This window comes from Saccopteryx bilineata, chromosome 12 (genome assembly GCF_036850765.1).
Source record: "Saccopteryx bilineata isolate mSacBil1 chromosome 12, mSacBil1_pri_phased_curated, whole genome shotgun sequence".
Lineage (NCBI taxonomy): Eukaryota > Metazoa > Chordata > Mammalia > Chiroptera > Emballonuridae > Saccopteryx > Saccopteryx bilineata.
The window spans coordinates 34262976-34551333 of NC_089501.1; the positions used below are offsets into that span (position 1 = coordinate 34262976).

Sequence of the window (288358 nt, forward strand, 5' to 3'; positions counted from 1 at the left end):
TCCCCCATCAGGACATGTATAGGAATAAGTTGATGTTTCTGTCTCTCCCTCTCTCTTCTTTCCTTTCTCTAAAATAAATAAAATAAACACTAAAGAATAGTATGAGCCTGACCTATGGTGGTGCAGTGGATCAAGTGTCCACCTGGAATGCTGAGGTTGCCGGTTCGAAACCCCAGGCTGCCCAGTCAAGGCACATACGGGAAGCAACTACTATGAGTTGATGCTTCCTGCTTCTTGACCCCCTGTCTGTCTGTATCTCTCTCTCCTACTCTCTCTAAAAATCAATAAATAGGCCCTGGCCAGTTGGCTCAGTGGTAGAGCGTCGGCCAGGCATGCGGGAGTCCCGGGTTCGATTCCCGGTCAGGGCACACAGGAGAAGCGCCCATCTGCTTCTCCACCCCTCCCCCTCTCCTTCCTCTCTGTCTCTCTCTTCCCCTCCGGCAGCCAAGGCTCCATTGGAGCAGTCTGCCCGGGCGCTGAGGAAGGCTCTGTGGCCTCTGCTTCAGGTGCTAGGATGGCTCTGATTATGGCAGAGCAACGCCCCAAGATGGGCAGAGCATTGCCCCCTGGTGGGCGTGCCGGGTGGATCCTGGTTGGGCGCATGCAGGAGTCTGTCTGACTACCTCCCCGTTTCCAACTTCAGAAAAGGAAAAAATAAAATAAAAAAATAAAAAATAAATAAATCAATAAAAAATCTAAACAAAATTTAAAAAGACAGTATCTCATTCTTTGTGCCTGACCTGTGGTGACTCAGTAGATAAAGCATCTACCTGGAATGCAGAGGTCACCGGTTCAAAATCCAGGGCTTTCCTGATCAAGGTACACATGGGAGTTGGTGTTTACTGCTCCTACCGTCTTCTCTCTCTCTCTCTCTCTCTCTCTCTCTCCTCTCTCTCTCTCTCACCCTCCTTCCCTCCTGCCTTCTGAAAAATGAATAAACATCTTTAAAAAAAAGAAAAAATACTATGACTACAATAACCTTTTTTTAAAAAAAAACAGTTTATAACTATAAATACAGTGATTTAGTCATCTGATCAGTTAAACACACTCTCACTGGGTAACCTGAAGATCTCACTACCACTCATAATACTGTCTCTACGAAGAGCTTATTTTGAATTCAGAAATATTTATAAATGAAATTTTGAAATGCATTTTATTTGGAAGATAGGGAACGCTTATGTTAAAAGCAAATGTACCTAAAACTGTGACATATGATTTACCATAAAATTCTTTACTTTTTTGAAGTAGGACTTATAAGCAATTCATCCTTTTCTGTTGACATAGCTGGTACGGAGCAGGCACCTCAGAAGTATAAACCGGGGGTGAAGGGGGCCAGGGCCTCCTCACTTACTCACAGGGCTGGGCTCTTGCAATCAGATTCACAAGTGCCGTAAATACTATGTTTGTACAAAATAACTACGGAGGCTGTACCATCGGCACACGTCAGAGTGGTCAGTTTCCTGAAGATAAATTGCCTAGTTAAGGAACACTGACCTGCAGAGGAAAAGTACCAAAAGCGTTAAATTTAGACGCCGGAGAAAGAAGCCAACCCTACCAGCTACTTCCTTTTCATCTCTCCAAATAAGGAAACACCTCTGTGCTCTGCAACCTGCTGAAGTCCTGTTTAGTTTGGGATTAAAAACACCAAAATATTTGTTGGTAAGATTGCCATATTTAGTTAAAACACACACACACACACACACACAGCCCTGACCTGTGGTGGCACAGTGGGTAAAACCATTAGACTGAAATGCTGAGGTCACCAGTTTGAAACCCTGGGCTTGTCCAGTTAAAGCACATATGGGAAGCAACTACTGAGTTGATGCTTCCTGCTCCTCCCCACTCTCTTTCCTCTCTAAAAATCAATAAAATATTTTTTAAAAAACTACACAGGATATCAGTTAAATTTGGCATTCAGATACACACAAAATATTTTTTTTTAAGCATAAGTATATCCCAAATATTACGAGACATATAAATAATGTAGTTGTATGGCCAGGGGCTGCCATCGTGGCCATTCACGTGCAGGTTCTCATTGAATTCAGGCAGACGGTAAAGAAATGGCAGAGTCGGAGGATGGTGGGCCATTCTGTTTATTGGTGTCTCACAAGAAAAGCCAAAGGAGAAGCAGAAAACCTGCTTTTCCCATAGAGGGCAAGGCCTCTGCAATGGTGATGCAGGAACCCAGAGAGAGCGAGAGCCCCTGGTCTGCTTCATTTTACAGTGTAGAAAATTAAAGCCTTTAAGCCAGGGGTCCCCAAACTACGACCCACGGGCCACATGCCCTGGTTCGTTTATCCGGCCCCCCGTCGCACTTCCGGAAGGGGCACCTCTTTCATTGGTGGTCAGTGAGAGGAGCATAGTTCCCATTGAAATACTGGTCAGTTTGTTTATTTAAATTTACTTGTTCTTGGCCCTGGCCAGTTGGCTCAGTGGTAGAGCGTCGGCCTGGCATACAGGAGTCCCGGGTTCGATTCCCAGCCAGGGCACACAGGAGAGGCACCCATCTGCTTCTTCACCCCTCCCCCTCTCCTTCCTCTCTGTCTCTCTCTTCTCCTCCCACAGCCAAGGCTCCATTGGAGCAAAGTTGGCCTGGGCGCTGAGGATGGCTCAATGGCCTCTGCCTCAGGTGCTAGAATGGCCCTGGTTGAAACAGAGCAACACCCCAGATGGGCAGAGCATCACCCCCTGGTGGGCATGCTGGGTGGATCCCGGTCAGGCGCATGTGGGAGTCTGTCTGACTGCCTCCCCGTTTCCAACTTCAGAAAAATACAAAAAAAAAAAAATTTACTTGTTCTTTATTTTAAATATTGTATTTGTTCCTGTTTTGTTTTTTTACTTTAAAATAAGATATGTGCAGTGTGCAGAGGGATTTGTTCATAGTTTTGTTTGTTTTTGTGGCAGAGACAGAGAGAGAGTCAGAGAGAGGGATAGACAGGGACAGAGAGACAGGAAGGGAGGGAGATGAGAAACATCAATTCTTCATTGTGGTTCCTTAGTTGTTCATTGATTGATTTCTCATATGTGCCTTGACTGGGGGCTCGAGCCAGCGACCTTGGGCTCAAGCTGGTGAGCCTTGCTCAAACCAGATGAACCCATACTCAAGCTGGCAACCTCAGGGTCTCGAACCTGGGTCCTCCACATCCCAGTCCAACACCCTATCCACTGTGCCACCGCCTAGGTCAGGCCATAGTTTTTTTTTATAGTCTGGCCCTCCAACGGTCTGAGGGACAGTGAACTAGCCCCCTGTGTAAAAAGTTTGGGGACCCCTGCTTTAAGCCAATATACAGATAAGGAAGTCTCTGATACAAAGCCACTTATCTGAGGCATAATTGAGATTCCTCATAAGAGTGCACCAACCCCTTATCATGCAACAGTCAAGGGTGTGGGGAAAAGCTTAGTTTTGAGAAGATCTTAGTATTAGAAGAATGTTGAAAAGATCTTAGTATTAGAAGGGAGAAAAGGCTTAGTCTTAAAACTAAGCCTTACCAGAGGTCCCCAAACTTTTTACACAGGGGGCCAGTTCACTGTCCCTCAGACCGTTGGAGGGCCGCCACATACAGTGCTCCTCTTCTTGCATGCACACTCTCTCTTTCTCTCTCTCACACACACACAGGTTTTCATACTCTGAAGAAATACATGCGTTTTGTAAATAAAGCACACTCATTTGTAATTACCTTCATGGTTTGGAAATTGCTTGAAATAAATAGAGAACTACCAGTAGTTCTCATTTGTGTTTAAATTGGGGAGGAAATCCCTCTCATGTAATTACACTTTAGTTCATAGTTGGCTCTGTACAATTACAAAAATAAGCAATAGAATTGAGTTTTTATTTTAATTCATATTTGTTCACTAAAGTTAAATGGAATCTGGTCTCAAAACAATTTAACATGAGATAATACTGCCACCTAAAGATCAGAGGCAGGTATGACTAAGAATCAACCTGATTTCTTATTCCTGAATAAAACATCTGAGTTATGGTGACAGCTGCTCTAATTAATAGCCATTCTGCCACTTGCCATCATTTGAATCTAATTTTTTTTCTCATTTAGTCATTCACTTAATGAACATTTGCTACATTTCTACTGTATGCCACAGACTATACTAGGCTTTGGAGAATAAAGATGTATAAAACCTTGTTCCTTTGTGTAGCTACAAACCAGTGGGAGATACCAGCAGATTATCAGACGTCATCCCAGGCACCTTAGCCCTTTAAGCGTAAAGTGAATTAAATATAAGCCAAAAATCCAAATGGTAGAAAACTCGTATCTTTCTTTTTAAAGACTGCAGGCTAGATGACGATTTGTAATTTTCCCATTTACCCTGGACTCTAAACTCCTGCTTCATCGGACATAGTGCCTTTTATGGATTACTTTATTGTTATACACAGATTGCCCTTGTTTGTCACTAAAGCTCCTACACACATAGAGTATGACACTTTTTCCTTGCTTTCCATGATTAATTCACACAAAACTTTGAGCTTTCAGGGAACTCATCTTGGTGTTTGGAAACATAGAAGGTAGGGGTGTGTGTGTGTGTGTATGTGTGTGTGTGTGTGTGTGTGTGTTTACAGCAACACTAACCATTACAAATGGAGTAATAGACTTCATTACTCTTTTCAAAGTCCTTCCCACCTTTTTGCTCTCCTCTCCTACTCTGCCTCCTTTTTTGTTCTTTTTCCCCACTCCACCCTCTACCAGTGAATAATTCTTCCCTTTTTATATATTATACAAGACAATTCAACTTCTCAATCTCATATCCCCAAACTCAGCCTCCTACCTACATGTGCATACGCTGTACTATGGCACACAATGGACCATCTACTGAGGGCTGAGTCTCATTACTTTTCTTGCCCCTATATAAAGATTCCTTTCTACACTGACAGGAATTATGACAACCCCTTAAAAGACAGTGGTAACAGTCTAAGTTTTTAATAACATTTAAAAATTTCCTGCTTAGATAGATATAAACAGACTATTATAGGAGCCCTTCCTACTCCTCCCTCCCTCCTCCCCTTCCTCTACTTTCTCTGCTATACTATAAAGCAGTGGTCCCCAACCTTTTTTGGGCCATGGACCGGTTTAATGTCAGAAAATATTTTCACAGACCAGCCTTTAGGGTGGGACGGATAAATGTATCACGTGACCGAGACAAGCGTCAAGAGTGAGTCTTAGACGGATGTAACAGAGGGAATCCGGTCATTTTTTTAAAATAAAACATCGTTCAGATTTAAATATAAATAAAACGGAAATAATGTAAGTTATTTATTCTTTCTCTGCAGACCGGTACCAAATGGCCCACAAACCTGTACCGGTCAGCGGCCCGGGGGTTAGGGATTACTGCTATAAGTCATCCTAACAGGTACTTCTTGGCAGTCTTCTAGTACTCCATGGTAATACTACTGAACTTGAACTAAAATTCAAAACAATGGAGAGAAATTGATGGAAGGGTTGTAATACAGTATAACTAACTGGATGGTCCATGACATATGGTACTTTGTTGTCTGGTTAAACCTATAATACAAGCCTTCTTCAAAAGCTGGAGTATTTCTCAACAAAACCACCCTCAGATGCCATTAAGGAAGAGAAAATCAAATATCATGGATACAAAAGAAAGAGAGGTAACACAGCTAGATGAGGAAAAATCTATGGAGAAAAAATTTAATATATTGGAAACCTTGGAGCTAAATAACAGAGAATTCAAGATAGAAATCCTAAAAATCCTCTGAGATATACAAGAAAACACAGAAAGGCAATTTAGGGAGCTCAGAAAACAACTCAATGAACACAAAGAATATATGTCCAAGGAAATTGAAACTATAAAAACAAATCAAACAGAGATGAAAAACTCAATTCACGAGCTGAAAAACGAAGTAACAAGCTTAGCTAATAGAACAGGTCAGATAGAAGAGAGGATTAGTGAAATAGAAGACAAGCAACTTGAGGCACAACAGAGAGAAGAAGAAAGAGACTCAAAAATTTAAAAAAATGAGATAGCCCTACAAGAATTATCTGACTCCATCAAAAAGAATAACATAAGAATAATAGGTATATCAGAGGGAGAAGAGAGAGAAAATGGAATGGAGAACATACTCAAACAAATAATAGATGAGAACTTCCCAAGCCTGTGGAAAGAACTAAAGCCTCAAATTCAAGAAGCAAACAGAACTCCGAGTTTTCTTAACCCCAACAAACCTACTCCAAGGCACATCATAATGAAATTGGCACAAACCAACGGCAAAGAAAAAATTCTCAAGGCAGCCAGGGAAAAGAAGAATACAACATATAAAGGAAGGCCCATTAGATTATCATCAGATTTCTCAGCAGAAACTCTACAAGCTAGAAGAGAGTGGACCCCAATATTTAAAGTCCTGAAAGAGAGGAACCTTCAGCCACGAATACTATACCCATCAAAGCTATCCTTCAAATACGAAGGAGAAATAAAAATATTCACAGATACAGAAAAGATGAGGGAATTTATCATCAGAAAACCCCCACTCCAGGAATTACTAAAGGGGGTTCTCCAATCAGATACAAAGAAAAAAAAAAAACAGAGCCACAAGTAAAAGCTCCAAGAAGAACACAATAAACCAAATTTAAACTGTGACAACAACAAAAAGAAAGAGGGGGAGAAGATGGAGATTAACAGTAGCAAAGGACGATGGAGTGCAAAAGTACTCACAAAATAGTTCGCTACAATGAACAGGGTAGGGACCCTTTTCATTACTCAAAGGTAACCACCATTGAAAAAACCACCACAGAAGCACATGAGATAAAAAAGATAGCAACAGAGGAAAGATGTATGGAATACAACCAAATAAAAACAAAAGATAGAAAAACGAAAGAGAAGGATCAAACAAGACACAAAACTAACAGAAAGCAAGATATAAAATGGCAATAGGGAACTCACAAGTATCAATAATTACACTAAAATGTAAACGGATTAAACTCACCAATAAAAAGGCACAGAGTAGCAGAATGGATTAAAAAAAAATCCAACTGCATGCTGCCTACAGGAAACTCATCTAAGTAACAAGGATAAAAACAAATTCAAAGTGAAAGGCTGGAAAACAATACTCCAAGCAAATAACATCCAAAAAAAAAGCAGGTGTAGCAATACTCATATCGGATAATGCTGACTACAAGACAGGAAAAGTACTCAGAGACAAAAATGGCCATTTCATAATGGCTAAGGGGACACTGAATCAAGAAGACATAACAATTCTTAATATATATGCACCAAACCAAGGAGCACCAAAATATATAAGACAGCTACTTATTGATCTTAAAAACAAAAACTGACAAAAACACAATCATACTTGGAGACCTCAATACACCACTGACGGCTCTAGATCGGTCATCCAAACAGAGAATCAACAAAGACATAGTGGCCTTAAACAAAACACTAGAGCACCTGGATATGATAGACATCTATAGGACATTTCATCCCAAAGTGACTGAGTATACATTTTTCTCCAGTGCACATGGATCATTCTCAAGAATTGACCATATGTTGGGCCACAAAAATAACATCCGCAAATTCAGAAAAAGTGAAGTTGTACCAAGCATATTTTCTGATCATAAAGCCTTGAAACTAGAATTCAACTGCAAAAAAGAGATAAACAAAACCACAAAAATGTGGAAACTAAACAACATACTTTTAAAAAATGAATGGGTCAAAGAAGAAATAAGTGCAGAGATCAAGATATATACAGACTAATGAAAATGACAATACGACATATCAGAATCTATGGGATGCAGCAAAAGCAGTGATAAGAGGGAAGTTCATATCACTTCAGGCATATATGAACAAACAAGAGAGAGCCCAAGTGAACCACTTAACTTCCCACCTTAAGGAACTAGAAAAAGAAGAACAAAGACAACCCAAAACCAGCCGAAGAAAGGAGATAATAAAAATCAGAGCAGAAATAAATGAATTAGAGAACAGAAAAACTATAGAAAAAATTAATAGAACAAGGAGCTGGTTCTTTGAAAAGATCAACAAAATTGACAAACCCTTGGCAAGACTTACCAAGGAAAAAAGAGAAAGAACTCATATAAACAAAATCCAAAATGAAAGAGGAGAAATCACCACGGACACCGTAGATATACAAAGAATTATTGTAGAATACTATGAAAAACTTTATGCCACTAAATTCAACAACCTAGAAGAAATGGATAAATTCCTAGAACAATACAACCTTCCTAGACTGAGTCAAGAAGAAGCAGAAAGCCTAAACAGACTTATCAGTAGAGAAGAAATAGAAAAAACCATTAAAAACCTCCCCAAAAATAAAAGTCCAGGCCCTGACGGCTATACCAGCGAATTTTATCAAACATTCAAAGAAGACTTGGTTCCTATTCTACTCAAAGTCTTCCAAAAAATTGAAGAAGAAGCAATACTTCCAAACACATTTTATGAGGCCAACATAACCCTCATACCAAAACCAGGCAAGGATGGCACAAAAAAAGAAAACTACACACCAATATCTCTAATGAATACAGATGCTAAAATACTAAACAAAATACTAGCAAATCGAATACAACAACATATTAAAAAAATAATACATCATGATCAAGTGGGATTCATCCCAGAATCTCAAGGATGGTTCAACATACGTAAAACGGTTAACGTAATACACCATATCAACAAAACAAAGAACAAAAACCACATGATCTTATCAATAGACGCAGAAAAGGCTTTCGATAAAATACAACACAATTTTATGTTTAAGACTCTCAACAAAATGGGTATAGAAGGAAAATATCTCAATATGATAAAGGCCATATATGATAAACCATCAGCTAACATCATATTAAATGGCACTAAACTGAAGGCTTTCTCCCTTAAATCAGGAACAAGACAGGGTTGTCCACTCTCTCCACTCTTATTTAATGTGGTACTAGAGGTTCTAGCCAGAGCAATCAGACAAGACAAAGAAATAAAAGGCATCCATATCAGAAAAGAAGAAGTAAAGGTATCACTTTTTGCAGATGATATGATCCTATACATCGAAAACCCCAAAGAATCCACAAAAAGACTACTAGAAACAATAAGCCAATATAGTAAGGTCGCAGGATACAAAATTAACATACAGAAGTCAATAGCCTTTCTATATGCCAACAATGAAGCAATTGAGAACGAACTCAAAAGAATAATCCCCTTCACGATTGCAACAAAAAAAATAAAATACTTAGGAATAAACATAACAAAGAATGTAAAGGACTTATATAATGAAAACTATAAACCATTGTTAAGGGAAATCGAAAAAGATATAATGAGATGGAAGAATATACCTTGTTCTTGGCTAGGAAGAATAAATATAATCAAGATGGCTATATTACCCAAAGCAATATACAAATTTAATGCAATTCCCATCAAACTTCCAATGACGTTTTTTAAAGAAATAGAGCAAAAAATCATCAGATTTATATGGAACTATAAAAAACCCCGAATAGCCAAAGCAATCCTAAAGAAAAAGAATGAAGCTGGGGGCATTACAATACCTGACTTCAAACTATATTATAGGGCCACGACAATCAAAACAGCATGGTATTGGCAGAAAAATAGACACTCAGACCAATGGAACAGAATAGAAAGTCCAGAAATAAAACCACATATATATAATCAAATAATTTTTGATAAAGGGGCCAACAACACACAATGGAGAAAAGAAAGCCTCTTCAATAAATGGTGCTGGGAAAACTGGAAAGCCACATGCAAAAGAATGAAACTGGACTACAGTCTCTCCCCCTGTACAAAAATTAACTCAAAATGGATCAAAGATCTAAACATAAGACCTGAAACAATTAAGTACATAGAAGAAGACATAGGTACTCAACTCATGGACCTGGGTTTTAAAGAGCATTTTATGAATTTGACTCCACAGGCAAGAGAAGTGAAGGCAAAAATTAATGAATGGGACTACATCAGACTAAGAAGTTTTTGCTCAGCAAGAGAAACTGATAACAAAATAAACAGAAAGCCAACTAAATGGGAAATGATATTTTCAAACAACAGCTCAGATAAGGGCCTAATATCCAAAATATACAAAGAACTCATAAAACTCAACAACAAACAAACAAACAATCCAATAAAAAAATGGGAAGAGGATATGAACAGACACTTCTCCCAGGAAGAAATACAAATGGCCAACAGATATATGAAAAGATGCTCATCTTCTTTAGCTATTAGAGAAATGCAAATCAAAACGGCAATGAGATACCACCTCACACCTGTTCGATTAGCTATTATTAGCAAGACAGGTAATAGCAAATGTTGGAGAGGCTGTGGAGAAAAAGGAACCCTCATACACTGTTGGTGGGAATGTAAAGTAGTACAACCATTATGGAAGAAAGTATGGTGGTTCCTCAAAAAACTGAAAATAGAACTACCTTATGACCCAGCAATCCCTCTACTGGGTATATACCCCAAAAACTCAGAAACATTGATACGTAAAGACACATGCAGCCCCATGTTTATTGCAGCATTGTTCACAGTGGCCAGGACATGGAAACAACCAAAAAGCCCGTCAATAGATGACTGGATAAAGAAGATGTGGCACATATACACTATGGAATACTACTCAGCCATAAGAAATGATGACATCGGAACATTTACAGCAAAATGGTGGGATCTTGATAACATGATACGAAGCGAAATAAGTAAATCAGAAAAAACCAGGAACTGCATTATTCCATACGTAGGTGGGACATAAAAGTGAAACTAAGAGACATTGATAAGAGTGTGGTGGTTACGGGAAGGAGGGGGGAATGGGAGAGGGAAAGGGGGAGGGGGAGGGGCACAAAGAAAACAAGATAGAAGGTGACAGAGGACAATCTGACTTTGGGTGATGGGTATGCAACATAATTGAATGACAAGATAACCCGGACTTGTTATCTTTGAATATATGTATCCTGATTTATTGATGTCACCCCATTAAAAAAATAAAATTATAAAAATAAATAAATAAATAAATAAAAGCTGGAGTATTCCTATGACAAGAGCTTCAAGAAAGAATATTGGTAAAATGAACCATTCTATCTTGCTGATAATTGTTCCCTAATCCTGTTAACGACCCTTGGCCTTAAAAAGGAAGTGTGAATGTGAAATCGGATTAAACCATCAATTTTGTAGAATCATAAACTGAAACTATCTCAGACATTAAATTTAAAAACAATCACGCAATTACAGTTTACATTCAATATTATTGTGTTTTAGTTTCAGATGTACAGCATAGTGGTCAATTGTATCCTTATCAAATTGATCCCCTAATACTTCCAGTACCCACCTGGCACCATACATAGTTATCAAAATATTATTGACTATGTTCTCTATGCTGCCATTTACATCCCTGTGACTATTCTGCAACTACCAATTTGTCCTTCTTAATCTCTTCACCTTTTTCACCCAGCCCCCAACCCCTCCCCACTCTGTCAACCATTATTATGTTCTCTGTATATCTGTTTCTAATATTTTTTAAGTATGCAGTTAAAAATTTTTTTAATTGATTGATTTTAGAGAGAGAGAGGGAGGGAAGCATTCATTTGTTGTTCCACTTAGTTGTGCATTCATTGGTCACCTCCTGTATGTGCCCTGACCTGGGATCAAACTTTGCAACCTTAGTGTTTTGGTACGATGCTCTAACCGACTGAACTAACCAGCCAGGGCTTCTAGTAACATTTAAAAAAATCAGTCAACAATTTTTCTACACTTTTGGATTAATTCCACCATTAGATCTCCTTGACATGAAGGCTGATGTTAACATAAAACCTTGTCTGGGCATGAGTGATGCCATCTGATTGGCACTGCAACTGGGCCTGTATCTTTGGACACTGGGGTTTAAGGAGAGAATGCATGAACTACTTCACTTCCAGAAATAAAATCAGAGGCCTAAGGCCAGGGGCCGCCGCCGCCATCGTGGCCATGCACATGCAGGTTCTCAATGAATCCGGGCAGACGGTAACAAAACAGCAGAGTCGGAGGATGGTGGGCCATTCTGTTTATTGGTGTCTCACTAAGACCGGCGAGCCACAAGAAAATCCAAGGGAAAAGCTTTTCCCATGGAGGGCAAGGGATCAGGGAGGAGAGAAAGCAGAAATCCTCCTGCACCTCTCCCTGGTGGGCGGAATCTCTCTCCCAGTAAACATTAGCAAGACAATGGCCCCTCCCAAGCAGGAAGGCAACCTGCAAGCTCACAGACCACTGTATCTGGTGTTGCCCAGCACCCAATGCAAACCACAAGTGAGCAAACATATACATCACATTGACAAACTTATTTGACCAACGAGAACTTCATTCATTCAAAATATTATACATATATTTATTGAACACCTGCCTTGTGTCTTGTCCTATGCAATGTGCTTAGATTCAAAATAAAAAAAATATAAGTGCTCTCAAGGAACTTAGAGTTTAATGAAGAACATAAATATATCAATAAATGTCTAAATCTTTGTAATTTTTCAAGTCTGTTGTTACCTCATTTGCTTTTTCCAAAGCAGTTAGCAGTAAAGCACAATTATAATGGTCTCTATATTTATTGTTGGTCCCTTTGCTAATCCTTAAGATACACATCTTATACTGTAAAGCCAATAGCCACGGCCACTATCACAACCTCCTGTCCCATGCAGGTTCGCATTTGATTCAGACAGACGGTAATGAAACAATGGAGCCAAGAACTGGTGGGCCATTACCTTTAATCCTAGCGTGCAACCGGTGGGCAAGAAATACACACAGTGGGAAAACACTTCCCTTTCCATTCAGGGCTCTCAAAGCCACTGACTTATCCAAGTTTCCTAGAATCAAAGGTTTCTAGCTCACCAGCCTTATTCACCTCTGTTTCCCATCTCCTTCTCTCTGCACAAACTCTGCAAAAATTCTGCACAAACTGGCTTATCCTTCAGCATTCTGCCATCTTGGCTGCTTCTCCTCTCCTCCACATGGCCTTTCTCAGCTCTCCTCAGCATGGGCTCCTCTGCCTCATTTTATAGTGTAGAAATCAAAACCTTTAATCCAATATACAAACAGGGAAGTCTCTGATACAAAGTCACTTAGGGTGGGAAAGGCTTAGTCTTAAAACAGCCTTAGCTATAATATAATGACCCTGCCTGCTTACAGCCTGTCCCCCACACCCAATGCAAACTATAAGCAAGCAAACATATTTATCATATTTACAAACTTATTTAACCAACATAGACCAAAAAGCTAGACCAGTACACTGGCATTCTGTTAGTTCTGTGAACATGCCAAACTCATTTATGCTCTCAGGTGGTGTTGTTTTTACTAGATGTTTCCTGAGCTAGACATGCAAAAAAAACATTGCACCTGATTTACCTTAGATTAGGCATTCTGGTATGGGGTGGGGGGGTGAGGAACACTTAGTAAATAAGTTATAGGCTTCTAAGTTAAAGAAACAAAAACTGAAAGCCTCTTCCCTGTAAGAACCACAAAGGAGCTTGACCAGGCGGTGGCACAGTGGATAGAGTATCGATCTGGGACACGGAGGACCCAGGTTCGAAACCCCGAGGTCGCCAGCTTGAGCGCAGGCTCATTTGGTTTGAGCAAGGCTCGACAGCTTGAGCCCAAGGTCACTGGCTTGAGCAAGGGGTTACTTGGTCTGCTGCAGCCCCCTGGTCAAGGCACATATGAGAAAGCAATCAGTGAACAACTAAGGAGCTGCAACAAAGAATTGATGATTCTCATCTCTCTCCCTTCCTGTCTGTCGCTATCTGTCCCTCTCTCTGTCTCTGTCAAAAAAATAAAAGAACCACAAAGGACAACTAGGAGACAGCTGTTTTACAAGCACCGAGGTAGAATAGCTACTTGCTTTGGGTGGAGATACCTGCCTTCTTTAGAGTGTCAGCTTCTCAAGGGAAAGAACCATGCATGTTTGTAGCTTAACAAACGAGGACGTACAGTGGCTTCCAAACCCATTGACCACTTGAGAATCTTAATGAGAAAAGCTTTTATGATTCAAATGAAATGTGAAAAAAATTGTGATACTTATGATGATATTGGAAATTTCAACACTGACTGGATATTTAATAAGATAGGGTAGGGCAAACGTAGGTTTACAGTTGTTCATATGGAAAGCATTACTTTTGTCCCATTCTGTATTAAGTTATTATTACTGTTCTAGGAATTACAGTGACGCGGTTAACTTTTTTTTTTTTAATTTTTTTGTATTTTTCTGAAGTTGGAAATGGGGAGGCAGTCAGACAGACTCCCGCATGCACCCGACTGGGATCCACCCAGCATGCCCACCAGGGGGCAATGCTCTGCCCATCTGGGGCGTTGCCCTGTTTCAACCAGGGCCATTCCAGCGCCTGAGGCAGAGGCCATGGAGCCATCCTCAGCACCCAGGCCAACATTGCTCCAATGGAGCCTTGGCTGCAGGAGGGGAAGAGAGAGACAGAGAGGAAGGAGAGGGGGAGGGGTGGAGAAGCAGATGGGTGCTTCTCCTGTGTGCTCTGGCCAGGAATCGAACCCAGGACTCCTGCACACCAGGCCAACATTCTACCACTGAGCCAACCGGCTAGGGCCGTGGTTAACTTTTTTCTCTCTCTAATTTTTTCTATCTTTCACACTCTATACTGAAATATTATAGATGAAATGATTTCTGGGATTTGCTTCAATGTAGATGGGGGAATGCTGGGAGAAGGGTTTAAGTGAAACATGACTGGCCATGAGTCAATAGATGGATGGATGGGTACTGGGGGGTTTAATATACTATTCTGTCTTCTTTGGAATATGTTTAAAATTATCTATAAGAAAAAACATATTTTAAAAGATAGAGATTCCTGGGTCTCCAAGAGATTCTGGCTTTGTTGGTCTAAAGTCTGTGAATCTACACATTTGTTTCACCATCACTGCCAGCAGATTCACACCAGTGTTCCTCCTTGCCTACCTATGCAACAGTGTGTTAGCACGGAGGGCAAAAGTCTTGTCGATCAAAGCTCTTATTCTCTAAACATCATCCTTGGAAAGAAAGCATCTGATTAATTAACACAAGCTGTGCATTTAACAGTTAATCCAAAGGAGGAATGGTGTTGAGAAAAAAAAATCTAGTAAATCTCAAAGAACAAAAATTCTTTCGGGAAGCACTCTGGATTTCAAGTAAAGAAATCACACTTGAAATTGTGCCTCTGTGACAATCTCATACCACACTGTCCCTAAGTCAACACAATCCAGCCATACCAACCTCTTGCTTCCGCAAACCTGCCAAATTCATTTGTGCCTGAAGGCCTATGGTTGAGCCCTGTTTTGCCAAAGAATGCTCTGCCCCTAGATCATTCCATGGCTGGCTCCTATCTTTCACTCATAGCTCAACCCCCAGAGTTCCCCTTTCAGGAAGGCCTTCCCTGACACACCCTCTTCAGTACCCCACCCCTTACAACAAATCCCTAGGACCTTAAACTGTTATTTCACTCAGGCACTTATCACTAAATGAAACTGTTTTATTTGTTTACTAATTTATTGTTCATCTACCTCATCAAGAATATAAGATAGCTAGCTGTAAGATTCTTTTTTTTTTTTCTTTTTTTTTTTTTTTTTGTATTTTTCTGAAGCTAGAAACGGGGAGAGACAGTCAGACAGAGTCCCGCATGCGCCCGACTGGGATCCACCCCGGCACGCGCACCAGGGGGCGACGCTCTGCCCACCAGGGGGCGATGCTCTGCCCCTCCGGGGCATCGCTCTGCCGCGACCAGAGCCACTCTAGCGCCTGGGGCAGAGGCCAAGGAGCCATCCCCAGCGCCTGGGCCATCTTTGCTCCAATGGAGCCTCGGCTGCGGGAGGGGAAGAGAGACATAGAGAAAGGAGGGGTGGAGAAGCAGATGGGCGCCTCTCCTGTGTGGCCCGGCTGGGAATCGAACCTGGGACCCCTGCACACCAGGCCGACGCTCTACCACTGAGCCAACCGGCCAGGGCCTAGCTGTAAGGTTCTTATCCATCTTGTTTGTGGATGCCTCCTGACCTCCTATGAGAGTGTCTGGTCTCTCATTGGGGCTCAATACGGAACTGTGAATACCTGAAATACGTACATTTTGAAGGTTACTTTCTTGTGTCCCTACTTTATATTGAGGGTTGCAAACTCAAATACCACAGGGTTCGATGGGGCCTAAAGGTAGAGCAATTTAGGGAAAAACTAGGGATAACTGGAACTGATCTAAAGGAGGCAGCTGCTCTCCAGCTTGAACTGTTGTTGACAGGCTACGGTGCAGATACAGTGTGGGCAGAGTTTCCCATCATTACTGGGATGCCAAATGGATGGGATGACATTCATTTTTTTATTCCTCTAATTTTAACTGTTAGCAACCAATGTGAAAAATATTAAAATAGCATGTAAATCGCCAGTTTGCAAGCTATACTTATACAAATAAGACAATTCACAGATTAGTTAGGAGACAAGATTAGTTTCAAGAAAAGATAATGGAAAATTATATCCTACCACATTGTTTGTAATAGTGAAAAATAAGAAATAGCCTAAATATCCACCACTATAAAAATTCCTATTAAAATAATTTGTAGCGCCTGGCCTGTGGTGGCGCAGTGGATCAAGCATTGACCTGGAACGCTGAGGTCGCTGGTTCAAAACCCTGGGCTTGCCTGGTCAAGGCACAAGAAGGGGGGAGTTGACGCTTTCTGCTCCTCCCCCCTTCTCTCTCTCTCTCTTTCTCTCTCTCTTCTCTAACGTGAAAAAATAAATAAATAATATATTAAAAAAATAGTAATTTGCAGCAAAATTACTTAATACTAGTTAAATGAAGTCCAGGGGTGTGTGTGTGTGTGTGTGTGTGTGTGTATAGATCAGGGGTCCCCAAACTTTTTACACAGGGGGCCAGTTCACTGTCCCTCAGACCATTGGAGGGCTGGACTATAAAAAAAAAAAACTATGAACAAATCCCTATGCACACTGCACATATCTTATTTTAAAGTAAAATAACAAAACAGGAACAAATACAATATTTAAAATAAAGAACAAGTAAATTTAAATCAACAAAGTGACCAGTATTTCAATGGGAACTATGCTTCTCTCACTGACCACCAATGAAAGAGGTGCCCCTTCCGGAAGTGCGACGGGCCGGATAAATGGCCTCAGCGGGTCTCAGTTTGGGGACCCCTGGTGTAGATTTCCAAAACACAGAATTGTATGAAAAAGTTAAGTTTTAGATCAATACACAAAATATAACAGCACTCATGTAAAACTTCAAGAGCCCAAAGTCATTCTCTATATTGTTTAGAAATACATAGTAATAGCGAGAGCATACGAAACTTCGATCAGAAAATACATATCCAATTTAAGATCGTGGTTGCCTCTCAGAAGGTAAGTAGGTGGCTACTGCTTTATCTGTAAGGTTCCATTTATTTTATTTAAAAATATAAAACAACAAAATGTAACACTCACTCATTCTGGATAGTGGGTTCATGACTGTTTTTTCTGTTATTCTTTTTAAAACATTTCAGAATCTTAAAATACGGATAACTGGGCTCTTCGTTGCTCTGCCTCCCTGACATTGCTATAATCTCTAGATTCAGTTTCCCATTTTCTCATTAGCAAATGTGAAAAAGTGTGGTGCTCTCCTAAGTCTCCTCAACCTAACGGAGTTTGAACCCCCCACCCTCACCCAACCCTGTACGGGAAGGCTGTCCAAACTAGGAAATGAAACTTGTCTGCCCTCATTCAGGGCAGTTCCATCTCTCTCAAATCGCAATTCCTTCCACAGAGCCAGGCTGTGGACTGGAAAACCTGGCGACAGAGGCGTGGATTTTTCAGCCTTTCTGAGTGTTAAGAGTCCTCTTTTCTAAAACGGGAATTATAACACCTACCCCACAAAACTGTTAGTGACGTTTAGCGAAAACCTAAGTCCAGTGCCTGAAAAGAGTAGCTATTAATAATAGTAACAGAATCGCATTTAGGGCCTTATTAAGCTCAGCATCACAGTTTGTCACGCTGCCTTTCAAGTACAACTTGGTTTATTTTACCTTGCCAGGTCCCGACGATGTATTGGAAACAATCCAGAAACGGTTGCTATGGCGACACTCTGGCTCCACCTCGGAACTTGCTCGACGAGCACGCTGGGAACTGTAGTGCGTAGAAGCCGACACTCACCGAAGGGGCGGGGCAGCTTCCGGAAAGGTTACTATCTTTCTCGTTCCTGCCTCCACTGCCACCCCTAATCCTTCCCTGCTTTTGGGTCACGGAACCCAAAATGAAAACCCAGCAGTGTGTCCTCCTTTCCCCGCCCGCCGATGGTACGGCTGAAGGGTGTCCAGGCGAGGCAACGCGGTGTCGAGGGCGGGCACCCGCGCGGGACTGGTACAGCCGGAAGAGGCGAGGTTCCCGCCTGGTGCACGGAGACCCCGCCTCCTTACGTCACTTCCGTAAACAAAGGGCGCTGTGACGGCTCGGGGTCTGCGATGGGACCCCGGCTCAAGCTGCAGCAGTAGTTTCAGCGGCTGCAGCTGCGGCAGTGGCTTTTGGGCTCCTGCGTCTTCACAGGTGGAGGAAGAGGACCGGATCCCTCCTTTCTCAGGTATGAAGTGTAGCAAAGGCTTACACGACGTCCCTCTTTAGACCCCTCCCAGCACCCTCTCTGGCTCAGCTGGTTCCCCGGCGGTGAAGGGTGGGCAGATTGGGGACGCGGACTGAAGTGAAGTCAAGAGGGACTCCTAGTGGTCCTGCTTGGAGGCGGTGGGTTCCTGTCTCTGAAAACCACTGTGAGTAAATTACCAGCTCTTTACGAAGGCCTTTTCTAAAGGGTTTCTTGCTTCTTGGTATTCAATAAGGATTTCAGTGCTCTCGTGACAGAGGAGATGTTACCTTCGAAAAACGGATAAATTTTTAGCTTCTCTTAGTTTAGACCACTGTTGGTTTATTTGCATTGCTGTACTTCCTGAGGTTTCCGTCTTTTTCTAGCTTCACCAAATGTGTATCAGCATTAAATTCAGAAGCCAGTGTGTTTATATGTATCATAATTTTATACAGCTCCTTGCCACTTTGGAGAACTTAAATCCCATCGTGTCTGTTCAGTTTTTTAAAGTTCCATTTAATTTGTTTTGCATGCTGAAACTACGCCAACATGTCTGTTCTGTTACTCAAAATGCTTCTTTAAAGGAACAATCTTTAGCCAAGATGTCGGGATTTTCACTTAGTAGCTGGGATTAGAGACTTGGCCCTAGAGTCTTTCCTTTAAAACCTTGCCTTTGGAGGCGTGGTAGCTCCAATTATGAGCGTCTAAGGAGTCAGCCTGAGCCACCTGAGCTCCGTGATTTAAATTCCAGTGCTAGGGACACTGGATTCCAGACAATGGCAAAATACCTGTTTTTATTATAATTCTCAATTAATTATTATAGGAGTGATGTCAGTGGATTTGAATCTTTTTGAACAGTCATAGCATGATTAAATGCAACTAAACAAACGAAAAATGGCCTGATGCTCCTAAGGCATTTTACTATCTGATGAGGTAAATGGCCTCTAAATTTGTCATCCTAAGATATATGAAGCAATATAATTAAGAACTTAATATTATGGGTAAATACAAAGTAAACATAAGGGAATATTTTTAAATGGATGACTTAGGAAAATAAAGCTGGTTAATATACAGTATAAAGTAAAAGGAAAGTATTGGATAATCAGAAGACCTTACATGTACTCTCTCTAGTAGGGCCAGCTGTAACTTCATAGTGGAACACCTTTGATGTTAGCAAAATTAAACATATAGTAGTTTCATGTTTCCATGGAAGTAGGTAAAGTATATTTTAAAAGTTACAGAATAAGTTTAATTTTACATAACTTCACTTGGTGAAAGAATTAGAATCGGTATTATCCCTAGGCAAACACAGTTTCTGTTTGGTAATTGAAATAAGGATTCTAGTCACTAGTTATAATGCAGATACCCTGTCAATTATACGTCTATTTGAATCTTGTTGGTTCTTCTAAGAATACATTTTAAAAGGGAGACCTAGGTCCTGGCCGGTTTGCTCAGTGGTAGAGCGTCGGCCTGGCGTGCAGAAGCCCCGGGTTTGATTCCCGGCCAGGGCACACAGGAGAAGCACCCATCTGCTTCTCCACCCCTACCCCTCTCCTTCCTCTCTGTCTCTCTCTTCCCCTCCTGCAGCCGAGGCTCCACTGGAGCAAAGATGGCCCGGGCGCTGGGGATGGCTCCTCAGCCTCTGCCCCAGGCTCTAGAGTGGCTCTGGTCGCAACAGAGCGACGCCCTGGAGGGGCAGAGCATCGCCCCCTGGTGGGCAGAGCATCGCCCCCTGGTGGGCGTGCTGGGTGGATCTGGTGGGGCGCATGCGGGAGTCTGTCTGACTGTCTCTCCCCGTTTCCGGCTTCAGAAAAGTACAGAAAAAAAAAGCGGGGGGGGGAGACCTAAAGGCCACCTGACACTTGAGTCAGACTGGGAATACCATGTGTTTTGTTTTTTAATGTGTTGTTCCCCTTTGATAATGTAGGCTTTTTGAGGGCAGGGACTTTGTCTTGTTCAGTGCCATCTCCTCAATGCCCAGAATAATGCCAAGCAATTGGAAGAGAGTTAATATTTGTGGGATGAGTGAATAAAGAAAATGGTGGAAAAAAATTGACAATTTGGTTTAGGGCTTCTGTGTACAAGTCAGTAGATTAAATTTAAGACATTCTTATTCTAACTTTCTCTAACAACCTCTGAAATTTTTTTTTTTTTAATTTTTCTTTACAGAGACAGAGAGAGAGAGAGTCAGAGAAAGGGATAGACAGGGACAGACAGGAACGGAGAGATGAGAAGCATCAATCATTAGCTTTCGTTGCGCATTGCGACACCTTAGTTGTTCATTGATTGCTTTATTTATTTATTTATTTATTTATTTATTTTTACAGAGACAGAGAGAGTCAGAGAGAGGGATAGACAGGGACAGACAGACAGGAACAGAGAGAGATGAGAAGCATCAATCATTAGTTTTTTCATTGCGTGTTGCAACACCTTAGTTGTTCATTGATTGCTTTTTCATATGTGCCTTGACCGTGGGCCTTCAGCAGACTGAGTAACCCCTTGCTCGAGCCAGCGACCTTGGGTCCAAGCTGGTGAGCTCAGGGTCTTGAACCTGGGTCCTCTGCATCCCAGTCCAACGCTTTATCCACTGCGCCACCGCCTATTGCTTTCTTATATGTGCCTTGACCACGGGCCTTCAGCAGGTGGAATAACCCCTTGCTCAAGCCAGCGACCTTGGGTCTAAGCTGGTGAACTTTTGCTAAAACCAGATGAACCCACGCTCAAGCTGGCAACCTTGGAGTCTCGAACCTGGGTCCTCGGCATCCCAGTCAGACGCTCTATCCACTGCGCCACTGCCTGGTCAGGCAACCTCTGAAATTTTTTATCTTTCTGCCTATGAGGTGGGTGTTTGAGCCTTTTTCATTTTGGCATATAATATAACATACATGTATAATTTTGCTTTATTTCTTTAGGTCATAAGAAGCTGGCTTTGGTACAATAAGGAACTAAAAGAAATGGAGGAGCGGAAGGTGAAGAGGAGGAGTCCTAAGTCTTTTAGTGCTCACTCTACTCAGGTTGCTAATGCCAAAAAAAATGCCATTCCAGTTAGTAAAAGCACAGGGTTTTCAAATCCTGCATCGCAGTCAACATCACAGCGACCAAAGTTAAAAAGGTAAATATTTTTCTTTCATATTATCACAGCAAAATGCTATTAAAGTAAATATTGAATCCTGTCTTTTTTTTTTTTTTCTTTTTACAGGGACAGAGAGAGAGTCAGAAAGAGGGATAGATAGGGACAGACAGGCAGGAACGGAGAGATGAGAAGTATCAATCATCAGTGTTTCGTTGCAACACCTTAGTTCATTGATTGCTTTCTCATATGTGCTTGACCAAGGGCCTTCAGCAGACCGAGTAACCCCTTGCTCGAGCCAGTGACCTTTTATGTATTATAAAAATTCAAACACGGGAAGAATTGAAAACAGTGGTTTAAAACACTGAAATTTCATCCCCTGGAAGTAATCATTAATATTTGGTGAGCATCATTTGTCTTCATGCACTAAAGGAAACAGGAATGCCAAGTTTAAATGTGTTACAGATTACTGTTGCAGAAGTGTGAATATTTTGTAGAATTAAATATTTGGAAAGCAGGATAACATTTTCTAGAGAAAAAGCAGTTCATAACCATAATTCTCTTTCTAATTATGATGAAATAAACTTCCTTCCGATTGCGAGCGCACCGTGGAGAGTCAGGTAAGGAAGTGATGGCTGGGGCACTCTGGAGCTCTTGGGTCCCCACAAAAGAAGAAATGAGGTTCTCTCCTTGGGGATGGTCTCACACTCTGAGGACACAAAAGGGACACAGTCAGTAAGGATAAAGGGTACATTCCAATAAGGATTAAAGGACAAACAGCAAGAGTTACTAGGGTTTGCTTTGAATAAATTATCAGATTGGAAAGGGGTTTTCCTTCTGGAGTTTAATTTACAGTCAAATTTTGGTTAGGGTTGTTGACAAAAGAAAGCCAAGAGATTTTAAAGGTAATCACTCCTTTTTCTAAATTCTTACAGCAGTTTGTTTATATCTCATTGTCATTTCTACCTTGTGCTTACATTTCTCTACCCTCTTGTAGAATGTAAGCTTCCTCGTGACGGGGACTAGATTGATAATCCTTTTTGTCAGACAGTATTTACAGTGGGGCTTTGCCCCTACTGGACTTTCAATGAGTGCTTTTTTGTTGTTGAATTATTTTAATATAAAATGAGACAGTATGGCCCGATCAAAAACGTTGAAGTTGCCCTGTCCAGTTAGCTCCATCGGTTAGAGCATTGTCCCAAAACGACAAGGTTGTGGGTTTAATTCCTGTCAGGGCGCATACGGGAGCAGCTTGATGTTCCTGGCTCTCTCCCTGCCTCTCTCAAAAAAAACAAACAAGAAACACTGAAGTAGAAATAAACAGCTTTTCATTTACTTTTTAGATAAACTTCTAATGTGAAAGAAAAGGTATACATGTGATATACTAAAACCTTCAGATTTTAATGTGAATGTGGATGTCTCAGGAATCTTTTTAAAATGCAGATTTCAAATAAATTAATCTGGGATAGGGCTTCAGATACTAATAAGCTCACAGATGATGTTGATGCTATGGGTCTTAGAACTTTGAGTGGCAAGGTACTAAATACCATTAAACCTAATATGTACATAAGATACAGAGCTTGCTTTGTGCAGAGCTGTTACCTACTGTCAGCAGCCTGTGTGTTCTAAGTTGCTTTCTTGTTAAAAGTAGTAGTTTCTTTATTTTTTATTTTTCTGAATGAGAAGCAGGGAAGCAGAGAGATAGACTTCCACATGCACCTGACCAGGATCCACTGGGTATGCCCACTAGGGGCCAATGCTCTGCCCCTCTGGGGCGTTGCTCCATTGCAACCAGAGCCATTCTAGCACCTGAGGCGGAGGCCATGGAGCCATCTTCAGCATCCAAGCCAATTTTGCTCCAATGAAGCCTTGGCTGTGGGAGGGGAGGAGAGACATAAAGGAGAGGAGGAAGGATGGAGAAGCAGATGGGCGTTTCTCCTGTGTGCCCTGGCCGGGAATTGAACCATGGACATCCACTCACCAGGCTGACACTCTACCACTGAGCCAACCGGAAAAGGCCAAGAGTATTAGTTTCTTGCTATGTAATCTGTTCCTCTTATCTTTATTGTGGTGGGTATACTTGTAGAAAAGATATCTTCATGCAACATTACAAAGAAATTGAGTACTGGCCTGACCTGTGGTGGCGCAGTGGATAAAGCGTCGACCTGGGAACAGAGAAATTGAGTACTGAATATATGTGTATGTCAAGATCCATAATACCTGTTGGGGTTATACAGATAATATATATCCCCTTCTTTCTTTATTTTTTTGCATGGGGAACTCCTACTTATTCTTTAAGGCTTCACTCACATATCATCTTTAAACTTTTCTCTGGCTGCCCCTAGACTGAGTGAAGAACTCTTTCTCTGTTACCATAACTACGGTGTGTATAGCACCATCGCAAGTGTTTGAGAGCCCAGTATATCCTAGGTATGTGTAATAGGAACAAATCTAGTCTAGGACTTCTAAAAAGACCTTCCTGAGGAAATAGCATTCTACTGGAGCCTTGAAGGATGTGTGGGAGGTAGCTTGACAAAGATGGCAGTAAGGAGATGAATGCTATTGTAGGCAGAGGATTAGCAGGTAGTTAAGCAAGAGAATGGAATTCTAGGAAGCAAAAGAGATTCAGAATGTGTAGAGCAGTGGTCCCCAACACCCGGGCCACGGACCGGTACCGGTCCACAGAGACAGAATAAGTAACTTACATTATTTCCGTTTTATTTATATTTAAGTCTGAACGATATTTTAGTTTTAAAAAATGGCCCTGGCCGGTTGGCTCAGCGGTAGAGCGTCCGCCTAGCGTGCGGAGGACCCAGGTTCGATTCCCGGCCAGGGCACACAGGAGAAGCGCCCATTTGCTTCTCCACCCCTCCGCCGCGCTTTCCTCTCTGTCTCTCTCTTCCCCTCCCGCAGCCAAGGCTCCATTGGAGCAAAGATGGCCCGGGCGCTGGGGATGGCTCTGTGGCCTCTGCCTCAGGCGCTAGAGTGGCTCTGGTCGCAACATGGCGACGCCCAGGATGGGCAGAGCATCGCCCCCTGGTGGGCAGAGCGTCGCCCCTGGTGGGCGTGCCGGGTGGATCCCGGTCGGGCGCATGCGGGAGTCTGTCTGACTGTCTCTCCCTGTTTCCAGCTTCAGAAAAATGAAAAAATAAATAAATAAATAAAATAAAAAATGACCAGATTCCCTCTGTTACATCCATCTAAGACTCACTCTTGACCCTTATCTCGTAAGTTTGACAATTATATTTTAAAATACCAGTTTTTACGCCAGTCGCGTAATTATATTTTGTGCATTTATCCGTCCCACCCTAAAGGCTGGTCCGTGAAAATATTTTCTGACATTAAACCGGACCATGGCCCAAAAAAGGTTGGAGACCCCTGGTATAGACAAGAGAGGATAGGGTTTCTTAAAGCTATAGGGCTTTATCCAGCAGGCAGTGCAAAGCTACTGAAGGGTTTGAATTAAGGAAATTATATGATCTGATTTTACTTTTTTTAAAAAATTGACTTGGCTGCACTGTGGGGAGGAAAGGGGAACAGAGACAACACACAGAGACAGGCAAACCAGTCGGGAAGATGTTAGAGTGGCTCAGTCATGAGACAGCTCAGTGGCAGAGGAGAAGAGAACTAGACAGATTAGAGATAGCGTATATCTATGGTTATAATCATAGAACTTCATGACTGCATGTGGGGGTCTTAGGAAGTTGGAGGAGGCAGTGGTTAATAGCAGGCTTTTAGCCTGACCTGTGGTGGCACAGTCGGTAAAGCATTGACCTGGAATACTGACATCGCCTGTTCAAAGCCCCGGCTTGCCAAGTCAAGGCACATATGAAAAGCAACTACGAGTTGATGCTTCCTGCTCCTCCCCCACCCATTTCTCTCTCTCTCTCTCTCTCTCTCTCTCTCTCTCTCTCAAGTCAATAAATAAGATCTTTAAAATATAACCGTTTTTTAGTATTCCATCATATGATGATTGTGAATTTATGTCTTCCTTTCTCCTAGTCTGGGCACTCTGTGCAATGCCTGACGTTCTGTGCATCTTTATAAGCCGTGTCTGGCATAGTGTCAGCTACAGAGTACGGGCTCCATAACCACTTGTTCAAGAAACGAACAGGGTCAGGTTTAGAAGGGAAAGGTGTACATGTTTACTGAGGAATAAAATATGAAACGTGGGCCCTGGCCGGTTGGCTCAGCGGTAGAGCGTCGGCCTAGCGTGCGGAGGACCCGGGTTCGATTCCCGGCCAGGGCACACAGGAGAAGCGCCCATTTGCTTCTCCACCCCTCCGCCGCACTTTCCTCTCTGTCTCTCTCTTCACCTCCCGCAGCGAGGCTCCATTGGAGCAAAGATGGCCCGGGCGCTGGGGATGGCTCTGTGGCCTCACCTCAGGCGCTAGAGTGGCTCTGGTCGCAACATGGCGACGCCCCGGAGGGGCAGAGCATCGCCCCCTGGTGGCCAGAGCGTCGCCCCTGGTGGGCGTGCCGGGTGGATCCCGGTCGGGCGCATGTGGGAGTCTGTCTGACTGTCTCTCCCTGTTTCCAGCTTCAGAAAAATGAAAAAAATATATATATATGAAACGTGGGATCGTAAATATATAATTCTCTTTTCAATATTTTGTAGTTGAAAGAATTAGATATTGTGATATATAACTGACCAAACTTTTTATATACCTTTGTAGTTCTATTTTATACATTTGTTTGAGACTTTTCACAGCCTGTTCTTTGTTTTCTGGCTTGAAATTACTGGTTTTATCTAGTATTGCATTTGTTTTGATTTATTTATTTATTTTTATTTATTTATTTTTTTAAAATGAGAGGAGGGCAGATAGACTCCCACATACACCCTGACTGGGATCAACCCGGCAACCCCCATCTGGGGCCAATTCTCAAATGAACTGAGTCATTCTCAGTACCTTGTGCCGATGGTCAAACCATTGGAGCCAGTAGCTGTGGAAGGGGAAGAAACAGAGAAGGAGGAGAGGGAGGGGGGAGGAAGCAGATTGTTGCTTATTGTGTGCCCTGGCCAGGTATCAAACCTGGTACATCCACATGTGGGCCAACACTCTATCCACTAAGCAAACCAGCCAGGGCCTGACTTCTTCTTTTTAAGGGGAAATCCCATTCATTTTACTAATTTTGCTTAACCTAGAACAGTCTGCAAATAATCATCTTTTTTTTTTCAGAGACAGAGAGTCAGAGAGAGGGATAGATAGGGACAGAGAGGAAGAGAGAGATGAGAAGCATCAATCATTAGTTTAGTTTTTCGTTGCAACACCTTAGTTGTTCATTGATTGCTTTCTCATGTGTGCCTTGACCTCTGTGCAGCAGACCGAGTAACTCCTTGCTCAAGCCAGCAACCTTGAGTCCAAGCTGGTGACCTTTGCTCAAACCAGATGAGCCCGCACTTAAGCTGGCGACCTCAGGGTCTCGAACCTGGGTCCTCCGCATCCCAGTCCGATGCTCTATCCACTGCGCCACCACCTGTTCAGGCAATCTCTTTTTGAAGACAGTTACATGCAATTACGTTTTCATTGCATCTTATTTGCAGAGTGATGAAAGAAAAGGCGAAGCCTCAGGGTGGAGAAGGGAAAGGCGCCCAGTCGACTCCGATCCAGCACTCCTTTCTCACCGACGTCTCAGACGTCCAGGAGATGGAGAAGGGCCTTCTCAGCCTTTTGAATGATTTCCACTCTGGAAGACTTCAGGCGTTTGGTAAGCAGATGTTTGTATTTACCATTTTTCTTTTCAAGATGTTTACATCCTATTTTCTGCATGGATTTTGCTATTCCTCTTAAAAGTGTCATTTTATTTTGTTTAAAGGACAAAGAGTCCAGAGATATAAAATGCAATCATCTTAGATTTTATTTATCAATTAAGTTGTACTACTGGCTGTACAATTGAAAGTATTACATTGTGCTTTTCATGCTTCATAATATTCTACATGCCTCACAAATATTTTTATATATATTTCTTAAAAGAATACATAATTGATTGCAAATGATTTGTGCTTGAAGTCCCTAATATGACTCTTAATTTCATTGAGATTATTATAAAATATTGGATCACTTCATTCAAATGACAGTTGCTAAATTGGGGATGATTGATTAGATCAGTGGTAGTCAACCTGGTCCCTACCGCCCACTAGTGGGCATTGCAGCTTTCATGGTGGGTGGTAGCAGAGCAACCAAAGTATAAATAAAAAGATAGACTTAACTATAGTAAGTTGTTTTATAAAGATTTATTCTGCCAAACTTAATGAAAATCCAACATAAAGTACTTGGTAAGTAATTATTATTATATGCTTTAACTTGCTGTAACTCTGCTTTATAAAATTTATAAAGTTACTTCCCTACTTTATAAATCACCATGACTGTGGAACCGGTGGGCGGTTAGAAAATTTTACTACTAACAGAGATACAAAAGTGGGCGGTAGGTATAAAAAGGTTGACTACCCTTGGATTAGATGATGCTCTTGCTTCTTATATATATTACTATTGAAAAAAAATCTTTTTTATCTAAGGGATAATTTTTTTTTAAAGCTTTCCTATCTGATTTGTTTAGTGCCCACAATCATTTCTTAGATTGTTTTCCTGATCAGATATGTGATTTATTATATCCAGAAAATAGGCAATCATTAACAGAGTTATTTACAAAAGAAGATAATCAATTTCTTTTGCAGCACCTATAGTTTAAAAGTATTTCCCTTAGGCAGTTAGTTTGAACTATCTAAATCTTTACTAATGTTCTGGAATGTTCCCCCAGGAAACGAATGTTCCATTGAACAGATGGAACACGTTCGGGGAATGCAGGAGAAACTAGCTCGCCTGAATTTGGAGCTTTATGGGGAGTTAGAGGAACTTCCTGAGGAGAAGAGAAAAACAGCTAGTGACTCTAATCTGGATAGGCTTCTGTCTGATGTGAGTATAGTTCCTTTTCTCTATTCTTTTCTTAATAAATACCTTTATTGAGATCAAATGTCTTGTTTTAACTGTTTTAAAGTACACAATTCAGTGGTTTTTAGTATATTGACAGTGTGCAGACATCACCTCTCTGTAAGTTCTGAACATTTTCATCACTCCAAAAAGAAACTCCATCTTCCCCTCCCCCCGGCCCCCGGCAACCACTGATCTACTTTCTGTCTCTGTGAATTTGCCTATACTGGACATTTCATATAGTGAGATCACACACATGTGACTTTTTGTTGGGCTTCTTTCACTTAATGTCATGTTTTCAGGTTTTATTCATGTTGTATTTTACTTTTTTTTTAAAAAAAGAAATATAGTCCGAAGATATTATGCATGTATTCTGAGAATGCTAGCAAATCCTAAAACAAAATATTAGTGTCTGTACATATATGATAAATAAGATCTTAAGATCTAGAAGTTGGGATATCAAAAATTCCTGACATGATTAATACATATTGCATTATTTATTCGGGTGGTTACTTATTTTTAAATACAGAACTATGTCTGGTATTTATGGTAATTTAATACAGTTCCATGTATACTGACTGGTTTGCTAGATTTGTCATAACAAAGAACTGCAGACTGGGTGGCTTAAGCCAGTGGTCCCCAACCGCTGGGCCGCGGACCAGTACAGGTCCATGGGCCATTTGGTACCGGTCTGCAGAGAAAGAATAAATAACTTACATTATTTCCATTTTATTTATATTTAAGTCTGAACAATGTTTTATTTTTTAAAAATGACCAGATTCCCTCTGTTACATCCGTCTAGACTCACTCTTGACGCTTGTCTCGGTCACGTGATACATTTATCCGTCCCACCCTAAAGGCCAGTCCGTGAAAATATTTTCTGACATTAAATTGGTCCGTGGCCCAAAAAAGGTTGGGGACCACTGGCTTAAACAACAGAAATTTATTTTGTCACAGTACTGAAGGCTGAGTTGAAGGTGAGGTGTTGCCAGGGTCGGTTTCTTCTGCGGCCTCTCCCTTTGGCTTGTAGGCAGCCATCTTCACGTTCACATGGCATTCTCCCTCTGTGCATGGCTACCTATGTCCAGATTTCTTCCTCTTGTCATACTGGATCAGGGCCCACCCTAGTTACTGCATTTTAACTGAATTACCTCTTTAAAGACCCTATCTCCAGATACTCTCATATTCTAAGGTACTAGGGAGGGGATAGGACTCAACCACAAATTTTGGAAGGACATAATTTAGCCCCATAACACCACCTGTGATTCTTATACTGAGAAGTGTTAACTAAATTTGCTTCTTTAAATCTTTTTTGGAATAAAAATCCAATTCCACGTACTTTAGTTTCGGACCAGTTTCCATAGTCACCAGTGACATGCTATTGCTTTTCTCTGTTGGAGAAGTGTATGTGAGGGAAGTTACATGCCATGCTTGAAAAAGGTCAAGCCTCTACTTCCTATCTCAAGCCTGCTGTGTTCAGCATTGCAACTATTTCCTTTTACTCGTTCTCTTAACAAATATAAGCTTATTTTGTAGTACATTTAGGAGAGTGACTGTGGTATGCTGAAAATAACACCAATTTTGAAACCAGAAATCCTTTGTTAGTCTGCATTTGTAACTTTGAGCAATTTAACATTTCTGTAACTCAGATTTTTCCCTCTAGTGGTGATTAATTCTACCTCATACTAAAAACTGAATGTCACGTGAAATCTTTTTGTAATCCATAAAGGTTTTAAAGATTTTGATCATTAAAATGGCCACTTTATTTCTTTTAAAAACTGTTATTAGAGATGATTACAGTTATGCATGATTTTAAGCATACTTATAAAATTCCAGTTTTTATCATCTGGTTTAATTCTCTTCTGATATTCTTAATACTTGCTACAGTTACTTTATAATAATTTTCCATTAGTGAATTTCCCAGTCTGGAATTTTTTTTAAGGATTTTCTTTAATATTTTGCTCTTTCATTTAAAAAAAGCTTACATAAAAAATAATTTATGTAAAGATGTATTGTTATAATATTTATTGATAGTTATAAAAATTAAAATTAAACATATTTCTTTGTGTTACAGTTAGAAGAATTGAATTCTTCAATGTATCCTTTGCCTAATATCAACAGTGGAAAGTCTATAAATTATTTCTGTACAGTCCCAGTCATGTTTTTGTTTTTCTGGGGGTTTCTTTTGGGGGGGCTATTTTGTTCTTAAGTGAGAGGAGGGGAGATAGTGAGAGAGACTGCTCCCACATGTGCCCCAACCAGGATGCACCTGCAACCCCTGTCTGGGTTGATGCTCCAATCAACTGAGCTATTTTTAGCACCTGAGGCTGCCACTCTCAGACCACCCAAGCTTTACTTAGCGCCCAGGCTGATATTCGTACCAATTGAGCCACTGGTTGCTGGAGGGGAAGAAAGGGTGAAGGAGGGTGGGAAGAGAAGCAGATGGTCACTTCTCACATGTGCCTTGACCAGGAATCGAATCCGGAACGTCCATATGCCAGGCCAACACACTATCCACTGAGCCAACTGGCCAGGGCCAAGTCATGTTTTAGAAAGATGTAATCTTCAGATGTAGTAAACAAAGACATCTACTATTATTTACTGGGGTCATCTCTTCACCTTTGGTTTTCAAATGGAATTTTTCTCGTTTCTGTTTTTTTCTACTTTATATTTTTATTGTTTTTAAAACAAAAATATTTTTTAATTATGAGAATTAAGGTTTAGGCTAGTTGCCATATAAATTATTCTGTATCATAAATCCTGAGGCTTAATGGCAGTTGGCTATCCAAATATACTATGCTTAATTTAATATTATTATATAAAGTACTTTAAATGCATAAACTTTAAAATGAGAGACATTCAAGGGATACATACCTACATAGCTTGTGAAATGACATTTTCATAATTAAGTGTACAAAGTGTAGTATAAGATTAGCTTAAATGAAATCACCAAGGTAGATGTAGACTATTCAGGTTTTGACATTTCAATTTAGAACAGTTGTTTCAGGAAGTTTTTAAAATGTATTTTTGGAGTTTTTTTACATAGTGATAGGCATGATGTGAGGTACATAAGAACAATGAGGAAATCCTTTCTATAAAATAATTTCATTTGAGATATAAGACATCCCTTGTGAACCAAATAGTGAGGTACTAGAGAGGATATTGTAGAGTCAAGGGATTTAATGTTTGAAATTTGGTCCCATGTTTTGGTAATGTAACCTTGGGCAAATTGTGTACCATCTCAGTGTCCTCTGTAATATGTGATAATTGCTACAAGTAATGTTGTGTATGTGAAATTTTTCAAACCACATACTTATATATAAGGTATGTATTTATATATATTTATATTTACATATATATGTAATTACTATTATAATATATTCTATTGATTGCTAAATTGTACAGTAACAACAGTGGGTAGGGAGGTATATTCAGATTCAGTAATCACAGTTAATAGCTGATCTTTATTGAATACTTACAGGTTGCCAAGTATCCCATGAAGGATTTACCACACACTGTCTCACTCGGGCCTACTCTTGGAAGTAGGCAGTGTTATACTCCCCAGTAGGCGGTGTTATACTCCCCATTTTATAGAAAATTTTGAGAAGCCACATAAACTGGGGGGGGGGGGGATGTTAACGTAAGGTATCATTGTCATCATCACTTAAGAAAGGCTCAAATACAGGGGAAGATAGGAATTAATTAGGGGGCTCTTCTTAGAAGTAGTTCCTGGTTCTTTGTTCTTTATATTTGTTCCAAGCTTTATTCTTTCCAGGCACGTGACACGAAGGGTCTCCTATCCTAACCTGAGTTTTTACTAAACGTTCAGGCTGATTTGTCTCACCACTTCCCTCAGTTCAGCCGCCACGGTTACACAGGCAATGTGGTAGCACGTGACAGCGTGGGCTCTGGATTGCTTGCTTCCAAGTCTTCGTAAGCAGCTGCGCAACCTGGAGCAAGGCCTGGCCACTTCAGTTTCCTTACTGTCGTAACTGTCCTCTCTGTGCTCAGACTTTCCTCCTCATCCCCTCTCTGTCACCCGTGCCTCAGTTATTTCAGTCTCCAAATTGTTTTTTATTTTATTTTTTTTAGATTTTATTTATTCATTTTTATTAGAGAGAGAGGGGAGAGAGAGAGAGGGAAAGAGAGAGAGAGAACGGGGAGGAGCAGGAAGCATCAACTCCCATATGTGCCTTGACCAGGCAAGCCCAGGGCTTCGAACCGGCAACCTCAGCATTTCCAGGTCGACGCTTTATCCACTGCGCCACCACAGGCCAGGCCAGTCTCCAAAATTTTTAAAGACTCCATTGGTGACCATAGCAGATATTGCTAATCAGTCATGAGGCTTTCTGCCGTTGAGCCTGGACACGGACATGACACTGCTTGCCATCTCTGAATTATACTTTAGCTCTCAGGCATCATTGGTTCTGCCTTTTCGTCTTCCTTCATTCTCCATCCTCCTCACCTGATTCATAACCTTTCAGAATTCTATTTGAACTCAAGCCGCACTGCCCAGCATGGGCGCCACCAGCCACGTAGCTGGTGAGCATGTGGAATGTGGCTAATCTGGCTTAGAAGGGATTGTAAGGGTAATATGGTTACAAGATTTAGTATAAAAAAAGGATATAAAGTATCTCAATATTTTTATAATGACATGCTGAAATGATTATTTTTTATATATTAGTATAAATAAAAGATATTTTTAAGAGCTGCATCTGTGGTTCACATTCTGCTTCTGCTGGGCAGTGCTGCTGTAGACTTTAGATGCTGCCACTGAATTATCCTTCCTAAAACAGCACTTTCCTCGTGCCATTCCTGTTCCTTACCAGCCTCTTTACCATGTCAGACTAAAGGCTCTCAATAATTTGATCACAGCCTGTGCATCCCGTTACAGTTTTTATTCCCGCTAGTTGGTTCTCTGCTGCCCGAGAGAGAGCACATCCTGTTCGTGTTCACCTTTATGTATGCCTTTGTTCGGGTTGTACTTCCTCCCTAGACCCTGGCCTCCCCTTCTCCTTATCAAATACCACTGAAGCTGACCTCTTCCATAAAGCATTTTGTTTGTACCTCAAACTAGCATTCTGCTTTTTTTTCATTATCTATTCATCTTTAATTGTGTTGAATCTCAGCCTTCCAACTGGCCAGGAATGTCTGATGGCAGTGCTCATGTCTGTACGTTTTGGCAGCCTCTCCCATACATGGATTTCTAGCATTTAGTTCTCGGTGTCTCCCTGTCATTGTTTGAATTGGGTATTGAGAAATGGGTACCCTGGGCAGCTGGGGTAGCTCATTTGGTTGGAGCATCGTCCCGATGTGCCAAGGTTGTGGGTTTGGCCCCTGGTCAGGACACATAAGGATCAACCAATGAGTGGAATGACATCACAACAAATCAATGTTTCTGTCTTTCTTCCTTTCTCTCTCTTTAAAATCAATTAATAAAAGTTTTTAAAAATAGGTTATAGATAGATCATTTAGATCAGGGGTAGTCAACCTTTTTATACCTACCGCCCACTTTTGTATCTCTGTTAGTAGTAACATTTTCTAACCGCCCACCGGTTCCACAGTAATGATGATTTATAAAGTAGGGAAGTAACTTTACTTTATAAAATTTATAAAGCAGAGGCCTGACCTGTGATGGCGCAGTGGATAAAGCGTCAACCTGGGAATGCTGAGGTCGGTGGTTCGAAACCCTGGGCTTGCCTGGTTAAGGCACATATGGGAGTTGATGCTTCCAGCTCCTCCCCCCTTCTCTCTCTGTCTCTCCTCTCTCTCTCTCTGTCTCTCCCTCTCCTCTCTAAAATGAATAAATAAATAATTTAAAAATTTGGAAAAAAAAATTTATAAAGCAGAGTTACAGCAAGTTAAAGCACATAATAATTACTTACCAAGTACTTTATGTCGGATTTTCACTAAGTTTGGCAGAATAAATCTTTATAAAATAATTTACTATAGTTAAAATCTATCTATTTATATTTTGGTTGCTCCGTTACCGCCCGCCATGAAAGCTGGAACGCCCCCTAGTGGGCAGTAGGGACCAGGTTGACTACCACTGATCTAGATGAAGAGGAAAATGAAAGGCAATGATAATGAGAAGGGACTAATAGGTGCAGGAAGTCCATCTATTTTCGATTAAAGAATAATTCAGAGAATTACAGAAAAGGTTTTAGAGCCAAGAAGATTCCCAAGGATTATAAAGTGGTGTTGTCTTCTCAAGTGAAATTTTTTTTTTTTTTTTTGTATTTTTCTGCAGTTGGAAACAGGGAGGCAGTCAGACAGACTCCTGCATGCGCCCGACCGGGATCCACCCGGCATGCCCACCAGGGGGCAATGCTCTGCCCATCTGGGGCGTTGCTCTGTTGCAACCAGGGCCATTCTAGCACCTGAGGCAGAGGCCATGGAGCCATCCCCAGCGCCCGGGCCAACTTTGCTCCAATGGAGACTTGGTTGCGGGGGGGGCGGGGGGACAGAGAGGAAGGAGAGGGGGAGGGGTGGAGAAGCAGATGGGCGCTTCTCCTGTGTGCCCTGGCCAGGAATCAAACCCGGGACTCCTGCATGCCAGGCCGACACTCTACCACTGAGCCAACCAGCCAGGGCCTCAAGTGAATATTTTTAATCCAGTAATTTTGATTATGTTGCCTTAAATCATGAAAATGATTCTAGTTGCATTAAAAAAACATAATCTTGAGTCAGTGATTTTTTTTGAAAGTCTTCAAATTCCAGGCGTAGTATAATTACTTCACCACAGTTACAATTATCTTAACCACTTCTGAGTTTCTCAATAGCAGCAAAAGCAGTTTCCCTTTAAACATATTTATTTTTTATTAATGCCTCTGTTTAGCTTCTGAGTGTCATTTCCAGAAATTTTAAAGAAATATTATTATAGAATGAAAATCTTCTTAACTGACGAATTCAGACAGAAGCTCCATTTGGCAGATGCACAAGATGTTCCGAATACTTCTACCAGCTAAAATGAAATGCCGTTGCTTTCTTGTGAAGAAAAGCAGCGTTCTTTACTTTTCCAGCTGAATCTAGTAGCAGAATCATCTTCCACAATAAGGAACTTAAGTAATTAAAGTGCAAGTGCAATGACTGTTTCCACTTACTGCGTTTAGTAAATTGCTGTAATTCAGTACCGGAGGCCTAGGCCTTGGTGAAGGCTTCTTCGGGAAATGTGATCCAGAGGTTGTGCGGCTGTGCTTACTATTGTTGCCTTACAGGGTTATACTTGAATCGCATTGTGCTAAATGTCGTTGATAGGGCTGAAGAATTCATCCTTGCTGAGCTCAACAGACCTCCTCCCCTGCTGATCCCAAGTTGATGACACACAGGCTTTTTGTGGCAGCCCAGCTTCAGTTTACGTTAGACGATCAGTACACACGCCAGTGTGTTTTCCAGTGGCCAGTGATAACCAGATGTTAAATGAGTATCTGTGAAATTTGCTATTTTTAATAAAGTGATCATTTTAAATTTGTCTCTGTTGTCTATTTTGAATACACCTGTAGTCTGTCAAAGTTCTCAAAAGTAGACTGTGCTCATAAACTGGGGGGTTCTGTGTGTTTCTGGCAAGTGTGCACCTTCAGTGGGGATGTAATGAAAGGAGCATGGGTTTTCCAGTTAGACCTTGGTTGGAGTCCCCGTTCTGCTCCTTAGCTCTGTGTTCGTGTACAGTTGCGGGTTTGTCTAATTTTTCATCTAGAAGAGGTAGGTGACCAACTCCTAGTGGTGGTTATGAGGAAGTCAAGTGTGCACTAAGGTGCTTAGCACAATAGCTGACACCAGTAATGTTCAGCAAACATTAGCTTCATTTACTGTTTTCAAACAGATTAATTGAAATCACCCATATATCATAAAGTTACCATTTTCAAGTGCACAATTCAGTGGTTTTCAGTGCATTCAGAGAGTTGTGCACCCTCCGGCATAATCTAATTCATCTCTCCAAAAAGAAAGCCTTTAGCTGTCACTCCCATCATCCTAACCCCCCAGCACTTGGTACCCAGTAATCGACCTTCTGTCTCTATGAATTTGCCTATTTTGGACATTGTCTACAAATGGAATCAGACAATACACAGTCTTTTGTGACTGGTTTCTCTTACTCAGTAGAATGTTTTCAGAGTTCACTTGTGTTGGAGAATGTATCAGTACCTCATCTCTTCACAGCCGAAAGGTACTCTATTGTATGGGCAGAGCACATTCTGTTTATCAATTTGGAGCTCAGTGGCCTTTGCCCTAGAGAAGAGGCCTCCATGCCTCGGTCTTCTGGTTTCCAAGCCATAGAAACCAGCACCTAATTGGGGGAGGGGAGAGTGGGGACCCATTGAATGACGATAAAAATAAAATCTTGGTTCTAGTAATTTTGGGGATTATGAATTAAAAGAATTTTGATCAATTTATCTAATTGGTCTTTTTAATGTCCCTTTTGAAAATGAGAAAATCAGGCCCTGGCCAGTTGGCTCAGTGGTAGAGCGTCAGCCTGGCGTGTAGAAGTCCCGGGTTCGATTCCCGGCCAGGGCACACAGGAGAAACGCCCATCTGCTTCTCCACCCCTCCCCCTCTCCTTCCTCTCTGTCTCTCTCTTCCCCTCCCGCAGCCGAGGCTCCATTGGAGCAAAGATGGCCCGGCGCTGGGGATGGCTCCTTGGCCTCTGCCCCAGGCACTAGAGTGGCTCTGGTCTCGGCAGAGCATCGCCCCCTGGTGGGCGTGCCGGATGGATCCCGGTCGGGCGCATGCGGAAGTCTGTCTGACTCTCTCCCAGTTTCTAGCTTCAGAAAAATACAAAAAAAAAAAAAAAAAAAAGAAAAGAAAATGAGAAAATCACTAGAGCATTCAGCACAACCTGGGAACCATGTCAGTGGGTTGAGAGGATAGGGATTGGAGGGGGAAGGAGCTCTCTAGGGTCTGACAGTAAAGAAACTGCCATGCGACATGTTTTTCTTGGATGGATTCTGAGACAGTAAAGCAAAGCTGTTTCCTGTGGGTTAGTGACCCAGCAGCCATTGGCCTTGTTTGTTCATTTGTCCGTGTCAAGGGACCCCATGTGTGTCCAGATAACAGAATTTTAGTTTATCCTATTTGTATCCTTTTACACAAACAAGTTAAAGGCTTAGAATAAAATTTATCATTCAGATGTTGCATATTCCTTGTAGGTAAATTTTCATTTACAGGTGACTTTTAAGAAATCCCAGAGCAAACCAACTTCCAGACTTCTTAAACTTGTGTCTTTACAAAAATTAGATCATGCTATTCATATGGTTTTCTAACCTGCTTTTCATATTAGGAATTATCTTTCCATGGTGATAACTATTACACAGGAAGGAGAAGAAGAAAAAAAAAAAGACTTCACAATAACCATTTAAAGATATTTTGCCCTGGCCGGTTGGCTCAGCGGTAGAGCGTCGGCCTAGCGTGCGGAGGACCCGGGTTCGATTCCCGGCCAGGGCACACAGGAGAAGCGCCCATTTGCTTCTCCACCCCTCCGCCGCGCTTTCCTCTCTGTCTCTCTCTTCCCCTCCCGCAGCCAAGGCTCCATTGGAGCAGAGATGGCCCAGGCGCTGGGGATGGCTCTGTGGCCTCTGCCTCAGGCGCTAGAGTGGCTCTGGTCGCAATATGGCGACGCCCAGGATGGGCAGAGCATCGCCCCTGGTGGGCAGAGCGTCGCCCCTGGTGGGCGTGCCGGGTGGATCCCGGTCGGGCGCATGCGGGAGTCTGTCTGACTGTCTCTCCCCGTTTCCAGCTTCAGAAAAATGAAAAAATGAAAAAAAAAATAATAATAAAGATATTTTGACCAGAAGCATTAGAAACCAACCAGGAAGGGTGCTTTTGGGTATTGGTTTTGGTACCTCCTGTATAATTCTTAAATTGACAATAAGTATTAAAATATTCTGAGGATTTATTGAACATAAACCCCACCTTTCCCATCACTTGGCCTTAAAATCGCTAGCTTTCTTTGAGACCAAGCAGACTTTGGCTTTGGTATCCATGTCTTCGCTCAGAGCCCGGCAGTGTGGCGTCTTACCCGGGCTTATGGGCTCTCGGGCTGGGACAGCCCAGTGGTCATGCGGATCCCGCCCGCAGCCTGGTCCTGGCGAGCCCGGGACCCTAGGCGCCCGGCCCAGCAGGGCGGGGCGCTGGGCCCTGTTGTCAGGTCGCTATGGAGACGGCCCGGGGCCACCTTCTCCACCCTCCACCCCAGGCTGCTGCAGAGGTCTTGCTTCTGATTGTCACTACACGGTCCCAAGAGGAGACAGCCGCCCTGTGCCGGGTCTCTCGGCCACCTCCCGGAGGTAAAGCCCTTGGCTTCTTTCTGGGCTTCGTCTTTTTCTCGGGACGCCACGGGCACAGCGCTCGGGCCGTTTGAGTTTCCTCGCGTAGCCGCAGGACGATCCTGAGCCGGACTGAGACAGGGCAGCGTCTCTGCGGACCGTGGTGAACCCGAGCAACTGCTACTATCCAAGACTGAAGTGGCGCTGGGGAGAAATAAAGCAATGATCAGAGTAGGGAGGGACAGGCTGGGCTGAGGCAAGTAAATGCTGACCTCTCCCGAGCACTCATTTGGGATGGAAATCAAGTCAAGTTATGGGACACCGTGGAAAACACTGATTTTCACAGGACTCCAGAGTGGCTTACACCATCCAACTCCCGGCATCTGCCAGTTCTCACCCTCTTTCCTGAGTCCAAAACGTGGGCAGTAGGGTGGGGAGGGGAGGGGATCCCCTCACCCCATCCCGGATGAGTACCCGGGACTAGGGAAGAGTTCGCTTGTCACAGCCCAGCCCAAACCTGACCCAAAGCAGGGATAGTTCTGTGTCTCCCCAGCGGCGCTCAGTCTTTTGGGAGAATGTGAAACTCCTCAGATTCTCCACGGCCCTGGGTGGGGAGCCCTGTGCCCTGCTGGGAGGGTGGTGAAGGAGAAATAGAATCTACCGCGGATACAGTTGGTGGTTATAATTCTATAGCTCTGAGTTTCTACACTAAGAGTTGACGGATAGGACAAATCATAAACCGTGGTACTTAGAAATATATTCCTATTTATATTTCTAAAAGTACATATGCTGTGCTTGTTAATAAAGTTTGCCTAAGCATCAGAGCAGAATATCCTGACATCATCTGTATTCAAGTTCAGCACAACCCAGGCAGTTGTTTTCCGGCCCATCTTGACATTTGTGCACCTCGGGAACCTCAAATATTAGGCTCTAAATATTTCAGTGAGAGAAAGTAGGGGTTAGGAATTTGGAAGTTTTAGAGCAACATAACTGGTTATTTTTCCTGAATGAATTTAAATTGTGCTGACTGTTACAGCTTTAACTTTATAGCTTTACACTAACAAATCCAGCATTTGATTATGTTCAGTTTCGGCTTACAAGTATGGCGTTTCCTGGCACCTCCTGTGCTAGCTGATAACACAGATTTCCTCAAAATGTTCTATTGCTTCCGCCCCCCCCCCCGAAGTTAGAAGTGGGGAGGCAGTCAGACAGACTCCCTCATGCACCGACTGGGATCCACCTGGCATGTCCACCAGGGGGCGATGCTCTGCCCATCTGGGATGTTGCTCTGTAGTGGTCCGAGCCATTCTAGCACCTGAGGCGGAAGCCATGGAGCCAGCCTCAGAGCCTGGGCCAACTTTGCTCCAATTAAGCCTTGGCTGCAGGAGGGGAAGAAAGAGAGAGAAAGGAGACAGGGAAGGGTGGAGAAGCAGACAGGCCCTTCTCCTGTGTGCCCTGGCCTTGAATCAAACCCGGGACTTCTACACGCCAGGCCAATGCTCTACCACTGAGCCAATCGGACAAGGCCCATGCTATCGCTTTTTTTATATGTGTGCATTTAATAAAAATTATCTACTGGTTTATGTTAAAAACAAGCCATGTTTTTACGTGGCCTGAATAGGACATTTTATTTAACTGAAATAGTCTTTAATTTCTGCTTTTTCATTAATCACATGTACTTTTCTTTTACCCGGGTTCTTTCCTATGATCTTTAGAACCAGATTACCTCTTGGGAGGCAAATTTAAGGGCTTCAATTTTTTTTTTCTACACCCCTAGTATTTTATTCCTTCTTCATGCTTTAGCAGGAAGACTCGCTAATAGATTTTTTTCCAATGCATAGAATCTAAAAGTTTCTTAAGGAAGAAATGCCAGGTCCCTATTTCTAAAGGAATTAGAAGATATTGGTGACTGCCAATATTTAAAGCATAATTCACAATCTGTCTTCTTGCCCCAGGTTGAGTTCTCATCTCTAATAAGTGCCCTAAAATACTTCCCTATCTTCCAATTCACTAATGTCATGAGAGAATAATCTGTCAGATCTACCTCATACTTCAATTCTAAGCTTATTTTATCATAGAACTCATTTAACATAATGATGGAAATTACTAATAAGATCATATAAGTTGACAAATTGTCACAGTGGTGACACAGTTGTCAAATCCTAATAATCAGTGAAAGAATTTGGCTTTTTTCTTAGCTAGTAATTTGTTTGAAGCCCTTGAATCTGGAAAGTTGGTAGAATGTTAACAATTATTTATTTACTCGGCAAATATGCATCAAATGCCTATTCGTTGGCAGGCGCTATGTGGTCGGCACTTTTAAAATAGTTCCCAATGGCCCCCACTTCCTGGTGTCCATGACCCTGTGAACCCCTCCCCTCAAGTGTGGGCTGGACTTGCTTCTAATGCAGGAGTGCCAAACTTTTCTGTAAAGGTCCAGGTAAGTAAATATGTTTGGCTTTGTGGGCCATGTGGTCTCTCCTCATCACTCAACCTGTGCCGTTGTAGTTATTGTGATTGGCTGTGTTCCAAAAAAACTATTTACAAATATGACTGGCAGGCAGTTAAGGCCTGCTGACCAAGTTTGTCGACCCCTGTTCTGACTAATCAAAAGTGATAGTATATCATTTCTGAGACCATGCGACACAAAGACTCTGGCTTCCAACTTGCCTATCCTCTCTTGCTCTTTCACTCACTCACTTGGCCAGATGCCCTTTTGTGAGCTAAGCTATGGGAGAAGCCCCCATAGGAAGGGGGCCAGCCAACAGCTAGCAAGGAACTGAGGTGCTTGTTCCAACAGTTTGTCAGGAACTGAATCTTGTCAACAACCACTCTCATGAGCTTGGAAGTGGGTCATTCCCCATTCTGGCTTTGGGATGACTTCAACCTCTGCTGACACTTGGATCTTGAGAAAGCCTGAACCAAGGAACCCAGTTAAGCCATGCCTTCTCTCCTGACAGAAACTGTGAAATAATATTTTGTTTTGAAGCCACTAAATTCTGGGACTACTTATTATACAGCACTCTGTTACAACCACAGAGATAACCAATACACACTATGATAGACTCCTATAACAATGAACAAAAGAAATGATGCATACTATTTCCTCCTCTTGGAACTATTAAATATTAAAGTTTTCAAAATATCCTAGAAAAAGAAACATGTTTAATTTTGTTCAGTCAAAACTTTCCCAAGCATATTGAACCATGGATCCTGTTTTCCTGGGAAACAACTGTTAATACCTTATGGAACTACTATTTGGAGGAATAGAAAATGCTTGAATATGAAAAGAAGTCATTCCATTTAAAGAACTAGTTAATTGTCAGCGTGCCTTGTCTACCAGGACTGAATAACTAGTCAGTAAAGTTGATATCTTAAAGAATAAAGATAATCCCCAGTGGAAATTTATATCTCATCTATCCATATCTATAGTTATAATATTTGTATCTATATGTGACATACTGTACATCAGCAATGTTCAGCTCATTATGTAACTCAGTAATCCCTTAACATGAAGGATAATAATTCTGAGAACTTGCTAAATAAAAATCCTTTATGTTGGCTGGTGGAGAATTTCACATAACAATAACTGGGCATCTGAGGAAACTGATGATTTGTTTTGATTTAATGTTGATTCAGAAGTAGGTATTTAATTTCCCACATTGCCATGAGGTTTTTATCTGAACTATACATTATTACACTATACTTTGCCAAGATACATCACTGCCTTGCTTTACAGATGAGGAAACCGAGGCTCAGAGTAAATTATTTGTAAAACTTCAGTTTGGGGGCAGTCAGAGGAGGGTTTCAAATTTGGTGCTGTTGCCCTGGCCGGTTGGCTCAGTGGTAGAGCATCGCCTGGCATGAAGGAGTCCTGGGTTCGATTCCCGACCAGGGCACACAGGAGAAGCGCCCATCTGCTTCCCCACCCCCCCTCCTTCCTCTCTGTCTCTCTCTTCCCCTCCCGCAGCCCAGGCTCCATTGGAGCAAAAAGATGGCCCGGGCACTGGGGATGGCCCCTTGGCCTCTGCCCCAGGTGTTAGAGTGGCTCTGGTCACGACAGAGCGATGCCCCAGATAGGCAGAGCATCGCCCCCTGGTGGGCGTGCCGGGTGGATCCCAGTCGGGCGCATGCGGGAGTCTGACTGCCTCCCCGTTTCCAGCTTCGGAAAAGTAAAAAAATAAATAAATAAAAATTAAAAAAAAATTGGTGCTGTCATAGTGCCCTTGTAATATCTCTAAAATTGTTCCTAATATGGTATATGTCTTTTCAAAATATTAATTTTCAAAATGTGCTTCTAGCTTATTGCTGTATAATAAGAGTAGAGGCATTGCGAATGTGTCTTACTCTTTTTTTTTTTTTTTTTTTTTTTTTTTTTTGCATTTTTTTGAAGCTGGAAACAGGGAGAGACAGTCAGACAGACTCCCGCATGCGCCGGACCGGACCGGGATCCACCCGGCACACCCACCAGGGGCACGCTCTGCCCACCAGGGGGCAATGCTCTGCCCATCCTGGGCATCGCCATGTTGCGACCAGAACCACTCTAGCGCCTGAGGCAGAGGCCACAGAGCCATCCCCAGCGCCCGGGCCATCTTTGCTCCGATGGAGCCTTGGCTGCGGGAGGGGAAGAGAGAGACAGAAAGGAAGGCGTGGCGGAGGGGTGGAGAAGCAAATGGGCGCTTCTCCTGTGTGCCCTGGCCGGAATCAAACCCGGGTCCTCCGCACGCTAGGCCATGTGTCTTATTCTTGAAATCTTCTTGCCCTCCAATCAAGTTTTCTCACCGAGTCCAGACCCCATTGTTCTCTCCTTGGAATTTATAGCAACAGATGGTTGTTTGGAAACAGACATTTCTGATGCTTGAATCCCAGCTAGAATTTCACTGACAAGTGGTCAGTGAATTTGTGTTTTAAAATCTCCAGTTATGCCCCTCCCATCCCCCAACCCCTCTCTCTCCTTCCTCGCCGACAGAAGACAATTTGACTTTGGGTGAGGAGTATGCAAACATAATCAAATGTTAAAATAATCTGGAGATGTTTTCTCTGAACATATGTACCCTGATTTATCAATGTCACTGCATTAAAATTAATAAATAAATAAAAGAATAAAGACTTGCTTAGACACACACACACACACACACACACACACACACACACACACACATCTTCAGTTATGGACATAACCCCTGAGACAGCTAAGAAGCTGCAGTGGTTGTTTTCCCACTTAGATTGAACCAAAATCTGTCTGACATCACCCATTGTTCCTGTTTTGTCTTCTGGGGATTCGCAAACCATATGTGATTGGTTTTATATATAAAAACCTTCAGATGGTGTGTGTGTGTATGTGTGTGTGTGCGCGCGCGCTCAAGGGGTCCTATTTCTTTTCTCTTTTTTTAAACAGATACTTTGTTTTCTATAAATGGAAAAATCTATCTCTTCCGCTTTGAATTATCATCTAGTGTTGATATAGACATGAGTCTGCCTGCGATGTTTCCTTTTGTTCCCCTAGTTTAGAGATCTGTCTCCGTTCTGTCACCACGCCACCCTATGGCTCCAGCTGCATAGCGAGTCTCCATATCTAGAAACATGTCTCCCTCCCTTGTTCTTCCAGACTGTCTTACCTATTTTTGGCCCTTTAAACTTTCATAATTTTTTTTTTTTTTTGTATTTTGTATTTTTCTGAAGCTGGAAACGGGGAGAGATAGACAGACTCCCGCATGCGCCGCACCGGGATCCACCCGGCATGCCCACCAGGGGCGACGCTCTGCCCACCAGGGGCGATGCTCTGCCCCTCCGGAGCATCGCTCTGCCACGACCAGAGCCATCTAGCGCCTGGGGCAGAGGCCAAGGAGCCATCCCCAGCGCCCGGGGGCCATCTTTGCTCCAATGGAGCCTTGGCAGCGGGAGGAAAAGAGAGAGACAGAGAGGAAGGAGGGGGATGGAGAAGCAAATGGGCGCTTCTCCTGTGTGCCCTGGCCGGGATTGAACCCGGTTCCCCCGCACGCCAGGCCGACGCTCTACCACTGAGCCAACCAGCCACGGCAATATTTTATTTTTTAATTGTTTCTTGTTGAATTTATTGGGGTGACACTGGTTAACAAAATTATAGAGGTTTCAAGTGCACAATTCTACAATATATTTTCATAAATATTTTAGAATCAGCTTTTCAGGTACACACACACTCACACACACACACACACACCACAATATCTCTTGGGATATTTTTAATTGAGTCTGCATTGACTCTGTATATCAATTTGAAGAGAATTTATCTATTCTTCTAAGTCTCTAATTCATAAATAAAACACATCTCTCCATTTATTTTGGTCTTTAAATTGTTTTTCAATAAAATTTTATAATTTTCTTCATAAAGTCTGTTCTTTTTTTCTAGGTAGTTCATAATTTTTGATATTATAAATTGCATCTTTTCTAAAACATCTTGATTGAAAGAGAAGATATAAAATACAAGCAAATCGTAAGTGTAGAACTCAGTGAATGAAAGAGTGACTCAGCTGGGATCCCAACACTAGATCAGCATCTCAGAGTCACCTCTTATGTCCCTCCCTGTCATTACCCTCCTTTTCCTCCCCAAAGGTAATCACTATCATAACTTACAACACTAGAATGTAGCACTCTGTTTAAACTAGAGCATAATCTATAATTTTGTTTCCAGTTTGTTTCATTTAACGTCTTATGTGTGTGAGCCCTCCATATATTTTGTGTGTAGCAGCAGTCTGTTCATTGATGTATAGCATTCAATTACATGAATATATGACAACATAGTTATCCAACTGTAGGTGAATGCTTGGGCTTTTTCCAGATTGGAGCTATCTGCTGCAGCTGTAAATACTGTTTAGGATATATCTGGTTCACATGTTTATGTTTTCCTGTTGGGTCAAGTATATGCACATGTTCAACTTTAGGAAATAGCACCAACCAGTTTTTTTGTTTTGTTTTTACAGAGACAGAGTCAGAGACAGGGATAGATAGGGACAGACAGGAATGGAGAGAGATGAGAAGCATCAATCATTAGTTTTTCGTTGTGACACCTTAGTTGTTCATTGATTGCTTTCTCATGTGTGCCTTGACCTCGGGGCTGCAGCAGACCGAGTAACCCCTTGCTCGAGCCAGTGACCTTGGGTCCAAGCTGGTGAGCTTTGCTCAAGCCAGATGAGCCCGTGCTCAAGCTGGCGACCTCAGCCTCTCGAACCTAGGTTCTCCGCATCCCAGTCCGACGCTCTATCCACTGCGCCACCACCTGGTCAGGCAAAAATGTGAATTCTTGATGTAAGATGTTTGGCTCTGTTGACTAATGAGTTTGCCGACCACTGACTAGCCCAACCTGATTTATTTGCTATCAGCTAGATCTCAGGAGTGCAAAAATAGAAACTGCAAATCTTCTTAAGGCCCAGACCCAACAGGTGCACATCTTCACTTTCACAACATCCGGCTGATTAAAACAAGGCAGCACTAGTGCTGATGGCTGAAGTCAACGTCACGTGCCAGGAATTACGCTGTGGCAATCCTCTTCTTCCTGGTACCACTTTGGTATCAGTTTTTATTGCTGAGTAACAAACCACCCAAAACTGAGAGGCCTAAAACAATACTTATTGATTATTTCCCATGAGTCTGAGGGTCACTTGGGCCCAAATGGACAGTTGCTCTACTCCTTAAGTTGCTCTCTAGACTATTCCTTCCCCACTGCTCTGAAGGCCACCTTTGTCCTAACTCAGCTGGCCATCTATGTGATTCTGTTTCATTGAGCCTTTCTGTTTGTCTATTCCTGTGCCAATATCTCATGCTCTTATATCCACTAGCTGTATAATAAAGAAGTCCTGATATCATGTAGAGTAAGTCCTACCACTTTGTTCTTTTTAAAGCTGTCTTTGATATTCTTGACTCTTTGCATTTCTATATACTTTTTGTATTATTCATTTTTAGAGAGGAAAGAGAGAGAGAGAGAGAAAGGGGGGAGGAGCAGGAAGTATCAACTCCCATATGTGCCTTGACTAGACAAGTGCAGGGTTTTGAACTAGCGACCTCAGCATTCCAGGTCGACGCTTTATCCACTACGCCACCACAGGTCAGGCCCTCTATATACTTTTTTATAGTGAGTTTTTCAAACACACACTGATCTGCTCAAGTTTTCTTTTTTATTATTTATTGATTTGAGAGAGAAAGAGAGAAACATCAGTTTGTTGGGTTTTGATTGAGATTGTATTGAGTTGGCCCTGGCTGGTTAGCTCAATGTTAGAGCATTGGCCTGGTGTGTGAATGTCCCAGGTTCAATTCCCAGTCAGGGCACACAGCAGAGATGACCATCTGCTTCTCCACCCCTCCCCCCTTCTCTCTCTCTTCTACTCCTACAGCCATAACTCCATTGGTTTGAGCAAGTTGACCCTGAGCACTGAGGATGGCTCTATGGCCTCTGCTTCAGGTGCTAAAAATAGCTCAGTTGCCAAGCAATGGAGCAACACCCCGGATAGGCAGAGTATTGTCCCATAGGGAGCTTTCTAGTTGGGGTACATATAGGAGTCAGTCTCTCTGCCTCCCCTACTAAAAGAAAAAACAAATAAACAAACAAAAGAGATTGTGTTGAGTTATACAGTGTGTCTGTAAAGTCATGGTGCACTTTTGACCGGTCACAGGAAAGCATCAAAAGACGATAGAAATGTGAAATCTGCACCAAATAAAAGGAAAACTCTCCCAGTTTAATATCTATTCAGTGCAGTTCGATGTGGGCTCACACACAGATTTTTTAGGGCTCCTTAGGTAGCTATCCTGTATAGCCTCTACAGACTCGTCACTGACTGATGGCCTACCAGAACGGGGTTTCTCCACCAAACTACCGGTTTCCTTCAACTGCTTATCCCACTGAGTAATGTTATTCCTATGTGGTGGCGCTTCGTTATAAACATGCTGATATTCATGTTGCATCCATTTGGTCATGGATTCGAATTTAGCGAGCCACAGAACACACTGGACTTTCCTCTGTGCCGTCCACATCTCGACTGGCATGGCTGTGGGCTGCTCCGCTGTATACATGGTGTTATGTCATTATCTGCGCATGCGCACATACTGCCACATCATCCTACAGAAACTGGGAGGGTTTTCCTTTTATTTGGGGCAGATTTCACATTTCTATTGTCTTTTGTTGCTTTCCTGTGACTGGTCAAAAGTACACCACAACTTTACAGACACACTGTAGATTGGTTTGGTAGAACCAATATCTATAGAGATGTAGACTCTTATTTAGAAAACTTATCTTTTTAGTTAAGAGATCTCTAGGTCAAGAGGGGCTATGTCTGGATCTGTAGAGACTATTATGAATCATTCATTTTTCCTCGACCTAAACTAAAAATACTGATGACCTGAAACTTCTGGGTTGTCTCCAAGAAAAAGTAGGCGAAAGTGTTTTGCATGTGGGAAAAGAAGGGAACTGACCCAAAGGGTGAATTGCGCTAGATCGTGTAACTCTGTGCTCTCGTGAAATCCTTTCCCCGTGAGTGTAGGCTGGACCTGGGGACTTGTTTTTCTAATAGAATAGAGCAAAGGTGATGGGATACACTTCTGAGATTAGATTACAAAGAGACCACAGCTTTTCTCTTGTGTGCCCTCTTGTGTTTTCATTTACTCACTCTGATGGGAGCCAGCTGCCATTGAACTGGCCTGTGGAGAAGCTCACGTGGTGAGGAAGGCGAAGGGGGCCACCAGCCAACAGCCAGAGAGAGAGCTGAGGCCTTTCGTTCAACAGCCCATGAGCAACTGAGTCCTGCCCACAACCACAGGAAGGAGCTTCAAATCTGCAGGTGACAGATGAGACTGGAGCCCCGGCCAACACCTGGACAGCAGCCTTATGAGAGACCTTGAAACAGAGGTACCTGTTATGGACTTAACTGTGTCCCCTCAAAACTCATATGATGAAGCCCTAACCCCCAATGTGACTATATTTGGAAACAGGGCCTATAAAGAGGTAATGAAAGTTAAAGAAGTTTGTAAGGGTGGGGCTTCACAGGGCTGGTGTCCCTATAAGAAGAAGAAACACGATATCTCTCTCTCTCTCTCTCTCTCTCTCTCTCTCTCTCCTTTCTCTCCTTTCCTCTCTCTCTGTCTCTCCCTCCCAATATGTGCACAAAAGAAAGGCCTTGTGAGAACACAATGAGAAGGTGGCCATTAACAAACCGGAAAGAGAGGTCTCACCAGGAACCAGCCCTGACAGCCCTTCTTCGATCTTGAACTTCTAGCTTTCAGAAGTGAGCAGATAAATTGTTGTTGTTCAAGCCAGCTGGTCTGTGGCATTTTGTTACAGCAGCCCTAGCAGAGACTAATACAGAGCTCCACTAAGCTGGAATCCTGACCCATCAAAACTCTGAGACAAGTTTGTTGTTTTTAGCTGTTAAGTTTTAGGGTAACTTGTTATGCAGCAATGGAAAACTAATACATGATATTTTCCTCTGCATTCTCTTTGACCTGTGTCCTCAAAAGACAGGCAGGTGGAGTGGCCACCTTTGTGCCCTTCAGATTCTTACTTTCCAGGGGAAAAAAGTCAAGTCAATATTCCTGGCTGATACAGAATCATTTCCATTTCCAAGGCACCTTCCCAACAAAGTGAAAACAACTCTGGTTTGGATTCACATTTGGGTGCAATTAGATGAGGACAGAGTAAATGACGATGACTCGGAGTACACGACCTCCTTCTGCATATTTGCATGGCTTATCTTCCCTGGATATATATGTAAACGAATCACTATAATTATATAATTCCTATAAGGATGATATTAATATATTGGGTGTTTCTAGGTCATCTTAACTAAACATCTATTGAAATGAACCTATAGCTTCTAGGACTAGAAAAAAAATCATTTGCTGAGATGTCAGCTGGGGATTCTTCCAGGAAAACCCTGGAAATGGAGAGCTTCCACACAAGATTCAGTGCTTGGACACCATTTAGCAACAAGTCATTAAACAGACAGGTGAGTAACATACTCTAAAATAACAAAGTTTAATGTGAAAGGCTAATTTTACTATGATATGATATATTGGGTCTCATGTTGCCATATATTAAAAAAATAATACCCCGAAAAGAATTTAGATTTTGAATCACTGTAAACAAAAACAAACCTACATCTGTCTGTACCAAAGACGATTTCTTCTAACGTCCGTCCCCAACACCTACCTTATGGGAAGATCCAGATATGTTTCCCCTTTCCTCTGCACCTCCAGGGACAAAAAAGAAACCCCCAGAACACCACTGTTTACTGCAATAAAGAGGAGAAGAGACGAGGTGCCTTTAGTGGTGTGGAGAGTGTTAATGCACCGGGGTGAGCAAAAGTAGGTTTACAGGTGTGAGCATGCAAAACCGTTCATCCTTGTATTATTTATTTATTATTGCATTATTTATTTGTCTTATTTGTCTTACTGTTATTACTATTGTTGTTATTTTGTACCCTTACTTATGTCTTAGCGTTTAGGTAATGATGGCTGGTCATTGAACTCATCCCTGTATATTTCTCTGTATATTTCTTTCTTTTTTTTTTTTTTTTTTTTTTTTTTGTATTTTTCCGAAGCTGGAAACGAGGAGAGACAGTCAGACAGACTCCCGCATGCGCCCAACTGGGATCCACCCAGCAAACCCACCAGGGGGCAACGCTCTGCCCACCAGGGGGTGATGCTCTGCCCCTCTGGGGCATCGCTCTGCCACAACCAGAGCCACTCTAGTGCCTGGGGCAGAGGCCAAGGAGCCATCCCCAGCGCCCAGGCTATCTTTGCTCCAATGGAGCCTTGGCTGCGGGAGGGGAAGAGAGAGACAGACAGGAAGGGGGGTGGGGTGGAGAAGCAAATGGGGGTTTCTCCTATGTGCCCTGGCCAGGAATTGAACCCGGGTCCCCCGCACACCAGGCCGACGCTCTACCGCTGAGCCAACCGGCCAGGGCCTGTATATTTCTCTGTATATTTCTTTCATCCACTCTTCCCTCCTGTGGCAACTGGGTGGTTCAATGGCCTGGGGATGTCCCCTTTGAAAGGTAGTGCAGGAAGCAGTCCTTCCCTGGCTCCGTCAGACCTTAATGGGGAAGGCTGGCTGGGCCCTCAGAGCCCAGGAGTGGTTCAGGCCCGTTCACAATGGAAGGAGTCGGGCAGGGATGGAGGCCCGGCTGAGTAAAAAAGCCAGTGAGTTCGTACATGTCATTTGAGCAAAGCTGGACTGAAACCCAGGTTTGGGGGATGCTGATTCTTGGTGTATGTCTCTCCTAGAGACGCATCTAACAATAGCATCTTAGCAATATTTGCTAACTTTCATATTGGTTGGTGCCGTGAGGATCTAGGACTGTGCGTTAGTAAAATCATAGCTGCTACAAACGGCCTTGTTTTTGCAATTCAACAAGGGTAGCCTTCCTGTGTTTTCAAGATGAAATATTTGGAATCCATTTCCCCAGGCCACTTAGCTAAGGTAGAAACGAGAGCCAGGATTCTTTACCTCTTTGTTTTGAAAGTGGCCTCCTCGGGCCCCTTGTGTAATTATATCTCCCACCTGCCTTTCCCACCAGCCCACCCAACAAGCCTGGGCCTGTCTGTAGCCCTGGATAACAGCAGGTTGAACTGAAGGGAAAGACCTCGTCTTACTACGAGTAATGTGAAAGTGCTTTGTGAGCTGTAAACTGTTGGGCAAACATGAGCTGTGAGGTTGTTATATTGCCTAAGGCTTGCTTAGCAACTAAGAATATATGAAACCATACAGAAAAATGTTATTTTCCCTCTCTATAAGCTCTTTCAGGAAAGAGTTGCTCTTATAAGTCATTGGTTTGACCTCTGGACTAACAAGCAACGTCAAGAATTCTTATTCATGATATTTTTACGATGCACTAAATCACAATTAAGGTAAATGTAAACTGTTGCTGTAATTATCATTGGTTCTTAAAGAAAATAAAATATAGTATAATGTTTATATAACCTTAAGAGCTTTATTTCTCTAGGAAAAAACAAAACAAAGCTATTGATATTTTAAGGTTTATAAACAGATTTTTCTGCTTCTTTTTCCTTGAGGGTAGAAAAGAGATTCTGGGACTTTACATCTTCATAACACAGTGGGATGTTTAGTTTTTGCAAAATCTTGTAAATAGCTTCAGCTGGTGAATTTTTAACATTCTTTTAGTATATTAAATCCTTGGAATTTTCAGACAGACAAGATATATCAAGTAGATTTCTGGCACAGAGGTAGGCACTCCATAAATCTTTGTTACATGAATGGATGGATCTAAAAATATCTGAAAAGTAACCACAGTAGCAGCATTTAGGAATAAGGGCAAGACTTCTACTGCAGTGGTCACTGATTGTCAGTGGGTCCTTGTTCTTGTTCTTACTCTCCCTTCCTTTTATGTCTACAATTTATGTTGAAATACTCCAGCAGAGATGGTATGATATTTGAAGGTGTTAATTGAAATACTGGGGGTAGCTAGTATTCTGATTGGGAATTAGTACTTCAGGGGCAGTTAGCTAGCACTGTATTGGAAAGATCATAGTCTCGGTTATTAGCAGATATTTGCTAATTAATGTAGTAAAGATCAGACATTAGTTATTATCAGATCAACTAGTGGCTTATTAATTTTTCAGGTGAATGTTAAAAATGGAGGCTCTTTAATGAAATTAAAGATATGGGACATCCTGACCAGTGATGGCACAGTGGATAGAGGTTCAATCTGGGATGCTAAAGTCCCAGGTTTGAAACCCTGGGGTCGCTGGCTTCAGCTGGAGCTCATCCAGCTTGAGCACAGGCTCGCCGGCTTGAACACGGGATCATTGACATAATCCCATGGTCACTGGCTTGAGCCCAAAGGTTGCTGGTTTGAAGTCCAAGGCCACTGAGTTGAGCAAGGGGTCACAGGCCCGGTTGGAGCCCCCAACCCCTGCCCCAGGTTAAGGCACGTATGAGAAGCAATCAGTGAACAAATAAAGTGGCACAACTACGAGTTGATGCTTCTCATCTTTCTCTCTTCCTCGCTCTCTCTTTCCTTCACACACACCTGGAAGGAAGGAAGGAAGGAAGGAAGGAAGGAAGGAAGGAAGGAAGGAAGGAAGGAAGGAAGGGAGGAAGGGAGGGAGGGAGGGAGGGAGGGAGGGAGGGAGGGAGGGAGGGAGGGAGGGAGGGAGGGAGGTGCCGGAGAGGACGGTTCCCCAGGCTTCATCCCCCAATAAATGGCCTTGCCTGTCTGGGATTTCTGGTGGCCTGAGGTCAACAATGAAGGTAATGATAAAACCCTATTTCTGGAACCTGTACTGTTTCTTGTCCTTTCTCAATTGAGTGAACCTTTCACCCAAAGGACAGAGAGAAGTTAATCAGCCTGCCGAAGAGTCTGTGTGAACTGATTTGGGCATCTTTGCTAAGTTTTGCTCAGTAAAACTGTAAGTGTGGCATCATTTGGTATTAGTAGTTTTCCCTACTCCCTGGTGGTGACGTTGGGGGACTCTGGTCTTCTTAGGTAGCTACCAAAAAGTAATTGAGAGTTGTGCAAGACCAGATGGACTCAGTTTGGTTTACATGAGTGTCTCTCACTTTTCCTTGCATCTTTTCCTGCCCATCTCTTTGGACCAGCCATTTCACCTTTCCTACCTACTCGCTCACCGTCTCTGTTGTCAGCTTGCTCCTGCATCCATGTGCGCATAGTGGATTGTCAGCCAACTGTCCCTTATGAAAGTCATGGACTCACTGGAGGGAGACAGATACCTTCCTCATTGTGTTGAAAGAAGCTGCAAAAACCAGCCACAGAAAAATAGCTCTTCAGTAAATGCTTAAAAACCATGGAAGGGAATTTTTTATGGTAGCCACTGGCTAGGCTTTTATTTACTCCAACCTGACAGCCTTCAAAATAGGAAAAGAACAGACCAAAGCCATCCATAATTGCTTTGTGGTGTAGTCTCGCATATCATAAACCAAGCAATTTTACTTGTAACCACTAGAGGTCACTAGAGAACTTGTGTATATTTTGTGCTTTATTAACATTAGGCCTGACCTATTGTCACTGGAAATTGCATCCTTTGTCTGGTACCTGAATTCTTCATTCTATGGGACAAGGATATGGAACTAATCTGTTCAGTGAAATTACTTTGCTTTGTTTCCTAGCAGCTGTGTTTCTGAGGAGAGCTGTTTGTATTTCATAATTCCACAAAGCTGTTATTACATATTCTGGGTTGCTGATTTTAGGCGTAGTTGTATATCATTTTCTGCTCTCTAGATTAGGAATCCTGAACCCATATTTAATGTGTAGTGGTGGTTTTTGTTGTTCAATCCCGATCAGTTCTCTCCTCAAAGTCTGGATTAAGTCTTGTACTAATTCCTCCCCATTTCTTTCAGTCTGCCATATTTCTCCTCATGCACAAACCTCTACAGATCCCATACGCCCCTAGTGGAATCCAGTTTGAACTCTGCTCAATTTTAATTAAGTCTTAAGGTCCAACACATTTAAGTTTTTAGATTAAAGTTAGTGCAGTCAACTTTCTTTTAAACATATTTATTGAGAGGTAATTCACATACAATAAAATTCACCCAATTAAAGGTTCAACGGTTTTGGTAAATTCAAAGTTGGGCCACTACCACCACAGTCTAAGTTGAGGACATTTTCATCATCCCAAAAAGAATCCCCCTACTCATTAGCAGTCATTCCTCATCGCCACCTCCCAGCGCTAGGAAACTACTAATCCACCTTCTGTTTCTACAAATTTGTCTTTTCCGGACTTTTCACATATGTAATCATATACTATGTGTTGTTGTTCTTTGTGTGACTGGCTACTTTCATGTATTACAATATTCTTAAGGTTCATCGATTTCGTAGCATGTATCAGCCCATCTCTCCTTTTTATTGCCAAATAACATACTGTTGTATGGAGATGCCATCTTTTATTTATTCATTCATCAGCTGATGGGCATTTGGGTTCTTTATACATTTTGGTTACTGTGAATAATACTGCTTTGAACACTTGTATACAAATTTTTCTATATGGATGTATTTATTTAAGTATATACCTAGGAATGGAATTGCTGGGTCGAGTGGTGACAAGGCAATCAACTTTTAATTATTAAGCATGTCTTTTGAATCATATTTATTCCTAGAGTCCCTGTTTCCTGATAACTGTGAATAAGCTTGTGAATAAATGAGAGAATTTAGCAGTGTTTGAATGCCTGAAATCTTTACACATAAGCCAAACTATATTTGTGCAAAATACCTTGTTTTCAAGGCAGAGAAGCTATTGTTTTAGATGTTTTGTTTTTTAATTTCTGAATAATATTGTTTTCATTCAGGCAGTTACAGCTATAAAGCTTAAACAAGATATTGTAGTTTTGGTCAGAAATATGCTATCACAATTTCCCTTAAAGGTCTCTTCTTAATCTCTATGAGATATATTAAAATATCTAAGATTTTTCTTTCCAAATAGATATTCTATATTTTTACAACTTAAGATTTCTTAAATGGTGTTTTATGATGTTTAAGACATTTTTCATAAGTTCAGCTTCTGAAACCATCCCTTTGGCAACTTCTCCCTCTCACCTCAACTTAAATGTCGCCTCCTGTGGAAAGCCTTCCCTGCAGCTGTTTTTACCAACCTCTGTCATGGCTTTTCCCCCAGTATATCACACTTACATGGCCACATGTCTAATGGCTTCCCAGTGGCCTTGTACCCCTGCCGCTTGACTAGGCTGAACTTTCCTGTGACTCCATAAAGGAAACGGAGCTGTTTGTATCTGTCACACTTGAAGAAACCTCTGAGAAGTTTGCCTCTGTCCCCCCAGCCACACTGGTGAGACCGGTTTCAGGTTGCCTCTGCTCAGTACCGGGAACGCCCCCACACAAAGGCCCTTCAGTCCCCAAGCAGGAGCTGTTCAAACTCGTAGCTTTCCCAGCTGGGCCGGGCAACACTCACGCAAATTCATTCCCGAGAGTTGGATGGATTTTGTGTGTGTGTGTGTGTGTGTGTGTGTGTGTGTGTGTGTGTAGAGAATGATCAGTGAAGGATTCATTCTCATTATTTATCTCCCTCAGCGCCCCCTGGAAATGGGAGGAAATGTACTAGACCAACATGCAGTTAAGAAAGCACCCCGCCCTCAGCTCCCACTTCAGCTCCCCCCCTCCACCACCACTTTTCCCAAGTAGCCCTGGGGCAGGGCAGGTGCTCAGTTGAGGATGTGTCTCTCAGTTGGGAGCTGTGAGGAAATCTTGTACATAAATTTTTCAGAGACAACATACTTCTGGGTTAATTTTGAATATAGAACAGCTACATCACTGTGAGTGACTGGACGTCCACTCGAAAGAGTATTCTGCGTGGAGGCAGTGGAGAGGAGAGAGGAGTATTCAGATGCACACTGGGGTTCTAAATATCTAACAGTCTTGAAATTCGGGTCATCCTGACTCTTCCTTCCCCTCAGCTCCTCGTCTGGACATGTTCCTGTCCTTCCACATAGATCAGATAGTCAGAGGCTCGTGTGAAATGTCAGCATTTGTTGTTGAGGTGGTTTTTAGGGGAGGATGAAGCTAAGGGGGAAAAACCCCTTAAGTTTAAAAGAAAAGGGGAAACCCACTTAAAAACTCAAAGCTGTCTAATTGGATGGGGGCAGGGACTGAAGGAGAGTGGAGGGTGAGAAATTCATCGGCTTATCTTAAGCAAACCCTTGCATTTGGAGTTCTTACTTCCGTTTTGTAAATGGTGTCTCTCTACTGAATAATGCTCAACTTACCTTTACAGCACTTAGCAGCACCTGACATTATGTTATATCTTGTACTTGTTGGTATACTTACTCTTCACCTGTCCACTAGAATGTAAGGACTTCTTCTGGTGATTCTCTGTCTCTGGCACTTAAAGCAATACCAGCTACACAATGGCCACTCAGTAAATGTTTGTTGAATGAATATAAAAGTCTAAAACACTCCTGTTACAACAATAACAAAAAAAAAATCAGAAAAAAAAATGTTTTCTTTTGATAGTTCTCAGGAAGAATAACTTTTTCAAGATATTACAAGTTTTTCAATAGAGGCAATTACTTTGTTCCATACAAGACTTTTAATTAATTAATTCAAGACCTCTATAAGGAAATCTAAAGGGAATCTTGCACTGTAATAACACCTAAGGGTCCATGTGACACAAGTCCAGGGGCTGCCATTTCACACTGTCATCTGTGTGAATGGCACCTTCCAAAGTTCATTGCACTACTCCCAAATGCAGCAGCCTAGATCAGGAGTCCCCAAACTTTTTACACAGGGGGCCAGTTCACTCTCCCTCAGACCATTGGAGGGCCGGACTATCAAAAAAACTATGAACAAATCCCTATGCACACTGCACATATCTTATTTTAAAGTAAAAAAACAAAATGGGAACAAATACAATATTTAAAATAAAGAACAAGTAAATTTAAATCAACAAACTGACCAGTATTTCAATGGGAACTATGGGCCTGCTTTTGGCTAACGAGATGGACAATGTCCGGTTCCATATTTGTCACTGCTAGCTGTAACAAGTGATATGACGCGCTTCTGGAGCCCTGACGCATGTGTCCCGCATCACCGGAAGTAGTACTGTACGTGAGGGACGCGGCGCTTTGTGGCACCGCCACATACAGTACTCTCACTGACCACCAATGAAAGAGGTGTCCCTTCCAGAAGTGCGGCGGGGGCCCGATAAATGGCCTCAGGGGGCCGCATGTGGCCCGCGAGCTGTAGTTTGGGGACCCCTGGCCTAGATAATATACCAGCCATTTATAAAATATGTAATACTGCCTTTCAGATCTACCAAGTGTCTTTTTAATCTCTGCATAGGAGGAGTCAAACTCACAGATAGTTCGGGGGAGAATGGAGACAAGGTTCTAAGAGACTGTCTATAGTCAGTATTTAAGAAACCCTTTAGGAACTGTGCAGAGGGTTAGAGCAGAATTAGTGTAGAATGGCTGCCGGGGGACCTAATGGCCTAGCAAGTCTGAGAAGCAGATGTAGCATGCCTGTTGTACACAGTAAGCATTCCTTGATGTTTGTCATCTTTCTTCCTGTTCTATGATTCTTTTGATTTCACGGTCAGAATGCTTTCTAGTGCAAATAGCAGAAATGGAGTTCAAACCTGCTTAAGAAGAAATGTGAATTCTTTTTTTTTTTTTTTTACACAGAGACAGAGTCAGAGAGAGGGATAGATAGGGACAGACAGGAACGGAGAGAGATGAGAAGCATCAATCATCAGTTTTTCGTTGCGACACCTTAGTTGTTCATTGATTGCTTTCTCATATGTGCCTTGACCATGGGCCTTCAGCAGACTGAGTGATCCCTTGCTCAAGCCAGCGACCTTGGGCTCAAGCTGGTGACCTCAGGGTCTCGAACCTGGGTCCTCTGCATCCCAGTCTGACACTCTATCCACTGTTCCACCACCTGGTCAGGCAAAAATGTGAATTCTTGATGTAAGATTTGTCTAACTTCAGGCTGCACTAGATCCTTATAATCTAACAATGTTTGTAGGTCTCTTTCTCTCTCTCTCTCTCTCTCTTCTCTCCCCTCCCTTCTTCTCTCCCTCCCTTCCTCTCCTCCCATCCTTCCCTATTCTCCCCTTCTCTTTCTCTCCCTTCTCTCAGCTCTGCTTCCCTGTTTGTATAAAATTAAAAAAATAAGTGTAAGACTGTTAATAAGGAAATTATAAATTTGTATTAAAGAATAATAACGGCCTAGCGTGCGGAGGACCCGGGTTCGATTCCCGGCCAGGGCACACAGGAGAAGCGCCCATTTGCTTCTCCACCCCTCCGCCGCGCCTTCCTCTCTGTCTCTCTCTTCCCCTCCCGCAGCCAAGGCTCCATTGGAGCAAAGATGGCCCGGGCGCTGGGGATGGCTCTGTGGCCTCCGCCCCAGGCTCTAGAGTGGCTCTGGTCGCAACATGGCGACGCCCAGGATGGGCAGAGCATCGCCCCATGGTGGGCGTGCCGGGTGGATCCTGGTTGGGCGCATGCGGGAGTCTGTCTGACTGTCTCTCCCTGTTTCCAGCTTCAGAAATAAAAAAAAAAAAAAAAAAAAAAAAGAATAATAAAAAATAGCCCTGGCCAGTTGGCTCAGTGGTAGAGTGTTGACCCAGCATGTGGATGTCCTGGGTGTGATTCCTGGTCAGGGCACTGAGGAGAAGCAACCATTGCTTCTCCACACCTTCCCTTTCCATTCTCTCTCTCTCTTTCCCTCCTGCAGCCATGGCTTGATTGGTTCAAGTGCATCGGTCCCAGGCACTGAGGATGGCTCTGGAGCTTCCACCTCAGGTGCTAAATAGTTCAGTTGCAAGCATGGCCCCTTATGGGCAGAGCTTCTGCCCCAGAGCGAGGTCACCATGTGGATCGTGGTCAGGGTGCATGCAGAAGTCTGTCTCTCTACCTCCCCTCCTCTCACTTGGAAAAAGAAGAAAAAATAAATTAAAAAATTTAAAGAATAGAATAAAAAATAACCCTGGATAAGTAGATAGATATGCCATGTTTAAAAATGCCAATTTTCTCCAAATAAGTCTTCAAGTTCAATTTAATCTCAGTACAAATCCCCAAATGGGATTTCCTTATGGACCTTGAGAAACTAATTCTAAAGCTAATCTAGAAAAGAAAATGGACAATGCCTAAGAAATATATAAATTAAAAATTTTAAAATGAGTAAGAGTTGCTTTGCCAGATTATAAAACAACTCTGTCCACTTAATAAACAGTCCTTATAACCCATAAATTTCAGTTTTGGGTAATGTGAAGAAAACAAAAACACCAATTTCAATAGATATTACACCCCTATATTCATTGCAGAATTATTTAAAATAGCCAAGATATGGAAGCAACTTAGGTATCTATCAATAGATGAATAGATAAAGATGCAGTATATATATTCAATAAAACATTACTCAGTGATATAGTCTTGCCATTTGCAACAACATGGATGGAGATAGAGAATGTTAAGCTAATTGGAATAAGCCAGACAGAGAAAGACAAATACCATATGATTTCACTTATATGTGGACTCTAATGAACAAAATAAATGGACAAAAAAACACACAAGACAGAAACAGAGTCAGATGCAGAGAACAAACTTTTGGCTGCCAGAGTAGGGGAGTGGGGAAATAAGTGGAAAAGGTGAAGGAGGAAGAAGAGGTACAATTTCCTGTTATGAAATAAATAAACCAGGGTGATGTCATATAAAATACAGGGAACATAGTCAACAAAATTGTAGTAATTTCACATGGCAACAGATGATTAATAGACTTACTGTGCTGATCACACCATAACATATACAAATGCCAAATCACCATGTTGTATACCTCAAACTAATACAATATTATATGCCAACTATGCTTTAATAAAAAACTTTAAAAAAACTTTTAGGTCTTACTGAAAAAAATAAAATGACCTTAGAAAAAGAAAAAGAAATCCCCCCAAGTGACATCTTAAACGTAAAGAGGAACAGGACTGAGATAAAGAAGAGCTTTAGGCCCTGGCTGGTTGGCTCAGCGGTAGAGCATCGGCCTGGCGTGTGGGGGACCCAGGTTTGATTCCCAGCCAGGGCACATAGGAGAAGCGCCCATTTGCTTCTCCACCTCCCCCTTCCTCTCTGTCTCTCTCTTCCCCTCCTGCAGCCAAGGCTCCATTGGAGCAAAGATGGCCCGGGCGCTGGGGCTGGATCCTTGGCCTCTGCCCCAGGCACTAGAGTGGCTCTGGTCACAGCAGAGCGACGCCCTGGAGGGGCAGAGCATCGCCTCCTGGTGGGCAGAGCATCGCCCCTGGTGGGCGTGCCGGGTGGATCCCGGTCGGGCGTATGCGGGAGTCTGTCTGACTGTCTCTCCCCGTTTCTAGCTTAAGAAAAATACAAAAAAAAACAAACAAACAAAAAAAAAAACTTTAAAGGAAAGGGATTGGCATCCACAAAGGTTGGGTTGGTCAGACACTTAGGCAGTGGGATCAATTTTTCCTCTTCTTTCTTCAATGCCTACTTAGTAGACTGCTCACTGTTGATTACCCACCTGCCCATGCCATTCACCATTTTCCCTTCTTCTTCTTCCTGACAGAAGCCCTATTTTTCTCCAAGTACCATGTGCTTCAGGAGTATCTGGTTCCCCCACCCCACCAAGGGTGACTCAGGGTTAGACAGAATCATGATAAGTCCACCCCCCTTGGCCATGTGTGGTTTAGAAAAGGGTATGTATATATTAATTCTGTGCAAAGAGACCTAAGAGAGTGGCTGGTATTAAGCTTCTGGGAGTGTTTTCTTCACTCTCAAAGGGACTTAAAAAGGGATGTGAGGAAGGGACATACCCTCTTCCAATCTCCTAGTCTATGATCTCTGTTGTGTGAGAGTTATGCTCATAATAGTCACTTGGGCACCACCTCAAGGGATAAGCCTGAGGACCAAAGCAAACTATTGAGTAAGCCAAGTGAAAATATGAAAATCTTTGGCCTTGATGACATCACTGAGTCCTTGACTTCACTAGCCCCAGAGCTCCCCTGATTTTCCTTATTGTTTAAGAAAAGTGAAAGAAAAGGCCATCTATGGCAAAACCACAGCTAACATCATACTCAGTAGACAAGAACTGCAATTGTTTCTCTTAGATCAGGAACAAAACAGGGATGTCTGCTTTCAACACTCTTATTCAATGTAGTACTGGAAGTTCTAGCCATAGCAATCAGACAAGAAAAAGAAATAAAAGGCATCCAAATTGGAATGGAAAAAGTAAAACTGTCACTATTTGTGTCAGCCCAGCATGTAGATGTCCCAGGTTTGATTCCTGGTCAGGGCACACAGAGGAAGTGACCATCTGCTTCTCCACCCCTCCCCCTCCCCTTTCTTTCTCTCTTCCCCTCCTGCAGCCATGGCTCAAAATTGTTCGAACAAATTGGCCCTGGGTGCTGAGGATGGCTCCACGGCATCACTTCAGGTGCTAAAATGGCTCAGTTACCAAGCAATGGCCCCAGATAGGCAGAGCATCACCCAGTAGGGAATTTGCCAGGTGGATCCCGGTCGGTTGGGGCACATACAGAACTCTGTCTCTCTGCCTCCCCTCATCTCACTTAAAAAACAACAACAAACTGTTACTATTTGCAGATGACATGATACTCTATATAGAGAACCCTAAAGTTCTATCAAAAACTACTAGAACTGATAAATGAACTTGGTAAAGTAGCAGGATACAAAATAAGTATCCAGAAATTGGTTGCATTTTTATATACCAATAATGAACTATCAGAAAAGGAAACTGAGAAAACAATTCCATTTGCAATTGCGTTAAAAGAAAAACACCCTAGGAATAAATTTAACCAATGATGTAAAACACCTGTACTTGGGAAAATTATAAGACACACTTAAAGAAATTGAAGAAGAAACAAGTAAACGGGAGCATTTACCCTGTTCATGGATAAGAAGAGTTAACATCATTCAAATGTCCACACTGCCCAAAGCAATCTATAGATTCAAAGCAATTTCTATCAAGATACCTATAGTGTATTTCATAAAACTAGAGCAATTATTCCAAAAATTTATAGAACCACAAAAGACCCTGAATAATCACAGCAATCTTGAAAAAGAAGAACAAAGTGGGAGGACTCATGCTACCTGATAACAAACTATACTACAAGGTCATAGTAATCCAAATAGCATGGTGTTGGCATAAAAACAGACATATAGAACAATGGGACAGAATAGAGAGCCCAGAAATAAACCCATACCTTTATGGTCAATTACTATTTGATGAAGTAGGCAAGAAGATACAATAGGGTAAAGACAGTCTATTCAATAAATGGTGTTGGGAAAATTGGACAGGTGTGTACAAAACAATGAAACTAGACCACTTTCTTATAATGTAAAAGAATAAACCAAAAATGGATTAAAGACTTAAATGTAAGACTTGAAACCATAAAATTCCTAGAAGAAAACATAGGCAGTAAAATCTCATCTCATGGCAATAATTTTTTCTGATATATCTCTTCAGGCAAGGGGAACAAAAGAAATAATAAACAAATGGGACTATGTCAAACTAAAAGTTTTTGCACAGCAAAGGAAACCATCAGCAGAATGAAAAGACACTGAATGGAAGAACATATTCACCAAAGATGAAATTGATAAGCGGTTAATATCCCAATTTATGAAGAAATGATACAACTCAACACTAAAAAATGGGCAAAGGACCTGAATAGACACTTTTCTAAAGAGGACATATGGATGGCCAATAGACATATGAGTAAATGCTTGATGCCCTGAATCATCAGAAAAATGCATATTAAAACCACAATAAGATGTCACTTCACATCTGAAACAATGTCTATTATCAAATCAACAAGCAGTGTTGGTGAGCGTGTGGAGAATAGGGAACCCTCCTGTGCTGCTGGTAGGAATGCAGACTGGTACAGCCACCGTGGAAAACAGTATGGAGTTTCCTCAAAAAGTTAAAAATGGAACTGCCTTATGACCCGGCAATCCCACTTCTGGGAATATACCCAAAACAACCTGAAACACTGATTCGAGAGAAGCTATGTACCCCCTGTGTTCATTCAGTGTTATTTATTATAGCTAAGATTTGGAAGCAGCCTGAGTGCCCATCAGCAAATGAGAGGATAAAAAAGCTGTGGCTTGTTTACACAATGGAATACTACTCGGATGTAAAAAAGCAGGAAATTTTACTTTCTGGGATAGCATGTATGGGCCTGAACAGTATTCTACTAAGTGAAACAAACCAGTCACAGAAAGACAAATACCATATAATTTCACTTATATGTGGAATCTAATGAACAAAATAAACAAACAAAATATACTCATAGATAAAGAAAACAGACGGACAGGCTTGTCAGGGGGCTGAGTAAAAAGTGAAGGGATTAAGCAACAAAAAGTCATAGACACAGACAACAGTATGGTGATGACCAGCGTGAAAGGTGGGGGGGGGGTGTAGAAGAGAGTAGAGGGGTAAATGGGATGGAAGGAGACTTGACTTTGGATGAACACATAAGACAATATACAGATGACATATAGAATTATACACTCGAAACCTGTATAACTTTGTTAATCAAAAAATTCAATAATTTTTTTTAAAAATAAAAGTGAACAGAAGATAAATGTGCTTTAAAATGGTCCCTTTATCTAGTTGTTACTTCTCCGGTCCTATCAGCTCTCCAGAATCTAGCTAGATTTGGGAAAACAGAAAAGCATGTAATAGTCAAACAGATGTCTTTTACACTCAGAAGAGCCTTTCAGATCCTCTGTCAGAGTCTAGGTAGTTAATTAAATCAGGGCTTCAAAAGGAGTTACACATACTCTCAAAACCACCACACATGCATTCAACCCTTTGTACCTGACTTTGGGGTCAGCATCTGGGTCTGCTAGGCTGCCTCTTCTACCAGTGGGAACTCGAGTTCACCGACATTGAGAAGGGGTAGGCCCATCAGAATTCTGGAAGTCTGTAAAAACACAGACTTTGAGTTTTAGCCCACAGAGACTTGGGCTTAATACACCTGGGAGGGGGGTGAGGAACTCATCATTGTCATGTTCCCAGGGTGATAGGGAACAGCCAAGCGTAAGACACAAGGCCTATGTGAACTGACAGCCTGTAAAGCCAGAAGCCAAGGCCAGGGACACCATCACAGCAGCCTCCTGGCCCATGCAGGTTCGCATTGGATTCGGACAGTCGGTAAAGAAACAATGGAGCCAAAAACTGATAGGCCATTTTCTTTAATTCTAGCTTGCACCCGGCGGGCAAGTAAAAATACACACTGGGCTCCAAAACCCACTCACATTCAGTGCTCACAAAGCCACTGACTTATCCGAGTTTCCTAGAATCAAAGGTTTCTAGCTCACCAGCCTTATTCTCCTCAGTTCCCCATCCTTCTCCAGTGTCAAACTGCACAAACTGGCATCTCACTCAGCACTCCGCCATCTTGGCTGCTTCTCCTGGCCACATGGCCTCTTTCTGCTCTCTGCTCTGCTCCCTCTGCTCTCTCATGCTAATCATCCCAGGAACCAAGAGCGCAAGCTCCCGCTCCGTCCCCATTTTACAGTGTAGAAATCCAAACTCTTAATCCAATATACAAAATAGGGAAGTCTCTAATACAAAGTCACTTCTCTGAGGCATGATGGGATTGTACCACCCCACATCAAAAAAGAGTGGGAAAGGCTTAATCCCAAAACCAAGCCCCAGGCTACAAGGATTCTGCCTGCCCAGAGACACACATTAATATCACCTGGGCAACGGCCTCCACGTGGGCAGTGCCACTTTAACAAAGTGAGCATAATACATTTTATCTGCCCAACACAGCCCCAAAGTCTTCTTCCACCTCCTGATTCTACTCCTCCTCGGAGGCAGAAAAACAGACCCATGAGTGTCCCACCTCTTGTTCTCAACGCAATGGAACAAAATGATTGGTTCACATTCTACAGCTGCCTTTTTTCGTTTTTCACTTGTGATTCCACTTAATGCTTTTACAGTGTGTTTCATTGTAACTAACACTAAACTTGACACACATAATAGAGGACATCGTTTATCCTCATATAAATGAAAAATCCAGAGGTGGGTTTGGCTGCAGTTGAAGCCCGATTCAGAGGTTTAGTAATAACACCAGTAATTCGTTTCTTGTTGTCCCTCTATTCCGCCTTCAGCAGGTGTGGCTTCATTCTCACCTTTCCTCTATTGTGTCCTGATGAAAATAGAGTTCCTTTTTTTGGGCTGTACTCTGATTGGACTAGTTTAGGTCCATGCCCACTTCCGACTAATTGCTGTGGCCAGGGGACTGACCCACAGGGATTGATGTAGCCTCTGTCCTGTGCTTTGCAGAGGCAGGGATGGAGTCAGCTTCCATGGAACCACGTGGACCACCGAACTGAGATTATTTTACCTAAAGAAGGGGGAGTTGGATGTGAGGGCGATCTGGCTGCGACATCTGTCACCCCATTGATCGCCAGGGTTGATTCAGCTGATCTGGCTGGCTAGGCGGGTGTCCCCTTCCTCACTCACTGCTCCATGTGTGTCCCTCCCGAAGCTGCGCTCTCGGTCGAGGAGGACGACCTTCCCCTCTAGAGGAGAGGACCGTTCTTCGGTCAAGGGTATACGAGTAGCTGCGCTCCCCTGCTAGAACTTCCAAACAAGTCTCAAGAAGGGGGAGTAAATGATCAGTGGCAAAAGCTAAAGTCTATTCATTCATCATTCAACAAATATTTACTGAGAGCCTACTGTGTATGAGGCACAGTTCTGGGTGCACGGGATTCGACATTAAACAGAGTAGAAAGGGTTCCTGCCCTCTGAAGTTCCTATCTTATAGACTAAGGCTTGTTGTAAATGGAAAAAGGGGAATGCCCATGCCTATCTTTGATATTTGACAGTGCAAGTTAACACCACTTTTGTAAATATTTGGGGGTGTTTTCCATGTCTCAGAAGTCAGAGCGGTGTGGTAGACTACACAAGACACGAATGGAAACACAAAAATAGTCCTTAGATTACACGACAGTGCACATCAAGTATAAAGAATGTAAGTTTCAGCAAAAAGATAGGAGGTGGCATTAACTAGGGAGTGCTCAGTGAGAGACAGTAAGTAGCCTTGCACAAGAAAGTGTTTGGGCAGCAGGAACGGTCAGCCTGACAGGAGGAGGGTTCTGGCAGTACCCCAGAAATAGCACCCTAAAAAAGCCACTATCACTTTAAATAGTTACCAATATTGTTGCCAAAAAAATAGCTTTTTACTCGTTACCTGACTTGGATCTACCATGCTGGTTCCAGATAAAACGTCCTGCTCCTTCCCCAGTACCCTGTTTTCTCATTGGCCACGGTTATATATATAATAACCGAGAGAGTCATACTGCAACTAAACAAAACTGCCAAGTCTTCGTGCATGCATTACTCTGCATTTTCCACAACCTGAGTCTGGCCTGGCTAGCTTGAGAGACATCAAATAAATAGCTACAACAAAGGAAAAGTGGCAAAGAAAAAGTCACGATCCCCCTAGTCCAGGGGATCAGGAAAGCCTTGTCTGAGGATTTGAGGTTTGGAGTAGGAGTTAGACAAGCAAAGACGCCAAGGATGCGTGTTCCAGCTGGAGGGAACATGTAGGAAAGCCTTGGGCCTTTTTGGCCTATCCAAGAGTAGTGCCAGGCTTGCAGAAGCATTGGAAAATGGGGATGAACTAAAAGAGGACAATACCAATCACCCCTAATCCTACCACACAGATATAACCTTCTAATTTCTGTGTGTACATGCATCCATATAACTATGAATTGGAATATACAAATTACTTTTACATTTTTTAAGAAACTCTTTAATCAGCCCTGGTCGGTTGGCTCAATGATAAAAGCATCAACCTGGCATATGAAAGTTCCGGGTTTGATTCCTGGTCAGGGCACACAGGAGAAGTGACCATATGCTTCTCCACTCCTCCTGATTCTCCTTCTCTTTCTCTCTCTTCTCCTCTTGCAGTCATGGTTTGACTGATTCAAGTATGTTGGCCCTGGGCACTGAGGATGGCTCCATATAACCTTGCCTCAGGTGCTAAAAATAGCACAGTTACGAACATCAGCCCCAGATGGGAGTTGCCAGGTGGATCCGGGCACATGTAGGAGTCTATCTCACTATCTCTGCTCCTCTCACTTAAAATACATACATATATATATATAATACAAAACTCTTCAATCTTCCCTTCTTATGGCTTTAACCATATCCAGCTTTGTTCTCTTATTCACTGAAGATTCAGCACCCAGTTTTCTATTCCTTTATACCCAAGTCCCAGTCATTATTCTGTGTGACATCGGTATCCACCTGGAACCCCATCTAATACAGACCCTTACCATGCCACAGAGTGTTTGCAAAGCCACCGGACAAGACTAAAGAGGTGCTACCTCGGAACCTAGAAATCAGGTACCTCCGCCGAACCCACTTGCCCCTCTCCAAGCTGCTCTCCCAGTCACTTTCATCACAATTTTGGCAGCTTCTTTCCCCTTCTTATCAGAAATTTAAGAGCAGAGAATGAGATTCAAGTCCCATATTACTAAGCCTTGTTATTTTTGCAAAGTACACATTGTACGTTCAGTAGCACACTGCAAAGCATTATCATGAATTATTTAAAGCTATCCTTGTCACAATAAATGAGCAAGCACATTTTGTTCATTGTCTCCTTACATGTTGTTATTTCTCTTCACAGATTTCTTACTTTGCAAAATTAACTGAAATGCAATGAGCCAGTGTTATTACCGCAAACCACCCGAGTTCTGCTGCTCGTGTACTGATTTTTTTTTAATGTGACTGAAACATTTTCTTTCCTTCTTGCTTAAGATTCATTATACTTGAATGAGTCCTTGTAGCAGCACAGACTAGGAACAAATATAAAATATATATAATTGAGGTTTTCTTTAAAAAGTCACTCTCACTCAGTTCTTCTATTTTGCTCTGCTGAGATAGAACAGGAGAGGCGGTCAGGTGGAGAGGGGGAGGAGGACGACCACTCCAAAGAGTTTCACCCATCTTTGAAAAAGAGGCTGAAAACATTCCTGTTCTGCATCTTGTTTTATTGATCTGTTTTGTAAGTCCAGTGAGAGCAAATTGTCTGTCCAGGGCCGGTGAAATGATTGTGAAGCCTACCTCTGACAGTAATGAGTTAAGTCAAGATTCCATTGGGATGAACTGTTCTGGGTGTTGGCCCAGTTTCATTCAGTTAATCTCTACCAATACTAAGACGATTGATTCCTCAAGTGACGAGTTTGTTTGTGGACACTATAAGCTGCCAGGACATGTACAATTCCAGTCTTTGCCCTCCTGCTTCTATTACACACACACACCCACACACAAACATACACACACACACACGCACACTTTCCCCAGACTCACATGCCAACAGGTTCATTTTAAAACCACTCTGTTCTGTCTCAGGTTGTGACAAGGCAGCATGAACAGGGATCAAAAGAGAGCAGTGACTTAAATAAAGGCAGGGGAGGATAACACACAAAATAATAGGTAATCATTAGACCTTGGAACTAAAGCAGTAACCTCTTTTTAAAACAACAACAACCCTGTTTTTGAAGTTAGGTTTCTTTTATTTTGTCATTGAATTTATTGGGGTGACATTGGTTGATAAAATTATATAGGATTCAGGGGTACAATTCTATAATATATCATCTGTATATTGTATTGTGTGTTCCCACCCAAGTAAAACATTTTTGCTCTGCAATAATTTTTAACTTACAGAAAAGTTGCAAAAATGGTATAAATAACTTTATATTGTTTGCCTGAAGTCCTCAATTGTTAACATTTTACCATCTTTTGCTATGTTATTCCAAAGCATTTGAGCATAGGTTGTAAACATGATGCCCCACTAACCTTAAGAATATCACTGTGTCCTAAAAATCAAGGACAGTCTGCTGAAAAATCAACGTACCTCCACCAATAGTAGCAGGAAATCAGCACTGATAGAGCACTGCCATCCAACCCACAGACTCCATTCAATATTCCTGATTGTGCCAACAATGTCCCTTATAATTGTCTTTTCCTTTTCAGTCCAGAATCCAATCCACAGTCACCTACTGCATTTAATTTTCATGTCTCTATTGCCACCTTCAATTGCTCAGTGTTTCCTTATCTTTTCTTACTTGACCCTTGAAGAGCACAGATGTGTTCCTTTATTGAATGACCTTCATTTTGCGGTTGGCTGATCGTTCTTCAAGATTACATTTGGGTTATTACAATCTTGGCAGGGATAACTCAGAAATGATGCTGTGTTCTTCTCAGTGGCTCGTATTAAGGGCCAACTGTGTCAATTTGTCCCATTGCTCGTGGTGTTGGCTTTACCACTTGGTTAAAATGATGGATTATGAAGTATTTAATAACTAAATCTATGTACATATTCTAGTTGACCAATGTTACCCTGTTAAATTTATCTAAACAAAAATAGATAACTAAAAATTATTTGAATGATTACTTTTAAATTAATTTGAAATGTTTAAATCTATGCAAATATCCTCTTTGATAACAAGTTTGATGCATCCATTGAAGATTCTTATCTGAAGCAATTATTACTTTAATAGCTACCAACTGGTGATTTTCTAATTTAATTCCTTTTATATATATTAGTTGGTGTTCTGTTGCAAGGTAGAACTTATCCTCCTCCCAAGACTTGTAGATGAGGCTCTAGGTAAGCCAGCATTTTTAGTATATTCAAGGTCAAGACTCTCTCTGGGTCTAATAGGTCTTTAGCAACCTGTTCATGAATGTAACTAAGGTCCTTTTGGTCCCTAACTGGAGGTGCCATTTTAATTTCAAATTGAAACTTTCTGAGGCTCAACCCACTCTATGGGAATTTAGGTCAGAGACTTAAATTTGCAGAATGAAATCTATCCGGAGTCATGACTTTGATTTCTTTCAGTGAGTTCATCTGTGTCCATTAGGATCCAGTAACAGGGCAGAAGTAGCCACTTAGCAGTAATAAAAAGTTCTATAGTCTTAGTGACTTGAGGTAAATGAGTCTGATAGGTTCTTATTGCCAAAGTTTCCGATCAGCTATGAAATTGGTCACAGCTTTCTTGTCCTAGTGATTCTTTATTTAGCAATAACCACCTATCTGGTGGCTTGGGACTGTAGCAGATGTTTATTGCTAATATCTCAAGAAGGTAATCTTTTTGTTTGTTTGCTTGCTTGTTTGTTTTTATAGTTGGTGGCTACAGGGCCAGCAGTGTATCTTTCATGGGCTGTCAAATGTCTCTTAGTGCCAAGACAATCTCTTTGATAGGGCTTGAATTTTGTATTTATTCAAGATCCATCTGTGCTTAGTTTGAAATGCAATGTAAGAAGTTTTCTCTTTTTTTAGGTGAGAGGAGGGGTGATAGTGAGGCAGATTGTGAGGCATGTATCCTGACTAGGATCCACCTGGCAACCCCTATCTGGGGCCATTGCTTGAGTACCGAGCTATTTTTAGTGCCTGAGGCTGACATGCTTGAAGAGCTATCCTCAGAGCCCAAAACCGATGCTAAGACCAATTGAGCCACTGGCTGTGGGAAGGAAAGAGAGAGATAAGGGGGAGAGGGAGAATAAATTAGAGGGTCACTTCTCCTGTGTGACCCGACCGGGAATTGAACCTGGGACATCCATATGCCAGGCTGATGTTCTATCCACTGAGCCACTGGCCAGGGCCTAGAACTTTTCTTGATGATGCCTGACTGGTGATGGTGCACTGCATAGAATAACAACCAGGGACATTGATGTACCAGGTCCAAAAACCCAAAGTCATCAGTTTGAGCACGGGTTCATCTCCCTTGAGCACAGGCTGACCAGCTTGAGCACTGGATTATTGGCTTGAGTGTGGGGTCACTGAAATGACCCCATGGTTGCTGGTTTGAGCAAGGGATCTCTGGCTCGGCCTGAGCCCCTCTCCCATCAAGGCACGTGTAAGAAGCAATCAGAGTTAATACATTTCAAAATTGTTGAAATCTTAAATATATTTTTAATAGAATACAATTGAGATCAGTTAAAATATCAAAAAAATCCCCAAATATTTGGAAACTAACTCACTTATAACCTAAGGTTAAAGAAAAAGATCACAAAGGAAATTAGAAAATATTTTAAACTGAATGATAATGAAATACAAGATGTGTCTAAGTGTGTGAGATGCAGCTAAAGCACATCTTAGAAGGAAACATATCATTTAAAAGCTTATATTAGAGAATAAAAGGGGCTTTAAATTAAACCTTAATCTCTACCTAAAGAAACTAGAAAGAATATCAAATAATACCCAAAGTAAAAGGAAAGAAATAATGAATAGTAAAAATCAAGAAAATAGAAAATGGACAAACGATAGAAAGAAATCTATGGAGGAAAAAAAAAGCTGTTTTTTGAAAGCAGTAATAAAATTAATTCCTAGCAAAAGTAACCAAAAAAAGAGAGAGAGAGAGAGAGAGAAAAAAAACAACACAAATTATCCAGTATCAGGAGTGAAAAAGGGGCTCTTGCTCTAGATCCTACAAACATTAAAAAGGTAATAAAAGATAATTTTCAATTTTATACCCATATGTTCAACAGTGTCAATAGTTGTTTTGTAAATTCCATAGGTACTCGAGTTCTGAACTAAATTTCTGCCTCTTTCTTCTCAGGGTTGTCCAAGACTGGTTTGCAGAAAGGATGCACGTGGCCAAAGTGGATTTCTGTACAGTGTTACCACGCTTCCTTTCTCTCCACATCTTTTCCTTTTTGAATCCGAAGGATCTGTGTGCAGCTGCACAAGTCAGCTGGCCCTGGAAGTTTCTAACTGAACAGGTTTACCGCTTGTCGCTTCCTAGTACCAAGGTCTAAATCCAACAGTTCACCTGTAATGAAGCTGTGGGGATAGCTTTCTTCCCTAAAGAGAACTAGGGGTATCTGAACCATAATGAACTATCCTTAAGTTTAAAAAAAATGGGGATAGGTTAAAACAGTCATTTATTTTATATGTAAGGGGATATACACCATTCTAATAGATGTACTTTTAATAATTTTTAAATAGTCAATTATTTAAAAAATATTTAATTTTGCTTAAAAAAATTCAACTTTTTCATTAAAAAAATTAAGCTTTGGTTTTTATATATTACTATTTTATCCATGATAATTCAGCTTGAACATTGCTGTACAACCACAATTCTTACTGATCTTTTTTCGGCTAGTATCTGTTGAAGCAGATATGTCTAGATCATCCATATCCTCTACCATTAATTCTGCCTCCGGCCTATTTGTCCCCTCATTTCCTTTTGAAAAATTTAATAATATATAATGGGAGACATTGTTTCCAAACTAGTGAATAATTTGCTTCTTTGTCCTGTACACTTTCCAGGGTGCGCTTGTGCTGAGATTCTGATCTCAGAGAATACCTTGCTCTCTGTGATGGGGCCACAGGCAAAAGCTATCTGTGAGCCCTGGGTTTATTGCTATAAAAAAAATCCAGGTTGGCCTGACCTGTGGTGGCGCAGTGGATAAAGCGTCGACCTGGAAATGCTGAGGTCGTCGGTTCTAAACCCTGGGCTTGCCTGGTCAAGGCACATATGGGAGTTGATACTTCCAGCTCCTCCCCCTTTCTCTCTCTCTCTGTCTCTCTCTCCTCTCTCTCCTTCTCTGTCTCTCTCTCTCCCTCTCTTTCTCCTCTCTAAAAATGAATGAATAAATAAATAAATAAATCCAGGCTTAGTGTTTGCATGTTACACTGTTTTCAGTCTTTCTACTTTCAACCTTTTTACATCCTTATATTTGAAAAATATGTCTTGTAAACAGAATAGGGTGGTGGTGGTGTTTTTTTTTTTTATATTTAGCAGTCTTTGACTTTTAGCTGGCATAATCTCTTTTGTTTAATTTAATAAAAACTCATATATTTGGGCCTAAGTCTACTATTTTACTATTTATTTTCTGTCTGTTCCATGTTTTATTGTACTTTGGTTTTCTCCATCTTCTTTTGGAGTACTTAAACATTTATTGTTTGATTGTTAATTATAAATTTAAATATATATTAACTTCACCAGACTTTATTACTATTTTTTTCCTTTTTTAAATTATTATCTCTCAATTACAGGTTACATTCAGTATTATTCTATCAGTTTGAGGTGCAGAGCATAGTGATTAGACAATCACATATTTTACAGAATGGCCCCGCCGATAATTCTAGTACCCACCTGCCACCATACTTAGTTATGATACAATTAACTATGTTCCTTAGGCTACAATTTATATCTCCCTGACTAGCCTGTAACTACCGATTTGTTCTTCTTAATCCTTTCACCTTTTCACCCAGCCTCTTAACTGCCCTTATTACCATTATTGTATGTAATCATTATTTACTTATAAGTAACAACATATTTGCTATTTGTGTTGCTCTTCAAACCTCCCTCGGAGTTTCCGCTGGGATCATTTTCCTTCTGAATTCTCTCCAATATTTATTTTCATGCAATTTGCTACTCACAAATTCTCTTAGTTTTTATCTTAAAATTTTCTTTATTTTCACCTTTATATTTAAAGGCTATTGTCATTGGCAATTTGAACTCTAGGTTGGCAGTTCATATATATATTTTTTTATAGTACTTTGAAAATTGTCCATGGTTCTCTGGCTTCCAAACTATTTTTTGAGAAGTAGGAAGTTTTGTTGTTTTTCTTTAAAGGTAACATTTCTATTTTCTCTAGCCGTAGTTTGGATGTTTTTCTCTCTTTTTTGTGTAACTTAATCATGATGTACATAGAAGGGGTGTGTCTGTGTGCATTGATCCTCTTTTGTGTTTTGCAGTGATTTTTGAATCTGAAATTTAATGTCCTTTATCCATCTGGAAAAGTTCTCAGATGCTGCCTCCTTATACATTGCTTCTGCCCCATTTTCTCTCTTTCTGTATTTATTTATTTATTTTTGGTCTGGGATTCCAATACTTACCTTAGACTGATTTCACTCTATCCCATAAGTGTCACGTTCCCTCATGTGTCTTTTCTGTCCTTTTGGGCTGTTAGTGTGTCAGTCTAGACTTTTCTTCTGGCCTTTCAGTTTACTAATTACCTCTTTAGCTGGATTCTAATTTGCCCTTACACTGGCCCATCAAGTCCTAAATTCAGTTATATTTTTTCATCCTGGAATGCTGATTTGATTATTTTGCCAACACTTTCCACCTAGCCATTTAATTTCTTATTAATCATAGGTTTTGTTTGTTTTTTAATAAGTTTATGTCTGATAATTACAACATCTGGATCTCCAAAGACAAAAGAAGAAACGAATAATGGTCTTTTTGTGTGCCTGGTATTTTTGATTGAGTACCAGACACCAAATGTAGGAACGTAATGTGATGATTTAAGCTTCTGGATGATACTATCTTCCTCCAGAAAGAATTTGCTTTTGCTCCTGGCATTTGGTTCTGCTAAGAACAGATCCCTTAAATCTAATCAGAGAATGAGAGATTTCAAAGCTAGCTTCAGTCCTGGTGATAGTTTATCTAATTCCTTCCTGAAAAAGAGCTCAATTGTCAGCCTGGTGTAGTTTCCAGGGTTTTTCCCCTTAGTGGTCCATGAGTTTAAATTCATTTTCTCTCTTTCCCATGAGAATGCCTAAAAGTCAGTATAGCTTCTAAGTCTTTCGATCATCACTTTCTGCTCTGCTTGTCAGCCTCAACTTTGCTTTAGGTCTGTCAGATTCCCTGATGTGAAAGTGACGCCCACTCCCAGGCTCACCTCTGCCTTTCGCTTCTCTCGCAGTCTTGGCTGCGCAGAGCCTTACTGCATTCGCAGCTCTATAATGACTTCAAATAATGGTTGCATCATATTCTGTCTGGCTATCTAATTAGATTAAACCGCATGAAATTTGCTATTTTCCTATATCAAACCGGTTGCATATTGGCAATATTATATGCTTCAATCAAAGTTGTTCTCAGTGGGAGGATTGAACAAACAATTACACCATCGCTAGAAGCACAAGTCTGAGAATTTAGGGTGAAAGTAACCAAGTGCTATGGGAGCACTAGAAACATACAAAGCTGAGTCAGTTTTGCTGCAAAGTAAGGAATGCTTCTTATTCCTTGGAATCAAGGTTAGATGGCAAGTCAGCGGCACTAGACATCTTAAAGTATTAACAAAATTATCTGTGTACCTGAAAGCATTATGTCTAAGAAACCGACCTTTAACAAAACCTCACAGCTCACTTCTGCCATTCCTTCTCTGAAGGATTGCTTATGGATGCCCAAGTGCGTCAAGTTTGGATGGTTCCTGCCTTATACCCCAACAGATCATGAGTATGGTGCTTGGAAGCACCACTACATAGCTTGTGTGTCCAACTTAGACTGGCCGACACCGAGGGAAGCCGCCGCTGTTTATGGGACCCTGAATGAACCCAAAACTGAAGATGAGGAGCTATGGGAGCGACAAAGAGAAAAGTGTCTAAGGAAAATAATTTGGGAGAAAATTGCACTGCGTCAGAGTGAGTAGCATTTTAAAACTTCCCATCTTAGCCAAGTGTGGTAGAAACCCGTGGACGTACATACGGAGTCCGACAGAGGAGGGTCCTGCTGTCTCTCTGGGACAGCGTGTGGGTGGCCTTCTCTGAAGTATGTTCAGGACAAGCTCTTTTTTGCCTTCACTGTGCATTTCAAGTTAATTAATAAACAAAGTAAGATTTCAGATGAAATATATGTAGTCACATTATCAGTGACTCCATTTCTGTCCTAGTTTTTCTCAAATCTATAAGACCAAAGAGAAGGAGGGGAGAGAAAGATGAACACAAGCAAAAGCAAAATAAATAGGTTCAGGACAACTCAGAAGAACTGGGATCGGCGACAGAGGAGGAAAGAGAAAGTGAGAATGAAAGCAGGGGGAGTGGCATGTGTTCTTTTTAAGTGGAAAGGGACTTAGGACAAGACACACTTTCAGCCAAACCTTCTAATTTGTGTGTAAAGGTAATTGGCAAAGGCGATTTGAGTTCTCCTATCTTTCGTTTCCTTTTCTTTCCCTTCTTTTCCCTTCCTTTCCCTTCCCTTCCACTGATTCACCCTCTGTGAGTCTGTAACAAATGGGAAATCACTTGAAGCCAAGAAAAAAGACAGAAATGGATTGGAAGCCTATAAATTAACTAGTTCCCACAAGAAAAGAGTCGCTTGTTCTCTGAGCTTTGTTGCTTGACCTGAAATGACTGGGAACTTGCAGCCACAGTGCTGACAGGATAAGAAATCCAAACAGAGTCCATAAAAATGGCCATAATGATTGCCGCTTGGAACGCTGCCCTGGTCCAGCTTTATTTCCCACGCCTTTATCTATGGAGACTTGGCCCGAGGGGCGCGCAGTGAGCAGCCCGGCGGCCGCTGTTTGTTTTTCAGAGGCGTTATTCAGAGCCCGACCTCCCTGGGGCAGCAGGGCCTGCTGCTCCGGGTGGCCCACAGCCCAGTGCCGACCACGTGGCTCCAGGACTCGCAGGGACCGAGTGGGGTTACACGAAGCTTTGGAGAAGCAGCTTGTCTTGGCATCCTTAGAAGCTCTGCCCAAGCGGTAAGCAAACTTCCGCCTTCTGAAGGCTCAGGACCATCACCTGATACCAAGACTTCATTCTAGAATAATCTAGCTAACATTCAGGATCTCTCATGATTATATGGCTCTTATATCCTTTGATATAGAAAAAACAGTGACCTTCAATATGCCTTCTGAAAAGACAAATATGTAACATTCAAAATTTACATTTCAAATATTCTTTGGAAACGGGGAGAGACAGACAGACTCCCGCATGCGCCCGACCAGGATCCACCCGGCCCGCCCACCAGGGGCGACGCTCTGCCCCTCCGGGGCTTCGCTCTGTCGCAAACAGAGCCACTCCAGCGCCTGGGGCAGAGGGCAAGGAGCCATCCCCAGCGCCCGGGCCATCTTTGCTCCAATGGAGCCTTGGCTGCGGGAGGGGAAGAGAGAGACAGAGAGGAAGGAGAGGGGGAGGGGTGGAGAAGCAGATGGGCGCCTCTCCTGTGTACCCTGGCCGGGAATCGAACCTGGGACTTCCGCACGCCAGGCTGACGCTCTACCACTGAGCCAACCGGCCAGGGCTTCAAATATTCTTACCCTGCAAAGAGGTTATACTGTGGATGTAGTATATTTTCTGTTTAAAGTTATTGAGCAAAAACGTCATTTTTTTTCAGAACTGTTATAGGACGTGAGCATAATCACATGGTAATGTGGGGTGGGTGCCTGTGGGGACAGTGGAGAATTTCTTGGAAAACCGTGTGACCTGGATGACTAAGGAATTTTAAATTTCTCTGCTGTCCCTTTTCAAAATGTTGTTCTGAACTCCTAGGCAGTGGTGGGATTCAGCCAGTTTTCCCTGGTTCTGCAGAACCGGTGCCTATTTTTTGTTGAGTTTGGCGAACCGGTTGTTAGAATGGCACTTGTCATTCTCTCTAAGGTGGGTGCCTGGGCAGCCACCCAATGTGGAAATCACAAATTTACATTCCTTATTCTTGTTTAAAATTCATCTGCGCAACAGCGTATTCTAAGTGCCCTAGGTAATGTTCATTCCATCCACAGGTGAAAAAAAATTGCAAGAGAGGACACCAATCAAGAAGAAATATGGAAATATCTTAACAGTTTTATTATCAGTTATTATTTAATTTTTCATTAATATTTTAAAACTCTTTCTTATAACAATCTAGTTTTGTGTACCTCTTTTATTGTTCTTATTTAAGTATTAAAGAAATAATAAACTACCTTCCGGTATATTGTTTTTTATACTTAAAACGGTCATTAGGGCAGAGAACCGGCTATTAAATTGTCTGAATTCCACCATAGCGCCTAGGTATGTCATCACATTCGTTTTAAATGTCCCACAAAAGCTAAGTAAGTTCCAAGAGAACTTTCTGGCATCCCACAGATTGTGGAGCAGGAGGGGCCCAGCAAGCACTTTGGCCTCAACCCCCTCACGAGACCCACTTGCTCTCGTCCCCAAACTGTAGGGCGAGTCTGAGTTCCTGAGGTCACCTGCCTTGTCCACACGATAACTGATAGACACGGATAATCTATCACCAAAGTCAAATTATGAGAAAATGAGAACTTCACTTATTCCCCCTTTTTCCCTATAGAAGTAATATTTCTGGAAGACATTCCTACCCTTCATTATCAAAGAAAAATGGGCGTGGAGTTGTTAAAAATGATGACGGCCCATCACATGCCTTCCGGTCATCACACTTCCTGTTGATATCGTCTCGGATTCCTGCATATGAGGTACAGAGTTTAAGAGCCCAGGCCTCTTCTGAACCAAGTTTTTTGTTGATACTACAAGTTTACTGCAGTCTTTTGGCCACCATATGTGTGAAAATGATTCATCTCCTAAAAGAAAACTGATCCGATCTAAGTGGAAGTTTCCAGACCCAAACCAGTTTTTAAAATGAGAAGCAATAAAGATAACCATAAGTCAAATTATTAAAAAAAAAAACAAAAAAAAAACCACTCAAGACCTAAACTGTCTTCCATTTAGTAGGTATCCAATAAATTCTAATTGAATTGAATTTGTTGCATTTCGTTCGCAAAAGAGCGAGGTGATTACAGCTTATTTTACAACTTCTTTGGAATGCCCAAGGAATCTAATAATATCACGTACCCACCATCTCTCAAAAGAATCACGTCAGAAATCCTATTCTGTGATCTGTTTAGTGAGGGTGTCATTAAATTATAATATGCCCTTTCTATAATGAAGTTATATATTTTAATTTTAATATGAATGAGAAAAAGCAAGCATACATATATATATATATACATTAATACACACATAGGGTCATATGTGAGCAATAACATTTGGTAAGTTATATTCAATGGCCTACTTAAAGTCCCCCCCCCCCCCAATTCTTATTTGCAATAAAATGTTTGTTTTCAAGATATGCAATCACTTCTGTTTCTGGGCATTTAGGAATTGACCTTGATCATTTCCAACGGCTAGTTAGCGGGTCCACATGGAGCAAGATCAGTTTTGAGCTCCACAAGGGACCACAGGTCATTTCCTTAGTGTTTAGAAATGCATCATGATGGACACAGGGGGTAATTGGAGAACACACTGGTATAAAATAAGTCCATTCCCATTTGTCTTCTTTACATCAGACTATGTCATAGTTTTTTTTTTTTTTTACTTTTCTGAAGCTGGAAACAGGGAGAGACAGTCAGACAGACTCCCGCATGCGCCCGACCGGGATCCACCCGGCACGCCCACCAGGGGCGACGCTCTGCCCACCAGGGGGCGATGCTCTGCCCATCCTAGCGTCGCCATGTTGCGACCAGAGCCACTCTAGCGCCTGAGGAAGAGGCCACAGAGCCATCCCCAGCACCCGGGCCATCTTTGCTCCAATGGAGCCTTGGCTGCAGGAGGGGAAGAGAGAGACAGAGAGGAAAGCGTGGCGGAGGGGTGGAGAAGCAAATGGGCGCTTCTCCTGTGTGCCCTGGCCGGGAATCGAACCCAGGTCCTCCGCACGCTAGGTTGGCTCTACCGCTGAGCCAACCGGCCAGGGCATAGTTACTTATTTGATTAAGAATGTGATGAGGGATACGGTAAAAAAGTAGGGTGTAACCATGTGGTAGTTCTCTATTCTGTTCAACTGTAACCTTCAGTAAGTGACATAACTTTTTCTTTGCAAAACATCAATGACTTTAGTGATTTTCTGGCCTGTTTCGTGCTAGTCAATTAACTTTATCACAATGAAAAGTTTATTTGGTTGTTGAATTCAAAGAACAGTGTTTTAAATTTTTATTTAGATGGAAAACACCTATCAATATTTATAATAAAATAATTCATAACTAAGAAGAAAACAATCTATTTCAGAAATCTATTGCAAATTAGAATTATCTTAATTTTACAATTATTTTTAAAGTTTTATATATGTCTCTGTGTATGGGTAGAAGAAAATAAGCTAACTTTTTAATAGAATTTATTCAATACCTATGAGTGATAGAGCTACAAATGTATATAATGTACTCCTTTTATCATTAGAAAAGAAATAATTTTTTTTAAAGTCCAGTGAAGGAGAATGCTTATCTTTCTCTTTCCATAATTCTGAAAAAAATAGTCTTTACAACTCACAGATTACATATTTATTAAATTTCTTTTATTAATAAATAGTCTAAAGTAATGGACTTTGGCTCCTACAGCTTTGGTTTTATTTCCCAGATGGTGGTGAACAGCGTTCGGGCAGGTGTCACTTCTGTGGTGTACGAACACAGCGGCGTAACCCTGGAGAGCCTGCTGTATCTCATAGACAGAGCTCTGGATGGACAGAAGGCACAGAGTATAGGAATATTTAGTGATGGAGACAGCAGAGAAATCAATTTACTCCAAGGTAAGACGGGATTGGAAAGAACAGCCAACTGTGTGCTGACGTAGTGTTTGTCCACAGGTACGACCTTCAGAGTACCATTTAAGTTACAATTTGTTGAGAAGGTTGATAACCTAGCCCAGATCAATCAGGCAGGAGTGGATCTATTCAGGCCTCCCACTGATTTAGTGAGGCCCAGTCACATTAGGGAATCTGCTTTACTCTGTCTACCTATTCAAAGCTTAATATCACCCCAAAACACCCTCACAGACACACCCAGAATGATGCTTGACCAAATTTCTGGGCACCCCAGTAATGTGACAGGCAAAATTAACCATCACACCATTAAACAATAACTCCCTTTACCCCTTCCCTGAGCCCCCACTTTTTGTGACTGGCTTATTTCATTTAACATAATGTCCTCAAGTTTCATCCATATTGTAGCATGTAATAAGATTTTCTTCCTTTTTTTTTTTTTTTTTTGACAGATAAACAGGAAAGGAGAGAGATGAGAAGTATCAGTTCTTTGTTGCGGCACCTTAGTTGTTCATTAATTGCTTTCTCATATGTGCCTTGACAGGGGGGCTACAGCAGACTAAGTGACCCCTTGTTCAAGCCATGACCTTGGGCTCAAGCTGGTGAGCCTTGCTCAAACCAGATGAACCCGCACTCAAGCTGGCATCCTCGGGGTTTCGAACCTTGGTCTTCCACATCCCAGTCTGATGCTCTATCCACTGTGCCACTGCCTGGTCAGGCTCTTCCTTTCTGTTTCTTTTTCTTTTTTTCTTTTTTCTTTTTGTATTTTTCTGAAGCTGGAAACAGGGAGGCAGTCAGGCAGACTCCCACATGCGCCGGACCGGGATCCACCCGGCACGCCCACCAGGGGTGATGCTCTGCCCACCAGGGGACGATGCTCTGCCCATCCGGGGCGTCGCTCTGTCGTGACCAGAGCCACTCTAGTGCCTGGGGCAGAGGCCAAGGAGCCATCCCCAGTGCCCAGGCCATCTTTGCTCCAATGGAGCCTCGGCTGCGGGAGGGGAAGAGAGAGACAGAGAGGAAGGAGTGGGGGAGGGGTGGAGAAGCAGATGGGCGTCTCTCCTGTGTGCCCTAGATGGGAATCAAACCCGGGTCCCCCACACACCAGGCCGACGCTCTACCACTGAGCCAACTGGCCAGGGCCAGGCTCTTCCTTTCTTAAGGCTGAATAACATTCTACTGTATGTGTATACTACATTGTGTTTATTTATTCATTGATTGATATTTGAGTTGTTTCTATCTCTTGGCTACTGTAAACAGTGCTGTTATGAATATAAGTATGCAAATATGTTTTTGAGATCCTTTTTTTAACTCCTTTGGATATGTACACCAAAGAAGAATTGCTGGATTATATGGTAGTTCGATTTTTAATTTTTTGAGAAAATACCATACTCTTTTCCATAGTGGCTACACCATTACACAATACCACAAACAGTGCCCAAGAGTCCCAATTTCTTTACATCCTGGCTAACGCTTATTCTGTTCTGTTTTTGTTTTGTTTTGTTTTTTAAATAGTAACCATCCTAATGGGTATAAAGTAATATCTATTATGGCTTTGATTTACATTTCTCTGGTGAGTAGTGATATTGAACATTTTTTTATATGCTTGTTGGCCATTTGTATATCTTCTTTAGAGAAATGTCTATTCAAGTTGTTTGCCCAGTTTTTAAAAGTGAGTTATTTGATTTTTTGTTATTGAGTTGTAGGCAGTCTTTATGTAGTCTGAATATTAATCCTTTATTAGATATATAATTTGCAAATAGTTTCTCCTGTTCTGTAGGTTGCCTTTTACTCTCTTGATTATGTCCTTTGATGCAAAAAAATTTTAAGTTTGATGAAAGTGAAACAATTTTAATAGTAGCAAATACCAAGATCTATACCTTGGTGTGCACTAACAACTTTCATTATACTTCTAAATGGCTATACCACAAAGGAAAGGGTGTAATATCATTAACTTGTTATGGGCTATATTTTAAAAATTCCAATTGTTACCCTTTTGTGGGGTGGGGAAGAGATGATGAATATTTTAGACATAAGCTTTTAGTTTCTATTCTTCCTCATACTGTAACTTGCATTCTTCCTTGCTTATACCTAAGATAGAATTGTTTTAAGTTTTACTAACTTGAAATCGTACATCTTTGTGAGATGAGGGAGAGAGGGAGTAGAAAGTCAAGAATGCCGCTGGCCAGCCCTGGCCGGTTGGCTCAGCGGTAGAGCGTCGGCCTAGCGTGTGGAGGACCCGGGTTCGATTCCCGGCCAGGGCACACAGGAGAAGCGCCCATTTGCTTCTCCACCCCTCCGCCGCGCTTTCCTCTCTGTCTCTCTCTTCCCTCCCGCAGCAAGGCTCCATTGGAGCAAAGATGGCCCGGGCGCTGGGGATGGCTCTGTGGCCTCTGCCTCAGGCGCTAGAGTGGCTCTGGTCGCAACATGGCGACGCCCAGGATGGGCAGAGCATCGCCCACTGGTGAGCAGAGCGTCGCCCCTGGTGGGCGTGCCGGGTGGATCCCGGTCGGGCGCATGCGGGAGTCTGTCTGACTGTCTCTCCCCGTTTCCAGCTTCAGAAAAAAAAAAAAAAAAAAAAAAAAAAAAGAATGCCCATACTTGTAATAGCTTCGGTGGATTTTATTATGAGCAAACACTAACTGCTCTTGGTTCAGCTTTTTCTTGCTTATTTTGCCTGTGCCCGAAGCAAGCTGTATTCCACATTCAATTTTTATATCCACCAATGGTAAAGCACAGCTGCTCTCTGGGTATTTAAATTTATGACTAATGACATGGTGGCTCTAAACTGTCTAAGTAGTAGAGAAGTACCAAGGTCAAGTTGATACTGCTGTAGCAAGTTCAACTATGGAGCAAAAGAGCCCATAGGGTTTCCTGATCTCAGCCTCTTTGTTCTCAAGATGAGAAAGGTTTCCAAATACTGACTTTTGTTTTCTTTTATTAAAATAATAGTAACAATTACAAAAATACCTCGGAAGACTAAAGTTTCCTTCTATATAACTGTGGTGTTTTCCCCAAAAGTTTTTTCCTTAAAAAACAAGAAATTAAAATCTCTTGGTCCAGTAACCTGAAGAGGGCCTTCCGGAATTCTGTGTCCAGACCTCTCAGCATGAAGGAGCAGGACTGTTAGGATTCTTGTACCAATTTTGCTCGCGTTGCATTTCCGGGTTTAGGAACTGAGTCTCCAGGACTGGTTCAGATACGGGTCCAGCCAGACACCTGCAGGTGAGCTGAGTCATCTCACACATTCCCAGGCAGTGAGAGCTCCACAGCCTGGAGCATTACTTCTGCTCTGAACAACGTACTTTCTGATGGACAATTGTGGGGCACATTTCTGCTTCGGAACTTGGTTCCCAGGACTTGACTGGCCCTCTCCCCTCCACCCTGTTGTGAACCTGGTAACTCACACTTCTTGCTGCACAGTGGAGACAGAAACACAACGCCCTGCTAAGCTCACAGTGTCCAGTACTTCCAGAACACCAAGGAGACTGAGGCCACGTTGACATCCAGAGGGACCTTTTGGGGCCTGAACACGGTGTGGCATTGAAGCAGCGGTCCCTGCAGGTCTTGGTCTTGGGAGTGATGTTGCCTTTTTGAGTTGTGGTTCCATTTTCACAAACAGCTAAGAGTTCCTGTTCATGATAATGGTACAAATTAATATGACTTTTCCATTTTTTCCTCAGGCTATAAAATTGGTATTAAAAATGTATTGAGGCCCGAAGTGAGAGACTTCTGGGAAAAACTAGGAAGCTGTGTGGCCCCTGAAGAAGAAGGGGGTCGTGTGGACCTCTTCGTCCCCCTCGGAGCTTCAGGTCTGTTTTGAGAAGTGGTGGTCATGTCTACTTTATGAGGGTATTTTGTGAATTTGTGACATGCCCTCTATTCAAAGGATTCTATCACATTTACTCTCTATTTATTTTTTGCTTTATACTTCATCTAGTCAGGCAGTTAGAGGACACGGGCATTGGGTCAGTACTTAAAAGTAATGTGTCCCTGCAGAAATAAAGTCACTAGTGACAAGACCCAGCTAGCAACATTATTTCTATTTCTTCTGGAAAACACTCTAAAGCCAGCTTGCACAGGACAGGGGACAGTGCCTGACCAGCACAGAAGCCACACCTGGTCAGTCTAAGGAAGCCTTCCCTGCTGTGTTCTGAACCTGAAACGTGTGAGCATGAACTTGGTGACCAAGGACGTGGACATAGTCACAATCCCACTCATGCCATTTTAGCTGTCTTTGGCAAGTCTGTGAACCTCACTTCCTCCTATGAACATTAGGACGTTAGGATAATAGTACCCTAACTTACAGGACTTGAGAATATCAAAATAACGTAAGAACTTAAATTATACAAATAAATAATAATATAAATACTTAACATTAGAACACAGAAACCATGAAGTGCTTCATGAGGATGAGTGTGGCTGTTGACCACTGAGGTTGCTGATAAACTTTTAAGTACCTACCTGTTTAGTATCAGCTTCTATAATTCAAAGTCAATCCAGTACTTGAAGGGAAATTTCAGGAACATTAAATCAAATTCACTCTTTAGTTATCTGTTAAACAAAAGCTCCGCGTTCATGGACTCTAGGTTGGTTTGTTTTTTTACCAGGCAGTACAGGGGAGAGGGAATGTGAAGTTAAACCTTTCTCAAATTGTTTCTTATTACCCATTTTTTAAAAAAACTGTGAGTTTTAGGCCTGACCTGTGGTGGCGCAGTGGATAAAGCGTCGACCTGGAAATGCTGAGGTTGCCGTTTCGAAACCCTGGGCTTGCCTGGTCAAGGCACATATAGGAGTTGATGCTTCCAGCTCCTCCCCCCTTCTCTCTCTCTGTCTCTCCTCTCTCTCTGTCTCTCCCTCTCCTGTCTAAAATGAATTAAAAAAAAAAACTGTGAGTTTTAAAGTTCTTAATTTTCAAATTTTATTGGCAAACTTCAACCAAGGGAAAGGATAAAAACAAAAAGATGGGAAGGGGGTTTAAAAGAAAATGAAATACAAATAATTATTTTTAAAAAGCCCTTTTTACACAGTTAATACAATTATATAATCTCAACTATATAGAAAATATGCATAGAAAAATCTACGAGGAGATATAACAAAATATTAACAAACTCCTTCTTTGGATGTTTTTCAACTGTTCTGCTTTTCAAATCAGTATTAAAAGAGTATGTTACAGAGTGTATAGGGGGAGGGTGCCGGCGGTGAGCTCTAGAGAAAAGGATGTATACCATGGTGTTAACAACAGTTGGGTAAGATAAATGAAATTTCTTTCCTTTTATTTTTTAAATTTTATCTTACTTGCCTCTACTTTCTGTAATAAACTAGCATTACTTTATCTTGAGTGCAAAGCAAATTTTCTAATTGGAGTAGAAGGAAAAGGAAGGATATAGGAAAGTAAAATATTGAAAGGCAGACAGTAAAGGCAAAGGGGGAAAAGAACAATAGATTTGGTGACAAAAAATTGTCTCAAGTGAAACTAACTGGAACTCAAACTAGAAATTTCCAACTGTCATTCTGGGCCCTAAAATCATCCCTGAACATTTCGTCAGATGTAACTTTCACCTGGATGAACCATCAAGACCTTGTTTCAGTCAGAAGACCCTGGCTTCTCAGTCCAAAGATCTCTTTGCCACCACCCACGCATCACCCTTGAGCTTGTCATGCTGGTAGCTGATTCACGTCCAGTATCTTGGATTTCCAGCATTTGTCTCTCCGAGTACCATATCATGTACTCAGTATTCCCATTCTGCCAGTACTTTGCCTGAAGGCCTCCGACCCACACTCCTACATCCCCGCTCTTGATCACCATAACCTTGTCCTTAGTTCCCTGTTAAACTTGGACTTAACGGTTCATCATTATCATTACTCTCTTGCAAAGACTCTGAACTGCTTTGTATTTTTCCTGGCTAAATCCTGGTGCTGGTTAAAACACAGCCATCTGCAAAAATCTATGCCTGCCTTCACTAAGGCAGCTGAGGACTGTTGGAAAAGTAATGCAACTGTTCTTATTGATCTAATTTTACTTTAATGGCATAAATATTAAATGGGATTGCAGCACTGACAAGCAGTCCTACCACATGTCCTTGGTGAAGTCATTTTCACACTCTTTGAGATGACTATTTCATCACTTCTCTTTAGTCAATCTTTTCAGTACGCTCTCTCTCCGCGGTTGACCTCACCATTTACTTCCCAAACAAAGCTCGCTAATTTCCCTCCCAGCACCAAACTCACCACCTAGCCCACCTCTTACCTTCATTCTCCTTGTCTTCCCTTCTGTTAATGATGGGTGAAGCACTCCTGTTCAAATCAAAGGCCAGCTGCTCCACTTGGACTCTGTATCCCTTCACCTTCTGCCTTCTGACTTCACTTCTAAGCTCAAATCCTCTCGTGTAGCCTCAGTTCTGTCTTTATTGGGTCATTCTCATCGAATCAGGAACACCTGCCGAAGCCCCTGTACTAAAAGAAGAGAGAAAGAGAGATCATAAACTTTCCCTCACCACATTTTGATTTGACTGTGCCCGTGATTATCAAACTTGAGTGTGTATTTGAACCACCTAGAGGTCTTGTTAAAATACGCATTGCTACGCCCGCCCCGGACTGTCTGATTCAGTAGGCCTGGGACGGGCCAGAGTTTTTATTTCTAACACGTGCCCAGGTGATGTTGCTGCTGCTGAGCCAGGGGCCGGACTTTGAGAACCACCGCTCTGTGCTGACTACTTCCACCTTCCTCACCTGCCATCCGCTCCTCAGGCTCCCCCAGATGGCCTCATTATCTTTACTGAACCTGCTTTTGGAATAAGTGACTTCCGTGGGCCCGAATCCAGCGGTCCCTTCTCCATCCTCACTTTGCTCTGACTTCTGAGCCAGCACCTGATGCAGAAGAACGCTCCCTGAAACCTCCTCTTCCCTGGGCTTCCCTGGTGCCACGCTCTCCTTGCGCTCCTCCGGCCTCCCTGGCCGCTTGTCTTACCCTCCGTGCTGCTCCCTCCCCCTCGGTGAGATCCTTCAATGTGCCCTTCAAGGGTTTGAGCCTGGGCTCGCTCCTCTGCCACAGCGGCACCTTTTCACTAGGCAGTCTCATCTATGCCTAAGACGCAAAATCCAGTCTCTCTGCTGGACACTCCCACATTTGTGCTTCCGGCTCCCGTATCTCCGAGCTGCAGACTCACATCTAGCTCCTTCTTGACACCTTCCTATGAATGTTTACTCTGCATGTCTCACAGCATCTCAAAGTTAGCACACCTAAGACTAACTCAAAGGCCTCCCCAGCACCGAACCTGCCCACCCCAGGCTTCCTCAGTTAAGACGTCATCATTCACCCAGTTACTTCATAAGCCAGACACCTAACATTCATCTTTTGGGTGTATTATGTTAAATATTTTAAACAGCTTTATTAAGGTGTAATTGACATACAATAAACTGTACATATTTAAAGTGTGCAACTGGATAAATTTTGACAGGTGCAATACCCCATGAAACCATAAAACAATCAAGACAATGAATGTACTTCAATCGACACAGTGTCACTGGAGGAGGGGTGAAATTACTGCCGTGCTGAGTCTTGACTATGGCATTCCCTTCTGCGTTTAACAGTTTCAAACCTATCCTTTTACAGGGAGACTTCTCCCCGGAGTCACGCCATTTTAGAACTTAGATGTTGGCTTTTCTGTGTCGTTAGCCTGAGTTTGCCAGATTTAAAAATAAGCACCAGGTCACACTTCTTTTCCACCCTGTGGTGATGCAGTCCTCATGAACTGAGTGTTTGGACTTCAGCACTCAGGGCTGAACTGTAAGTGCGGGTAAACTAGTCCACGAGGGGCTGGAACTGAGAACCAGCACTGCCCTAGCCTTTCCTGGCCAGCTCATTAGAGCTCCTGAGTAATACCTAACTGTTCCACGCAAAACCTGTGTGTAAACTAATAAAAGTATTTTTGTGCAGAGGCAGGAATACAAGTTCTCTCTCAGCTGTCTCAACTTACCGGCACGTTATTTACTGCTCCCTCTGGGATTGCAACTGGCTCTTACCAACACAGTAAGTGTACGTGGGACAACCACCACCCAACAACACCCACCAGCTCCGGATCACCAAACACGCAGCTAGATAATACTGGTCCTGGCTGACGTCAACCACGGTCTTTCATTCCCTCTCTGACACTGTGTCACTTCCCACCACTCAGTCATTTGCTTAGAAGGGATATTTCTTTATTGCGACTATTGCCTTCGAACCATCATTTGTAAAACTCAGTCGAAAACATCATCTTTAACAGTTAAACAGAGATGAATAGTATGCATAGTTGCTGATGTAGAGAAATAATACAAAGAATAATTTTTTAGTAAATGTAATGAATATGGTTTCACTTGGAAAAATGAATAAAGAGGTGATTAAGAAGAGGCTTGCTCAGGTTCCATTTCAGTAATATTATTTGAGAGGAAAAGCAGTCGATGATATAATACAGCTGAAAGCAGTTTCATCTAGATACGAAAGCTGAAAATAATGGATCAAAACGCATCATTGGCTGACCAACAAGAGAACCGAATTGCTTTGCCACAGTAATGCTAATTATTTTCCCCCTTAAAACTCCCCACCTCTGGAGGGAGACTTGGGGTGCTGAATACACCGTGCCATATACATGCATGATATTATAGAACCGTGCACCTGAAACGGGTAATTTCATTAACCCCTGTCACCCCAAGAAGTTCAATTAGAATTTTTTTTAATTAAAAAATAAACTTCCATCAAGAATTAAAAAAACACTCCTCGCCCCTTATCAGACAAGGTTTGGGGTGATGTGGAAGCTACGTGAAGCATTACTTCTCTGATCCCAAACGCCAAGGGCCTTTCGAGATGGGAAGGCAGCACGACTGGGGAACCAGTATGGGAAATGATATAACAAAAAGCACATTGCCTTAATGCAGTTTTGTAACAGAAGTTACTTGTGAAGTTTAGCTTATACAGCAACATCTCCAAATGATAACCTAGCTGGCCCTGTGGGGAGAGGCATCGCCCAGCAGAGCAGAGCAGAGCAGGGCACGGACTCTGCTGTTTGGGGAACAAGGTCTCTTCTGCCTCTTGTTTGTACTCCTTCTCCCCCACAAGGAGAACAGGTATAAAGATATAAAGTTATAAAGAACAGTTATATTTTCGCATGGTTAGCAATAAGCGGGGGTAGAGGAGAGTCTATCTATCCACTCAGGACAGAAAATCAAATTTCACATGGCACTGCATTCTTCAGGAGTTGACTTTCGAGGAGAGAAACTGCGTAAGCACCCACTGGAGTTATGGTGAGACATTAGTGGAGAGAGAGCAGCGTGATGTCATATCAGAAATGACAGGGATGACTTTGGATGACGTGATGGGGAAGGCAGGCAGAGTGGGGTTTCCCTGTATTTTCATTTTGAGGATAGAAACATAAAACAATATATTCTCACTTAGATGCCTACTCTGCTTTCCGATGCGCAAATCTAGCAGCTATACTTTTATTTCAGATATAACATATCAACCTTATCTATCAAAGAGCAGATGGACATTTGATATTATTCACTATATTCTTTTTGAGTTTCTTATTTTATCTTTGAAAGCAAGACTCTGGGTATTTAGCTTAGGCTTCTAATGAGAAAGGATAATAAATACAAACTAAGTTTTTTATTTTTTGTACTATAAAAGTAGTAGAATTATTTCACCGGAGCTTATGTCTGCAATAATTAAAAGGGGAAATAATGTCAGTTCTTAGCGACTGGCTGGGACAGCAGCAGGAAAGGGCGCCCCCGTCCGTCTACTTCAACGAGTCCAAGCTGCAGGCGTGGTCCCGCCTCACCGACTCCCTGGAAGACACCTTGAAATCTGTAAGGAAACAGTTCAGCCCTCTCTTCAAGGAGCTGCAGAAGGTCATCAGTGGCAGGATGGTAGGTAAGGACGCTCGCCACCTCTGTTGCAGACTACTTACGGAGTTTGTTTCATATCCAGAGAGAGCACAAGGTCAGGGATGGCGCAGGGAACAGTGGACTCCTGACATCTTCAGTGCCGCTCCGTTCCCTTCGCTTTGTTCATCTCCTTTCAAATATGATGAGTAGCCACTAAGACTAAGGATTAAGTATAGGGATGAATTAATATATTCATCTCCAAAATGCTGATGCTAGTTCCTGCTTTCAGACTCGACCATCTTATAACCCTGTGTCTGTCACTTATTTACCTGGACAAAAGTTGCTCAGTGTCTGCTCGGCCAGAGACTCTGTCTTTTTCCCAATTTGCTCTCAAAGCTAAGCACCTCTTAAACCACAGCCTCCATTACTTACATTGTTCTGCAAATGTGTTCTAGTTATTTGTCACCTAAAGTGTGTAATTGGGTGATGGATTCCCAGGTCCTCTGCTGAACCTGTTGGACATGATCGAATTTATTTTCTCATTTCTGCTCCATATCCATGATCAAATTATCACAATAGAAGCTTTTGGAAACAATGTTCTGTGTCAACGGGATCTTAACCCAAGCCAATCCATCTTTTATTTTTTTATTTTATTATTATTATTTTCTTTTTGTATTTTTCTGAAGCTGGAAACGGGGAGAGACAGTCAGACAGACTCCCGCATGCGCCCGACCGGGATTCACCCAGCATGCCCACCAGGGGTGAAGCTCTGCCCACCAGGGGGCGATGCTCTGCCCCTCTGGGGTGTCGCTCTGCCGCGACCAGAGCCACTCTAGCGCCTGGGGCAGCGGCCAAGGAGCCATCCCCAGCGCCCAGGCCATCTTTCCTCCAATAGAGCCTTGGCTGCGGGAGGGGAAGAGAGAGACAGAGAGGAAGGAGGGGGGGGGGTGTGGAGAAGCAGATGGGCGCTTCTCCTGTGTGCCCTGGCCGGGAATCGAACCCGGGTCCCCCGCATGCCAGGCCGACGCTCTACCACTGAGCCAACCGGCCAGGGCCCATCCTTTAAAATACTTACGTCTATACATCTTTACATCTATGCCTTATTTCCTTTCCTCCCTTCCCAAGACCTTCTCCTTATTTAACATCTTTTATATCCGCGATTTTCAACCAGTGTGCTGCAGCAGTCAGGTGAGCTGCAAGACTTTTTAAAACACGCAGTACTGACTCTTCAGTCAGGGGCACTGACCTCTTTCCCCTTAGATTGTTAAATAAAAAAATGGCAAGAACTAACACAACAACAGTTATCTGGTGTGGATGAATCAAAATTATACTTATTTTTCTGTCAGATCAGCAAAAAAATGTCGTTTTTGGTGTGTTGCAGAATTTTTGTAATTAGTTTATATGTGCTATAAGATGCAAAAGGCTGAAATCATTTATTTATACAGTCACTGTCCACACAAGAGCTTTAACTAAACAAAAGTACGCGTGCAGGTATTTTTATGTCAGAATATGGCTTACTGGCTTCTTGGCTTTTAACTACCACATTTAGTAGCTGTTCAACCAATATTTTAAAATAGTTATAAAGGGGAAGAAACTATTTTTCCTGTGTTTCCTAGATATTGATATAAACTAGACAGAAAAGTGGAAAGATTGGTTCTTTAAAGAGAAGTTTTTTGATGATATATGTAAGCAGTAAGTACAGTGTGTCCGTAAAGTCATGGTACACTTTTGACTAGTCACAGGAAAGCAACAAAAGACGATAGAAATCTGAAATCTGCACCAAATAAAAGAAAAACCCTCCCAGATTCTGTAGGATGATGTGGCAGCATGTGCGCATGTGCAGATGATGACGTAACACCGTGTATACAGCAGAGCAGCCCACGGCCATGCCAGTCGAGATGTGGACGGTACAGAGGAAAGTTCAGTGTGTTCTGTGGCTCGCTAAATTCGAATCCATGACCAAAGCGCAACATGAATATCGGCGTGTTTATAACAAAGCGCCACCACATAGGAATAACATTACTCAGTGGGATAAGCAGTTGAAGGAAACCGGCAGTTTGGTGGAGAAACCCCGTTCTGGTAGGCCATCAGTCAGTGACGAGTCTGTAGAGGCTATACGGGATAGCTACCTAAGGAGCCCTAAGAAATCTGTGCATGAGCCCACATCAAACTGCACTGAATAGGTATGAAACTGGGAGAGTTTTCCTTTTATTTGGTGCAGATTTCACATTTCTGTCGTCTTTTGTTGCTTTCCTGTGACTGGTCAAAAGTGCACTATGACTTTATGGACACACTTAGAAGACAGTTCTTTCATATAAATGCATGTTGTCCAAAATGATTTCTAAACGTAAAAGATGTCTGGGTATGTATGTTAGTATGCTATTTTCTGTGGGTGTAACATATTTATGTATTTGCGCACAAAGATAAAGTGTAGAGAAATCTTTGGTGGGATCGTGAATCTACAATTCTTAAACATATAAGGTTCATTTTCTCATCTCCTTATTGTCCAAAATAGATTTTAGTCAGCATCAGCTTTGCTGAGCTGTTTCTTCTTGATCATATCTCTTACATAAACTAATTACGGGGCATATGACCTTATACTTACAGGACAGTTTATGTTTGACACCATGAGTATGTCTAACATTCTGAATAACCAAGAGCTTGCACAAGCTCTGGCAGATGGATTGACTGAGCTTTCAAAAGGAAATTCTGTAAGTATTAAAGCACACAACAAAAAGCTGCAGCTCTTAAAATTTTAATTTGTATTTATTATTTTTCTTAACCATTTTATTCCCTCCAGGGGCACAGTTCCTCAGAAAAAAAAAATTATATTAGTTTGTACAAACACCCACTAGGGGGTTCTGGGCCCAAGATCTATTAGGTACACAGAATAGATAAATGGGGACATCCACGTTATTAAAAAGTCGACTTCATTGTGCACTGTGTTCTGTCTTGTGGTTAATTTCAGTTAGAAGTGACTTCTTTAAAAAACAGTTAAGTGTCTTTCTGTTTTACATAAACATTATTCAACAGTTAAAACAATAGTATGACAGAAAAATTGAGAAAGTATGAAGCCGTTATAAAAAGAGGAAGGGCAGAAAGCCTAGATGCGGGGAGTGGAGGAGAACACAACAGAACAGAAAGAAGCAAACCCACCATTTGGTTGGGGACAAGCTTGGGGACAGTCTGATGAAGCGTTTTTATCAGAAACAAATCCTGACGACTGTCCCAGAAGTCAGCCCGCGTGTCAGGACACAGTGAGGCGGGGCAGTGGACAGGCCACCCCTGCCCCAGGACCATGGACCACAAGGCTACAGGAAAGTGAAGTAAGGCGCTGTTGGTCTGGGGAAGGGGAGAATCGGATGGGAACAGAAGTGATGTTAACATACCAGATGCTATTTAAGCTTTTCAGTTTTCCAAGGAGCGATTCTCAAATCCTTCTCTTCCACTGCAGTAATTTGATTTTGTGGGTAGATTTAACTTTGTCTTTGCACACGTTCTCCTCATCTATCGTGTGTTGGCTTTGGTTTGCCCCGGCTTCCTGGGTAACCCCCAGCTATCTCCAGGGAGTAGTGTCTGGTGCAGAAGTTGCAATTGGCCATGATTTGCCTTCTCTGAAGTCTCAGCTCCTGGTGCTCAGGCCAACCCTGGGGCAGCCCTGTGCTGAAGGCGCTGGTGAGCTTTGCCGATAAAATAATCAGAGATCATCACAAAGATGACCCTGAAGCTTTGAAAATTCTGCACTGTCTCCCAAAATACCAGAGATTTACTGACTATGCTTGGTGTAGGTTCCGTGTACAGACTGCCACCTCATTATTTAAAAATAACCTTGTACGATATAATTTCGGTGGTGCTCCAAATCACAGCCAGAGAGGGAACCAAATTAGAGTGTTTTTCCCAGTAATTCAGATGCTGTAGCTCCTCTCTCAAGCCTTCTTTCTCCTTAAAGACAAGAACCCATCTGTCCCTCCCTCATCTGGCCAGGAGGCCAGTGTGGGCCACTTTGGTTCCAAAGATCTGAGGCCCTCCCATAAAACCCTGGCAACCTAACTGATTTGCGACCACAAGTTGAGAACCAAGAATGTACCTGGTAACCAGAATATGTGATTAGCTACAAAGTCCCATTTACTGACTCTAATTGAATAATCATTACTTTGTTTTCTGGACTTATAAATTAATTAGGTAGAAAGCTGAAAACTCTATTTAAAAATATGTTCTCTTTTCTATTGCACTTTCGTTGACCTATATTTCTGATGAATGCTTTAAATATAAATGTTTTGGGGTTGGGTGTTTGGATTTTTCAGGAGAAACCTCTGGAATTTTTGTCATATTTCCTGTTGAAGAAATGTAGTGAAAAGAGCAAAGACGTCGAAGGAAATTCTCTGACAAAACCTGACCCAAAGGCAATATCCAATTTCATCACGGAGGTAAAGTTACTGCTGTGTGTTTCTGCCATTGCTTCACCGTAGAGTTAGACACATGTGCTTAGAAAATTCATAGACAATAATGATATTTTTACCTGGGGAGCTTCCAACTGGTCATTTCTTCTAAGAACTTAATAATCTTGGATTATTATTTTTAAAAAGGTGTTTGTAGTATCATGAGTAACATTTAGGCTGCCTGCCTGACCTGTGGTGGCGCAGTGGATAAAGCATCGACCTGGAAATGCTGAGGTCGCTGGTTCGAAACCCTGGGCTTGCCTGGTCAAGGCACATATGGGAGTTGATGCTTCCAGCTCCTCCCCCCTTCTCTCTCTCTGTGTCTCTCTCTCCCCTCTCTCTCTATCTCTCTCTCCTCTCTAAAAATGAATAAATAAAATAAAAAAATAAAAAAATTAAAAAAAAGAAAAAACAAACAAACAAAAAACATTTAGGCTGCTTACAAGCCTAAGCTGAACCACATTGACTGGAATAACACTCTTCGGGTGATAGAGGAAAAGTTGGATTGCATTGTGTCTCCTTATCAGTTAAATCCCAATATAACCTAAAGAGAGTTTCTTTTTTCATTTGCAGCCCAGGATACCTTTTTTAATTTTTTATTTTTATTTTATTTTTTGTGAAACTAAGAATGTTTCTTCTTTTCTTAATTGAGATTCAGATCCATAAAGGAAAAAAGACTGGGTTTGAAGCTAGTTCTTTGGGCAACAAAAGAATTAATTCAGCCAGTACTGACTGTATTCAAAATTCATACATTCTTGGTTAAGTGAAATAATCAGGATTCAGGAAATACTGAAAATTGCATTGTCATTCAGAGAGCTGACTTCTATAAAAATGTCGTCTTAGAGCCATTTTATGCCCATAGAAAAATTACTCCCTGTGTTGCCCGCTCACGGGCTTGAGATACCAGCCGCAGCACAAACTCCCCGTGGAGACCGTCAGTAGGAATAGGTCTGTGAGTTCCTTGGGCAGGTAAAACACTTGTTGCACTATTGATTTCCCTGATACTCTGGAACCCACGGCAATGGGTCACAGCCAGAATCATAACCGTTCCTGAGCAACACCTGTCATTTTCACAACAATTTCTGGCCCTTAATCTGGGAAGCCACGTGTTTTCCAGGACAGGCGCGAGCAAACTGGGATGTCTCTGGAAAAGGCAGCGCCTGCCTGTGCTGTGTCCCGGAGGAAAACTCCTATCACGTGATCTGATTGTCTCCCTTATGTGTCACGGAGAGAGCCCACCAACCCCAAGTCATTGTTTTCTTACAAATGTGCGAAGTGTGTTGCTTCTGTTACTTCCCCTGAATTCATCCCTAAAAACAAAATAAGGGATGGCATCTTAATCTGAAAATAATCTCTAAAAATCCTAATGATTAGATGCATAATATAAAAAGAGAACTTGTTTTTTTGTTTTGTTTTGTTTTGTTTTTTGGCTCAAACAAAATTACCATGCCGGATGTGAGGGCGATCTGGCTGCGACATCTGTCACCCCATTGATCGCCAGGGTTGATTCGGCTGATCTGGCTGGCTAGGCAGGTGTCCCCTTCCTCCCTCATCGCTCCATGTGCGTCCCTCCCGAAGCTGCGCGCTCGGTCGAGGAGGACGACCTTCCCCGCTAGAGGAGAGGACCATTCTTCGGTCAAGGGTATACGAGTAGCTGCGCTCCCCTGCTAGAACCTCCAAACAAGTCTCAAAATTACCATGCCATATCAATTTCCTGTCCACAAAGAAATTTTTTTTTTTTTTTTTTTTTTGCATTTTTTTTGCATTTTTCTGAAGCTGGAAACAGGGAGAGACAGTCTGACAGACTCCCGCATGCGCCCGACCGGGATCCACCCGGCACGCCCACCAGGGGGCGACGCTCTGCCCACCGGGGGGCGATGTTCTGCCCATCCTGGGCGTCGCCATGTTGCGACCAGAGCCACTCTAGCGCCTGAGGCAGAGGCCACAGAGCCATCCCCAGCGCCCGGGCCATTTTTGCTCCAATGGAGCCTTGGCTGCGGGAGGGGAAGAGAGAGACAGAGAGGAAAGCGCGGCGGAGGGGTGGAGAAGCAAATGGGCGCTTCTCCTGTGTGCCCTGGCCGGGAATCGAACCCGGGTCCTCCGCACGCTAGGCCGACGCTCTACCGCTGAGCCAACCGGCCAGGGCACAAAGAAAATTTTATATATAATAACAACAGCTTCTGCTAAAGCCAGAGGTGATACAAAGCCCCATGTGAGCAAGCATCTTCTAAAACAACCAGGATAGTCTGGGGGTCCATGCCCACGCCTGAATTTTAATGCATGAGCACTCACACTCGCCCTTACAATGGGGTGCTATCCCGGATAAGGGTGCCTCCCTTATCGATGAGATCCACAGTGTGATTCTGTTCTGCTTGGGTTCTCTTAATCCTGGCCCTGACAATTTGAACTTAATCTTCACTTTGCGCCTGTGATCAGTTCGATCTGCACAACTATCTGTATCACCGTTCACTGGCTGACGTTGTCATTTCCCTCTATCAATAATCAGCACTATTATTTATTTTGGAAGAAGAGAGTGTTCCACTCAGAGAAATTTTATATTACTTTGTCAAAATTGAAAGATCCCCCCCCCCCCCAGCATACATATAGACACATGCCAGGTTGACGTGGGACAGCCACAGATGGGGAAGACACAAGGAAGGACGGGAAGCACTCGAGCTGAGGTGAGGACTCCGCAGGCCAGGGAGAAGCGGTCTGGCTGCAGTTAGGACCAGGGCCCTCACACAAAGCCTCCCCCCTGGATTTCAAGATCTTACCATGGGTAGTTTTATCTTTGACAACGCAGAGCAGCAGTAATGACCATTAGTCCTCCTTAGCTCTCCGCACAAGCATGGGACCATCGTTCCATTGCTACAGTGGACCCAGGGATGCTGCTAGTTTATGTGGAAGCCACAAGAACGATTCACAGGTAAAGTGAAGAAAGAATAAGTCGTACTTAAATGTGGAAAGACAGGTCTAGAAAGGTTAATAGAAAGGTTAAGTGAATTGGTAAAAAAAAAGAAAGAAAGAAAGAAAGAAAGAAAGAAAGAAAGAAAGAAAGAAAGAAAAAAAAAAGAGGTGTTATTGCCATCATAAAAGTAAGATAAGCTGCTTGCCCTGGACTGACCAGAGACAGAGCAGAGGGGGACAGAGGCCTGTGACCAGGACCGCGTGGGGTTCCCTAAGCCCATGACAAGGCCAGGGAGAGCAGTGTCTCTCCCCTGGCTCCCAGGGGAAAGGGGAGCCATCCTGAATTTAGTTTCCCAAATAATTCAAGTTCAAAGGAATCTCAAGGGTTTGTTTATTTTTATTTTTTATTTTTTCTTATTTTTTTGTATTTTTCTGAAGCTGGAAACGGGGAGAGACAGTCAGACAGACTCCCGCATGCGCCCGACCGGGATCCACCCGGCACGCCGGCGATGCTCTGTCCCTCCCGGGCGTCGCTCTGCCGAGACCAGAGCCACTCTAGCGCCTGGGGCAGAGGCCAAGGAGCCATCCCCAGCGCCCGGGCCATCTTTGCTCCAATGGAGCCTTGGCTGCGGGAGGGAAAGAGAGAGACAGAAAGGAAGGAGGGGGGGTGGAGAAGCAAATTGGCGCTTCTCCTATGTGCCCAGCTGGGAATCGAACCCGGGTCCCCCCACACACCAGGTCGACGCTCTACCGCTGAGCCAACCGGCCAGGGGCCGGTTTGTGTTTGTGTTTGTTTTTGTTTTTATTTTTAACATAAGATGTGAGAGAGCCATCAGTTCTGCCCAGGGCCCAGTCGCTGTCTCAGAGCTCCGGAGCCAGGGCTGCAGGCAGCACCGCGCAGGGCCTCCCGGGCACAGCGCCCACTGCGCGCGCAGACACCCGGCGCCCGCGAATCATCAACTCTGCCTTGAATCCTCAGGAAAGAAAGCTTCCAGAAGACAATCCTCAAGACACGAAATCAAGTCTCAGCAAAAATGATCCAGAGTTTGAGGTGCTGGTTCAGCTGGTAAGCCAGTGATTCCATAGTAAGGCTTTTCCATTGTTTTTCTCCTGATTCTTCCTCACGCCCCTCCCAGAAATAACCCAACCACTCCAGCCTTTATCCTGGTTAGTTCTGTATTTCTTGACAGTTTCGAGAAAAAAGTTGAGGTGGGGGAGACCCCCAGATGTAACTGGGGGAATCCAGCCGTGGCTTTCTGTTTCGGGTGTATCCCCGTCTAGAGAGAAGCTGAGGCCGAGGATGGAGGTGTCACATCTTGGGAACAAGAGCCATCTCGGCTACTCCATGCTTTTCTGACATGAGCCGGGACGGCATTTATAGAAATGGCACATACCCATAAAGGTTCACGGTTTCTAACCGAGCCGCTCACTCATGATCTGATTTCAAACGCCGAGTGGAATCAACAAAACACTCAGGGCTCCGTCTCTGATGGGTAGCACTCGGAAGAGGCCGCAGCGTGAGCCGAGGCTTGGGCCCCACCCGCCCAACAACAGCGGGCTCCTTTGCGTTTCTTCAACACATGCCCGTGTTCATTACCATATTTCGTTATGGGGATCCTGTTAATGTAGATATTAGTACCCACATTGTTGTAGACGAGGAACTAAAGTTAGAAGATGTATGGATGCTGTGGTCCTGACCTCAGCCCCCAGGCTGTCCGGGCCGACAACACCCGGCTAGTACACTGACCGCAGGCCGTGCCGGCGGCTGACCTCTCAGGAGTGGGTGTCGGCGAGCATGGCAGGATCGCTCCTGACCCTCGGTAATAATGCCGGCAGCAGATTTAAGACAACGAAAACTTTGACAACTGAAACCTTTAGTCAAAATCATTATAATGTGGGATAGCTTCAATTAATAAAAAAAAGATGTAAATACACATAAAAATATATATAATATGGGCTGAAAGCCAACCTTCAAGTGGGAGGCAGATGGGTTTTTACCTCATTAGATATATCTTAAGTAGGCATTATACACAGACCATGTCTTTGAAAAATAAAATTAACTAAGAACAGTATTTTTTATAATATTCCAGAGTTTTCTAATTTTCGTTTTAAGTTACTTTTCCATTTTAACTTTAGTGTGTAAACTTCCAGTTGACTTGTTTTGGGTACAGTCCCAAGGCGCTAAGCTTCCTGCTGTCCTTTACTACGGGGCACACTGAGGGCTGCAGGGAAGAGAGAACATTGTGTTCGAAGAGTATTCATAGTCTTAGGCTCAAATACAAGCAGAATCGGTTTTAGAAATTTAAATATTATAATTGTTTTCTATTATAAAGGTGCTCATTTGACCACTTTTGCATAGCACAGATAAAAAGAAAAAAATTACCTATTCCCAGGAAGGAAAACTAATTTCCATGCTGTATAAATAACACACATAGCAACGGGGTATGGGGTCTCTTCACACCAGTGTATGATTTCTCCCTCTGCTTTACAAAATAAAACCGGACTTTGAAATATAGAAAACAGGCCGTTTGGCAACTTAGCTACTCAGGAGGGATGGGTTCCCAGTTCCCCAGTTAGGCACTTTTTCCTCAATAGTGAAAGATGAGCATGAGTTTCTGTTATTTCATAACATGCCCGTGGGAAGCAAATTACTTGATAATGAGGGCTAGCTCATTTCTGTTCTTCTGCCTGCGGGATAATCAATAAGACACTACTGAGAAGAAGACAGGAGGACAAACAGGAGCGGGCAGCCCGCCGGCTCTCGGCTCGCGGTGAAGGCAGGGCTCTGCCTTCTCATCCTTGCACAAGCCAGCAGCCGGCACACGACACTGCGCACATATTCCACGGGCAGATGGATAAAAGTAAATTCTCAATCTGCCCTCTCAGGGCCCCAGATTCAAGTCCCGTCTCTACCAGGGTGTCACACTGGCCTGATGTGAGGGGCTCTTTGGCCATCCTGGGGACAAGCAATGGTCGGTGGGGTCCACCATAGTCCCCTATCAAGATTCCCTCCAACCCTGCATGTCACAGACGAGCAAGGGGCATCTCAGAGATCTCAGAGTGGCTGCCCCACTGCTCAGTACTTCCATTTTTCTGTCTCCTTCCACTTCTGGGCTTTATGAGGCTGGGAGCCTGGAAGAATCATCTGCCCTGAGTTCTGCATGCTTTTCTGCAGGAGAGGAAGCTCCGGACGGACATGGCCGCGAGGCGAACTAGAGTAGTCGGGGAGCTCTTACGGAGCGAGAGAAAATATGTGCAGACGCTGGAAATTGTGCGAGACGTTTACATGGCACCGCTGAGAGCAGCCTTGTCATCCAACAGAGCAATTCTGAGTGCTGCGAATATCCAGGTCATTTTCTCTGATATTCTGCAGATTTTAAATCTCAACAGGTAATTCCTGAGTACCTATCTTCTGAAATACTCATTACACGGTGGGAGGAGCCCACTGGTACCTGCACAGAGCTCAGGCGGTCTCTGCCTCTCTCGGGGACCCTGAGCACCGCACAGAAGAGGGAGAATTCTTGCCACAGGGCTGCCAGTAGTGCTGACTCTCAGGGGCTTGTCCCTCCCTCACTTCAAAGCTCTGTACTAGGAGTGGAGTTCAGGGCCAGGGGATTCTGTATTCAATATATTGTCGTGCAAAAGACAAGACAGTATGTTTAGTTGAGCAATGGCAAAGGAACCTAAGGATTTAATGGGACTAAGTCACTAGGATACTTTGCTTAGAGAATCCAAGGTCAGCTTAATAACAGTAGATATTTTGAGTATGTAACAGGACCCAGAGGAAAGTGGTCATTTGCTCTGGGGGTAAAGTAAGACAAACTAAGCTTGTGCTTCTCTTCCAATAGCATTCTAGATCAGTGTTTTACAACCTCCAGTGCACCAGAAATTTCATGCTGGTCTGAGAAAGAGCTGACCACCCTGATGTTGTACGAAGATTACAGACCCAATGATCTTAGTCAAATTTGCTTATGCTCAGGGTGATTTCTTAGCGGTCCCTGAAATAATTCTCCTATTTTCACCAGTCCCTAAGTGTAAACAGGTTGATACCCATTGCTGTAGATGACCGGGAACAAGTGTCTTATCCTCAGTAGGCCCCAACTCCTACAAAATATAGGGGTTGAACTGGGCCTCTTCTAGTTTCCAGGGCCTGTGATTGCTGTACAGGAGATAACAGATCCACAGAGAAAGTGGCCAGGGGAAGGTTATGGCCACGTAATGTGAGTTGAGCACTCTGCTCTGAAAACTGTAAGAAACCTTCCCAGCCTGCCCGGCTGGCCCTGTGGGAATGGGCCAGAGGCAGCCTATGGAGGCCAGCCTGGGGGAGGCAGCCTGTGGCAGCCAGCCTGGGGTTCTGACTTAAGAAATTGAGGTGGAGAGGTGGGATTCCACCACTGCCCACCTACTTCCTCATTCCCCAGCTCCTCCTATCCTGTCAAGTCTGTACTGCTCTCTATCAGGACAGCAGTATTTGACAAAAGGCCAGCCATAGGGGACCAGGCTGAGAGAGGCCGCACTAGTGACAAGCACTGTCGGTGAGTGTACACTGTACAGGTTACCGCCGGCCCGTATTTCACGGTCACGCCTTTCTCATATTGCAGGCAGCTTCTCGATACCCTGAGAGACCGACTACGGGAGTGGGGCCCAGCTCACTGTGTGGGAGAAATATTCATGAAATTTGGAAGCCAGCTGAACACTTATACCAATTTCTTCAACAATTACCCTGTTGTTCTGAAAACTATTGAGAAGGTAAATGATTGAGTTACTATCCAGGCATTTATGAAACCTGAGCTTCAAAGGAAGTTCTGTGTGTGATCCAGGGCCTAGGATTAAGAGGAAAGACTTCTTTCCTATTCTTAGCTTCTAGATCTACTCCTCCGGTTTACTGTGAGCTCTGAGGACGGGGGCTCTGACATTTAATTTTTTTTTTTTTTTTTTTTTGTATTTTTCTGAAGCTGGAAACGGGGAGAGACAGTCAGACAGATTCCAGCATGCGCCCGACCAGGATCCACCCGGCACACCCACCAGGGGCGATGCTCTGCCCCTCTGGGGCCTCATTCTACCGAGACCAGAGCCACTCTAGCGCCTGGGGCAGAGGCCAAGGAGCCATCCCCAGCGCCCGGGCCGTCTTTGCTCCAATGGAGCCTTGGCTGCGGGAGGGGAAGAAAGAGACAGAGAGGAAGGAGAGGGGGAGGGGTGGAGAAGCAGATGGGTGCCTCTCCTATGTGCCCTGGCCGGGAATCGAACCCGGGTCCCCCGCATGCCAGGCCAACGCTCTACCGCTGAGCCAACCGGCCAGGGCTCTGACATTTAATTTTTTTATCATTAGGGGCTAGCACAGTGCGTGACACAGGAGGACCCAGAAACTGTTTGTCAGACTGAATTAATCCTCATACGAATTGTCAGATTTCCATCCTCTGCAGACACCCTGTGGCTCCGTTTCAGGGAAACATGTAACAGTTAGATAGACTGTGAGCTCTGACTCCCCCTGCCACTACAGACGCGTGTGACCTTGACAAAGTCACCTCTTACAAAGTAAAGGAATTCGTAATCCATGTTTCTTGGAATAAGGGTACTCAATTTGTGCTATCATGTATGAATGCAGCATTTCTGTCTTACATTCCTTAGAGCAGTGGTCCCCAACCTTTTTTGGGCCACGGACCAGTTTAATGTCAGAAAATATTTTCACGGACCGGCCTTTAGGGTGGGACGGATAAATGTATTACGTGACCGAGACAAGCGTCAGGAGTTAGTCTTAGACAGATGTAACAGAGGGAATCTGGTCATTTTTAAAAAATAAAACATCGTTCAGACTTAAATATAAATAAAACGGAAATAGTGTAAGTTATTTATTCTTTCTCTGTGGACCAGTACCAAATGGCCCATGGACCGGTACTGGTCCGCGGCCCGGGGGTTGGGGGCCACTGCCTTAGAGGGTGCATTGTGACGTGTGTTCCGTCATCGGAGCAGGAACATCCGCTTTCCTCTGCATCACTTCCTGTTCTTGCTGGGATCTCTTCTGGTGGCCAGCAGATTCCTCTTTCTTCCCAACCTCAATTTGTATCAAAAGTGCAGCAGGAGAGGCTACCTTGCCACTCGGGGTTCCACATCTGCCACATCCACTTCTGCTGTGTCTGCACTGAGGTCTCTGCCGATTCCCGACCTCGGACATCTCCCTTCAGAGCACGCTTCTCACCCCACCCACAGGGCTTAACACTGCTGGACCATGAGATTATGTCTTGACCATGAAGACAAGAATTCAAGTGTCACTCATTATCAGAAACAAATTGGTACCCAAAGTTTCATAGTTATGGATGATAACGATATCTATTTCACTAGCAAAGGGTGTACATATAAGGACTCAATAATTGCTAGCTATTAATATTATTGAAATCAATGTATTTGATTTCTGAAAATTAATATTATTGTCTTCTTTTAGGCCTGTACTCACTGAGAAAAATAGGTACTTCTGGGTACTTTAATGGTGATGAATGCTTTTAAAATCAATGTTAAACACTATGGAACACCTTTACAATGCTACCCATGATTAACAGGGTAATTGTGGTCGACAGGTGAACACCATTAATAGTCTTTTTACATACGGAAATAACTTTTACTCTGTGACAGGCATTTCATGAATGGATTTATTTTTCCTTCACCTCAAGAGTTGGGTATGATATCCATGAGAAAACTGAGGCTCCAGGGAGTTAAGTCACTAAACAGGGTCACAAAGAATTGGGTAGAATGAGATTAACATTCTGAGTCTAATCCAGGCCTCCCTGGGCGCAAAGCTGTTTTCCTTCATCTGTCCTGAAAGATCAAGTTCAGTGAACAGGGTTAGGTCTGGGGTACAAAAGTATCACTATGCTTAGTTGACTAATAAGCACTAATAATGCTTTGACAAGATGTCGATGCTGCCCTCTTGCTTGAGTGCTTCGTGGACCTGGGCTGCCTGGTGGGATGGAATGCTTTGCGACCGCTGTGTAGAGCAGAATGTTGACCATATCACGCTTCCCTTTAGTGCAGAGACATGATGCCAGCGTTCCGAGCGTTCCTGAAGAGGCACGATAAGACCACTGTGACCAACATGCTGAGGTCAGTTCTGGGGGGGAGCGCAGCCCAGGCACCCCGAGGGCAGGGCATCCTGTGACCTTCGAAAAGAGACCGTGCCCTTCTCCATGCCTCTCACAGCCTGCCGGAGCTGCTCCTGTACCCATCCCGAAGATTCGAGGAATATGTTCATCTCCTCTATGCTCTGAGGCTTCATGTTCCTGCAGAACACGTTGACCGTAGGGACCTGACCACTGCAATTGATCAAATAAAAAAATACAAAGGTTATATAGATCAGGTTGGTTGCTAGCAAGACTCTGTGTCCTTTAAAAATGTTACAGTGCTCCTCTGGTACTCCAAGATCGTGAAATACTTGATCCTCCTGGGCTGTTCTTCAAATTCTTTCATCCTTTTAATGTGAAATCATTGTGTTCAGAGCCTTGGAGCACTGAAGGCATCTGTTTTAAGTCAAACAACATGAGACACAATGTTTTCAGATGACTCTACAAGTACAATAAAACCTTTATTAATATAAAAGTTTGAAGAATGGGGTATTTTGATTGATTTTTCTAGAGGACTAAAAGAAAAAAAAATCCTTTGTTTCTAAAAGAATTTCTTAGATTTCCTGCCTGAGTGAATCAGTTCACGGAGTGCCTTTAAGCATCTGAAATCACCTTGGTGATGTACATTCTTCTGCATGGGTGTCCAGGCGGAAGGTAAACTGATGAAACACTATGCCCAGAAGATGCTTTTTAAAAAACCACAGCCCTGTCATTTGCCACTTTCTTTTAAAACATTGGGAACATGAATTAGATTCTTATTATGATTTATCAAAATACCAAGCCCTGTTTCAAGTGCCATGAAATCTTATAAATCTATTTTTATGCATACAAGTTTTATAGTTTTATTTTGCCTAAAATCACTTTGTTTTCTAGATGAAGCAGAACATCAATATGAAAGATCAGCTGTCAGACATCCAGAGAATCATCTGGGGATGCCCTGTACGTACTCTGCTGTGCTTGCTACAGCTCGTGCCCATGAATGACCCTCATGTCATTGGCCAAAGGAGACATACAGGCATCAAATCAGCTGACATCTGCTGCATGCCTGCTCTGTGCTTGGTGCTGCTGAGCTCTCACATTTCACATCCTTCGTATCTGCAAAGAATCTGTAGGAGAAGAGGCACAGGTGGCCTTGACCCTAGCCCTTAACTTTTCTGCTGTCTTAACTCCTTGCTTGGTACTACGGTGATCACGACCCCCTTTGAGGAAAAGGGCCGTGTCTTCTACTGTTCTATATTTCCCTGTGCACAGTGCCTGGTGTAGGATTTTACACACTGAGGATACCTGAAAAAAATCTCGGAAATCTTTACTGGCTGTTACCTACAGAATTTCGTCTGGTCCATTCTACCTTCTCTCTTTCTGCTTTTCTAGCACTTTATAAGCAAACCACACGGATCTACTCACAATTCTCCAGTGATGTTAGCCTCTCCTCACACATATTTGCTTTGCCCATACTCTTCCTTGAAAATTACCTTCTTTTCTGACTCTGCTGGATACAAACTCCTATTCATCCTTTACAAATCCAGCTCAATCATCATCTTCCTTATAGTTTTTCCCAACATCTCCAGCTCTGCGTTGCCTCTTCCCAGGTCTCCTGCAGCAACCTGAACATCTGTCACATTTTATTGCAGTATTTTATTCACAAGGCTGGGAATTCTATCAGGTGTGAGCTATGATTTACTTGTCTTCTAGTGTTTGGCATATAACAGGAGCCCAATGTATAAATTATATTGAGTTAAAGCAGGGGTCGGGAACCTATGGTTCATGAGCCAGATGTGGCTCTTTTGATGGCTGCATCTGGCTCGCAGACAAATCTTTAATAAAAAAAAAATAACGTTAAAAATATAAAACATTCTCATGTATTACAATCCATTCATTTCCTACCGCTCATGTTCATGGTTGCGGGTGGCTGGAGCCAATCACAGCTGTCCCCTTTGGGACAACACCAAATTTTTATTGGATAATGCGTAACGTACACGGGTCGTTGTATGGCTCTCACGGAATTACATTTTAAAATATGTGGCGTTCATAGCTCTCTCAGCCAAAAAGATTCCCAACCCCTGAGTTAAAGTATCAAGTGATTGGAAAGTTATTTTTATTTGGTCAAATTGGGGAAGCCAGATGGAGTTGTTTCATTACAGTTTAGATCTGCATATTTTGGTAGGGAAAGTGGAGTTGATTTGATTACAGAAAGTCCACAATCTTGGAACTCATGGAGTCCATAGAACTTAATCTCTGGATCACTGTTCATACCAAGTGATCACCTCCATGGCTACATCAGTGCAAGGGTCTGACTGCTTAATTTGTAACAATTTGTTTCCTTCCTTTCCTTGATAGATTGCTTCTTGTTCACCCCATTCTCACTTTATTTTTGATGCTAAGAAAACATTTGTAAATAAAACAATTTCAGTAGTTTAAGACATTAGACAACACCCTAAAATATAGTTTTTATTATCAATTTTGTCTTTCTAAAGAAAACCTATTTTGTGAACTATAAGAACATTCACTTCTTCATATTTGAACTGAGTTCTACTCAACACTTACATATGGTGGGATAAAAAAATGGTTCTGCAGTAGGGGGGCTTCTTATTTGCTAAATATTTATGTATGTTTCTAATTTTGTTTTTGATTTCATAGACTCTATTAGAAGTAAACAGATACCTGATTAGAGTCCAAGATGTAGCCCAACTTCACTGCTGTGATGAGGAAATAAGTTTTCCTTTAAGGTAAACATCTAAATACTTACAACTGTGACTATCATCTTAACCCTGCATCCAGTACAATGTCTGACATAGTATAAATTTATGATAACCTGTGTTTTGAACTGAAAAGTTACACACATACCCTCTGAGATAAGGTAAGATGCTTTATAGCCTTATTTGAATTCCAGGCAAAATCAGAGACAATGAATGGTCTCTGCCAGGACTACAAACTACACAGAAACAGAAATTCTGAAAGTCACTTTCCTACTGAGAGGTGATTCAAGTGTTGTGGAATATCACATGAATGATCTGCTCAACTATAAGAAAGAGAACACCAGTTCATTATCCTTAGATAGTTATTGTGGTCAGTATTCAAAAGGTTTCACCATAAGGCCACCATTGTATTGAAGTCTCACCATATCTACTTTGCATATTGCTCACAGTAATGCAAGAACAAAAGCTAGGAAGGTGTCAACTTCTATAAACTAGAGCAGGGGTCCCCAAACTTTTTACACAGGGGGCCAGTTCACTGTCCCTCAGACCATTGGAGGGCCGGACTATTAAAAAAACTATGAACAAATCCCTATGCACACTGCACATATCTTATTTTAAAGTAAAAAAACAAAACGGGAACAAATACAATATTTAAAATAAAGAACAAGTAAATTTAAATCAACAAACTGACCAGTATTTCAATGGGAACTATGCTCCTCTCACTGACCACCAATGAAAGAGGTGCCCCTTCCAGAGGTGCGGTGGGGGCTGGATAAATGGCCTCAGGGGGCCGCATGCAGCCCGCGGGCCGTAGTTTGGGGACCCCTGAACTAGAGCCTACTTTTTCCCTGTAGAACAAAGATGGGCACTGTTTTTGGAAAGGGTCAGATAGTAAACATTCTGGGTCTTGCTAGCCAAATAATCTCTGTAGCAACTACTTAACTTTGTCACTGAAGCATAAAAGCAGCTATATAATCAATACAATACATAACAAGTACAATCTTTATAAACAAAGTAATACATAAATGAGTGTGGTTGTGTTCCTGATTATCAGAATTTATTTTACCTTCATAGAATATATTTTACTTTAAACACTCTTCCTCCTTTCATATAAATCCAAGTTTCTGACCTATATAATTTTCCATATCTCTGAAGAACTTCCTTTAACATTTCTTTCTAAGCAGGTCAACTGGCAATGAATTCCCTCGATTTCTGTTTGTATGAGAAAGTCTTGTATGATCATTTCACTGGCTACAGAATTCTAGGTTGGTAGACTTTTTCTTTCAACACTTTACTCCACTGTCTTCTTACTTGCGTGGTTTCTAAAGAAGAGTCCAGTGTAATTCTTATTCTTGTTCCTCTATAAGTAGGGCATTTTTCATTTTTGTTTTTTGTATTCTCTGGGTTCTTTCAAGATTTTGTCTTTGATGCTTTGGAGTTTGAATGTGATATGGCAACATGTAGATTTTAAGGTATTTATCCTGTCTGGTATTCTCTTGTCTTCCTGGACCTGTCATTTGGTGTCTGTCAAGATTTTGAAAAATTCTCAGGCATTATAACTTCAAATATTCCTTCTGTTTCTCTTTCTTCTCTATTTGATGCTTCTATTAGACATACATTACATCTTTTGTAATTGTCCCACATTTCCTAGATGTTCTGTTTCCTTTTTAGTTTAGTAAGTTTCTATTGTGTATCTGCAGGCTCACTGATTCTTCCTTGGCTCTGCTGATAAGCATATCAGAAGTATTATTCATCTGGTAAGAGTTTCTGATTTCTAGAATTTCCTTTTAATTTCACAGCATTATTATTTCTATTTTTATTACCCATATATTTTTGCACATTATCTACTTTCCCCAGTAGATGCTTAACTTACTTATTATAATCTTAAATTCCAAACTGTACCAGGTGAGAGCCTGGCTTTGAGGTTGCCTTGTCATCACTTTTTTTTTTGGCTCCTAACATGCCGTATGGCCAGTGGTCGCGGCCGTCACAGCCGCCATTCAGGTGCAGGTTCCCATTAGATTTGGATAGATGGCAGTGAAACTGCAGAGCCGAAAACAGGTGGGCCATGCCTTTATTCCAGCCTCACACAGGCGGGTGAGTAAATGCACACAGCAGGGAAACACTTCCCTTTCCATTCAGAGCTCTCAAAGCCACACTGACTTTCTCCCGGTTTTCCTGGAATCAAAGGCCCTACCAGCTCAGTTTCTCTGGTTCCCATCTCCTTCTCTGCACAAACTGGCTTCTCCTTCAGCACCTCGCCATCTTGGCTCCTTCTCCTCCCTGCAACAACATGGTCTCCTTCTTCTTAAAACTTTTTGGCACAAAACCCCTCCTCCGGCAAACATTAGCATAACCAAGCCCCTTCCTAAGCAGAAAGGTAATTAGTCATATCACCTGGCAGCATCATCATGTGGGCAGCGGCCATTTTTAACAATAAAAATGAGCAAAGCAGCCTGACCAGGCAGTGACGCAGTGGATAGAGTGTCGGATTGGGATGCAGAGGACCCAGGTTCAAAACCCTGAGGTCGCCAGCTTGAGTGCGGATTCATCTGGTTTGAGCAAAGCTCACCAGCATGGGCCCAAGGTCGCTGGCTCGAGCAGGGGTGTGTGTGTGTGTGTGTTGCTCAGTCTGCTGTAGCCCCAAGGTCAAGGCATATATGAGAGTAAAATCAAATAACACAAACTTTACAAACTTATTTGCCCAACACATGCCTTGTAATTTTTTTGTTGCAAGCCAGACATAATGTGTCAGATAAAAGAAACTGAAGTAAATAGGCTCTTAGTGTAAGATTTTATGTTTACTTGGCTATATGTCTGCCTGTGTTTCCATTTATTATAGCTGTGGTGTTAGAAGCTTCAATTTTTCCAGGTGTCCTTGTTTTTTATCTTTCCTGTTGTCACTGGGTTTTCTAGAGATCCTTTAAATGGAGTCTGAGCCTTCCTGTTCTTTTTAGTGGTAACCCCTGTTATTATAAAGAATCCTATTGATGTGGTGATAAAATCTGAGGGGGAGGGTAAGAGTTCTATACTCCTATGATTTGGTTTGTGTTTTAGTGTCCCTGTGCCCCTGAGCTATGACCTTCTCAGGAGCTTCGCAGCTTTTTCATCTCCTCTAAGACACGACAGGGAAGCTAGAAGACCTGGAGTTGAGTATTTCTTCCCCCATGTTGTCTAGGTTCTGGTGAAAGTTTCCCTTCAGGGCAGGCCTTCCTTAAGGAGAATAACACTCTCTGGGCATGTTTCAAATTGGTAGCTTTTCTCCACCTTACTGGGAGATGAGAAGATTTTTCTTAGATCTTCACAGTAGGAATCTGGTGGGACTCCTGGAGGTAAAACTGATGCAGGTGGGAAGAGGATCTCCCTGAAGCTAGGCCTTCAGGAGTTGTTCATCTCTTAACAAGATCAGAATCTCTAGCAATTAGTCAATTACTCTTCAAATATTCTTACCCAATGCCTGCTCTAGTGGGCAGTTTCTGCTTCCAGTAAGCCCGGCTCTCCAGCTTTTAGAGTAGTGGTTTACCTTATGGCCTCAGCTCCCTGATAATCTAATGAGAGTTGTTGATTCTGAAATTTTCAGCTTTTTTTGTTGTTGTGAGGATGGAAATGATGATTTCCAAGTTCTTTGCATGTACACCAGAAACTAGAAGTCTCAAATATTAGAGTTTAAATGTCTGTCTCCAGTGTTTAAGAGCACATCTGAGAATAGTAAGGAAATATTATAATATTTTGCACTCTAATTATGAGGTACACTTATAAATAGACACTATAGCAGTGATTTGCCAAGCAATAAATATAAATATAATTTTACAGTAATGTTTGAATTAAATGCAAAACAGGTTTATATTCCAAAAGATATCACAAAATATATACCCTGCAATCTTGTTTTCTGTCATTTTAGAAAATCACATAAAACTCAGGAAATGACATTCCCATGATTTCCATCAGGAATTTCTACTTGGAAGAAACCTGGCTTATATTTATACATACAACACCAACTCCCATGAGCATAAGGCTTCACAGTTTACCATATATTTTCACTTCTCTTATTTGATATCATTTTTTAATAGTCATTCCATGAGGAAGGTAGGTCTGGAACCAGGTTTATGGGTGGGGAATCTGTACTTAAGCAAGTTGTCTGAGATCACACAACCAACCAGTGCTGGTCTAGAATTCTAAACCAGGCCTCAGGGCTCTACCCACTGATCAGACCGGCATGTGGAAAGCTGAGCCAGCCTTCCTCATAATAAATTCACCAATATAGCTGAAATTGCTAAACAGATAAATTACTAATCAATATGATCTGTGAGAGAAAGAGCAAATAATATTTGCACTATAAATGAAATAATTTGCTCTGGGTACAGATAAAGTCAGAGTCATTTTATAGATGGGAAATTCAGAGGTATTTGTCTATGGACACAGCCCACAGAATTTTGGATATATTAAGCTTTTAGAATACATTACGCACCTTGAAACCTTTATTGTTTTTTTCAGAAACATCCATTTTCATTTATGTGACTTTAAGTTTGCTGACTTTTTTTTCCCCCAAAGTGAGAAGCAGGGGTAGGCAGATAGACAGATTCCCGCATGCACCCAATTGGGATCCACCTGACATGCCCACCAGGGGGTGATGCTTGGCCCATTAGGGCCATTGCTCTGCTGCAACCGGATTCATTCTAGCACCTGATGTGGAGCCATGGAGCTGTCCTTAGCGCCCGGGCCAACTTTGCTCCAATGGAGCCTTGGCTAAAGGAGGGGAAGAGAGAGAGAGAGAGAGAGAGAGAGAGAGAAAGGAGAGGAGGAAGGGTAGAGAAGCAGATAGGCACTTCTCCTGTGTGCCCTGGCTGGGTATTGAACTCAGGGCTTCCACACGCTGGGCTGACGCTTTACTAAGTTTGCTGATTTTTAATGTGATTTTGCCCCTATCTATAGGGTCTCCCCAAAGTTACAGAAGTAGAGTCCTCTATGGCTGGTGACTAGTGCCTTGAATCGCCAAGTAGAGGCCAGAGTTTTCTTGAGGAAAAACCCACTACAACGCCAAAAATGCAGCTTCCTTTCCTTTTGGCTTTATCAGACCTACAGTCATTTACCATGGCTACTATGCATCAGGGTAAGGGAAAAACCTGGACTTCTCAGGGATACTTAACTGTGGCTCTGAATGGACTATTTTCTTGAGGACCCAAAAAGCCACTATGATCCACTGGTCAGAGTGTGAATGACAGTGGAGGGAGGCTATAGTTCAAGTTAGCTTACAGAACCAATGGTCTATCTACTGTTGTCACTTCATGCCAGAGCTTATATTCTGAAATGTCTTTTAAAGTTTTATGTATTTATAAAAGTTGGGTACTTTTAAAGTAGGCTGGCTAATGTAATAAACAACAAAATATTTCTAAAGTGGTATTAAGAACTTAAAGTATACTTGACCTGTTCTGTATTGCTGAGTCATTGAACCTATTTGTGAATAAGCAAAGGAATCTTATCCCAGTTCAGGGAAAACACTACCTGCGGAGCTGGTTCTTCTGGATGTGAACAGAAGCAGTTTTCTGAAACCCTAGTAGAACCCATAGTGTCCACTTCTGTGGCTCCATTTTGACAATGTGAAAGGTGAAATTATTTGTTTTTGCGTATGTGCAGAAATTTAAAATTTTTTAAAGGTTCTGATTTTTTTTTTTTGTCCTTGGATGAAAATTGTTGGAGATCTTGGGGGCCTCAGTTTAGTAAATAGCTTTTGAAAAGCTTTTTTTTCCTAGAGAAAGCTCAGATGTATATGTATTTTAAATAGCACTCTAATGATCAGATTTAAATAAAAACTTCTTGGTGTGTTTATCTTTACCTGCTCATGTTCTCAGATTACAAGTGGCCTCAACTTCGAACTCAATTAATGTGCCTTCTCCTCCCGCCCTGGGCCAACCACTGACCTTGTCCAAGTGGGTCACAAAACTGAAATTCTCGTTCCTTTACATCTACTCTCAATGTTGTCCCTTCCAAAGGAAAAATAAAACAACTATTTACTAAAGCAAACACCCCTTTCAAAACCACTTCTTCAAAACATTGTTGTAGGTAACTTCTTGGGTAATTCACATAAAACAGCAAAGTTTTATTGGAGCTTTAAACATTTTCTAAATTGGTTTGATAGAGGAAATAATTGTTCTTCTCAGTGATAAAGTATTGTCAAAAAGGACCAAGAATGTGGGTAGCTTTTTTCACCTATTTAAAGTGGCCTTTCACCTCGTGTCACTCATCATATATATTATGTACCTTCTGCTTTTCTTGCCTCCTTTCTCCTTCATCCCTAGTTCTCTTTGATTGATTAATGTCACAATAACTATCAACTTGATGTAGGACATCATCCCTCGCAAGGTATCAGTATATGTGCAGCATCCCACTCCTTTTAGCCTGAATCATAACCAGAGATGAGAAGGAAATACATGAAGAAGAGTTGCCTCTAGTGACTGAATGACCATTTCTGTCTATCCAAACACCTAACACGACTTGTACTTCCTAACACTCTCCATATAGCTGAACCTGAGATGCAGTACCCCTTAAAAATGTCGGAATCCCTGATCCAGTCCTTTGTCCAGCTTGTAGGCATGGTTGTAACTAGTAAGTATCTCACTACTCAGTGTGGTCTGCATATCAGCATGCCAGGGAGTTAGTAGAAATAAACAATCTTGGACTACTCTCCCTTTATTAAATCAGAATTTGCACTTTAACAAAATCTCTAATTCAGATATATATTAAAGTTTGTACTACGTACAAGTCAGAGACATTATCATATAAAGTAGACTCTAAATATGAAATGTAGCAGCTTTTATGGAGAATAATCTGGAAGGTTTTGATAAAAATACACAAATCCTTTCACTGATCAACCCTACCATTAGTAATCCTATGAAAATAGCACATGTAAATAATTTGTTTATATGTAAGGATTAGTTTATTCCAACATTGCACATAGTGACAATAAAGAACAAATAAAAGGAGAAAGGAGGAAAGACTCAAACCTACAAACAAAGCAAATGTCCATCAAAAGATGAGTTGAATAAATAATGGTCCATCTCTACCATGAATATCATTTAGCTATTAAAAAAAATGAATTAAAGCCATACCAGTTTATTTGATTTCCATTACAGAGAAAAGAAGAAAAAATTATGACTGTTACCACTTTTGTAAAATAATGGCAAACTACCTAAAAGTAGATATATGTATATATATCTGTGTACATGTGACTACCTGAGCAGATAGAAAGAAATTGGGAAGATCTATACTAGTTTGGTATCTTGGGTGACCTAGTCCTAGTGGAGGGATGTGATGTTACTTTAGCATTTACTGAAACTATATGCAGATCTAAATTGACAATTTAAAATTTTTTTTAAAAGGTGAAGATAAGCTTCCTCTGAACAGCTAGTAAACTGACTCCCTTCCTTAAAGCAACTGTGGACTGGTTGATGCTTTTAAGAGAAAATACATTTTTGGTAATCCTCCATCAAAACCCTGGACTTGCTTTACTTCGCCGCTGCTGGTGGCTAGCTCCTCGCTGGCATGCCAGTTGGTGCTCTGTTGAGTATTCACACAGATAACTCATACTAGTAGTGTGCAGCGAAACCTGCCTGCCTTGGCTCCGACGCCAAGAACAGCAGGGCACAGATGGAGCTGTGGACCCATTTTGCCTGCTGGTACATTTGACCAAGGTCCTAGCAACCTCAGTGGAAGTCAGGAGCTACTTAATTCTAACCTTTCATACTGCCGAGGTTACGTATCAATTTCCCTCCCCCCAATTAAAACTAGAAATTCATTGTTCCTACCAGTAGTTAAATGCTCTACTTGTCACTTTGTGCCACAATGGTTCTTCACCCAACCTGTTACCTTTACCGAAGAAAGCAAACAAAATTTATTTCCCCCAGATTTGCCTAAATATATCAAATACAAAATATCAAATTTTCCAACAAGCTGCCTGACCAGGTGGTGGCGCAGTGGATAGAGCATTGGAATGGGATGCGGAGGACCCAGGTTCAAGACCCCAAGGTCGCCAGCTTGAACGCGGGCTCATCTGGTTTGAGCAAAGCTCACCAGCTTGGATCCAAGGTCACTGGCTTGTACAAGGGGTTACTCGTTCTGCTGAAGGCCCGCAGTCAAGGCACATATGAGAAAGCAATCAATGAACAACTAAGGTGTCGCAATGAAAAACTGATGATTGATGCTTCTCATCTCTCTCCGTTCCTGCCTGTCTGTCCCTATCTATCCCTCTTTCTGACTCTCTCTGTCTCTGTAAAAAATAAAAATTAAAAATAAAAAAATTTCCAACAAGCTTAGAGACACAGCTTTGGTAGGACTTACGTCATAAAGGAGGGAGAGCTGTGTCCGCTCACACCGTATGTTAACCCTTCTGAACCGCCCCTTCTCCATTTTAACACAGGTTCTACGAACATTTCCGGGACCTCAGTCTCTTCCTCTTCAATGACGCCCTGCTTGTTTCCAGCCGGGGCACATCTCATACTCCGTTTGAAAGGACTTCAAAATCCACCTACCAGTTCATCGCATCAGTGGCCCTTCACAGGTTACTGGTAGAAGATATTCCAGATTCCAAATGTATGTATTTTCCCTTCCAAGAGTTTAATTACTTTCGAAAGCTACATTCTGTAAAGCTCATTAACTATTCAAACAGAAAAGTAGGAAAGGGGCTGGAATTATAATTTGCAGTTGGTAAATAATTCACCAGGTATTTTTAGGACTTCATTAATGTAAATTTTCAGTTACCTGAAAGAGCAAGAGAAAGGTATGCTGGCATCGTCAGATACGCACCCTGGACATTAGGAAGTTTCAAAATTCACAAAGGGAGGCATGGCCCTACATCAGCGTGAGGGATTCTTAAGCAGTTGGACAGGAGGGCCGGAGCCCTTAACCACTACTCTGTAGTACGGCTTGTGGATGTTACAGTTTTAGACTTTTACCTATGATGTTTCCATTGTACTAGAACTCCATACTGCCTATGGGTATTACTATACTGCTTACAAAATTAGGGGTTATCTTATTGCTTCATATTCATTTTGAAAATATCCCCTAATTTTTGTGAGCAGTATACGTATTTTAGATTGTTTCCATTCTTCTAGAACTAAGTGATTATTACAGATTAGACCGTATCTTTTCCTAAATTCTTATTTGAGAGTAAAGGAGAGATATCAACAGATTTGCAAAGAATGTAAAAAAAGTATTGTAACAAACATTTTATTCATAACTTCAATAGAAATGTTATAAAAAAAATTACTGACTTCAACCTAAACCTACTGTGTCCATTTTTAGTTATCCTACAGTCAATTTCCCACGTTTAGAATGACCCATATATCTATTTCCTATATTTGTTAGGCCAGACAACCTGAATGGAGCACTCTCATTACAGTATTTTTCATTGCATGTAAAGGAAAGGTTAAAACTGGAACCAAGATCTCAGAGAAAATACTGCTTCTAAAAAAAAGACTGCTTCTCATTGGTTTCAGCCCCATTTTAAACCAGAGCCTGAGAAAAAATGAAAACCAAGTGTGGGGACAAATATTTGCACCTCAAAGACAAACTCAGATAAAATGGGTTACTTGCCTATAATCACTGCATGTTTAAAAGTGTATGACTCCCTTTAGTCAGCTATGATGTCAGTGATTTTTAACCTTTTTCATCTCATGGCATACATAAATTACTAAATTCTACAGCACATCAAAATATGTATTTTTTGCCGATCTAACAACAAAAAATAGGTGTAATTCCGATTCATTCACACTGGATGGCTATTGTGTTGGCTATTTGTCATTTTCTTAAATTTGACGATCCAAAGGAAAAGAGGTCAGTGCCCCTGACTAAATAGTTAGGGAGTCTATGTTTAAAAAATTCTTGTGGCACACTGGTGTGCTGCGACACTGGTTGAACATCACCGCCCTATGTTAAAATACCATCCTGTAACCTAATAGGTAGTGGGCATTCAGCTAAATAGGTGGCTTAATTCTGTCACTGGCCCTCATACCAAAGTTGTCTAGGTCTAGCTCTCAGCATCTCTGGCTGTATCTGTTAGTAAAGACCCTTATTGGTCCCAGTTCCTTCTGAAGTAGCCAAGGCAAAGAATTAAAGAACACTAAATCATCTATCACTCAGTCTCTATATATGCTTGCCAATTATAATACAGAGAATATTATTTTAATTATCACATATTTGAATTACTCAGTAATTTTAAGTTATATCCTAAACTGGATTTGTATTTGAATTCCTTTTTAGTATTCAAAGCTTATTAAAGACTTGGTCAATTCTTGAATTTTAAAACAATTTCTTCTTTGGATTACTTTCAAAGGTTAATTAGTGTACCTCATATTTTTACAGATATCAAGAATGCATTTATTCTTCAAGGTCCAGAACGTGAATGGGTTTGTGCTACAGAAGCTGAGGATGACAAGTTCCTATGGTTGTCAGTACTCCAAAATGCAATCAAAAGTGCTATGCAGAAATGAGACTGGACTTGAAAAAAGAATCAGGGCTGCCCGCTCTCCTTGGCAAGGGTACACAACATGTATTTTCTGTTTCACGCTGAGATCCATCAGAGGATGAGTTAGGGTGACCCATAAGTTTCTTCCTAACTTCATTATGCTGTTACGTGAAATGCACAATAAAAACAAGGGGAGTCCCAAGATTTTGAACCACCTCTGTTGAAAGTTATTTTTCATGGACAGTATGTTACCTGATTGACAACACCTAAGACAGAACAAGCATGTTGTGTATTTAAAGTTTTGTCATAGCCCTGGCCGTTTGGCTTAGTGGTAGAGCGTCGGCCTGGAGTGTGGAAATCCCGGGTTCAATTCCTGGTCAGGTCACACAGAAGTGCCCATTTGCTTCTCCACCCTTCCCCCTCTTCTTCCTCTCTCTTCCCTTCCTGCAGCCAAGGCTCCATCAGAGCAAAGTTGGCCTAGGTGCTGACGATGGCGCTCCATGGCCTCCGCCTCAGGCATTAGAATGGCTCTGGCCACAACGGAGCAATGGCCCAGATGAGCAGAGCACTGCCCCCGGGTGGGGATCCCAGTTGGTCGCATGCGGGTGTCTGACTGCCTCCCCGCTTCTAACTTTAGAAAAATACAAAACAAAAATTTGTTTTATGCTCTAATAAAAAATAAGAGTGAAAAGGATTTCTTAAATGGTCTAGAGCAGGGGTCTCAAACTCGCGGCCCGCCGAACAATTTTGTACTGATTTTTTTTTGTTTTCAACTGCAGTGAGAAAAGTGTTGCGTAACAGTTGCCTTTTGTAGACCTAGTGCGGCCCGCTGAATGGCTGTGATCTTGCTCTGTGGCCCACATGCTGAGTTGAGTTTGAGACCCCTGGTCTAGAGGAATATTTTACTTTGTTGATGACCAACCATCTTTAACATTTTCGTTAAATTGATTTAAAAATATGTATAGGAAATATAAATGACAATTTACTTCAAAAACTTGTCATATATATCCATAATATGTGTACTCTCCCAGATAGCATTAAAAATACACCACTAAAGTACTAAAAAGTTTTCTGTAATTTTAAGTATTCTTTGATTGCAAAATAAAATCCTTAAACCTTCCAAATGAGCTTTAAAAATTTGACATTGTTAAAAAGGCTATTCAAAGAAAAACCTTTTTAAAAAAAGCATAAATAAATGGAAGCCTACCAAAACTTACCTGTAATAAAATTTTGTTGAATAAAAATAAATGGCCCTGGCCAGTTGCTCAGTGGGTAGAGCATCAGCCTGGAATATGGATGTCCCAGGTTCCATTTCCAGCCGGGGCACACAGGAGAAGCGACCATCCATCAGTTTCTACTCCCCATCTCTGCTCCCTCTTCTTGCCCTCTTTCCCTCCTGTAGCCAGTGGCTCAATTGGTCTAACATGGCCCCAGGCACTGAGGATGACCTCAGTTCAAGCATGTCAGCCTCAGGCATTAAAAATAGCTCAGTGCTTGAACATCACACCCAGAAGGGGTTGCCCACCCAGTGGATCCCAGTTGGTGCACAAAGAAAGGAAGAAGAGTGGGAGAGAGGGAGGAAGGAAGGGGAGAAGGAAGAAAGGGTAGGAAGAAAGGGAGAGAGAAATGACAAATGTTTCAGAAAAGAAAAAGAGCAAACTAGGTGTTGGGTAATTAATTTACAGGCCATTCTTTAAAGTCTTCATTTAATTATTTAACAAACTGAAGCATGACCTGTTAGCTACTTGGAAACTTTAGCTAATGTATGGAGTAATAATATTTTTATTTGTTAATGGAACATAAAATTTATATTAATCTAGGAAGCTATTTGTCAGTTTCCTTTTTCTTCATATTCTCCTTTAAGATAATAAAATCTATTACTACACTGTAGGATTGTGAACTAGATCTTGAAAATTTAAATTGTTAAAAATTATACAAAACTTGTTTTATTAGTATAAAATCACACTTTTGGTTGTTATGATATTCCATGCAGCTTAACATCTATGATCCCACAGACAGAATAAACCATTAAAGAGAACATCCGCTATTAATCAGCAATGAATGCAAGTTTACAGATTTGATCAAAATGTGTGTGTATATAAATGTATATATATATACACACACACACACACACATACATATCATATAGGCTAACAAACCCTAAGACAGTTTATCATTCTGAATAGGGCACATTTCATAAACTCCTTGTTAACAGGAAAAACCTATTGTGTACATGGCTATAGAACAGGGGTCGGGAACCTTTTTGGCTGAGAGAGCCATGAACGCCACATATTTTAAAATGTAATTCTGTGAGAGCCATACAACAACCCGTGTACGTTACGCATTATCCAATAAAAATTAGGTGTTATCCTGGAGGACAGCTGTGATTGGCTCCAGCCACCCGCAACCACGCACATGAACGGTAGGAAATGAATGGATTGTAATACATGAGAATGTTTTATATTTTTAACGTTATTTTTTTTTTATTAAAGATTTGTCTGCGAGCCAGATGCAGCCATCGGTTCCCGACCTATTATATAGAATGAGTGAAAAGATAGTGGAAAGTAAACGAGAAACCCTAAGGAACTTCTATTTACTCAGAAATTTTAAAACATCCTTACATGAAAATAATTTCTGTAGAGACTTTTAATTGAGTTAAGTGCATAAATCATGCAAACAGTGGTGATGTTTGCAAGTGGAAGGTAGGTAGGTTGTTTGTGGTCTCAACACGTTCTATTCACATTAGGTTATAATTAAGAAAGGTCTGTCTTCATAGCTATTTCATGAGTTTGCTGCTGAATTAAAATCTCACACACAAATAATTAAATCACTTGTGAAACTGATCAAATTTTCCTGAAGAAAATATAGACTCTTAACCACCAAGCTGTATGGAAAACCACATGACTTCAGAAGAATGCTGATTACCACAGAGCTTACGGTTAAAGACTGCCTTATCCAGTACCATTCTTTCAAATAAAAAATATGAAATAGGAAACTCATTTTAAAGATTTTTACAAAATAAATATAGATGCTTTATGTGAAATATTTAACCTGACAAATTGAGTTTCCTTGTCTCCTTTTGCAAATATGCCTGAGATGTAAAGAGAGCCCCTCTAAATCAAATCAGTGTGAAGTTTGGGGCACGTAGGTCTAACGGACCAACGCTCTGTATTATCGATGCTCTGGAAGAACAAGGTGGGCAGTGCCAACAAACACAAATACCCTCCAGGAAAAGTCATCTTGACCTTTTTATTGTTGAAATTAAAAAATAAAAGATACTTAAATACAATGGTGAACATATAGGGCAAAACAGAATCATAAAATTTAATGTTGAATTAAGCAGTGAGCTGAATGTTTCATTCTCCGAAATGGCTCGAACCCAAAACTGCTTAAAAATGGGTATGTTCACAGTTAACGGCAGTTGGCTTATAGGTGAGAGAATGGTCGGAGTTGTTCCAGTTGAACTTCCAGGGAAATTCTCTCCTCAAGAACATCCTGAAAAAGATGCAAAGCCAAGTTATGTTTCAAGATATATGAAAACGAAGGCACATCTAAAAATAGCTCTGCAACAAGAAAACAATTTAAGTTTTTTAAGAAGATTAAGGGATAGTTGTTCATTTTTAAAAAAGATACTTCGCTTTAGAAATGTTTCTTTATGTAATACTAAAATATGCTGTTAAAATATTTTTCTTATTACATAAATCAGGGCAACAAAATGTTTTTTGTTTATTAGAAAAGCCAATATTGACAAATGATGGCTATTATACACGAATCCTGCAGGAAGCATACCCCCTGCAGTAACTGTAGATGAGTTAGTTAACATACAGCTAGTCTTGACTTAGGACCACGATTGGTTCCGACAGACCGGTCGTAACATGATTTGGTCCTAAGTTGAGTAGGCTATATGTATAGTACTGTGAAATGATGTTATAAAAATCTTTAAGTCATATTTCATCATAATTTTCTTTCATTATTGTTATATATCATAATTTTCTTTGTTCATTTTATGCCATTTGTATCATCTCTACACCATTTTGTTTCTTCTTTTTACATTCGTCAGGTTTAAGTAAAACACTGCATTACCACCAGTACAACTGGTTTAATATTTGCAAAGACAATTTCCTCTTGGTAAACATCTTGGGAGGGGTTTGATGAAAAATATCCAAGACACAAAACACAAATTGCTGTACTGAGTCGGGGGTAACAGTTGAAATGGTGCACGCGGAGATGGTAGTGCTGCCGGAAGCTGGTCTGCACTGTCATACGCCCAGCTGGGCAACGCTTGCGCTGCCAGACGTGGAGCAGTCGTGGCTAGCGATTGTGGTCGTAAAGTCGAATGGTCATAAGTTGCATAGGTCGTAAGTCGATTGATATTTGTACATTCTTTCCCCTAGTGATTATATCTGGTCACAGTAGCTCCTGAACCTCATTTTTAGTTTTATTTTCACAAAAGAAATGTATTTTGCAGTCAGAATTTCTAATCATTAATTCTGAGCAGTCTTTTCAGATAGCTGGCAAATTCTAATTTATCTACTTTGCTTTTATTCTCCTCTGTCACACTGACAGCATTATATTTTAACCAAAACTCCCTCTTTGGTACCATACTTCCTATTTTCTGTTCTCAGAGATGAGAAAAGTGATTCTTAAAATGGCTCCTCTATACCTGTTTCTATGTTTTTTTTTAGTTCTTCAGAAAAATACCCACTAAAAAAATCTTCATCTTCAGTATAGTACCAACAAGCTTATCCTTAGATTTATATTTATCCTTTACAACACACAAAATCTATAATCACAGAATTACAAATATCTGCTTTGATCAAAGAATACTACAAGAATATTATTCATTCAACAGACATTTATCAAATGCCTAAATTGATAACTGTGATTTGTAAGAAATATACCTTAGTCCAGTGGTTCTCAACCTTTCTAATGCTGTGACCCCGCAATACAGTTCCTCATGTTGCGGTGACCTCAAACCAAAAAATAATTTTGGTGGCTACTTCATAATTGTAATTTTGCTACAGTTATGATTCGGAATGTAAATACCTGATATGCATTATGTATTTTCCGATGGCTTTAGGCGACCCCGCTGGGGTCGCGACCCACAGGTTGAGAACCGCTGCCTTAGTCATTCAGATGACCAAACCATATTTTTCATATATATTTGGTCTTTATCCATAGTTCTTGGCTGAGGACTCCCAAAAACCCTAGGATTTCCCAAGCATTAGGGGACAGGGAAGAAGGTATTTTTAGTTTTGTTAATAACTTTCAGAAAGCACCTAAAGATGTGAGCTGGTTGCCAGGAGACCCAACCAAACAATTAGAAGGTTGGAACTTTCAGTCCCACCTGCAGGATGAAGGCTAAACCATCAGCCAATGGCTAATAATCTAATCAATCAGGCCTAAGTAATGAAGCTGCCCTAAAAGCCCCAAAGGGCAGTATCCCAAAGGACAGTCCCTGGAGACCTCCCGAATCTGGGAGTGCATGCGATGTGGGAGCGTGTCGTCTGCAGAGGGCGTGGAAGCTCTGGTCCCCCTTCCCACACACCTGCTGTCCCTGCTCCTTTCATAAAGCACTTAAGGGACCTGTTCTGAGTTCTATGAACATTTCTAGCAAATTAATCAAACCCAAGGAGGGGACTGTGCAAATCTGTAATTTACAGTCAGTCACAAGTACTGATTAACAACCTGGACTTGTCCAACATTCTCAGTTGGAAGAGGGTCATTGGAACCTCTGTCCATAGCTGGTTGGTCAGAAGCTCTTAACCTGTGGAATCTAGTGTCTTCTCCAGTAGACACTGTCAGAAGAGCTAGTTGGTGTGGCGGCACCCCACACACTGTTGGGATTGTGTGTGGGAACCCTCAAGACCTAATGAGCTAGGTTTAAGAAACAGAGACAAGATGGTTACAAGTTTATGTAGGACAACTCAGTTTACCTCTGACGTTCTGGCCTCAGTATTAAAACATCCCCCTCTATATTCTCAAAAGTATCTTGGTTTGGACATAAATTATACAGTTAACTTAAACAGAAATGATTGTGATTTACCCTCAATGAGTTCAGTTAGCAGGGCAGACAAGTGTGCCACAGACAGAAACTTCAGGACAGGGTGATAAATGCTGGATGGAGATATGAACAAAATGCTATGGGAATGCACTGACTTCACTTTACATTTCCGTGGGTTCCTTTCTATTCATCTTTTTTTTTTTTTTTTTTTGTATTTTTCTGAAGCTGGAAACGGGGAGAGACAGTCAGATTCCCACATGCGCCCGACGGGGATCTACCCGGCACGCCCACCAGGGGGGATGCTCTGCCCACCAGGGGGTGATGCTCTGCCCCTCCGGGGTGTCGCTCTACCACGACCAGAGCCACTCTAGTGCCTGGGGCAGAGGCCAAGGAGCCATCCCCAGCGCCCGGGCCATCTTTGCTCCAATGGAGCCTCGCTGCAGGAGGGGAAGAGAGAGACAGAGAGGAAGGAGGGGGTGGGGGTGGAGAAGCAAATGGGCGCTTCTCCTATGTGCTCTGGCCGGGAATTGAACCCGGGTCCCCCGCACGCCAGGCCGACGCTCTACCGCTGAGCCAACCGGCCAGGGCTCTATTCATCTTTGTGGTTTACAACCTTGCTGCTCAAAGTGGGCTCAATGGTCCAGAAGCATCTCCAATACCTGAAAGCTTATTAGAGATGCAGAATTCTCAGGGTCCACTCATTCTTAATATGAATCAGAATTTGCATTTAAAATGACCTCAGATTAACTGTTTACACATTAAGGTTTGAGAACCACTGGCTTAAGACATGAATGCTTAATATTGTTAAGCACAAATGATTTTCGTGGTTAATTTTTATTCATAGGGATTAAAAGAAATCATGCCTAGATTAAGTAAGAAAAACAAACCCACTCCTCTCAAGTATCGATGACAGAAGTACACATTGTGCCTAAGCACCACTTTTATTTAAGGCTTGTCTTTTCTTTTCCACATTCAAGGTGATCTCTACATTGCCTCCCTCCCTCTTCTTTTTTAGACCTGTTTAAGTCCCTTTAATAGAATCTGAATTACATTTGATAGAAGAGTAAATTGACAATAAATCATCTCAGAATTAAATAGAGAGCCATGCATGTAATCTTAGAGGTACCTGAGGTCACTGTATTTCTTCTCCTGTCTTTCAGTATGAAAAGTTAAGGAACATTAGAAGAATAGTGAAGCCTTATGAAGCAATCATATCAGAAATGAGTATAAAAGGTCCCTTTCGATATTAAACAACTCAAGGCATATAAAATATTTTAGATACACATTTCTCTTGCTACATGGCAGGTGCTATACTAGTACAAGAATTACTGGATCTTCTCTTAAGTTCAAGTTCAACTCTTGAGATGCTCTGAGTTTATGCAACTTCCCAAATATTCAGAAAATACATTACCTTTAATTGTTGCTGCAATTCACTATTCAATCTGGCCAAAACTGTGTTGGTTTCCTTATTGCGTCTAATTGAAGCCTGAATAGCTTTCTTATCTTTCCCAACAGACCTGAAGAGATAAAGAGAGCAATAAATAAATAAATAAATAACCTTCATTTCTTATCTTTAAATTCTCTCCATCCTACCCTGATCTAGCTCTAAACTATAGAGTTGAGGGAGCATCTTTTGCCTTATTAGTAAAGCTTAACCTCACTTGTTAAGTTTCTGTGGTCAACCAAAAGTATCTAAGCTCCAGAAGCTTAATTGTTGCTGTTATTGTTTTAACTCTTCTTCTGTAGAATCACCTGGTTACGTTAGCCCAGAGCAGTCACAGACAGACTTTCTGGAACGGCCAGACAGTAAATACTTGGCTTTGGAGGCCAGATAGTTTCTGCTACAGATTCTCTGTTTTTGTTTCTTTGGTCTTTTTTTCTCTCCTCATTTTTCTCTCTCTCCTCTTCTTTACAAAAATATAAAAGCCATAGCTCATGGGACTTAAAAAAACAGGTCACAGACTGAATTTTCCTGATCTAGTACAACTATAGTTAAAATACTAGTGTTACTCTAAACAATTAAATTTTTAAAAATCTGCTGCAGGGTTGGCAATAGGGTACCAAAATACTGGAATTGAATTTAATAATAGAAAGAAAAAGTGGAAATATCCAATCTACTCATAAATAAGAAAACTCAAATAGCAGCAATTAAGAATCTTTGTTCAATTAAAGAACTAGTCCAACCATAAGTTCTTTCTGTTGAGTATTTTTTAACTGCTGTGCTTTTTGTTCCTTATAATTAAATGTGTTTACGAATAGCTCTGATTACCTAGGAATAGAAGGCTGAGACGCAAGAACGCCAGCTAAGACACCTGTCTTTTGTGCATGTTCATCAGCCTCTGGCCTTAACTCATCTTCTGATTTTAATCTTCTTCGAACAGGTTTGGGCGGTGGAGCAAGTGGTGTGGTACCTTTGCTCTAGAAGACAATAACTTCATTAATAATAAGCATTTCCTGAAGAGTCATGGTTAGTCAGAACTTTGCCAACATAATTTGTTCTCCTTAAGCCACTTTTCCTTCTTTAAAACAATTTAAAGTTTGGAGCAACAGCTAACTTAAGTTACGTACAACAGGAAAGGATGTTCCACTTAACATCACAATTGAGAATGTATCTAACTAGACAATTTTTTTTTCCTGGAACATTGTCTAAGTCTATATAAAGGTTTGTCTCATGGAGGAGAGAGTACCCGAATAGGTTAGACTTTGTTAGTATAGCAAGCTCAAATTGTGTCAGATAGTTTTGCATCTGCCACAGAGTGTTGCTTGCAATTAACTAGACAATTTTTAAAGGGTATTATCAGGTCCCTTGTGACCTGAATCTGACTCACACCTGTAATATTCACAGATTAAACACAATCACAAAACATGCTCAAAATATACTTGTTCAATAAAGATCAAAAGGAGTCTCCAGAAATATGTACCCATTAGTACCACAGAATTTCCTACTCAAAAATACTAAAATACATCATCTTAATGAAAAAAAACCATTTATAAAGTGACAAGCTAGGAATTGTTAAAAAGTACTTCATTAAAGGTGTACAATAATTATAATTCATGAAAATGTGTGGACATTTTGTTGGAAACTGTGAATCTACCTTCAACAGAATCAAATATGGTATTTTTTGATTAACCCAAACCTGATTTGACCTGTTAATAAATGAAAAGACTTAACTGACATCCTCTTTGGTTAAAGGCTATTTTTAATTTGTTGTTATGAGTTGACAAAAACTATTAAAAACGCCATAGAACTACTAATGTAGTAAACAATAAAGTGTCCAGAAAGTAGAACATAAGCATTTTCAGAAAAAAATGCTATCTTAAAAATTATTAGAAATGTCTGGATGGAAACAGAAAAAAAATTAGTAAAACTTTCCTCTCAAGGGGAAAATGTATTGTTATCTATAATTTACTTGAAAATGCAAACAACAGATAAGGATTGATACCGACATAAGAATAGGGAGACATGATAAAGCAAGTATAGTGAAATATTAACGGTACAATAAAGGTGTGGGTTAATCGATATTCAATGTAAAATTATTTAAACTGTTCTGTATTCTTAAAAATTTTCATAAATGTTGGGAGAAAAGTTGAAAAAGAAAACAATGTAATATTTGACTTTAGAGGGTAGATAACTTTTCCCTATTATACTTAAAAGAAAAGCTAAATTTGACCAATAGGAAGTTCTACTTTATGTATTTAAAAGACTGTAATATCACATAAATTTTGCAAATTGTAACAAACATTAATATAGGTCATAGATTATCATCTAGAATTTTTAATAGGAAGGTCATATTCTGAGACAGACTAAATATACTACAGTTAAAGGCAGTGGAATGGGTTTGATGATCACTAATGTTATTTCTGCCATCTTTAATATCTTAAAAGTATAAACAATCTCCTATAAAGTTTTGTATGTACAAAATGATCAGTATTATAAAAGGCGTTTGCATACCACATTGGCAGGAGCACTAGCAGCTGTCTTTTCTTCAATTTTATTATCAGTTTTGGCAACTCGAAGAGAACTTGTAGAATCAGAAGCTTTTTCAACCTAGAGATGAATTATTATTATTAATATAAGTACTATACAATTACGCATAAATATATATGTAACACATCAGAGTGAAATATTTTAAAAAATAGCCATTGTTACAGTAAGGAGTCTGAGATGAAGATGAGAAGAAACCTGAGAAACCCTGTAAAATGACCCCTCTGTATACTGAAGGGTTGAGAGGGGGAGGTTAACAGATGTCAGGGCATGGGGGAGGGGGGGTGCAGCCATAGAACTGCTTAGGAAGTTCGTGTGGGTGGGGGAAGAACGAGCACCGTACCCTGTGCACAAGCGTCTCCCCTCAAGCTCTCCCCTGCCTGCGTGGAGGAGCAGGCCACCCTCAGGGGCCCTGCTGTGAGACAGAAGCTTACAGGGCTGAAGAAGTGGGAACCTTTGGCTGAATCATGCTAGTCAAATAAAAGTGGATTTTGGGATCTGTCAGAGGCTCAATATGGATTGAGACAATCAGAAGTAAGGGTTTACTTCTATTTTGTTGTATTTATGAGGGTGACATTGGTTAATAAAATCATAGGTTTCAGGTGAATAACTCTACAACAGACCGTCTGTACACTGTACTGTGCATTCAGCACCCACGTCAAGTCTCCTTGCATCACCATTTACTGCCCCTTCGCCTCTCCTACCTCCCCTCCCCGTTCCCTTAGGTAATCATGATACTGTTTTGTCTATCTATGAGGTTTTTCCAAGGTTTTGATTCCTCTGGTCTCTCCAATTCCATATTTATATTTAGTGAGGTCAAGGACCCCTGGAGAAGTTTTTGCCACTAGAACTAAACAGTCTCCTGGAACACAGTCTGCAAAGACTACATTTTGACATCCTGTAGTCCATTCAGTCTAACTAACGTGACTTGTTCTCATACAAACTGAGTGTAGCTATGGTAACCGCAGCCTGTTGCTACATGGAAATCTTCACTAAATCACAAATAGAAACTTAGCATTAAGATGCAACCCAGAGCAGTGTGTTGGCCAGACCCAGATGGCTGTTTGTGTCTTCTCACACAATAACTACACCACCTAGATTCTGACACTTATTAAGCATTATATTGCATTTAGCAGGTGCCAGAAGTCAATTAAAAAAAACCAAGAAGCAATGACCTAGGGAATATAAATCCTCTCAAAGCAGCAGCAGATACTCTGCTCCCCGCTGTTCACTCGAATACCTGCTGTTAGACAGGCAATGGGGGTGATATGGAAAGAGATTCCCCAGAGAAAACTAGATAAACCCTTAACAACTGACCGGCAAGACTTCTGGATGTTTCTCAGCTTCGTCATCTTGTTCTTCATTTACATTTGATGCAGCAAGTACTTCAAATTGGCTGAAATCTGCGAAGTTTGGTTGTTCTGGTATCTGCTGAGGTGAGGTACTAGTGTGAGTGATCAGGCCATCAGCATCCACTGGGCGATGCACTGCGGGACCAGGAGCCTACACAATGGTTCAGAACAGAGGAACATACATTTTATTTATCAGTTACAAAGTAGTCTCCTTTTCTTTGAAAATATTATAAAGAGGCTCTGTTTTATTATCTGTAAATTCATGGAAGTGAGCTACAGTAACATTTAGCTCTAAAAAACCCAGAAGTAAAATGTTAAGACACTAAAAAAAAATTAAGATATCAAACCCCTGATGAAAAAGATACTTTCACAAAATTCTTATTGCAAAGAAAGTGCATAAGGAGAGGGGAAGCTCTGGTCCTTCTGGTTCTTATTTGCATGTGGTCTCTTCTTAATTGGGGTACTGTACAAATAGTTTGCTCTTTCCATGTTTTTTAAAATGTTTCATTATCTTTCTAAAAAGGTTACTTTAAAATGTGAAAACCAGTGCTCCCAACACTCCAATGTCCTTTCCTTCCATTTGTCCTCCAGAGCAATCCTTCTACAATCTTCAACTGAAAAATACATTCATTGAGTTAACTACTTCTGGCCAAGCACTATAAATGTAACAGTGAACAAAACAAGTAAGGTCCATGCCCTCATAAAGCTGATTATCTACTGCAAGATGAGACATAGGTTAATAAGGAATTAAAGCGAAGTGTGAGTTTTATGACAAAGGAAGTATAGGATGCCACAGGAATAAATCAAAAGTCTCTTCCTTGCTTACCCTTTAAAAAATTTCCTTCTCCTTTAAGAACAGTTCTCTCCTTCCTATAATGATATAGGTCTGCTCTGCTCCTTCTCGACCTCTTCAGTTTCCTTTGCTATCTCTCCAGCTGTACTGACCTACTTCGATTTTCCTCAGAGAACATGCCAGGCTTACCTCGCACCTATGGCTTTATGGATGCCATTCGTCTGGTTGGAATGCCCTCTCCCAAAGAAATACCACTTGATCTTTCCAGTCTCTGTTTAAGTCTTACTTCCTTCACTTGACTTACACACCTTTTCACTGTGATTCCCTGACTTTACTAACTACTAAAGGTGAAGCTAAGCATTTCATAAGTATGTACATCTACTGTTGCACTTCTGATTGTTGTTTTTAGTTCTATCTTGCCTTCTAGTCTGGTTCTCAAGTCAAGAGACCAACTCATTGGGTTTCACAGTTTAATCCTAATAAGAATCTTTTTGATGGCACTTTAGATAAAATAAATACTGGAATATTTAATTTTCAGTATCTTTTATGATTAAGAAACCACTTTTTTTAACTGCAAACACCTAACTTCATTTTAAGACTCCAACTCAAAAAAAACAAAACCCCCAAAACCAACCAAATTTTTTCCTGTAAAAGGTAGTCAGTCAATCACAGCTCCAATCCAGAACCACCTACCTTGGAGCATACAGGACACAGATGGACATCTCCTATCTCCCAATTCATTGTTCTTTTCACTAAACCCTCCTTTGTCAGGGCACTATCATTTGGTTCATTATGAAGTTTCTTTTAAAAAATAACTCAAAGCATTATTGGAATTATCTTTCAAAATAAGACTTATCTTTCCTGAATTAAGTGCTCAGTAAGAATGACAATTAGGTAGCTCCAGAGCTTCGAAATAATTGTAGAATAGAATCAGATAACGAACGAGCACGAGGCGTGCACTAGCCGAGGGTTAGCAGGAATACGCTGGGGAGTACCTGTGCGGGCTGTGGTCTTGGAGGCACTGCAGGAGGATGGGCAACAACTCCAGCCTGTTGCTGTCCTGCGTGAACATACAAGTCCTCTTTTTAGTAACTATGTAACAGAACAGGTTGAATGAATATGATCAAATGATAAAGATCCTACGACAGTTTGGCAAGCACTGGAAAGCACATATTATCTTGTATACCTGTGCAGATGCGGCCTAATGGCCGATCTCATGGCCTTTTCTCAGAACTCATTTCTCCTGTTGACTGCACAGGGCACTCCTCCTTGTTCCAATTCTCTACATTCTAGGTTTTCTTCCCATATTCTGACTGATCTTGAGCTAACAAGTATGAGGACTTCCAATTTCTTAATTAATACTTCACTCTCCCATTTCTATCTATGATTCTCAAAAAATACATCGGTCTTTCTTAGCTCACAAATCTAGTGGCCTGGTGATCATTTCTCCTTTACTCATCATTCCAAACTCAAAATGTCCAAATAGGACATCATTACCCAGTGTTCTAACTTTTCCATTTGGAGAAAAATACAGATAATGACCAGCTATATAAAAATTAGAATTCTGGAGTAAGCTATGGCTCCTATCTCTTTTGTCAGCTAACTTAAGACTTATTAGTCTTACCATCTTGATATCACATTGTTCTTTTAAAATTCCTTGTGGTATCTCTCAGGTTCCCATCTTTATCACTCTCAAATTCAAACACATTTCAGATAGTCATTAAGAAAAAATTTTTCTCCGATCTGATACTTTTTAAATTGAATTTTTTCTTCAGATAAATATAAAAAAATACATGCCGAGAAAATAAAATGTGTGTATTCTTAATTAACTGTAAAATCTAATGATAATGTATGATGGTTCTCTAAACCCCTACCTGTGGTGACTGTAAAGGTCCGATTCATATCTAAAGATGATGATCTAGAATGCGAGGGCTGCGGCCTCGGAGGGGGAGGGGGTGGTGCAGTGCTATCAGGTGACGTTCCTGAATGGGACCTGCAAAATTCACCGCATTACAGCTGGTCACACTGCCAATCTGGAGCTGTTTTCTTTCTAAGCATTCAAACTTGGCTAAGCAGCAAAGGCTATTTTCTTAAGTAGGTATACAAGTATTACAATGAATAAAGACTACTATTTATGATGTGCATTAAACAAGTGGTTACTTAATGTGGCAAATCTTTTTTATAAAGTATAATTTTATATTTAAGAAAATTTTTAAAAATTTGAAAAGAAAGTTACTAACAAGAATTCAAGGTAGACTGCGAAACTAGCATAATGTTTTCATTCAATTAAAGGTAATATTAATCTGAAATCCAAGAGTTTACAGTTGTTCATATGAAAAATAATACAATAATTAATAAATAATAATACAAGAATAAACTGTTTTGGCCCTGGCTGGTTGGCTCAGTGGACAGTGCTGGCCTGGTATGTGGAAGTCCCGGGTTCAATTCCCAGTCAGGGCACACAGGAGGGGTGAACATCTGTTTCTCCACCCCTCCATCACTCTCTCTCTCCCTCTCTTCCGTTCCCGCAGCCATGGCTCAAATGGTTGAAGCAAAGTTGGCCCTGGGCACTGAGGACAGCTCCATAGCCTTGGCCTCTGGTGCTAAAATAGTTCATTGCTGAGCAACAGAGCAGTGGCCCAGATAGGCAGAGCATCGCCCCATAGGGGGCTTTCAGGTGGATCCCAATCGGGGCACATGCAGGAATCTGTCTCTGCTCTTTGCCTCTCACTTAATTAAAAAAAAAAAAAAAAGAATAAACTTTCATGTACTCACAACTGTAAACCTACTTTTGCCCACTTCAGTATTGATTTTCTAAAAAGAAACTCTTAATTTCAGATAGGAATAACTTTCAACTTAGTTAAGGTTGGAGTTTAGTAAGTTGAGGTAGAATCAAACTTAGCTACCTGCAGTTCCCATTCCTGTGTTACCACAGTTCATCCCATTTTAGAGGTGACTAGACTCTTGCTCAACTCACCCTAGAGATGCACTTACTTGCCACCAAAATTTTCTATATTCTGAAAAGAGTCTCATGGACTCAGACAATCTGATCTTCACTTACAGGGATAAAAAGCAGAATAAAATCCAAGATGACAGAATTCTAAGAAACACAGGAAAAACTACATGACTCTAAGCTCTTTGGTGATTTATTTCATTTTTATTGATTTGAAAGAGAGAGAAAGAGAGAGAGGGAAGAGACAGATGAGAAGCATCAACTCACAGTTGCTTCACTTTAGTTGTTCACTGACTCTTTCTCCTATGTGCCTTGACTGGAGGTTCCAGCCGAGCCAATGACCGCTTGCTCAAGCCAGTGACCTTGGGCTTAAGCCAGTAACTTTTGGGCTCAAGCCGGCAACCCAGTGCTCAAACTAGTGACCTTGGGCTTAAGCCAGTGATCTCAGCACCGCAGATCAATGATCTATTTACTGTGCCACCACCAGTCAGACTCTTTGGCCATTCTATACTCCTAGCCTCTTTCCATGTCCTTCAGGCAGGTGGGAAAAGGATACTTACCACATGTCAGAAGCGAGAGGAGGAAGATGCTTCTGTCCTGCACACAGTTACATGTGGATAACAGAGCCCTTGGAGACAAACCCTGGCCACCCTTACTCAATCTTATACCCTTTTTGTTTGTGCCTGGAAAGTTCTATGTAACACAGCTCTTCAGGGTCAGTGGGTATAGCCCAACAACCGCGCTGGGATTATGGATAGCATTTTAAAACACAGAATTCTTTTGGTACTTGCCCTAATGCTCTAAGAGTAAACCTACACGTTTATTACTTAGGCTCTCATTACTTACCTAAATAAAGGGCTGTATTAAATTGCTACTGCAAAGAAGTTATCAGCCCTTCATAAACCTTCCACAGAATGCCATGAGACAATAAGGGCCCATCTGTTTTCTATTCAAGGTGGAGAGAATCAAAACTGCTTCCCCTCCTTTTACATAAACCAATAGGTAACCTAATAGCCTTCAGAGAAGTGAAAAACTAATGGGCAGAGAAAAATATGTAATTTACACTTGGTCTTAAATAATCTTAAATATTAACTGTAGCAAGATATTTTAATGCTTTTTATTGACAAAAATACTGACCTTTGACGAGTTACATTGTTCCCGATTTGCTCTGGGTCTGAAGTAAAAGAGTCTGAACTACTGTAACCATCTGCTGATAAATGGAATATATCCTACTTAATAATAGTAATTTCTTCACTTTTACTCTATATGCCCCAAACAATTATAACTGAATTACTGTTTCAAATCAGATATTCAAACACTAGCAGGTTAACAATTCATCCCATTGTTATTATAAAAAAGTAAATGTAAATCAAATAATGGCCTATTTATACAAAATACTATGCATACAGAATAATTTATAATCTAGAAAAGCTAACATTTAATAGCAAAAATATTCAAAATAAGTCACATAAAGAAAGTTCACTAATTAGTACATACAATTTCATTTTATATAAAAATATAGCATATGCATAGAATGATTAAGGTTGACAATGAGTGTTAATTATGGTTATTTGTAAAATAGTGAGATTATAAGAAATGTCTTATTTGTATTCCTTTTCTACAATAAGTGTTGAATTAATTCTGTCATTAAAAGAATCGTCTTTAAAGAGCAAATTAGAAATATTTAAAGAAAACACTTAGAAATTTAACGTGAAAAGTTAAAAATTTCACAAGGGAATAAAATGTGCTTAGTCAATAATAAAGTTTATGAAATTAGCCAGATGCCCTTAATTTCTCATCTGAGGAAATCATTATCAATTTCCTCAAAGTCTTTTGAAGGAGTAGAGAATCCAGAAGTAGATGATGGTTGTGACAAAATAAAAAAATTTTTAAATAGGGACAATATAAAGGAGTCCTACTATATAATATACTGTCCAAAGTTATAAATTGAAAGGACTAGTTATTTGGTTTTGTTTCATTTCAAAATGTATCACTTTCCTTTTTCTTGTCAAATCACTCATCTAGTTGGTACAAGAGCGATGCTAAAGCTAACATACAATACTTTCATTTGGATGTTCTAATAGGCATTTCAAACTTAAGATGTCCAAATCTGCACTCCTCCTCTTCCCTCACAAACCTGCTCATATCACAGTCATCCTTAGTTCCCAGTTGCTCAGAACAACATCCTCTGAACCACACTTGACTCTTCTCTCGCACATCCTATATCACACAGGTAAACAAATCCTGTGTTTTTCCTGCCATAATCTGACCATTCTCAGCATGTCTACTGATGACAGGCCAATCAATCACTTTCGCTTGCCTGCACTATTAAAACTGTTTCCTAAATGATCTCTCCTGTTTGGCTCTTGCCTTTGGTCCACTACCAACAGCAGCCAAAGCGATCCTGTTAAAAAACGTCAGACCATGTCACTTCTCCATTCAAAACCCTCTGATGACTTTTCATCTCACTCAGTGAGAGTCAGTCTTGACCTACTACTCCCATTACCATTCTACCATCTACCTCTGCCTGCTAAGTGTGCTAACTAGTTCTATTCCAGGTGTTTGCTTGCTCTTCCCCGCAGCGGTAAGGCATGTTTCCTAATGCAAGGCTTCACATTTGTTGTTCCTGTGCCAGAATGGCTTTCCTTCAGAAATTCACAGAGCCGAATCCCCTCCACTCCTTTAAATTTTAACCCAAATCTCAGCTTTTGTTAAGGCCTTCTGTACCTAATTTGAAACGTCACTCCTCTTCCCCGTTCCAGTTTTATTTTCATCCAGGGTATTAATCACCTCCTAGGGTATGAGTTATTCCCCCTCCCCTATGAAATGTAAGCTCCAAAAGACACAGATATTTTTTTTTGTTTACTGCTGAATCCCAAGTGTCTACAACAGAGCTGGGCAGAGGTACTCGATTAACATTGGCTCGAATAACATTGGAGAATATATACATCATTTCCTGTGAGAAGGAAAAGAACTAGCTGGGAAGAGCCGTGGACTGAATCTGGCTTCTGAGAGAAATGGCAAACAGGAGGCCTGCCTTGAAGCAGGTTTAGGCAGCAGTGGGGAGTCCTTTATTCATACAGCAGGTAGGTGTTTAAAAGGGTTGACTGTTTTCTACTTCATTCAGTGAAGACAACATTAAATGGCTATACATTTGCAATATTCAGGCTCTAACTCCAGGCTTAATAAACTTCTACTGAAAGATGTGATGCTGTCTTTTACTTACCAACAGTATTTCCAGAAGCAAATTTCACTGATGAATTTATCTTATTTTCTTCTGAAAGGTCAGATGTTTTCACAAGTAATGGGCTAGTGGGATTAGTATGATCTAGTAGAGAATTAATAAGTAAAAATACAAGATATATGTACCTGAATTAATAAATTCACAAACCTCAGAGTACACGATAAGACTTCATTTATTTTTTATTTTTTTATTCATTTTTAGAGAGGAGAGAGACAGAGGAGAGACAGAGAGAGAGAGAGAGAAGGGGGAGGAGCTGGAAGCATCAACTCCCATATATGCCTTGACCAGGCAAGCCCAGGGTTTCGAACCGGCGACCTCAGCATTTCCAGGTCGACACTTTATCCACTGCGCTACCACAGGTCAGGCAAGACTTCATTAGATACCACAAAGTGCCCTGACCGGTTGGTTCAGTGGTAGAGCGTCGGCCTGGCGTGCAGAAATCCCGGGTTCGATTCCCGGCCAGGGCACACAGGAGAGGCACCCATCTGCTTCTCCACCCCTCCCCCTCTCCTTCCTCTCTGTCTCTCTCTTCCCCTCCTGCAGCCAAGGCTCCATTTGAGCAAAGATGGCCCGGTCGCTGGGGATGGCTCTGTGGCCTCTGCCTCAGTCGCTAGAGTGGCTCTGGTCGCAGCATAGCAACGCCCAGGATGGGCAGAGCATTGCCCCCTGGTGGGCAGAGCATCGCCCCTGGTGGGCGTGCTGGTTGGATCCCTGTCTCTCCCCGTTTCCAGCTTCAGAAAAATACACACACACACACACACACACACACACACACAAAAAAAAATAGATACCACAAAGTAACAGATAAATCCACGAGACATAGACAAAATAATATTTTTAATAAAAACAAACATAAACCTATTTATATAGATTCTGTTTTCAGCATAATAGAAGATATATAATATAAAAAAGTCAATCTGCATGTTCACACTTTGTTAATTTTATCCTTTTAGGGCAATTACTTAAACAAAACACCACACAAATGGCTGTAAATAAGTAATTTATGAAGTTAACTTATACAGGGATAAATCTATCTTTAAGAAATTCTAACTATAAATATAATATTTAATCTAAAATGAGAAGAAAACTCAGGAGTTTAAGCAAAGGAATTTCAGAGCCAAAATTTAACAAATGCCTCTTCAGTTACAACTCTAACATACTTAAAATGTAAATTCACCAAACTAATCATAAAAACATATAAAAAAAAGTATTAAAAGTTGCATTTTCCAAATGTTCTTATTTAAAAATTTTATAATTTAAATTCAATAATTTATTTTTAAAAACTGTAACTTAAACTAACACATACATAAAAGCACACACATATGTGTATAACTGTAGAAAATGCTGTGTTAAGAAATAAGCAATTATGGAAGAAATCTGAACCCTGATAGAACAGTTCATCGTGTACTTTATTTTAGCTGCTAACCTAAAACATATGAGCCTCCAACACAGCCCAGCCCGGCCTCCTTACCACTGCCAGTCCTCTTGAGTTCCATTTCCTGCATGTGGATTTTGCTTGGAGTCATACGAATGGGAACTGGATGAACAATAGCAGTATCCTAGACACAAAAGAAAGGAAATACAGAATTTGTATTAAAAATGCCAAGCTGATGCCATAAACTAATAAAAATGAGCAACACTTTAAAATGAGGTAGACCTTCTTATTCACACTAAGGCAAGCAAAAAAATTAATTTTTAAATTAAAAGTTCTATTATATGTAAAAACTCAAGTTCACTATACATGCCTAATAATCTGATTTCTTTAATTAAAATATATTTTAACTTTTGAGTAAAGATTTGAATTAAAAATGACCTTATTAAAAATACAGTTTAAGACACTATTCAAAGGCAAAGTGTGAAATGATCTGATATAATCATACAAATCAGAACCTCTCAGGTTCAAGTGAACTAAATCATTTTATGAGAACCCAAAACTAAGTAACGGACTACACTCATTTTCAGGAAACTGATCAGGAAAAATTGACACTTTTCTTTTTCATATATAAAACAGAGTTAATGAGATCTTGCTAATACTATAACAGTTGGCATATTTCCATAGATTAGGTCTACAGAACTTTAAAATTTAGCATAAATCTTCTACCAAGGAATCTGTTTTTTTAAGAGGGATAAGTAACTCCTAAGATTCTAATACTTTTCTTAAACCTTTTCAAGGTTCATTATAGTCTGATATTCCTAAACTTCATTAAGTGGCAAGTCTAGTTAGAAGAGCAAAGAACTGGTAGAAGAGGCCTTTGAAAAGAATGGAAGAGTACGGCAAGGAAGAGAGGAGGAAGGTAACGGGCAGCCTCTTGGAAAGGAAAGGAAAAGAGGAAGACTGAGTACCAGGGAAACCTGACCCTGGGCGCAGAGGACCCGGGGAGGAACTAGAATAGGATTAAGCACCAGAATTGGCATAGTAGCAGCAGACCAGCTGAAAACCACTGCTGGGGGCTCAGCTCCTTCTCTGAGGAGTATTTTGTGTGTGCTGCTGCTAAACCCAGAACACAAAATACTTAAATTTCGAATACCCAGTAATGCGTTAAGTTTACCATTTACTGTCAAGGGTAATGACCTTTCAATTTAAGTCAAACACTGTTTTGGTGACAATACTGAGTAACAGCAAGCCTCTGCTAGAAGAAACTAAGTTCCAGCATACCTTTTCTTGTTTGATAGCTTTCCTTAGCCTACTCTCATCATCTCTAAATTCAAACAATTTCTAACAAATGAATTCTTTATTGTAATTACATTGATAAATCCATCCATAGCAATTTCCTGCCCCTATACTAGTGAGATGCTGGCCAGGGTCCATGTATTATCCAATCAACCTGAACCAACATTTCCTCTACCACTCTAAAATACAGTTATAAAGAGGTTAAGTTAATAAAAACAAGGCTTTAAAAATAACTATTTTCTTAACTTACAGTTTTAACAGCAAATATAACTGCTATAAAAATCAGAATTTTATAAGACAAGATTAAAGGAGAAAGAAATGTTTGCGAAACATTAAGTTCTTCTATCACCCCTGCTCCAAAGCAAGGAGAACTTATTAGATGCTTTAACTGAAGTATTTACCTAATATATATTGTGTGTATGTCATAAAATCAAATTTACAAAGCTTGTAACAGTTGGAAATATTAATTAGCCTTTTCATATAGTTCCAGTACAAGAAATGGGAGTACAATAATGAACAAAATCACAAATGTTCTATTCACCAATAATTTGCATAAGTTTCTGTGCCAGCAAAGCAATTTTGTATTGCATATTTTAGCCATACACGGCGTGGTTGCTATGAGCCTGCAATTGCTTCAGTCCAGAGGATCCTGCTAGCAGCAGGACAAGGTAATTCCTTGAGGACCAGAGACGAGTATTTCAGAAGCTTCATTTGTGACTGATTTCACAAATGACAGTCACAGCATGATAGAGAGCTCTAACACTAGGCATTTCAACATCCAAATGAAGAACCAGGAATGCCCACAAGCCTTTGAGTCCTGAGTCACAAGATACCAAAGACTTTCTCTGCTCCAAAGTAGCGTCCCCAAATTTAAAAATAGAGAAAGAAAGTGTAAGACTGACTGGCAGCTTCTGCCCACTTCCTTCTATCATTCAAATCACCCAAAGTCTTCAGGAAACCCATTCCTAATCACTCAGGGCACATCTGTGTCATCAATCTTGGCATTTGATTTTATACAATTTAGCACTTCGTTGGATATTATGTTAATGCTCACACAGCTGTATCTTCTACTTGCTTTAAATTCTATTATCCCGGCCCTGGCCGGTTGGCTCAGTGGTAGAGCGTCGGCCTGGCGTGCAGGAGTCCTGGGTTCAATTCCCAGCCAGGGCACACAGGAGAGGCGCCCATCTGCTTCTCCACCCCTCCCCCTCTCCTTCCTCTGTCTCTCTCTTCCCCTCCCACAGCTGAGGATCCACTGGAGCAAAATGGCCCGGGCGCTGAGGATGGCTCTGTGACCTCTGCCTCAGGCGCTAGGATGGCTCTGGATGCAACAGAGCAACGTCCCAGAGGGGCAGAGCATTGCCCCTTGGTGGGCATGCCAGGTGGATCCCGGTCAGGTGCATGCAGGAGTCTGTCTGACTGTCTCCCTGTTTCCAGCTTCAGAAAAATGAAAAAAAAAAAATTCTATTATCCTGTCTGAACCCAGCCCCATCACCTTTCTATTCCTGTCAGTTAGCTAAGTTGCTCATCACCTCTCTCTTGATCCCATCAATCCTTTACATTACAGTACTACCCGAGTTATCTCTCTGGCTACCTTTTCCCCACTCCCATTTTATCATGGTACTTTCTGTTAGCCAACAGGAAGTGTCTATGAGGTGAAGTTCAGTCCTTGGTCTAAATACAAAGGTCCTCCCAGTCTGGTTCCAACCACATCCTGGTGCAATTCCCCATACATACATGTCTACCCTATATTCTCACCACACTGAACTAATTCTGCTCATGACATTCTCTGCTTGGAATACCCTTGTCTACTTCTGGCAATTCATGGTTTCGTTCAAAACTCAGCAAACAAACATAAGCTCTTTTGCAAAAACGTTCTGGGCTGACTTAGCCCAGGGTTCTCTCTCTGCCCAGAGTTCTGTTCATGGCCATATATGATAATTACCACAATCAGCTTTATTACAATCATCAGACACCAAACCAGATGAGCTGGCTGGGCACAATCCGCGATCCAGCCCACTTCCTTTGCTCTCGAGTCCCTCAGAAGCTGCACAGCACTCCAGATCAGGCAGAGCACACAGAAGTACACCACACTTCTCCTCAGTCTAGAGTTTCCTGGCACAAGCAGATTCTACCAGAGTCTATTAACTGATAAGCAGTTCAACAAAAGTAATCAAGTTTCTGGAAATGAGATATCAAAACTCAATTTCATCACACCTCTGGGAGCCTAATAATTAACCATCTCAGTTTGCGAGAGAGGTTACTGCACTGTGTGATACTGTCTCTAAGTGCTACAAAGCAGTTTGGAGATTTCACGGACTTTCACTTTACTGAGCAAATGGCTAATTATTGAATTTTAGCTTTTTAAAAATATTCCATTAAATATTTGAAAACGTATGTTAAATTCAAATTAGAACTGTAGTGGGTTTTTCCTAGGTGATTCTGTTCTAATCTGAAGGGACCTTATTTACTTACTTACAATCCTTATCTACATAAACTTTGCAAAGGATCATTTGGGATTGTAGCTACTGGTTATGTTCTGTATTTAATACTTCAGGTAAGTATTAAATAAAGGTTAAGAAAATCAGACCCTCAGTGAGACTAGGACATTCTCCTAATTTATTACATTTAAAGAGATACTACTAGTTAGGGAACAAAGTTTAAATTTAAGTTTACCACCATAAAAGAAAAAACGATGTTTCTAGGTACCAGATTATAAATATTTAAGACTATCAACTCTATCAAATTCAGAGGCCTCAATTCAAGCTTTAAATATCAATTAACCATTTTTAATTTTTCTAGAGCCTCCAGCCACACTAGAAATGACAAAATATTGAGTCTTATAATTTTAAATAGTTAGAATTCACAAATTTACATATTATTTCCAAGAAGTTACAGAACATCTCTGGTATTAAGCCAAATATTTCCCTGCCCTTTCTGCCATTCATGAGTCAATTTATTTTGCCCATGACTATGTTTTTATACTTAATGTTCTTTCCTGCATGACAAATAATCATAATACTATGAGTACTTTCATTATCTAAGGATTAGAGAATAGTTTCTTTATTGCTATATCAAAACTTCCTTCCCAAATAAAGTACTTCTACGAAGTACTTTAAATAAAACTAACTTGGCCCTGGACTGTTGGCTCAGTGGGTAGAGCACTGTGTGGGCTTGCGGACGTCTCGGGTTTGATCCCGGGTCAGGGCACACAAGAGAGCAACCATCTGCTTCTCTTCCCCTCTCACAGCCAGCGGCTCAACTGGTTCGAGCGTTAACCCTGGGCACTGAGGACTGCTCGGGAGATTCGAGCATCAGCCCCAGACAGGGGTTGCCAGTGGGTCCCGGCTGGGGTGTATGCGGGAGTCTTGTCTCTCTATCTCCCCTCCTGTCACTTAAAAATAAATAAATAAAATAAAACTAACCTGACTGTGTAAGGAGATAAAAATAATATGGAGAAATGAAACAGAGAAAGCTAAGGTAACATTTTCTTTTACCTTATAGCACCTATCACTTCCTAAGAGACCTTAATTATAGCTGCCAATAAGAAGCAAAAATTGTTTCCTTTTTATTTCTCCTTCATTTTTCAGAGACTAAAATCAAAGATAATTTGAACACCCTAAAAGTAGCAAGAGAATCAAAAGGTACCAAAGATCTACATATTAACTGACTCTTAAATTAACAAATTATAAAATATACTTAAAACACACATATTAATCTGTTTGAACTCAATTTAATGGCATCCTCTCTATTTCAAATAGCTATAAATTCTTTAAAATTATAAAACACACCAAAGATTTATTAAACTGTTGATGTACTATTACCTTTAAATGCCACTTCTCCCAAATCCACAATAAATAATAAGACCACTTTTACATTTAATTAATAAATGCTGGCTGCCTTTGATCAAAAACATCTCAAAAGAATGCCTTGTGTCACTGTCTCCATATCTTTCCACCAAATTCATTATTTAATCCTACCTTTACACTCTTCTTCCCTTCCTACTTATTTCCTCTTTTCTTTTTGAAAAGTGCTTATTAGCATGTTCTGTTCTTTAAAAAAAAAGAAAGAAAAGAAAAAGCAGGAGTGAACAGTGAGAAGAATGCTAAGGTTTTGAAATTTTTAAATAACTTGAGGGATAGGTGGGGCACATATGAAATTAAATCTATGGGAATAGAATTATTTTTGAAATCAGGATGTGAACTTTGTAGCATTTTCAGAGCAACACAGTGAACCACAGGAAGACAAGACAGGCTCCTTTGCACAATGGGGATCTTTGACTAATAATTCTGTATTGTTTTGCCGAACTTGATTCTCTTATGACAGAAGTCAACATACTATTTATTTAAGTCAAAGCCATACTATCTGGACTATTAAAATAAAAGATGACATTGCATATTTACATACATAATACATATCACATGATGTGTAAGCATACAAATAAAATAGTATTTACTAAGTGTTACTACACTGAAATAAACAGTATGTTTAATAAAACGTACACTCAATTAGTAAACGAAAACAAGTCAACTAAGTCAATTCTCACAAAATGCTTCTTTAGACACATGAACCAGATTTTAAAAACATACAGTTTTCTCTCACCAAAATAACTAGAAAATACAAACAAACAAACAAACAAAAAAGTTCTTTCCACCATTAGGCACACAAAAATTGAAAAGCCTGCCACCATTTCCCTCTAAGCACTCCACTGAATCATGCATATCAGCTAAAAACCATAATGAATGGAAATTTGGGTTAATAAAATTAATTTCAAACAAGCAAGCTAAGTGATTGACTTACAGGATCAGCTGGTGCAATGTTAGAATCAAATTGGGTCAGAGTTTGTGAGCTTGAAGAGCGTTCACTAAATGTCTCCCACTGCTGAACAGACAGAGGAGAGACAAGTCAGCACGATGAGAGAGGGGGAGGAAAAGGTCACTGGGGAAGATTTAGCAAAGTACTTCAGAGGTTGCACGGCAAGTTGTGTTTCACAGACCTGACAAAATTCCACAATTTTTGTTTTTCCATAAACATTTTATTCTCATCTATGCTGGGTCATCTTGTAATGTAAGATGAACAGCTTCACAAATCAAATGCATAGATACAATTTATTGCAATCTCTAAGAAGAGATTGAAAGACATACAGAATTCAACCTCAAAACACAATACAGGAACATAGTCCAACTGGTACAAACGGCAACAATGCAAAAATGTAAAGGGGTTTGTCTTGACTAGAGAAAGAATAACTTCAAATCCTTCTTTTAAATTTTAAACATTAATGTACTGTTAGCAAATCTTGACTACCAAACTTTTGGTCAAAACAAAGCAAGTCAGTGTGACTTGCCAGTGCGACCCCTGAAAGATGATTCTATTATGTACGTGCACATATTTCGTACGTATGCATACTTAATAAAATATAATTGAGGTAAAATGCAAAGAATTCTGGAATTGTATGTTTGAGCTTTTGTCAATCTATAGCAAGTCAACCCCTGCAATCAGCACTACGAACGGGACCATGCCAGACCAAAAGACAGACTGCCAATCAGGCCCCCACGCCCCATGCTAGAAAAATCAGAATACGGCCACAATGAGAGCAAATCAAGCATCTGAGTATGTGTTATATATAGAAGATGTATTTTGATGTGAAATATTATTCTTCTAAAAGAGGTACACAAATATCATACCTCTTAAAATAGGGAGGGATAAGCCAATATTAATTTTAATAAATTCCATTTGTGTTGAAGATCTTTTTAATAAAAAGCATAGAATTTTTATATCAAAACTGCCATTAAAATTTGATTCTTAAGGATTATCAGTTGCACTCTGAAAACGGAAAAACATCTACACATATACAATATATACAAATGAATGTTTACACACAGACACACCTACCCCATTAACCAAAATCCTATTATAATTCAGTATGGAAAAGTATACATTTTTATGCTTCAAAGTTCGACTTATTATTTAAAATAGTGATATTCAATTTGAGACTTGTAGATATATTAGTAAATTAATTCATTCATGAAAATTATCTACAAAAATAGTTAATACAATCACTCAACTTTGCCTACAAATTAGTCTTAAAATCATGAAAATTAAGATATACTAAGATATACTGATACAATTCATTTTTATCATGGGATATCACTTCAGGGTGGGGGTGGAAGTGACTTAGCAACATTTGTTGTTATAGTTTCTTCAATAATTATTGTTGCATGTACAGAAATTTTAAAAATCCTAATAATCTGTGTAGATTTTTGCCAAAACAAAAGGATTTATCTATTTGGTCATATAAAGCTTTACTTGATTTCACAAGACTGTATGTAAGCTACCTGGAGGCAGAAAGACACTCACTCACCTCCGTAGCTTTAGTATACTGGCTAAGAGCACAGGCTCTGCAACCAGGCTTCTGAACCCTGGTCATGCTCTGCAACCTTAGGCAAGTTACCTAACCTCTCTGTGCTTCAGTTTTACCATCTGTAACTTGAGACTGATTAATACCTATGTCACAGGATTGTTATGAGGAAATAGGGTTCATATATGCAGAAAGCTTTTGAACAGAACTGGCATATCAAAAGTGCTCAGTAAATGTTAAGGATTATTATTAGTGCTATTGTTATTAGTTAGCCCCTACAGAGCCTTATCCATATTCAGATGCTGAATAAATATTTGTTGAAAGACTTGTTCGTGTTTTATAGTAGAAAATTATTAATGTCTCAAAATCAATGTTAGTTTTAACAGACTGATTTTCCACAGAGTAAAAAAAAAAAAAAACTATGATGTTTATAACCTTATCACAACACTACTAAATGAAATGTGCTAGGACTATCTAAAAAAAAAGTGCAACTGCTTAAATCAGAATATGGAAGAACTTCCATTCCTAGTCTTGAATGATTGCATAATTTTTATTTAGAATGAATACAGGCTTTAGAATTAAGATGCTTTGGAAAGATTTTATTTATGAGTTGATACCAATAGCAAAAATACTCTTAACCTGATACCACTTTTTAAAAAATGAGCAAAAACAGTACTTTTCAGAACAATGACCCTACTCTCTATAAAGCCTCTTTACTAGTCAATTCTTTCAAGGCTTAATTCCTTCCTCTAGAAAAAACACTCTATACATGGCCTTATATCCGACGGTGTAAGTGCTATGTCTGTCGCAGGCACAGGTGTACAGCTACTTTTTACTTGAGTTCTACAGCTCACTTAAGGTTTAACAGGGGCCTCAGGCCCACTTCCCTTATTATAGTGAGTAGCCCTACTTTAATTGTTTTATACAATAAAGTTCCAAAATGATACGGAGGAGGGAAATGCTTTTGTCTCAAATTCTGTTTTGCATGTTATGCTTGATTTTTTTAATCACTGCATTTAATCACTGTATTAAATAAAACTAAATTATTATAAATAATAGCCTGATTGAAGAAAATACTTTTTCCACATGGAAAGCTGGATTAGTGACTTTCCCTATCACTTTCAATGTCAAGATTCCAAATATATTATCACGTATCTTGCTTACAGGAACGAGAAGGTGATGTGACACAGTGGGTGTGGTAGTGGCTCATGTCAAAAGACTTGTGTTCAAATCTTAGCCTTGTCCCTCAATGGCTAGGAACTATCTCAGAGAAGGCAGTCACCCTTTTGACTGTAAACTGCACGTGTCTGCACAAGCAGACCAACTCACAGTGTTGTAGGAATGAGTGGTGGAAACCAAATGACAGTGTATATGTGAAAAAGTACTTTAAAAACCTCAGTCACATAATTACAAACATTTATCATTGTCCTAATTTATATGTTCTCTTTAACTATGCATACATGCTGAAAGAGCGAGGTGCAGAAATGACTGTTTGGAACATCTTACCTTAACAAAGTTAATGTTAATGAAAGAAAACGGAAGCTTTGCTAACCTCACTGCTCTGATTCAGCTCCGGCCAAGTCTGGTTTAATGACGGCATGGACGGCGACTTGCTTGGAGGCGCTTCTGCAGGAGAGCCTGAATAACCTACCTCGCCTGTCTGATCCCCACTGTCTGCAATGCAAAAACACAAATTCTCCATCAGCAAGAGATTTTAGTTTAAGCACTTTACTTATATAAAAAAAAACCAAACTAAAGACTTTTACAAGCAGTAATTTATAATCAGAATTTCCTTTCCCCCTGCTCCCAAAATAAACATTTTTATATCTAGTGTCAACTATAACTGAAAAATAAACATTTTAACAATCAGACAAGTACGCAGTACTTATTCCTGCTATTTATTGTCTACCTGAAACCACAGCTTTCCACAAAAATAAATTCTCGTTAGGAATAAAGAGAAAAAAAGAATGGTGTACATAATAATAATACTACAATAGTCTACGTGTTTTGAATCATTTTCTGATAATCGGGATGAATTTGTATCAGTTCCCAAAGTGTTATTTCATGGAATATGAATCAGTGAGGTGCTTTAAACATTAGGTTCTAGATATCTTTCCTAGTCAGTAAATATGGGGATGCTGTAATACCCTGCCAGAGTACCCACAACCACCCGGAGTACCAAAGACTTGCACTGTCCTAGAGCAAATAAACCATTTACATCAGTTTTCCCTACACACAAACCTTTTTTTATCAAATAAAATCCCTCAATATTCTTTTGGAATATATTTTTGGGACAGTTAATTATACTAAGTCATTCATATTTGCTCTACAAGTCTCCTGTTACCAAAAAGCAGCATATATTTGCATGAGCAAAAGGCAGTGAGCCCACACGAAACAAACTGATCATTAGGCTCACTGGTACTTATAGGCTCACTGAGAAAGCTACAAATCCATGACATGATTTCAAAGTGGTTTTTAAAGTATTATAGAGTAGCATATTCTACTTTATTTATTTGAGAGACAGAGAAGCAGAGAGACAGGAAGGGAGGGAGAGAAAGAGAGAAGGGAGAGAGAGAAAGAGAAAAGGAAGAGAGATGAGAAGCATCAACTCTTAGTTGCATCACCTTAATTGTTCACTGACTGCTTCTCATATGTGCTTTGACTAGGAGGCTCCTGCAGAGCTAGCGACCCCTTGCTCAAGCCAGTGACCTTGGGCTTCAAACCAGTGACCATGGGGTCATGTCGATGATCCTACACTCAAGCTGGTAACCCCACGCTCAGTTGGTGACCTTAGGGTTTCGAACCTGGGTCCTCGGCATCTCAGGTCGACACTCTATCCACTGCGTCACTACCAGTCAGGCTAGCACATTCTACTTTTAATTAGTTATGTCTTAACTTAAAATAGCTCTTAAATTCCAATTTTAAAACAGAAGAAATTTCAATGGTAACACAACTCTCATTCCAATCTTCCCAAGTTTTAGCCTGACCTGTTGTGGCTGGTGCAGCAGATGAAGTGTCGACCCGGAATGCTGGGGTTGCTGGTTTGAAACCCTGGGTTTGCCCAGTCAAGGCACATACGAGAAGCAACTACTGCGAGTTGATGCTTCCCGCCAACCCCCTTCTCTCTCTCCCATTCCTCTCTCTAAAATCAATAATAAAAATTCTTGCCAAGTTTTACAGGGCTTTGAATATAATCTCAGTCTGCAAATGACATTAATTGCCAAATTAAGGAGGAGTACCTAATCTATTTAGAACCTATATCAAAACAAGATTCCAGCATCTATCACTATCTCACTGTCTGACCATAGGCAAGTTGAATAAAACAGGACCTGAATTTCTCCACCAGAAAAAAGTCACCTGCCATTAAATTCCCAAATACACATCCATAATAATTTAGCAATGTATAGGTTTTAACCTTTCAATCTATTCATAAGTGAGTCCTTCACGTTTTAGTACCTAACACAGAACCTAATACATAGTAGGCACACAAATACGTATTGAATGAGTTGCTTTTTGTGTTCTTCATACAATTCATTCTCCTTTACTGTTCTTTTCCTAGGACAGAAACTAAATACTGATATTTTGAAAAAGTACTCTTCTCTTTGCCCTATTCTGTTACATGACTATCTTAAAATACTTTCTTTTACTTACTCTGACATCATTTCTTTATAGTCATATCACACTGCAAGTTCTACTTTGCAATCCAACATATTTTGATAAATTTTTGTTTTGTGAGAACAGGAACTGTTGCTATTTCTTTCTTAATCCTACCTCTTTCTCAGTAAAAGTATACAGAAATAATAAGAGGCTGACTGGCTTCAGATAATGTTCTACAAAGAGCTTTTAACTCAAAGCACTCTCAGCAAAACTAATAAGGAAAAATTATGATAAATAAGAGCAACAAATTCCTCATGGGAATAGCTTGTGGTTTCTAGTGTAAACAAAATTATGGACATTTTTTTCTATGATAACAAAGAGAAAGAATTTAAGGAAAGGAGAATAATGGCTCTAAACTTGACAGTTTACTGAAACTGAAACCCTGTTAGAAGGATGGTGAATGGAGAATTGTCTTTAAGAGATCCAACAAAGCAGGTGTTAAAGAAAAATAAATAGAATTAAAATAGTATTAACTACAGGGTGGTTAATTTTCAAAAGAACCTCACTACAGTCAGACTACATAACTTAGGTTTCATATGTCATCTTAGGGCAAACTGGACCGTGGTCTCTATTCTCACATCAGCCAAGTTCAGGGCCAGACTGGACCCTATCCCCTCCTTAGGGCAGTTATAATGTGGGACAGATTCTGGGAACCTTTGTGAGTCACTGGTACAAAGCCGAAGTGGGTCCAGACTCTTGGAAGTATATTATTTACCCAAATAACTATACAGTGTATCTGTAAAGTCATGGTGCACTTTTGACCAGTCACAGGAAAGCAACAAAAAACGATAGAGCCCTGGCCGGTTGGCTCAGCGGTAGAGCGTCGGCCTGGCGTGCGGGGGACCCGGGTTTGATTCCCGGCCAGGGCACATAGGAGAAGCGCCCATTTGCTTCTCCACCCCCCACCTCCCCTCCTTCCTCTCTGTCTCTCTCTTCCCCTCCCGCAGCCAAGGCTCCATTGGAGCAAAGATGGCCCGGGCGCTGGGGATGGCTCCTTGGCCTCTGCCCCAGGCGCTAGAGTGGCTCTGGTCGCGGCAGAGCGACGCCCGGAGGGGCAGAGCATCGCCCCCTGGTGGGCAGAGTGTTGCCCCTGGTGGGCGTGCCGGGTGGATCCCGGTCGGGCGCATGCGGGAGTCTGTCTGTCTCTTCCCGTTTCCAGCTTCAGAAAAATACAGAAAAAAAAAAAAAAAAGACGATAGAAATGTGAAATCTGCACAAAATAAAAGGAAAACTCTCCCAGTTTCATACCTATTCAGTGCAGTTTGATGTGGGCTCACGCACAGATTTTTTAGGGCTCCTTAGGTAGCTATCCCATATAGCTTCTACAGACTCGTCACTGACTGATGGCCCTACCAGAACGGGGTTTCTCCACCAAACTGCTGGTTTCTTTCAACTGCTTATCCCACTGAGTAATGTTATTCCTATGTGGTGGCGTTTCGTTATAAATGCGCCGATATTCACGTTGCGCTTTGGTCACGGAATCAAATTTAGCAAGCCACAGAACACACTGAACTTTCCTCTGTATCATCCACATCTCGACTGGCATGGCCGTGGGCTGCTCCACTGTATACACGGTGTTACGTCATCATCTGCGCATGCGCACATGCTGCCACATCATCCTACAGAAACTGGGAGGGTTTCCTTTTACTTGGTGCAGATTTCACATTTCTATAGTCTTTTGTTGCTTTCCTGTGACCGGTCAAAAGTGCACCGTGACTTTACAGACACACTGTATTACACAGGTATTCTAATATAGCCATTTCCTACGGTAACAGTTGTCAAACTGTGGACCAAGGACTCCAGGGAATCCCATGACTCCTTTAGGGCATCTGAAAAGTCAAAAAGATTTTTGTAATAATAATAATAATAATAATAAAACCTTTTCCTGTGTTGGCATTTGGACTGATGAGACAAAAGCAACGGGGGGGGGGGGGTTAGAATTGCTGACCACCATGAAACAAGGCAGACACCAAAACATACAGAGTGGGCGAAGTAGGTTTAAGTGGTATGTGAAACAGTTTATTCTTGTATTATTATCATTTTTCATATGAACATCTGTAAACCTGCTCTTACCCCACCCTGTACTAGTGATTGTATGCTTCACCCTACACATTCCAGTTAAAATAAATAGGCATGGCAATTTCACTGAAGAATGTTTGCAATTGAGTGGTAAAAATATTTTTAAATCTCAGCCCTGAAAACACATATTTTTAATACTGTGTTGCAAAATAGAAAATCTCTCTCTCTCTCTCTCTCTCTCTCTCTATATATATATATATATATGTGCAAATTTATATAACGAAATTCCAAAGTAATGGGAGGGGCAATATAAAGATATTGCACTTCTTATCAAAGCACAATGATCATCTCAAAGAAAATAATTGTGTGATTTAGTAGTTGATGAACAGGTCACTTTTTTTCATGGAACACGATTTTTCTTTAAAGAACAGCTAATGAACTGTATTTACTTAAGACTCGGGTATTAGGCATTTTCTCAAAAATGAATTAAGTGAACTTGTAACTTCAGGAAAACAACTGCTTTCAGTACTGTTACTAATGACAAACTTTGAGCTTGCAAAAGAAAATTAGAATTTTGAAAAATGTTTATCTACAGCTACAAGCTCAAGAGCTTCCCACTCCTTACAGAATTCTTTGATAAACTAGGTTGTATTGAATAGTATTAACAAATAGGCTTTTTTGATCTTTTATAATAAAATATTCCAACATTTGAAAGGCCTGTAAAACTCAATAAACTAATATTTTACAAATAATCAATTGTTATAAAATCATGCAAAGATAGAAGATACACCCAAACCATTTCAAAGTGCGAGACAGATCTACAAATTTTAATGTAAGAAGTCCAAATAATTCATTAATATGGTTTCAATTAACCTTTAAGAAATTGCCATTTGCTGACATCTGGTGTAGTACCTAATAAAATACACAATTATCTAAAATAGTCCTTCCTTTCACTAGGCAAGACCAGATTTGATTATCTTCATGTACTAAAAACTGGCTATCTTTTTCTACTAAGGGTCAGAGAGTAAGTACGTTACTATATGGTCTCTGGTGCAACTATTCAACTTGGCTGTTGCAGTGCAAAAGCAGCCATGACAATTAGTAAAGAAATGAGTTTGGCTTTAATTTATTAATAGACTAAAATCTGAAATTTATACAATTTCACAAATTTGAATTTCATGTGTCATAAGATATTATTATTTTCCAATAATTAAAAAGCAAACAATAACAACCCCCCACACCACACACTTTCTGTTGTGGGCTATATAAAAAATGTCAGCAATATAAAAAATGTCAGCAGACTGAATTTCGTCTTCAGGGCTTCTTTGATCCCTAATACCTCAAACAAAATAACATCCGACAGCCTAAATGCAGAAGCAAATATGAGAATCTAGCATCTTCTACTAAAGTAGTTATTAAAGACAGTTACAAAAATGTAAAACAATGCTGCCTTTTTAATAATTATTTCATTTGGGGGAATATAGTTACTATATTTTACTAAAATATCTATGCCAATATTTAAGGACTTATTGTTATTTTAAAACAGCCATAAATATATAAAAATCTGTAGTTTTAAATTTCTAATAGGGTAACTATTGATAGATCTAAGTTACATAAACAGAAGCTCTTGGGTCCACAATAGTTTTTAAGAATGTAAAAGGGCCTGACCAGGCAGTGGCACAGTGGATAGAGCGTTGGACTGGGAAGCTGAGGACCTAGGTTTGAGACCCCAAGGTGGCCAGCTTGAGCGTGGGCTCATCTGGTTTGAGCAGGGCTCACCAGCTTGGACCCAAGGTCGCTGGCTCGAGCAAGGGGTTACTCGGTCTGCTGAAAGCCTGCGGTCAAGGCACATGAGAAAGCAATCAATGAACAACTAAGGTGTCGCAACAAAAAACTGATGATTGATGCTTTTCATCTCTCTCCGTTCCTGTCTGTTTGTTCCTATCTATCCCTCTCTCTGTCTCTGTAAAAAAAAAAAAAAAAAAGAAAAAAAAATAAGAAAGAATGTAAAGGGGGCCTGACCTGTGGTGGCACAGCGAATAAAGTGTTGACCTAGAACACTGAGGTTACTGGTTCGAAACCCGGGGCTTGCCCAGTCAAGGCACATATGGGAGTTGATGCTTCCTGCTCCTCCCCTCACCCTTCTCTTTCTCTCTCGCGCGCTCTTTCCCCCGCCTCTCTAAAATGAATAAATTTTTAAAAATGTAAAGGGGTTCTAATACTAAAACATTAAAAAAAATCTCTATCTTAGAAAACCGTAAAATTATTTCTGGAATAACTCAGCAGGATGACACACTGCTTCTTTCCTACTTCATATACAGAAAAACAAATGGCAGTAGAAAAAGAGCAAACTACCTATGTTCTAGAAACTAACAGTCATGAGTATTAGGTCTGTAAATAAGCTATACCTCCTTCAGCCTGGCTCCCTATTATGCTCCAATGAAGAGCTCCATGCTCGCCCACAAATGTTAGTCTTTAAGACTGATCCTCACGGAGGTAGGGGTGTAGTTTTACTCTTCCCTGATTCAGTGTTCCAACCTAGCCTCCTGCTGGAACACTGTGTCAACCCTGCCTCCCTCCTGAGGGTTCTGCTCTGCCCCGACATCATCAGAGAATCAGGGCTGAAAAGGAAGAGCATGATCCTAAATTGTTCAAGTCAACCCCAAAAGGGCTTTATGCAAAAAGTACTTCCATGTACAAAAAGTGTGCCTGGAAGATACAACCCTGTGTGATCATACTGACATACTGTCAGTCCACATAAAAAAGTTAGCAACAAGTGCAAATTAAATAGGTGTAGACCATATTTTTAGGCTCACACTAAAAAAAATAAAAATGCTATCCATAGTTTTCATCATTCTATTGTGCAAAAGCTCTGAAAGGTCCAGATTCAATTCTGAACAGTGTACCTGCTGAATAGCCTTTCTTAAAGAGCTTTAATTTTTACCTAGCTTTATAACCTGCCCATCCTAAACTTCTTGTATTCTTGGTTTTATATTCAACATACTAAAAAATTGTTTCAAAAATGACTACCAACAATTATTTTCTTATAGAAATATATATATTCACTAGAGTCTTAGGTTTAAAACTTATTTTCTTTTCAAGCAGACAAGTGTGTAGGAAGAATTTTTCAATCATAAAGATTCAAAGTTCCAACCTCATTTAACAGCTTTATCAAAGCAAAAGTAACTATAATTTTATTTAAAATTTTAATACTCTTACAAAAAATATTTATAAGAATAAACAGGTTTTGATAAATTTTAAGTCTCCAAGGAATACTGTAAATGGTACCTTTTCATTCATACTTAAAACAGGGATAAGCAATGCATGTGCAGAAAGAAATTAATGAAAACTTCAGATATGCTTTGTTTTGAGTATTATATTCAGCAAGACCTATATTCTATTTCCAAAATTAATTCTATTTCTCCCAACATGCCACAAAATGAAAACTTAGTCAATAAGCTGAACTTAAGAGGGTCTACATAAAGTCGATGTTTTAAATTAAAATCAAAGACTGAAAAAAAAAAGTAATAATGTGTTCAACAACGTCTGAAATAAAACAAAGCATTCACCCGAAATACTAATTAAATTGTACTGGTTGACTTTTTTTTTTTGGCAGTACTGATCAACATTTTGAGCAACTACTATTTGACTCAGCTCTTATACTATACTTCGAAGAACACCATCTACAAATATAGAGGAGGTTCCCATTATCCAAGGACAGCTAAAAATGGAAAAACTCATTCAAAGATAATCCACTTAAAATAATGACTATAATTTCATAAAGAATATTTAATTGGGGCTTTGTCTTCAAAATTTACAGAGAAAATTGTGAAAATCAGTATAAAAAAACAAAGAATACAAGATATTACATTTTGTGGGTTCAATTTGTTGACAAAATTAATAAAGGCATGAATTCAGTCACCGGAACATTTATTTACTGAAGACCTATCTATACATAAGTACGTTAAATAAAAATACAGTATGAGCAAGAAGACAAGGCTCCCATTTCCATGGAATTGTCTTTCTAACAGAGGAAGACACACTGCTCACTTCACTTTTGACTTTTACAACACGATAGTAGAGAAAAAGGCTATTCCTGCAAAAAAAGAAATGTAACATTATTCCCAAGGACTCTTACTGATGCGCAGATATTTAAACTACAATCTCTTAAAGCCACTACTGTGTGATCTTGTAAGGATTTTTCTCATGTATTACAGGGGGTCTTCAGGTTAGGACAGCCTCAACATAAATTAAGATATGAGTGTTCTGGCTTGCGCTGTTAGCATCGTACTTACAGACTACGTGGGTGAACTAGTTTGGTTCCACATGGCGGGAGAATACGCAGTAACACGGCATATGAGTGAGGGAGTTGGCATCCCCAGTACACTTACCTATGCCATTTTGGACTGTTAAAAGTACAAATGTTCTGTTTTGTGTTCCTTTGGTGACTTTTTGGCCCTTATCATGGCTCCTAAGTGAAAGTCAGAGTATTCAGATAGTAGTGCTTTGAAGGAGAGGAAAACCATTAGGATGGATGTTACAGAGCTACTAGCATCACATGGAGAGGAGCTGTCTGCCAAGGACCTCACTCAACTGAAGAAGCAGCTGATTGAACAGGAAGAGCTAGAAACCCCAGAACCCAAGAGATTTACTACCAAGGGTTTGACAGAAGGTTTTTCTATGGTACAGGATGGGCTGGCAAAATTTCAGGCTGAGGACCCCAGCAATGACAGATTCAGTAAGGTCTACAGAGCTGTTATGGATGCCTTGCAATGAATGCTACAGGCAGATTTTGGAAGAGAAGAAGTCATCAACCTTCCAGAGTAGTCTGCAACAATACTTTAAGAAGGTAGAGAGGCCTGCAATAGATCCTGTACCCATCAGCTGCTTCTCAAGATTAAACATCTTTAGTACAGGTAGAATCATCTCCAGCATTTCCTGCATGTTCCTTAGGCAACCCTGATTCACCGGACCCACTATCTCCAGCACCTTCTGCAGGTTCCCTGTCTCTCCAGCTTCCTCCTCCCAATGGGCCACTCTCTCCCACCTTGCAGTGACTCTTCCAGTGTGCACGCCAACCACAGGAATAAAGGTAAGGATTTTTTTATACTCATTTTTTGTCATTTTTTTCTGTTACTATAGTGTAGTGCACAGTACATTTATGTCCTTTCCTTTTTCTATAGCTTAGTTGTGTTTTTATGTTCTAAATCAGTGGTAGTCAACCTGGTCCCTACCGCCCACTAGTGGGCATTCCAGCTTTCATGGTGGGTGGTAGCGGAGCAACCAAAGTATAAATAAAAAGATAGATTTAACTATAGTAAGTTGTTTTATAAAGATTTATTCTGCCAAACTTAGCAAAAATCTGACATAAAGTACTTGGTAAGTAATAATTATTATATGCTTTAACTTGCTGTAACTCTGCTTTATAAATTTTATAAAGTAAAGTTACTTCCCTACTTTATAAATCACCATTACTGTGGAACCGGTGGGCGGTTAGAAAATGTTACTACTAACAGATACAAAAGTGGGCGGTAGGTATAAAAAGGTTGACTACCCCTGCTCTAAGTTGTGATCTTACAACTGTGTTAGGAAAGGTAAGTAAGTTAGGCTAGGGCGTATTTCGACTCACACCAAAATTCGGGTTATGTCATTGTAGTAGGAATGGAACTGTGTAGTAACCCGAGAACCCCTGTATCTAGCCTTGTTTGTCAATTTTTTGGCCAGGAATTTGAGGGGTTCTATTTATTTTGACCAATCTCATTAAACTTTGCATCTTTGCCAAATTGTGCAATTGTACTGATTTGTGAGCTGTCACACAACTAACTGGACATAATGTGTTAAGACAGAACATGTGTGTGTGTTGTGAGGAGGCCTTGAGAAGTAATTCCTTACTTGGAACACTAATGATCAAGATCAGTGCACATCTTCATCAGCAACTAAGGGAACCTGAAGTGAATTCTGAACAACAAAGATTCTGGGTTCTTTGTACAAAGATACATGTAGAAGCATGACCTCTGCAGCAGTATTTTAAAGGTAAAGCCAAAAAACTAGTATCTCAAAATCCATCAGTAAGAGACTGGTTTAAAGTGACAGATCTATAGATGGCAATACAAAGATTTCCAATATTATGAAAAAAAACAATCAAGGTTGTTTAGTGTGAATATACTTGTGTTAAAACAGGTATCTGAATGTGTTACTTGTGTAAGATTTATATGTTAAAATTTTCTGGATGAATACAGGGAAACTCTTAACAGTGATTAATTTACATCAAGGTAGTCTCAACTATAAATGTTTATAGTAAACCATTCATAAAAAGCCTTGTCCTTATTAATTTATTGATTTTAAAAAGAGACAAAAGGGGAGGGAGGCAGAGAGAGAGAAAGAGAGAGGAATACATATCTGTTTCTGTATGTGTCCTGACTGGGGAACAAACCAGCAACCTCTACGCTTCAGGATGATGCTCTAACCAAACCAGTCAAGCTATCTGGCGAGGGCAAAATTTCTGGCTTTTAAAAACATTCATGTTAGAAGTAATTCTAGGAGCCTGGGGATCCATGTTATACACTATTATGAACAACAATGAAAATTTGCTCAAGTTACTGGACAAAGCAGAAATTACGAAGGAGGAGACAGAATGGGGGACACATTCCTTTGCCCTTTGAGCACTGAATCAGATATTACTGAGTTGCTCGTGTAAGCATAGTGGTGTGAAGACAGAAAACAGTTTTTAAAGAAGTAGTCAGCCACTTAGTCATTTTAAAGTGTCTACTTAAATCCTCAATTTGCACCCTACTAGGTACTGAGACATAATGAACAAGACCAATCTAGTTACCGCCCACCCAAGAGCCTCTAGTCTAACTTAGGAGAGACATTATATCAAATAATCACATAAAATACAGATATACAGAATTTCAACTAAGATATAATGAAGAGTCTTTGGAAACTGGGTTCAAGATGCAAAGCATCTTAACATGTTTGTTTTTTCTTTCCCTTTAAGATATGGTTTTGTGGAGAGTAGTAGGTCACCCTAATTTTTTTTTAAAGATAATCATTCTAAGACAAACATTCTTTCTGGAATTCAGCTTCAGAAAGCTGTTTCCATAGATGAATTTTTATGTTTTCTTTTGTAAGACAACAAAAACCAAGTTTTCCTTTTTATTTACTATAGTTGCCAAATTTAGTGATGTTAAATATTAAGTATTTTAATGATCCTTAACTATTTTATTTTTCTTATTTAATCCCGTAAACTAGTTAAAGTAATTTTGGGAAAAAATGCATATCTACCCTGAGTTTGCATGCCTTTACAAAGCCTAGCTTTTTCTCCAATTTTAACTCAAGTCGTCACTTTTGCCTGACCAGGCGGTGGCAAAGTGAATAGAACATTGGCCTGGGTTGCAGAGGACTCAGGTTCAAAACCCTGAGGTCACCAGCTTGAGTGCAGGCTCAAAGCTTGAATGCAGGGTTGGTTGCCAGCTTGAGTGTGCGATCATAGACACAACCCCATGGTCGTGGGCTTGAACCCAAAGGTCTCTGGCTTGAAGCCCAAGGTCAATGGCTTGAGCCCAAGGTCATTGGCTTGAGTAAGGGGTCACTGGCTCTGCTGTAGCCCCCCTGTCAGAGGCTACATATGAGAATGTAGTCAATGAACAACTAAGGTGCCACAACGAAGAACTGATGCTTCTCATCTCTCTTCCTTCCTGTCTGTCTGTCCCTGTCCCTCTCTCTGTCTCTCTCACTAAAAAAAAAGTCATCAGGCCCTGGCCGGTTGGCTCAGCGGTAGAGCGTCAGCCTAGCGTGCGGAGGACCCGGGTTCGATTCCCGGCCAGGGCACACAGGAGAAGCGCCTATTTGCTTCTCCACCCCTCCGCCGCGCCTTCCTCTCTGTCTCTCTCTTCCCCTCCCGCAGCCAAGGCTCCATTGGATCAAAGATGGCCCGGGCACTGGGGATGGCTCTGTGGCCTCTGCCTCAGGCGCTAGAGTGGCTCTGGTCGTGACATAGCGATGCTCCGGTTGGGCAGAGCATCGCCCCCTGGTGGGCAGAGTTTCGCCCCTGGTGGGCGTGCCGGGTGGATTCCAGTTGGGCGCATGCAGGAGTCTGTCTGACTGTCTCTCCCTGTTTCCAGCTTCAGAAAAATGCAAAAAAAATGCAAAAAAAAAAAAAAAAAAGTCATCACTTTCACCATCTATTTTTCTATGAGCTATTAAATTGTAAATACAGAATATTTGTGGAGTGAATATGTTAGTATGTCCCAGCATCACAAACATATGAAATACCATATTTTAAAACATAGAAATATGTCAAGAAAAATAACCTACTTAAAAAGTGGCACACTTTTAGCATTAATTCACTCAGTAATTATTTCCTGAGCGATTTAGTACATGTCTGGGGATACTACAGTAAATATGATGTTTCCTTTTTTTTTTAAAGAAACTCAGAGTGTAGTGGTAAAAAGAAAAACAAAGAACAGAATTCAGTGTGATGTGTTCCACAATAAACAGCATGTAGGAGAAGTTATGAGAGATCAAATAAGACAGACACTACTTTTGTCTATAAGTCATAAAGGCTCCAAAGAGGAAATATTTATGATAAATTTTCAGGTTAGCAAAAAAACTGCTTGCATGTTTCCCCTTCAACTGTGAATTTCTAAAAACTATTTAAAAGGGTTTTTTACAGATCTTGATTGATTCTCAATGTCATGTGACAATTCCATATTCAAAGGGTTTTGTGTCATATTAATTTCAGGCTTATGATAACTTGGAGGAAAAAACAATCAGTTTCCTAACCACCAAATCAACAAAATTCCAAATTTATCATTATAAGTAGGCAAAGCATTCTGAATTTAATACCATGTGGTCAAATGTTTATAATAAATTTCATTAGAAAAGTACACAGATTATCCTGAAATGGGAAAAAACTATCTGAGTCTTTGATACCTTTAAAATTATAGTTAGAATAATAGTGTATAGATATATGCAGGCAAAAAATGAGTGACTCCTTGCTAAACATCTAACAGGAGTAAAAAGACAAAAACCCAGAAAAGCACTACTTGAATCATCAGCCTTCAAATTCAGTCAGTAGATCAACTTTACAAAGAACCAGATTTTATTTAAATTAAACAGAAGGAAAAAAACAGATACGCAAAAGACAGATTTATCAATCTATATACAACAGAAATCAGACAATTCTCTAGAAAATGACATACAACAGAATAAGCTTGACTTAAGTTATATAATATGCTATCAGTTTTCAAAGGGTTAAAGTCATAGAAAAACTCTAGCCACAGGCCTAATTTTTAAATCAATGGTACAGCAAGCCCTGGCCGGGTAGCTCGGTTGATTCAAGCATTGTCCTGGAATACAGAGGTGGCTGGTTCAATCCCCAGTCAGGGCATCAATCTCTCTCTCTCTCTTTCTTTGTTATTGTCTCTCCTCTCTCTCTCACATGCACACACATACACTCACAAAAATCAGTCAATAAAAATAAAAAATAAAATTTTAAACAATGGTATACAAATCTGTATGCTACCACAATGTCTTCCCTTTTGGTTACTATTAAATAAACCAAACAAAGAAGCTCTTTTTATTTGTTAATTAGGTAAATCAAAGTACTTTGATGCAAAATCACCCAACAAAAATACTAAGCTTTCAGCTCAAGTTAGAGGTCAACTGATGCCTAATAACTACCTGAAATGATCAGGAAAATCCTAGGATTCTTAGAGAATAATGTTTCTAAAAAACTAAAAGCAATCCTAAAATTTTAAACCAACCTATTTCATTGATAAAAGATCAGTGTATAGCTTAGGTCCTGAAATGTGAATGGTATCAAGTCCACATTTAGGTGGAGAAAACAAAAAGAAAAAAAAATAGAGTAAATGGGAAGAACTTGCCCAAGATCGCAGGAGTACTCAGCGAAACTAGACACACACTCAGATTCTTGACTCTAAGGAGACCATTCTCTTTTTGATAGTAATAATATGTAGCTGATTTCTACTATATAATTAAGCAATAAAGTCAGATCAGAGGCAATTCTGGGTTAAACAGATGCTGCCTAATGGATGAATGTGCTTTTTAGAGGCAAATTTTGTTTTAATTCACTTTTAAAAGTATAAAATTCCTTCCATAGTATCTACATTTACATAGAAAAACCAAACAGTAATTTAGTTTTAATTAGACTTTTTAAATTTAACATTAGATTTCCTTTTATTCATTCAGAATTTAAGAAAAATGTTTTCGTTTTTTACCCGTTATGTTTTTGTTTCCTTTAAAATAAAGCTATCAGTAAATATGAGCATGTACAAAAGCATTCCTGTAAAACATGAAAACAAAGTAGTATTATCTACATCAAACAAAACTTCCAGATTTCTTTAGAGTCCAAAGAAATTGGCTTTTTAAAGGAAAATGCTTGTGGACTGCCATAATGGTCCAATCTGCTATGATAAATTCCCTTCAACAATAGGATTTATTAAATGAAAAAATGTTGACAATGAAGACAGACTACTTTACTCACCTCAGACAATGTAAAATGCAATTCAAGGATGGCAAAGTAATAAGACACTGTGAAATGCTCTTCAAATCTGAGCAAGTCACAAATGTGAAGTAAAATAGTGGCATACTTTCTTTATCTTTGTTTAAAGTTGACTAAACAGACAAAGCATCAATCTAAGTTCAGGCTGTACATCTTATTCTAGTAGCAAATCTACATGGCTCTTGATGAAATGTCTATGCTCTTCAGCTAAGTTTTAACATGTTGATCTTGCTTTGAGAACCAAGAATGATTATCAAGGCATGCAATCAGGTCTCTTCGAGCTCCTGGATCTTACCTGCTGAATCTTCCAAATCAATCAGTTTGGGCATTAAACTTTCAGGGAGTTTCTCTGGTAAGTCATAGCCATTCTTCCTGGCCACTACCAGATGAAAAGCAGCACAAAACTCGTCCAGTGTCAATGCTCCATCTTTATCAAAGTCTGAGAGTTCCCTACAAAACAGACTTATCATGAATATGGTCATATTCTGCTTTGGAATGATAAAAAAAAAACTTTCTCAGAAAAAATGAAAATAATCAATAACTTAAAAAATGTAACAAAGCAAATATAGCAAATTGTTAACTGCAGAATACAAGCCATGGGCATATGGGTGGTTTAAGTCACAATTCCTTAAACTTTTCTATGTCCTTAAAATTTTCTTAACAAAAACAGTTCCCAAAATAAGGTCACCAGAAAATGACCTTTAATACATATGTAATTAGAAATAGGATTTAGTTGAATTCAGACTTAGTTAATAAGGCACTAAATTTTTTTAAAACTTTGTTTTTATTGTTATTAAAGGCCTACATGTATGAACTTGAAAACATCCAATACAATGACAAGGCTTGATACAAAAACCAACATCAGCCTACTCTCCTTCAGATCCCTACATGTAGAAGTAGCCATTTTTACCTTTCTCACCTTAAGCTATAAATGGCATGTATACACTGCTGGTTCTTCATTTTTCTATTTAAGCATCATCTACCTCCCCCCAACTATAGCACTTTATGGTACTAAAAACCCTATTAACACAATCTGGAATATAGAGAAATGTTGCTATAAAATGAAAACAACACTTAGGTTTATCTGCTAATTGTTTTTAAACAGTAATTTGTTTATAAAAAGTAATTTTTGATTGCAATTTAATAACTAATTTCAACAACAGAGCAACAATCTTGAGTCTTAAGTCTGTATTTAAATGGGTGCTAAGCACTGTTCTTAAGCTTATGGCTGGTACAGGACTTCTTAAACTTGTTTAAAACCAAATGGAATACTGTAAACATAACCATGTATAAAGAAACTAGCTTTTATTCTATGAATTAGACTAGCAACAACAAACAGCTAATACAGCTTAAAGACTTTAAGTACTTTTTAAGGACTACTGTACCAGAATCACTTTATTTCTTTTCTAGAGAGTGTGGAAGAAGCTGACTATTTTAAGGCAATACTGAGTTAAGATCATTGTTGAAAAGGTTACTCTAATAGTTTATTTTTTAAGTTAAAAAAATCTACCTGCTGGAAACTCCTTTAATACAACCCACATAACCCAACCAATATATACCACACTTACCAAATATGAGAAAGTTCAAGAATAGGAAGTTTTGATTTTGTAAAAAACTCTTTAGCTGCAGATCCTGAAATATTAAAACAGTGCTGTTTAGCATCAGTCTGAACTGAGAGATCCAACAATAAAATGTGGTAAGTATTACCTTTTTCAATGAAAAAAAAAAGGTAACCTTAACACATGTTTATGTCATGTTTTTGGTATCCAGTGATTATAAACTCTTTTTAGACAATTTGAGAATTATCTTTTATAATAATTGACCGATAAATTCATGTCTTTGAGATTTTGAAATTCAGACTGTGAACTGTCCCATCTAGAAGAATCTGTTTTTAACAACTCACCTGGAATAAATCCGTTTAGATCAGGCTGAATTGTTTTAAATTGATTTACATAATACTGTCTTTGTTCATCTGTTATTTTCCAGGGATCATCATAACTACTGGATTGCCTACGAATTTCATTGGCAGTTGTAGCTGAGGCTACAGTTCGTACTGTTGTCTGGTCCTGTAATGAAACATTTTTTCCTCAGTACAGTATCTATCTATATGATGACATGGACCAAGAATGGTAGGTTACTTATCACTGAAAGTAAAACTTACTTTTTGTGGATGTTTAAAATATAAGAAGTCTTCACAACTCATCAGCAAACCACATATTTATAAACAGGTTTTTGAATGTTTCTGGACAATGGATTTATACATTTGCAAAATGACAGCAATATGTAAGCAACAGAAAGTTATGAAAATGTGCTAAAAAAGCCAAGCAAATATCTTCCTAGATACTAAAACCTTTTAGAAGTTCACTAAGGAATTAGGAAGAAAATCGGCCAAAACCTTTAGTGAAACATTTCAATGAGAACAGACTTGAAGGCACAGAGTGGAGTTCTGTTTTGTTTTCATGTAGCGGTAAATTTGCATTTTGCAACAGCAAAATATAAAAATAATGACTGCAGCAATACTCTGAATGAAGCAAATAAAAACGTAATACCAATAAAATGTCACACCTGGACAGAAGCAGGATGCATGGTTAAAAGAGTACTGGTTGGTGGAGTATCTGCAAAACTGACCCAGTTTTCTTGAGGTGGAGGAGGGGAGTGCCCGGACCACACTGCATCTCCAGCAGAAGAACCTGAAAGCAGATGGGCACACACGCTGACTCACGGTTTGTTTATTTTAGCAGAAAGAGAAAGAGCAGGGAGAAGTGGGAAGCATCAACTCATAGCAGTTGTTTCCCACATGTGCCTTGACCAGGCAAGCCCAGGGTTCCGAACCGGCAACCTGAGTGTTCCAGGTTAATGCTTTATTTAGCCACTGCACAACCACAGGTCAGGCCATGCTGACTCATTTTTTAAGGAAAAAATGTTGCCAGGTTTTTTACTGTAATAATTAACCACACACATATTATACAAGCATTCTTTCAAGCTCTGAAGAAATGTTAATTTTCAAAACAAAATCTTTTCTGTCAATTGAAAATTACCTCATTTAAATCTTTTAAATTGTTATACTGAGGTTTCCTCATCAAAACTGAAACTAGCCTGGCCTGTGGTGGCGCAGTGGATAAAGCATCGACCTGGAATGCTGAGGTTACCAGTTCAAAACTCAGAGCTTGCCTGGTCAAGGCACATATGGGACTTGATGCTTCCTGTTCCTCCCCCCTTCTCACTGTCTCTTTCTCTCTCTCTCTCTTAAAATGAATAAAAAATCTTAAAAAAGAAACACTGAAACTAATATAATATATACCTATATCCTGGGAAATAATCATTTACTCATTTTACCTTCAGAGAATCTGGTACCTACAAACCCCTGTCTAAGCATCACAGATACAAGTAAGTGCAGTGATTACTGTTCAGAGTGACACATCTACTTACCAATGCTCACAGTTGGCATCTGCTTTTATTTAAGGAACTTAACTTATAATTAGAAATTGTCTTGGAGGTAATTTTTTTTAATGTTTACTTTATTGCCTTTTTTTTTTTTTTTTAAAGACAGGACAGGAATGAGAGAGAGAGAGACAGGATCATCAATCTGGTCCTGCATGCGCCCTGACTGGGGATCGAACCGGCAACCTCTGTGCACTCGGGACAACACTCCAACCAACTAACCTATACGGCAAGGGCTTGGAGGCCATTCTTAAAAAAATGTTACCAAGTTTCCTTCAATTTACACCTTTAATAAATGAGTGTTCTAGAACTTCTACATACCTGACTGTGCTTCAGGAAAGGGAGACCAAAATGGCCCAGGTCCTGCAAGAGGCCTCTCACTGTTCCCTCCACTGGGGTGGCGGTTGTGTTTTCTCCACGTGTGCGGAGACGTTGGTGGGGACTGCTGTGGTGACACTACTGGCGATGTAGGCTCCTAGACAGAGTATTATTACTTTTATATTTTAATTTGAAGGTACCATTTTCATTATTAAGGTACTCAGTAAAAGTGTCAGAGTAAGCATCTACACAGGACATTAACTGATACTACTGACATGCACGTGACTACCTGCTGATCTGTGGATGTCCGAGACTGGACAGCGTCATGGCTGACGGACCCCTTTTTCACTTGCCCCCGTCCAGGTGGGGGAGGAATTACACCAGAATAAGACCCTTGATTTTCAGAATCCGAGTAAGAGGCTGCATGGCGAGATTCCTGTTCGTTCTTTGAAGCAACAAATCTTGGCAGAGGAAGGTCCTTTACTGTTAACCACAAAAATAATTATTACTTTAAAATAAAAAATGATGCACACATTAACAACTAAAATAGATGTGAATTAGATGGTAGCTATTAAAATTTTTGCAAAAACTGACACAGAAAAAACACACACAATGTCTATCATAGAAATTTAGACCATCATCTTTCATAGACTGTTTAGGGAGACTAAACTAAAAAGACAAAGTAACACCAAATTGTCCTTCTAATGGGTTATAAAAATAGCTGTATTAAATGTCCATTTCATGGTTGGCCCCATGTTTGCACTTTAGATTCATCTCATCTCATAACCATATCAACCCTGCAAAGTCCCAATTTTACAGGTAGGGAAACTGAGCCTCTGCAATGCCACGGTTACTGACAGTAACTGACAAAACCTAAACCCAGGCTGGTCTGACCCCAAAGCCTAGACTGTTTCTACTCACACTGATTCTCTAATGTTAGGTGCGAGAGTTCTATTAAAACACAGAATAGGTCACTAAGTTTGAGACTAGATTAATTTAGACATTTTCAAGGCAGAAATTCCTGAAAATATCTTACTGTTGTTCACCTACCAAGGACAGAGTACAAGCTGCTCAATTTATCAACTTTAGTCTGGCTTATTTCACTCCTTCAGGCAGATCACCTACATCCCATGTTAAATAAAGAAGAAAAATGAAGAACTCTGCAGGTCAGTCATAACTCATACTTTTAGACTAGAATAATACAGCAGCCAATCATTTTTAGAAGAAAAATGTAGCTTGACAGAGTGGTGGTGCAGTGGGTAGAGCATCGGCCTGGGGCGCTGAGTACTCAAGTTCGAAACTACAGGTCACCGGCTTGAGCGCGGGCTCACCAGATTGAGCCCAAAGGCTGCTGGCTCAGCTGGAGCCTCCTGGTCAAGGCACTTATGAGAAGCAATCAATGAACAACTCAAGTGCGGCAACTACGAGCTGATGCTTCTCTTCTCTCTCCCTGTCTGCCTATCTGTCCCTGTGTGTCTGTCTGTCTCCCTCTCTTATAAAAGAAAATGTACTTCCCTCCTCTGCGATTATGTGCACCTGCACCTCTCCACAGAATCTCCACACTAATGAGAAGATTAAGTTTATTCAGTATTTATGTAAAGAATTTAAAGTTACGTAAAAAAAAATGTAAATGCTCAACACTAGAAGAACATATGGCAAACCAGAGTTCCACAATGAAAACCTCCAAATGACTGAGAATCTAAGCTGCTACTTAGAACTACTGTATAAAAATTCTAACATTACAGAAAACGCAGTTTTTTCCCCTATGAAAACCACAGAACTCTGCATTTAAGTGCCTACCTTGTAAAATTTCCATCTACATCAATATCAACACATCTCCAAATAACAGGAAAACAATTATCCTAGGTGATACTTATGAGGCAGTCAGATGTCCGGAACCAGGTTTTAGTCTGCCAATATTTTCATATTGTTTCCATCGGAAAGTTTTGGTTAACTAATACTTTCTAATTTTATACGGAACTTTCCACAGCCTTCACAAACAAGAAAACAAAGTATAATGCTGCTTTATATTAGAAAAAAATGTAAAGAAAGCATATAGGAAAGTCATTACAATTTATCTTGATAAAATTACCTATATTCTAAGCAATTCTTAGTAAAATTATGCTATAAAATCACATTTTAACAGTTTTATATCACCAAATATGTATGAAGTACATATATGCCCTAATGTTTAAGATAGGTATGTTTTCTAACATTCACAGATTTTAAAAAGGATGGTGGTGAGAATAAAGTTATGATACTTTACTCAACATCACAAGAGCCAGTATAATATCAGAGAGACTCAACATTTGTACTGACTTTACTTTTTTCATTTGTGATTAGAAGTCTGTTTTCATTTCAGTTACTAATGTATCCCATATTTACCTGTATTAATACTTTCCACTCTTAGAGGGAAACCAGACTGGGCAACAGCTACAAGTTTCAAAGCAATATAGAACTGACTTCTTCCAAAATAACCAAGTCTTTTTGCACCACAAAGCTCCATAATCTATAAAAGAACACAATGTAACATAAGATTTATGACAATCTCTAAATAAGCAACTATCTAACTTATGTAGGTAACTTTTCCAAAATACATAGCTGAAATATTGCTCCCAACTGAAGACCATCTCCCTCTAGTTTCAGATTTATATGTTTGAAAACAAAAAAGCACTGACTTTAAATAAAAAGGTTTCCATTCTCCTACTTATTAAAACCCATGTGATAAGTAATTTAATTTATAGGATAACTATTTATTCTTGAGTCATATTATTTTTTGAAACAATGTACCATCCACCCCTCCATAAACACTGTGCATACAATAGGGCCATGCAACTAACAGATTAGTATGCAGCCATTTAAATAGTTGTAAAATGATGTATTAAGTGGGAAAAAGCAGGACACATTTGAGCCACACAAACACAAATTTGAAAACAACCAGCTATATATAGATTCTATCAGCAATTTTCTTAGGTGAGATTAAGAGGACTTTTGGCCTTGGCTGGTTTGCTCAGTGATTAGAGCACCGGCCTGATATATGGACATCCTGGGTTTGATTCCCAGTCAGGGCACAAAGGAGAAGCAACCATCTGCTTCTCTCCTCCTCCTTCCCCTCTTGCAGCCAGTGGCTTGACTGGTCTGAGCGTTGGTGCAGAGGATAGCTCGGTTGGTCCAAGCATCAGCCTCAAGCATTAAAAATAGCTAGGTTGATTTGAGCATTGAACCCAGACGGGGGCTGCTGGTGAATTCCAACTGGGGTGCATGTGGGAGTCTGTCTATCTCCCCTTCTCTCACTAAAAAAAGGCGGGGGGTAGAACTTTTTTCCTCTTATTCTCCAGATTGTATTTAATGTGGTTATATTCTTTCCTTTAAAACAACTTTTTTTAGGCATTAAGGCTTTCAAGATTCTATACTGATCATTGTAGTCATTCAATGAATATTTCTAAATTGACTGTAGCAATTAAGTCTCAGACCAGAACGAGAATTTTAGGTTACATTAAATTATAACTCCAAAAGCTGGAGTAGATGTCTACTATACAGACATTATAATCCTAAAGTAAAATAAGCACTAAGTATCCTTTTCTCAAATTCTCAAAAAATATTAATTCCTGTAGAAAGGAAACATTATTTAGTCTGTTTTCTCTTCCCCAAAACACTCAAAAGAAGATTAAGGTACCTCAGATATTGTGATATTAAGTCAAAAGTAAAGTGCATATTTACTAGAACTCTAAAAGCACCTATCAATGGTTATGCAATGTATAACATAACCATTTCTTTCCATACTCAAGAAAAGACAGTAAGTTTTGCTGTGACTGATCAGCACTGGAAAAAGTTCCTGTAGCTTCCACTGTGGGGTATCACTTCTGTGTAACTTGGAAAAGGGGAAGGAGGATAAAGAGGTTAAGGGAACAGGATGAAAAGGAGGGCAAAGATAAGAAAGGGCACACAGCCTACCAGGTTATGCAGGCATTTTTTTAGGATTGTCTTTATTCACTACCCTTTTCTGCCAATTTGATATGCTAAGGAATCACTGCACATTTTAGAAATTTTTATTTATGAAACAAAGCATCTAAAATATTCCAGGTGTATACTAGCTAGAGGGAGGACCTGAAGGAAACACGTAATTTATTTATCCTTGTTACGTCCCTTTCGGGTGCCTGCAGGGCATTCGGTGGGGGGGGGGGGAGCCCAGGAAACAAATGCAGAGGTAGTGTTCAGAAGGGAGCACGCAGATGAAATGGCCTCCAGGCTTGGGAAGCAAACAGGTGATGCTGCAGCTGGCGGAGTCAATGAGATTGCCCGCAAGCCCAGGGCAGTGAAAGGGAACTCAGACAACACTAAAACCTACAGGGCAAGTATTAAAAGAAGCCTATGAAAGAGGCAGGTGAAAAGTTCCAAAAGCAGAAGCAAACTAAACTTATCATAAGAACCAAACAGATTAAACTAGTAATGAAAAAGCTATATAATAAGAAAACTATATATATTGATAAAAAAAGAAAACTATATAGCCTTTAAAACTCACTGCTTACAGTATAAGTGTTATAAAAACAAAAAGTAGGACACAAAACTGTGTATAAATACAATCTCAATTTTATTAAGCTATGTACATATAAATGGCAATGAATATGCCAGTGCTCATATCTGGGTGCTGAGACCAAGGGATGGATATTTCTGTTTTCATTACCTGAGTCTGCATTTACTACCAAACACTATAATATCATTTAATCAGAAAATTGATAAATAATTTCTAGAAAGGAGAAATAATGGGACCAAATAAAAAGGGGAGAAAAATGTATTCTATATTTTGCAATAAGGAGTTTTTGAGGCTTAAGTAGAGGTTTGCAGTGGGTTAAGGAATAGACAGGAGGACTTGAAGTGGACAGATTAGAAACCAGGTCTTTCTGCCCCACGCTCTTTCCATAGTGGTTAGGAGAGCAAACAAGGACCTTTCCACTGCATTAGATGGAACAAAATTTTACCAGTTTGTGTGCCCAAATTCCACCCAGGAAGCACAAAAAGAAGTTTGAAAGGGGTGAGAGAGGTCAAAGGCAATATTTGCAGCTATTTCTCTGCAACTGATCCTAGCTGCATCCCCTTAAAAACTCACTTTGTCGCCCAACTTGGGCCTGTGTGTCACCGGTTATCTCTCCAAGTTACATCACCTGGAGCGGCCACAAGCTCTTGAAAGCAGGAGGCAGGGGGAAAGGAGCTGTGACACACAATTTACAGAAATAATTTCTGATGAAACAGTTATCAAGAAGTCTGATTTATCAACACAGTCTTGTGAATTAGTCAAAATGTGTTACTAAAGAAACATCTAGAACAAATTCCTAAAGGCAAAACTGCTGGACCAAAGTATTCATATATAATCGTAGGTGCCTACAACACAGGGTGGACATGGGTATTTTTGACATGTGTTTCCATGTTATTTGGTATAAGATAGCTTTCCTATCTCTAAAATATGTAATGATTTCCTAAAAATTCATTTATCACCTCCAAAATTTTCAAATTTATTATTAGTTTAGCATATTATTCAAAGTAGTTTCATTGTTTCAATGGACACGCAGGGGTCCCCAAACTTTTTACACAGGGGGCCAGTTCACTGTCCCTCAGACCGTTGGAGGGCCGCCACATACAGTGCTCCTCTCACTGACCACCAATGAAAGAGATGCCCCTTCCGGAAGGGGGGGGGGAGGATGGGGGGGCAGATAAATGGCCTCAGGGGGCTGCATGCGCTCCACTGCCAGCAGTAGTTTGGGGATGCCTGCATAGTATTTCCCCTTCACTTAAATTTGCATTTTTACACATATTCCTCTTCTCTAACCTAGTGAAACCACTTAAATTGTTAGGTCACAGATTCCCAGACCCCTTCCATTAGATTCTATCTCAACTAGGAAACCTAGCTAGTGGTAGTTGGTATACTACTGACAGTTCCTATAAACTACTATGCTTTATTTTCTCAACATTATAAAGTTTAGCATGACTACGCAGTGCTGTAGTGGACAGAGCATCAGCCTGGAACACTGAGGACCCAGGTTTGAAACCCCAAGGTCACTGTCTTGAGCGTGGGCTCATCTGGATTGAGCACAGGCTCACCAGCTTGAGCATGGGATTATAGATATGACCCCATGATCGCTGGCTTGAGCTCAAGATTACGGGCTTGAATAAGGGTCACTGGCTCAAGCTGCAGCCTCCAGTGAAAGCACATATGAGAAAGCAATCAACGAACAATTAAGGTGCTGCAACAAAGAATTGATGCTTCTCATATCTCTTCCTTCCTGTCTCTCTCACTTAAAAAAAAAATTATAAAATTTACATTTTCATGGTAAAATAAACAAAACGGTACTTAAGGATTCAAAAATAAAAAGTTCCTACAATTCAATTCCCAAAAGAAATAACAATTCCTTTCATATGTTCTTACAATTTTTTCCACATGTATACAAATACATTAGCACATATATGTAATATACATACTTTTTATAAATAGAGGGCCATACTAGATACGATTTTTTCACATATTATTCAAACATCTTTTTACACATCAGCATACAAAGGTTTCTTTGATTTCTTTTTAATACAGCATTCCAATACATAGATAAACTTACTACAAATTAACCAATCCCCTACTGATGGCCATTTAGATTTTTCTAGCTTTCCATTACAAATCATTCCATCAACAATCCTGTGCATGTATTTTTGTGCATGTGTACAATTGCAGAACAAATTTCTAGAAATGGAATATGCTTTAAAATGCACCATAATCCAAGTCCTGGCTGGTTAGCTCAGCAGTAGAGCCTGGGCCCAGTGTGTGGAAGTCCCAGGTTTGATTCCCAGTCAGGGCACATAGGAGAAGCGCCCATCTGCTTCTCCACCCTTCTCCCTCTCCTTTCTCTCTATCTCTCTCTTCCCCTCCTGCAGTCAAGGCTCCATTGGAGCAAAGTTGGCACAGGCACTGAGGATGGCTCCGTGGCCTCCGCCTCAGGTGCTAGAATGGCTCTGGTTACAACGGAGCAACGTCCCAGATGGGCAGAGCATTGCCCTCTGGTGGGTTTGCTGGGTGGATCCTGGTAGGGTACATGCAGGAGTCTGTCTGCCTCCCTGCTTCTCACTTCAAAAAAATACAAAAATAAAAAAGGACCATAATCCAGTACTACAAACTATGAATGACGTGACATCTTAATGACCAGCACAGAACCCTGGCTGCCTGGTTTAAACGAGAGGTAAAAATTTTCATTAATTTTACTGGCTTCATAAAGGGATATAAGTCCTTAATAAGTCAGGATTGATTTTTCTATTGTGTTCCATAATGTTTATCAAAAAGCCACTAACATCTAGGAAAATAAACTAGATTCACTTTAATACCTATAGAGATCAACGTGACTATGGAATCATTCATACAGCACTTGAGCAAGTGATGTAACTTCACAGTAACTCACTTCCTCTCAGGTAAATGGAGAAACACACTACCCTCATATAGTTGCTGTGAGAATTCAATGAGTCTATTTAATAAAGCACTTTAACAACAGTGTCTAGTCCACAAAAGTATCATTATTACTTTTTCTTTATTACTCTGATCGTAATGTGCTTTATATAGTCAGAAACTTCAGAGACTCATTCCTGAAAACCACATTTTCTTGAGAGCTGAGAGCTAATGCCTGTAAGTACCAAGGTAGGTTTTATTATAATTTTTGATGAAAACTCTTCTAAAATAGAGGATGTTTTCATGCCTTATAAGTATTTTGAACTTTTGATTTAAAACAATACACAGAGTCAATGAATGTACCTCTCCTTTGAGCAATCTTATTAAAATGATACAGGGAGTAAAGCCATAAAGCCAAAAAAAATAAGAAAGAGAGAAGGGAGAACAATAAGCTAACAAGAAATATGAATCAGCCCTGGCTGATTGGCTCAGTGGTAGAGCGTCGGCCAGGCGTGCAAGGGGTCCCGGGTTCAATTCCCGGCCAGGGCACACAGCAGAAGCGCCCATCTGCTTCTCCACCCCTCCCCCCTCCTTCCTCTCTGTCTCTCTCTTCCCCTCCCGCAGCGAGGCTCCATTGGAGCAAAGATGGCCCGGGCACTGGGGATGGCTCCTTGGCCTCTGCCCCAGGCGCTGGAGTGGCTCTGGTCGTGGCAGAGTGACACCCCGGAGGGGCAGCGCATGGCCCCCTGGTGGGCAGAGCGTCGCCCCCGGGTGGGCGTGCCGGGTGGATTTCAGTCGGGCGCATGCGGGAGTCTGTCTCTCCCCGTTTCTAGCTTCGGAAAAATACAAAAAAAAAAAAAAAAAAAGAAATATGAATCAAGTTCAGCAATCAGAAAGCAGATGGAGTCCCACCTAATGCAGTAAAGCAGAAGAAATCAGTGCCAAGGAAAAGCATGGAAAAAAATCAATTTCCTCATCAAAATCCAGGTACGCTAGGTATGACTAAGGGTGGGACTAGGACAGAGGTAAGGATCCTATCTCTACAGTTGCTTACACTGCTAGCAACCAGACTTTACCCCTGAGTGAAAATACAAAAATAAGAACTGGAAGTTATGTCTCTAAAAAATGAAATGTCAGGGAAATACTGGCATGGTTGATATAAATTGGGATTGATGCCCCAGAGTAAAGCTTCTGTTTCTAGCATTCAGTAATCCAGCTTAATCAGCATCCAACCACTCCTAAAGTGAGGCAGGCAGCATTCTGAAAAGGAGCTATGTCTAACCACAGAGCTCATTTAGTTTTTCTATTGACTCATTAAATATGAACAGATCACCAAGATCAACAAACTGAGCAAAACTTACAAAATGGAAGAGAACTGCCAAATTTATAAATCAGAAGAAAAAACTCTGAGGGAAAAGATGTAATTCAGGAATGAAAGAACACAAAAATACTCTACTGAGTATCCTTGACAGATTTAAGGCAACACTGCCTCCATAAAATAATAGCAGGATACTATGAAAAGGGGACAGAGAACAATAAGTACAGAAATATGCAAAGCTAAATAGAAATACTAGAAGATAAATAATTTATCCAGAAGAAGGGTAAAGATGAATTGGAAATTTAAGAGAAAAAAAACAAAGAGGAATTAGAATAACTTATTTTTAATTAAAATGAGGTCTACAAAGAATGCAGGGGAAACAGAAGAGTAATAATTCAAGAACAAGAGTTTTCCCCAAAACTAAAGGACAAAGATTTTCAGACTGAGAGAGAATATTGAGTGCTCAACACAATGAGTTAAAAGAATTCCTAAATACATTTCTGTGGAACTTCAGAATAACATAGATAAAACAAAGATCCCAAGAAGACCGAGAATAGGCTCAGGGGAGGTGGGTAAAGGGAAGAGGCACTTAACACTTAAGACAGTGGTTCTCAAAGTGTGTGTGCCCTATGGTATTCTAGAGAAATATGTGCCTGTTGGGGACCAAAAAACCAACAGGATTTTTGGAGTTTAGATTTTTGGGAGACAGAGGTATGGGGAATTAGCTGTAAGCTGACAGTCTGCCCAATCCCTTACCTCACTTGCCTGATTAGGCTGTTAAGCTGTGGTGCTGGATTGTTTACACTACCCCCCATGTTCCCCAGAAAGACTGGAGGTAAGTTTTTCTATCCTTTGTTTGGTGTAAAGTTAAGATGATATGTATGGTGGGGGTTTTGGATTGATGATTAAACATAAGGAATTATTGGCTTTCTATAAAAGAAGAGTATGTGGCAATATTTAAAAAAGTTTTAAACATTTTTCTACAATTTTCAACATCCTATTTATGTGAATTAGAATTTTCTACCCTCAACACAATTAAGAGTAAAAAGAGGAAATAAGAGTTTGCCTTTCAAATATATGCCCAAACACTGAAGAAATTGCTAGGACACATCAGGCTCACGTTTCTGATTAACACAAGAATGAAAAAACTTAATACATTTACGCCAGGACCTGCCGAATTTATTAAATCTTACTAAGAATGTACCTATATAAATAAAAAGATAATTTTGTCGTTTTTTAAAATTTTTAACTCCTCTTTTTTACGAATTCTAAAAAGCATAACTCAAAATGTAACATAAAAATGTTTTTTTTAATGTCAGAATAAATTTAATTTTATCGTATTTATTTCATTTAATTACCATAAAAGCACGCTTGGACTTTATATTTTTTCTTTAATATTTGACTTAATTATTATAACATATTTCTCAGGAATTTGTATATGTAAGAATGAGACAGCACTCGAACACCAGGTGTGCAGGCTTTATTGAAAGGAAGAAAGGAGAAGTGCACCCAAACAGATTCTGAGGCAAATTTTTTATAGGGTTAAGGGAGAGCTTTGAGCAAGCGTGTGTTGCATCAGCAGTTCTGGTATGCTCCCTTCTGTAGTTTTACGATATCGGCTTCTTGGAACACTTCTCCTCGGGGTGGCTGACCAGCTTCCTAGAACTTTTCTGTTTCAGGGGCGATAGTCCAGTAAGGGTGGGGTCAGATAGCCAAGCAGAACAGTAAAAGGGCAGTTTGCAAGTTTTGGTAAATTCATGTATCCATCAGTATATAGTGCGCCTACAATTATTTGTAGGATTTTAAATGCACCCCAACTTCAAAAAGTTGGAGAACCACTGACTTAAATATTAACTGAACAGAAATCACACTTCTCATTAGTAACACTGAATACCAGAAAACAATGAAGTGACATCTTCAAGGTTATAGGAAAACATTATTTTCAACCTAGAATTATATATCTCAACCAGCATAAAGATTATGGAAAAAACAGACACATTCATTCATGCTGAAATGAAAAAAGTTTACCTCCTATGAACTCTCTTGGGAAAATATTTGAAGGTGTTATCCATCAAAATTTGGAGACAGGGGATCCAGGAAAAAATAGATACCAAGAAAATGGGAAATAAGTTGCAGACTGACAGCTGTGAAGGAAAAAGGGGCTATGTAGCAGACCCGACAAGCTCAAGGGGCTCCTTGGCAGGCCTAACAAGCTCAGTGACCAAAAGTAACCACACAGGATGATCTAATCATACAATTCCTAACTTGTCAGGTCATGGTGAGTAGTCTCGCCCCAAGTCTATACATTCCTGAGTAAAATGTTCATCTTTGCCTTAAGAGCATCCTGTCCATTGTTCTTGTGCATCTAGGTTCACATACTTTTGAAATACCAGAGTAATCTTTTCACCACCCCTAAGAGGTGTGACTAGATTCACTCAAACTCCTGTTACCTTGTTGCCTGTAGACCATCTCTACTTGCTGTAAATGTAAAATGTTAATTATCCTGTACCCACCTATGTTTGGTTTTTATCCAATACCAGAGATTCCCCACCTTGCTTTCTCCTGTCTGCTTAATCTACCACCAATGGATTTCATGTAACCTTCCTTCGTTTTTCTCCTTTGATTCTAAATGTATAAAATGAACTGCAAAACAGATATTCTCCAAAGCATTTTCTCAATCCACTGAGATGTTTCTTCCAGAAATGTCCTCAGCTTGGCTTAAATAAATTCTAATGAACTCTTATAAAATTGTTTTATAGGCTTTATGCTGACACGGCTACTCAACTGGCCTAGAGAGCAACCAGTCCAGAGTAGAGTAAAATGACAGAAGGTTCCAGGAGAAAGGTGTCAGACAAAAATAAAGAGGAGGGAATTGATAAATGAAGGCAAACAGTACAAGAAAAAAAAGGAAAGGCGATTGAGAAACTTTAGGGGTGTTAAGCCAGTAGCCATGGCCACCATCACAGCCGCCTGGCCCATGCAAGTTTGCATTTGATTCAGACAGATGGTAATGAAACAACGGAGCCAAGAACTGGTGGGCCATTAGCTTTAATCCTAGCTTGTACCTGGCAGGCAAGTAAAAGCACACATTGGGCTCCAAAACCCACTCATTCAGTGCTCACAAAGCTACTGACTTATCTGAGTTTCCTAGAATCAAAGGTTTCTAGCTCACTAGCTTTATTCACCTCTGTTCCCCATCTCCTCTCTGCACAAACTCCGCACAAACTGGCTTCTCTCTCCTCCAGCACTCCGCCATCTCCTGGCCTCCTCCACGTGGCCTTTCTCTGCTCTCTGCTCTCTAATGCTAATCTCAGAAACCAAGAGAGCAAGCTCCCAGTCTGCCTCACTTTATAGTGTAGAAATCCAAACCTTTAATCCAATATACAAACAAGGAAGTGTCTGATACAGTCACATATCTGAGGCATAAATGGGATTCCTCATGAGAGTGCACCACCCCACATCAAAAAGGGTGGGAAAGGCTTAGTCCCAAAACCAAGCCCCAGGGTACAAGGATCCTACCTGCCCAAAGCTAGCCTCCAACACACATTAATATAATCACACCCATCCCAAACAAGAAGGGCAACCAATACCATCACCTGGGTGACAGGCTTCCATATGGGTAGCGCCATCTTTAACAAAGTGAGCATAATATAAATATATTTTATCTGCCCAACTAGGGGGAATAGCTGTAAAAGAATATAATCACACTACAATATCTAGATATGCAGTAAAAATATTTATAGTCATAATGTAAGTTTTAATTTTCTACTCTGAAATTCAATCTAAAGTCAAAACATATGAATTAATTAGGAATTATGGCTATAGAAGAAGATGCAAATGCTATCAATATTATGTTGAAGTACAGCTAACAAGTTGAGAGAAGCATCAAGATAAAAAGACATGGACTTCTGGTTTCTGGGCTAGCACAGAAGCTTGGAAGCTGACACTCCATCCTTTGATTTTCTCCTGTTAATTTGTGGGAAGGTAGCAAGAAAAGCATTTGATATTCTTTTAGTCCCCACATCTTACTCCTCAAACATTACTTTGGAATGTTAAAACTGGGCAAAATAACCTTTGGTCTGGGCCTAATGCAGCATTGTATTCCAAACAACTATTTGTTATGACTACTAGACTGATAATTAAGACACTCTTTAGATAGCATCCCTAGGCTAGGCTTATCTACACCTATAGAAATTCTTTCCTTCTGTTCAAGTAATTATTCCCCTTCCCTTTCTCATAAATACTCCTTGCCTTCACATCTCAAGCAGAACCCTATTTGAGTTTCTGCATGAATCAATGCTCCCCTGATAGCTATTCTTTTGGATCTTAAATAAATACTTGTTGCTTCTCACTTCGGCCTTTTATTTTTAGGTTAACAGTATTATAACCTCCTCAAAACTAGCACCAGGAGGGGTAAGACAGAACTATAACGAAAAAGCTGCTATAGCCTCAGAGTATACAAGTCAGAGAGAGAACAACTACAAGGGGACCTAGTCACAGGGGGTCCCCACAATACTGTGAGTCTACTTCCAGGAGCTCCATCAGGTTCTTACAGTGAACCCTTGTGCTTCTGCAGAGCAAGTGAAACAGGAACCATTTTGCAATCCACCAGAGCATTCTGTTCTTATTAACAAAGCCTGCCTTCAGGGAAAACAATCTGATCACAACCTAAGCTGCCCAGGTTTTATCCGAGGTGAACTGACCTGGAAAAAGGGAAATACCCAACACCAGCCTATTTTACCCATCCTGTCCCACTTGAAGGGGAGAGATGAGCCTGAGAAGCAATTGTGCAGTTCGTAGCCCAGAGGAACAGGTTCACCAAAAGACTGAGACATAACCAGACTACAGAATGCATACCCTGCGCCCCACCTTACCACCACAGTACTAACGCCTATCTACAGTATTTCATTAACCCAGTACACCATGTGTGCTACCATGAAAACAATTACAAGCCATCCTAAAAAGCAAAAAAACACACTTTGAAGAGACAGAGCAAGTATCAGACAGAACCAGTCTCAGATTTGGCAAGAATATTGGAATTATCAGACCAGGAATTAAAAACAACTATAATTAATACTGAATGGCTACAATAGGTAATGTAGACAACATGCACGAATAGGTGGGCAATGTAAGCAGAGAGATGAAAATTTTAAGAAGAACCAATATAATGCTAGATATTAAGAATACTTTAAAGGAAATGAAGAATACTTTTGGTGGGCTTATTAGTGGACTGGACATGGCTGAGGAAAGGATTTCTGAGCTTGACGATATTTCAATAAAAACCTCTAAAACTGAAAAGCAGAGATTAAAAAACACTAAAAAAAACCCTCATAGTATTCAACAACTGTTAGACAACTACAAAAGGTATAACATACATGTAATGAGAAGGTAAAAAGGAGACAAAAGAGAACAGAAGAAATTTCTGAAACAATAATGGCTGAAAATATCCCTAAATTAATGCCAGAAACTGAACCACAGATCCAGGAAACTAAGATAACATCAAGCAAGGTAAATACTAAAAAAGTACATGTAGGCCCTTTACAAAAATTAACTCAAAACAGATCTGTTGGGCAAATAAAATATATTATACTCACTTTGTTAAAGATGGCGCTGCCCACGTGATATTGACATGTGTTGGGGGCGGGCTGTGGGCAGGCAGGATCCTTGTAGCCTGGGGCTTGGTTTTAGGACTAAGCCTTTTCCCCTCTTTTTGATGTGGGATGGTGCAATCCCATCATGCCTCAGATAAGTGACTTTGTATTAGAGACTTCCCTATTTTGTACATTGGATTAAAGCAGGGGTCCCCAAACTGCGGCCCCTGAGGCCATTTATCTGGCCCCTGCTGCACTTCCGGAAGGGACACCTCTTTCATTGGTGGTCAGTGAGAGGAGCACATTGACCATCTCATTAGCCAAAAGCAGGCCCATAGTTCCCATTGAAATACTGGTCAGTTTGTTGATTTAAATTTACTTATTCTTTATTTTAAATATTTTATTTGTTCCCCTTTTGTTTTTTTTGTTTTTTGTTTTTTTCATTTTTCTGAAGCTGGAAACAGGGAGAGACAGCCAGACAGACTCCCGCATGCGCCCGACCGGGATCCACCCGGCACGCCCACCAGGGGCAACGCTCTGCCCACCAGGGGGCGATGCTCTGCCTATCCTGGGCGTCGCCATGTTGCGACCAGAGCCACTCTAGCGCCTGGGGCAGAGGCCACAGAGCCATCCCCAGCGCCCGGGCCATCTTTGCTCCAATGGAGCCTTGGCTGCGGGAGGGGAAGAGAGAGACAGAGAGGGAAAGCGCGGCGGAGGGGTGGAGAAGCAAATGGGCGCTTCTCCTGTGTGCCCTGGCCGGAATCGAACCCGGGTCCTCCGCACGCTAGGCCGACGCTCTACCGCTGAGCCAACCGGCCAGGGCCCCTTTTGTTTTTTACTTTAAAATAAGATATGTGCAGTGTGCATAGGGATTTGTTCATAGTTTTTTTTTATAGTCCTGTCTGAGGGACAGTGAACTGGCCCCTGTGTGAAAAGTTTGGGGACCCCTGGTGTTGGGCAGATAAAATGTATTATGCTCACTTTGTTAAAGATGACTCCGCCCACGTGGAGGCCGTCACCCAGGTGATATTAATGTGTGTTGGGGATCGTTGTAACCTGGGGCTTGGTTTTGGGATTAAGCCTTTCCCACCCTTTTTGCTGCAGGGTGGTACAATCCAATCATGCCTCAGAGAAGTAACTTTGTATTAGAGATTTCCTTGTTTGTATATTGGATTAAGGGATTTTGGTTTTCTACACTATAAAGTGGGGGCAGGACAGGAGTTTGGCTCTTGGTTCCTGAGATTATCATTAGAGGAGAGAGCAGAGGAGAGCAGAGAAAGGCCACGTGGAGGAGGCCAGGAGAAGTAGCCAAGATGGTGGAGTGCTGAGTGAGATGCCAGTTTGTGCAGTTTGACGCTGGAGAAAGAAGGAGATGGGGAACTGAGGAGAATAAGGCTGGTGAGCTAGAAACCTTTGATTCTAGGAAACTCGGATAAGTCAGTGGCTTGTGAGCACTGAATGTGACTGGGTTTTGGAGCCCAGTGTGTATTTTTACTTGCCCGCCGGGTGCAAGCTAGAATTAAAGACTATGGCCCATCAGTTTTTGGCTCCACTGTTTCTTTACCGACTGTCCGAATCCAATGCGAACCTGCATGGGCTGGGCTGATATGATAGTGGCCCTGGCCGTGGCTCCTGGCTTTACACCTGGATTAAAGGTTTTGATTTCTGCACTATAAAGTAGGGCAGACCGGGAGCTTGCTCTCTCAGTTCCTGAGATTAGCATTAGAGAGAACAGAGAAAGGCCAAGTAGAGGAAGCCAGGAAAAACAGCCAAGATGGGGGAGTGTTGAAGGAGAAGCCAGTTTGTGCAGAGAAGGAGATGGGGAACAGGGGTGAATAAGGCTAGTGAGCTAGAAACCTTTGATTCTAGTAAACTCGGATAAGTCAGTAGCTTTGTGAGCGCTGAATGAGTGGGTTTTGGAGCTCAGTGTGTGTTTTTACTTGCTCGCTGGGTGCAAGCTAGGATTAAAGCTAATGACCCACCAGTTCTGGGCTCCATTGTTTCATTACCATCTGTCCGAATCAAATGCGAACCTACATGGACCAGGCTGCTGTGATGGTGGCCGTGGATACTGGCCATACGAGATCACAGACCTAAATATTGTGGATGAAAAAGGGGCCACATACTAAACCTGACAACGCTAATGGCCTCTTACAAACTCAAAGGCCTAATGTAACTACACAGAATGGTCTGAAATTAAAGCTTTCTAACTAAAAGCAAGTCATGGCGGGGGTCACGTCCTAGGGCTAAAAGCTTCCTTGACAAAGGTTAATCTTTACCTTTGAGGCTGTCTATTGTCTTTTTGCATCTATGATTACACACCGTTGGAATGTTAGAGTAATCCCCTTTCCCCAGACCCCTCAGGGCACAATCTCCCACCGGAACAGCTCTTGTTCTCCAGCAGACTATCTCTACTTGCAGTAAATGTTCACTGTTACCTGTCCTACACCCACCATTGTAAAAGTATGTAACTGTTCTAGTTTTCATCCAGTCCCAGAAATTTCCCCCAGATTTCCCTGCGTGGCTCTGACCTGCCTCCCTAATCTACCATCGATCAATTTTATGTAACCCCCTTATGCTTTCTCTTTTGATTCTAATGTATAAAATAAGTGGTGAAATTGCCATTTTCTGGAGCATTTTCTCAATCCATTGAGCTTTTGCTTCCTAGCAACTGTCATCAGTTTGGCTCAAACTCATAAAAATTCTCTATAGGTCTGGATGTTTCTTATGTTGACAATATAAAATGCAAAACTATAAAACTCTCAGAAGATAACACAGGAGAAAACCTAGATGGCCTGGGGTCTGGCAATGACCCTTCAGATACACACTAAAGCAATCATCCATGAAAGAAACAATTGGTAATCTAGACGCTGCACTATGAAAAACAAGGTCAAGAGAATGAGAAGACAAATTACAGAGTGAAAGAAAATATTTGTGAAAGACCTATACGATAAAGGATTGTTAACCAAAGCAACAAAAAACTTAAAACTCCACAATATGAAAGCTAACAACTTGATTAAAATATGGGCCAAAGACCTTAACATACATCTACCTCACCAAAGATACACAGATGGAGAATAAGAACATGAAAAGATGCCCCACATAATTAAGTCATCAAGGAAATGCAAAATAAAACAATAAGATACCACTATAAACTTATCAAAAAGGACAAAACCCATAATACTGGCAACACCAACTGCTGGGGAGGGTACGGAGCAACAAAAACTCTCCTTCATTGCTGATGCGAACACAAAATGGTCCAGACAGTTTGGTGGTTTCTTACAAAACTAAACATACTCTTAACATACCAGAGCAATCACGTTCCTGAAGGAGTTGAAAACCTATGTTCACACAAAAACTGTTTTGTAACAGTTTTATTCATAATTACCAAAACTTGGTAGAAAGCAAGATGCTTTTCAATAGGTGTGAATGGTAAACTGGTACAGTCACGCAGAGGAATGTGACTCAGGACTGACAAGAAAGGAGCTATCAAGTCATGAGAAGACAAGGAGGAACCTAAAATGCATATTACTAAGTGAAAGAATCCACTCTGGAAAAGCTACCTATTGTAAGATTCCAACTACATGACATTCTAGAGAAGACAACACTACGGAGACAACAAAAACAAACATACAAACAAAAAACAGTGGGAGAGGCAATGAATAATGAGCACAGAGGATCTTTAGAGCAGTGAAAATATTCTAATACCGCAATGATGGAGATGTGTCACTAAACATTTGTCCAAATCCCAGGATATACAAGTGAGCCCTAATGAACTATGGACTTTGGATGATTATGGTATGTGTTGGGCAGATAAAATATATTATGCTCACTTTGTTAAAGATGGTGCTGCCCACATGGAAGCTATCGCCCAGGTGATATTAATGTGTGTTGGGGACGGGCTGTGGGCAGGAAGGATCCTTGTAGCCTGCGGCTTGGTTTTGGGATTAAGCCTTTCCCACCCTTTTTGATGTGGGGTGGTGCAATCCCATCATGCCCCAGATAAGTGACTTTGTATTAGAGACTTCCCTATTTTGTATATTGGATTAAAGGTTTTGATTTCTACACTATAAAGGGGCAGAACGGGAGCTTGCACTCTTGGTTCCTGAGGTTGACACATTAGAGGAGAGAGCAGAGAGGAGAGCAGAGAAAGGTCAGGTGGAAGGGGCCAGGAGAAGCAGCCAAGATGGCAGAGTGTTGAGTGAGAGGCCAGTTTGTGCAGAGTTTGTGCAGGGAGAAGGGAGGAGATGGGGAACATAGGTGAATAAGTCTGGTGAGCTAGGAACCTTTGATTCTAGGAAACTTGGATAAGTCAGTAGCTTTGTGAGCACTGAATGTGAGTGGGTTTTGGAGCCCAGTGTGTGTTTTTACTTGCCCGCTGGGTGCAAGCTAGGATAATGGCCCACCAGTTTTTGGCTTGTTTCTTTACCGACTGTCCGAATCCAATGCGAACCTGCATGGGCCAGGCTGCTGTGATGGCAGCCCTGGCTACTGGCTTTACAGTATGTCAATGCAGAACCACCAGTTTTAGCACATGTACCACTCTGGTGGAGGCCATGCACGTATGGAGGCAGGAGTACATGGAAACCTCTGTCCTCTCAGCTCCATTTTGCAGTGAATGTTAAACTGATAAAGACTTTTTTTTTTTTTTAAAGGAATGGGCTCATGGTCTCAGCTGAAGTTAAAAGGACAAGAAATAAGCAAATAAAATGTCAACAGTAAGAAAGAACTAAAAAATAAAATTTTGCAAGAAGAGGAAAGGAGAAGTAACTTAATGAAATACTTATTTACTACAGCAGAATAATGTCTAAAATTGATAAGCCAAGATAAGGTGGGTTTTTTTTAAAAAGTACAGAAGTAATCATCAAAGATATAGTTGAATAAATTCAAAGTAGTTCTTTAAGAAACACTAAGTATAGGAAAAGGCAAGGAGGACAGGAAACTTTCTTTTTATATAAGCCTACTTTATAATCTCTTTGATTTTTTAACCATGTGTAGGTAATACTTTTTTATGAAAATCAAAAGCATAAACTATTAAAAGGTATACTAGGCATAGACTCATATATTTTTAACAATGTACATTTACTAAACAAATAAGTATGCTGTACTATACTCCAATTATGCAATAATGGCCTTTCAGAAAAAGTAGAATGTTTTTTCTTTCACCTTATAAAATAATGCTATTTAACAGTTTTTGTTTTGTTCTTTTCCTTCTAATGATTTGTGTGACTTTTTCCAAGCTCTCATTCCTTGCTCTATCAGCAGTCTTTCCTGTTGTTGCTCTTCTGCCTTGTATGCTATGGCTTAGAAATAGAATCAATCTTTTAAAATGTACATATAAAGGTTTTTAACAATAACTCAAAGACTTTTCCAGTAAGCGAAGTACACGAGTATCATTTTATACGGGTATACAGATATGGTGAAGATGGTGAAGGTGGTGGTGGTCGTGGCGGCAGGAGGGTGAACATTTGTGCTTAACAATGCTAAGCACAGTACTATAATAAATACTCAATATGTTCCCATCTAATCCTTAAAACTAATGGCACAGAATTGGTACTATTATTTTACACAGGAAGGAAGAGAATCAGACTGGCAAGTAACTAAAAGAATATGCAAAAGAGAGCTGAGCTCTAATTCAAATTTATGCCTTTAGACTCCTACCAACATGCTATACATTGTCCTTTCTCCAGGATAATGTCAGCTTCCTCTGGGCAAATATTTTCAATAATCCTAAGGCATGCTTTTTTATAGTTCAGAGGGTCTAGTACACAGTGACAATAAAAGAGTAATTTAAATGCATAAGGAAAGCTCTTTATCTTATGCTCAGAATGTGAGGGTGCAGGGAATACTAACAGCAATAAAGGAGTATGGAAGTTATGTTTCACTTGAAATAAGAAAAGACCAAAGTGAAGTAGATGCCAAATTATGTATTTAGGATTGAATACATGAGCTAAATTACAATTATAAAAACTCAGAAAAGCAAATGAAGGATATACTGAAACTACACATAATACTGGGAATGACCCCAGCAAACTGTCAATATTCTCCAAAGGGAAATTTTGTAAGTTTAATATAATAAAATACAATAGATTTCCCCTTCATGGTCATAATTGGGTTAAAAATCGGGTGACTCCACTAAGTTAATTTTTATTGCCATTCTTCAGTTTAAGAGGGACTGGGTCAGTGGACATGCTGACTGTATTTTTTTTATTATTAAATTTAATGGGAGTGACACTGGTTAATAGAATATCGGTGTCAGATGTACATCTCTATGGTACATAATCTGTATATTACATTGTGTGCCCACCACCCAAAGTCAAACCATCTTCTGTCACTGTATGTTTGGCCCATTTTACTCTCTGCTGCCCCATCATCTCCCCCCAAATAACTACAAAAGTGTATTTTTTTTTGATGGCTTAAAAGCTGGGGTAGTTTAGTCTAACTATATGCACAACACTGGCTAGCCAGTCAGTGTAACTTTTATTGTTCCATTAACTTGTTAGACTAGTTTCTACATTTCTCCATGACTCATTAGTGTGATTAGCATGGGAATACTTGTAATGGACAGAAATTAGAAGAAAGTAGGAAACAATTATACTGAGTACCTATTATTAGGAAGACAACTTACTTGTTATCCCACTTAATGCTCAAACAATCCTCTAATGTTTGCTACCATTATCCTGTTTGCGGGAAAGGAAACTGAGGCTAATGAATGGCAAAGCCATGATTCAAAAAGCCAGGTTAGTCGGAATCCAAAGCCACTCTCTTCCCAGCTGCCTCCAAGGCATCAACAGAACACTTAATACTGACATGCCCATAGAGCAGTAGTTCCAAAATGTATTCCAAAAGGTATCAGTCAAGTTAGAAGCTCTGTAGTCAAATTATTGTAGTTGAGATATACTATTACTTCCTTGGAGACTTCACAACGCATTGTTAGCCTAGAACTGTGATGGCTAACCTTTTTATAAAAACCGCCCACTTTTGCAGTGCCGGTCAACTTGGTCCCTCCGGCCCACTAGTGGGCGTTCCACTTTCATGGTGGGCCAGCGGAGCAGCCAAACGGCGCCACGATTGGCCCACCATAAAAGCTGAAACGCCCACTAGTGGGCAGGAGAGACCAGGTTGACCAGCACTGCAAAAGTGGGCGGTTTTTATAAAAAGGTTCTCTATCACGGGCCTACAAGAAGCACTAAAAAAATACTATCTATAAATGAACCATTTTTTTGCTCTAGTGTCTATTACAATACTTGAGAAGTAGTGGCCCACAGATCATATGCTCTTATATAACACATTTTGGCAATCAATGTTGTAGACTCCAGAGTAGCAATTCTCAAACTCTTAGGATCCCTTATATATGCTTAAAAAAATTATTGAGGTGTATGTGTGGGTTTATTTTAGGATTGCTCATTTGGTTTCATTGATTTCTTAGTCCACCCTTTCGCAAATACCATACCATCTTGAAATCAGGTGATATGCAAGCTCCAACTCTGTTTTGTTTTTCAAAATTGTAGACACAGATGGTTATGTTATCTGTAAATAAAAACAGATTTACTTCTTTTCAAAAAAAAAAAAAATTTGAGGACTCCCACAAAGCTTTTGTTTTCATTGGTTATATTTATTGATATTAACCATATTAGAATTTAAACCGGGAAAAATTTTTTAATATGTTAAAAATAAATTCATTTAAAAACAAAAAAAAAGCCCTGGCCAAATAGCTTGGTAGGTTAGAGCACTGTCCTGAAGTGCAGATGTTGCCAGTTCGATCCTCCGGTCAGGGTACATATAGGAACAGATCAATGTTCCTCCCCCCCTACCCCAATCCTCTCTCTCTAAAATAAATAAAAGAGAAAACAAAACAAAATAACAAGAATATTCCTGGCTTCTGGCCAAAACAGTAGAGTAGGTAACACTATACTTGTCTCTTCCCATGACCACATCAAAATTAGAACTAAACTACAGAACAATCCACTGAGAAATACTTGAAGTCTAGCTGAACAGAAGTCCTATACAGATTACAGAACAAGCCAAGTCCAGACTGGTAGGAGGGGCAGACACACAGAACGGGCTGGTTGCACACCCATGAGTGGCAGTTAAGAATCAAGAGAGATCTTATTTGTGATGGTCCCCTCTAGGGAGAGAGGGGTGCCAACAAAAGCCAGGTTCCCCAGCCCAGAATTCCAGTGCCAGGAAGAGAAGTCCCCAAAACTTCTGACTGTGAAAATCGTAAAAGATTGTAGCTGAGTGAAACGACGGGCTACTGGAATCCAAAGTGATCCTGTGATCCTTTTATAAAAGGGCCCATGCGTGGACTTACTTGCTAACTCACTTGCTCTGAGCTCCAATGCTGGGACACCAGTTAAAAAGGCTCCAGGGACATAGGAGGAATTGTCCGGCTTCAAAGTGAGAGATAGAAGGGCAGCTTTCTCTCAAAGTACTGTATTTCCCCATGTATAAGACATTTCCCCTTTTCTGAAAAATTTGGGGTCTAAAAACTGGGTGCGCCATATATAGTGGTTATAGATATTTTTACTTGTATTTCCCACTTTTTCACACTTGTTTTTGCGCTCATTGTTGAAGACAGTGATTCGTCATCAAACACAGATGAGGACAAGCTAATGGATGGGAATTTTGACAGTGATGAGGAGTTGCATGAATTTTATGATGAATAAAACTTGAGTTCAATAACTTTATGTAATATATATATTTTTTCAAGTTTTGGGCTGCCCAAATTAAGGTGCGTCTCATACGTGGGAGTGTCTTATACATGGCTAATACTGTACTAGCAGAAGTCACTGCTCCTTAGTTGAGTTCATCCCCCACCCAGCCTGCAGGCCCCATACCAAATCTCCATCAACAAGGCTAACACTGTTGGTGGGCCCACCCAAGCTACCTCCAGTGGCTTTTCCATACAAATGGCCTGTTGTGGCTCACACTGTGGACTTTCCTACAATATTTCAAAGGTTCACAAACCCCAAAAAGCAGGCATCTGGCCTCAGCATGCCCCATAACTCTTGCTAAGCAGCCCCAAGCCCAGTAATAGTGATAGCTGACCTAGTTCGCAGCTTAGCCTCTCTCTCAGGCACCTCCGAGCCTAGCACAGTGGCAATCAACTGCAGACCACTCTGTAGCTCAAGGGCACAGGCAGTAGTTGACCTCGTAGGCACCTCCCAAGGGGCCCCAGAACTAACACACCCAGTGGCCAGCTTCAGACCACACCAGAGCACCAACCAACCTCCACAAACACACTCAAAGGATAGACTCAGCAGGCACTGGAGCTGCCTGGAGCACATCCTGCTCCTGCACAACAGATCCTCCATGGTCATGAGAACCAGTCTTACAACCAATGACCCTGAAAGCCAATCCCTACCACTGACATGCCAACAGCAATCAAGGCCCAACTACAACAAAAGGACACATACAACCCGGCTCAGGTGATCAGGGACACTGTATCACTAGGCCTCACAGGACACCACATAAGACATAGCAGCTCTACTTAATACACAGAAACAAACACAGGGAGCCGGCCAAAATGTGGAGAAAATGAAATGTGTTCAAATGAAAAAATAGAACAGAAGTCCAGAAAAGTAACTAAACAAAATGAAGACAAGCACTCTACTAGGAGCAGACAGAGTTCAGAACACTGCTTATAAGGATGCTCAGTGATCTCATTGAAAACTTTTAAAGAGATAGGAAACATAAAAATAAAAAAGCATAAAAGAATCAGTAAGAAATGAAGAATACAATAAACGCAATGAAGAATACAGTAGATAAAATTAACATATTAGAAGCAGAGAATTAAAATAGTGATTTGGAAGATAAGGTAGCAGAAAACACCCAATCAGAACAGCAAAAAGAAAAAAAAAGAATCCAAAAAAATGAGGACAGTTTAAGAGGCTTCTGGGACATCAAGCATACTAACATTAGCATCAAGGGGTAGCAGAAGGAGAAGAGATGTTGGTCAAATAAGATTGTAAATATGATATATATGTTTGCTCACTTATAGTTTGCACTGGGGTTGAGGGACAGGCTTTAAGCAGGTAGGGTGGTTATAGCCTAAGACTTAGTTTTAAGACTAAGCTTTTCCCCACACCCTTGACTGATTGCATGATGTGGGGTGGGGCACTCTCATGAGGAATCCCATTATACCTCAGAAAAGTGACTCTGTATCAGAGACTTCCTTGTTTGTATATTGGATTAAAGATTTTGATTTCTACACTATAAAGTGGGGCAGACCAGGAGCTTGCTCTCCGATTCCTGAGATTAGCATTAGAAGAGAGAGCAGAGAAAGGCTACGTGGGGGAGGCCAGGAGAAGCCAGTTTGTGAAGAGTTTGTGCAGCAAGAAGGAGATGGGGAACAGAGGTGAATGAGGCTAGTGGCTAGTGAGCTAGAAACTTTGATTGTAGGAAACTCAGATAAGTCAGTAGCTTTGTGAGCACTGAATTGAGTGGGTTTTGGAGCCCAGTGTGTGTTTTTACTTGCCTGCCGGGTGCAAGCTAGGATTAAAGGTAATGGCCCAACAGTTCTTGGCTCCGCTGTTTCATTACCGTCTGTCCGAATCTAATATGAACTGGCATGGGCCAGGCAGCTGTGATGGTGGCCGTAGCTACTTGCTTTACAAGAGAGCAAGGAACTGAAAACCTATTTGAAGGATTAATGACAAAACTTCTCTAACCTGGCAAAGGAGGACACAGACCTACAAGCCAAGGAAGCACAGGGTCCCAAAGAAAACGAACCTAAAGAGGCCCACATGAAGACACAATTAAAATGTCAAAGATTAAAGACGAAGAATCTTAAAAACAGCAGGAGAAAAGTTTTCCTACTAGGAAGTTCCCAGGGGTCGGGAACCTTTTTGGCTGAGAGAGCCATGAACGCCACATATTTTAAAATGTAATTCCATGAGAGCCATACAATATGTTTAACACTTAATACAAGTAAATGTGTGCGTTCTATGTAAGACCAACACTTTTAAAGTACAATAAGTCTCTGAATTCTTTTTAATAACATTGTTATGCTGTTGCTAACTAATGATGAATAAAGTACTTCTTACCATTAATGCGACTTCTGGTGCTGCATGGTTTTGCTGATGGCTTTGTAGTCTGGTTGATATGTGGTGAGGTTAAGCTTCATGCAGGCGTTGAGACTTCCATCTGTTAAACGTGACCGTAGGTTGGTCTTAACGTTCTTTAGATGTGAGAAAGACTACTCACATGCATATGTAGAGCCAAACATTGTCAGCACAGCAATACTCACATGCTGCAGTGTGTGGTATGTGACGGGAAGCGCGTTCCAAGTTTTGACAATCAGCTAGTCCGCGGGTTGAAGTTTTTTCATTTCTCCCCACTTGTGTTTGCTCGCCAACTCTGCTTGCTGTCATGCAAGTCTTTCCAAATCTTCATTCAGTGACTTGAACTTATTCATCCACATGTCTGAGGCCTTCAGGTCAGCAGCTTGTAGCTCAAAATCTCTGACGGAAACACCGGGATGTAACTCAGACTGGCGCTGTCCACTGCACACTCGTGTGGATGGGTGATGAACTTAAAAAGACTAGTGCGTTCACGAAATTCTCCAAAGAGCGCTTTGAATGACTGCAGGAGATTAGATGTGAAGCCCGCTAGCTGCTGGAGATCAAGACGTTGAGCAGGGTCACTTGCTATACATGCATCTTTAAACTCTCCCAGTTTTTCAGTGTAGTACACGACCTGTTTCAATATCGGCGCTGAAGAGTTCCAGCTTGTTTTCAAAGGCAAACATTGCTTGTTGAAGGGATAAGACTGTATTTCCAACACCTTGCATTTTCACATTGGGCTGGTTCAGATGTTTAGTCATGTCCACAAGATAGCAGAACTTCAGGAGCCACTCAGTGTTAGCTAACTCAGGATGCTCGACGTTTTTCATTTAAAGAAAAGTCTGGATTTCGCTCAGACAAGCCGAGAAATGGCTGAGCCCCTTCCCTCTTGACAACCAACGCACATTGCTGTGCAGAAGCAGACCAGGATAATTATTCCCAACTTCATCCAGCAGTGTTTTAAACTGGCGATCATTTAAAGCTCGGGCAACAATAAAGTTGACCACCTGAATGACCAGCGACATCACCTCACCAAGCTGCTCGCCACACATCTGAGCACAAAGCACCTCCTGATGTAGGATGCAATGAAAACTTAGGATGGGTCTCTTTACATGTTCATGAAGAAGCACTACGAATCCTCTGTTTTTCCCCACCACGCACGGGGCACCGTCAGTATGCACCGAAATAAGCTCATCCATAGGGAGATTTTTTTCTTTAGCGAACTCAGTAAAAGACTTGAATAAATCCTCCCCTCTTGTTGTCTCTTTCATAGGCAAAACAGCAAGACTTTCCTCACATAGTGTGTCACCAACAGCAAACCTTGAAATCACACTGAACTGGGATAAATGGCTTACATCTGTTGACTCATCAAAAGCGAGAGAAAAGAATGGTGCTGCATTTATGTCCTTCACTTGTGTTGCCTCAATTTGATTTGCCATCATGATGGTACAATCGTGAACAGTTCTTGCCGACAGAGGCATGTCTTTTTTCCGTTTGATTATCTTGTCTTTATCTGAAAAGTCGTCAAAAAGTTCATTGGCAATATCAAGCATGAATGTTTTGGCATACTCCCCATCTGTGAATGGCTTTCTGTTTCTCACAAGTGCTAAAGCACCAGCAAAGCTAGCTGAATTCCAGTCACCTTGTTGGGTCCAAACACAGAGTTGCTGCTGACTAGCTTGCACTCTGCACAATAGCTCTTGACATGCTTTCTTCCTGCTGTCCCCCGCTGGATATTTCGATGCAAATGTTGTATGGTGTATGTTGAAGTGCCGCTTTATATTTAACCGTTTCACTGATGCAATTTTATCATTGCATATTAAACAGACTGCAGAACCTGCTCTCTCCACAAAGGCAAATTCCTCTGTCCATTCCTGCTGAAAAGTACGATACTCCTCATCTTTTTTTCTTTTAGCCATCTTCTTCATCAAAAGGGTTTCTGCAATTAGCTAGCTGACTACTTGATTAAAAGTAGGGAAGTTTACTTCCTGACCTCACAATGACCCGTGTACGTGAAGCATTATCCAATAAAAATTTGGTGTTGTCCTGGAGGACAGCTGTGATTGGCTCCAGCCACCCCAACCATGAACATGAGCGGTAAGAAATGAATGGATTATAATACATGAGAATGTTTTATATTTTTAATGTTATTATTTAGTTTTTATTAAAGATTTGTCTGTGAGCCAGATGCAGCTATCAAAAGAGCCGCATCTGGCTCGTGAGCCATAGGTTCCCGACCCCTGCATTAGATGGTCAGCTCATTGCTCAACAGAAGGGACTGGCATGAAATATTTAAAGTAACAAAAATCAAAGACCTACAACTAAGATTATTCTCTCGAACAAAGCTATCATTTACAACTGAAGGAAAGATAAAAATCTTCCCAGAGAAGAAAAAGATAAAGGAATTCACCATCACTAAACTAGTATTTAAAGAAATGTTAAAGGAACTTCTTTAAGAAGAAAATAGGAAAAAATATGAATAATAAAATAGCAATAACTACATATGTATCAACAATTACTTTAAATTTAAGTGGATTAAATGCTCAAATCAAAAGACATGCAACAGTTGAATGGGTAAGACCCTTACATGTGCTGTCTACAAGAGACTAACTTCAGATCGAAAGACACACAGAGTGAAAGTACTAAGGGATGGACAAAGACAATTCATAAAAATGGGAACAACAACAAGCTGGGGTAGAAATACTTATGCCAGACAAAATAAGATTTTAAAACAAAGGACAGAACAAGAAACAAAGAAGGACCCACTAATTCCACTTCTGGGTATTCACCCAAGAAAACCAAGACTCAAATTTGAAAAGACATATGCAGGCCCATATTCACTGAAGCATTATTTACAATAGCCACAATAGGGAAGCAACTAAGTGTCCATCAATAGATAAACGGATAAAGGGGTGGAGAATATATACAATGAAATATGACTCAAGCCATAAAGAAAGAATGAAATCTTGCCATCTGCAACAACATGGATGGACTTAGAGGTCCTGTGCCAAGTGAAGTAAGTCAAAGATAAATGCCATATGATTTCGTTTATGTGTGGAATCTAAAAAACAAAATAAATGAACAAACAAAACAGAAACAAACTCATAGATACAGAGAACCTTCTGATGGTTGCCAGACGGAGAGGGGTTGGTGGGATATGTAAAAAGGGTGAAGGGATTTAAGAAGTATAAACTGGTAGTTATAGAATAGTCACAGGGATGCAAAGTATAGCATAGGACAGGGTAACAGTAAATAATATTGTAATAGTTATGTATGGTGTCAGATGGGTACTAGGTTTATTGGGGTGATCATTTTGTAAGTTATACAAATATCTAATCATATTATATACTTGAAACTAACGATATTGCATGGCAACTGTAATTTTAAAAAATAAATAATTTTTAAAAATAACAAGACTCCTATTACATGTAACAAAATTTTGTGGAATATTATTTTACAAAATTAAAAAATATGAGTGAAAAGAGTGTATTATTTTATATATCACCAATTTCCTTAATGAAAATTAAGCTTAGGAGAAGGTCTTCATATATATTTGTTTTTGATTTATTGGGATATGTTGTTCTGTTTAAAGTGTAAGCAGACACTCCCACTTCACACAGACATGTTCTGGAAAACAGGACTATTTAAATAGCCTTTCTAGATAATCTGATATTACTTTTTGATACTACAATAAAACTTAACAAGTGATAGTTGCTTATTGGTTAGATGCAATATGAAATCTGAAGCCGCATCAGGAACTTTCTTGCATGCTCTTACATTAAAAGCCACTGGTATCTGGTGAACTGCACACTGCACAGGTCATTTGTAAACTACTGGTTCACTGGCTTACCATATTTTTCACTCTGTAAGACGCACTTTTTTTCCCCAAAAGTGGAGAGGAAAATGCCCGTGCACCTTATGGAACGAATGTTCATTTTTTTAGCTGCTGCGGGTTCCCGGACAACTAGAAGAGTATTTGAACATTAAAGTCTCTTCTCATTTGTTAATAACTGTGCTAATGGTTGTTAATACTGATGTTGAATTTACATTGTTGAAATATTATTGTGGTATATTTTATTAAATATTTTAACACACCATTTGACTCAGAATATTTTTTTTCTTATTTTCCTCCTTAAAACCCTACGTGTGTCTTATGGTCAGGTTCGTCTTATGGAGCGAAAAATATGGTATGCAGATCTTTCAAATGTTGAAGCATTTCATTTGTAAAATATTTACAAATCACACTGTTAATATCACCACTGATCGCATCAGAAAAGTCATTAAATACTGGGGACTCAAGACCCAGGGTGCAAATAAAAGTATTCCAAAAATCCTAACTTTTGTCAAAAAGCTTGACTTTTATCATCTGTAACAAATAACACTTGTTTTCCTTTAAGTGAGAAGCACACTCTCTTCATTTTCAAGAAACTATCTGTCCAATACCTAAGCAAGCTGTGTCTTCAAGAAAAATAGTGTTCCATTTTTTAAAAAATGGACAGGACAGCTCACAACTCAAACAGTAAAGTATTTTTCCTTAAGACAATCATCACAGTTCAATACGCAGAAGTGCTTTATGCATACTTCATCACACAAAATATTAAAAAGTCATATGCTCAAGGGTTAATATTTGATAAAATTTTTTCTACACACAGAATTCTTAAGTGAAACTGGTTTCTTTACTGCATGGCAGTAAAGATACAGTATCAGTAGTTTGGTGACACTGCACTGATTTATGCTAAGGAACCAGTAGTTTTACCCACACTGCTGTTGCAGTCCCCATGCAAATGTCAATACGAGGGGGAGGAAGGCTAATGGTTTCTTATTACTATTATAAAAAATAATTCTGACCTTGGACCAACGGTGTGTAGGCCAAACTCTGAGAAATGCTATTACAGAGCACTTCTTTTCTGCCACAGAGTGAAATTAGAGAACAGTGGTAGGAGGACTGCTTGCTTTGATGCTTCTGCTACATATCCCCTGCCCTAGAGCAGCCACTGAAAACACGTGTACAGGTGCAAGTAACTAACGTAAGTCAGTGAACTGGCCAGGTGGGGGAATGTAGTGAACTAAGGAGAGCAGGTGTGAAGGGAGCAGCTGCTATTCAGCTCCAGCTAATTGCTGCTATAGACCAACTGCCAAATAATGCCATCCTCATATTTTTCTAAAACTGGAAATCTGGACTTTTCTATGCTATGTTCTCATTTTTAAATGCTAGCATGGACTTAAAATAATGTTTTAAAAATAAACAGACCAACTAAAACAACACTTGGAACACCTATCTACACATTGTCCCAGAGGGTGTTCTATGGCTAATGTCAGAAAAATAGCAATAAAATAGTAAGTGGGAAAAACTGCCATGATGTTCCTTCAGATCCTCTAGCAAGCAGCGTGGAAACAGGTGAGGCTGAGTTTCATGAAACACAATCATATATACAGGTATTATTATATATTAACCTGTTCTGTTCACACAATGGTTCTAGAGTATTTCAGCTGTATGAAATTCTGGATGCACAGAAAGACTATTCTCTGACCATCATTGAATCATTACATAATGGTTTATAAGATCTTGTTTTCTGGAAAAGTGACTCAAGGTACCAAGACAACTGAAGAGGAACCTAAGAAATTAATTCAAAGAAAATGCATGATCTCATCCTTCATGATGTGTCAGGTACAGTCTTTACATACACATTCCCACAGTATATATAATACTAGAATTGAAACACATCTTCTCTTTTCCTACAAAAGGTTAGTACTGCTCCTGTTTCAGGAAATTTGCACTTGCTAGATACTCAGCATGTTTTCCCTAGCCTAGATCTTTGCTTGGCTGGCTTCTTCCGTCATTCAAGTCTCAGCTCAAGTGTCATGATCTCAGAGGCTTTCTTTGAGCCACCCTACTGTTTACTTATTTATTATAAACATTTATCAAAAGAATGAGACTCCAGAGAACAGGGAAGACCTCATATTCCTAGCATCAAAATACCTTCTGATGAGCCTGACCAGTGGTGGTTCAGTGGATAAAGTATCAATCTGGAACACTGAGGTCGCTGGTTCAAAACCCTGAGGTCACCAGGCTCTCAGTGTGGGCTCATCAACGTGTGGTCAATGGCCTGAGCCAAGGATTGTCCGCATGATCCCAGTACTCATTAGCTTGAGCCCAAAGGTTGCTGGCATGAAAGCCCAAGGTCCCTGGCTTGAACAAGGGGACACTGGCACAGCCCTGGTCAAGGCAGGTACAAGAAGCTCAATGTACAATTAAAGTGAAAGCAACTACAGAGTTGATGCTTCGTTCTCTCTCTCTCCCTTCCGGTCTCTATAACTCTGTCTAAAAAAACACAAACAAACAAACAAACAAACAAAAATCTTCTGATGCAGAGTATCAATGTTGGTTGGCTGGATGAATGAATGAAATATTTTTGAATCAACTTTGTTGCAGTCTCTATCCAGTCCTATACACAGACTACCAGATTGACAATCCTAAAGCATAGCTCCAAATATTTATATTTTCAAGAACAAAAATTTTTTAAATTTATTTATTGATTTGAGAGAGAAAGAAAAAGACAGAAACATTAATCTGTTCTGGTGTGTGTCCTGACTGGGGAATGAACCCACAACCTTTGTGTATTGGGACAATGCTCTAACACAGTGGTCCTCAACCTTTTTTGGGCCACGGACCAGTTTAATATCAGAAAACATTTTCATGGACTGACCTTTAGGGTGGGATGGATAAATGTATCACGTGACCGAGACAAGCGTCAAGAGTGAGTCTTAGACGGATATAACAGAGGGAATCTGGTCATTTTTTAAAAATAAAACATCGTTCAGACTTAAATATAAATAAAACGGAAATAATGTAAGTTATTTATTCTTTCTCTGTGGACCGGTCCCAGTCCGTGGCCCGGGGGTTGGGGACCATTGCTCTAACCAACCGAGTTATTCAGCTAGGGAAGAACAACCTTCTAACATTCAGGACTCTCTATTAATAAAGCCCCAAACTTCTTTCCTTTTCTTACTTTGAGTAATCTAGACTTGAGCTCTCCTATCTCCATACTTTCGCTTTTCTCTCTCACCAGATTATTACTCTAACTTATGTCTGCCTATTAAAATCATACTCTTCATTCACAACCCACCATAAGAACCTCCCGCCGTTCCTTTCCTATCCTTCTCAGTCCATAAGTAAATAATGTTTTGTCTCTTTGTACTAGTACTCCAGGTTTTACCATTTAAGTTACTTGAGTTAACTGTGTAAATATGTTAACCAAACACAGACTCCCTATACTCTGCCCCCGTCTCTCTACTAAGCTTCTGGGGGACAGTGACTATGACTTAGTCATACTAGAATCCCCTGCAAGACCTGCTACCTTACTTTGCGCAAGGTAGGCCAGTGGTTCTCAAACTTTTTAAAGTTGGGGTGTATTTAAAATCCTACAAATAATTGCAGGTGCACTATATACAAATTTCTGAGAAATATGTTATAATAATTAAGTCAAATATTAAAAAGTATATATAAAGTCCAAGCGTGCTTTTATGGTAATTAAACAAAATAAATATGGCAAAATTAAACTTATTCTGACATTAAAAAACATTTTTATGTTATATTTTTTGTTATGCTTTTTAGAATTCATAAAAGAGGGGTTAAAAAATAAAAAAACAAAAAAGGTTATCTTTTTATGTATATATATATATATACACACACACACACATACATTCTTACTAAGATTTAGTAAATTCAGCAGGTCTCAGCACAAATGTGTTAAGTTTTTTCATTCTTGCGTTTATGAGAAACGTGAGCCTGATGTGTCCTAGCTATTTCTTCAATGTTTAGGAATATACTTGAAAGGCAAACTCTCATTTCCTCATCAATACATTGAAGAATTCCTCTCTTTTTACTCTTAATTGTGTTGAGGGTAGAAAATCCTAATTCACATTAATAGTATGTTAAAAATTGTGGTAAAATGTTCAAAGCATTTAGATATTGCCACATTGTCTTCTTTTACAGAAATCCAAAAGGCTTCAAGAGACAATTCCTTATGTTTAATCATCAATAAAAAAACCCCGCCATACATATCATCTTAACTTTACACCAAAGGATAGAAGACACTTGCCTCCAGTCTTTCTGGGGAACATGGGGGGTAGTGTAAACAACCCAGCACCACAGCTTAACAACCTTTTGCAACCTAATCAGGCAAGTGAAGTGGGGGGTTGGGCAGACTGTCAGCTTACAGCCAATTCTTCACACCTCTGTCCCCCAAAACTCTAAACTCCAAAAACCCTGTTGGTTTTTTGGTCCCAAAAAGGCACATATTTCTCTGAAATACCATAGGATGCACCTGGAAATCTTCTAGGCACACCAGCATGCACACTTTGAGAACCACTGAGGTAGTCACTTAGTGCTGAATAGCTCCCAGATAATGCTCACACCCTCCTGACTTACCAAATGCATTCTGTTAGTGTTCATTTGAATTAAATCTTTATTTAGAAAAATGATGTTTACCCTTTCTTTAAAAGTGAAATATTTTTGCCTGACTTGTGGTGGCGCAGTGGATCAAGTGTCAACCTGGAATGCTGAGGTCGCTGGTTCAAAACCCTGGGCTTGCCTGGTTAAGGCACATATGGGAGTTGATCCTTCCTGCTCCTCCCCCCTTCTCTCTCTCTCTTTTCTCTAAAATAAATAAATAATTTTTTAAAAATTAAAAAATATATTTTCTAATAATAAACAATGTTTGCTTTATCCAGGTAGTTTAGATTATATATGATCCATACATATCATGTGCACCACTGCAATACATTGTAGCAAGGAGAAAAGGTCAAGAAGAAAAGTCAACAGCAAAGAAGATAGGGGCATACATCAAAACCCACTCATTTCAACATGACTTAATTTTTTTTTAAACACTGCCTGCAACACAAGCTACGTGGACACACTAACCTCTAATGTTTTTCTTTGTTACAAAAATAATCTAATTTAAATACTTAGGTTCAATAAACAAGTAGGTAACTAATATCCATTACTGCATTCATGAAGCTTGTTTGCATTCCTAAATGACTTTAGCTAGCGCTTAGTGACCAACTCCACTGTCAAATTTCCTTACTAAACTCAGGTCTAAAGTGAAATACAAATCTCACCAACCCTCAGAGACACAAATAACGCAAGTGAGTTACAGCAAATAACTCACTTTCACTATAATACTTTCTTATCCAAAACCTTTCATGCTTATTGCTTGGCCTGCACAATGAAAAGATTTTTTATTTTAAGCCTGCTACTCAAGATCACATTGCTTCTTTTGCTTTCTCCAGCTATACTTTTATCTTAACTCTTATGTAAATAAGTGGACATTATCTTGGTTCTTTTCTTCCCTTTACTCATACCTTCATGTATAACCTCCTTTCACACATAAACCAATGTCCTATTCTCAGTTAAGGTTGGGTTCTCCAAGACTTTCTCAACAGTATCCTTACATGAAATAAGAAATGTTACACTGTTATGCTGACAAATGGGACACAATTTGCAGACCACCTTTAATACAAGAAATGTATAGCCTGACCTGTGGTGGTGCAGTGGAAAAGCGTTGACCTGGAAATGCTGAGGTCGCTGGTTCGAAACCCTGGGCTTGCCTGGTCAAGGCACATATGGGAGTTGATGCTTCCAGCTACCCCCCCCCCCCCCCCGTCTCTCTCTCCTCTCTGTCTCTCTGTCTCTCCTCTCTAAAATGAATAAATAAAAATTTTTTAAAAAATTAAAAAGAAATGTATAAAATCTGTCTTAACTACTATAACAAAATAGCAATAGTAGACTTTTCTTGAGACTTTACTATCTATACCAAGCACTGAAATATTAGGTAAGCACTGGATAAGTATTAATATCCTTTCTACACTACAAACACTGTAAGAAGTATATTTTTTCAATACAGTAATTTTCAGAAGTCCACATATATATATTATTTTCCCCCTACTAATATCATAGATATTTATCAGGTGAACATATTATCTAAATAAAATGTAAATAAAAATGTAAATGTTTGTTCAAAATCTTAAATCTCTGAAAGATCTTCATTGATTGCTTTGAAATTTTGACACGTTTCATTCAAATACACACGTGTTTTTGTTTTTATATACCTACTATTATATAGGTGTCACAACTGTAACAGGTAAAAACATGCTTTTTTTTTTAAAAAGAGCACCATCTGTTGGATGTAAAAGCAACACACGCTATACTAAATATTTTTACGATTCCATTTCAATGTTATGAGAGAAATAGAAATCGCACATGGCTGAAGATATTTTCCGTTGAATACACAAGGAAAATTCAAATATGAACATGGATTTCACAGCAGAAATCTACAATGAAGCATTGCTAATGACTGAAGATTTTGCTTAGAAATCGTGAACAAAGTTCTCAATCAATTGGGAATGCCATCACCGAATCGATCTGCTACTGCTTCGTTCAATGTAGAATTGCATCGTGAACAAAATTATGATTCAATGCGGGTGACCTTTTGTCGTATGTGCAATCAAATATTCCTAAGCTAATGCTTGAGCAAAAAGGCATTTACAATCAAATAATGCAAACTGTCAATAATAGGTTGGAGAAATCTTCTTCTTAGATGCGCCAAGAGGAACTGGTAAAACGTTCCTAATTAGATTGATTCTAGCAGCAATTCGATCCCAAAATGACATAGCCTTAGCTCTTGAGTCGTCCAGAATAGCTGCGACATTGCTACCAGGTGGAAAAACTGCTCATTTCGCTTTGAAATTGCCATTGAACGTCCAATTCATTGAAACTCCCACGTGCTACATTTCCAAAGCATCCAGCATGGGAAAAAGAATTGCAGAAATGCAAACTTACTGTTTGGGATGAATGCACTATGGCGCACAAAAAGTTGCTTGAGGCTCTTGATCGATCATTGCAAGATTTGCGAGGAAACACCAGACCACTTGGGAACGCACTAATATTGCTTGCAGGAGATTTCAGGCAAACATTACCTGTAATTCCTCGATCAACACCAGAGGATGAAATAAATGCTTGCCTGAAATACTCTCCTTTGTGGTGACACGTAAAAACCTTAAAATTAACTACAAATATGCGTGTCCAGCTGCAAAATGATCGATCAGCTGAGATATTCTCACATCTATTGCTGGAAATTGAGAAAGGAAAGGTGCCGGTTGATCTGACCTCAGGACGAATTTTGTTGCCTCTTAACTTCTGCAATTTAGTGATGTCAAAAGAAGAATTGGTTGAAAAGTATTTTCCAATATTCAAACCAATTAGAAGAATCACGATTGTCTGAGTAAACGAGCTATTCTTGTGGCCAAGAACAAAGATGTCTACGAACTTAACAATATTATTCAGTCTAACATTCAAAGCAAGGCAGTCACATACAAGTCCGTTGACACTGTTATGGAAGCAGATGAAGTGGTTAATTATCCAACAGAATTTTTTAATTCACTTGATCTGCCAGGGATGCCACCGCACATACTGCAATTGAAAATCGGCGTGCCAATTATCATGTTACGAAATATCAACCAGCAAAAGCTTTGCAACGACATGCGGCTTGCAGTACAAAAATTAATGAGCAACGTCGTAGAAGCAACGATCTTGACAGGACCTTCCAAAGGTGAAGATGTCCTCATTCCTCGCATTCCTATGATTCCAAAGAATATGCCATTTCAATTTAAGAGATTGCAGTTCCCAATTCAATTGGCGTTTGCAATCACCATCAACAAAGCTCAGGACCAATCTTTAGAATTGTGCAGTTTAGATCTAGACAAGAATTGCTTCTCACATGGACAATTTATATGTTGCATGTTCTAGAGTTGGCAAACCAGACAATCTCTGTATCTGCACAGATATTAGAACAACAAAACATATTGTATACCCACAAGCATTGTGAAATTAAACTTATTAGAAACGTGCACTTTCTCTTTTCTTTCTTTTCCATTTAACCAGATTGAGCCACAGCATCACGTGACCAGGAACAGCTAGTAACAATATAAATTACTGCTGTAGGAACTAGAAGCTTCATAATATTTAACAGGCAGATTTTATTCTAACTGCTAAAGAAAGGACCCATAAGAAATGTGTTGAGTTAAATAATAAACACAAAAGAGGACTGAGGTATATTTTAAGTTTATTAAGTTCTTGATTTGAATTTCTGGACAGTATAGGTGATCAAAGATATTCCTCTTAGCAATATCTGACTCTTAATTCTTTAACTATAAATTTTACTTACTTTGGGCAATATAAACTCCTACTGACAGTCTACTATGATAAGAGTAATACATAGAGACCAATAAATACTTTACTGCCTATAAAATGTCATTAGTTATCTAAACAAATAAAACACTTCTGATAGCCTCAAAATGTAAGGACTCAAAATAAGAACTCTGATATGAAAAATGATATGACTGCCTATAAAATTTATTGGTAGCTCAAGTCCCAAATCTCCAATTAAAATAATTTTTTGTATTATCTATATTAATAAAAAACTAAAAAAAAAACATGAAAAATAAATTAAAAGGTAAGGAGAAAAACAATAAAATTGCAAAAGTGATTGCAAAAATACCACAAATGATCTAAAACGTAAGCTTAAAATAGCAGTACTTGTCTTAAAAACATACAGGAGCATAGGAATAGTCTAGTAAAATAAATCTGGCCAGTAAACTATACTTAGGGTGACCATAAAAATTAACATCCAACCCAAGACATTTGCAAGAGTGAAAGAGAGCACTATTTATAGTTTGCCTGGACAAAAGGTATATGCTGGTATTGTCTCAAGCAAACTTAGACTTCTAAGTGTCCTTCTAAAACCACCCAATGGTAACTGATTCCATTAAACAAATAAGATGTATAAGGTAAAATGAAAGTCCAACATTTACACTGTTCTCTTACAATATGGCATATTAAATATTAATTTTTGATTAAGGAGTACTATTTTTCAGGAACCAGTTACTAGTAATCCAACACTTCTGTTCTTATTTGGAGGGCTGGCTGACTGAATATTCTAGAGCCTCAGAAACTGCTACTTAATCAAACATTTTAAAAATAGTAATAATAGCAGTTAAACATTTAAACACTGTGGGCCAGACATCATTCTAAGCACTTTTAATTAGCTCATTCAGTCTTTATAACACCAAATTTTTTTGCATGATGGGGACCTTTATCCTACTTTTACAGATGAGAAAACTAAAGCATGGAGAAGTCAAGAAACCTACCTATGGTCAAAGTAAATGGGGAAGCTGAGGACTACAGAATGTGGTTTTACCTACTGTACTATGTAACCACTATTGCTCCTTTAGTGGGAGGACTTGGGAGGCCAGGATTTTTCCTAAACACCTAGACAGAGTGGCGCTGTGAAGTGTCTGCAGTCAGTGAGTAGAATCAGACAGAACAGGTATAAACACCAGGGCTATAATTTCTGGTACATATTCTTTACCAGTGGTCAGGAGACAGCAAACCTTTGCCTGGGAAATTTCTATTATTTGTTGTTTTTTTTTTTGGTTTTTTTTTATTCATTTTAGAGAGGAGAGAGAAAGGGAGAGACAGAGACAGAGAGGGAGAGAGAGACAGAGAGAGAAGGTAGGGAGGAGCTGGAAGCATCAACTCCCATATGTGCCTTGACCAGGCAAGCCCAGGGTTTTGAACCGGTGACCTCAGCATTTCCAGGTCAACGCTTTATCCACTGCGCCACCACAGGTCAGGCAAATTTCTATTATTTGTGACAAAGAGAAATATATTCATCCCACTGTTATTACAATAATGATTTAATCTATGCTATGGGCTATTGCAGGTTATTACAGGGTGAGGATGATGACAATGGTGATAATGGGTAACATAAACAGTGCCAGGTACTGTCCAGCTCAGTAACATATTAACTAATTTAATCATAATAACAACCCTACGATGTAGGTACTGTTTCACACTGGTAAGTTTGCTCAAAGATACACAGCAAATAACAGAACATGGATCAAACCCATGCTCTTAGCAACGATTTAATTTTATAAGTGATCCGACTTTCCCAGAGGTAAATTCATATAATAAAAGGGTTCTTCTATGTTATAACAAAAATAAAGAGTTGTTAGTTTTTGGTGGGTAGACCATGGAATCAAGTTTTGGTAACTCATTGCTATGTAAGTATAGGTATCTCAGCTATCTCAAGTTTCCTAGATAAAATGAAAAGGTTGGATTCCATCTTGAAAATCGTTTCTAGTGCAAATATTATTTATCTGAATGCAAATTTCATATTAAGTCTATTACATGATACATATAATTATATAATTATAACAAACTACCCTCAAAAAACTATTTCTGGAAAACAAAACTATTTCTGCCAATATACCAGACATATACTATTAAATATGTGCCCTTTAAAAAAGACATAGATGTATATTTAAATATGAACTAAAATGAACAAAAACATAAAGTTAAATTAATTGTTGAGAATGTAAGTGGAAATAATAAAGTAATTTGTTAAACCTTGTCCTATAAATCTAACTCCAAAAGAACATAATCTGGTGTGAAATTCAAGTATCAGTACAGTATGTTTATTCTGTGAGTGTTTTATCATGGTTTTGTATTAATATTTAATAAAAAAAATTTCTGTACTCTAGTTTGTTACTGTCTTAGGGCCAATATTCCCCTTTGTAGGAAGGGTACCAATTCAGTTATTGAAAAAATAGGGAAATACTTTGGCTTACTATATTTGTTTTATAACCAACATTTTAGCATATATGGCTAATAGCTATATAGCACTACTGCAAGGATCAGGGAATATTCCGGTACTTTATGAATTAATTCACAGTCCTCAAAACATTCTTATGAGGCTGGTGCTACATTATTACCAATATGCAGACGAAAAATACTAATGCCCAAAGAAACTAATAATGCCCAATGCAGTTAAGTACTTGCATGAGGGTAAGAAATCCTACGAACTAAACTGCATCTTTAAAGTGAGGAAACAAACAAACAAAATGGATGATGATGAAAAAGCTACCATTTCTAGAGTGGTATACTAGTACTTATTTAAGACAATCCTCAAACAACCCTAAAAAGCAGGCATTGTTACATTCATTTCACAAATCAAAATACTATTGAGGCAAAGAGAAAGTTCTTGCTCAAGGTCATAGATTAAATCAGCAGGGCCAAAATCTGAGGCCAGCTTTGTGAAACTCCAAAGCCTGGTTTTTTCCATCACGCCAGTGTTTTCTAAACTTCAGACACTGGCATTATCACCTTCACAAATTCTACCATGCCCATGAGACATTTGTGCTACTAGGTTCTTAATATTTCTTCTTTAGATCAAGACTTTTTAAAAAGTTAAGTTGGTTCAGTAGTAGAGCATCAGCCTGACATGTGGATGTCCCCCATTCAATTTCCAGTCAGGGCACACAGGAGAAGCAACCATCTGCTTCTCTACCCCTCTCCCCTTTCTCTCCCCCCCTCCCCAGCCATGGCTCAGTTAGCTTGAATGAGCTGGCCCAGGCACTGAGGACGGCTTCATGGCCTCCTGCACAGGTGCTAAAAATAGCTCAGTTGTGGAGCAACAAAGCAATGCCCCAGATGGGCAAAGCAGTGCCCCATAGGGAACTTGCCAGATAGATCCCAGTTGGGGTGCATGCAAGAGTCTGTCTCTCTGCCTCCGCTCTCAATTAATAAAAAGATAATAATAATAATAATAATAATAATAATGTGAATAAATTAGCTGACCAATGGTGGTGCAATGGATAGAGCACTGACCTGGGATGCTGAGGACCCAGGTTCAAAACCCTGAAGTGTTGGTTTGAGTGAGGGCTCATCAACATGATCCTAAGGTCAGTGGCTTGAGCCCAAGGTCACTGGCTTGAGCTAAGGGTCACTGGCTCAGCTTGAGTCCCCGGGTTAAGGAACATATGAGAAGCAATCAATGAACAAGTAAAGTAACAGAACTACATACAAGTTGATATTTCTCATCTCTCTCCTCCCTCCCTCTTTCTCCATTTCTCTCTCTCCCTTCCTGTTTCTCTTAAAAAAAAGTTAATAACTTTTAAAAGGAATTTGTATCACAATATAAATGGAAAATAGTATCAGTTGAAATAAAAAGATAAAAACAGTAATAAATCCAAGAAAAACAAAACTTATTTAATTTCAGCCAAATATCACTGTCTACAAAATATGCTTGTGACTACATCAAGGCCTACATATTCTTTATTAAAAGAGTAACCTGTGTTGGAAAGGTGTTAAAAACTTGTAAGGACCAAACTTAAAATTTACAAGTATTCAAATCTCCCTAATCAGATTTGAAAACGAAATGAAAAGGGAACAACAGCTTTCTTTGTATGAGCTTTCACATCTTGTGGGTTCGTATCCCCTTTACCTTGGAAAACAAATCATAAGGCTGCTCTACTGCCTCCCTTTAATTCAACTGTGCATCCATGTCTGCAGTCTTTCTTGTACTCACATTTCTGAGACCGCTCTAACACAAAAAGGAAGCAGAGTGGTTATTACAATCAGTAGCATTACAGGAAACCCTCATCAAAATGTTCTCTTAAGATGTTCTCAAGGAACTTCTAACCTAGCTGTAAACAAAACATACAACTGAAATAAACCATGATATAATGCTGTAATCTTAAAACATTAAAATGGTTGGGGTCTTGACCGAACACAGATTTTGCCATCAGATGGAGCTGGATTTGAACCCTAGCTCATGTCAAACACGTAGCTCCTGGAGCCCAGATTTTTCAGCTGTAAACCAGAAATACCTATTCTCTAAGTTTAAAATTAAACATGTCTAAAATTGCTCAATGCCTGGCCCCATAATTGATACTATATAATTAGTACTTGTTACAGTAAGAGTTAAAGAGAGGTTACCACGGGTTGGAAATATTTATGAGGGAAGGGAAAATAAAGCTTGATATAAACCTTAAAAAACAGACAAGTTTTTAGTAAGTCAAAACAAAATGGGAATATTGGGGGTTGGGGCTAGCACCAACAGAGCAAAACAGTGTAGTGGTAGTCAACTGGACAGAACTAGATGGTGAGGGCTTTAAACGCCAGGCTAGTATTTACTGAGCATTTCTGGAAAGCGGTATGTAAATTTTTAGAAATTTAATTAGTTCGGCCCTGGCCAGCTGGCTTAGCAGTAGAGCATTGGCCCAGCATGTGGATGTCCCTAGTTTGATTCCAGATCAGGGCACATGGGAGAAGTGACCATTTGCTTCTCCACCCCTCCTCCTCCACCTTCCCTCTCTTTCTTCTTCTCCTGCAGTCATAGCTCAGTTGGTTTGAGAGCCATCAGCCCTGGGCACCGAGGATGACTCCGTGGAGCCTCAGCCTCAGGCGCTAAAAATAGCTAGGTGTGAGCAGGTCCTCAGATTGGGGTGGGGGGTGTTGGGTGCTTGGTCTATCTCTCTATCTCTCCCCTCCTCTCACCTGGAAAAAGAAGGGATAAAAAAGAAAGAAAAAAAAAGAAATCCAATTAGTTCCTTAGCAATTAAGAAAAGCTAGTTAAGATTTAGGAGGCTACTACAGTAATTTAGCAACAAGGTGGTCAGAGCCTGGATAAGTAATGCAAAGGACAGAAAAGGATGATTTACTGAGATCTTTCAAAAAAAATCTGAAGGACTTTGTAGGCTGGATATAAAGAAAGGAGTCAAAACTGACCTGAACAAGAGCAAGAGTGGGAAGACAGAATACTGAAGACATAACCCATAATAATCTAGCGTCATAGTGAACAAAAACAAGAGATGATATCTACCAAGTACTTCAGTGTCAACTGCAAGGGAGGTGGTAACAGAATAAGACCTAAGATAAGAAAAGGTTATTGTATTTGTGACTAGGATAAAAATGAATTTTGAAAATCTCTTTTTTTCCCCCCCAAAGGATGTGGGGGTAAGAGGAATAAAAAAGATTACCTTTTTAGCGCTTAGGGAGGTACAGGCAACAGAGAAGGTATCTGGGTCATTTGTTATTTGGCAATAAAAGGAAGAAGAAAAATAGGAAGACAACAAATGGATAGGCAGGGTCAAAAGAACAGCACAGGAAGGAAGCAAAAAGAAACACTATGCAGAAAATAACCATTATACAATACAATTAGTAACTGACAATTCTGTTTTTTGCCATTTGTTAGGTGCAAGTGGAAACACTAAATTTGCATTTGATCTAGAATCAAGTCTTGGGGAATTGGCACGAATGTGACTAGGGAAATAAAAGCCTTCTATCTCTAGGTGTTCAAAAATATGGATACTAAGAGAAAATCTAACCATAAACTCCCTTCCTCTGTTATTAAACCCTCAGCGTTCTAAAGGCAGGCACAAAATATAGTAGACTCTTAGCTTTCAAAGGTTTAACATCTGTAGTTTTCACTATTCCTGTGAGATTTCTATGGACCATGACAAGTAGTATAAGCTGTAATTCTGACACGGCACAAGCACCAATGGGCTGTGCTAGGGAATGTGCTAGCCCTGCGATGCCACCGTGAGTGTGCCCAGCGCCCACATCACTGCATGGGTTTGTGGTCTTCCACTTTCAGCCAGGTACACTGGAAGTCGACAGTTGTTCATTGTTTTATAAAAGAATGTATAACGCTACACTGCCATGATACCCATCCAGATTCTACCATGACTTATTTCTTTAGTCACCAATAAATTCCTAGTTTTGTTTCTTTTTAAACTTACAATTAGTCTGCTATAAAATAATAGGGGAGAAACGTTCTGAAAGAGAAGGAGGGGGAACTGACAATGTTGGTCAGCAAAGCAGCTCAGAATGCTACTTGTTCCTGTTCTTGCTGCCACTTTGTCTACTTCTCAAGCCCAGGGGTGGGGAGAGAGGACCCAAAATTCTAACAATGGAACATCCAAGGCTGCAAGCTTCACCACTCCCACTTCTGCTTCCTTGGATGAGGAGCCCAGAATTGCCCTAATTCATCATCCTAACCACATTTATAAATGCAAAGCAAAAGCAGGGCTAAGCAGGTGGCTGGCCCAAAAATGTTCACTGTTTTCTAAACATCTACTATGCGCTTTTGCTGCTCTAGACATCAGGAGGTCATGAAAGAAAACCTAAATTTTATTCACAGCTTGCTTAAAATATTGTTAAGATGTAAATATACTGGAAAAGCAGCTAAGCAATGACATAAATGAACAAAAAGCAAAATATATGCAAAAAGATGGGCAGATCAAAGTCAATGTGAGGTGAGGTTGTTCAAATTAAATTTCCGAAGCCTATAAAAGCTGAGTCACATGTTGAAAAGGGTGGAGGATGGAAGCACAGAAGTTGGGGGAGAGTACTGCAGATGAAAAAGGTAACCTGAAAAACTGATAAAGAGCAAGGAACTGTGAGAAACAGAAAACAGATTTGCCAGGTTGGAACAGAGTTCATGTAGGAGAATAATAAGAAACATGACTGCGAGATGTGAGGGTGAGTTGGTAGATAATTTTTAAAGCTGGGTAGACATGATCACTCAGATTTGATATGCTTTCCCTATGGTCATGTATTTTATGAGAAGGCTATGCTTTCCCTCCAAAAGAGTCAACCAAAATAAATGAGAAACCACTGATGTGTGTCCTTGTTTAAATTCACTGTCTACTACTCCCTGTTCATTGTCAAGTTCAAGAACTGGAAATTATACTTCTGAAAGGCAGAGAAACTCGTGAGTTTACTACTAAAGTGAACCATGATATCTTAAAAAGGATTAAAAGAACAGCCATTAAGGTACAGTATCTTAAAGAAAAGTAAATAATATGCATGCTCACTAGTGACTCGAGTTACCTGAACAATGTCAAAAATATTCGTTAACAGATTCACAGTCTAACCGAAAGATCTACACAATCTGGTCTCAGAGGTTCCATATTGTTCAACTGGCTCACTCATTGGTGTTTGGAATTTTTAAGTGCTGTGATAAAACGAAGAGGCTAGGCTAGGAATGACGAACGGACTGAGGAGAAGGGAAGCCCTGAAGTGCCAAATCCACCAGTCCAATATGTTCCGGGTGCCTATCATGACCAGAGCGATCTGAGGGAAACAAACAAGGATAAGCTAACACTTGAATTCGAGCTGCCTGCTACCTATCAAGAAAAATATATTCACCTGAACAGGAGGCTAAAAATATAAGCTATATACAAGTGCAAACATTCACAACAGTGTGGAAAGGTTACAGGAGAGCTATCTGGTTGAGAAGATCATGGAAAAATTTAAGGAAGAAGTAGGATAGCAAATGAAAACAAAACAAAACACGAATGGTATTTTATAGTTTTTGAATTACTATTTCAAATACCTTTCAAATTCTATAAGACACAATACAATCATAAAGAGATGTTTCCTGATGATTCAGATAATTCTGATAAATATTATACCTAGGGAAAAATTATGAAGGAAACCAAAAGACTATAAAAAATATATTGTAAATATCTCAGTACAGAAAAGAAACTCATGAGAGCAACCACACAAACTGTCGTCTTTTGTGTCTGGCTTCTGTCACTTAGCTTTTTGATATTCACCTTTGTTGTAGCATTTATCAGTAATCTGTTCCTTTTTATCACAGTATTCCACTGTGTGCACATACCATATTATTTAACCATCCACCATATAATGGACATTTTGATTACTTTTCAATTTCTGACTACTGTGAACATTGCTGCTAATAGACATTTACACTTTACTTTGAGTGTCTGTTTTCATTTCTCTTAGGTAGATTTCTAAGAGTGTAATTGCTGGTTCATAGGGTAAGTATATGTTTAACTTTTAAAGAAACAGTCAACCCATATTCCAAAATGGTAGTACCATTTTTATTTCCAAGAGCAGTATATAAGGATTCCAGTTTCTTCACAGTAAGAATACTATGTCATATCAGTCTTCTTAATCATAGCCACTAGAGCAGGGGTCTGGGAACCTATGGCTCGCAAGCCAGATGTGGCTGTTTTGATGGCTGCATCTGGCTCACAGTCAAATCTTTAATAATAAAAAAATAATAACATTAAAAATATAAAACATTCTCATGTATTACAATCCATTCATTTCCTACCGCTCATGTTCGTGGTTGCGGGTGGCTGGAGCCAATCACAGCTGTCCTCCGGGACATCAAATTTTTACTGGATAATGCGTAAGGTACATGGGTCATTGTATGGCTCTCACGGAATTACATTTTAAAATATGTGGCATTCATGGCTCTCTCAGCCAAAAAGGTTCCTGACCCCTGCACTAGAGAAAGTGTATGACAGCACATCTTTGTGGTATAACTTACATTTCCTTAATGATGAATATTGAACATCTTTTCATATGCTTATTGGCCATTTATATTATCTCCTTTGGTAAAATATCTACTAAAGTCTTTAGCCCATTTTTAATTGAATTTTTCTTTATAATTAAGTTGGAAGATTTCTTTATACATTCTAGATTAAAGACCTTAATTATGTTTTTAATTTAATTTTATGCAAGTATTTTCTGCTTAGTCTATAGTTTATCCTTTTCTATTATTCTTAAGTATCCTTTGATATTTAAAGGTTTAATTTTTAATTAAGTCCTTTTTCAGTTTTTCTTTTACGATTCATGCCTTTGGTGTCACAGTTAAGAATTCTACCTAACACAAGTCAAAGAGATTTTCTTCTATGTTATCATTTAGAATTTTTATAGTTTTAGGTTTTACAATTAGGTATGTGATCTATTTTGAAAAATTTTTGTGTTTGTTGTGAAGAATATACAATAATATGTGTAAGTTCACTTGTTTAAACATACAAATATCTAATTGTCTCAGCACCGTTTGTGGAAAGACTATCCTTTCTCAAATGAACTGTCCTGGCACTTTTTTCAAAAACAAAATGATCATAAATGTAACAGCTCATTTCTTGAGTCTCAATTCTGTTCCACTGATCGACATGCTTATCCTCATACCAAACACACATCTTGATTACTTTAGATTATAGTTAAGTTTTAAAATTAGCTAGGGTAGCCTGACCTGTGGAGGCACAGTAGATAAAGCATCAACCTGGAGCACTGAAGTAGCCAGTTTGAAACCCTGGGCTTGCCCAATCAAGGCACATATGGGACTTGATGCTTCCTGCTCTTCCCTTCTTTCTCTCTCTCTCTCCTCTCTAAAATAAATAAATAAAACCTTAAAAAAACCATTAAAATTAAAATAAGTCTTCTATTTCATTTGTTTCCAAAATTGTTTTGGCTATCTAGGTCCTTTATATTTCCTTATAGAGTTTAGGATCGGCTTGACAATTTCTTTAAAAAAGTCTACAGGGATTCTGACAGGGATTTTGTTGAATCTGCAGATCAGTTTGGGGAGAACTCTAATTTGAACAACATTCAATCTTCCAACATATAAACACAGACTGTCTCTCCATTTATTTGAACCTCCTTTATTTCTCTCAGCAATGTTTTTAGTATAAACATCTTGCCGCTTCTTGTTAAATTTATTACTAAATATTTTATTCCTTTTGATGCTACTGTGAATATTTTTTATTTTCATATTCAGATTATTTTTCACTACTGAACTGTTAATCTTGCCTCAGTTTGCAGAAAAAGTGAAAGCCATTAGGCTAGAATATCCTAATTTCTTTCCACCAAATCTATATATTTGTACCTTATAATGCTCTTACTTTTCCCTTTTTAAATTGAGGACGATCCATTTCCTATCAAACACCTGACCCTCTTTGCAGTCAGGATCCTGACCTTTCTTGTTTTCTAAAGGACTTCTCTTATCTTCCTTCTTCATTAATCCTAACAACTATAATTATGATGTGGTATTTCCTATACTCAGCAAAGACTTCCTTTATATCCTTGGATACTGATAGCTTCTACCCCTTATCTGTTTCCTTTCATAGGCAAACTTCTTTAAAAGCTATCTGGCCTGACCAGGTGGTGGCGCAGTGGATAGAGCGTCAGACTGGGATGTGGAGGACCCAGGTTCGAGACCCGGAGGTTGCCAGTTTGAGCACGGGCTAATCTGGCTTGAACAAAAAGCTCACCAGCTTGGACCCAAGGTCGCTGGCTCGAGCAAGGGGTTACTCGGTCTACTGTAGCCCCACGGTCAAGGCACATATGAGAAAGCAGTCAATGAACAGCTAAGGTGTCGCAACAAAAAACTGATGATTGATGCTTCTCATCTCTCTCCGTTCCTGTCTGTCTGTCCCTATCTATACCTCTCTCTGACTCTCTGTTTTTGTAAAAAAAAAAAAAAAAAAAAAAAAAAGCTATCTGTACGCCAAACTTCTAGTCCTGGGCCATCATGTATCCTCCCCCCACCCCCCAAGTCACTTAAGTCTGGCTTCCATCTTTCCCAGTCCCTGAAACTGGCACATCTTAATTACTGATGACCTCTGGATGCAAAATCCAATAATTGTATTTCTGCCCATATCTTCTCAACCTCTAAGCCAGACTCAACAGTTAACTATCCTCTTCTTGCAGTACTTGCCTTTCTTGGTATCTATGACATGATCCAATATACATTCCAATTTCCCTATAATTACTCTAGTTGTCCTTCTTAAGCCTCCTTCCTAGTGGCCTTCCAGTTTACCCAATTTAAAAATGTGCAGCATTCCTCAAGGTTCTATTTCTAGTCAATCCTTTATTTTCTATAGCCTCTTCCTCAGAGATTTCACCTATTTTCATGGCTTTAAATATCACTAACATACTAGTGATCTTCATATTGACATCTCCAAGACAAATATGAGTTCCACAAGATTCACTGAGCCTATGTGACAGGGCCTATACTTGACAATCTCACAGACTTCTGAGAACTTAAGATTGACAAAAGGGAACATTTTTTGTTTTTGTTTTTGTGACAGAAGCAGAGAGAGAGAGAGAGAGGGACAGATAGGAAGGAAGAGAAATGAGAAGCATCAATTCTTTGTTGTAGCACCTTAGCTGTTCACTGATTGCTTTCTCATATGTGCCTTGACTGGGCGGTGGCTACAGCAGACCAAGTGACCCCTTGCCCAAGCCAGCTTGAGCTCGAGCTGGTGAGCCTTGCTCAAACCAGATGATCCCGCATTCAAGCCGGCAACCTTGGGGTTTCGAACCTGGGTCCTCTGCAGCCCAGTCCAATGCTCTATCCACTGCGCCACCATCTGGTCAGGCAAAAGGAAATTCTTGAGTTCACCATTATCCCTCCAACAAAATAAAACAAACATAAAATTCAAAAAGTCTATTTCTTTCCCAGCCATTCAATTATGGCAACTTCCAGCAACATTCCTGAGTTCTTCCCTCTCCCTTAAGTTCCACACCCAACCCATTATTGTGATCTCCTATTTCTACCGCCTAAAAATACCTCAAATATAGCCACTCCTCTCCCTCCACTGCCACCTCACTAGTGTAAGTCACTGTCCCGTACCTGCACTACTGCATAGCCATGGACAATCTACTTCTGCTTGCCCCCAGGGCTCTCTTCTCTATACAGCGGAGTAAGCTTTAAAAATATGGAATTCAGATGATGCTACCTGCTGAACAAAATCTTTTAGGATTTTATAATCCAACCTCCTTATCACTGTGGATAGGCCCTGTAGCCATTCTCGTCTCTTGCTCATAATCCTCCAGCTCTTTATATCCTCAAACACAGTCAACTTTTCAGAGCACCAGGCCCTGCACATGCTGCTCCCTGTATGTGAAACATCTTGTCCTCTCTCCCTTACTCCATGTCCACGTCTCCTCAGAGGCCTTTCCTTATACCTCAGCAGGTCCCCATAGTCTCTCAGCATTCTCTATTAACTATACAAAGTTCTCTTCCTTTTTTACAATAGCACAAGTTATAATTTATGGAGGCAAGCAAGAGTTCTGATTTTCCACCATTGTGTATATACCCTCAATATAAATAGTAACTATGGAAAAAGTATTTATTGAAAATATCCAAAAATTTAAGAAAGGCATTTGTTCATTCAGCATGCCACAGCTCCACCTCTTCTTCCTTCCTTCTTTCTTACTGTGGCGGTCTATGGGATGAGCTTGACTAGGTTAGGGGAAGGCTGGCAACCTCTAACTATATGCAGATTTGGTGTAATTATGTTTTCTAAGCAGCTGTCCAGTGTGTGTGCTAGAACCTCAAAGGAGTCCACACCTAAAAGAGATCAGAAGGAAACACATAATCTAATAAACTCTAGTTTACCACTTAATAAGATAGACTCAAATTCAACATATAGTATAGTCAATTCTTGAAACAAAATGAAGAGATGTCATATTTTTTAAAAGCCTAGTCCAATAACTGATCAAATACCAATAAACTTTGGTATATGCTATGAACTTAAAAAAGGTTTCTGTGCCAAATTTATTACATCCTGATTTTTATGTCATGCCTATAGGCATGCAAGCCATAAGACATAAATTTCTTATAGAAGTAAAGAAGGAAAAAGACAAATAAATGAAGGTGCATCTATCATAGGAAGACTACAGAAAATGAAACATATATGAAGGAAAACATCAAAACTATCAAGACTTACCACCCATTTAAAATTCTCAGTGGCCATCTACATACCTTGAAGAACTAAGCACCATGAACTTTAAAACCCTTTGAGATTCTCCTCTTCAAATCTCCCCAAGAATATAAAAGAAATCAACTCCAGTGTCAAAATCATAAAGCAACCAATTTCAAGTCTGTGTGCTACTTTCTTGTGGTGTGGTTAAAGTGGCCATTCCAGACACTATGACACCCTTGTTTGAAAATCCAATCCAATCACTTCAGGTAGTGAGACTAACACCCAGACATTAAGAGATCTGTTCACAGCCACAAAGCTAGCTAAGGACAGGACTGGAACTTACCGCCCATGTTTAGTGTTCTTTACACCAACCTCTCATGCTCTCTCATAGCTCCACCAAATGCTCAGCATGAATTCCCAAAGTACTAAGACTCTGTGGGTTATAGGTTAAGGGTGAAAAAAAAAAAACAATACTAGCACAATAGGATATGAGAGAAATTTTTAAAGTAAATATAACAGTACAGAAAGCCATTAAGTGTGACTTTTTTTACATACAGTGTATGTTTTCAAGTGTTTATAAGTGTCTAATTAAAGGCAAGATTTTTGTAGTTTCTCATAATTATTTTAGTGAATCAAGAAATTACAAATTAAAATAATCACTACTCTAGGATAGCAAACCTGACATTTATTTGTATTAAGTTATAATTTTCAGTGCATAATGAGGTTATTTCCCTATTTTAATCCTATCAATGAGTTCTTATAATTGAACAAATGTTAAGAGAAAGACAAAACGGTTTGTTTCATTGTCACTTTCCCCCATTAAATTAACATGTTCTTCAACTATTCTGCCAAGATAGTGCTCAACACAGTGATTTAAAAGATTTTTTTCAGTCTCATTAATAGGGTACATTGCTTATAAACTTCAATAAAGAAACAGTAGTAGAAACTCCCATCAAGTTATTATGCATTCAAAGTTTGTATAAAGTTTTAGAACACTTCCAACATAGAAGTTTTAAGTAAAAGCTAAGAAAACATACTTATTAGTGTGGTAATTTTCGTATCTTCCCTAATCTTTAATAAAATAAATTACTTCTGGAAGAAAAAAATGGTTTTTAAGCCACTGAATAATTTCTTGCACAGCAGACAGCAAAATTCCTTACAATTAAATCCTATGAGACAGATTTTTCTCCCCCTAGTCCTTCTCCTTTCTGGTGTGGAGCACAGTTCTATAAAGAATTAGCTATTCACTTTGTGTATTACCACGCTGCCTCCAAAATCAAACCCTTAAATTCAGAACAGCTTTTACTCTGCTATCCCAAAGTAAGTGTAATTAATGAACATATCTTACGATCGAGAGTTGTAATAATGTAAAATTGTATGTCTGTGTGCCTAGGATGCCAACTATAAGAATCTTCCTAGTTCTCTTTAGTGGTTGTTTCAAGACTCCTACATAAAGGAGAAAATCCATATATAACTCAAAATCAAATAATTTAAAATATCCATTCTTCTTAAGAACTATGGGCAAAACAATCACATGAACTGTGAAAGTAAAAAAAAAAAAGCTGAGGTGGCAAGGGATAATGATAAGGAAGAGAAACTCTATTCACTAACAAGTCATTTCATTTCTCTGCCTATCAAGTTCCTAGTTAATAAACAAAAGTAATATCCATTTTAGAGCTGTTGCAAGGACCAAATGAATTCCTCCATGAAAATTATTTGCCCGGTGAAAGGAACATAATAAGCACTCAATAAATGCCAGCTCCTTCCTCCTTCCGTTCTGGGCTCTCTGTTCTTTGTCCCTAGACTCATTCTCCCAGATGACTCAGCCTCCTCATGACTTTTACAAACAAACGCTGAAAACTACTACATCAATCAAAGCCCTGATGTGTAGAAGCATGCCAACAGTGTGCGAAGCTATCTGTCCCCTGCCCCCAAGGCACTTAAGTAATAAAGGAACAAGACCCCAAACACCTGAACTTCACTGTAAGAACCAACACTCAGGTGGACAAACTTCCACTTGTTTCCAACTATCTCCTGGAGATTTGCATTGCTATCTCAGAATGCCTGAAATCAAACTTACCCTTCTCTCTTTAAAAACCAGGCCCTTTTCCAGCCCCTTCTCTAATTGTGAATGGGGGCCAAGAGAGAACAATCCTTGTCTTCTTCTTCCCTCATCTAACTATCACAAGTCTACCTTCATAATCTCAACTGTATCTCTAGCCTCCTTTTCTGTCCCTCTGTCACACCACGAGTCCAGGTGAGAATTTCTCAGCCTCAGCACTATTAACATTGGGCCAGGTAATTCTCTGCAGTGGGGGTTGCCCTGTGCACTGTAGGATATTTAGCAGCATCTCTCACCCTCATCCACCAGGTGCCAGTAACACTGCTCCCTCTCCCGAGTTATGACAACTAAAAATGTTTTCAGTGTCTTCAGACAGTGCCAAATGCCCCCTGGAGGACAAATAATTGCCCTCCCCCCTGCCTCCCCCCCCCCCCCGACATTTGAGTACCATGCCCTGGTCCCTCACCACTTCCTACATGCAGCACTTAGAGAATCAATACCAAAACTTGTCTCAGTCTGGTTCTTCCCTTTACCTCCCTGCCCCCCCCCCATTATCTCCTAGACTTCCTAAAGAACTGCTTTTATGAGTCACTTCTCCTGTATCTCCAGCTCCCTGCTACCTTCACAATTAGTTCAAAGCTCTCCACCCAGCTTTGATAATCTAGCCTCAATTAAACATTATCCTACAAAGCACCTCACAGTGACTACCCAGCAGCCCTTCAATAACACAGCCCCGTTTGTTCATCCAGCCCCTCCTCTTCTATTCTGCTGCTGGCACCCTGGATGGGTCTGGATGCCCATTGCCTAGCATCCATGGCAGACCCCTGTACGAGCCTCCTTCCCCAGACTGCTCTCTTCCTCACTCAAAGTCAGAAACTATCAGTGAATCCTCACTGCCCACTGCAGTATGAAATTGTCCGCCTGGTTTATTTTTTAGAGCCTTTCCTAATATAGTCTAACTCTATGTTCCCTTACCCCAAGACCATACTCTAGCTTCAGCACAACCTTGGAAAGGCTACTACACTCTCCACCTTCTATCATGTTTTCTGCCTGGAAGTCCTCTAAGCCAGTGGTCCCCAACCTTTTTTGGGCCACCGACTGGTTTAATGTCAGAAAATATTTTCATGGACCGGCCTTTAGGGTGGGACAGATAAATGTATCACGTGACCGAGACAAGCGTCAAGACTGAGTCTTGGATGTAACAGAGCGAATCTGGTCATCGTTCAGACTTAAATATAAATAAAACGAAAATAATGTAAGTTATTTAGTCTTTCTCTGTGGACCGGTACCAAATGGCCCACAGACCGGTACTGGTCCGCGGCCCGGGGGTTGGGGACCACTGCTCTAAGCCCATTGCCCTCCCTCCGCACTAATTTCAAGTCCATTTGAACTAATCCTTTCCCTTATGTTACACATGTGCACTCCTATAATTTACAAGGCCCCCGAGAGCTTCTTCCCCTTCTGAGGCTGTGCAATGCCTAGCCCAGTGTTAGGTAGTTAACTCAACAATACATGTGAGTTGCCCCCAAAATTTCCCATTCGAAAGCCTGCTATATTTTCAAAGAATCTCAAACTCCCTTATGCAAATTTAACCCACATTCCCTCCCCTTTGTCTCACATTTTATGTCTTAAGCCCATTTTTAAGTAAACTGCCTTCAAGATACCCAGAACACTATTTAGTATATACTGTATTACTGTAAGAGTTCTGCATTAAGGAGTTCCTACAGCTTCCAACTTGTAAATAAATCCTTAAATTTTATGCTATTTAAGCTCTTTATACAAAAAGGCAATGAAAATTTCATTTTCAATGTTAATAAAATTAAGCAAACATAAAAATAAGTGGAATGAATTAAGCCTATTTCAAGCAAAGTTTAATTAATACTAATTTGTTTAGGCTAAATAGTACATTTAAAGTCTTAAAAAAAAAGTGAGATGGTTTATTTCAGCTCCACCAAACCCAAAGACATTAACCAAAATAGAACATGGAAGGCTTCTCCTTAATTTTAGTTCTGAAATGACCTGAAAGCATGTTTTATTATTTCTACAAAAATACCATGTTCTGACCAGACCAAAAGCCCTATGAAGACAGTACACACCCACACTACCACCACTAGTCTTTAGCAGGGTCAGCAAACTACAGGGCCTGTTTTGTATGCCCCTGAGCTAATAAGAATGGTTTTCACCTTTACAAAGGGTTGTAAAAAACAACAACAAACAAACAATGAAGAATATGGGACAAAGATTGTGGCAGGCAAAGCCCAAAACACTTTTTCCTATCCAGCAACATTAACTTTTCCTCCCAAGATTTTTTAAAAGGCAATATTAAACATACAAGATTATGCAAAAAGATAGAACTCATTCAACTCAGTCATAATTACTGCACAGGTAACTTCTAAAACAGAGGCCTGTCTGGATTTATACTTCCCAGCATCTCTGTTACAAAGAACTTGACTCTCCTTCTATGCACAACACATTTAGGCTTGAAGAGAGAGGGTGTCTGGCCCAAAGTCATAGTGTTAAGTGTTAGTCGGCAGGGTAGGTCAAAGACCCAGGCCTCAAAACCAATGGTTCTCTCTGCAGAACACTGCATCCTAACTATGCATTCGGCTTGAAGTTCTGGAGATCTAGAAAACTAGCTTCAACCATCACAAAAAATGAAAGCTTAACACCTGTTCCTGATATACTATTCAGACAGACTCTTACTAGCAGCTATTAATCATTAATGCCCACCACATACATTAGATAAGAACTTCTAGGAAGCCTTTTCCTCTAAAAACGGATGTGATAGAGAAAGCCTAAAAACTCTGCTTGCTTCTCTACTGCTACAGTTTGAGGCAAATATGTATGTCTGCTCAATACTTATCTCCTAACTCAAACTCACAAGTTTCACCAAATGTTATCAAATGCCAATCGAAAACCGATCCCGTTTATATCAGCCATATGTTCTGTAGGTAACTATAAGCACTTTTCAGATCTTCTTGCGAACTACTAGCTGGAAGTTCAAATGTTTTTAATGTTCCTAAGAATTCAGCTTCCTTAGAAAAACTGCTTCTTTGACTTCTAAATCTATAAGACCCACTTCATCGCGTCTGCTCGGTTAATGCAAGAATTAAGAATCATTTTACCTATACTGATGACCTGACTACCCTGCAGGAGAGTCGAAAAGCTATGCATATACCAGGACTAGGATTCAGAGACAAGGTAACAATCCAAGATCCTTCAGCTGAAGTTCTCTACCAGTGTTGAAAATTACCGATTCTGAAGGGCAGCCGTGAGAGACAGGTCGGGGCTCTTCAGAGATATCAACAGCCCCCGCCCCCACTGGATCTCCGCAGGACTTTTGTCCTTCACGAGCGACCCCCTCCCCCGCGACCGCAGCGCGAGTGCGGGCGCCGGGGCACCTGCGGCCCCGGCCGAGGGCGGCGGAGCGGGGAACCTGCCCGCCGCCGGCCTCGGGGAGCGGCGCCCACTCCCACCCCGCCGAGGCGGGCGCGAGGAGGCCCGAGCGGCCGGCCGGGGAGAGACCCGGGACGCGGCGGGAGACGAGGGCGGCGACCTCACCTGCACGACCACGTCGTTGTGCAGCTGTGCGGCCCGGAACAGCTCCAGCACCCGCCCGTTGGCCGCCACCTTCTTGGTGCTCTCGATGTCGCAGTAGGAGAAGAGATCCGAGTAGTATTTCTGCTCCGCGTCGCTCAGCGTTAAGCCTTCCATCTTCGCCTCGGGCTCACGGCCGCCCCACCCCGCATGCAACAGCCGGGGCCCGGCCCCACGACCGCGGGACGGCGGGGGCTGCGCGCGCCCCCGAGGCTCCGGAGCCCCGGCCCCGGCCTCCCGCGCGAGGGGCGAGCGCGAGCAACAGGGCCCGGAGGTCGCGAGGAGGGGGCCCGGCCCGGCCCGGCTCGGCGCGCCGCCGCCTGCGAGGCCCCGCGCGGTCCGGGCTCGGCGCGCCGCGCGGCTCCGGCCGAGCCGCGGGGAAGGAGGCGGGGGCCGCGGCGGCGCGAGGCACGGGCGGACTCCGCCACCGCCCCCGCCGCGGGTTCGAGTCTCCCCGACTCCGGGCCGCTTTCCCCCTAGACTCTCCGCCTCGCCTTCCCCTTCTGTCCACGCCCCCGGAGCGGCAGCACTTCCCGGAAAGTTGTGGGGCTTCGACTCTAAAGTTTCGGGGTCCCTGGGCTGAGCACGGCCGCCGCTCCGCCTCCCTCCGCCGCCATTTACTGCGCCCCGGCCCGGCCCCCGACGCGCCCGCACCAACACTGACAGCGGCCGCGCTCCAGACCCGGATGTGAGGCCGGGAGGAGAGAGCGCGAGAGGGAGAGAGAAACACCCACCGGGCTTCCTCGGCCGCTCCCGGGAGAGGGGGCCGCAGCGCCCCCTGGTGGCCGGAGCTCTGCGGCGGAGGGCCGAGCAGCCAGCCCTCCGCTGGACGAGCTGGGACCCCAGGGAAGCCAGGACAAGCGGGGACCAGCGTGCGGCTCATTCATAAGATCAAGAGACCGTAGAGATATGGATTGCAGTTTATATGGTTTTGAAGCTTCTGTCACCAAGCGTTGACTACATACTTGGTTGAGAGGGAACACTGTTCAGGTTATTATTGTCTCCCTTCGTACTTTTTTGATGTCAGAAGTTTCTGAGAATAAATCCAGCATTTCTGTGTCCTCTGAATGGCTTTGCACACCCAGTCCCTTTGGGAACTCTCCTTATATAGACATTAACACTGAGACTTAACTCCCACTCTTGTTTTAAGCCGTGTTTACCGGAGAAACAAAATTTGCTGACTAGAGGGAAAATTGGCAAGTTTTCTTCTTTGTACAAGGTCGTTCTGGTCACCAGGAATTTAGTGCTGTAAGTTTATACCATCAACCCTTTAATCTCTCCCTTTGTGAAAGTCAAGGCGCTGCACTATTCTATCTGCACCTATCTGCCAGAGGGGATTCTTAAAGGTATCTCAAGTAGAAGATCTTAACGAGAGTTTATACTTATACATAACAAATAGGAAGTGTTTCAAAAACAGAATTATACGGATTATCCAGTTTGGGTTTTTATTTTGTCTTCTACATGCTGCTCCCTAGAGTGTTGATCTTGCTAATTATTACAGGTTCACAATCCTTTATCTGAAATTCCAAAATTAAAAAAGGCACTGTTATCTAAATGGTGGCTGGGACGCTGAGGTTCCAGGTTTGAAACCCTGTGGCCTCAGGCTTGATTGCAGCTCACCAGCTTGAGCACCGGGGTTGCTGGCTTGAGCGTGGGATCATAGACATGATCCCATGGCTGCTGACTTGAAGCCCCAAGTCGCTGGCTTGAGCAAGGGGTCACTGGCTCAGCTGGAACTCCCTTCCCCACCTTCTATCATCTAGGCACGTGTGAGAAACAATCCGTGGACAACTAAAGTGATGCAACTACCAGTTGATGCTTCTCATCTCTCTGCCTCTGTCTCCTTCTCCTTCTCCCTTTCGCTCTCATTAAAAAAAAAAAAAAAGCATTGTAAACTCAAAGCTTTTTGGTAACTCTTTGGCAGGGAGGTGCCTCATTTAGTGGCAAACATCTTAGCTCACATGAAGTTATTTATAGTCTTTATATGCCATTTGGTATCAATATTTATTCATTTTCTTCAGGCTTTCATAGGATGTTAATATATACACACACTATCATAGGCACTGTATTATCTTTCTTTGTTTAAAAAGATGAGGGACTGTGGAGCTGTAAATATTTTTTAACTTGAATAGTAGCATTTTATACAGATACAAATATAACATGCCACTAAATCCAAATTTCCCTATCTCTAAAATTTTCAATTTGCTACAGACACCTGTCACATACCCCTAACAGGGCACCTGCCAGAGGTGAACAGAGCCCCCCGGGTAGCTTGTCTTCCAAAGGTATAAATGGGAGGAGCCAGTAAGGACTGGCTCGCATCCGCATAGTGTTCTCCATCCCCCTTCCTAAGCATTGAAGGTCTTTCCTGCCCCAGGGTCTTTCTTCCTGCCACCTAAAATTCTCTTCCCACGGGTCTTTGCACGGCTAGTTCTCTCACACCATTCAGATCCCTGTTCACATAGCACCTCCCCAGAGGACCTTCCTTCGCCACCTGATCTAAAACAGCCCTACCACCGCACTCCAGCCCCTTATCCGAATTCTTTTTTTTATATAGAATTTTTTACTACCTGACATTAGACTATACATCATGTATATTTTTAACAGCTAATAATTATGGAGTTCTTACTATGTTTCAGGCACTGTTCTAAAACTTGACACTAATTACCACATTAATCACAACAACCCTATGAAGTAGGCACTATTAATATAATATTTTTATTTGACAGATAAGGAAACTGAGGCACAAATGGGATGAGTAATGTATAAGTCACATTGTTATTAAGTGTCTGGATCTGGGATTCAAAATCCAGACAATCTCAACTCCAGAATCACTTCCTTGTGGTGCCTTTCCTTCTCATTCATTAAGTCTGTCCAGCTACCATCTCTGCATTTACCAGAAAACATCTGTTCATTGCCATAGCTCCAAGGCCTAGAATGTCGCACATGTTACTAATCTAGAAGTTGCTGAATGAATAAGTAAACCAATGATGTGATGAGCCAGTCGATACCATAATCTGCTAGCTTGGCTCCCTTAACTCCAACGACCTCCAGCTCCGCTCCTCTGTAGGAACCTAAAATAATTACAGGATTGCTTCACCTCCAAGTTCCGGGACTCTGAAATTTCCGTCTCAGTTCATCGTGTGCTATCCTTTTATTCTCACCTCCCATTTCTCGAATAAGCCTGTCCAGCATAATCTTCAGATTCTCTGCTTTCTATCCGAACACATAATTCATGTATTCAAAAATACACTTTGAGCATCTGCGCCTGTGTAAACAAATTGCATGATCTTCTCAGGGATCAGTCACTTTGGGGACCTTATTGTCAGCCATGCCAAGGACGCTCTGCAGCACCCCGGATTCCTTCACGCACTATCCTCCCCCCCCCCCACACACACACACACCTCCTGCCAAATACTAACACTGAATTGGCCACATGGATGTTACAGGATGTTGAGGGGGACTCTTCCTGTGGTTCTAATGCTCTGTGAGGCTTTCCTAATGGAATAGGACATAGAATAGGAGTTCTGCTGTTGACCAAGGCCACATTGAAGACAAAATACCACATGTTCGAAAGAAAAACAAGTCAGACCCCCTCCTCTAAGTAAGGGCTTACTAAGAAGCAACCTGATGGGCCTGACAGCCAGCAACCACTGCCTCAGCCACACTGACCCACCCCCAGGGCCAAGGAGGAGTCCTGTGTCTGTGTAGGAGCCCTTCCAGACAGACACACCCGTTGGTGGAGGCAGAATCTCAAAAATCCAGGGAGGCTTCTATGAAGGGGAGAACTTGGCCCTTAGCTGGATACTGGGTGGGCTTGGTGCTGCAGGATTTGACAGCTTCACAAGTGCAAGAGATTTTTCTCTATGTCTGTCACTTAAATTTATATTTCCAGGGTTGAAGGGAAAGAAATGATTTAACACATGGGCTCTTTGAGGTCAACTCTATTTTCTTTCCTTTACATTTCTAGACATATCAATTTTTAAAAGTGACATCATGAGAAAGCTATTTTAAAACAGATGGTCTATATTATATAGCTACACATTTAAAGATGTTGGTTTCAGGTAAAGATCAAATAGTTGGTTACTGCCAGCAAATATCAACTGTTTTTTAATTGAAAAGCTTTAAGTTTTTAAAATAAACTACATACAGTAAAATGTATTGTTTCTGTATATAAAGTGTATATAAAAATGTATATTCTTTTATGATTTTTTTTTTGTAACTTTTTTTTACATTTATTTATTTATTTATTCATTTTAGACAGTAGAGAAGGGGGGAGAGAGAGAGAGAGAGAGAAGGGGGAGGAGCAGGAAGCATCAACTCCCATATGTGCCTTGACCAGCAAGTCAGGGTTTTGAACCGGCAACCTCAGTGTTTCCAGGTTGACGCTTTATCAACCTCAGTGTTTCCAGGTTGACACTTTATCCACTGCGCCACCACAGGTCAGGCTCTTTTATGAGTTTTGATAAACCTAAACAGCCATGTAGCCACCACCAAGAGCAAGCTGGGGAACCCTTGTGTGGCCTCCAAATTCCATTATGCTGCCCCTTTGTGCTGACTAACCCTGCTCTCTACTCTCAGCCCTTGGTAACCACTTTTTTTCTATTTCTATACTTTCACCTTTTCCAAATGTCATATTAATAAAATCATATGGCATGAAACCTTTTGAATCCTTTTCACATAGCATAATGCATTTCAGATTCTTCTATGTTCTTGCTTGTACAGCGGTTCAGTTTTTTATTGCCGAGTGGTATTCTTTTGTACAGATGATTCCAGTTTGCTCTTCCATTCACTACATGAAGGATGTTTGGGTTTGCAATCTGGCAAGGAGGAAGCCCGTGATCATCAATAGGATACTGTAAAAATGTGTGTGCATGTTTTTTGTGCAAATTTAAGTCTTCATTTTTTTTCCTTGGGTGAATATCTAGGAGTGAAATTATTGAGTAATATGGTAAGTAATGTTTAGCTTAAAAAGAAATTGCTAAACCGCTTTCTGAAATGGCTGAACCATTTTGCATTTCCACAAGTAATGTATAAAATTTTAGTTTCTCTTTCCCTCTCAAACCATCCTAACATCGTTGTCATGGACGTGTAGTGGTATCTCACTGTGATTTTAACTTGTATTTCCCCAATGGTAAATACTATTGAGCATCTTTTCATGGGTATATTTGCCATCAGAATATATTCTTGGGTGAAGTGTCTATTCAAAATTTCTCCCAGTTTTTATTGGGATGTTTATTTTCTTATTGTTGAATTCTGAAAATTCTTTATGCATTTGTGATACAAACCCTAGTAAGATGCATGATTTGCAAGTATTTTCTACAGATCATGGCTTGCTTTTTTCAGTTATTTAGCAATATCTTCTACAGATCTGCTAAAATGTAGATTAAGTCCAATTTAGGGGTAACCCTAAAAGACATTAAGGAGGAGAAATCCATTGGATATAGTTACAGTTAGTGCGCCTGGTCATTCAATTTGTATAAGAGAGGTGGCCCAAGATAAGGATAGACATTAAGCCCATGGGGAATGACAAATGGTTGTGTTGGGAGGGCAGATTGTTGGTTGGGAGGAGGGAGTTTGGAAGGTCAAGGAGGAAGAAGTCTAGTGGAAAGCATGGGATTGAACCTGAGAAGGCACATTGCCGGGGTCCAGCCCTGGGGGGGAATCCAGGAGTCCCACAGGAAGAGACGGCATCGGTACGAATAGAGTAGAGAGCCGAATTCTTTTTTCTTTAGCATTCACTGCCAGGCATCTCTGCCAAGGGCTGGTCTAACTTTATTTTTATACACACACACTAAGTTACAACCACATGGTATTCCGAATACATTGATTAATAATTGATTTTCTTTCACTATGGTTACATATTTCTAGGTAACAGTTAATTCATTTCTATAAGCTATAAATCAGGTGGTAAGTCATTCTGAGTACAGTTATACAATAACTTGAATAGCAATAACAATATTGGCACAAACTTCTAAAAGGTCAGTACTGATTAATAACTCTACCTTACCTAATGTCCTATTGTCTAGTCAAATTTTATTTATCTACTATATTTATACACTAGTTAAGTTCTAACTTTATTTTTCTCAGAGTGTTCCACCACCTGCAAGAAGAAAGGAAAGTTTCTCTACTCTACCACATGAAAAGGGAAGGAAAAGCAATGAATTAAATGAAGGCTGAAAGGTGCTTCTATGTATAGTTACTGTTTCCTACCTATTCATAAGTTACAATCTATTTTTTCTAACATTATTAATAAGAAAGAATTCTCCTACAAACTTAACCCTTTTCAAGGGATATCATAGCCAGCCTCTTATTTCTATGAGCCCAGGCAAAGGGGCTAACAGGCTTTTCTGTGGGTCATTTCCAAAGAAATTACTACCAATCTACAGGGAAAGCATGGTGCTATTATCCTTGTGCCATAAATGATAGCACACACACCCAGAAAAGGGGGGATAAAAGGCCAAATTAATTCAAGAGGTCAAAGGGGGAAGTATCGTTGTGCCTTTTCTCTGCTGTGACTTTGTCAACCAGCAGTCGTTGATTGGCTTCCGACAGCACATGAAGTGTGAATATCTTTATATTGCATGTTCACATCCACCAGAAAGCATCCGTTATGGACGAAGCATGAGATAACCAAGTAGACAATATGACTTGGCCAGTTGATGTTAAGCGGCCTCTGCTATCAGCTACCTCAAGGATTGGCACATTGGCTCAGGAACTGAATAGCTATTGTGACAGCAATGGAAGGTATACATGGGCCTTACAGTGTGAGTTTCCACCTACTAAGGCCAAATGGCCAACCTACCGGCAACAACTGAGTTCAGCTCAGCTCAGCTTGGTGTCAGCTCAACAGCAAATTCAGTTTCTGATGCAGTGTCACTCTTCAAGGAGATCAATGGTAACAAGTTGATTTATCTTTACTGGAAACAAACACATTCTGGACATAAGTTTGCTTTCCTTTCCACAGGGCCACAGCCAGCACCAGTATCTAAGGATCTAAGAGCATTTTTATCACCAGCCTGGAATCTGCATAACATCACTTCAAACCAAGAGACCCACTTTGCAGCAATAGAAGTAAGCAGTGGATACAAGACCATGGGATCCACCAGACCGCTCACGGATCACATCATCCGGAAGCTGCTGACCTCAGAGTACAGAATAACCTTTTAAAGATGCAGCTGTTGTGTCTGTCAGCTTAGAGATGATATTCTGTGAATAAGGGAATCCACATTGCAGGATGCAGAATGCATCTTAAATGATCAACCCTGTATACTACTGTGTCCCCTGTAGGTAGAGTATATGGAACAGGGAACCAAAAGCTGAAATAAAAATGGGCTCCCCTTGCCTTTGCCCTCAGCGACTCACTTGGGGGAGTTTGTACTTCTTATCCTTGCAGTTGTAGGTTTTAAGCATCTGGAGGTCCTGGTTCTCATGGTGAAGTGCTTCCACTAGACAGCTTATTATTAGTCCCCTTAAAATTTGAGCTACAGTCCTGGCTGGATAGCTTGGTTGGTTAGAGCTTTATCCTGAAGCACAGAGGTTGTCAGTTCAACCGTGGTTGGGACACATACAGGAACAGACCAATGTTCCTCTCTCTCTTTCTTTCACTAAAATAAATAAGTAAAAATTTTAAAGAAAACAAGTTTAAGCTGCAAATGTCCAGTCACAAGGCTCCTCATACCAATGGATTAGTAGGGAAAAAAGAATCACCATACTTGTACTGAAGAATACTGAACCTACACATCAAGAGGAAATGGTACTTATTTTACACAGTTAAGGCAGGAAATGTTTCCCATCCAGTTGCTCAACTGTGGGGTTTCCTGCTTCTTCCCTGTTCAGTTTCTATGGCAAATGGACAAGTATTAAGTGCCACAGTCTAAGACAGGGGTCAGGAACCCTTTTTGGCTGTGAGAGCCATGAACACCACATATTTTAAAATGTAATTCCATGAGAGCCATATAACAACCTGTGTACATTACGCATTATCCAACAAAAATTTGGTGTTGTCCCAGAGGACAGCTGTGATTGGTTCCAGCCACCCGCAACCATGAACATGAGCAGTAGGAAATGAATGGATTGTAATACATGAATGTTTTATATTTTTAACATTATTTTTTTAATTAAAGATTTGTCTGCGAGCCAGATGCAGCCATCAAAAGAGCCACACCTGGCTCACAAGCCATACGTTCCTGACCCCTGGTCTAAGACATGGTGACAAGGGACTCAGACCACTCAGGGACCAGGGTCTCAGCTGCTCCACAGAGTAAGCCACCTGGAGCAGTACAGCCATCAGATGTGGTCTTGGAGTGAGCCGCAACTCGCAGTTCACCACATTAACCTTCTCTTGTTCTCTTATAAAATTCTCCAGGAAATGAGACCCCCCCAGAATCCTGAGGCAATTGTCTCCGTCTAGGGTATATATTTGAAGCGAGTGGATCTGAGTGACGTGAGTGTGGACTGTGGTATACTACCCAAATGACCGCACCCCACCCCCTAGGATTGAGGTACCCATTGTTTTAGCTGTTAGGAGTGTTGAAATGCCAGGAGCTCACAGCTGATTCTCTCTGCAGGCATTGCCCTTGGGAGAAGGACATTGCCTAACCCAGGGTTACATCCCTGCCCTAGGGACAGCCACATCCAATGACTAGCCAGAGCTGTAGGAGCATAAAGGTCCTTGCATTGTTTTGGGACAATTGTTTAGAGTCATCTTAGCTCCAGAGCTCTTCCAGGGGTTGGTTGGAAACTGTTGTTACTGTATCATAATTCTCCCTCTGCCCAATTATGGCTTCCTTCACTTCCATATAGGTGTTGTTCCTGACAACAGTTACCAGGGAACTTCCTGTACCTACATCACTTCAGTGTGTTTTCTTGGGAACCTGACCTAAGCCACCCATTCACTTCTGCTCCTATTAGCTTGAGTTAGTTAATGCTTACCAACCTGTTGTACTTATTGTTGTAATTGTTATAATTGGATTAAATATTAAGTAAACAAATTTGTTATGAAAACAAAAAGATGACTTCTGTTTTATGAAAACCAAGAATGCTGTCTTGGGAAGATATAATAATGGCAAACTGCTAAGAAAAGTTGCTGGCGAATTAGCTATGGAATTCATGGAACAAGACTTAGAGTTAGAAAAAGCATCCTGGTATCCACACGTTGGGTACACTGTGTATTCTATGTGTGCTTCTTGGAAAGTTTGGAATGTAGTATAGGTTCTTATCTGTAATCAAAATTTGAGGTTTTCCTTTAATTTGGGGGAAATATATTATTTTTGTAAAAAATATACACACTCATTGTAAAAACAAAAAATAACTCAGATAAATAAATAAATAATTATCTTGAATCCTGCCATCCATAGAAACTTTTATTGATATTTTGGTGAATATTCTTCTGGCATTATTTGTTTAAGATACACACCAAAGGCTAGGCATACAGTATCAAATAAAGGGATAAGATATATATAATGTACATACATAGACACACATTTATATACATATAGACATACACATGTACACATATTACATTATATATTATATACACATTACTACATATTATATCAAATAAATGGATGCATTACATATATTACTGTTATTACCATATATTTATGTATATATTTATATATATATCTTTTGATATATAATTCACCATTTATTTGATATTGCATTTCTATTTCTTTGTAATATCTTTTGTAGCAGGTCTTTTTCACTCAATTACTGATTGTACTTGTTAAGGAATTGTTCCTTTTTTATTTGAAAACATTCTGTTTTGTTGAGACATAATTGACATAACATTACATTAGTTGCAGGTGTACAACATAATGATTTGATATTTGTGTAAATAGCAAAATGATCACCAGAGTAAATCTAGTTAATATTTATCAACATACATAGTTACAAATCTCTTTTCTTGTGATGAGAACATTTTAAGACCTACTTTCTTAGTAACTTTTAAACATGCAACTTAATATGAATCTTTTTTCTTTTCCTCTTTGGAGTCATTGTAAATGATGTAATAGATTAACTTAAAAAAATATAGGGGCCGGCAAAAATAGGTTTAGAGTTGTGAGTACCTGAAACAGTTTATTCTTATATTATTATTTATTAATTATTGTATTATGTTCCACATGAACAATTATTAACCTACTTTTGCCCTCCGTATATCCTCCAAAAACCATATGAGGCAATCTGTATAATACATTACCAATGGGAGCCATTTTCATTACCTAACTCAAAGAAAATCATAAAATTATTTTTGTGGATGTTGAAATTATAACTCAATGGTTTAATAATAAGGTAAAAAATGCTAGGTAATTTTAAGATCTCATAAGACAACAAGAGTTTCATTGGGAGCAAAGGCATAGAAATCTAAACAAAATTGTTGGCACAGCAAAAGTAAGTCAACTCTTTATATAAATACAATTCTCAGGAGAGAGTAACTAAAATGAAAAGCTTTTCTCCAAATAAAACAAATCAAACCAACAGATATTTATTACTTACACTATGCAAGTCAGTTTTTTCTCCAACTTTTCTTTGTAAACATTTTTAATTTAGTGTGCTTTTAGTATTCTGAATCTTTAACATGGGAAAAGTCAAATTCTTCATTGTAGCAAATTGTGCAGAGGTGGTTGTAGAAAATGCTAAAGCCTGTTGCTTGCCATCAGTAGTGTATTCTAAAGCAAAAACTGCACTTAGACGAGTCATCTACAAACACTTCCCCTTATTAAACAATTCATTTAACAAAAATAATACAAAGTTATCTGTTCTACTTCTACAATTTATGTTACTATCTGTTATCTTCCCATCGCCATGCCATAAAATATTTTACAGTGTCATGGGTTCCATAAGTTTCCATGGTGCTTAAGAGCTAGAAATTTTCTGCTTTGTGAAGTATTTCCCCCATTTTAGTCCTATGGCATACTTTGCTGTTATCAATATATCACTTTCCAAGGACACTAAGAAGTTATCTCTGTGCAATCTTAAAAACTAAATTTGTGTAAAGTAAAAATGAATATAAATCAATCTTACCGGCTATAGGAAAAGAAGGTATTCCTTTGTAATGGAAACAAAATAGCTGTAGTTTGAGGTTAAATACACTTGGGTTTGAAGCCTAATTCTGTCAAGTACTAGCTGGGCAATCTTGGACAAGTTCCCTCTTCTGTAAAATGGGGTACTTTATTTGGCCACTGCAAGAACAAGAGAAAATGAATAATGAATGGAAAAGATTGCTATTTAATTGCTTAACAACTGGCAGCTATTATCGATGATGAGCATGATCAATTAAAATTTAGATTGTTTACATTTGTTCTTATTTGTTATTCAAACAGTTCAAACAACCAGGGAGAATATCCTTTGAGATACAAATAATTGTTTTAATTGTAACTATACTGTGAACTCTATGGATCTGTGTCTAGTGATTTGGGTACATTCAACAAATGTAATAACTAGTAGGGATTTAGTGCTTATCTAATTCAATTTATATCTCTCTCGCTCTCTCTCTTTTTTTAGTGAGAGAGACAGAGAGAGGGACAGACAGACAGGAAAGGAAAGAGATGAGAAGCATCAATTCTTCCTTGCAGCTCCTTAGTTGTTCATTGATTTCTTTCCATATGTGCCTTGACTGGGGGGCTGCAGCTAAGCCAGTGACCCTGGGCTTAAGCTAGCAAACTTTGGGCTCAAGTCAGTGATCATCGGGTCATGTCTATGACCCCGCACTCAAGCTGGTGACCTTGGGGTTTGGAACCTGGGTCCTCTGTGTCCCGGGCTGATGCTCTATTCACTGCACCACCACCTGGTCTGGCAACTTATCTCTTTTAAAAAAATAATTATTTTAATACAGGTACATAAGTAGTAGGGTCAAACATTTTAAACACCATAAGTGGCTTTTAAATTTTCTCTAATGAATATAATCTTCCTCAGTAGAAGCGTGGGGTTGACCTTATTTTGTCAATTACCTTATCTTAGGATCTTTCTGTTAAAGCAGGGGTCCCCAAACTTTTTACACAGGGGGCCAGTTCACTGTCCCTCAGACCGTTGGAGGGCCGGGCTATAAAAAAACAACAACTACGAACAAATCCCTATGCACACTGCACATATCTTATTTTAAAGTAAAAAAACAAAACAGGAACAAATACAATATTTAAAATAAAGAACAAATAAATTTAAATCAACAAACTGACCAGTATTTCAATGAGAACTATGGGCCTGCTTTTGGCTAATGAGATGGTCAATGTCTGGTTCCATATTTGTCACTGCTAGCCGTAACAAGTGATATGACGCGCTTCCGGAGCCGTGACCCGTGCGTCCTGCATCACCGGAAGTAGTACTGTACGTGAGTGATGTCGTGCTTTGCGGTGCCACCACATACAGTACTCCTCTCACTGACCACCAATGAAAGAGGTGCCCCTTCTGGAAGTGTGGTGGGGGCCGGAAAAATGGCCTCAGGGGGCCGCATGTGGCCCGCGGGCCGTAGTTTGGGGACCCCTGTGTTAAAGCGTAATCATTTACGTAATTCAGTCTCTCACTTAAATACTCAGCCTTTCATATTTCTTCCTCTTTTTTTCTGATCTTCTCTCAGATTTCATGGAGAGGTTTATGGGGTGGGAGATATAAATTGCTTGTTTGATTTCTTAACTATCAGAGAGAAGAAATCTACAGGAGTCTTTGTGCTGTACTCTGGTTTCATGGCAAGGTGGCTGGTATGATGTGGTCCCCTTGTCTAGGATGAGGAATCCTTAGAGTTAGCTGGTCCAGTCTGCCCTTTAAGAGCATCAGGCTGGCATTACAAAGTCCCCTGTAGCCTTTAACCTCTAAGCATTAATTCTGCATTGGTGACTGTCTTCCTGTTATTAGTTCCACTGGTCCATATACGAACTGGCAGGGGTGAGGATGGGGATTGCTCCTAAAAATTGAGACTTTGGTCTACGCAGGTGGTTTGGTTATCTATGGCTGCGTAACATATTATCCCCAAATTGCATGGCACAAAACATGATTTTGTGGGCTAAGGATTTGGGAAGATAACTAGGCAGTTATCTTTTACAGTATCTTTTTTTGTGTGCATCATCTAGAAGGTTTGACTGGGCTGCATGTCTGAGATCACTCACCCATGTGGGGAGCCACTGATGCTGGCTGTCAGCTGGGCGCTCCTCTGGGTGATCTCCTGCAGCATCCTATGGCATCTCCACTTGCTCAGGCTTTTTACAGCACGGTGGCTGGATTTTAAAAGGGAGCATCTGAAGAGCAAGAATTCCAAAAGATCGAGAAATTAAGCAGCATCATTTCAATGCATTCTACAGATTATAGGTGAATTATGAAGGCCAGACCAGGTTTAATGAGAGGAGAATTATATTCCACCTCCCAATGGAAGTGTCCACTGGTTTCCATTATAATGAATAAACCATGTAAAATGACTTGTCTTTAATTTAATTTAATTTAATTTTATATTTTTCTGAAGTGAGAAGCTGGGAGGCAGGGAGAGACTCCCACATGTGCCCTACTGGGATCCACCCAGCAAAAATGCTTGTCTTTTAAAACCATATATCCTGGCCCTGGCCGGTTGGCTCAGTGGTAGAGCGTCGGCCTGGCGTGCAGAAGTCCCGGGTTTGATTCCCGGCCAAGGCACACAGGAGAAGTGCCCATCTGCTTCTCCACCCCTCCCCTTCTCCTTCCTCTCTGTCTCTCTCTTCCCCTCCCGCAGCGAGGCTCCATTGGAACAAAGATGGCCCAGGCGCTGGGGATGGCTCCTTGGCCTCTGCCCCAGGCGCTGGAGTGGCTCTGGTCGCGACAGAGGACGCCCCGGAGGGGCAGAGCATCGCCCCCTGGTGGGCAGAGTGCCACCCCCTGGTGGGCCTGCTGGGTGGATCCCGGTCTGGCGCATGCGGGAGTCTGACTGTCTCTCCCCATTTCCAGCTTCAGAAACAAAAACAAAAACAAAACAAAACAAAAAAACCCATATATCCTGTAACTGGTAAAGAAATGAATACAGCTAAACAGAGATTTACTTTAAAATTGGGTTTATTGCCTGACCAGGTGGTGGCGCAGTGGATAGAGCGTCGGACTGGGATGCGGAAGACCCAGGTTCGAGACCTGGAGGTCGCCAGTTTGAGTGCGGGCTCATCTGGTTTGAGCAGGGGTTCACAAGCTTGGACCCAAGGTCACTGGCTCAAGCAAGGGGTTGCTCAGTCTGCTGAAGGCCCACGGTCAGGGCACTTATGAGAAAGCAATCAATGAACAACTAGGGTGGCGCAATGCGCAACGAAAACCTAATGATTGATGCTTCTCATCTCTCCATCCCTGTCTGTCTGTCCCTGTCTATCCCTCACTCTGACTCTCTCTCTGTCTCTGTATAAAATAAAATAAAATTTTTTTAAAAAGTTTAAAATTGGGTTTATCTGTCAATCAGTGTCACATCTTTTTGTTGTTGGCATTGTCATTTTGCTACTTCCCTATTAAGATTATATATATTATATTTAAGTCTTCAGAGTAACTGGATTGCCTTTTCTTATTTACTGTGGGGATAATTCGTCTATAAAATCATTTACTATAATTGGGTGGTGGTTCTTTTTTATCAACTTTATCAGTTTCTTCCTAGATTATTAGTATATTCAGATTTTCTTTTTCTTATTGAATGACTTTTATTCTCAGCAATGGATCGATTGCATTGAGATTTAAAAACTGACATCAATATATATTTTTTTAGATTTTATTTATTCATTTTTAGAGAGAGAGGGCGAAAGGGAGGAGGAGCAGGAAGCATCAACTCCCATATGTGCCTTGACTGGGCAAGCCCAGGGTTTCAAACTGGTGACCTAAGCATTCCAGGTTGACACTTTATCCACTGTGCCACCACAGGTAAGGTGACATCAATATTCTTTAATATGCCTTATGTAACTATTTTAACAATAAACCACAATTAAGCTTCAAGGTAGAAGATAAGTTTAACTACTTTCTTAAATTATTTAAAAATGAATTTACACTCTCTTTAATTTAAAAATAAATCTCATTGTGAAAATGTACTATTTGGTCAGAAGCAAAGCTGGTTTTCCCAAGGTCAGTTATTTCAGCTAAGAACTATACAATTTACTGCATGTTACTTTCGGGAGCATATGATAGAGAGGCTCATGAAGGTCAGTTCAACAAGAAGTCGATAAGCACACTCAGATTCAGTCTCAGTGGTCCCAGGATCTGCAATACCCAGGCTTCTTGGAACAATATTTTGATTTAAAGACAGAAAATTATTTTACCAGAGTAACTCAATAAACCAGTTAAGTCACTCAAAGAGAATAATTTTTAAAGGGCTATTTATGAAAAACATAGTCATTAAAATAACCATTATAGGTACAAAAGAGAAATAAGAAAGAAAGAGAAATGCAGCTATGGAGTCAAAACCATAAGTTTCCCTGAAGTTGCCTGGTAAACAAAATGAAGTTAATTGTTTATTGGTTAGTTTTACTTAGTATTTGTTGTTGATGATTGTACTTGTAGAATATAGGACCCTTAAGAAACAAATGGTTGCTTTAATTTTCTACCTCAATCTGCAGACTGGAACATCTCTTGCATGTGAAGTTAACTTAATACATGCTCCCTAATTACCCAGGTCATTTCAAGTGACCAGGCTTGAGGAGTAAGTAGTGAGTGATTTTGTTTTAAGAGTAGCTATGAATAATTGGTTGTGACAAATTTAGTATCATATTTTCTTTTCTTTTATGAGTAGAATTCACTAACTTCTTTCCTTCTCCTTCCTTTTTCTCTTTTCTCCCCTCATCTCTCGCTTCCCTCCCTTCATTCATAAATTATTAAATACTTACTATAGGTCAGGCACCATGCTAAGTCTGAGGATTTGAAGAAAACATTTCTTGCCTTTAAAGGGGTAAGAAGCAAGTGAGGATGGCATTCACTGTGAGTAAACAAATACCGTGTGTTACATGGTCTAAGAGAGAAACAAAATACTCCTAGAATATATAGAAAAGTTGCCCCTCGCAGACCTGGAGTGGTAAGAAGCAAGGTCAACTTAATCTTTGCTGTTGACTGTTCCTTCAGGAGAGAACTGTGTGATGATCATCAATACTTCGGCAGATAGAACAGGACCAGTGACAGTTAACAAGATGAAAGTGATGACACTTCAAATTAGGTCCTTGAAGATGGGGAAATGGAAAATGAAAACAGAAGTAATGTTGAAGGCAAAAGAAAATGAAAGGCGGGGGGGGGGAGGGGAGAAAAGGAGGGAAAGGTACAAGAAAATTACACAAAATGAGTAAGTTCCAGTCACCTGCCATACAACATACTTAAGAATGCTGTACTGTATCCCTGAAAATTTGAAATGGTGGAAACGTATGTTTAGTGTCCTTAGCACAGTAAGTTAGAATCAACAGCAATAGCACTCCCACAATACGAAGCGTCGTGTTGGCCAGGCTGAGCCTCAGCTGAGAGCGATACCCGTTCTCTGCTGGCCCAGATCCCAGCCGCAGTTTGACCATCTCTCCTTTGTAATTTCCCCTCTGTTGCCTTCATCATCTTGAGAAGTTTTTGGGAAATAAGACTGTTCCTTGATGTTTTCATGTCTGCTCTATTAAGACCACCCAGAGTGAGAGGAATTGTTTAACAGACAAGCTTTGGAATAGGAGTGTCACCATGTAGCTCATGTTTTACCACCAGGTACTCTTTTGCCTATTCTCTTTATATTTGTCCTTCTCTTAGTCGAGAACATTCACGGATATGCATTCGTTTAATGTTTCAATATATCTTTAACTCTTTAGAGCAGTAATTTTTCATCTTTGTTCATCCTGTGGCACACACAATTACTAAAATTCCGCACACACCCCAAAATACATTTTTTGCTGATCTGATAAAAAAAAGTACGTATCATTTTGGATTCATTCCCACTAGATGGCTATTGTGTTGGCTGTTGTCATTTTTAAATGTTTATTTATTTATTTATTTCAATTTTTAAAATAAATTCATTTTAGAGAGAAGAAAGAGATAAGAGGGGGGAAGGAGAGGAGCAGGAAGCATCAACTCTTATATGTGCACTGACCGGGCAAGCCTGGGGTTTCTAACTGTCAACCTCAGTGTTCCAGGTCGATGCTTTATCCACTGCACCACCTTAGGTCAGGCAATCTGTCATTTTTTTTTTTTTTTTTGGAATTGACAATCTCAGGCAAAAGAGATCAATGTCTCTAACTAAATAGTCAGGTACAGCATGTTTTAAAGATTCTTGCAACATATCAGTGGGCCCCTTGCAGCACATTGGTTGACAATTGCTGCTCTAAAGATTTAAGAGTTATCTGAGGCCCTGGCTGGTTGGCTCAGTGGTAGAGCGTCCACCTGGCGTGCAGAAGTCCCGGGTTCGATTCCCGGTCAGGGCACACAGGAGAGGCACCCATCTGCTTCTCCACCCCTCCCCCTCTCCTTCCTCTCTGTCTTTCTCTTCCCCTCCCGCAACGAGGCTCCATTGGAGCAGAGATGGCCCGGGCGCTGGGGATGGCTCCTTGGCCTCTGCCCCAGGCGCTAGAGTGGCTCTGGTCGCAACAGAGCGATGCCCAGGAGGGGCAGAGCATCGCCCCCTGGTGGGCAGAGCGTCGCCCCCTGGTGGGCGTGCCGGGTGGATCCCGGTCGGGCGCATGCGGGAGTCTGTCTGACTGTCTCTCCCCGTTTCTAGCTTCAGAAAAATACACACACACACACAAAAAAAGAGTTATCTGATAGGTGTGGGGCCTGTATGACATCCTGGGGGCTTTGCACATGACTATAACCTGTCATGAAAACCATGTGGTGAATTTAGTTCATTTCAAGTAAGCATTTATTAAGCATCTATGATGTGTTAACAACTGTACTAGATGCTGAGAGCAGAAAGTTGAATAACATGATCACTGTCATTGATGCCTTTATAACCTTGTGGTGGAGGAGGAGACAAATATATACCGCTTAATTTCTTTTGTGTTCTGTGTTATACTTTATAACTGTGCACCTCCCCACCCCCATCGTGCTCCTCTGAGTCCCAGCTTGGCTTTGCTCCTGGTTTGAGGATGTCTGGTTCTCCTTTAATGGCCTTTGATCCCCTTTTATGTGAACATTTTGCAGTAGCTTGTGAACTTTCAGACTGCTCACTATGCAAGCTTTGTTTTCCCTTGCTTGTCTGCACAAAAAAAAAAAAAAAAAGGACTGCAAACATTTCACCTCTCTTCCAGGGAGGATTTGGAGTTAAGCTCTTCTTGTTCTTAAGGAGAGCTAAAATTTCAGTTTCTAATTAACAAGATGATTTCTAAATGATTAAAGTCTGTTGTGAAAATGCCACAGGAGAAGGTGGCAACATGAAGGGAGATAGGGCTTCAGAGGAAAACAAGAATTAGTGAAAGAGGGATTTTCCAATGAGAGGGGCTTACCAGATGGCCCCACGGGAGCCTGGGCGTCGCTCCTTAGAGAAGCAGCCTAGAAGGCTTTGGGCCATTGCTCCAGAAAAGCAGGTGAGTGAGTAGACCTCAGAAAAGGGCACCAAGGCCTGACCTGTGGTGACGCAGTGGATAAAAGCATTGACCTACAATGATGAGGTCGCCGGTTCAAAGCCCAGGGCTTGCCTGGTCAAGGCACATGTGGGAGTTGATTCTTCCTGCTTCCCCCTCACCCTCCTTCTCTAAAATAAAATAAAATCTTTAAAAAAAAATAGAAAAGGCCACCAAGAGGGTCACTGTTTCAGGTCCCGATAGTCACAAGTCTCAGAGCCTCCAACTTCATCTTACCTGCCTAGACACAGGGATGAAGCCAGCCATCTCCTTGTCTACACCCAGCACAGCGAAGCCCAGACAGGTTTACTCCCTATGAGATTACCCAAGTGGAGTCCCCTCACTGTTTCAATGATCTGGAATATTTACACATCCAAGAGAAAAGGGCATGGGTCCCACTGTTAGTTGGATGGGTGGAGAGGTTTCTCCATACTTGATTAGGAGCTGAATCAAAGACGTTTAAAAGCAGCTTGGGCTGAAATAGTAAGTGACTTCCCTGTCGCTCGTTTGCTTCCCCCAGGCTGCTTGAGCTCTGCTCACCCCAGTGCCCATTTGCTGCCAATACCACTTCAGTCCTCATAGCAAGCCATTAGATGTAGACTATAAGTATCAACTGAGACTCTAAAAATTGGTCAGAAACACTATTCCTTTCTTTCCCTTTATGTACCCCTCTACCATATCTTTTTTTTTTTTTTTTCTGAAGCTGGAAACGGGGAGAGACAGTCAGACAGACTCCCGCATGCGCCGGACTGGGATCCACCCGGCACGCCCACCACCAGGGGCAACGCTCTGCCCACCAGGGGGCAATGCTCTGTCCCTCTGGGGCGTTGCTCTGCCACGATCAGAGCCACTCTAGCGCCTGGGGCAGAGGCCAAGGAGCCATCCTCAGCGCCCGGGCCATCTTTGCTCCAATGGGGCCTTGGCTGCGGGAGGGGAAGAGAAGAGAAAGACAGAGAGGAAGGGGGAAGGGTAGAGAAGCAAATGGGCTCTTCTCCTATGTGCCCTGGCCGGGAATCGAACCCGGGTCCCCCGCCTGCCAGGCCGACGCTCTACCGCTGAGCCAACCGGCCAGGGCCCCCTCTACCATATCTGATTCTGCCTTTTCTTATACTATCTGCCTTTTCACCGAACTTGACCTTGATATTAGACTCCCAATTTATGCTTCTGTTACTTTTGGCCTTTTGGAATTTGGCTATCTGGCACAATTTTGGCTTTTCCTGCTCTTATAAGCTTCGGTGTCTCCTGTCCTACAGTGAGAACAGTCTAATAGCTGCCTCTTGGCGAGTCTCTTAATCAGGCTAGGTTCTTCTTTCCCCTCACCAAATAGAAGGGGGAGATTCAGACCTTGTCCCAGAGCCTTGGGACAAAATCCAGGTTATCGATAGCACTGCCTTATTTCCAATTAAGCTTACCTGTCAAGTTCCTTAGAGTGACCACACAAATTAGTTTCCTGACCTATCCTAGATTTCTGGCAATTTCAGAGGAAAAATATTTTGTATTCTACTCTAAACGTAGAAAACCAGGCCCTGGATAAAGCTGATGTGCCAAGTAACAATGAGAAGTCAGACTTGTGCCTTTCAGACACACCTTTACTTGTCTTCTTGAGCACCTGATTGGTTTGAAAGGGACCCACTTGCAAGTCCTGAGATACCTCATCCAGCTGATAATGGGAAGGAGGCTCAGAGGGAGCCTATGCACACACACCAGGTTATATTACAGACTAAATTTTACATGACTAAATAGAAAATCGGGTTACATATCTGTGCAAGATCAGACAGAATGGCGATTTCCTTCAGCTTCTTGGGGCCTTACAAAATGCAAGTCAGCAAAAGGGACATGGCACCCACTTTCTTATTTTGAAACTATACTGCAACACACACATCCTACCTACTAATTCCAGAAGAGACTGCCTGGCTTCACCCTAGACAAGATGCCTCCCAAGGCCTGGAAGAACACGCTCCATTGTTTAATTACATTGTATATCATAATAATGATTACTACTCATTGAATGATTGTTTTGGACTAGGTAAGCCTTACAATCACCTTATAAAGACAGTGTTATTATTCCTATTTTATATGTGAAGCATCTGGGTGTTAGGGAGATTGAGCCCAAGCACACATGCACACATTTGAAATAAGACAGCTGGGATTCTGTCCATAGCCTGTCAGGCACCAAGTGTACACTTATGTGTTCTCACCAGTGTTGGATGAGGATGCCAGCTTCACAGGACCCACTTATTCCAGTGGAGAAAAAAGAATGTTTTGATAACAAATCATTGAAGAGATTATAAAAAGTTACAGTAAATTTCTAGCTTGAAACATTGAACTGACTTTATTAATGGAATCAAGACATACATACACAATTTACGTATCCTAAAACAATAATCCATAAATTATATAAGAACACGGTAAGCTAATTTTCTTAACTTAGTATGATGAAAGTTATTTAAATAGTATAGATTCACTGAAGCATACAATAAGTTAAATTCACCCCATACAGTGAATGTGGGGTGTTTTCAGAACATGTCATTTGGCAATGGCTTATTAGAAATTTATGCGTCCGAATTAAAACTCATGCAAATATGACACATGCTAAACTAACAATGGTGTAGTCAACTACAAGTCATTTTTAATTACTCATAAACATACTTAACTATATATATATGTGTATATATATATATATATATGACCATTATAAAACAGAAGAACAGTAACGAAAAGCAGGAACCATCCTAGGACATTGCTGATACTTAATTGAGAACAAAGTAGCTTACTCAATATGGTCAAATTCCAAACCTTTGCTTGCGGCAGTGCAACTAGGTGTGTTGAAACATAATATGGCAACCATTATTCCTAGTAGTAGGCTTTTTTAATCTCAATTTTTCTACACTAATGGCTGCCTGTCTCATGTATACTAAGACCTCTATACTCTTAATTGATTTGAAAATGAGCCTGGATTTAGCTAGCTATCAGAGGTTCCCTACTGATGGGGGACAGAACAATAACTTAACAACTACAAACTGAAGGTCATTGCAAAGTACTGGACAGGGAAAGTTTGATAAGAGACTTATACAGTCTCAGCTGAAGCATCATCTTGTAGAGTCCTCATCAGAGTAAATGGTTCTCCCACAGCCTGGATATCAGATCCAAAATCCCTGTTAAAGGAGTCACCTATCAAATTCACAGTAGCTATTCAACAAATATTTGTTTAATAAATTTTGTATTGGTTATAATCATCAATGATAAATATAAATGAACTGACAAAATAATAGTATTAAACTCTTGTATTAGTATAGCATACCTAGTCATGATCTTTCTTTTCTTTTATAAACTTCGAATTCCTATTAATATGTGAGTATTAGATAACCTCTAGGATAATCTAAGTTGTTTTGTCTTTAATTCTGTGACTATTAAAACCACTTACCACTGTGTGAAAAATCAATCTGATTTTGCAAGTATGATAAATTGTGGATGTCCCTCAGTGGACAAAACTAATCTAACTTTTATTTAGTACTGTTGTTATTGTATAATAATATTGATGTTTCAAAGAAAATACTCTATATACTTGGTTAATATTGGCAAGTCTTCTAATATGCCATACCCGGGTGAGCTTCCCGAAACCACCTAACTACTCAAAAAAGAAACCCACCTAGAAACATCTGGATGTTTGAACTTTTAAATTGAAATCAAAATGTTTGAGTGATGACTTGTCAAACTCTACTGGACTGTATAAGCCCAATGAAGTATTCAGCTATTTCAAGAAAATGTGTGACAATAAGACCATGTTCTGAGTTCCTAAGAAATCAATGAATTGATTGCAACCAGTCCTAAAAAAAAAATCTCTATTCATCAGAGAATTCTTATGGCTTATTTAGAACATCCCAAACACTTCATTCAACACTGCTAAGAACAAGGAATATGCAAATGTGGTATATGTGACTTCCTCACATGTTTTTGTTGTTTCATCCCTTAGTTAAATATGTAGAACAACTGCTAGACTTTAAAGGTTTACTCCTGCAGATATATTTTCTACATTTATGTTGACAAAACATCAAACCACAATCCTGCTATCTTTCTCTGAAATTTCTCTCAGGAAGAGTTAATAAATGTGTCTGATGTTTGAATATTTACTAATCACTGACAGCTATAAGGCAGCTGTTATGAAGAATTTTACATGCGTTTAATAATATGTAAAATTCATATCGTGTTGTAAATTACAATATCAATGAAACTTTCATTGTGATTACTTTGCATTTTATCCCATTAAAACGTATTAAACTAATTTTTAAATATTTTAGTGGCTTATTTTAATTGAATATGATCAAGAGGCATTGATACTGAGGGCAGAAATGTGAGACATTAATCTCACAATAAAAAGACTGTGGAAATGGAATATAAATGCTGGTAATAATACATACTCAATACATCAGAAATTATATTACCTCTTTCTTAGAAACTTGTTTAAATTTGAGTGAAACTGAAAAAGATATTAAGTCTACAATGTTTAAGCTCTTTGGCTTACACATCTAATCTTTCATTTTGAATAGCCCTGAGAGGAGTCAAAAGGTTAGATAGTCAACCCTCAAGTCCACTCAACAGTCCATTGTTGAGCGCCCACTCCCTGCCATGCTTGATGCCAGGCATTGCAAAGGATAAAAATGAATGAGACACTGTCCACCCTCAAGAACTTTATAGCCTACTAAGAGGAAATGACTATGGAGCAAGTTCAAAAAAATTTTTTAACTAAATGTGTTATTTAAAACAATAGATCATAGCAATTTTTGTCTCCTTAGATGGTTGTCATAATTCACATGAAAAGAATTTGCTATAGGCTTACTTTCACTGACAGAAATTAATCGTAGAGAGGAGGAAAGAAAGAAAGAAAGAAGTAGGGAAGGGAGGAGAGGGGAGAGGAGGGAAGGGAAAGGAAGGGAAGGGAAGGGAAGGGAAGGGAAGGGAAGGAAAGGAAAGGAAAGGAAAGGAAAGGAAAGGAAAGGAAAGGAAAGGAAAGGAAAGGAAAGGAAAGGGGCAAAATTAAAAAGCCTCTTCTAGGTCTTACAAGATGGTCAGGGGTCAGTGAAGGTGTTTTTCAGCAGAGCACATTAATGAGACTGGAGTTTGGACTAGAAAGCTAAAGTACTCTGCATAATAAAGGAGGGAACCAGAGGTTCTGGAGCCTGAGCAGCAGGACCTTGGAGAACAGACAAGGAGACAGAAGGACAGTGCCCCACAGCAGGTGGGAGGCTGGAGCTGGGGGACAGGAGCCAGTGAGCAAGTCCAGAGGCAGGGCAGTGAAGGGACTGTAAACAGGATATCTTGTATTTCATCCTAAATTGCTTGCCTTGCTTTAATGTAACTGGTCTTCATCCTTTAAACATTGGTAAAACCTGGCAGTCCTCATATACTGAAAGTTAGAATTTTGGCGGGGGGGAGGGTGAAGAAGGGGTTGATGTGTGTGTGTGTGTGTGGGGGCTGAATTAAAGAAACGAAGCTCTTCATGTCTATATTGGATGGAAATGGTTGAATATCTGTGAAATGTGATATTAGGGAGCTCAGAGCCAGAGGAAAGCAGGAGAACGTACTTCTAGAGAATTTGCAAACATGTGAGGAAGAGCATTAGACTACCTACAGGATAACCTTGATTTTATTACATTTCAAAGATGATGGTGATATTTGCATTTCATAAGGTGGCATGAGATAATTGTCCTCAAAGATGTCCAAAGTGCTGGAGGACTCTCAAGAAGGGGTTATGGCACACGAGGGACAGAGAGGGGTGGAATGAAGGAAGAGAAACAGAACTGGCATGCTTCTTACATTGTTCATTTCCCTTCAAATTCTTTTGCAATGAGGAAGGATACTTTAAGAAAGAGATACCATTGTATTCACTCATTTCAACAACCCTGAAAGTAGGGTTTAGTATCTTAGCTTTTAGATTAGAAAACTGAGGTCTGTCAAAGACACATACAGTCAGAACTGTAGCCAGCCAGGGTGCCTGGCTCATCTCTGCCCTAAATGTACATAACACATGGAGTTTTGTGCAAGAGCTGGCATTTGAGTTGGGCCTTACATTTCAGGAGGCAAAGATATGGTGGGAGGGGAGGACTCATCAGGCAGAGGGAACATTCAGAACAAAGGTAAGAAGATGGGGAGTTAGTGGGTGGTTCGAAGCCTGGATGAGAAGGAACAGGTTGTATGCCTAGCACACAGAAAGTGCTAAGTAAACATGTACAGAACAGAACTGATTTCCCATACTACACTGTGCACCAGATGCAGGAACAGGATATAGTTCAGTTTGACTGACTCATGGTTTTTCACAGATGGTTTTGGGTGGTCAGGACTCTGGAGAGTAGTAGGGGCCACGTGGTAGAAGCTAAATTATGCAAATAATTTAACAACTGGTTCTCTGCCCTAATGACTGCTTTAAGTATAAAAAAAGATATACCAAAAGGTAGTTTATTATTTCATGCACTTAATACTTAAATAAGAACAATAAAAGGGATACACAAAACTAGATTATGTTATAAGAAAGAGTTTTAAAATATTAATGAAAAAATATGAAATACCTAACAAAAAAACAATGAAACTGTTACTTAAGGTATTTCCATGCTGCTTCTTGATTGGCATCCTCACTTGCAATATTTTTCACCTGTGGACAGAGTGAACATTAATTAGTTCAGGCGCTTAGAATACACGGTGCGCAGATGAACCTTAAAAAATGAGTAAGGAATAGAAATTTGTGGTTTCCACATTAGAGAAAACACTGATGACAAGTGCCATTTTAACAACCGGTTCACCGAACTCAACAAAAAATTAGGTATCGGTTCTGCCGAACCTGTGCGAACCGGCTGATTCCTACCACTGTGTGGGTTTTTAAAAACATGGTGAAACATGTATAGTATTTGGTTTAAAAGACCATGAGAGGGTACTAAGGGTTTTGAGCCCAGAGAGTAATGTGATTAAAGCTGTACTTTCAAAAACTTGCCCTGGTGCATGAAGGACGGCGTGCATGCGGCAGGGTGTCTTAGGCTTGAGTGTAATGCTGACTCTGTTTCCCTAAGGAATCAAGCTTTCAAGTTCCCTGGTGGTCTAGTGGTTAGGAACCAAGCTTTCTTTTTAACAGCCTCTCCGCCTTAGAGACTGACCCGGGGAGGCTGGGTGGGCCTAAGAATCTGAGAACACCACGGAGAGAAACAGTGCAGGGGCAGGCCAGAGGGAAAGCGAGAAGTTAGGAGCGGCAGGATTTCTTCTGTTCAGAGCCTCCGGACAGGAAAAGGAGTTAGAGAAGGAATAGATGACAAACAGGAGGAGCCTCAAGGTAGCTCTTATCCATCCTTTGATCCAGGAAAGGAGCTGAGCTCATGTATTGTTCTGTCCCTTCCCAGCCTTGCTGTGTATGCACGCAAGCGTTTTCCGCTCGTCCGGCTCCTCGCCCACAGCTGATGAAAGGAAATTGAGGCTGCCTGACTCCAGCTTCTCTGAGAGTCCCCTCCAAAGGAGCTGCTGCCCACCGTGCGGCAGTATTCACTGACTGCTTCCTGAGAGCTTCAGCGTGTGCAGGCTGGGGATCTGACCCGCAGTTTTCCCTGCCTGGGCCCTGGCTTCTGGCTCTGTTCTTCCCCTCCATCCCTAGGCTGGGGATCTGACCCGCAGTTTTCCCTGCCTGGGCCCTGGCTTCTGGCTCTGTTCTTCCCCTCCATCCCTAGGCTGGGGATCTGACCCGCAGTTTTCCCTGCCTGGGCCCTGGCTTCTGGCTCTGTTCTTCCCCTCCATCCCTAGGCTGGGGATCTGACCCGCAGTTTTCCCTGCCTGGGCCCTGGCTTCTGGCTCTGTTCTTCCCCTCCATCCCTAGGCTGGGGATCTGACCCGCAGTTTTCCCTGCCTGGGCCCTGGCTTCTGGCTCTGTTCTTCCCCTCCATCCCTAGGCTGGGGATCTGACCCGCAGTTTTCCCTGCCTGGGCCCTGGCTTCTGGCTCTGTTCTTCCCCTCCATCCCTAGGCTGGGGATCTGACCCGCAGTTTTCCCTGCCTGGGCCCTGGCTTCTGGCTCTGTTCTTCCCCTCCATCCCTAGGCTGGGGATCTGACCCGAAGTTTTCCCTGCCTGGGCCCTGGCTTCTGGCTCTGTTCTTCCCCTCCATCCCCAGCCTGGACCCAGCAGCGAAATCTCCGTTTCTGCTCCTGTATCTGGTCCAGGGTATAAGGAGAGGACAGGTGGAGATCAGTTCTGTTCTGTAAATGTTTATTTAGTGATTTCAGTATGCTAGGCACACAACCTTGTACCATTCCCCCCACCCCCACCCCGTCTCAAGTCTGGAACATCCAGATCAGAACCCCAACTGTGAACTGCTTCAGCTGTCCTTCTTTTTAATTCAGTCATAGAACACCACTTCCTTCCAAGAGACGGTGCTTGTCCTGCATCCCCTGCCTCCCCTGCCTCCTGCTGCCACAGCCCTCTCTGAGGGTTCCTGTCTCCCTCAACTCCAGCAGCCTGGAGGCACTCACTCTACCTTCCTGGGTAATGGTCATTAGTGAGGGGAGAGGTGACAATGGCAAGTGCTACGGAAAGCTGTAGGACAACAGAACTGGGAACAGGCCATTGTGTTGGCCAGTTGGGAGTCATCAGTGATCTTAGACTAGAGAGAATAGCTAGTAAAATTAGGTGAAGGTGCAAACCAGATTACAAGCAGTGCAGTACAGCGTGGATGGTGAGGGTTAGAAGCAGCTAATGTGAAGTGAAGTGAAGAAGTTTGTTGAGAAAAAGAGAAAGCAGAAGCTCAAAAAAAAAAAAAAGGCATTAGGATTGTGGGAAGGAACTGTGAATAAACTGGAGGATTTACCGGAATTGTAGAAAGAGAAAGTATTCTAACAGGGACAAAACAGAAAGGAAACTATGTCACTACTCCTAGGGACATTTGCATTTTGAGAAGGGAGTTTTTAAATCTGTAGACAATTTTCATTTTGCTTGGAAGATCTTTTAAAGCATTTCAATGAATTGCCTCATTTTTTTAAAAATGGGAACTTTATATATATATTTTTATTTATTTATTTATTTATTTATTTATTTATATTATTATTATTTTTTCCTGAAGCTGGAAACGGGGAGAAATAGACAGACTCCCGCATGCGCCCGGCCGGGATCCACCCGGCACGCCCACCAGGGGGCGACGCTCTGCCCACCAGGGGGCGATGCTCTGCCCCTCCGGGGCATCGCTCTGTCGCGACCAGAGCCATTCTAGCGCCTGGGGCAGAGGCCAAGGAGCCATTCCCAGCGCCCGGGCCATCTTTGCTCCACTGGAGCCTCGCTGCGGGAGGGGAAGAGAGAGACAGAGAGAAAGGAGAGGGGGAGGAGTGGAGAAGCAGATGGGCGCTTCTCCTGTGTGCCCTGGCCGGGAATCGAACCCGGGACTTCTACACGCCAGGCCAACGCTTTACCACTGAGCCAACCGGCCAGGGCCGAACTTTATATTTTTTAAAAATCCAGATTTTTTTTCTTGAAAAATGGTAAGATCTAGCAACTTTGGGTGCACATTCCCATAGCTGTTTTTATGTTATTTGCCTGTCTCTAAAGGCATTTGAATTTGAGACTGTTTTAAAACGATATGTAATAATTTAAATTCCAGGTATAAATTATGGTGGTAGAGAAGCTATCCCGGGAGAATGAAACTTTCCTGGTCATCCCTCAAATCTTATAATGAGTCCCTACCTTGTTTAGGCATCAGGCTGTCCTCTGCTCATGCTGGAAATACCACGAGTGAGGGGGCCTGGGCACAGACCAGGACAGACCCTTTATGTTCTGTGGACTGAAAAAACATCAGTGAACCATTATAGCTGAAAGCCAGCAGAAGTCCCTTGGAATTTCTTGGCGTAACTGCTGCTTAAGCTCGCCCTGGCTGCTGGCTTCACAGGCGAGTCTAGATCATTGGTCCTAAACCTCAGCTGAAAATTAGAATTACTTTGGGACCTTAAAACACAGATGTCCCAGAGATTATGATTTAATTAATTTTGGTGGGTTCTGGGCAATGTCTTTCAAAGGTTGGCAAGTGATTCTAATGGGTAGCCAGATTAACTCATTGTTATGCTTTGTAGCATTAACCCCTTATACTCCAGGCCTCCATAACTCTTCAGACAACACCCTGGACATCTGGACTAGACATTGCATTTCTAGGGCCTGTGCCTAGATGCCTGACTTCACTGTCAGCACACAGCTGCCTGTCTCACTGCCCTTTTCACACAGCATTTACTCTCCTGTGATTGAGTTCAAAGCTCTAGAAATTTTAACTCTCAGCTGGCAACACTGACCATTTGGCCCATGCTCAATAAAAGATAATGTAGCCTCTCTACTGGAGCTACAATAAACACTCAGGAAAAAGAAAGTGGAAGAAGTGAAAACCAAAGAAACAAATCTATAAAAGAGAAGGATGAAATAGGGGTCAGGTGATCAGTTGTCCTAAATTGACTGGGACTATCCCAGGTTTTACTTTTTGAGTAACCATTTTGGGGTAAGAATTTAGATTTCTTGTCAGAAAAATAGAAAGCCTAGAACATAGATGATTTATAAAATTTTTCGTTGGTGGGTTAAAAGTGGGAGAATCATTGCAAAAAGTAAACAGTGGTTTTCAAATTAAGGGTCTTAGCCCTTTTCCAAATTTTGTTGATTGCTTTTCTTGCTTTCTTCTTTTTTTTAAACCATCTATAACAGCTTTATCTAATAGAACTTTCTGAGAAAGTATGACTGTTCTGTGCTATTGAGAACAGTAGCAATTGAGTACTTGAAATGAGGGTACTATAAATGAAAATATGAATTTTTAATATTATCTCATTTCAATTAATTTCAATGTAAATGAAAATATCTGTTCTGGTCTAATAGCTATTTAGTGAAAAGGCAGATATGTAGAGTTGCTATTATTTATGGTGGATATATTTTGGTGTGATTCCTCTCTCATACCTTATTTATAGAGAAACTATCTCATTTATAGTTTTAGAAAGAGTAACCTTATTTATTGAACATAGAGGATTTGTGTGTGTGTGTGTGTGTGTGTTTCTGAGGTTGGAAACGGTGAGGCAGTCAGACTCCCGCATGCGCCCGACCGGGATCCACCGGCATGCCCACCAGGGGGCGATGCTCTGCCCATCTGGGGCGTCGCTCTGCCACAATCAGAGCCATTCTAGCGCCTGAGGCAGAGGCAACAGAGCCATCCTCAGCACCCGGGCAAACTTTGCTCCAATGGAGCCTTGGCTGCGGGAGGGGAATCGAACCCGGGACTCCCGCACGCCAGGCCAACACTCCACCACTGAGCCAACCGGCTAGGGTGAACATAGAGGATTTAACTGGGGCATCTGAACTGGGTCAGTCCAAAATGAGTCAATTAGTTTCTCTCTTTTAAGACTCTGGAACTGAGATCCTAAAAGGCTAAGATTTGCTTGAACAATGGTGCATTGAACAAGTAAGGTGGGCACTAGAGACTGTGCCAAGGAAAACCAAAGCCCTGTGCAACCTGAAGTTATCTGTGTTGTGGTGAAACCAGGTGAAGAGGTGGTGAAGGGAGAGAAGGAGGGAAAGAGAGAAGAAAGCAGGTTGTTTTGTGAGTGATGACTTAATACCTGAGTTTTGCTGAGGACGTTGTTTCTAATTTGGGGGTTAGAGAAGAGAAAAAAATATTTAAAAAGTATATAAAGGAAAGAAAAATAAGACAACATCTTACTGTAAATTCTAGAAATAATGGTGATATCTATTATCTATTAAGGCAGCTTACAGGAGCCCCATTCTTCAGTCGACAAAGAATTCGCTTCCACATGGAAAGGTTGTTCTCTTTGACCATTCTATAGAGACATATGGGGCTTGGCATGTGATTTTCAATAAATATTTGTGGAAGGAAGGGAGGGAGGGAGGGAGGGAGGGAGGGAGGGAAGGAGGAAGGAGGGAAGGAAGGAAGGAAGGAAGGAAGGAAGGAAGGAAGGAAGGAAGGAAGGAAGGAAGGAGCAATGGGGAAATGCAGCACCTTCCTACACTTGATCTTAACCAAAAGGCTGAGAAACAATTCAGCACCTTCCCAAAGAGTCAGATTAACCCTTTATTCCACACTATTCTTTTTCAGCCACATCGTTTTGTTTGATCTCTGGTTTGTTTTTTAATTGTTAATTGCCATTAATCTTATCTTTTCATTGTTTTTTTTCAAAAACATGTAAATTGACATGTAATTCACATACCATAAAACTCATTTTAAGTGCACAATTAAGTGGATTTTAGTGTGTCACAAGATTGTGCACACTTTTTATCAAAATCCAGAATATTTTTCATCACCAAAAAAGGAACCTCATGCCCATTAATTCTAGTCCCTTCTGCCCGTAGTCTCTTAGCAACCAGGAATCATTTGCTGTAGATATACCTACTCTGAACATGTAATTCCTCATATACAACTAGGAGTCAAATTGTAGGATCAAAATGTAAGATATATGTTTAATTTCTTGAGAAACTGCTGAATTATTTTCTACAAAGGCTGCAGCATTATATATTTCCATGGGCAATGTATGAAGGTTTGACTTTTTTCAAATCCTCACCAACACTTATTTTGCTTTTTTTTTTTTTTTAGGTGAAAAGAGGGGAGATAGGGAGACAGACTTCTGCGTGCGTCCCCACCCGGATCCACCTGGCAACCCCTTCTGGGGCCTATGCTTGCCTCAGCCGAGTTGTCCTCAGCTCCCTGGGGAGGGGGCAGGGGGGCAACACTGGACCCAATCGAGACACTGGCACGAGAGAGGGAGAAGGGAAGAGGGACAGAAGGGGGAGAAGGAGAGAAGAGAAGCAGATGGTAGCTTTTCAAGTGTTCCCTGACCAAAAATCAAAACCAGCATGTCCACACACCAACCAACGCACTATCCACTGAGCCGAATGGCCAGAACCTTCTTCTTCTTCTTCTTTTTTTTAATTATAGCTATCCTAGTGTGTAAAGTGGTATCTTACTATGTTTTTTGCATTTCTCTGGTGACAAATGAGCATCTTTTCATGTACTTATTGGTCGCTTGTATATCTCTTTGTAAAAATGTCTATTCAAATATTTTGCCCACTTTTTTTTTTTTGTATTTTTCTGAAGCTGGAAACGGGGAGAGACAGTCAGACAGACTCCCGCATGCGCCCGACCGGGATCCACCCGGCACGCCCATCAGGGGCCACGCTCTGCCCACCAGGGGGCAATGCTCTGCCCCCCTGGGGCATCGCTCTGCCGTGACCAGAGCCACTCTAGCGCCTGGGGCAGAGGCCAAGGAGCCATCCCCAGTGCCCGGGCCATCTTTGCTCCAATGGAGCCTTGGCTGCGGGAGGGGAAGAGAGAGACAGAGAGGAAGGGGGGGGGGTGGAGAAACAAATGGGCGCTTCTCCTATGTGCCCTGGCCGGGAATCGAACCCGGGTCCCCCGCACGCCAGGCTGACGCTCTACCGCTGAGCCAACTGGCCAGGGCCAGCCCACTTTTAAATTGGGTTAATTGTCTTATTATTATTATTATTATTATTATTTTTTTTTTTTTACAGAGACAGAGAGTCAGAGAGAGGGATAGACAGGGACAGACAGACAGGAATGAAGAGAGATGAGAAGCATCAATCGTCAGTTCTTCCTTGCGCATTGTGACACCTTAGTTGTTCATTGATTGCTCTCTTATATGTGCCTTGACTGCGGGCCTTCAGCAGACCGAGTAATCCCCTGCTTGAGCCAGCAACCTTGGGTCCAAGCCGGTGAGTCCTGCCCAAACCAGATGAGCCTGCACTCAAGCTGGCGACCTCGGGGTCTCAAACCTGGGTCCTCGGCATCTCAGTCCAACGCTCTATCCACTGTGCCATTGCCTGGTCAGACGTCTTTTTATTATTGAGTCATAAAAGTTTTCTGCATATTCTGGATACGAGATCTTTATCAGATACATGATTTGCAAAATTTTTCTTCCATTCTGTGGTTGTCTAAAATATATCAATAGTGTCCTTTGAAGCACAGACATTTTAAATTTGATGAAATCCATTTATCTTTTTTTTGGGGGGGAGGGTTGCTTATACTTTTGGAATCATAGCTAAGAAAACGTCTAATTCAAGATCAAGAATATTTACATGTGTGTCTTCTAAGTATTTTATAAGTTTTTGCTCTTACATTTTTGTCTTTGATCTATTTTAAGTTTTGTATATGGTGTGAGATAGGGGTCCAATGAATTATTTTCCTTGTGAATATCTGGTGTCCCAGCACTATTTGTTGAAAATAGTATTCTTTCCCCATTGGATGGTTTTGGTGCCCTTTTCAGAAATCAATTGATCATAGATGGATTTATTACTGGACTGTCAATTCTATCATGTTTTCTATATATTTATTCTCATGCCAATTCCGCTTACTGTAGCTTTAAAATCAAGGAATGTGAGTCCTCTGACTTTGTTTTTCTTTTTCAAGACTGTTTTAGTTATTCTGGTTACTTTCCATTTTTCATGTGAAGTTTAGGATCAGTTTGTCAAAAAAAGTTAGAATTTAGACAGGTATTGTATTAAATCTGTAGCTCATTGGGGGGGGAGTATTGCCATCTTCAAAATATTAATTTTACCAAGCTGTTAACACAGGATGTCTTTCTATTTATTTAGCTTTTTAGAAAACCATTTTCTTTCAACAATATTTCATACAAATGTATAAGTCTTGTATTTTTTTAGTTTAACACATTCCTAGGTACTTCATTCTTTGGATGTTATTGTAAACAGACTTAACTTGTTAATTTTGATCCGGTTCATTGCTAACATATATAGAAATAAAATTTATTTTTATGCATTGATATTATATCCTGTAACCTTGCTGAACTGGTGTATTGGCTCAGATAGCTTTTCTGTGGATTTTTAGCAGACATTCGTGTTTTGTTGCTGATCTTAGGGAAAATGCTTTCAGTCTTTCGCCATTAAATATGATGTTAGCTATGAGTTTTGTTATAGTTGCTTTTTATTCGGTTGAAGGAGTTCCTTTTTATTCCTAGTTTGTTGAATATTTTTGTCATGAAAAGGTATTGCATTTTGTCAGATGCTTTTCTGCATCTACTGAGATGTACATGTGGGTTTCCCCTTTATTCTGTATTACATTGATTAATTTTCATTTGTTAAACCAACTTTGCATTACTGGAATAAATCCCACTTGTTCGTGGTATATAGTCTTTTTACCATTACTTCTTTCTTTTTTATTTTTTATCACTAAGGGGTGATGCTCTGCCCATTTGGGGTCTTGCTCCATTGCTCAGCAACCAAACCAATTTTTTTAGAGCCTGAGGCAGAAGCCACAGAGCCATCCTCAGCACCTAAGGTAACTCCCTTGAACCATCGAGCCATGGCTGCGGGAGGAGAAGAGAGAGAGAGAGAGAGAGAGAAGTGTGTGTGTGGGGTGGGAGGGTGGGAGAAACAGATGGGCATTTTTCCTGTGTACCCTGACTGGGAATAGAACCCGGGACATCCACACTCTGGGTTGATGCTCTACCACTGAGCCAATTGGCCAGGGCCCATTATTTCTTGAGAGCACAAATTCTACTTTCATTTCCTTGTTTCACCCAAAGCAATCACACAGTACTACAACTGGATCAAGAATTAATGTCCAAGATATGCAATCATCATTATTATTACCATCATTGTCACCATTAATATAAGCACAAGGTGATGATAGTCTGAACTGTGATGACAGATCCAAATGAGAAATCTCATTTTAAGGAATAAGATAAAAAAATTAGAGACTGTTGTCCACAAGGGATTATTAAATTTCCTAATGTTGTTGAATAATTCTCTGGTTTCAGAGATAAGCGTTGCTTGGTCAAGATGTTCTATTCTTTATTTAAAAAAAAAGTTTTATTAAATAGAACATAGCCACAGGAAAAATAATATTTATCTTAAGTGTCCAGCTTAAACAACAAATGAACAAAAAAAACAAATTCATAAACACATGCAAGAGGAGGGTGGTTACCAGAGGGAAAATGGCGTGAGACAAAATAAAGAGGGTAAAGGGGAGGTCAAATATATGGTGATGGAGGGAGACTAGACTTTGGGGTCTTAGCACACAATGCAATATGCAGATGATAACATAATAGAATTGTACACGTGAAGCATAATATTAATTAACCAATGTCACCCCAGTAAAATTAATTAAAAATGCAGCTTAAGGAATTCTCAAAACAAAACATCTGTTTAACCAATACACTGATCAAAAAACAGAACATCATCAGCACCCCGTAAGGATCCTCATGTCCCTTCTCAGTTGCAAACTCCTTACCACCTGATAAGGATAACTGCTATCCTAATTTCTAACACCACTGATCCTTTACAAAGATTTTTTTTCTATGAAATGCAATAGAGACAATTATATATATTTTAAATGAATACTTCAATTTTTTATGAAGCTTTAAATAGGGAATAAATTTTCTTATTCCAGGAACATGTAATATCTTAAGTAAAATTATTAGTATATAAGTCATGCTTTATTTTGGAATTGTTTGTATCTATGCTGACCAATACAATAACCACAAATCTTATAAGGATCTTGAGCACCTGAAATGTGTTGTAAGTATAAAATACACAATAGACTTCAATGACTCAGTACAAAACTAAGAATGTATGATATCTCGGTAATAATTTTTAAATAGCCATCACAGGTTATAACAACAGTATTTTGGATATAGTATAGGATAAATCAAACATATTATTAAAATCAATTTTACATGTTTCTTTTTTAATGTGGCTACTAGAAAATTTTGTTGTATCGATCACAATGGACAATGATTATACTATGCAATTAAATAAATGGATAAAGATTGTCTTAATATTTTATATGCACATTACTGAAACTTCTTTTTTGACAAAGATAATGTTGTAAGCTAATTTGTACTCTCTAGGACTGGCACATGCTTGATAGTTAATAAATACTTCTTAACTTTTTAACAAACTTTGTTTTTTGCTTTTTAGGTTAAAATTCTACATTGTTTAGTTACATGGTACTAATATTCCTACAAGATCAAGAAAAGGTGGCAAAAGTCTGTATGAAAACTGTATGAAAAATATTAGTTGGCAAAATTTATACTATGTATTTCTTTCATTAAAAATAACTTCCTTATAGATTAACATGAAGTTTATGTTATGTTTAGCGCAGCATATGTATAAAACAAAGTATTTTTAAAGAATTACCAGAGACACTGTTGGGTGAGAACTGTTTGTTCCAGGCCACCTCTGAGGATGACAGCCAATTTATGGACTGTGTGCTCTAGGGTCACGTGATTACTCTTAATCCAATCATTCATTTGGCAGGGGCGCTTTCTGGGTGGTGGTTTGTACAACCTCTGCCCTGGGAATGGTTTGGGTCACTTCTTTCAGCAGAGCCTTGGTTTCCTTTCCGAAGGGACTCCAGGTTCAGCAAGCATACAACACACATAGAGATGAAAACAAGTGACTGAAATGTATGAATAAGTTGATCGCGTTATGCTGTTAAATGTAGGAAATAGCGAAGAAAGGAAGAAACCTCTATTGACCCAGAACCAAGAACTAGCTTTGTCTAAGTAAAATTTCTTTGTGGTAGAACAAATTGGTTTTCTTTTTCTTTCTTTCTTCCTTTCTTTTTTTTAAAGATTTTATTAATTTTACAGAGAGAGGGAGGTGGGAGGAATTAGAAGTATCAACTCGTAGTTGTTACACTATTTGTTCATTGACCGCTTGTTGTATGTGCCTTGACCGAGCCAACAAATTGGTTTTGAAAATGAGTTTTGTTTTGCAAATTAGACCATTCTATTATTCTGTAGTTTTCTGGAGGCTCCTGCTCCTGGTTTACAGAACCAAAGTAATGTTTCTCTAGATCTCGGAATTCAGCACATTGGGGGCGTTTTATTTCTTCTGTTAATGAGAAAGATCTTGGCAGAAAATCACGCAAACGATCAGACGCCGAGGGTTGGAGACCACTGGCTCGGGGTTGCAAGGAGGAAAGGTGGCGGTAATCGAAGATCTGGGTCCGTTTCCCACCTGGCTGGAATCTGTCCCCTTATCGGAGTCGTCTCTCCCTAGTTTCTTCCTCATAGGCTTGTCCCTGGGAGTGTGGGCGGCCCCCTTCCTGAGCGCAGAAACTCTTACCACCGCCCTCCCTCGTCCTCTTCCTCCTCCTCCTCCTCCTGCACACCAGCCTTTCTCTCTGCCTTAGTCACTTCCTTCCTCGGCCTCTTCCTCCCCAGTGCGTTGAATAAGGTAACTTGCCGGGGCTGAGGCTGCACCAGTTTTTCATTGGGAAAGAAAAGGAGGCGGAGAGGTGAGTGAGTCCCCCTGGGGAGACGTGGCCAGGTGTAAGGGATCGACCGGTGGATCCGGTGGAGGCCAAGCAGCATGGTGAACCGTGGGCTGCAGGTGGAGAGCCAGGACCAGGAGGGGGCTGAGGCGCGTGGACGGTACCAGTACAACTGGGCTGAGACTGTGCCGAGGGCGGGTGGGCGCGCCCCACGTCCCCACCTCTCCTGCAGACTTCCGCACTAAGCCCACGTGACGCTCTGCCGGCCGGGGGCGGACAGCCAGCCGCAGTGTGCGGATTTTCCCCGCAGTGCAACGTGTCGGCTTTGCACTTGGCGGGGTCAGGAGCCAGTTCTGCAGAGCGGGGGGTGGGGGCGAAGGGCTGCGGGAGAAGCATCCACTGGGGAATCGGAAGGTCTCAGGGCTGCGGGTTTTGCGGCGCGGGTGGTGGGTGCGGCTCTGTACTCTCCCGATTGTACGTGGGGTGGGGTGGGGTAGGGTGTAGCGAGGAGACACAGGGGCTTGCGGAGCCCGGAGCGGGCCGGTCTTCCTTGTCGGGTTTGGGCGCACAGGGCGCGGGCGGCGCTGGCGCTGGAGGTGTGGAGACAAAGGCTTCCGGGACGCGGCCCTTCCAGGACAGGTCGTCTCGGAGTTCGCCGTGCTGTCCCGCAGCAGGGGGTCGAGCCCCGCGTTCCCCGACTCTGCTCCAGTGCGGGAGGTGGTAGTGTGATGGCCGGCAGGGGACAGGGTGTGGGGACCCCTTCCGGGCCAGCTCCCAAACTTGAAGCAGGGGTGACCAAATATGGAGTGTGTGCGCGCCCGCGAGCGGGCAGGAAGGAACTCAGCCGTCTCTGACCGGCTCCGGCGGCTGGTCTCCGACTGCTGCGGAGGGCTGCAAGTGAGGCCAGCCTTCGGACGCAGAGTTGGCTCCTGATTCCCAGACTCCCCCGCTCCGGTCGGCTTTAGTCCTTGAACATTAGAAAATCTCCACGTATTGCCTCCAAACTAAAAAAACAGACAAAAAACAACCTAACTAAACAAACAAACAAACAAACAAAAACAACAACAAAAAACTAAAACACTATGTGAGGGCCCTTAAATAGATGCATATTCATGGGAGAACATTTCATCATATGCCCAATCCTCTGACATTCCGCTTTCTTTGTGATTCCCACGCACAATGCCTAATTACATTCTGTCACAATGAAAGGGCCCGCCTAGCATCTGCCACCGCCTTCTCTTGATCAGACCCACCCCCTCACCTCCGCCCACCGCCACCACTCTTGCCCATGGAGGAGCTCTTTCTTCCCCTCTGCTTGCCGGCTTTATGGCCTCCTTTTTGTTCTTGCTGCTTATTCCAGTCCCAGGCCCGTGTCCTGATAAAATGCCACGGGCCTTCCAAGGATTGTGTAACAATGAATATTTCTCCCACTCTGTCCCTGCTAAATAATAAAATAAATAAATCATGCCAAATTATGAATGCTAGCAATAGTTCTTAAGCCTGTAATTTTCCTACTTGGAGTGGTCTGGGCAGGGAGCCCTTCTTGCTCTGTAAGTGTTCTGTCTTAGTAAGTACTCAGTTTGTAATATTTTATACAAATACAACTCTTATTACACTCACTGCACTTTGCATAATAACTGCAAAGAAAAAGAACAAGGGGGAGATGGAGGATGTGGTAGAAACAGCATTTAATTGTGGGGAGTCCCCTCTGAGCAGTTTCATCAGTCATAAAATAGGGATAAATAATAATACTTTGCAAGGCTGTTAGGATTACATGAATTAACATAGATAAGGAACCTATGTGTAATTAATTATAAAGAAATACTGGTTGCCTTCCCTTCCTTTCTTGAAATGAGATGACCATACCTCTGTTTAATATAATGCAGGTATTCATGCTATCCATAATAGTAGGATTTCCATTTTGAGTCTCACTATTAAAGGAGAGTTATGTCTGAAGTGTGTGGAGTGGAGAATGACAATAGAGAAATTTCCAGTGTGAGAGGAAATCACAGTCTGAGAATTAGTACCAAAATCTACTTGGACATTTCATTCTCCTTCTGACCAATGTGGGCTAATTTCCTCATCAACCCTCACAGATCCATACTACTGCATATTAATGTTTCTGATAAAAGGGTGCCAACTTTATTCATTGTTAGACAGTTTTGACTGCCAGAGAAACTTTTTCTTATAGGACTCCCAAATCTGCCTTTCTATTAGATCTGTCCATCCCATGCAATACAGCAACACAAAACAAGACTGTTCACATAAGTACATAAAAGGAGCTTTAATTTAAAGAAATAGTGGTAGGTCTTCTCTAGGCTAACATTTTGGGTCAGGTGTCTTTAGGGTGGAAGTAACAGAAAGTCATTCAAACAACGCAAGCAAAACCAGGGAAGTTGATATAATTGGAAAGTCCCTATACAGGTTCAATTATTGTTATGTGGTTGGACTTTTCTTTGTGCCAGTTTTATTCCTGGCAGATTTTTTTACACATGGTAGCTGTTTACATCTGGGGCTGTCAATTTATATCTTAGAGCCCAGCTGGATGTTGTTATTTTACTAATAGTTCTGGCAAAATCCCTGGGCTGAACTTCATTGTTCATGATGGGATCATCTATGTATACCCCAAGTCAATTCTGGCTCTGAATCATTCCTGGAGTTTAGGGTGAGGCTCTATCAAAGAGACATATGTTTAGAGTTAGGAAAGACTTGATTCAAACAAAAATTAGACTAATGGTGTCAGAATGAAGAATGGGTGTTGGGTAGGTAAAAACGACAGTGGTCCACCACACTGATATTTACAGGGTGTTTTTTTTCCTACCATAATTCTCATGGTACGTCTTTCAGTTGTGTCCTCTGGGTGCATTTTAGCTTATGAGTATCTCTTAAACTCTATCTTTTAATAATGAGACTCAAAGTGGAAATCCTATTATTATATATAGTGTGAATACTTGCATTACATTAGACACATTTTTGCTCATCCAATTTTGAGATGGGAAGGCAACTAGCATTTCTTTATGTAAATACATTAACTTAAGATGTTGCATTTTATTGCAATACAAACTTATTAAGTTTTAATATTCGTACATATAATGTAGCAGATGGCAGTTGTGCTTGTAATTATTAGCTGATGGAAAATCTGGGGTTTCAATCAGTATAGTTTAAACATAGATGAAGGTCATTCTTATTTTTCGAAGCTACCAAGAATTAGTTACAATCGTTCTGGATAAAGTTGTTTTTTCCAAAATGCCACTCCAGAGTAAATCATACACACAATCCCACTGTTTTAGTTTCTTATTTGATTTGGAGAACTCACAATTGGGAAACAGACTATTTGATGCATACTTTGTGATTGCATGTGGTCCTTTTCGCTGTGAATTACTGCCTTCTTATGTCAACTCTTCTTTCACCTCTTTGACCCAAGTCGGTCTGGGTTCTCTCCTCCACCTCTAGTGGCTCTCTCCCCTCTTCTTGCCGTTATCCCGCTCCTCTCACATCTGTAGCTGTTTGCCCAGCCCTTTTCTCTTCCCTTTTCTGTCTCTGAGTGCTCTTCCTCGGAGAGCTCCTCTCTGCTCCCTACTTAAATCAGCAGCTTTATGGTGACAAATCCCATAGGTGAAGATGCACCCATCTTGTGCCTTTGCTCCTTTCAGTCCGTGAAACCAGTATTTATGGAACCTGCCTTCTTGGTGCCATCCAGTCCGGCCGAGAGAGTGACAGCCAGACCCCTGCCTGGTGGGATTTACCACCTGGTGGTGAAAGCCAAGAATGTGGTCATTCCTAGCAAATGCAATGAAGAGAATGGACAATTCTTTGGGAAAACTCAGCAGGCCAGCGCTCCTCCTCCAGGCTTCACGGAAGGCTTCGGAGGGATTTACAGTATTTCTAAGCTGGGACTGAATGTGTGGAGTTAGCCCCAAGAAAGAGGAATAGTCATAGTATGGTTTGAAGAAACAGTATGTGGGAAGGTTGGAGGTGAGAGATTGGGAGACATTTGGAGAATACAAAAAAGCGCCATGTAGCTACAACCTAGAGTTCAAGAGGGTTGAGTGGAGAAGGCTGGAATGGTAGGCAGAACCCAGCCTGTGGAGGTCCTAGTGAACAGCTCCCATTATCTGAAGATGGATGGTCTTCACCATAGGCTCTTTATTTTAGTCACGAGGAACGGACATGTCCTTGTGTGTGACCTGGAAGTCATCATTGTACTGACCTGACATTATTAAAATTGCCTTGTATCAAGCTGCCTTCCCCACTTGACTGCAGGCTTCCCTAGGGGAGGGAGTGTGTACCTTTATATTTGTGCCTCCGGCTCCTAACATAATGACCTGCTTTTTCTGCTTTGCTTCTGTCCTTTTGTTCGTGCTCTTCCCCATGCATAGAACACCCTTTCCCAGCTGTCTGCCTGGCCTGTCCCTTCCCAGTGACCTCCATGAAGCCTTCTGTGAACCCCATAATGCCTTAGACCAGGGGTCCCCAAACTACGGCCCGTGGGTCGCATGCGGCCCCCTGAGGCCATTTATCCGGCCCCCACCGCACTTCCAGAAGGGGCGCCTCTTTCCTTGGTGGTCAGTGAGAGGAGCATAGTTCCCATTGAAATACTGGTCAGTTTGTTGATTTAAATTTACTTGTTCTTTATTTTAAATATTGGATTTTGTTCCTGTTTTGTTTTTTTACTTTAAAATAAGATATGTGCAGTGTGCATAGGGATTTGTTCATAGTTTTTTTTTATAGTCCGGCCCTCCAATAGTCTGAGGAACAGTGAACTGGCCCCCTGTGTAAAAAGTTTGGGGACCCCTGCCTTAGACCCATCACTCAAAGAGTGCGGTCACATTGCTATGCATCTCAGGTCTTTCTTTGTTTCCGGAGGGTGAGTTGCAGTGAGGGCAGGTGTTGTGTCACTCACCTTCATATTTTTGATGGCTTAAGGAGCACCTTGAAGAAGATGGGCTTGGAGTTAAGCATGGGTGTAAGGAAAACAGCTGCAGCCTTCCCAATAGACTGCGTCAAATAAAGGGGGTCCAGCCCAGAGGAGAAGTTATAGAGATGGAGGGAAAATGGAAGTACTCTAGTGCCAAGTACATCACACAAGTGTTTTTAGGAAGAGAAGCATAGTTAATTAATAGTGACAAATGCTACGTAAAAGAAAGGACCCTTGGATTTGGCAGGATATGCTTAATGGAATGTAGAAATGGCAATACAGTAATATAGATATATTTCTTTCTCGCTCAGGCAGCAATGAATGTGGATCACGAAGTTAACCTCTTAGTGGAGGAAATTCATCGTTTGGGTTCAAAAAGTAAGTATTATATAGCACAGATACAGATACTTCACAGCAAGTGGGACCAGCTTTTTTGGTAGAAGCCTAGGAAGGGGTCACCAGGCCTCAGGACACGGTTATGGCAGCTCTTCCCTCAGTTCCATGTGACAAGTGCCTTCAGCCACGAAGAATATCTGGAGACACAAAGCTATTGAAGGTATTGTGAGTCTGATGCAAAGAACAGCTGAGATTTTTCATTATTTTTTGAATGGAACAAAAACTGCTATGCCTATTTAATTTGGCTGCATTGAAATTTGGTGATTGAATCATGCTCAAATTTTTATTTGTCACACTATTAAATTTTTTTTCTGCTTTTCCCTGTCAACATTTTACTAACTTCCAAATGACTGGGGACTAAAATTGAACTGATACTAAATTGTCTTTATTTTCTTCAGATTCTTGAGTTTTCTATAACTGAGTATTTATGTACATATAAACCATCCTTTAGGTAATTGTTTTTTTAAGTCAGCTTTTTATTCAGCACTATATAAGCAGTGACATGAAATTAGTGACATATAAAATTGGTTGTATTGGTGTCCTTTTCTTGACGTGAAATGAAAGTAACTATGTGCTTGTAGCTTTGGGAATTGTATATCTCAGGTAAGACATGGAAGATTCGCAGAGCATTTTGAAAATGCGAGAGCAGTAGATATATTCAGCAACAACTAGGATAATGGTACTCACAGTTATGAAATTACATCATACAAGTGAAAGATGGCTTTAAAATGTCTCATAAGAGTTGTTTTGTCATTATAGCTTGATTCTTCTTCCTTACAGCTCTGTCTGCTTATGAGTCATAAATCATTTGAAATAACAAAACATATTTTGAAAATTCCATTAATCCATTTGTATAAAATGTCCCCTGTATTAGTTTTCTATTGCTGCCATAACGCTACCACAAACTTTGTGATATAAAACATCACATTTACTATCTTAATAGTAAAATAGGTTAGGAATCTGTCTTAATTTAGTGGTGCTGCTATAACAAAATACCATGGACCAGCTTATAACGAGCACAGTTCTGGAGGCTGAAGTGTGTAAGTCTTTGAAGGGTAGCACAGGTCAGGTTAGGAGGAAATGCGTGAGCTGCATTTGGGATGTTTGTGGAAGACACTGAGGAGATAGTGGATGTTGTCATGTATTTACTTCCTCAGTCAAACCAATGAACAGTCTTTCCTAACCCCATTTTGTTCCCGCCAACTTCATCGTACTCACTTGGTGGAAGTTTTGTGAGTCTTGTTTTCAACAGTGATGCCTCTGCCTGTGGCCCTTATTTCTACACTCCCGGTGTCTCCTGAGCTCTGTGAGATTCTGTTACTACTGGGATAGTCCAGGATTGTTTAGTTTGCTAAAGGTATTAAAGATGTATTTCCAAAGATTTATAGCATTCCTTTATCTCTTAGATCTTTCTCCATGTCAGCTTAGTGTTTATTGGTCAGATTCACTGCGTTTGCAAGCCTAATCTCCATGTCCCTAGCACAGTGTTACTGTTCTACTAAGGTAAACTGAACCTACACTTCAAAATTACCAGCTTTACAAGCTCGAAGACAACAAAATAATTATCATAATTTCTATAAGGATGAAAATATTTGGAACATTGCAACTTTACCAGGCCTTCTTGACTTACCTGTTTCCAGTAACGGATGACTTATGTGTTGGAAAGTATCTATGGAGATACGTAATCTATTGACATGTTATAGCAAATTATTTAAGTTGTGTCTAGAATAATTTTGATCACTCTATATTATGATATTGATTAATCCTATTCAGACTAATCTAAATCTGATGTTGTAGCTGAAGGTGGAAATTGATGAATTTAGTTTTACCCGTTTCTTTTAAAATAAAATTCTTTTCTCATTTTCTACCCAGTAGAAAAAAAATTAAGTGGATAAGGATTATTTAGAGATTTAAATTCTTTCATTCAACAAATATTTCTTGAGTGCTGCTTTTGTGCTTAAGTGCCAGAGATGTGAGAATAAACAAAATTCCATCTCGGCCCTTGTGGGTCCCTAGGTAGCAGGAAGGCAGGCAGGCAAACTGGAGGCATGTATGGGGAGGTGCTTGAGAGCGTGGGCCCTGGAGTCAGACTCTGGGAATGAACCCCAACTCCTTAACAAGCTTGCTGAAGGACCTTGGGTGATTACCAGACGTGTCTGTGCCTTGGTTTCCTTATTTGCATAATAGTATTCTATTTCGATGGTTCAAAAACAGTTTTTTTCACACTTTGAAATCTCTAAAATAAGGATGTATCTTCTAATATATGGTGTGTTGTGGTTAAATTGGCGGCTCAATTGGAACTTAAAATAATGCCCCTTGAAGTCAATTGTATCTTTGAGGAAATGAGGATTAAGTGAGTATTAATGACTGTAAAATGCACTGAACAGTTCTAGCAACACATTAATATCAATAAATGTTAACTGTTATTGCTATAATTGATGGTGAGTACTTTGACAACTGTGTATTTAATTTTATATGAAGAGCTAATAATGCAGCTGAGGAAATCACAGAGGACTTCTCAGAGAAGGTGACATTTGAGTCTATTGTTAAAGAAAAAGAATTTATCGAGGCAGAGGGCTGGACATGGGTAAAATTACCAAGGCAGGTTTTTCATGTCTCCTTGGGTAGCAGCAAGTTGTTCATTTTAACTGGGCCAAAAGGTGTGCGGAATGATGGGGCAGGAGGCCAGGTGAGAGGTGAGGCCAGTGGGCAATGAGCCTGCTCTGCGAGGCTGCGGACTTCACTTCATCTTGAGGGTGACAGCGAGCCCCTGAAAGATTAAAGTAGAAGACTATCAGTCAAGTTTGCTTCTTACAAAGTTGTTTCCACATTTTTAATCCTGTACCAATATGGAGCATGTAATGAGGGTCAACAGGGAGAAAGGGCGGCTGGTAAGGAGTCTTGCAGTTACCACAGGAGCATCAGTTAGGGCCTGCATCAGGGAACAACTTGTCCATGGAGAGGAGAAGCTAGAACGACAGGAGACACAAAGAAAGTGGTAGGATTTGTGAGACTGAGGGGTGAATGGACGGGAGAACACCAAGATTACAGCAAGGTTACTGCCTTTAGTACCTTTAAAATGTTTAACCTGACTTGACCACTGTGGGGCAAATGAGTTTGTAAAATTTGTGTTATTTGAGTTTGCTCACTTTTAGTGTTAAAAATGGTGCTGGTCTGTGAAATTGCTAATTACCTTCCTGCTTAGGAAGGGCCATTGTTATGCTAATGTTTCTGGAGGAAAGGTTTTCCCACCAAAAGAGTTTGAAAAGGAGAGAAGGAGAAGGAGGGAAGGAGGAAGCCATTTTTTGCAGATTGAGAGCAGAGGGAATGCAGAATGCTGAAGAAGAAGCCATGTTGGCAGAGGTGAGGGGCTTTTGTGAGCTCCGCTGAGACTGGTGGGGGCCTTCGATTCTAGAAAAACCAGAGAAGATTCTTCTGGTTGTGAAATCGAAGAATGTGTGAATGGCTTTTGGGAGCTCTGTGTTTGTTTTCTCACCTGCCTGTGCTAGTCTTGAATAAAGGAATGGCTCACCAGTTTTTGTCTTTACTATCTGCCCGAATTCAATGAGAACCTGCACTTGAATGGCTGCGATGGTGGCTACTACTGGCCTTACAACCATATGCTGGGCATTCTATAAAAGGTTTTGCCTATACTGTATTCATCTTTTATTCTTTGTAACAACCCTGTGAGGGGTATTTTTACCTTCATGTTTTGGATGCTATAACTGCAGCTCAGAGGGCTTGACGGGCCTGCCCCAGGCTGCCCAGCAGCTCCACTTATTTCTGGAATCACTGAAACAGAGGGCCATGCTGCTAGGAGTTAAAAAAAAAAAAAAATCAAAGAGGTACATCTTTGCTTTCCAGGCCAACCATGGTCAGATTCTCTGTTTTTCTTTACAAACTTACTCCTTTTTCTTCTCCTCTTAGTCTACCTGAGGTGAGTCATGCTGAGACCAGCTCGGCCATGGGTGTGCACGAAACGAAGGCGCTGCAGGACTTAAGAATAAACACACAAGACACAACATAGAGAGAAGATGGGTACAGGGGACCCCCAACCTCTGGGACTGAGAGCCCAGAGCTCTGCAGCCTCGTTGAATTTAGTCGTTCTTCAGTCATCAAGCATACTAACAGAGCATGGATTCAGGGGCAGAGAAGGATAATTAACTAATACCTTTCAGGTATGCAGAAAATGGCTATAAGGATCAGCTGCTTCCTTTAAACAACCTTATCAGTCCTAGCCTGGGCAGCGTTCTGCCCCCTCAGGACTTGGTGTTCCAAAGTCTGCACCAAAGACTTGTTTCAGGGCAGCATCTAATCTCAAGCCCAGGGGTCCCGAAACTACGGCCGCATGCGGCTCCCTGAGGCCATTTATCCGCCCCCGCCGCACTTCCGGAAGGGGCACCTCTTTCATTGGTGGTCAGTGAGAGGAGCACTGTATGTGGCGGCCCTCTAACGGTCTGAGGGACAGTGAACTGGCCCCCTGTGTAAAAAGTTTCGGGACCCCTGCTCTAGCCATTTTCCTACAGTCACTCTAGTTACTGTTCCTTCAAGCACTTACCTGCTTCCCCTGGGACTCTGGCTTGGGACACACCCCCATTTCTCTCATTCACAATTGAACTAATGATCACTGATCGCCCGCTCAGCGGGTGCCAGGCACTGTGTTGTGTGCTTTGGAACTGTGTCCCCAACAGCACTGTACAGGAAGGAGTAATGCCCCAATTGTACAGATCAGGAAACTGAGGCTTAGTGGGCTTAAGCAAGTTGCCCAAGGCCAAACAACTAGTTGATGGCAGAGATTTCAATTGAGGACTGTTGCCTTACACTCCCCTTTAAAGTCCAGAACGAGTACTGCCTCCTTCACAAAGTCTCCCTTCATCATTCTAGCCCAAAGTCATCTTGCCCTCCTCCAAACTGAAATACATACAGTATTTATTGCCTTTGCTACTCACTTGACTCCAGTCACATACTACTTTGCTCTGTTGCTTTGTCAGGTATATATTGCTCATTGTCTTGTGGGATTTGAAGCCATTTCTCTGAAAGCTAGAAAGTTATTCTGTACCCCCTTCTATGTCTCCAGCACCCAGCTCAGTGCTGTACGCACACTAGGAGTTTACTAAGAGCTTCAGGTTGGAAGTTCTAGCAGCGGAGCACAGGAACCCAAGAACCCTTAGCCAAACAATGGTCCCTTCTCCCTGAGATAGCCAGCTTCTTGACAGTGGACACAGCTTTGGGAGGGAAGAATGCCGAGCAGTGCTGTAGGAAGGGTAGTCAGGGGCTCATCCAGATAGATCAAAAGAATCAACCAACAATGGGGAAGTCTCCTACATCACCCTTACCTGTGAGTTTTCAGTTGATAGATTTCTAGCCAAAGATCCTCCTTTTGTTTACCTTAATTTTAAAAAGAAAACTTTATTTTTTAAGAGCAGTTTTAGACTTAGAGAATGAAGTACAGAGATTTTCCAATTACCTTCCACCCCCACACATGCATAGTCTCCCATTATCAATGTCCCCCACCAGAGCGTACATGTTACAATTGTATAGTACATACTGTATTTCCTCATGTATAAGATGCACCTTGATTTGGGGGCCCAAAATTTGAAAAAAAAATGTATTACATAAAGTTATTGAACTCAAGTTTTATTCATCATAAAATTCATACAACTCCTCACTGTCAGAATTCCCATCCATTAGCTTGTCCTCGTCTGTGTCTGATGAGGAATCAGTGTCTTCAACAATGAGCACAAAAACAAGTGCGAAAAAGCAGGAAATGCAAGCAAAAAAATCTACAACCACTGTATAAGATGCACCCAGTTTTTAGACCCCAGAATTTTTGAAAAAAGGTGCGTCTTATACGTGGGGAATATGGTAACAAATGAATATATATACAGATGAATATAAGCAAAGCCTTTATAGAATGCCCAGCATATGGTATAGTCAGGTTAAAGATTTCAAAGGTACTAAAGGCAGTAACCTCGCTATAATTTTGGTGCTCCTGCCTGTTCACCCCCCAATCTCACAAGTCCTACCACTTTCTTTGTGTCTCCTGTCGTTCTAGCTTCTCCTCTCCCTGGACAAGTTATTCCTTGGTTCAGGCCCTAACTGATTCCCCTGTGGGTAACCTACAGTGACACATCAACAACAGCCCATAGTTTACATTAGGGGTCGGGTCTTGGTATTGTACATTCTGTGGGTTTGGACATTACATGTATAATGACATGTATCCATCATTATGGTATCATACAGAGTGTTTGCACTGTCCTAAAATATTCTCTGTGCTTTGTCTGTTCACCTCACCCCATCCCAGCCTGTGAAAACCACTGATCATTTTACTTCGTTTTATCTTTTTTTCATTGTTTTGCCTTTTCCAGAATGTTCCGTAGTTAGAATCATCCAGCATGTTCCTTTTCAGATTGTCTTCTTTCACTTCGTAATATGTATTTAAGGCTCCTCCATGTCTTTGCATGGCTTGATAACTCATTTTTATTTGGTATTTACCTTAATGTTTAATACCTGTATTAATACCTGGTCTCCAATTTAGATAAGCTAGGGATTTTGATATATGCAGAATTTTTAATTTGAAGGTCACCATTCCCTCCCTGGGTTTCTGAATACATTCAGAACACATTTAGAGAAACATTGCTCCTGACCTGGGGTTTCTTTTGTATTTGTTATTTTTAATGATTTAACAACTAACATAACAATGAAAAAAAAATGAATTTTAGACAGAGAGAAACTGGTCCAGAGTGCTAGTGCTGTAACACATTCACCTTCTGTAAATGTTTCTTGGTTTTCTGCCAGTCTTTGTCCAGATGATATTAAGGCTAGGAGGTATGCAACACGTTTTATTGATTTCATCAGGTTTGGGATCTGGCAAGAGGTTACATTGAATTTATGACTGTTAAATGTTTAACTGTAACTTTGGTTAACCTATAGTTAGATGTTTATTAAAGATTATGTAACTCTTCCATACATGGGCGGAGGGTAAGACACAGACTTTGCATTGGCTAATATTGTATTTTCTCAAATCAGATGCTGATGGGAAGTTAAGTGTGAAATTTGGGGTCCTCTTCCGAGATGACAAGTGCGCCAACCTCTTCGAAGCATTGGTAGGAACTCTCAAAGCTGCGAAACGAAGGAAGATTGTTACGTACCCAGGAGAACTACTTCTGCAAGGTGTTCACGATGATGTTGACATTATATTGCTGCAAGATTAATGTGGTCAGCATATCCTTGTTTACTGTTTTTTTTTTTTTTTGGTAAACTGGAATATTTTCGAGTCAAAGGACAAACATGATCATACTTAATGTATTTTTATAGAACTTTGTAAACAAAATGAGACTCATTTTAAAAGTCTGTCTTTTTTATATCTTAAAAGAAAATTTATGTATTACACTATAAAATAAACAAAACTTATTATTTTTCTCAGGAATCTGGCTGGAAAATGTAGGCGCTGAGGCTTTTCGGGTGGGCATGTGAGTTGTTTCATAAATCATTCATAGGTGATTGCTAAAGATAATTGACATTCTGTGAAAGCAAGAAACAAACTGAAGACCAGTTCCCACACAGAATATTATGTTTATGTAATAAAGATATGTAACTATCTTCAAAATGCCTTACTGTTTTATTTCGTCTTTGAAGATTTAATGCACCTCTCAGAATTGAAATTTCATGTTAAAAGTAGGTAACTGCAGTGAAAGTTCATTTAATTTGAAGAAAAATTCTCTTAAAGTTACAGAGTAGTTTTTAAATTATAAAGTAGGGAAAGTTAGTGTTTTGATTGGGCCCTATGAATAAATAATTGATTTTGATGCCTATTGTTTGCTTATTATTATTGAGTTGAGGGACATGCTAAAAACTTCACTTTATAATTGGGTTAGTTAGACCCTCTTGACACAATCCAGGATTGTCTATATTAGCATGTTGTAACCTGTAGTACAAGACTGAAAATGATAAAGAATCTCGAGGAGGGTAAAATTGATGACAGCTATGACAGTTGGAAAAGGTATCACAGAGGAGGCAGAATTTGAATGATCAGTGTTGGTTATCCAGCGAGGAAAAATGGGACTGGTGAGGGTGATGACTCAAGGTAAGAGAGAGGGACATGAATTAGCAAGGCATGCTCTTGTGAAAGGTCAGAGGCCGTCAGGTTGACAGGAATGTTAGGGAGAGAGGTGATTCAGGCTGGGTTATTAAGGTGGAACCCAGGAAGCCAGAGAGAAGACTGAACAGAACTCGGAGCAGGGAATTTCCATGATGAAAATGATGTTTAGTGAAGGTCGCTGTGGCACCGATTGGTAACTGGGGTGGATTGTAAAGAGTAAAAATTCAGTCAGACAAGCCAGCTGAAACATTGCTTAGGATTCTCAAGAGGCTGGATGATAATGGAAGGGCAAAGGAAGGATGGACCTCAAGCTCATTTTGAAGGAAATTGAAACCATCATTAGTACCCTTTCTATTGTGTGACAGGACCTCAATTCAAACTAGATTAAACAACAGAATTCACTAGCACTTCATAGTCATTGCTAATGTTTATTGAGCATTTACTATGCTAATAATCATAACCTTGTGAGGTAGGAATTAATATTATCTTCCATTTTATAGATGAGGTAAGAGAGGCACAGAAAAGTTAAGTATTTGTCCAGGTTCACCTACCTAGACAATGGCTGAGTTGGGATTTTGTATTTGAGTTACTAATTGGTGATGAGTCCAGGGATGCGATGGACTTCAGGCATGGCTGGCTCTGGGGACTCAAACGATGCTGCCAAAACTCTGTTTTTCCACGTTGACTCTTAACACCTTTAGTTCAATTTCATTATCTTTCTACTCTAAATGGGCTTTCTTCATATAGCTGGGATGATACCTGCTGATGATTGCAAATTTATAAACTCCTAGATTAACAACCATGGTGGAAAGCATATTTATTCTCTGATGAGTTCTAAGAGGTAGCTCAAAACTACCTCTTTGGCCAATATCATGTACCAGGGGGATGAGACACAATGAATTGACAGGCCTAGGTCACATCTGAGTAAAGGTGGGTAGGATCCTCACCTCAAATAGAGATGTAGTTCCCCAAAGAAAAGGATGAGGGGTTTGTGGGAATGACATAAATTCACTATAGATACAAGAGACCTTTAGAAGGAAGTCATAAAACCATGTGGCAGGGGAAAGTAGGTAAATGGAAAGGAATAGTCAAAAGCCACCGCCATGTGTGGGCTCAGTGACTGACAGTGTTAACAGACAGGGAAATTGGATGGAGCAAGAGGCCTGGCTTTAGGGCAAGTTTCATTTGAGCACAGTGAGCTTGTGGTTAGAGGAAATGTGTTGTAAGCAGGTGAGGATTTTGTTCTGGAACTCAAGTGAAGGTTCAGGAGTGCAGACAAACTTGAGGATTAAGGTTCAAGTTTGATTTTCATCTCCATTTTGATACATACAGATTATCATTAGTCTGTCTTTATTGTTATCATTGAGTTGAAAAGTTAACTGTCATGCACTTAGAAAACACAGAAGACACAGTGCAGGCTTTGTGAAAGCCTAGGCTGAAAAATCGAAACAACCGTTAGGGAAAAGCAATCTTGGAAACGTGTCTAATGAAACTTTTTTTGAGAGGAGGCAGACATCTTATGACCAAAGACTTTAAAAAAACACTACAGAAGTAAGTTGAAATAGTTACTCAGTATGTCACTTTGTTTACAGTCTTCTTGGTGACTATCAAATGAAGTTTGACAGTTTCAAAGCATAATAATTTAGAATTTGATACCTATCTTCCAGGGAGGTTATATCCATGAGATTTCTTGGAGAAAATTGGCAGATTAGCATTCTTATCTACCACTGACTTTTCATAATACAGATATTGATCAATTTATGACCTATGCAATTTACGACCATTTGACTTTATGACCACAATCGTTAGCCACGACTGCTCCACATCTGGCAGCGTAAGCGTTGCCCAGCTGGGTGTACGACAGTGCGGACCAGCTTCCAGCAGCATTACCATCTCCGTGTGCACCATTTCAACTGTTATCCCAGACTCAGTACAGCAATTTGTGTTTTGTGTCTTGGATATTTTTCATCAAACCCCTCCCAAGATGTCTACCAAGAGGAAATTGTCTTTGTCTACACCTCAGCCTGCCAAGAAGGAGAGAAAGACCATCGATCTCCACATGAAAATGAGCACGGGCTCATCTGACTTGAGCTTGGGTTCACCAGCTTGAGTGCAGGGGCGCTGGCTTGAGCATGGGATCCTAGTCATGACCCTATGGTCACTGGTTTGAACCTAAGGTCACTGGCTTGAGCAAGGGGCCACTCACTCTGCTGTAACCCCCTGGTCAAGGCACATATGAGAAAGCAATCAATGCACGAGTACGAAAGAGGAAAGAAAGTGAATGTGATTGCACATGTTTATGAAAATACAACTCCGGTAACCAACTACTGTCTCAGATGACGATATCAACGATCTGCAGCCAAGCGCCAGCGGCCAACAAAATGTTTCGTACATGTTTATATATTTTGATATGTTTTGCAATTAGAAAAATGTTTCTTAGGGTATTTTTTACACCTGTATTTTGTATTTTTGTATGCACCTGTATTTTGTAATTTTGTATGTTTTGCAAATATTAAACCAGTTGTACTGGTAATGCAGCATTTTACTTAAACCTGATAAATGTAAAAATAAGAAACAAAATGGTGTAGAGATGACAAAAATAGCATAAAATGAACAAAGAAAATTATGATATATAACAATAATGAAAGAAAATTATGATAAAATAAGACTTAAAGATTTTTATAACATCATTTCACAGTACTGTACATATAGCCTACTCAACTTACAACCACATCATGTTATGACCTGTCTCTCGGAACCAATTGTGGTCATAAGTTGAGCACTAGCTGTACAGTTTTATATACAGCGGTACCTTGAGATACGAGTTTAATTCGTTCTGTCACCAAGCTTATGTCAGTCAACTCATATATCAAACAAATTCTTCCCATTTAAAATAACTGAAATAGATTTAATTCGTTCCAGTCCTGTGAAACATCCCGAAACCATCCTAAATTATGAAAAAAGACATGATTTTAATTAAACACACATGTATACTTTACCAATGCATAACAAAATATATGAAATAAAAGAAAAAAGTGTTATTTAGTACTGTATTCTTACCTTGGAGACAGACTAGTGCTTCTAACAGAGGTGAATGGCGGAGGAGGAGTGAGGAAGGGATGCAGGCACTGTAGACACGTAAACGAAAACTGCACTTTCTTAACACTAAATGTAAACAAAACTGCATTTTCTTTACTTTAAACAAAACTAAAACTGCACTTTCTTTACTTAAAATGAAACCACAAAAATTTAATTGTAAAATAATGCACTTTCTTAACTTTAAACTTGACCTAAGCTTAACATTACGTATTTTTCATTTAATCATCACCTGTTTTTACCTTTTTGGCTACACTTTCAGCACTTTCACTTGCAGAACTTTTGAATAAAAATCTATCCAAAGAGGTTTGCTTTTGCCTGCCTTTTAAAATGTTATGGAAATGTGACAAACAAGTGTCATTAAAAAGTGCTGAAGCACGACCAGTTGAAACTTTTTCTGGGTGTTTCTTTTCAATGAAACTTGAAAGTTTCTCCCACATTGCTAGCACGTCTTTAATTTCACTTGTAGAAAACACTTCCTCCGACTCTACCTCCTCCTCACTACTAATCTCTTGCAGAAGCTCCATATGTTGCATCATCTGTAGCTCGTTCAATTCCTCAGTTGAGAGTTCCTCCTCATGTTCCTCGACGAGCTCATTTATGTCACCCTCATCTACCTCCAGACCCATTGCCTTTCCGAGGGACACAATCTCCTCCAACGCTTCTACCTCAGTCTCAGTCTCTGGTTCGAATCCTTCGAAGTCCCTGTCTACAACAACATCAGGCCATAACTATTTCCATGCTGAATTCAAGGTTCTTCTTGTAACCTCTTGCCATGCCAAGTCAATAATGCGTAAACATATCACAATGTTGTAGTGATATTTCCAAATCTCTCAAAGTGTTAGAATTGTATTCTCGGTCACTTCAAAGCAGCGGCAGAACAAGTGCTTTGTGTAAAGCTTTTTAAAGTTGGAAATGACCTGCTGACCCATAGGTTGCAAGATTGAAGTCGTGTTGGGTGGGAGGTAGAGGACTTTCATGAATTTGAACTCATCAAGAATGTCATCTTCAAGACCAGGTGGGTGTGCTGGTGCATTATCAAGGATTAGTAATGCTTTCATCGGGAGTTTATTTTCTTGAAGATATTTCTTCACTGCAGGACCAAAGACGAGATTTACCTATTCAATACAAAACTGCTGTGTAACCCATGCCCTAGCATTGGCACACCACATAACCTGCAGTTTTTCTTTAAGAATCTTATGAGTCTTAAAAGCTCGAGGATTTTCAGAATGATACACTAGCAGTGGCTTTACTTTACAGTCACGGCTAGCATTTGCACACAATGCAAGGGTCAGACAGTCCTTTATGGGTTTATGCCTGGTAGCTTCTTCTCCTCTGTGGTGATGAAAGTCCTCTGGGGCATTTTTTTTTTCCAAAACAATTCTGTTTCGTCACAGTTGAACACTTGTTGGGGGAGGTAGCTTTTCTTTGCTATAAGCGCAGCAAAGTGTGCAATGTACTCCTCGTCTGCCTCAATGTCAGCACTTGCAGCTTCACCATGCCTCACCTCCGAGTGGATGCCAGATCTCTTCTTGAAATTTTCAAACCAGTTGTGACTTGTCTTAAACGTATCTTCTGCTGCCTCTTTTTAGGTTGATAGCTCTTTCTTCTTCAAGTTGCTGTAAATAATACGTGGCTTTTCACATATTACAGTCTCTGTCACTGTATCCTGCCAGCTCTTTCACCCACACCAGCAGAAGCTGCTCCATTTCTTCATGGATATTTGTCCTTAATTGGGACAGAATTGTAGTTCCTTTCGCTGGATTTGTGCTTTTGATGGCATCCTTTTGTTTAAGGATGGTACAAATTATAGATGTATTGCAGTCATACAGCCTTGCCAGTTCAATCACTTGTACACCATGCTCCTGTTTTTCTATTATTTCTCACTTTACTTCTATCGACATCATTCTCTTCTTCTTCTCACCACTATCCTTTACACTCATTTTCTTCGGCCCCATGATATCACACAAAGAAAGTTAGTAGGCCCTGGCCGGTTGGCTCAGTGGTAGAGCGTCAGCCTGGCGTGCAGGAGTCCCGGGTTCGATTCCCGGCCAGGGCACACAGGAGAAGTGCCCATCTGCTTCTCCACCCCTCCCCCTCCCCTTCCTCTCTGTCTCTCTCTTCCCCTCCCACAGCGAGGCTCCATTGGAGCAAAGATGGCCCCAGGCGCTGGGGATGGCTCCTTGGCCTCTGCCCCAGGCGCTAGAGTGGCTCTGGTCGCAACAGAGCGATGCCCCCGGAGGGGCAGAGCATCGCCCCCTGGTGGGCAGAGCATCGCCCCCTGGTGGGTGTGCCAGGTGGATCCTGGTCGGGCGCATGTGGGAGTCTGTCTGACTGTCTCTCCCCATTTCCAGCTTCAGAAAAATACAAAAAAAAAAAAAAGAAAAGAAAGAAAGTTAGTAAAAAATGCAAAAATGATGCAAGAATGAGTACAGTGCATGAGATTCCACTTGACTCTGCAGGTAACACGTGAGAAAGAATGAGATGCTGGTGTTGTGCTGCTGATACTGAACCTGTGCGCCAACACACCAACCAGTGGCAGCTTCCCAAATCATGACTCGTATCTTGGAATTTCACTCGGGTCTTAAACTGAGTCACAGCTCGTATCTTAAAAATTTGTATATTGGTCTGCTCATATCTAAGGTACCACTGTACTTATCTTTAGGTTCTTTTATAACAACTTCATATATGGGCAATAATTTTCTCTTATTTGGATCATAGTCTTAAAAATTTTAAATCATAAATTTGTTGTGCATTTTCTTGAGCCAGATTCACAATGAAAATAATCTTTTTGGGGATAAACTAAATTCCAGTTAATCATTTCAGTAATTAGTGCTATCGGCTATAGGTGGGTGGGAGTTTATTTCATCCACAAAATGAAAATATATAGCATCTACTTTGAGCAAGTCACTGTACTAGGAATTATGGATTATTAAAGCAAAGCAAAATAAGAATAAAATTTGATTCTAATATTCAAAGAGTAATAATTTGCACAATGTATATTAAGTAGAGAAGCTTTGTGTAAATGATAGAGGAATACAGGTTCACAAATGATCAATTATCCCCAGGGGAAGCTGAGATGAAGAATAGTTTGTCTTAAAACAGATGAATGATTGGGAAGGACTTTACTGGTGGTTGCTACTGCCTACAAAGGTAGGGAAAGGCAAGTAACTATAGGAAGGAAGGAAGGAGGAATACTGAGCTGGGGCTGGAAAAAATGGTGACGGCATTATTTAGAGCACTTGAGATAGAAAAAAACAATTCTAAATATGTCTTCATAATGATGAATTGTAAAGAGCTGTGAAAAACTTGTATGAAATAATTTGATAAGTATCACTATTTATGATGCAAATTTAGTTTGTAAATTTGTAAAGCCAGTAGCCGGGGCCACCATCACAGCCGCCTGGCCCGTGCAGGTTCTGGTTTGATTCAGACAGACGGTAATGAAACAACAGAGCCAAGAATTGGTGGGCCACAGCTTTAATCCTAGCTTGCACCCAGCGGGCAAGAAATACACACAGTGGGAAAACACTTCCCTTTCCAATCAGGGCTCCCAAAGCCACTGACTTATTCGAGTTTCCTAGAATCAAAGTTATTTGCCTCACCAGCCTTATTCACCTCTGTTCTCCATCTCTGCACAAACTCTACACAAACTGTCCTCTCCTTCAGCACTCTGCCATCTTGGCTACTTCTCCTCTCCTCCAAGTGGCAACTCTCTGCTCTCCTCTAGCATGGGCTACTCCTAGAACGTAATCACTCTTCTCCCAGAACAAAGTGATCTCTCTTCCTTTTAAAACCTTTTTGCACGAAAACCCTCCCCCAACACATATTAACATAACCACGCCCATCCCAAGCAAGAAGGCAACTAATATTATCACCTGGGTGATGTGCTTTCACATAGGCAGCGCCATCTTTAACAAAGTGAGCATAATATATTTTATCTGCCCAACAATGTTCTATAACAGCTCTATTTTGTATATTGAGATTCTATAAGAAAATCTATGATTATAGCTTATAATTTTATAGTGACTGACTGGTAATTGAAAAATTGAAGTCACCACTTTTGCACTCAAATTTCCTTCAGTGCTCTTTTTTTTCACGCATTGCTTTTATTTTAATGTTTTTTTTTCAGTGTTCTTTTTTTAAAAATTTTAATGGGGTGACATTGATAAATCAGGGTACATATGTTCAGAGAAAACATCTCCAGGTTATTTTGACATTTGATTATGCTGCATTCCCATCACCCAAAGTCCAATTGTCTTCCATCACCTTCTAACTGGTTTTCTTTGTGCCCTTCCCCTCCCCCAACCGCTTCCCTGTCCTCCCTCCACCCCGTAACCACCACACTCTTGTCCATGATTCTGAGTCTTATTTTTATGTCCCACCTATGTATGGAATCATATAGTTCTTAGTTTTTTCTGATTTACTTATTTCATTCAGTATAATGTTATCAAGGTCCATCCATGTTGTTGTAAATGATCCGATGTCATCATTTCTTATGGCTGAGTAGTATATATGTACCAAAGCTTTTTAATCCAATCGTCAACTGACAGACACTTGGGCTGTTTCCAGATCTTCGCTACTGTGAACAATGCTGCCATAAACATGGGGGTGCATTTCTTCTTTTGAAACAGTGCTATGGTGTTCTTGGGGTATATTCCAAAAAGTGGAACAGCTGGGTCAAAAGGCAGTTCAATTTTTAATTTTTTGAGGAATCTCCATACTGTTTTCCACAGTGGTTGCACCAGTCTGCATTCCCTCCAGCAGTGCAGGAGGGTTCCCTTTTCTCCACATCCTCTCCAGCACTTAATTCTGTGTTGTTTTGTTGATGAGCGCCATTCTGACTGGTGTGAGGTGATATCTCACTGTGGTTTTAATTTGTATTTCTCTAATGATTAGTGATGTTGAGCATTTTTTTCATGTGCCTATTGGCCATCTGTATGTCCTCTTTGGAGAAGTGTCTATTCATGTCTTTTGCCCATTTTTGGATTGGATTGTTTGTCTTCCTAGTATTGAGTTTTACAAGTTCTTTATAGATTTTGGTTATTAACCCCTTATCAGACGCATTGTAAAATATGTTCTCCCATTGTGTAGTTTGTCTTTTTATTCTGTTCTTATTTTCTTTAGCTGCACAAAGCTTTTTAGTTTGATATAGTCCCATTTGTTTGTCCTGTCTTTTATTTCACTAGCCCGTGGACATAAATCGGCAAATATATTGCTGCGAGAGATGTCAGAGAGCTTACTGCCTATGTTTTCTTCTAAGATGCTTATGGTTTTATGGCTTACATTTAAGTCTTTTATCCATTTTGAGTTTATTTTTGTAAATGGTGTAAGTTGGTGGTCTAATTTCATTTTTTAGCAGGTAGCTTCCCAACACCAATTGTTAAAGAAACTGTCTTTACTCCATTGTATGCTCTTACCTACTTTGTCAAATATCAGTTGTCCATAAAGGTATGGGTTTATTTCTGGGTTCTCTGTTCTGTTTCATTGATCTATATGCTGCTCTTATGACAGTACCAGGCTGTTTTGAGTACAATGGCCTTGTAGTATAACTTGATATCCAGAAGAGTGATACTTCCCACTTTATTCTTCTTTTTCAAGATTGCTGAGGCTATTCATGTTCTCTTTTGGTTCCATATAACTTTTTGGAATATGTGTTCTATATCTTTGAAGTAAGTCATTGGTATTTTAATCGGTATTGCATTAAAATTTTAAATTGGGTAATTTAGACATTTTAATGATGTTTATTCTTCCTAACCATGAGCAATGTATATGCTTCCACTTGTTTGTATCTTCCCTGATTTTTTTTAATCAATGTTTTATCATTTTCTGAGTACAAGTTTTTAATCTCCCCAGTTAAATTTATTCCTAGGTACTTTATTATTTTGGTTGCAATGGTGAAGGGAATTGCTTCCTTAATTTCTCTTTCTGACAGTTCATTGTTAGTGTATAAAAATGCCTCTGATTTCTGAGTTTTAATTTTATATCCTGCCAACTTGCTGAATTTATTTATCAGGTCCAGTAGTTTTTTGACTGAGACTTCAGGGTTTTCTATATACAGTCTCATATCATCTGCAAATAATGATAGTTTCACTTCTTCTTTTCTAATTTGGATGCCTTTTATTTCTTTTTCTTGTCTGATTGCTGTGGCTAGGACTTCCAGAACTATGTTGAATAAGAGTAGTGAAAGGGAGCACCCCTGCCTTATTCCTAATCTTAAGAGGATTGCTTTTAATTTTTGTCCATTAAGTATGATGTTGGCTGTGGGTTTGTCATAGATGGCTTTATCATGTTGAGGTATGTTACCTGTATTCCCACTTTGCTGAGAGTTTTGATCATGAATGGGTGCTGGATTTTATCAAAAGGTTTTCTGAATCTATTGCAATTATCATGTGGTTTTTCTCCTTCCTTTTGTTTATGTGATAATCACATTGATTGATTTGCAAATATTGTACCAGCCTTGCTTCCCAAGAATAAATCCCACTTGATCATGGTGTATGATTTTTTTTATATATTGATAGATCTGGTTTGCTAATATTTTCTTGAGGGTTTTAGCATCTAAATTCATCAGGGATATTGGCCTATAATTTTCTTTCTTTGTGTTGTCTTTGCCTGGTTTTGGAATCAGAATTATGCTCGCCTCATAAAAGGAGCTTGGAAGTCTTCCTTCCTCTCGAATTTTTTTAAATAGCTTGAGAAAGATAGGAGTTAGTTCTTCTTTTAATATTTGGTAGAATTCACTTGTGAAGCAATCAGGTTCAGCACTTTTTTTTTTTTTCCGGGAGTTTTTTGATAACTGTTTCAATCTCATTTGTTGTAATCAGTCTGTTTAGGTTTTCTGATTCTTCCAGATTAATTTTTTGAAGATTATATATATATATATATATATATATATATATATATATATATATATATATGTTTCAAGGAATTTGTCCATTTCATCTAGGTGTCTAGTTTTTTGGCATACAGTTCTTCATAGTATTTTCTTACAATATTTTGTATTTCTGTTGTGTCAGTTGTTATTTCTCCACTCTCATTTCTAATTTTCTTTATTTGAGTCCTCTCTCTTTTTTCTTGGTGAGTCTGGTTAAAGGTTCATCAATCTTGTTTACCTTTTCAAAGAACCAGCTCCTAGTTTCATTGATCCTCTGTATTGTTTCTTTAGCCTCTATGTAATTTATTTCTACTCTGATCTTTATTACTTTCTTACTTCTACTACCTCTGGACTTTACTTGCTGTTCTTTTTCTAGTTCTTTTAGATGCAGGGTCAAGTTATTTATTTGAGCTTTTTCTAGCTTCTTAAGGTATGCCTGTAATGCTATGAACTTCTCTCTCAGTACTGCTTTTTCTATGTCCCATAAATTTTGAGTTGATGAGTGCTCGTTATTGTTTGTTTCTAGGAATTTTTTAATTTCTTGTTTGATCTCATTGTTAACCCATTTGTCATTTAATAACATGCTATTTAGTTTCCAAGTGTTTGAGTATTTTTCAGTTTTTCTGATGTGGTTGATTTCTATTTTCATGCCATTTTGATCAGAGAAAGTACTCGATATGATTTCAATCTTCTTAAATTTGTTGAGACTGCTTTTTTGCCCTAACATGTGGTCTATCCTAGAGAATGTACCATGAGCATTTGAAAAGAATGCATATTCTGCTGCTTTAGGGTGAAAGATTCTGAAGATATTTATCAAATCAAGTTGATCTAGTGTGTCCTTCAAGTCTGCTGTTTCTTTTTTTTTTTTTTTGCATTTTTCTGAAGCTGGAAACAGGGAGAGACAGTCAGACAGACTCCCGCATGCGCCCGACCGGGATCCACCCGGCACGCCCACCAGGGGGCGACGCTCTGCCCACCAGGGGCGATGCTCTGCCCATCCTGGGCGTCGCCATGTTGCGACCCTCCTGGGTGTCGCCATGTTGCGACCAGAGCCACTCTAGTGCCTGGGGCAGAGGCCACAGAGCCATCCCCAGCGCCCGGGCCATCTTTGCTCCAATGGAGCCTTGGCTGCGGGAGGGGAAGAGAGAGACAGAGAGGGAAAGCGCGGCGGAGGGGTGGAGAAGCAAATGGGCGCTTCTCCTGTGTGCCCTGGCCGGGAATCGAACCCGGGTCCTCCGCACGCTAGGCCGACGCTCTACTGCTGAGCCAACCGGCCAGGGCCTGCTGTTTCTTTGTTAATTTTTTTTCTTGAGGATCTATCTAATGATGTTAGTGAGGTATTGAAATCCCCTACTATTATAGTATTGCTGTTGATTTTGCCCTTTAAATCCATCAAAATCTGCTTTATATATTTAGGTGCTCTTATATTAGGTGTGTAGATATTTATAACGGTTATATCTTCCTGTTGGATGGCTCCTTTTATCATTATGTAGTGACATTCTTTATCTCTTACTATAGCCTCGGTTTTAAAGTCCATTTTGTCTGATGTAAGTATTGCTACCCCAGCTTTTTTTTCATTTCCATTTGTGTGAAATATTTTTTTCCATCCTTTTATCTTAAGTCTATGTGCATCTTTTGTTTTAAAGTGTGTCTCTTGTAGACAGCATATGTATGGGTCCTGTTTTCTTATCCATGCAGCTACCCTATGTCTTTTGATCGGATCATTTAATCCATTTACATTTAAGGTTATTATTGATATGTAGTTGTTTATTGCCATTTTATTCTTTAAAACTGTATTTGTCTTTTGCTATATTGTTTTTCCCCTTTGATCTGTTTACAACAGGGCTCTTAGCATTTCTTGCAGCATTGGTTTGGTTGTAGTGAATTCCCTGAGTTTTTTTTTTGACTGGAAAGATTTTTATTTCTCCTTCAATTTTAAATGATAGCCTTGCTGGATAAAGTAGTCTTGGTTGTAGGCTCTTGTTCTGCATTATTTTGAATATTTCTTGCCATTCCCTTCTGGCCTCAAGTGTTTTTGTTGAGAAATTGGAAGTCATCCTTATTGGGTCTCCTTTGTAGGTGATAGTCTTTTTTTCTCTAGCAGCTTTTAATATTTCCTCTTTATCACTTAGCTTTGGTATTTTAATTATGGTGTGTCTTGGTGTAGAGTTCTTTGAGTTTCTCTTTAATGGAGTTCTCTGTGCTTCTTGAACTTGTGTGACTTTTTCCTGCATCAATTTAGGGAAGTTTTCAGCTATGATATGTTTGAACAAAGTCTCTATCTCTTGTTCTTTCTCTTCTTCTTCAGGATCCCCTATGATGCGGATGTTATTTCTCTTCATATTGTCACAGAGCTCTCTTAGAATTTCTTCAGACTTTTTGAGTCTCTATTCTTTATTCTGCTCTGCTTCTGTGCCTTCATTTATCTTGTCCTCTAACTCGCTGATTTGATTCTTAACTTCATTCATCCTGCTTTTAATTCCTTCCATTGTGTTCTTCATTTCTGATATTGTATTTGTCATTTCTGACTGATTCTTTTTTATTATTTCAATGTCCTTTTTTATATTTGCTATCTCTTTATTTAGGTGTTCGTAATGACTGTCTATTGTTGTCTAAGATCTTTGAGCATCTTAACAATCATTATTTTAAACTCTGCATCTGGTAATTTGGTTATATCTGACTCATTCAGGTCCCTTTCTGGGGATTTCTCTTGATTCATTTGTGTTGCATTTCTCTGCCTTCTCATTTTGTCTGTATAAAAGAAGGTTTTGGCACTGTAGTTCATTGGATGTGGCTTCTGTGTACCCTAGGTGTGGACTGTCTGCAGGCCTGCCACCCCCTTTGCTGCTGCTGCCTAGGGCGTTCGGGTATGGGCATTGCCAGTGTCAGCCCACTGGGGCTCTTTTTGTGGTTTCTGCTTCTCCTTCATGGGAGGGGCTGTGATCACGTGCTCAGGTGTACAAGCCTCGGTGGCCTGGGTCTTCGCCCTGCCCCCAGGAGTGGGGTTGTGCACCATGCCCAGGCCACAAGCCTCGGCCTTGAAGGCAAAGGTGAGCACCTTTGCTCAGCTGTGGGTCTTCACCTGATTCTAGGCTTTTGCCCTGACCTTGCAAGAGGAGCCTGCTCTTGGGATGGCTGCAAGCCTTGGCTCCACAGGCCTGGTGGGACTGCACGCCCATGCTCAGTAGCGGAACTGCACCTGTTCTGGGCTTTTGCTCCACCCCCACGGGAGGAGCCAGCTCCCTCGTCAGGCCACAAGCCTCGGTTCCATAAGTGGGCAGGGTGAGAAGAGGCTGCGCTCCTGCACCCTTGCTAAAGGGCTGGTCTCTGCCCCTTCTGGGGTTCTCGCCCTTCTCCCAGCAGGCTGGATTGCAGGCAGCCCACAGCTGGGCTTGACCTCTTTCGCACATCCCATCCTCCCCAGCCAGACAAGAGTGAGCTCAGACCTGAACCTCAGTGGTGGCCAGCTGGCTTCTGCCCTTGCTGACAGAACCGCGCTTCCACGTCCCGCCGCGCCCACCCTTCGGCAAGCCCTCAGCCATGTGGGAGGGGGTGCTGCAGCTCAGACCCTAAGATTCAATATTGTAGTCCTGAAAGCTCCCTCCTTCTAAGCGATTCTGCTCTAAGTACGGTGGGAGAGCTTGTTTGGCTGGTGTTCTGCTTCCCTTTGCTGGTATTGCTGTTTCCAGGGGAAATATTCACTTCAGATTTGGGGAGTGACTCGTCCCAGGGGTTAGGGTGGCTGTCTCTCAAGGTGTTTCTCCCTGTGCCTCCTAGATTACACTCTCTTTCTGCTGCTCTGGTCCTCTCCTCTCTCCCTATCCCCTGGAGCCCCGGGTGAGTGGTTGTGAGAGAGGTTTTCTGCGCAGTCCCTTTAAGAAGAATCTTGTGTCTGAGAAATCAGTCTCCTTCTCACAAACAGTATCTTGACTTGTTTCCAGCTAAATACTGTCCATTCGCCTCTTCTAGGCTCTGGGACTGCAGGCTGGGGCTTTGTTCCTGGGGCTCAGGACCCTCACCTCTCTGCTAAATTCACTTCCTGCCATGTGTGTTTCTCCCGGCTGCCATTTGCTCTGGGTAGCTGGGCAGCCCTCTCCGCATTTCCGCTTTTCCTACTAGTTTCAGTGTGGCTTCTTCGGTGTTCCTTGGTTGAAGAGTCCTCTAAGTTTAGTCAAAAGTTGGTTTTTCCAGATGATGGTTCTTAAAATTAAGTTGTAATCCACTTTGGTTCTGGGAGGTGGAAGTTGGTATGTTCGCCTACTCCATCGCCATCTTGTCGTCCTTCACACAATTTAAAGACAAATTATAGAAATGCTGATTTGAGGAACTTGTCTTAAATGAGCAAATGAGCAATAACATCTCAGATTTTTTCTATGATCTGAGCTGCTTCCTACAGCTCCAGACAATGAGGAGCAAAAGGCCAGTAGACTGATAGACAAATACAAATGTGATGGTTAAGGAATAAGTTTTTCTGTATGGCATGTGGTACTGGGTTCATTGAATTATAGCCTCTTATATCTAGAAAAGTCAAGAGAAAGGCAGGTACCATTATTTATGATCAAGTAATCTTGAGTTTTCCTTAGCAAAAGATATAAATAACTCTGCAAAAAAACCTCACTCCTCAGAAGCTTTATATGCTGAGAAATCAAAAGCAAGCATATTTTTCTGGAAGACAATTTCACCCAAAAACCCACATCTTGTAGCTTTTGTTCATCTCAAGCAGCCTTGACAACAACAACAACAAAAACGACTATATATATATATATATATATATATATATATATATATATATTTCTTTTTTCCTGTAGTTCTCCATTTAGGAAGGAATTTTGGGTTAGAGGAATGGAGACTCACTTAGCTGGGTATAGGGGAGACTCTCAGGTGTATTCATGGCAATTAGGAAGGGAAGGGAACTCACTGTAATCCAAGAGGAGGATATGTGTCCTAGAGGGGTTTCTGGAGATGTGGGACACCTAACCATAGAGCCTCAGAATGGCTTTTGCAGCTCTTTCAGCATCTAAATTCTCCAGAGATTCTGAGTGAGTAAAATTGGGTGGGGCCCAAGCATCTCCCCAGGAAGCATCTTACAGGCTGACTGCAATGAGCAGCTCTGGGAAAAAATCATTCTTTGGCCTGTTCAAGCTTTCCTGTTAATAACACCTCTCAGTTTGTTTTCATGGATTCAGTTCTGTCTCGGTTTCTCCTCTTGCTTCTGATTAGACTCCACATCCTTTATTTTTTCTCTAATTCAAAGCTTCTACTTGCTCTGTAGTTTGCTCCCTCATTGCTCTGATTTATTAGTGTCACTTGCTTCTAGCTGTCTCATATGCTGTATGTCTGAGTTAAATGCTTCACATAAAGAGTCAGTATCTCAGCTTCTCCCTAGTTAACAGATCTTTTTGTGCCAAGCCACTCATTTGGTCATTGGCCAGTTTAAGGATTGATTGGGTCAGCTGCCCTCCCCTGGTCCAATCAGTTATAGCTGAAAACAGGGATGGGGAAGGCATGCAGCTTCCAGCCACTGTGACAGGGTCTGTGAGCTCGGTTGTCATAGGTCTTTGGATCTGGTGAGCAGTATGATTGCATTTTAACAAGACTTCCCTCAGAGATTCTCTATATTGATGGTAGACTGACTATGAACATAGTAACTTCCAATTTGGAGAATATACATCAAAAAATTCCCTCCATGTACTGTTAGTATCCATGATTAAGAAAATATATACTACAAAATATGAAAAGCTACTGTGACTTCAGTAAAGATTTTAAATGAATTTTCATTGTATTAATCATAAGATCAGTATTTATACTTTAAAGATAATGCTGCATATATTTATGTATACAAGGCACATCATTTATCCACAGCAAATGCTTGGCACACATATGATTTCCTGGATTCCTTGAAATTACTCTTTGGCTCCTTAGGGGTGCTCTGCCCAGAGGTTAGGAATGATTTGTGATATAATAACCACATATCTTATATCAGGAAAGCCTGCATTTGAGCCTCAGGGCTTATTATTTAACTAACTTCATTTCTCGGAGTAAGTGGTAGGTCTACATTTCCTCCTCTGGAATCAGGGGAGGCTTGTAACTGCTTTAACAAATGGAACACAGTAGGAGTAATGCTAGTGATTTCAGAGGGTAGGTAAATGGCCAACAACATTGAGAGTGAGGCAGGGCTTCAGGACTGTCTTGATAAAACAAATCAATGATGTCACCCAAATCCTGTTTTTTTTTCCTGTTTATACATCTGCCTTCTGTGATATCATTTTCATCGATTACATTCTAAGTCTGACTTTCTTCCTGGTAAAAAAATAGCTGGACACAATGCCTGGGGTCACACAGCTCCTGAGAGAGAGAGAGAGAGAGAGAGAGAGAGAATGAAAATGGAGCTCTGAGGTGGAAAATGGCACATTAGAAGTTATCAACTACCTTCTAGTGCTATTGTTGAGAAGTCAGGTGG

At 40.7% G+C, this 288358-nt stretch overlaps 4 protein-coding genes and 1 non-coding gene across 13 annotated transcripts; 3 read left to right on the top strand and 2 right to left on the bottom strand.

Annotated features, from left to right (window-relative positions):
* The first annotated feature begins 18376 nt into the window (after positions 1-18376).
* On the top strand, positions 18377-36000 carry CCDC28A (coiled-coil domain containing 28A). 2 transcript variants are annotated; one of them, XM_066248505.1, is made up of 6 exons: positions 18377-18533; positions 21443-21642; positions 27146-27309; positions 28360-28514; positions 30604-30626; positions 35443-36000. In XM_066248505.1, exons 2-6 carry the CDS (start codon positions 21485-21487, stop codon positions 35495-35497), a joined length of 555 nt encoding a protein of 184 aa, XP_066104602.1. In that variant the 5' UTR covers positions 18377-18533; positions 21443-21484; the 3' UTR covers positions 35498-36000. The 2 variants fall into 2 exon arrangements, with proteins under 2 accessions (XP_066104602.1, XP_066104603.1); XM_066248506.1 differs by lacking the exon at positions 18377-18533 and adding an exon at positions 18617-18717.
* A 2738-nt stretch (positions 36001-38738) lies between these two features.
* ECT2L (epithelial cell transforming 2 like) lies at positions 38739-118360 on the top strand. 4 transcript variants are annotated; one of them, XM_066248029.1, is made up of 24 exons: positions 38739-38809; positions 48439-48662; positions 48924-49163; positions 49624-49758; positions 51549-51661; positions 71853-72015; positions 75415-75667; positions 76560-76728; positions 78300-78441; positions 80372-80540; positions 84236-84364; positions 88492-88584; positions 90262-90459; positions 93021-93124; positions 94718-94840; positions 98739-98825; positions 100935-101149; positions 102361-102508; positions 104781-104854; positions 104951-105107; positions 105745-105810; positions 107509-107597; positions 115981-116153; positions 117924-118360. In XM_066248029.1, the coding sequence occupies exons 4-24, from the start codon at positions 49657-49659 to the stop codon at positions 118049-118051; spliced, it is 2895 nt and encodes a 964-aa protein (XP_066104126.1). In that variant the 5' UTR covers positions 38739-38809; positions 48439-48662; positions 48924-49163; positions 49624-49656; the 3' UTR covers positions 118052-118360. The 4 variants fall into 4 exon arrangements, with proteins under 4 accessions (XP_066104126.1, XP_066104127.1, XP_066104128.1 ...); XM_066248030.1 differs by having other exon boundaries at positions 90277-90459; XM_066248031.1 differs by lacking the exon at positions 88492-88584 and having other exon boundaries at positions 90277-90459.
* A 2901-nt stretch (positions 118361-121261) lies between these two features.
* On the bottom strand, positions 121262-222579 carry REPS1 (RALBP1 associated Eps domain containing 1). 5 transcript variants are annotated; one of them, XM_066247867.1, is made up of 20 exons: positions 221739-222579; positions 167732-167855; positions 165636-165829; positions 165350-165503; positions 164153-164277; positions 163491-163653; positions 163156-163219; positions 161883-162037; positions 146939-147060; positions 143829-143909; positions 137829-137916; positions 136340-136441; positions 134251-134320; positions 132035-132153; positions 131156-131220; positions 129333-129518; positions 127983-128078; positions 126300-126448; positions 125442-125547; positions 121262-121521 (listed from the first exon to the last, which is right to left on the bottom strand). In XM_066247867.1, exons 1-20 carry the CDS (start codon positions 221889-221891, stop codon positions 121453-121455), a joined length of 2385 nt encoding a protein of 794 aa, XP_066103964.1. In that variant the 5' UTR covers positions 221892-222579; the 3' UTR covers positions 121262-121452. The 5 variants fall into 5 exon arrangements, with proteins under 5 accessions (XP_066103964.1, XP_066103963.1, XP_066103967.1 ...); XM_066247866.1 differs by having other exon boundaries at positions 134251-134323; positions 221739-222578; XM_066247870.1 differs by lacking the exon at positions 221739-222579 and adding an exon at positions 170454-170534 and having other exon boundaries at positions 134251-134323.
* On the bottom strand, positions 126672-126795 carry LOC136316526 (small nucleolar RNA SNORA28). The gene has a single exon (XR_010727756.1). It is a non-coding gene; the product is annotated as a small nucleolar RNA SNORA28 (small nucleolar RNA).
* Positions 222580-258367: 35788 nt separating the features above from the next.
* Positions 258368-271516, top strand: ABRACL (ABRA C-terminal like). The gene is made up of 3 exons (XM_066248021.1): positions 258368-258537; positions 263743-263809; positions 270857-271516. Exons 2-3 carry the CDS (start codon positions 263749-263751, stop codon positions 271039-271041), a joined length of 246 nt encoding a protein of 81 aa, XP_066104118.1. The 5' UTR covers positions 258368-258537; positions 263743-263748; the 3' UTR covers positions 271042-271516.
* The last annotated feature ends 16842 nt before the right edge of the window (positions 271517-288358 follow it).

What these genes read in the sequence shown, in the direction of transcription:
- CCDC28A (XM_066248505.1), top strand. Translation starts at nt 21,485, where the DNA reads ATGGAGGAGCGGAAGGTGAAGAGGAGGAGTCCTAAGTCTTTTAGTGCT. An exon ending in CAGCGACCAAAGTTAAAAAG is followed by an intron (nt 21,643 to 27,145) that starts GTAAATATTTTT and finishes TCTTATTTGCAG; the next exon opens with AGTGATGAAAGAAAAGGCGA. An exon ending in GAAGAATTGAATTCTTCAAT is followed by an intron (nt 30,627 to 35,442) that starts GTATCCTTTGCC and finishes TGACGAATTCAG; the next exon opens with ACAGAAGCTCCATTTGGCAG.
- ECT2L (XM_066248029.1), top strand. Translation starts at nt 49,657, where the DNA reads ATGTCAGCTGGGGATTCTTCCAGGAAAACCCTGGAAATGGAGAGCTTC. An exon ending in AGAAATCAATTTACTCCAAG is followed by an intron (nt 80,541 to 84,235) that starts GTAAGACGGGAT and finishes TTTTTTCCTCAG; the next exon opens with GCTATAAAATTGGTATTAAA. An exon ending in GAAATAAGTTTTCCTTTAAG is followed by an intron (nt 107,598 to 115,980) that starts GTAAACATCTAA and finishes ATTTTAACACAG; the next exon opens with GTTCTACGAACATTTCCGGG.
- REPS1 (XM_066247866.1), bottom strand. Translation starts at nt 221,891, where the DNA reads ATGGAAGGCTTAACGCTGAGCGACGCGGAGCAGAAATACTACTCGGAT. An exon ending in TGATTTGGAAGATTCAGCAG is followed by an intron (nt 147,061 to 161,882) that starts GTAAGATCCAGG and finishes TTTGCATTGCAG; the next exon opens with ACAGTGGGGATCAGACAGGC. An exon ending in AACAATGTAACTCGTCAAAG is followed by an intron (nt 132,154 to 134,250) that starts GTCAGTATTTTT and finishes TGAATTTTGCAG; the next exon opens with GTCCCATTCAGGAACGTCAC.
- ABRACL (XM_066248021.1), top strand. Translation starts at nt 263,749, where the DNA reads ATGAATGTGGATCACGAAGTTAACCTCTTAGTGGAGGAAATTCATCGT. An exon ending in TCATCGTTTGGGTTCAAAAA is followed by an intron (nt 263,810 to 270,856) that starts GTAAGTATTATA and finishes TTCTCAAATCAG; the next exon opens with ATGCTGATGGGAAGTTAAGT.